General features: G+C 42.3%; 1 protein-coding gene across 1 annotated transcript; it reads left to right on the top strand.

Annotated features, from left to right (window-relative positions):
- Window positions 1-98,249: 98,249 nt before the first annotated feature.
- CNTN3 (contactin 3) lies at window positions 98,250-197,230 on the top strand. Its single transcript, XM_050312898.1, has 21 exons — window positions 98,250-98,368; window positions 123,352-123,487; window positions 148,852-148,947; window positions 161,415-161,618; window positions 162,375-162,477; window positions 163,462-163,646; window positions 171,318-171,454; window positions 173,135-173,264; window positions 174,341-174,491; window positions 180,223-180,350; window positions 181,467-181,642; window positions 184,128-184,245; window positions 185,401-185,559; window positions 185,654-185,803; window positions 186,692-186,762; window positions 187,586-187,820; window positions 187,975-188,090; window positions 188,754-188,940; window positions 191,949-192,061; window positions 192,946-193,114; window positions 193,669-197,230. Exons 2-21 carry the CDS (start codon window positions 123,430-123,432, stop codon window positions 193,767-193,769), a joined length of 2,787 nt encoding a protein of 928 aa, XP_050168855.1. The 5' UTR covers window positions 98,250-98,368; window positions 123,352-123,429; the 3' UTR covers window positions 193,770-197,230.
- Window positions 197,231-288,358: the final 91,128 nt, after the last annotated feature.

Raw genomic sequence — 288,358 nt, forward strand, 5'->3', positions numbered from 1 at the left:
GACAAAAATAGTTCTGTTTAGAAAGTCAGTTTGGTGAGGTAATTAGGTTCCTTACAAAGGAAGATCATTAAAATTATATCCACCGTGTTCTACTGTCAGAAAAGAAACACTAAATAGAAATATCTTGCATTGTTTCAGTGGCTTTGAATTTTCCTGCTTAATGCCTGGAGACTATTTATTGTTAAACATTTATGCAGCCAGGGTATTCTTACAAGTGATATAAATGATGAGGTGTGTGGAATAATAAGGAAAGCATATATTTTAGTAGTTACACTATATTGCCTAATATCTCAAACTTGTGGGCAAAATACATCCCAAATATTTACATCCAGCAGGAAGCAGGAACAGGAGGCAGTGTTCAAGCACAGACTCTGGTGGACTTAATTTCAGAGCTCATCTCTCCAAAAAGTCCACCCAAGGAGACGAAATTTCCCCATAGATTTAATGTGGAAATTTAAAAATCTATGTTTCCTAACAAGGAGGAATTGAGTTCCTGAGTTTTAGGCCATGGGAGATTTTGAGTGCTGCAGTGATGTCCTTTCCCAGCTCCAGAAAAGTTCATTGTCAAGCAACTCCCAGCCAAAGCCAGAAGCAGCCTGGGAAGATGATCTATTTTTTGCTTCATTGTTTGCTCCCAGCAAACTCATTTTATTCCAAAATCCGGGCATCACTCTGAGCTTCTGCCTTTAACTGCACGGAATGGGAACACTCTGCTCATACCAGACCAAAAAAAAAAACCAAAAAAAAAACCCAAGAAGAAAACACTGGAGAGACCTGGAACTTGCAGCAGGGCTGGGGAACAAAGAATTGCCCCCATCCTCACATTCCAAAGCATTCAGAGCAAACCCCAGCAGTGACAAACGAGCTGGGAGCTCCTTGCAGAGCTGATGAGCGAGCTGTACACGATCCCCCCGTGCAGGAGGCCCCTGGAACCTTGGCAGCCTTTTGGGATGGCAAACAGATGGTGGGAAGGATGCAGTGACAGCTGAGGAGGCTGTGCACTATCTATAGCTGGGGTTTGGTGTGAGCAGCAACCCAGGGGGTGTTGGGAACACAGGCAGCAGTGATCTCCCCTGCAAACTCCAAAAATCCACGTCAGGGAAGCGAGAAATGCACACGTGTGTATGATAAGAGACAACACTGCTCTTTCACATCTACCAAGGGCAGATCTAATTATATTCTGCAAAGGGTACAAGGGGAAAGAAGACACAAAAAAAAGCTCAGATTTTGCTTGGCAACTTCATTCTTTGCTCTATTATTTTGCTTAAGCTGTTGTATGTAGGACCAAAGGCAAGTGAGTAATTACTTTTGCCTTATCCAGTGTATTTCTCCATTACTAATATTTTTGACAGATGGTCCTGTTAAACTCAGAGATAGAAAGGAAAGCATAATATGTAGTAAATACCACAGTAAATACAATAACTCTCCATTTTCAGGATCTCTAACCGTTCTTCCAAGAGAAAAGAATTTAGATTCCTTTATTGATAAAGCCCTCTTAAAAAAATAAGTCTCTTTCTCTTCCTTGTTTCCTCTCCCTCCCACCTTGCAAACAGTCCCTGCCTATCTGTGAGTATTGAGGTGAATTGCCACAAATTTTGGGCTTAGAATCTTTCCCCTTCTTTCCCTTTGCCACAAATCCATCCAATGCTCCCTCAGATTCTATGTTGGCAAAGGCAACCTTGTTTTCCATGGGCAAATGAGCATATTTTATTTGTGAGAATACAGGTGAAAGAGTAAGGGTTCAGAACACATGAACTATCCCTTGTGCAAACATCAGGGAAGAAAAATGACAAAAGCTAGAAATTATTCATTAATTGATATCAAGTCTTGAATATGAGACAGAGCAGAGGGACATTGCCAACCCCACTACAAAAAAATAGCTAAACACAAAGCATAAAAACAACACCCTCTTCTAGGCAGGTATGTAGGAGCTGGTAGTAGGGCATAACTTAGAAAATATAGTTAAAGCCACAAAGATATGATTAGAAAAGAGATTTAGACTCTCTGCACTGTGGCTGAAAGTCACTTGCTCAATGTAGCTTTGAGTTCCCAGCTGAAGCTGCCTCAAAAGGTGATGAGAAATCTGTACCAAAGGTTCTGCAGAGTGGTGTTTATTATCCTGCAGAACTCTAACATGCATCTTGCAACAGGTCAATGCAGATAACTCAGTGCCAGCTCAACTCTGGGCTGTGATCCTTGCCAGCATAAACACAGTGGAAGCCTGCATGGAAATATCCACCCAAAATGATAGGAAACAACCCCAAAGAGAGGCCAACCTACCTGCAGCCTTGGTGCCAGTTCAGACACCATTTGCTGCTAATATTGGCAGACAAATTAAAAGGATGCAATATTGGCTTTGATTACCTCTGTTAGGGTGCTGGATAGGCTGCTCCATACACGGATGTTCAGCATTCCAGAGGCATTCCCTGCCTCTTTACCTAAAACAACTGGGAGGAAATTCTGTTGTCCAGCCAACATTTCCTTCTGTATCTACATTATTACTTTCCTTGCCCCTCAACTGACTGGAAAAAACACTCTCAGTGTGCTTTTATTTTAACCTTCAACTCAACTTTCCCTATTACCATGGGAGTTAGAACAATGAGCAAACAAATTTGAGTATAAATCAACGAGTCTGAGGGGTGTAAGTAGATGGTGAGGTTATGGGGTGTCAGATGCTCCTCTCTCTGCATGCCACACTCATGGATATACCCATCTTATGCTCCCTGATGTGAAATAATTTTATGAATATCTGGTCTCCCAATTTAGATTCACAGCTCCAGGTTCCCAGCAGGGAGCCTCGGATGTAGCAGCTTCCAAATATTGCACCGAGGAGCTGAGCAGGCACAAGAACCTTGGACTGACAGAGAAGATGAGCAAACAGACATTCAGGAATATACAGCAGGATAATTAATCACCTGGAAAGACTGAGAGTAACAGCATAACTTCCTGTGAGATCCATTTTGATAAAAAAGATGTGACCTTTGGCTGATACATCCACACCACGCAGTGTAGTGAAGTGAGGAATTATTCTATTATTATACCAAAACCCTTCAGATGTGCAGAACTACCTGCAAGCCACATGCAGAGATCCATCACTCCCAGAGCTTGTTCATGGTCCCCTTGTCCCATTTGCTCTACTTCAGTTCTTGTTTTAGCTGGGAGAGGGTGAGGGAAAACTTTCTCTGCTTCTTGGAACAGACTCTTCCCAACTGTATTAGCTCTTTAACTAACACATAATCAGAAAATAAGTTTTCACTGCCAGCTGTAGAAATGCAGCTCAGGGAAAACTGAAAAGTTTTAATTTCCCAGTGCCCCCATTACGCTGCAGCTGGAACTGCCCCGTGGTTCTGTCAAGATCCACAATTCTCTTGTACTTTCTTTTCCAGGTTTGGTTCCAGGATGTTGTCACAGCAGTGTATCCTGGAGGAGAATTTAGAGGCAACTATTGCAAGAAATGCTCACTTTTATGGGTCTCTACTCTAAAAATCTTTGCAGAGGAAAAGAAAAAAATATATGTACATATTTATATGACTTTGGGCTTCTCTTTATGCTAATATGTATTACTCTGAATTACAAAAAGGAAAAACTGTGTTGCATTTATACTCAAAATAGTCTCAATAAACATAAAAAATACAGCTATTTAAAATGACAGCAGTTTTTAAAATCTGTAATTTATAAGGGTATCTTTGTAATTTTCATATCTGCAGGAAAAGCTGTTTGGGCAGTTTTAAAAGCTCACTGTAACTGCAATTGTAAACATCCTGTAGAAAAGCATAAAGATAAGTTGCTCATTTGCAATTTTATCTGTGTTGTCTTACAGCCATTAATTGTGGAAATGAAACAGAGAAATATGTATTGAACCCCAGGCTACTAGAAATTAATATACACGGAGAATAGAAATATCTGGAAGTTAGGAGTGACCTCCATGTTTCAGGGAAAGATTAATCAAAGCCCAAGTTATAGTTTCCAATTTACTGCAAAACAACAGATCCTATTTCATAATAACTATAGAAACAACACCCCAGTTTTAGCAGCACTTAGATTATCTGGATAACAAATAACCAAAGCCAGTGCTCCTGGGTTTTGGGGCATGAATCACTGCACATGAAAGCCAGGAGAGTGTATGTTTGTTTAATTGCAGTGAGCTTTAATCAGAGTAGTGGGTGTCATATATACCTTTAACCACCCACCCTCAGCAGAGCTGCCATTTACATTCATTTTCAAGCCATTCAGGACTCAACAGGGCACATCCAAGCTGATGTAAATTGTCAGAGCTGCATGAAAGGCAATGAGGCCGATGCAAATTTACACCACCACGATGGGCAGTTGGCTGTTTGGAGCAGCAGCCACGGCGTCCTGACTCAGCTGATTTCCCTGGCTCACGGCCCACCAGGGCTGGGGATGTTCCCAAGGGTTGGGAAGAACTCTGAGACGTGTCAGAGCATCTCAGAGCAGAGTTTGACTCCTGGTTGTGCCTCGAAGTGATACCCCTGGCAGGAATGTATTAACTGTAAATGTAATCAGCTTAAACTCATTGAATAAGCAGGAGAATTCTCCCCAGCCATGCAAAGCCACAGTCCCCACGGAACATAATTTTAATTTAATGTTCTTATGTTAATACCTAGGAAATGTCATGGCATTTAAGCTGCAGGACTGCATTGTAACCAACTTCTTTATCAAATTTAAGGCTCCCTACCACCAGCCCAGGGAGGTGCCTCAGGTGGGGCCAGCAGAAGGTAAAAAGGGCCAGATGCTCTTGACAGTCAAAGCCAAAGGCTGCACTTCTGTGCCAATATGGGAATGCTGGGCTACAGTTTCACTGTGGCCAGAAGCCAAACTGGAAAAAATATTGACTGGGGAAAAAACCCCAAAACAACATGTGGAAAACGTCTCTAAATGAATGTGAGTCAATACTGAGTCTTCTCAAGTGAGGAGCTGAGATATCTTTTGACATACCTGACATTTCTCCTATCATTTGTGAGGCCTAAAAAATGCTTCCCAAAGTCCCATGGAACACTCCAATAACTGCTGAAATGCAGAAGTGGGAGCACAGGGATCTGTAAGCAAATAGAGCCTCTCGTTTGAGCATCTTCATCATTTGTTAACTCCACTGGGGACTCATCAACAATTCTTTTGTAGCAGTCATGCAATTATTGTTATTATTATTATTATTCTTGTGTAGCAGGTGTGTCCTGGTTTTACTTTTCAGGATGCATTAAAGTTTCCAATGCAGCAAATACACATTCATTACGAAGTAGAGAAGAAAGGGCAAAATAATCTCTTTTTGCTACTTGAGAAAAGAGGCAGACCAAGGAAATCATGAAACTTTCCCAGTCAGCCCATTTCCAGCAATTTCTCAAGCTCCCTCCAGGTTCCATCTCTTCTCTGTAGCCTCAAAGCTGACCCCAGACAAGACTGCAGATATGAATGCACAAAGTCAATGAAATATCCCAAACTCAAGTCAGCTCTGCAAATCAGTCTTCTCTCTGAATTTCATTAATGCACTTTGAAAATAGATGACTGCTTTTTTCGCTTCTGATAAGAATCAGAGACACACAGATAACCAAGATCCTAATTGCCATCAATTTGCAGTGAGCCTGGTCTCTTACCTTCCTAGTACAGCTGGTTCAAAATTTTCCCTTCAATCTCCATTTCCATCTCCACCTGCTCTAAAAATATTGATTTTCAGCTTCCTGCAGATAATTCAAAACTTCTTGCATGTTAAGTTCACTTGCAATGACTTCTTACATGCTGGGCTTCAGTTTCAAAATGGTCAAAAAATGTAGTTTTGCTTGGAAATATAAATTCTAATAAAAACAAAGCACTATTACAGCTGCAGTGAAACTTTGTAAGTGTTGAGAAGACATTTTTTTGGTTCACAATTCATTACCTGCCCAGCTGTAATTCCCCCTATCCCTCTTTACATCAGGACTTGGGTTTTCAAGTCACCTTGATGGATCTGAAAGCATCTCCCTTCTCTGAATATCTTATTATAAAAGGAAATACCAGGGAATTTTGCCACCTGGTGTGCAGGATAACTGCCCAGTCTCCAAAGAGGGTCTCAGCAGGGCTGGAAACAGAAAGCAGATGCTTTTCTGTTGCTTTTTTTATCTCAAAGACCTAGAGCTGGGTGCTAATTTAATTTACACTATTTTCACACCGATGTTGAACAACGTGAGGGAGACACAGCCTAGTGAGGACGTGCAGGATCACCCTTCCCACAGGAAGGGCAGCTCCCCTTGGAGAAATGCTGGGAAAGGAAGAGCAGAGCCCTTAGAAGGCACTGGATTTAGTGATCACTCTTCTCCTGCTAAACACTTCTCATTCCAGGCATGCCCAGAGCCCAGCACATCAGCTATTTACGACTGAACACCTGTGTGATACCGCAGAGGAAATGAGTAATAAGCATATTAATGACACCATTATTAACCAATTAATTAGTTCCTGCCTTCTGCATCAGAATACTTTGTGCTTTCCCTGTATAAAGAGCAAAATGCTTCTGTCCACACAGGTTAATATCCCAGCTGACCTTACTGCCAGAGAACGTTAGCAAACATTGCTCTCTGTTTGGAAACCCTTTTGATCAGGTGTTTGGTTTTATCTAGCAGCAATTTTAGATTTTTTTTCCCCTTTTTCCCCTCAAAGGAACACGTGTGCATCTCCGAGCCCGCCCTCCACACAAATCCAGTCCCTTTCCAGTCCCGTAGCTCCCAACATAAAGATGAGGAGCACAAAAAGGACTGTGTGATGACTGATGGCATGCACAGACAAATGGCATTTCTTTTTTTGTGTAATTGTAGCTCTCCAAGCAGCAACATTAGGACAGAGCCTTCAGAGACAAACTGTCAGCTGTAGGATCCCACATTAGCAACATCATTAGCCAATTCACTGTTGGATAAAAACCTGCTCATCTTAAACACTCCTACTTAGATTGAACTTCACCCACCCATGTTAGGCATTTAATTTTAATGTTTTATTTCACCCAATGTAGTTATTTATTTATTTTTACTTCAGAGAACACTGAGAATTTCAATCTCAGACACATTTTGCTTTTTAGTGCAGAGGCTGTCTTTAACCTTGCTCCTTGGCTCAATACAATGGTTAATGCCATTTTCTACTGAGGTTTAGAAACATGAAAAAAATACAATGTTGATGAGGGCTGTATTGAATGGCTGACTTCTCATTATAGCAGAGAAGTTCCATTATAATAGAGCACAGAGATTACCTTTGGGCTAATAAAATGAATTTTAAAAAAAAGGATCTAAAGCTGGACTCTTGCTCACATTACAAAGATTACATTTGCTGCATGTTTCACCTGAGGCCCTCAGCTCATGTTTACCAAGACTTAAATATCATAATCCCCATGAGAAGAATAAGGCACAAGGAAATTAAATAACATTTATTCTTCGGAATATTGTTTAGAAATACCAATTTCCTGATCAGTCAAATGCTACTGTAACCCAAGCCCAGATGGAGGGGCTGGAATTGCAATCAGTCTGTGGGACAAAGCTGGGAAGTTGTAGCTCTTTCCCTTTTTCTCTCTCCCATCTTAGCTCAGACCTGTGCTCACCATCACCTTCTCCTCTTGCTACAAAAAAACCCCAAAAATTCTCAGGAAAAGACACAGGTGAAGGTGATAACCTCAGCAAATATTTATTGTTAATATGTATTCTCTATATTGGGATAATGAGGCTATCCCCAACACCCTCCTGTGCCACCCCCTGTGAGCACTGAGGGATAAAAGTCCCTTCTCTGAAGATCTGGTGTTTCTTCCTGGTCCAGTGGAATTTTCTGCACAAAACACCACAGTGCATCTCGTGGTGCTTCAGCAATAACTTGCCATCACTGTGCTTTTGAAAATTCAGGATAAAAGGTTTGTAATTCCTGTAGCTCTTTTTCAAAAGAAATGGACCTAAAGGAACAATTATGGAAGCTGGAAAAAAAAAAAAAAAACCAACAAAAAAACCTTGCAAGGCCCTGTGCCTGACATTCTTCTCCTTCAGTAACCTCTGAGGTCTAAAAGGGAAGGTAAAGATTCAGGACTAGGAGCAAGGAGCCAATGTGACCTTTTCTTTAAGCCAGACAATCAACAGTAAAGGGTATTGTTAATGCAGGGCACAGGCATTTAGCCACATGTCTCATTAACTTTAATGGGAATCTCTCCTAAATATCTGAACATCGCTCCAAAACTATCCCCTGAAGTGTGATGTCTGGGGGAAAAAAAATGCCCAAAGAGAACATACAAAAAAAAGAGAAATGTAAAAGAGCAAGTCAGATACAAAAGTACACACGTGGGTGGGAACACATAAGGTTATTTGTGTGTTCCCTGTGAAAAGAGGGAGAACCTCCCAACCAGACACAAAGGTGCTTCAAGGCATTCAGCAGAGGGAGAATGTAACTAGAAGCAAAAAGGTATCAAAGGACCAGTTCCATCAGCAGCAGCAGGGATAGCTATGGAAAAGCATAAGGAGAATCCATAGGGAATATCAATCTACAAACCCCAGTGTGACAGTTTTATGTTTCACCATAATTTAATGTAATAGAGAGATGTAGGCACTAAAGCATTCAGGTTAAAGTATTCATGAATAATAAAATCATATTCATTTTATCTGGTCACATTCTATTCAAAATTATTTTATTACCTTCCAAAGGGTAAATCTGGCAAGGTTTTTGAACATGTTAAGATAATTTAAAAGTAACTGCTTAAGTTGTTTAAACCTTGAATGGCTTCTTCCATTCTGAAAGCGAAGAAGGAGGAGAGGAAAAATCTAATGTGCATCTAGAACAGAAGGGGACAGGTTGTACACAACAGGACTGGAAAAATAAATTTGCTTACAGAGAACTTCGCATGTAAACATCAAAATGTTTTGTTCAAAATTAGCTTTGAAACTAAAAATGGCACCATGCACGAGGCTGCTCTTTCACATACACAGAATTATCACAGCTGGTTGTGCTGATAACAGTGAGCATTAAGATCCCTGCTGATAAAGGCATTTGGCATCATAGTCCCAAACTTTTTCTTGTTCTTTCTGAGCCTTTGGAGTAAAGCAGCAGTGAGCTGGTGGCACTGTCCAGCCTGTCCTGCCCTGCCCTCCCCACTGGGATTGCTGCCCCAGGGAACCCAGAAGCTGCCACTTCTTCTCCCCGTTGTGCTGCTTTGGGCTGGGGTAGAGTGAATTTTCTTCCCAGTGGCTGTGTTTTGGATTTGTGCTGAAAGCAGTGGGATAATAGAGATGTTTTTATTACTGCTGAGCACAGAGCCAAGGCCTTTGCTGCTCTTTGTGCTGCCATGCTGGAAAGGGGGAGTGTGGGAAGCTGGGAGGGGACACAGCTGGGACAGCTGACCCCAAAGATATTCCAGACCATACCACATCTTATTTAGGGTATAAAGCAGGGGGAAGAAGGAAGAAGGGGAGGGTATTCATAGTTACAGGATTTGTCTTCCCAACTCACCCTTACACATGATGGAGCTCAGCTTTTCTGGGAATGGCTGCCCATGGGAAGGGGGGGATTCATTCCTTGTTTTGCTTTCCCTATTAAACTGTCTTTATCCCAAACTGATTGAGCTGGGCTTTGTGCTGTGCCTTTAGGCTGAGCTCACTGCCACACACCAGCAGCACAGGGAACACCAGCCTGGACGGAGCACCTTCCAAGCAGGGCTTTCCAGAAAAGGCACCGAAAACTGTACCACATCCACCCACCCTCGCAGTTATTTTGAAGCTTTTTATCCCTGCAAATCGAAAAGATATTTTTAGTTCTAGTATTTCATGAGCTTTATTCCCCTGCAAGCCTCAAGCCCGATCCAGAAGAGCTTTTGGGCACGTGCTGAAAGCACATGAATAACCCGATGGCTTCAAGCTGTTTGGTTCCTCCTTTGCACCCTGGGATTTGGCACGACTTCCTAGAGCCAGGCAAAGGAAACTGCAAATCATTAACTAAATGATCTTTGCCCATGACAAAGACATTAATCAAAATGTCTGTATTCATGTTCCAGAGGGGCATTTAAACCATCATCTATTCAGCTGCTCCAGTACAGCCCAATGTCACTTCTACTGAATGGCATTCAGATTTCCTTCCAAAAGTATGACAGCATCTAAACTAATTTTAGCCTTGTGGAACAACTTACATTAAAAAAAAATATATATATATATATATTAAAAATGCAGTATTTATAGGATTGGGCAAAAGGAAAAAAAATCAGTTGTGAAAGTCAGTATTGTGTCAAGGAAAGAGAAGGAAATATTCAGGATTTGAGCACAGGCAGCCTGTCACCTGGACAAAGCTTTTTTAATAAAAAATAGCCAATCTTTTCTCCTCAACGGTGCAAACCTGATTGTTAAATTCCCGTGTGCCCCAGTACCTCCTCACTCTCATTTCTCAACAATTCTAATACCTCAGTTTTAAATCTTTCCAGAGCAAATATTCAACGGTGCACAAAATGTAAATGCAGCCAGCAAAAAAAAAAATCCCCCAAAAAACCCACATCAAGCCTATATCGCCGAGCATTTATTTCTCCTCACAGCAAAATGTTTTTGTCATGAGCTAAACAAAACACTAGACAATAAATCCAGAAATCCTGTTGTATTACACAAATTATCCCACGATTGGAAACAAGGCTGTTTTACCTCTCCAGCGAGAGCAAGAATCAAATGCTAAAAAATAACTTTCCAGGATATGGTCAGTTTCTTGATTAATTTTGCTTTTTAATAGGAAACAAAGGAGGACCAAATGGAGCTGAGTTTTTTCCATATGAATCCCTGATATAAAGTACAATTCTTCCCTGTGAGGGTGGGCAGGCCCTGGCACAGGTTGCCCAGAGAAGCTGTCGCTGCCCCATCCCTGGAAGTGTCCAAGGACAGATTGGAGCAACCTGGGATAGTGGAAGGTGACCCTGCCCATGGCAGGGGGTTGGAACAAGATGGTCTTTAAAGACCCTTCCAACCCAAACCATCCTGGGATTCTGTGATAACGATGGTACTGAACATGCCCTTCATGTTGGAAAATATAATAATCAGTAATTCTGAAGATATTATATATAATATATAATACAAGACCTTGGAAAAATGTGGGAGTAGATGCAGTAAATTATCTAATCATGGTAGTTTTTAATGCAGGTCCTACTGGCTTTGATGAAGTATTTTATCATCTTGAATTATGCCTGCAGAGAAGGTAAAATGACTGACAGCCTGTCCTGGCAGGGGCTTGGGAGCAGCATATGTCAAGGCATCTTAAAATAGGGATTCAGCCAACAAGAAAAGGCTTCCTGAAAGAAAAAAGTCACAATTCCACATGTATCACTACCCTCCTCCTTTAATTAGAAGATGTCCAATGTATTCAACCAATTTTCTGTCTCCTGGGATAGGACCCTGGGTTTGGGGTGTGCAAGGACACACCAGTGTGTGTGGCTCCAGTGGCTCAGCTCCTCCCTCAGCAAGGCTTCTGCAATCTCATCTCTCACACAGCTGATAAGTTCTAATGGCTTTGTGTCTTCCCCACAAGAGTAAGGAGGGGGTAAAAAAGGGGATCAAGTAAATATAGAGAATTTTCAATATATTTTTAAATGACGAACTGGTGCACTGTTGTCTTCTGAGACACACCCAGGTAACTTTTATTTCTTCAGTCCTAATCAAGACCTTTGCTCATTGAGTAACATTCCCATACTAGAGGTGACCAAGGCATTTGTACTGATCTCATTTACATCCTCTGCTGATTATTTCCTACCTATAAAGTTGTTCATATTCCCACACCACTGTCCATGACCTAAAGCCCCTGACTCTGATCCCTGTTCCCTGGCCCAATCCAGTTCCTGCAGCAAACAGATGGGATAACCAGAGCCAGGCAGGTGCATGAAGGAAATAAATAATTAGCAGATGAAGTTTGGGATTGCTGCAAAATGGAGAAATGCAGAACCATCAGCACAGTAAATAACAGCTCCCTAACACTTGTGAGAGTAGATGGAAGCATCCAAGAAGGTCAGATACATTTTTCTCCCATACATTACTGTCAGCTCCACTAAAATCACCTGTCACAAGCTATTTTTTCCTCACAACAGGCACGGTGGCTCATGCACTCCGTCAGGTACATTGGACAGGACAACAGAACATGGGTTACCTTTATGGCCTGAAGACCTAAATTCTTAGTGATTTAAATCTTCCATATCATGTGCCAGAGCCACAACAGCAGATTGAAAGCACTTGCCTCAAACATGCCCTTTACAGCCTCAAACACCCCCTTTACAGCTTATTTCATCCATGAGTTCCAACATATAGATCTAAACAAAGCTGGAACATCTCCCCTGTGTCAGCCAGGCAGCTTCTGGGAGGGTCTCCATGTGAATCCAAAACTCAGCCAAAAAAAATCCTTGGAAGGACCAGGCTGATTATTTGACTGGAAAAGGTACATGAATTCCCACCCTGAGGACTAAAGATGCCTGGTTTTTTTCACACACCCAAGTTAAATGTTATTGTTTCAGAGTTAAAGAAGTCTGTGGGCATTTGGGGTGGGTGGGCTTTTTGCTGAAGAGCTCATGTGCTGTAAAGCAGTTTTGGGGAAGAAAAATCATAAAGTGTTTGACAGGTGGGTCATGTCTGAGTAATAACCACTTGACAAAAAGACCACAAGAGTTTGATCATGATTTTCTTAATTTAGGATATTTCCAGAAATCACAGTGCAGAGTTTGAAAAGGTGTTAGAAACTCAAAAATGAACAACACCCTTTGGTTTTCAGCAAAGACAATATTTTAAGTTAAAAAAAAACAAACAAACCTTCACTGTGGGCAGAAAACCAATAAATCATTTCTGCATTCAACTCCAATTTCTCTGTCAGCTTCTCTTGGATTATGCACCCAGGAGCTCGATGAGGACTAAACTCCAGGCTACCTCATCTGCAGCGTGCAGCAATTCCCTGCTCGAGATGTTCATTATGTCCACAGGCACTGGTCCAGTGGAACAAGTCTGCTAGACAGTTATTGCTGGGTTTTAACCATAAAAAAAGACATTAAAATATCACAGTAATCACAGCCACCTAGGCCCTGCCATAACAGCAGCAAGAATAACGAGGTCTGGCCGGGTGAGCCTGGCTGGGTCACTGCTGGCAAAGGCAATGGAGCAGGGCAGCACTCACAAAAGGAGTGCAGAGCCACGGGTTTGTAGATTGAGCTGAGAGTTCAGGGAATTTACTGGATGCTCTGTTGGCAGCAAAGCCAAAGAGAAGACTTGCACATGCATTTGCTGGGCTAGGCAGTTTTGGATGAGAGCTGTGGTATAATTCCTCCTCTGATGCCATCCCAGAGTGCTGGGCCCACTCAAGGCTGCCCTCAGGGGCTGTTTGAGCAGAGAAACAGTGGCCACCTGCCTGGTGGGCAGAACTTGTTGTTCAGAGCATGTCCCATTGCTGCCTGGCCAGATGAGCTCCTGCCTTTGGGCATCCAGGTGAGACTCAAGCTGGTTTTGACCTCTGAGGCTTTTCATGGTCAGCATTGTTCTCACCAGAGACCACCCTCTCTCCCACCCTGTAGCAGTGAATGCCAGCAGGGATACTCATCCAAGAATTCCCTGATTGCACATGGCTACTGAGGGCAAGATAAAGACCTTGGAGTGAGCACAGCCAGGTGCAGACATGGGGGGGAATTGAGAGGTGTAAAGAAACATCCTATATCAGGTGCTCCACTCCACTATTCCTTAGATCCACCTTTCAACTGCTTCTCCCCATCCCCAGCAAATTCTCTTCTGGAATGTTACCCCACTGGTTTGTCCCATATTTCCTTTACTAAGCTTAGCAACCGACCAGAGTGGGGAAAAATATAAACTGCAAAAGCCACAGTAAAGAGATAAAACAGACACTGCTCCTGCAGCAAAACACGAGCTCCTGCAGCAAAAAACAAGGGGCTGGCAGAGGGAACTAACATTTCAGTTGGTTTAGAAGGGAGGTTTAGGTTGATGGATGTTTCTGCTACGTATAGACATTCTCAAATGAAAATGAAGCTAAGCCAAAAATATTTATCAAAGGTCATCGACTTATTATGAGCCGTGTAATAGCATTGCCATCACTTCAGCTCGCAGCTCACTGAAATTCTGCTCATTGGTTTGAGCAAGGTTGTGCCAGGTAATGTTCCCATAAAACTAAAGGACAGTTCTTGCCCTAAACAGTTTACCTGTACAACAGCATATATTGCCTTTGCTACTGCCTCTCTATTTTTACTTGTCATAGCACAATGGGAGCATCGCTGATGGTACTGCAGAAAAAAACTGGGATCTCATCTATTGGATCTGAAATTCTTACCTCCTGATCTCTTTGACTTCCATGGGAAGGTTGCATCTGCTCCCCCTTCTGGCTTCCTTCCCTCCCCCACGCCCTCCCAGCTCCACTCTTCGTGCAGAGGATTGGGAAAAATGAAGTTGGGTTTATGTTAGGACAAGGGTGTTCTACTCCAGTTATTTATTGCAGTAATCACCCCATGGAACTGTGCTTTCCTCAAATTGCACATATAAATTATCAGCTATTACTCCCTCCTGCAAAGGTTAATGCAACCTCTTGTTTTACAGGTATAGTGAAATTTAGAGGTTAAAACATGCTTATGACTTGATTTTCTGTCCCTGCTTCACCAGCCACAAGGTAACAGCCAAGGAAGGCAGCCCATTACCACGGGAGCAGCTGATATGCTAACTGGAATTATACAGAAGTTTTGCAAAGCATTCTGAAATGCTGTACATGAGCTCTGAGATCTGGCTTCTCACTGCTATTCATTTTTCAATTTTCAGCTTCAAAGACCTTGGACATTCTCCTCTAGGCTCATCTACAAGCAGGAATCCAAGGTCTAATCACATTGGATGATTTGCTCAGACACAGGATTTGTTGCAGCAGCGTCGAGACAAACCAGAAGGAAGGAGAAAAAAAAAAGGAAGGAAGCTTATGCAATATTGGAGTTGCTTTTATTTTCCCCACATGCCATGAGAATCCTATTGTCCTTCAGAGATGCAAGCAAATTTACCTTGTGGAATTCAGCTAAGATTATTACGGGTTTTGTGCTTTTTAATCCTCTCCTCACAGAGCCTCCCGTGCAAAACTCTGCTCTCTGTGGTTTCACATTGGGTATTGTTGGAGGTACAAGAGCCCTGCTGATTGCTGACAAAACCACCACTGGAATGAGGATGTACTTGAACAAGGGATTTGGGAAGAGAGGCACAGAGGATGCCATGGCCACCTGGTGTAGACAGGCACAGGCAGAAAAAGAAGACGCCAAGGAAATCTGATGTCAGATGCTGACGAGGGAGAAAGCCTTTCGGTGATGGAAGTGGTGCAAACAGGAAGGTGGGTGGTGGATAATCACCAGCTGAGCAACCCACAAGTGTTAAGGTGCCTCTAAAATCTGTGGGGAACTACTGAAAGAAAGTGTGAGCAATAAGTAGTAACACTGATGTTATTTCTTATATATGACAACATACAGGCATAAAACATTGAAAACACAGTTCAGAGCCGGTTGATACAAGGTTACTCCACAACATGGAATTCTTTAGGTTGGAAAATACCCATGCACCTTAGCAGCACATCCCAGTGCACCTCTGAGCTCTTCTGGGGGTGGGAATTCCTGCCAGGAAGCCAAGCAGGGACTGGAGGTCACCACCCAGAACCCACAGTACCTGAGCACAGCAGGCAGCGGAGGTCCAGGGGCAACCAAGAGTTGAGACCAACAAACAAACTGGTGATGACAAAGCAGGTCCATGCAGAAAGACCAGCCCCAGGTCAAGGTGAATCTGAGCCATAGCCAAGACAGAAATCACTCCTAATGCAGCACAGCTCAAACCAGAACACAACCCCAAGGCTGAGCTTAAATAGAGGCCTGTAGTGGGGTGGGTGGAAGTCCCAGGTGAGGTTGTTCAGGGCCATCAAGGTCTCTGAGTGGCCTTGAGACCCCACCACACCCTTCCCATCTCTTTTTTCCCTATTCCCAGCATTCCAACTCAATAATCAACATTTAAAAATCCTCCAGGGGGGGATGCACTAATGAGATACAAAGGTATTTTTTCATTCACAGAGGCTGTGGGGCTGGACCCTGAGCTGCTGCACATCCCTGGGAGCTGTATCAGTAGCAGCAGAGGAGGATTTAGCACATGATTTTGTTCATGTAACCTCTCCCATTGACCAGTCCTTGTAATAATCCGAGCATTTAAATGAGTTCTTATTAGAAAAAAGTAACTAGAGCTGCAAAAAAGGAACAAGGTAAGGCAAGGACAAATACATAATTATCTTGAATATGAAAAAAAATGGTGCAGCAGAAGTTCATGTTCCTTTGTGTGGAACACAGCCCAGTTAATGTACAATTTAGATGCAATAGTTTTCTCTGGCTGGGAAATCAGTGTGGTTTTTTTTTTTTCCTTTTTTTTTTTCTTCCTTTAGCTTATGCTTTTAAAATTTTCCTGAAGAACAGGAATGATGATGGAACTGAACTGCAGCAGGCTGGACAAATTCATTAAAGACATTAGCAAAATAATGATTTCAAATATGTGTCAGCACGAGCAGCAGCACCACAGTTTTGGTGAGTCTTTCTTCCAGCATCCCACTTCTGCCTTAATGGGAACACTCAGCTTTGTCATCCCCACTGCAAGAAATACAGTGTCTTAAAAAAGCTCTATTTGCCACGTTCCTGCACATGCTCTCCTCGTAATTTCAGGTGTCCAGGCTTGAGCTGGCAATCAACCATCGCCCTCCAGGAGTGGTCTGAAATAGAAAAAAATCTTCTGGGGTTACTTATTAGTGTTTCTTTCATAAATCATCCATGGAGATGAGTAAAAAAAAAAAGATGTTTCTTCCAACTAATGAGAGACACCTTGGGTCAGAGCCACAGCCCCTCCAAAACTCGATGTAGGGTGAAAGAAGGCTCTGTGCCACTTGGGCTTCCCTGCTGCTCCTGGATGATCTCTGAGGTCCCTTCCAAGCCAAACCATCCTATAATTCTCTGTGTCTCCTGTCTGATGCACAGGGTGGTCCAGCACATGCTGCTGTTTTCCTCTTCACCTGGTCAAAGAATTTCCATGCCTGTTCTGGAGCCCTAAAGCAGCAAAATGGGTGTTTCTGTGCACACAGCTCCCCACGAGTGGAATTTGGATGGGAAATGCCCTCTGGGTCTAAAACTGAATGTTTATTGCTCAGCAACACACTACAATTTGGAATACATTTAAAAAGATGAGGAAGGGAACTGTTAAACTGAATCATGAGAAGGCAAAGTGAAATGGGGATGTGGATGGTGTAGCTGGGGGCAGCAGGAGCAGGAGGCAATTTAAGGCAACCCCACTGCCCTCAGGGCGTGAGTTATTCATCAAATCAGACCCACCCAAAAACCTGTGCAGCCTTTAGACTGAATATTTTTTCACCCAGAGTGTCTGACTGCTCTCAACAAGCCTCCCCTCCTTTTTCATTTTGCTTTGGGAGTGGTGAAATCCTGCTGGAGCCAAGTCCTGGCACCCCTGAAAAGATGGAAACACAAACCAAACAGAGGAATGTGACCTGTGCTTCAGGTCCCTTTTTCACAGTTTTACAGTGCCTAACTCAGCCAGGTCTGTGCTCAGCCAGCACCACGGTTCTATACATGATTTATTTATTATAATTAAGTTAATGATGGAGAATTACAATGGAGGAGATGTTGGGAGAGTCCAGTGAAGGAACCAAACCATATCAAGGTATCAAGGTAGCCACAAACCCTTCGGACAAGACCGTGAAATGAGACTTCCAGGGCAGTGTGTAACACTGGAACACTGAATATATAAATAATAATAATGACTAAAGCTTCAGTTTTAGAGCTTTCATCACAAGTTCTGCTGATGCACTGAGAAAGTTTATAAAGCTCAATGAGAAATTTTAATAAGGGGTAATAACAGCCCTCTCAGCCACTAAAAGTACCTGATTCTGACCTATTTTATGATAGGGTTATTCAAAATAACTCCACTGACATCACAACTCACTGGGACAAGCAAAAAGTAGAACCAGTCCCTTGGTATCATAAAATAACGTGTCTGTGGTGCACAAAAGAAGCATGAGGGGAAACCTGAATAAGTATCCTCATAATTAAAATAATTGTTAGAGCAAGGATTTTTGGTTTGGGTTTGTTTGGGGTTTTTTTTTCTAAATTGGAAGTGGTTTTGATAAAATACAAACAGTTCATAACTGGGAGATCTGGAGCAGTTAAAATGCAGCCATGAGTTGAAGATGCTGTGATAATCTACATATTTGATTGCAGCATTTATTGCCTAAATGCAGAAATAGTGATGACAACACAAATTTCTCCTGTGGAAATACGTGTTCCTGTACTGAGGAATTGTGGGGGGATTGTTACTAAATGGGACAAAACCATCCAGAAACTGGGCCAGGGTTTCCTGTCACACCTAAGTAAAGAATTTAGGGGTGGAGGGAACAAAACCATGAATAAAGGATGGGAGGTAGCATGAGATCCACACCTGTGCTATGGGACCAGCTTACAGGGGCATCTCTAGTTTGCCCTTAGCTTTTGGCTGTCCCCATTTCAGTGGTGTTGGAGCTCTCAGGCTGCTCCAGCTGAGCTCCAGAACAAGACTGAGGGACGATAGGATGGGATGGGATGGGATGGGATGGGATGGGATGGGATGGGATGGGATGGGATGGGATGGGATGGGATGGGATGGGATGGGGTGGCTTCAGAGCTGTGAAGAGGCTGGTTCTGGGGTTGGATGCCATCCCATGTATTCCTCACAGAGTTAAGGCTTCCTCTTCTTATCTTGAACACACATAGGCTGTGCTCACTCTCAGTGCATCAGAGTCCTGAGGGAAAAAAAAACACCTGCTTTCTCTGTCCTCTGGAAAATAACAAGGTATGGAAAAGGAAATAAAGCTGCTGTCTTATGGTAAGGTGTCTACATGCTTTGAGTGGGTAAAAAAAAGAGATGAATGAGGCCTGCAGGCTACCAGGGCATTCACAAAACAAAACCATTAAAGGCTGAGAATCTTCTCACTTAACTCACTTCATCTTCGCTGGATACACGTGTTCACAAGCTGATGGGGGCAGAGAGAGAGAGATCTAATCCTGCTGATGAGAAATCTTGCATTAAACCTGAGATTAAAGGCTCTGCTGTGGCACACAGACACACAGATACACCTGAGCTAAGCTTAACTCAGACACAAAAACGAGGGGCAAGGGCTTTGCAGGTCTTTGCTGCTGTTGGCACAAGCAGCCTTGCTGTGGGAAACTTATCTCTTCTCTCTGTAGCAGGGAAGAAACCTGTAGAGAGGGTGACTTCAAAGTGCTGAAATGAGGAGAGTCATTAGCTGGAAAACCCAGTTTTCCATGGAGAACTGAGTCTGGGGTGGTTGTTTTATTGTCTTTCAGGAGGCAAGTCCTGATAGAGCCTTTTTCTTTGTCTCTCACGAAGTGTTACTGTGGGTAAGTGAGTGACATCTCTTGTCCTTCAAACCTTTCCTCTTCCTTGGAGCTGTCAAAGTGCTTTTGTCAACAAACATGAATAGATCCAGCCACTACTTTCTGTTGAAAAGCAAACCAAAGTTCACTTCAGGCTCATAAGAAAGGAGAGGAGACAAAGGAAACCAGCTTTTTTTTTTTTTTTTAAATAAAATCTCATTTTTGTATTAGTATTTGAATTACCTTAACTGTTCTTTCATGTACTAATCTTCAAGTTTTCTAATTTGTGAGCTCTGCTTAATTTCTTCAGGTTTTTAAATCCTTAGTTGTTTGTTTCAAGTTGGGGTTTTTTTGGGTTGGTTTTCTAAAAAGACATTGTTCTATGTTCCCTGCTCTGGCTACAGTACTTTCTCGAGAAGAAGAGAAGTATGATCTCACTTCTCATGCTTACAACAATTCTATTAGCTGATCCAAAAATAAACTGTAAAAAAATAAACCCCCCACCTTTCGTGGCACGTTTCAGCAAGTGCTGATGTCCAGCCTGATCTAATAAAGGTTTAAATTGAGGTTTGAAGTTGTAGGAGGTGGTAAAAATGAATGACCTGTCGACAAGGATTTACCTCTGCTCTCTCCTCTGAAAGGAATTTGCTTAAAATTCCCCTCTTGCAGCTGTGCCTGTGAGGATCCCACTCTCTGACCTCTGTGTTATTAGTCATCCACCTTTTTTGCTGTCTCAGTGCCCTCCAGCTTTTCAACCTCCCTCCTCTCTGCTGCATCTCAGAGGTCATGAGGTCTCTATTCCCCTCTTCCCCCCATATTTCCTCTCCCTTTGCATGCAGATGTGGTGGGTGACCTCCCCAAACACCCCACAGGCAAATCTTCCCGTGGACTGACCTCCCATTTTATGTTACAAAGCTGCAGTGTGTCTCTGTCAGCTCCCACCTGAGCATGTGGTGGTATTTTAGTTGTGAATAATTTCCTCAGTCTCCATAAGGACCCAGGACAAAAACATGCACAGAGGAACTTTGGCTCATTCTTGGAGCCGAACCCAAAGCTCTCTCTGGTGTTCCATAAATGAGAGAAGAGCCTTGGAAGAACCTCAGCACTCTGCTCACTGCAGACATCCCTCACTGCCTGGGTGTGTTGGGGGGGTTTTCTCCTCTTGGGGAGGAGGCTGAGGGTCCAAATGGCTCCTTCAAATCGATGTGATCCCCAGTTTGTGTGGCTTTTCCCCATCCAACAGTGATCTGCTTTGCAAAACCAGCTGTGTTGGTCACTGCACATCCCATGGTTTCTCCAGACCACTTTGGCTCTGGGACTGTGCTCATCAACAGCTATGGATCCAAGGGAGGGAAAAGACAGGACTTCCTTTATGCTCTAGTACTCATGTTTAATGCATAGGGACATTTTTAGTATTATTGTATGGATTTATTTATGAATATTTTGAGTATTTACATTTATTTTTTTATAAATTAAAGCTGCACACATTGAAGGTTATTCCATTTTGTACCTCTTTTGCATCATGCTACTCTGTCCTTTATTAGCCAAAGTGAAACAGAGGCCAGCAAAGTGAAACTGGGAAAACCAACAGGAGAAAGCTCCCCTATAAAATGTGGTTTCTTTCAAATAAAGAGAAATATCAAAGTCTTTGCTGTTCTGTTTCACAGCTGTAAAGTAGAAGTTACATGAAGGACATTGAGTTTCTCTGGTGTGAAAGGAGTGCAAACCAAACCAGAAACATTTTGCTGCACTGTTTTTCTGTCATTTGGTGCTGAACTGAGGAAACAGCCCCCAGAAGAACCCCTACAGAAGGGAACAGATGTTTTCCTCTGATTGACCTGGGATGGAGTGGGTTTAATGAGTGCAAAGTCCTGAAGTCCTTACTCAGCCAAAAATGCCCAAACCTGCATTAATCACAGAGTCACTAATAAGATTATTAATCACAGAATAAATAATAATGCCAGAAGGGTGTTGTAAAAGTATCAAAATAAAATCCATTCAGTAATAAAGTGCAAAACAACTCAAGTGTAGCCCAAAAATGGTGTGTTGGCTTCAGAGTTTTGTCACAGTGATGTTCTGCTCTGAAGTGTTTTGCTGTCGGGGGAGAGGGCAGGGCAGGGGCTGTGAAGTGTTGGGTGAATGGCAGGAAAGGAACAAATATTCTCTGGCCATCTCTGCCTTCATTCAAAGCAAATTAAACAACAGGAAAATACATTGAATGAAAACTTTCTCTCAATAAACACTTCAAAAGCATCTTTGAGAAGGTGATTGAAGAGGACAATGACGCAGAAGTATATAATGAATCTGGACCTGTGCTGCTGCATTTGTATGGACTTTCCAGCAATAAAGTAGGTTAAAAGACAAATTAATTGTATGCTTCCTCTTCAAGAGAAAGAGCCCAGTGGTAGTTACTATGGCAACTACTTGCAATTCATCCTATTAACTTTCTTATTGCAGGAACAATCAATAATGATACAGATCGCTTTAGGATAAAATATACATGAAGGCTTTTAAAAAAATATATTGTTTGCTCTACTTTCAAATAAAATCTGATATGCTCTTGAAAAAGCAAAGACAATGTTAGACAGAAGCAAAACGTGGCTTTGCCAGGAGGGAAAAAAATTAGGTGAGTCAGTGTGTACCAAAATCCATCTTCTCCTCTTAGCAACTCCAGCAAGCTGCTCAGACTAGTTTTCTTCTGAAATGCTTTGGCATTTGTGTTCACTCTCATTGTGCAGGTTACACCTTGTTATGAGGTACAATGTTGTGTGCTGATGTCTCTGCTCAAGCCAGTCAAGTGCATTTACACTCTCTCAAAGGATTGGGTAACCACTCCAAAAGCCTTTTGGAAATGCAGTGTTATCAATGAGCAGCATGGCTGATGCTTTCCCTCCTTAAAGAGCTACCACAGATCTCTTATTTCACTTTATTTTTCAGGTGTGGAGCAGCAAGAGGGATCCAGGCAGGTTCCACCTGCTTCCTGTGGCCCAGGCAGCAATGACAGCCCAGCTCAGTCTCCCTGCTGGTGACTTTGGGCTGTAGGACACTGCAAATTCTCAATCTTCCCTTATTTGATTTTTGTAGTAGCCAGGGGACATCACTGCCTTGAGGTTTGCATCCCACCCATGGTATTTGCTTGCACCTTGTCCTGGAGACTCCACTGGCTTTAGGGAGCAGAAAGCTCCCCCATATGTGCAGGAATCTGATTTATGACGGTGCCAAAGACACTAAACACTTCAAGAAGAACTTTAGGCTCTGTGATTTGCCAGTGCAATTTGGCTATGCAGGCATGTTTGGATAAGCAGCAGATATAAAGTGAAGAACAGGGATCAAGACACTGGGTTGGGTCTTGAGAAATGTTTATTTCTTAATTAAGCTGAGATTTTCCTGTGAGGTTTTATATGATAGCTTACCTTGTGTCTTTTTCCATGTCTCACCTGGGGATGATCCCATTCTCTCTTGCAAATACTAAGAAAATGGAGTAGTCACAAATTCTGAGGTACCTGGACATGTCATATTGATGCAGGTGTACGACCTGAAAGTTGTGCCTTCTCAAGGACATCCCAGAGCACTGCAGATTAGGTTGCTTTAAGCATTCCTTTCCTAAGCCTTTTCCTTTCTTTCAGTGATATTTGACTCAGACTAACTACCTGCAAGTTGCATGAACAAAAAAGTTCTACTCCAACCCCCAATCCTTTTCCATCCAAGTCACTGATGAGAGTTCCAGCTCTCATGACTGAACTCCTGGTACCTCAGGACTTGGTGACTCAAGCTCTGTTTCTGTGCACATGATTGTAAATATGTAAGACACCAGACATTTTCCAGTGTCTGATGCTTGGAAAGCCAGCTATGGTTTGCTGCTGTTTCACTTGCAGGTGTGGATCATAACGTATTACAGAAAATTCAGGGTAGCAGCACTGTGTGGATTGCTGAGAGCATTGTCTCATGGATGTGCCAGTCTCCTAATACAGCAGAATTTCCTGAAGATGCATTTCACAAGATCAGGTAGAGAAATCTGAGCTGCCTGGGAAGGGGGAATGCTGGAACAGGAATATCTGTCTGAGCTACAGAGAAGTTTGCACATTCTGATTGCACACTTCTGCTGCCATTTCAGAAGCCACAACTCTGCTTGTTTCTTCTTATAGAAGTTGTTCCTTCCTACAGTAATTCTAAATTCAGTTCATCTTCAAAGGGTGAATGCAAAATACTTTCAAATAGAAAAGTGGAAGATATTGCACAAGTTAATTTACTCCAAACTGAAGCTTTTGATCTACTGTTCTTAGATCACTTCATTATTATAAACATGACCTGAACAGTAACATCTTAACTTTCCTTTCCAAATTTACCCTTCTACTGAGTCACTTCATTTTTTCCCTTTTCACTTGAATTCTTTATCTACAAGATCACCTTTGCCTCATCTCCCTCTTGCTTCAAATTATGTATGTATTACACATTTCTCTTACAAACAACCCCAAAATTCCTTTTCCTTGTAGTGCCCATCCAGCCATAAAAAAAAACCAACCCAACCCTCCATATCTTATCTCATAGTTATTTCTTTCTTACCTCCTTTAAGTCTTTCTTCAGGCAAAGCTATTTCTGGGTCTCATTACACTTGCTGTATATTCTTCTGTTTATTGTTTTTTCTCAGGCTCAGTGAAATTAAGCTCTACATAAACATTATTTACCTGATTGGTCTCTTTTGTTTTTCTCTCCTGCCCCACCCCTTATTAAATATATATATATATATAAAAATCAACAAATACAAATATCATTTATCAGCTTCCAACTTTGCCTTCATTTAAAGAAAGTGCTGGTGAGAAGAGAATGGAGATACTCTGCTTGCCCAAAATAAATAAATTCAAAGAACCCTGAGTACTTTTGGCTGTTCTTGTATAAAAGAACAATAACATCGCTAATAAAAGAATCAGTCTGTCAGTTTTGAGTTTTTTATAAGAAAAGAAAAAAAAAAAAAAAAGATGAACAGTAATTCCCAGAGGATGCATTTAAATGCTCTACACAACTGATCCCTATTTTGAGTCATAGTTTCTTCTGCCCTTTTGGGTTTTTTTCCCCTATTCTTGGCTTCTAAAAATCTTGAGGGGAAACTGTCAGAGTGTCTTTGTAAAGCACACAGTGAAATAGGAAGGCTCTTCCAACACCAGGAATGCTGTGCATACTCAGAGTCCCCATCCCAGCAGTTTAGTTCTGGGATACCCCCAGTCAAGGTGCTGGGAATCAAAATTGGATTTAGGGCCTGCTTGGAGTGTGAAAGCAACAACTGAGACTTCACAAGGAGGATTGTTCTGTTGTTAGAGAAGCCTGTGCAGTAAATGTGGGAACTGGTTCTGTGGGGATCCCTGCAGCAGGAAACACTCAGAGCTGAGAGAACGGTGCCAGCGGAGATCAGACAAGGAAACAAGAGCTGGCAAGAAAAGCCAGAGCAACACGATGCCATCAGCTCATGGCTCTTGCTGCCTCAGCTGCCATAGCCCCTGTTCCTGGGTGAGGGCTGGCACTGAGTGACAGGAAAGGAAAGAGAGGAGACCAACCAGTCACTCGGAAAATAACCAAACATGCTGCAATGTTTGTTGCAAATAGCTTTTTTTTTTCTCTTTTGAGGAGAACTGAGTGCTGAACTCCCAGCGACTGAGCAGCACTGAAAAATTCAGTAAACTTGCTCTGTTTGAGATCACACACACAAAAGGTCTCCCTTAAAATCCACATGTAGACATTGTACCAGGCTGTTTGCATTTGTTTGACTGAAATGGCCTGAGCAAGCAGAGTGTTTGTACACGTTGGGTGAGAAAAGCTCTCCCGGAGCAGGAGCCAGAGCTGCGAGCCCAGTTGTATGGGAGTGCTCGTGATAAGACATCCAGAAGGATGGTGGAGTGAAGCCAGGCTTGAAAAACAAAAACCACGGCAGCAAGGGCAAAATAAAATGCCCTCTGCCTTCTATTTGAGATTTGCATTTCAGAATTCATTCCCCTCTTGAGTTACGGCTGCTCTCGCTCCATAAATCTGATGACCTCTGACCAGAAGGAATTAAGTTCAATGATTTTCTGATTTGTTTGAGTATTAGCCTCCCAGGGAACTGGATGGCACGTAAAGCTGCAATTTTTAGCAAACTGAAGTTACACAAAACTTGTAGATCTTCAAATGATCATACTTTTAACCCTTTTTGAAAAATGCATTATATATCCAACAAATGAAATAAGGGGTCAAAACTCTTGTACTGAAGGTCATGCTTTGCCTGTTATTCATATTTTGCTTTTTGATGAATAGTTGCTGTACCAACCCCCCTGTTAGCTCTAATTCTGTGTCACCATTTTTTTCACTTAAAAACGTGAAGAATTGATTTAAAGAATGTCCAAATTGAATATCCATTTGCTGGTTCGAGCTGTGTGCTGTCAGTGAAAATACAGCACAGGGTTTCAGCAGATGTTGAGTTAGACCCTCACTTTCTGACATTATCTCAGACTTATGCATTTTCTATTTTCTGTTTCATCTGAGCTCAGGTTTGGTGCCCTTCCTGCTGCTCCTGCAGAGAAATTCTGCAGCCACTACGACACCTGAGATGCACCCAATTTCTCCTGTAATTCCTTGAAGTTGCTTCTGTGTTTAAATAATGTCAACTTCAATTGTGTTTGAGATGAAGGTAGAGGAAAACTGAGGGATTGACTCCCTGGTCTCATGGTTAATGCACTCCGATTTGGGATGAGGAGAGGTGTCAAGTTCAATTCTCTGCTTCAAATAAGGAGGATGGATTTGAACTTAAATCTCCTGTATTCCCATGATTAACCCTGGGCAGCAGAGTGATGGCTGCATTTCTCCCTTCTCCCTCCTGGTTCTGCTCTGGTCAAGAAAACATTCAGATCTGTTCTGCTTTGAGGAAACGCTGAGAGAGTTGAGGTTGTTCAGCCTGGCAAAGAGAAGATTCCAGGGAGAACTTGGAGCCCCTTCCAGGGCCTAAAGGGGCTCCAAGATAGCTGGAGAGGGACTTGGGACAAGGGCCTGGAGTGATGGAACTGGGGGTAGTGGCTTTAAACTGGCAGAGGGCAGGTTTGGATTATTTATTAGGAAGAAATTATTCTCTAGGAGGGTGGGCAGGTCCTGGCACAGGTTGCCCAGAGAAGCTGTGGCTGCCCCATCCCTGGAAGTGTCCAAGGCCAGCTTGGACAGGGCTTGGAGCAACCTGGGCTAGTGGAAGGTGTGGATAGGGGGTGGATTATCCTTAAGGGCCCTTCCAACCCAAACCATTCTGTGATTCTGTGATTCTGTGATTCTGTGATTCTGTGATTCTGTGATTTGTTATGAATGGCAGAAGGTCCCCTCCAGCCAGGGGACAAGCACATCATCTCCCAAAAAGCAAGACTGAAGCCACAGTATTTGCCATAACACTCCTCAATATTTCCTCCAGCAGATGCAGGTGGTGTCACTGTAGGGAGGTTGGATTCTGTTCAGGACTTGGGATCACTGCATCCCACTTAGGGCAGCAGAGAATCCCACCAAACAGCTGGGTCCAGAGGTGGGAATGCAGAGCCAAACTGGCATCCATTCTGTGGATCTAAAGCAACAGCCCTTAGCTGAGATACCTGAGATGGGGATTATTTCAGTCCCTATTACACCTCACACACGTGTCTCCATGGCAGTGCTGGATGGACAGCCTGTCAGAAACTTCAAAGGAACGTGACATTAATGATCTATTAATGTTTCCTCTTCCCTGAGGGTGGCAAGAGCAGGACTCCCACTGACATCAGTTAGCAGCCTCCAGCCTGCTGCCAATGCAGTAAGTTTATTTTTCAGAGGTTATCAGCTCTGTGGGAGGGTCAGAGTGTACCTGTCCATGGGAACAGTCAGCATCCATCAGAGCACACCACAGATCCTGCAGCTGGTGGAGCTCCAATCCCTACCCAATATCTGTTCCAACACCATCTGACCTTAACTTGCCGTGAATTATTTTCAAAGGGAGCTCGACCTCTTTCCAGATGAAATATTATGACTAGAGAAAGCAAACAAAGCACACAAGGGTTAAAAGTGAGGCAGGATAAATAAATAATGTTTGGTAAGATAATGATCTGAGACCAGCTGCTGCTGAACAAACATTTATTATTATAAATCATCAGAGGTCTAATAAAATATACACTTACCAGGACAATACCAAACAAAAATGCTTAGGTAATAATTAAGTATGCAAAATTCACAGCTCCCTAGAGAATTTTTTCAGTGACAGGTCCCAACCTATTCCACTTGCACGCAAATCACTCATAGACAGCAGTGCTGAAAATCCTATGTCCTTGAAAAGATTTACTTAATCATTTAAAGCATGATTTGTGTTGAGACAATGAAGACATATTTGTAAGATTTCCCTGGTTATAACCCAGCAGTGATAGAGAATTCAAAATAAAGGCTCACCTTCTGGCCTTCTTTCTATTGGGGGAAAAAGTGGGATTATTAAAAATGCTGGATGATAAACTTTACTAACAGATGCTTGGGTAAAACTTAAATTTCCTTGTGTGCTCTAGCAGCTGATACACCAATCTGGCTGGAATTCAGCACAAAGTCGCCAAATTTGGAAGAACACAGAAAGCTACACAGAAGGAACAAGGCTGGTGAAGAAGGTGGGAAAAGGACAGAGGTTGGGAAATACCTTCCTTTGGGAAGTTGTGAATGTGTGGCAGCAGAGAGGGGCTGAGTTCTGGTTTCACAGAGCTATAACCAGAGTGTATCAGCTCTCCTGGTGTGAGATCCTGCAAGAGTATGAGGCAGAAACAGGCCTTGCAAAGTCAAGGAATATCAGTGCATTCCCCCCAGGCACAACCAGATAAAAATAACTTGGGTTTTGTGAGAATGGAGAGAAGATAATAAATTGTTTTAAAAGACAAACCAAAGCAAACAGTCTCTTTAGGTGGTGTCAGCAGCTGGGGATGCTGAGGTTGATGGTGAGATCATGAGCACTTCAGTCTTCCAGAACAGACTCCCGAGCCTTCCCCCCAAAAGCCCATTTGTTGCCACACAAATTGCAGCAAAATTCAACAGCTTGACTTTTGCAACTCCCATTTCCTCGGAGTGAAACCGAAGCTGCTCTGACCCCACACTCTTCAACCTGAGCCTGAATGAAACAGCAAATATTTCAAGACACAGCCTGAGAGCTGAAGGACAACGAGTGGTGAGCAAACAGCGCAGGTGGAGCTCAGGGGGTGGGAGTGTTTGCTTGCACATGTTCCACACCATCACTTGCATTTGCATTATCTTCCTTCTCCTCCCTTGGAATCTCAGCTGAGCCCCTGCACAGATAAGACTGAGCACTCTCAGCCTGTCAACACTCTGTGGCACTGCAGTGGCACTCCCTAAAGGGATGCTTTTCCAAGGCATGGCTTTTGACAGTGGCATCCAAAGTGACATCCCTGTTCTGCTTGGAAGTTTTTTGGTGCCTCTTCCTGCTGCTCTAGGGTATTCAGTGTCTGTGTTGGATGGAAAGCACTGGATGCTGTTGAGCAGCAGAGCAAAATAATAATTTCCCTTTATTTGGTGTTTTTATTTATGTTTGACTGGCGTGGGGTCAGGCTGAGCAGGTAGTGAGTGGCTTTAAAAAGGACCTGAAGATACCACAGATTCACAAAATGACGTTTTAATCACGCCTTGAGCAATTTGCTAATTACATTCAACTGCACTTAGAGGGAAAACAGGAGTTGTCAGGATGTTATAGAGACAAGCAGAAAATTGTTTTGGGTCCACCACTGATTATTATGAATACCTCGGTGTCCTATTATCCAGAAAAGACACAATGGTGAATCCTAGCAAAAGTCATATTTGTAGTTCTATTTCCAACATTTATTTTTTTTTGGAGTAAATTTGGTCATCAGTCTAGTCTTTTTTTTTTTTTTTTGCCTTGCAGTACAGTTTTTCTATATTTAAGTATGTATAATGGTTCTGCTAAAAACCATCAGAGACCATTAAGCCAGAGAAGCATGAAATCAAGTAGAAATTATTATTTTAATTCTATGCACTTGTGCATAACAGTATGAACATGGTGCCAAATAAACATTCATCAGAACTCCAGCTAGTACTCAAGGCAGTAATCTGATTTTCAGTCTGCAAGCAGGGAATACATGCCTGCATACATTCCAAGAGATATTTAGGTGCAAAACCCAGCCTGGCTATATTCTGGCAGGGCAAAGGAAATGTCAGTTACTCAATAGTAATTTTGTTGTTAAAAATCTCTTCCAATGGCAGCACAGGGCCTTGGCAGACAAGGCCCAGTCTGTGAACTCTGTCAATCATGTGTGTGATACAGAAACATGAGCTCAGTGTTCATTAACTTTGCATGATGCTGTTTCATTGTGAGCAGCTTTAGAGTCTGGATTTCTAATTTCTAAAGGAATCTCCTGTTTGACCTGGCTGAGTTTGCAGCAGAGATCATTGGTGTGTTACAGGCACAGGAAAACCAATGTCCTGATCCATACCATGTTCTGGACAGATGTTCTGCCCTGCATTGATCCTGCAGGCATGGCAGAGGTGGGGTACACTACAAGGCAGTTTGCAAGCTTATTAAACTGCTGATGGACAACAAAAAGAGGAAGATCTTTCACCCTAGAACACATCAAAACTTGATAATTCCATTTTGGGATGATACAGATGTAGAGTTTGGTCGAAAATTTTGAATAATTATTTCAATCAACAGTTCTGACTTGCCATTCTCTGATTCTTCTGATAATTGAGACATCATGCTCAGGGTTTAGGCACACAGTGGTGTTACCTTGCATCCTCTGCTTTCCTGCAGGCTCCAAGCCCTGCACACTGCAAACTAATACAAGTCCAGGCAACCTTTCTGTCTAAAAGCCTGAGGTAGCTTGAAATGACCTTGTTTGCCAAGACCTAGAGAAGACATTTGGGTATTTCTGAGTGCTGATCTTAAGAAAGGTACTTGTTTGACAAGTCCACACTTCTGGGTTATAAAAAAAAAATGGTTGCTCACAACTTGGATTCACCTGAAGGGTTCATGAATATGGATGTTTACATCAGTGATCATATGATGGGGAAGAAGCAGAAAATACTTGACTCTATGATGATGTAAAGACTTGAGGTCTTGTCTTCAGTGTCACAAGGAGACAGGAACTGAAACATGTCAAACCCTCTCCTGCTTCCTTCACCATAGAATTGGTCTCTTATCTTGCCAATACCAGGCAACTCCTCAGCCCACAATCATAGAATCATAGAATCATAGAATTAACTGGGTTGGAAGAGACCTTTGAGATCATCAAGTCCAACCCTTGATCCAATGATGAACTTAATCCAAGGTAAGAAGTGAAGTGGTGTCTCCTTTCTCCCTCACTAAGGATCCAGGAAGAGCAGTTGACTTACAGTACAAACATCCAAGTGATTTTCAAGCTACAGCAGTTTTTTTACCAACAGCTGTCTCAATTATCCTAAAAATGTTCAAATGTGATCTGGAAAATGAGCCCTTGCCTCAAAACAGAAACTTGCTGTACACTGAGCTAAGAATAGGTGAACTTGTCTGTGTGCTTTCTTAGGCCTGTCACATTGTGTTTGCCAGACAGAGCCGTGAATAATAATCCTCACAGCAGAGATGGAATACATTAATCACAAGCAGTCTTTCTTTAAGTGCTGCTTCCCTGTCTCCGTGGCCCACCCTGCCACTCTCGCTTTCCTGTTTGGAGCAGCTCACAGAGGAACGTGAATTTTCTTGTGAAAATTCCTGGACTGTAAACGCAGCTGATTTAGCACTTAGATGGCTGAGGCTGAAGTGCTGATGGAGCAGGATGTGCCAGGCTGTGACTGCAAGGATCACACTGTGTAGGCTGACTGGGCCAGGCAGGAGTTCCCTCTGAAGGGTTGCAGGGAGATGACCCCCAGTATCAATGGATTCAAGGCAGCTACTGCCAGGCTTCTACTCAATTAATTCAATTTAAAGTAAAAACTCTTTTACAGGAAGAGAATATGGTACTTCTAGAGTGATAAGTAGACTAATGTGTTACAAGCTAATATAATAATTTCTTATCTGTTATAGTGTTTGAAAGCTATCACAGCCCAGGGAGAAGAAAAGGGACCCATCCTTTCTGGACAGGGATTGAAACCCAGGGGAAAAGGGCATTCCCAAGGGTTTTAAGGGAACCTGCTGAGGAGAGTCTAATCTGGCCTCCCTGAATCCCAAATTGGTATTTGAGGCACTCAGCAATCTTTCTTCCCTGGTCTCACTGAACCTTAGAAGGGCTCTGAGCACGAGGGTGATTCCTGGGTATGTCAGCAAACCCACTCACAGCTCTTAATAAATTCCAGAGATAAAATGTGGGGAAACGAAAAAACTCAGGTTTATAAAGTAGGGAAGTACCTAAGAGAGGCAATTGAAAAGGAGAAAGCCCTCTCAAGCATTCTATGGCACTGAAGTATGATCTGGATGAGCATCCACAAAGACGAGAAGCTCCTCCACAGCCCCTTCCTTGCCAGACAAATAATCTCACGTAGCAGATGGCACACTGCAATTGAAAGCTGAATGTTACAACACCTCTTCTCCTTGCTCTCCAGGTGCAGGTTGGTTTAATGGTCACATTTTAATACCATCAGATCAGAACTGCACTGGGCTGTTCCCCTTTGGTGATAAGTGGGGAATAGTTCCTGTAGTTCCAGTGTAAAATGCAAAGTAAAGCATCTCAGCCCACACGCTGCCTTTCAGCATGGAAATAAGTGGCTGGGAAAAAAAAGGATGAAACAATATTTCCCTGCTTCCCTTGCTTTTCTGGCTTCTTGATGTTGTCTGTGCTGCCCTTTGCTCTGTCATCTCTCTCCCTGGCTCTCAGAAGGAGGAGGATCCCGTCGCATACTAAAGAGCTGAAGGCAGTTAATGAATAACAAAATGGAAAGTGCACTTTCCCAGACTCTGTAATTTCAGAAAATGCCTTACAGGAGTGTAAGGCACCTGAAATCCCTGGAATTTCAATGGGGGGAGAGAGGCATCTCTCTTTCTTTCACTGTGTGAGAAAGGGAGGTGAACTCAGGAGGGTCTCCTGATGGTTTTGTACAGGTGACATCTCCCACAGCCCTCAGAGTAACTTCTTTTACCCCTGCCCTTTCACTTTTAGGGTTACTTGGGTCCTTTAGGACAGTCCCAGCCTTGGCCTTGCAATCCATAAGGTTTAGTTTCCTGACTCTGAGGAGGATCCATAGCCCAGACACGTGCATCCCAACACCTCACACTGCGTTTGGGAAGGCCAAAATACCTCCACAAAGAAGCCAGAACATCCACAGGGGTGTGAAAGGTCATCTGGAGCAACTTCCTAGAGCTTCAAAGCCCAAAGTCACTCAGGCCCTTGCTGCATCCCATTCCAGATTCCTACTTATGTCAACAGAGCATCCAACCTCCCATCCTGCCTCCTAGTAGATGAGCTGCCCTACAAGAACTCTGTCTTCTACATTAATAAAGAATAACACTATAAATGCACCCTACACTGCTGTCTTTGCTGTGGAAGTTTGCTGATCCTGTACAGGTTTAAGTCACTGCCATCAATCAAATTTATTTCAAAAGAGTGAATCTGCCAAACACAGCCCCCAAACTCATAGTCTGGGTGAAATGCCAGTCACACAAGAGAGAGTCATGCACATGATTGCCATCAGCTAGGAAATGGAACAGGCATTACTGGTAGTATCTTTAAAAATGCTGCATAATTTGAAGCATAATAAGGAAGAGCTGTGTCGAGAGCTTATTAGGAACAAGGTAAGAAAAGAAATGTACAGTAATGCCTTTTATTAATTTCTGGTAAGACTACATCTTTTTCAGCCCCATTCTCCTAAATAACAGATTATATCACTCCCAGTGCCGTGTTGAAATCTTCCCACTCAGGACCTACAAGGTTTGATGCTGCAGATGCTGTTTGAGATCCCTTTCCCCTGCTCATGGGCTGTGGTGGGCAGCAGATCCTACCCCTTTGCTCACCAGTACCCCGACATAACAGAGGCACTTTTTAGCTGAAGGAATGTTTTGCTGATCAGATGAGACCACACAACCATCAAAAGGACCTGTGCTCGAGCCAGAGAGGTGCATTTCTGTAGATAAACCTGAAAGACAGAAGAAAGCAGCTGTCAGGATTAGTTTAATGCCTTTCACATAGGGAAAGACATCTCCCTGTGGCTTTGGTTGAACACACCCCAGTTAAACCACCTGCAAGTCAGTCCTTCCAAACACAGACCTGCAGCAAGGCAAGAGCCCCCACAGCCTTGCTTGAAGTGGAAAAGAGGAGTATTCTGCAGTTATTTAAGCCTCTTCCCTAGCAGGGAGCTGGATCAGGAGCCAGCCACTCTCACCTTCACTGTCTTCTCCTGCAGCACATTCCAGGCCTCTGGAATGCCATGTGATTGGTACCTTGGCCTGCACACCTCACACATCTGCACACACACAACAAGGTTTTCATGGAATCAGAATCATGGAAGGGTTTGGGTTGGAAGGGACCTCAAAGCTCTCCCCATTCCAACCCCTTTCCATGGGCAGGGACATCTTCTACTAGACCAGGTAGCTCAGATTTGCATTTAATCCATCGGGTAAAGAGCTGTGGGCTGGTCACAGGCCAGCAAAGCAGCTGATCATTCTGTCCTTTAGCTTTTCCATGTAATATCAGCATAAATTTGGAATATAACTGAATGAATTAGTGTCTCTGAATTTGCATGCCTAGAATGTATTATCTCCCCAGCATGGTTTGCTGTCTCCTACAGAAGAGGATGGCAGAGACGAGAGGAAAAGCAAAGGGATGGAGAATTTCAAAGTGTCTAATTCATTTGGAGCTTTTCATACACAGTTTCAAACAGTAGGAGTAGCCTCTAGTTCCTCCTGGGTTGCCATGGATTAGGAGTGGTTTAGTGCTGCCTCCCTAATCCTGATGTTCATTAACACTTAGTTGGCCAGGGAAAAACAACAGAAGAGATGTTTTGGGGAGGATTGCAGGAGTTAAGATCTTTTGAGCTGCCTGTAAACTTCATTTTAGTCCTGATGTAACAGAGACATCAAGGTGAAATATTGATTAAACTGCAATGCAAGGCAGGCTGGAAAACTCACTTTGAAGGGAAAGCTCTGGCTATTTTTCACAGCAAACAAGCACTCCCTGACAGCATCGTGCCTCCAACATGGGGCTGGTGACCCCAGCCTTTGCTGCAGAAGTTTTGGGAACTGGCAGCAGCAGGAGAGCCCAGGCTGCATCCTCTGCTCAGTGGTACTGGCTTAATCACACTCAGTGTCTGTGGATTTTTAGATGCTGAGGCTTTTTTTTTGCCTTTCTCCTGCTTTTTTTTTTTCTCTCTTCCACACTGCACCAGCTCCACTTCACTTCCAAATGCCTTTCCTCACAATAATTCAGATTGCAGCCTCTTTTGCTGATTGTTTTTCCTGTGACCTCTGGATCTGCTGAATTTCTGACACACTATTTCTCGTTGACATGTTGGAAAGAATAAAGCAATAGAGAAGATAACAGAGAATGATGCTGAAACTACATTTGTCTGTCAGGTTTCCTCTTCAGCCCCTTGTTCTCTTTTCAGAGGGAAACAAAATGATTCCCACTTGGTGGCTTTCCCTCATCCCAGATTTTCTGTTTGTGTGTCCTTGCTGTGACCTTGGAGTTTTTCAGCAGGCATGGAACAGTAGCCAGAGTAACAAAACCCTCTTCTGCCTAACAACCTATTGAGAAGGGCTAAAAATTGCTTCAACACTGCATATTTCAAGTATTTATTTGGCTTGACAGTTGTTATAATCTTTGTATTATATTAAAATACAGAAGAGAGAAGAGAGGTTCTGAAGTTTTCCTTCAAAAACCTGGAATCTCCAATTTCTTAGAATCATGGAATGGTTTGGGTTGGAAGGGACCTTAAGGATCATCCAGTGCCACCCCTGCCATGGGCAGGGACACCTTCCACTAGCCCAGGTTGCTCCAAGCCCCATCCAACCTGGCCTTGGACACTTCCAGGGGCACTGAAGGGATGATTTCCATCACAGTCCTTTGAAAACCCCAACTGCAGCGCTCAGCTCAGCATGATTTGCCTTCACCAGGGCTTTTTAAATTATATAATCCAAAGACGTATGAGTAGATAAGAGGGGTGATTGATTGCAATGTTATTACTAATAATAGTTTCTGTTAAATTGCACTTTTTTTTTTTTTTTTTAATCTGCCCTATGTCGTTATATGCTCCTGTTCATAAATTTTAAATCCAGCTTTACATTTCATGGCGAATTTTAAATAGTCTGGTTGAGCAGTAAAATCTATTGGACAAAATTTAATCGCTGGTGATCTTTCAGGTATAAGACATTAAAAATTGTTTAACATTGTAACAAAGCTGTGCTGCAAGAAAACTTACTTAGAATATACAGAAGCAGCACAATCTCTGTGAACACTGGCTACATTAATACCTAATTTAATTAGTTCATTAGTAATATAAACATATTTCTGTCTTGACTTTTTTTCCCCTACTGGTATTGCAAATACTACATTCTTATCTTCCCCAGTTTTCCTAATTTAATATGGATTTATTCCTAAGCAGTCCTTACATGATAACTGATCAACTAATTTTAAATTCTGCTCGAGAGAGGCACATAAACAGGCATTAAAAGCCACAGCTAACATTGTGAGATGGCAGTGAAAATTGTCATGGTGGAGACATAAATTCAGCCTAATTTTATTCTAATTCTACAGGAATACTTTTTTTGAAAACATTGCATCATTTTCCAAATCCATTTGTTATCCATTATATCAGAGGGTAATGAAACCATTTAATACACTCTAGCCTGTCATATATACTTCTCTTGGTGTTTCATTTTAATTTAGCTTACTTAGTAGACACTTAACTGATTGTCATTCTCAAATTTAATAGGCAAAATCTATCTTTATCTTGTTCTTTTCTATAGATTAATATTAATCTTATTCTGTGATAAGTTTCTACCACTAAAACAAAAAGGATTTCTTTGGAAAAAAAAAATGTCTTGTCTAGCAGAATTATCCAGACCATGCACTTTCTTCTTGGACAAGGCCTGAAAATGTAATAAATCCTCCAGCCTTGTGGAATGGTGCAGCTTGGTAGATGACTAAATGAGATGGTCAAAATTAGCCCTAAGAAATTGGGCTATCAGACCACCCGAGGACTGAGTTAAGACAGTAAATGGTAGAAAAAAAGATCACGATAATAACTGGTGGAAGTTGTGGATGCCCCATCCCTGGAAGTGTTTTATGATTCTGTGAAAAGAGAAGAGGAAACAATGGAATTGAAATCCAGCTTCTTGTTTGGGAGCCTTTGTAAATACAGGTGTTGACCCCAAGTGCATCCCCAATATCTTGGAGAGCTTTGGCCAGGGGATAACTTGTTAAGAGGGAAAATGTCCTGTCACCTCTTTGCCTCTTTCATCTCACCTCTTTACTGTGAAAGAACCATCCACTCTGATGATGTCAACAACTTCAAGGTATTTCTTACAGCTTCAGGAGAGTCAAGAGAAGATTTGTATGGAAAAACTTGATTCAGACACTGATGGTCAAGATTAATGCAGCTCTGGGAGAGAGCTGGGGTGAAACTCCTGACCCCAATTCATGAAAGTTTGAGGGTCACAGAGAGAGCCAGGCATGAGTGGATGGTTCCCAGGCCTTGTCAGGGCCATGTGGTTCCTCCCCTGGTCTGGAGAGGGGACCTGGACAGGGAGCTCATGAGGATACCTGGGCATGGATTTTGGAGCCTGGGGTTTGCTGTCAACTCTGCTTCATGTGACCTTCTCTTCTTGTCTTATTTCTCTTTTCTTATCTCTTTCTCTTTACTTTCTGTTCAGTAAAAACCTGGTTTAATCATCCAGAACTGCATCTTTGCAGCACTGCTGTGAGCCTGTGACCAAGGAGACAGCTCAAAGCAATGCCCCCAACAGCCCAGTGCTCCACGAGTTTGCCAAATCTTCCAGGGGCTGATAAGAGTGTGCTGTGCTTGAGTTCCTCCAGCTGCTATTGTGAATTTTTAAATGAGTTTGGGAGCAGTGGGGGAGTTCCAGGAGGCTGGGAAAAGCAAATGTTGTTCCAGTATTTAAAAGAGCGAGATGTGACGACCCTGGTAATTACAGGTTTGTCAGATTGATACTGGTCCTGGAATGGCTGGTGTGGAACTCGATTAATAAAGGATTAACGGCAGAAATCTAATTAATGCCAATCAATGAGGGCTTAGGGAGAGAAGATCCTGTCAAAATTGCTTTTTTGTGAGTGAGATTACAAATTTTGTTGATAACCATAGCAATGTTCTGTAATAGCCTTCTATAAAGCATCTGACTTGGTGATGCATGACTGATTCAAAAATAGAGAGATACAAAATAAACAGCTCACAAAAAAATGGGGTAAAAACTGGCTGACAGGGCTCAAAATAACCCCAAGAACTGATCTTTACCAGCCATGTATTTCTTTTGCTGATGGACTCCGTGAATTTCTCATTGTTATTTTAGGCATTTTATTTATGATTCCAAAATAAAAATATCTCTGATTTGTTGTGGCTGTAAATCCCTTGGTCTGTTTTGCAATTTGATGAGAGGCCTTACAAGAAGAGCGTTCTGTGAGCATTTCAACTTCATATTTGGCCAGTGGAAGGTCCATAAAAAGAAATCTGGAGGCCTGAAAATGGAAAATTGGGGCCATCACACAAGAAATCATTAAAATTTTAATCACTCCCTGTGAACACGAAATGCAGGTATCAGAAATACAGTTTTCTAGGTTAGGAGTTTGAATCACTCCATAAATATCATCAGTGCTCCGAGTTTAGGTGATTAAATGTTGGAGAACAGGCTGATTCTCTGTCAGACTCGGGCTCCAGGTCTTCCTGGAGGATCTGCTCTGGTTCTCTCCAGGATGAATTCGGGAGATGCTCACGGTCTGTGTAAGGCAAAGCACTGGAAATGCCCTCCAGCCTTTCCATCTGGGGCTGAAATCAGGTGGCAGGAGAAAAATCCACTCCAATTACAGAACCTTTATTTGTAATGTCCCCTTTTTATTGGTGCCAGTGGGGCTTTAGGATGTTGGGGCTGTGTTTGCTGTATTTATGTTTACTGCTCTCATCTGCAGCCCTGAGTTCTTGTACCTTCAGGATTTAGGTTCAGTAGAAAATGGGTCCAGATCATCTTAACTATCTTCACATTTCCTCCAAAAGATTAATTACTAGCCTGTATCTAAAAAAAAAATTGAAAAAAGAAAAGAAAAAGGCACCAAATGCAGAATTGTCTTTATAAATATCTCCTGAGCCTGAGATAAAAGGAATAAGGCTGGTAGGACACCTGATATGTAGACCAATTAACTGATACTTTTATATTCAGCTGTTTTAATACAACATCTCTTCAGTATTTTAATAATCCTTAGCCATATGTTTGAGGTGGTTATTGCGAGGAGATTAAAACTGAGGCCCTTAAAACCCCTAACAATCATTCCCTTTTTATTAGACAGTATTGTGTTCTAATAATGTTAAAACCTTTTAATTCAGTGAAATAAATTTACTCAGAAACTTATACAAGAGAAAACTGTCATTTCTCCTTTACCTGCAAGAAAGGAAATTAAAGCTGACTTTCCAGAGGGTCTTACAGTAATGCTGGAGCAGTTTTCAAACTCTGGTCAAGAATATTATAGAAGCAGCTTAACTTTCTCACAAGGATTTAAATCTCAGTTTATATTGAATTATTATATAGTAAAATATAAATAAATGAAAGTATAGGATTAAAATCTGGCCTTTTTATAGCAAATAGCAGCTTCAGTACGTACCTAGAAAACCTTGGAGCTTGCAAAGTTGTTGTTTTTTTGCAGAAATCCTTTACCTGCTGACTTTCCTTCCAAAATTGCCTCTGTGATACCCAGATTTCAAGCAGGACTCTTCATCAACACACAGAGCTCAAGGTTCTTGATACAAAATTTGATTCCAAGGTACTTTATATTAACTTTGCAAACAAAATTTAGCAGACCAGAAGTATTACAATAAAAACCAACTTTTGGCATCATTTAAGAGTTTGAGGGATCAACTAGAAAAGCTCCAGCATAAGGTCAGGGAGAAATTATAAAGGAAATGAAAGTTTGGCCATTGCAAGATGACTTTTAAAACACAGTTCCTCTCCTGGGGGTGGCTGATATGGAAGGAAGTGAATTTAAAAGAATGTGGTTCAAGTGATAAAATCCAAATACCAAACTGCAAATTATTGCCTGTTTTTATTATTCACATTATGATTCCCAAAACACTTTGTTTTTTTTTTTCCTTGGTGCTTTAATTACTTTCTCCATCAAGTCTTCCAAAGGTTCATTTGAGGCTCGTGAACCCAAGAAACTTTTTTAATAAAAAAATAACCAGTGAACGAGATTGTTTTGCAGGACTGATTCTCCCAGGTGTTTCAAACACCAGTGATAAACCCTACAAGTCCATCTGCAGAAAATGTGAATTTAACCCGAGTCCAGGGTAAGCACTAAACCCATCTGGAACTGGTTATAAAATCTGACAGTCGACTGAAACTGAGGTTGAATTCTCCTTTTCAAACACGCTGTGTGTGAGAATCCACACATCTTCAAACAGGATGGGATATTGGGAAGGAATTCTTGGCTCTGAGGATGGGGAGGCCCTGGCACAGGACAGGTTGGAAGGTGTCCCTGCCCATGGCAGGGGGTGGAATGAGATGAATTTGAAGGATCCTTCCACCCCAAACCATTCTGGGGTTCTGGGATTGCCTGATGGGACACCAGCAATGCTTCTTATTCCAAGAGCTGTGCTTGGAACCTGCCAGCACTTCCATAGCTACAGATTAGAGCCTGCCCAGCATCCCTTCCTGCAAATACCTTCAGATTGGGATGGAACAGAGTCCTGCAAACCCCCCTTGAATTCAGTCCAAGTTGTGTGGCTGAAATTAATGTCGATGGGGGATATGCACAGGCATCAAGGGGAGTATAGACTTCATAGTGTGCTAATTAAAAAATATTCCCCTATTGTACCTTACCCCACTCTTATAACCAATTTACTCTGCAGAACTGATTAGCATACTAATAGCCTTCCCTCCAGTTCACAAATAGAACTCCAGTTGAGAATATCCATTAAATGTAAAGTTATATAACCTGTGAGGTGCACTATGGGAAGCAAAACTTGTTAAAGCCCTCCTTTAGTATGACTTTACTTTGTTACCACTTTTTTCAGCTTTATTTTTCAATGCTTACACAACTATAAATTCCAGGTGTAGAGTGCTCAATTCACTAACTGAGGAGGCCAATGGCATTTCCATCCTGCCCTTCCTTCCTCAATTAACTAAATTTGACTTCTCTGTCTCTTTACCTCATTCCCCTTTACTCTCTTTCTGTGGATTTGAAGTCTTCCCCTTCCCTTCTCTCTGTGTTATCTTCACTCTTCCTATTTTCCCAAGATGTGGAGGTGTCCAGTGTCACTCCATCCCTTACAAGCAGCCACACTCCTCTGGTTCAGTGGCTTTTAGCAAGGACTCAGTCCTGAAAGTGTTTCCAACAAATAAACTTTTTAAAAAAGAGTAGGGCTGCAGGAAATTTCACTACCAGTGCTGCTTTCCAGGGAAATCCTGTGTTTTGTAGTTGTTTTTCACACAGAACAACATCACTCACAAGTTATAAACTTCCATTTAAAAGAAAAGTTTAGGGGAAAAATAAAAAAAAAAAAAAGCCATTGACAGAACTTTGACACAACTTGGCTCCAAACAATAAATATTTTGAAGTAGATGTTCTCCACTAACTTTCAAGCTTTCCTGGATCCTGGTTTTATTCTCTATGGCTCAAGTGGGTTGTCAGCAGCATCACAATTTCACTCTGTGTTTCTCATGGAATTCTCCTTGTAGGAGCAGGACTCAGAGAAACATCTACTCTACAGGAACAGGCACCTCTCTTGGAGGTTGAAAATGAGACACTTGGTCATGTCCTCTTTTTAGGCTGATCACAAGGAGTTGAAAGACTCCACATGCCCATCTCTGTAGTAGGTTAAGCCCTGGTGCCTTTGAAAAACAACCTCCAAGTCTCCAGGCCTTGGCAAACACAGTGGAAAAGCTAAAATTATAACACAAAAAGGTATCTTGAGGGAGCATCACAATCAGACAACACTTCCTTCCTTCAGGCTCCAGGTAAAGAGAATCTCAATGTAAAAATAAGGATGTAAACAGATATTTTGGTTAAATGGGTTTAAATTGTTCTAAGTGATGGGAATGCTGCAGCTTCCTCTGACAAGGACAGTGAAGACGTGTCAGACTGAGGCAAAAATGTTGGCAGGGACCATCTAATAACCAGCTCCCTGATGTGATGGCAATCTCTTTTTCTCTTGTAGAGAATAAGTGTCAAAATACATGCTTGCTGAACAACATAATTAGCACAGAGCTATAAAATTCAAAACAGACTCAAGTTTGAAAATCCCTTTTCTTTCTGCCAAGGTCCCAAACTCTTATAGTCACTTCCTCTTGACACAGCACTGCTTGGAGAAACCTCTGTGGCTCTGCCTTTTGCTGTGGGGGCTAATACAGAAATAATCTACCTGTAATTAAAAAAGATAGATATCTTCCAGCTCAGAGATTACAGCTCATTACTTTCCTTGGTCTCATGTGAAAAGGAGTCTCATCCATCTTGTCAAAAAAATGTAATCCAGGAGCCTTGCCTCGTTGAAAAGCAGAAAGGTTTCACAGAAGGACACTGGATAGGAAAAAGAGCTTGTGCTTGATGGAGAGAGGGAGGGAAAGTTCTGGATAAGGGGTCACACCACGAGCACAGGGCCATAGATTTGTTCAATCCATGTTTTCCTGCACAGTATGTTAACAGTCGGTGTGATGTGTCATGACTTTATTGCAAGCAAAATTAGGAAATAAGGAGAATTCAGGATTATGTGTCCAAAGGGCTGCTGTGCCCTCTGATCACTGACTCCTCAGTGGAAAGAGCCACAGACAGGGAGGGTCTCTCTCCATGGAAAACCATGGCCCAACAGCAGGAGCTGATTGTGCTGCACGTGGAGAGTAGGAAGGACATCACTGGGCCAGGATGGCCTGGCAGAGGCTCACTGTGAGCATTTTGTGTTCAAGGGATGGAATGGTGGGTAACCCAAAGTGCTTCAGCATCCCAAGAAATTGCACCTTTTCTTTGCAATCACCTGCAAGACACACAGAGAGTTTGTTCTGAAAGTCACCCAGTGCTGCCAGTCACCTCCTACCTCCTGACAGGGTAAAACTGTCACTGATGGATTATTAAAAACTTCTGAGCAACCTGGTCTGGTTCAAGGTGTCTCTGCCCGTGGCAGGGGGTTGGAACAAGATGATCTTTAAAGTCCCTTTCAGCCCAAACCATTCTGTGATTCTGTGATAGGTTTAAAACACGAAATTCCAAACCAGAGGTGGTTAATGAACATCTCAGCACATGCTGTATTTTACAATCTGTGGGTTAACTGTGGTTTCTAAACCGAATATCCACAAATTACTTGACACATCTTCATCCATTGTGCATAGATCCATTTAAAAACAGACCTGAAATCCTTGATGGAAAAGTGATCCTAGGGGGAAAACACATCTCGGTCTGGTTCCCATGACAAAGCTCATGTGGTGGCAGTCTGTTATAAGTAATCACACACTGAGAGTCATTGTGAAGGGCAGGGCACTTTGACAGCTAAGGACTGGAATGAAGTCCTCAAAATGGAGATGGTAAAGAAAAGAAATATTTTAAAAAGAGAGTCAGACCTCAGTTGATCAGCTGATGGAAGAGGTGTGTCCCTGAGGAAATCTGAGGAGTGAAAATAAGAATACAGCAGGAGAGAGCAAAAAAGAATTAAGACAACTTGTCTATTCTTTTACATGTTGAGGCAACTGTTAAATTTTATTAGGTTAGCATGTAAAACTCTGATCTGCTCCTCCTGTGTGCCAGTCTCCTGCTCACCCTCGCTGTGCTGCACTGACATATCACGCTGTGCCTCGTGTAATTGGAGCTATTTGAGCCTATTTTGAGCATCTTTAGCAAAGCAGAATGTGTGGGAAAATAAAGTTGTGCTTAGGGAAGAACAATCTCACGTGAGATGCTGAGGAATTATATCCCTCTCAAGGCTGTGTGTAAGCTGGGGCTAAAGGTTGAAGTAGAATATGGGAAGCAAAAATACTGGAAGGGTCTCCTGGGCACCAGGTGGTCCAACATGAACAGCTTAACACACATAAAAAGCTGTGTGCTCCTTAAACTGTTACCAATCTTTAAATCCTGGGTGAAATAGTGCCTGGGTGATCAATTCTTAAGCATAAGGGTCTCTAGCCTCTAATGTGGAGAGCAGAAAGGGAGATAAAATGCAGATCCTGCTGCCTGGGGGGGGGAGACAAGCTATCTTTTAACTTCTGATCTCAGCAGTGTCTGTTCTCCACTCAGCAGAACACTCAGGGATGTGATTGAGAAGGAATTAGGAAAAAAAAAATGAAAGACTTATAAGGGAAGCAGATCTGTTATTAAAGTGTGTTTGTAAGTAATGAAAAGGGATAAAATGACCAGAGACTGAGTGAATGGCAGAGCTGAACTAAGGAGGGGAAATGAATTCCCACAAAAATCCCACTGAGTCTCCTTGAAATGCACTATATTTAAGTGGCCTTAAGCTGAAAGAGGGCAGGTTTAGATTAGATATTGGGCAGAAATCCTTCCACGGGAGGGAGGGGAGGCCCTGGCACAGGTTGAGAACATGTAGAAAACATTACTGATAGTGGGAAATATGGCCATAGACTCTAGGATGAAATGCAGTGTGTATAATGGAGGGAAAATCCTAAAAACTGAAGCTGGTGCAATATGAGAAATGGGAGTGGAAGCTCTTAATTCTGTTCCACCTGATGATCAAATCTTTGCTGTGGAGCTGTAAAGTCATACTGAGTTCAGTGTTTTGAACATCTCAATTCCTAACCAAGTACCTGATCCAAAACCTTTTAATGCAGTAAAAAGCTTTCCATCAGCGTCAACTTTCAATCTAAAATGAAAAGGCCCGAGATGTGAGTTTGAAATGCAGCCAGTTAGACTTCCTAATTTGCTGTCATGCCAAGCTGAAACATATTTTAGAAGAGAAAAAGGGCTCCAATGTTGTTTTCAAAACTATTTTATCATTTATACTTCAAAAACATTCAATTACATGTCCATTATGGCAGCAAACAATGTGCCATTTTATCTATTGAGAAGTTGAAATATTTCATATGTTACCTTTTGCCAACAATCAAAATAATTCCACGCATTTATTTGTTGCCTAATTATTTTTTCCCTAAAAATTAACATCAAATAATTAACACTGCTCCCTCCTCCCAAGTAAAACATTTTATGTGCCAAAGTATTTCGGATTTGTACCGTAACTAGAGAAATTTTGACTTGAAGAAGAAGATAAGCAGTCAGTGGTCTAAGTAGAGGAGCAGCTGTTACCAATGTCCTGTATTTTCAGCTGTTACCAATATCCTGTGTTTTCAGATGTTATCAATATCCTATGTTTTCAAATAGAGGGGAAGCACCACATACCAGTGAGGGAGCTACAGTAAATGGTTACACAAGTGTGTGATTGTCTGAGTTTTGCTGGTAGTGAGGGAAAAGTGAATGTCCTAGCAGGATATTGGGTGTGAGAGACAAAATTCCTCCAACTGAAAAATGTCAAAATTCTTTTGACAACATCTGCACCAGAGCAGGTGATATTATTTTTCAAGATGTAATTAAGGTTTCACTATTATTTTTTTTTTTTGTCTAGGCATAAAAGAGCAGATTGTTTTGCCCCTGTAAAATTTACTTAATTCCATTTTGCTCTTGTGTCTGTTTTTCTCAGATTTGGCCGCTTTCAATATTTCAGCGTGTAACTTTGAGGCAAACAAAGAATATAAACTGCATATGGAAGAAGTGCTAAAAATAAGCATGATGTTTGCAGAGAACAGCCCCTGCTGAATTATCACTGTACACCTTAGATTAGAAAGGCAGATTCTGCTGGAGTGAATGTGGGCAGCACTGCAACGTGGCACGGAGGGATGGGGATATTTGTGACAGCTTTCAGAGTTCTGTCCCAGTTAAATATGCTCAAGTGCAAGATTATATCACTGCACCTGAAAATAGAAAGTCTTTCTATGAAGAACACAAAGTCAGTGATTAATGATTTTTTGGGACCAGAGTGTGGCTGGAGGAAAGAGCAGCAGTGACTGAAGCACCTTCTGCTCCTCCCCTCGCTCCCCCCTGCACCCTCCTCCCACTCCAAACTCTTGCTTTGGTTCTATTCCTAATTGTTAACAGGAATAATTAACCCCTCTGTACTTATTAAAGTAGCCAAGCATTTGCAAGGCATTTTTTGGGGGATTGGCTTGATTCTTTTTGGTACAGCTGCCAAAAGGGAGGGGGAAAATAAAGGTCATTTTACCCACTGGGAGCTGGAGAGTTTAAACAAAACCAGGCAGCACATCAGCAAGGCAAGAAGGATTTTTATTTGGTTTTCTTGTTGATTTTTTGGTTTTTTTTTTTTTTTTTTTTTTTAATTCAGGAATCTTCTCTCCCACTGCATAAGCCCTGAATACAAATTTGTTTTATTGGCCATTTCACAGCTGTTGATTAAAATAGTTCATAACAAAACTGCAAATGTGCTTATTTGGAAGAGTTTCAGTGAAAAGAATAGACCATTTCTCTCCCAAGTCAAAGCCTGACAATAGATAGGGAATTAAATGACTCGGTGGTCAATTAAAATAATACATATGCAAAGTTCTTCCCAATGTAAAGGCAGGGGAAGGAAGCAAATGAAGAGAGCGGATAAAAGGTTAATTAAAGGTCAAGCCGTGTCTCATAAAACATCAGGCACAGGGGAAAAAAGGCAACAAAAAGCTAACAGAATAAAATAAAAGAATAGCATAGGATTGATGAAAAGAAAAACAGAAAAAGAAAGGAATCTTGCTGTAGATATTAAAATGAATAATAAAACACGTTTCAGATGCATGCGGAAGAACCTGACAAAGTAGGAAAGCCAGGCCTCCAGGAGACAGCCAAACAAATTTATTGACTGAGGAAGCAGCCCTTGATAAATAATTAAGGAAATTATTTGCTTCATTGTTCTCTGGGGAGCTCAAGGGACAGATGCTGGCAGCTGCTATACATCTTCTGGATGCCGAAGGCAGGGTGTCCTGGAGGGCTCCCAGTATCCACAGGGTGGAAGCAATGGAACTTTTGTGGGAATGGAAAGCCAGAGGGGGAAAAAAGGGAATGAGAGATTCATATGTTCATAAAGTGAGGGGTTTTTCCTCGATTTCTGGCTGTGGTGCTTGAATATGGACATTGTACTACAGTCCAAGGCACTAAGTTAGACAAGTCAATTGGAACTTATGTCTCAGGGAAAAAAAAAAAAAAAAAGCTCTCTCCATTTGTGTGAGCTAACAAGCAGAAACATGAAAAATAAAATCCTTGAGGGCTGCAGCAGCCAGTAGTTTTTATCTGAATTAATAGCTTGGGGTGAATGCGAGGATCCTTCATAGCCCCTCTTGACCTGCTAACTTTGAATTAAACTGCATTTTGCTGTCACTGTGATTTAACTTTCTGTTCGTTGCCTTATGATTTAAGAATACACCGTTTCCCTGCTGAAAATGGAGCTTGTAAGAGGAACTAGGGTTTCAGCTCCGTTGCTTAATATGTTGATAGCAAAGTCTGCACTATACTGGCTTTTCTTACTTTTGGGGGAGTCCTTGTTAAGAGGCATTCTATTATATCCTAGTCTAAAAAGCCTCTGAAAGGACAGGAAATAATGCACTGCTGGCAGAGCTGGGATTTTGAGATGAATTGCATTTACTGTGTAAATGCAGAGCCTTATTAGCTCCAAAAGAGAAATAGAAGGAGGGAGGTTTTCACTGACAAATGATATCTTAGGGTCATGAGTCAAAAATGCCTCTAAGAACACATCTAACTTGAAGTGCACGAGTTGTTCTTGGGAAGAAATATTAGACTTTCCTGAAAAGAAACCTCTTTGTGTGCATGTCAGCCTGCAGAAAGACATGGAACTGGCACAGCAGGAAGAGCTAAATGTGAGGAAAGGGGAAAGGCTCGATTCTGCCCTTGTGTGAAAGCGTCAGGGTCTTGCTTTGCCGTGCAGCTCTGTCCCCTCCTGGGTCTCCCTGCTCTCAAAATCCATTTGCATCACTGTGGTTATGCCTGATGGGAAACACTACGGTGTTGGATCAGACAGTCGAGATCAGCTGTGCTGAAACATTAACTGAGAGGACACAGAATGGCTTGTGTGTCTCCCAGGATCTCCTCTCTCCTGCCCACACTTGTACCCAGCCAGGATGTGCGAGTTCAACGTGGGCCCAACCAACAGCTTTCCCTGCAGAGGGTGAACACACGACTTGTGAGTGGTGGAGTCCAGCCCTGAGATGTGGGAGTGTCCTCAGCCCCGGAAAATAAATTGGTACTGAACCTTTCACTGTGTCTGCTGCATTTTCCACTTCACCTGTCTGACTGTTTATATTCCCTCTAACAATGGGGCTTGCAATGGTGTGGGACTGTGCAACAGGATCCAGGCTAAAAAGAGTCACCTGTATCCAAACCCATCTGCTGCCTCAGATATTCCTCCAGCCCCAGGAGATCCCCAGCAAGCTTTTGTTCTCCATTTCACCTGCAAAGTCTCCACTTTGTGTTAATTCTTCTGGCCTGTGTCCCTGTCACTGCTCCAGGTGGGAACTGATGGCCCAGGGCTGGGAAGCAGGAGTGGCAAAGGGAGCTGGTGCCACCCAAACCAAGTGTGGTGGGCTGATAGGGGAGAGGTTTCTGACTGGTAACATGCTTTGTAACCCTGGAAATCCACTGGGTTAGGGCACCAGCTGCACTGGAAATATGTAGCATAAAAGAGGTGGATGGTGCTGTAATATCAGTGATCCTGAAATCACACCATCAATCTCCCAGAAGACCAACTAGAACTCGAGCCATTTCGCTTTTCAAAGGTGCATTGTTTCACTGTTTGCTTTCATTTCTTTCTGAGACGAAAGAAAGATAAATCCAGCTTCTATGGAAATGCCCTTTGTCACAGGAACCTCAAGACAGCCAGGGCAGAGGAGAGAGTCAAGCCCTGGGTGTTTTGCCTGGGGCAGACAAGACTGCACAGGACAAAACTCCACCAGGGACACACCAACAAAATGAAAAATATCAGGGTTTTTCACATTTTGATACAAAACCCAAAGAAGTGTAATGGGAACAGCCTCAGGAGTACCCTGAGGTGGAGAATTTTGCACCCCCCATGCACAACTCAACATCAAGGGAACAGGAACTCTCCAGGAGCCCAAAGAACCCTGAACAGCCTTTGTCCTCCTCATTGATTTTTCACCAATGAAACCAGGTGAGTTAAAAATCCCTCCTCCCTATGCTGTTCTAGTTCATTTTCTTCTCTCTCATGTCTAATCTAACTCAATACCTACTATTTAATTTCAACAAGGCTGGATAATGTTTCCTTTAAAAAATGCTGCTTTGTTCCACAGCTCTTCATTACAAGATCTGAATTACTCAGTCCCTTCCTTTTGTCTCTTTTGTTTGTTTATCTTCTTCTTTCCTCTCCTGTATTGATACTGAACAATAAAAAACATACAAAGCATACAAATGCTTTTTAAAAAACCTGCTTTTTCCATTTTTACCTCGCCCAAGTCACTGCAGCTTTTCACTTCTGCTCCTACGAAGTGTCCAGATGTCACCTGAAAAAAAACCCAAAAGTATGAAGAAGTTCTACAACTACATTATAGATTTTTTTGTTTGTTTGTTTGTTTGTTTTTAACTGGTGGGCTGAGAAAAACTGTAAATATCTGTTCTGGAGCATTTTAATTCACCATCCTGCTATTGCTGGCTTTGCTTTAAAACTGCTGGAAGTCAGAGAGGAGGATTTTTAATTTTTTTTTTTTCCCCTGTAGATATTCAGGAGAATTTTCCACTTTGTCACTGAGCTGTTCAGCTACTCCAGCAATGAGCTCAGTAGGAGAAGAGCTCTGCACTGGATAGATGAGATGGAAATGTTGGCATCATTGCACTGTATTAAACAAGCTCTATGATTACATTTGCTACAGTTCCTCTTCGAATTTAATGGAAAACTTTATATTGATGGAATGCCTGATTAATAGGGATTTATAACAGAAGCTCTGTTAATGTGGAAAGCATATAAATCTCATACATCTGTATCTATTGCTCGATCTTTACTGGATTATTTTCACTTGGTTCAGGATTTAACTCCGGCAGAAAACACCTCTTGTGAACAAAAATCCAACGGCCGTACCAGGAATGCAGCACTGCAATTTGCAACTTTTATTTTAAAGCCCTTCAGTTTAATTACATGGAAAAAACAAAACCAAAACAAAAGAGATTAAAACAAATGTTTATCCTGAGCTTTGGGAGGATTCAGATTTAGCAGCTTCACTAATAGGTTATGGTGATAAAGGGTTTTCTCTGGCATTAATGCAGTACCTGGCTCATCCTGAGTGTCTCAAGCCAGATCAGGATGTGACACAGTGCAAGTTGCTCAAATCCTTAAGTCTTTTTCATGCTTTTTTTCCCCCACCACCAGCTTTTACTCTTGTAGAGCCCTCCATGGATTTGCACTGGAACAAAACCGCTGTGAGAGGGTAGAAAATCAGGCAGGTTGTTTGTCCTGACTCTTCCAGTTTTGCTTCTCCTGGGATAGACCCGGTGGGATGTGGGGAGACCTCAGGAGCCCTCAGTGCCCCAGCAAGCCAAGGGTGTGTGGTACCAGCACTTTTTAATTGGGGTAGCTGGGTGTTAGAGGCTTTTGAATGCATTAACTTGCTGAGCAGGTACTTGGTAAATATACAGTAAATTCAGCAGCCAATATACATGAGCCATTTCATTTTCCAGCCATTTCTGCCACCTAGATCTTGGATTCAACCTGATTTTATAACACCTAGTGGAGCTTCCCTGCTCTGTGCCAGATGAGGGCCAGATCCATACATGTCTGAAAATATGGCCGATGGAAAGGGGAAAAAAAAATCAAACTGAAATTAATAAAGTTTTCAATTTTCAATTAATTACATATTTTATTGATAGGAACAGAAGGAATCCACATTCCTGCTAATGCTTTTTGGTCTGGCATATTGGGGTATTGATCAGTGTTGCTGAGAGGAACGGTTGCCTGAATAAAGATTTCAGTCCTGGGCTCTCCAGCACTTAAAATGTTTCATTACTCAAGATCCTGGAGTATGAAGATTCTTGCAGAGGATGTGTTTTGCTCTGAGATGTAATTGAAACATATATCCTGGGCAAGAGATGCCTTAGACTATGCTGAAATAAATACATTCCATGGTAGACAGAGTTCCTATGGAGATAGGTAAATGGCTTGCCTATTAAAACGTGACATATTAAATCAGGTACATCACTGTGAAGCCAGAGTCCTGTGCACAGAACTCTGCCATAAATTTCGCTCTAGAAGACAATTTTGCACTGCAGAGTTTAAAGCCAAAGCCTTGCTCACAACAGGTACAACAGCTGGGGCATAGAAAGGCAGCATTGACCAAGTGGAATGCTTTTAAATGAATGTATTCCTTGATTAGGGTTTGGTTTTATGTCCCTTGTTTAGTCAGACTGGTTTGCATGGGAGGCACATCAGCACATTTGCAGCGTAAGAGGAAAAAGGTGTGACATGAAAAAGAGAGGAAGAAAGAAGGAAATGAATTCTTGGCCATGAAGTGAGTTTCATTCATGAAAATATCTATAAATTGTATTTTGGCATTTAGGTTCGTTCTTTGAAACCTCCATTTATTCTACTTTTCTTTTCTGCAGATTTGTGCATAGCAGGGCAAAAGAAAAAAAAATTAGGACAATTATTTCAAATATAAAATGATTTTGCAATTAGCACAGGCACAAAAAAAAAAAGGTGCTATTTTAAAAATTCAGCTCTCATCTCTATCTCAAATGCTGATGCCTTAAATTCTTCCAGTACAAATCTGCAGTCACTTTTCTTGCTGTATTTTAAAAAGTATGTATGAGTGTCTAAATTAATACCAATTATTTATTTTAAGTACTACTTAAGCAAGGTTGAGAGCAGCCTGAGGCAAACACTTGAGTAAAACGGGTGTCTCTCTGTCACTCAACGTTGGTGTGTTTGCAAAGAGAGGAAGCAGCATCCTGATTTATTCACTATATATCACCACAATCTGGGGTTTTTTTCTGCTCTTTTTCCATTACTAGACACTGGTGCAGTGCAATATTTTGTATGTCAAAAGAAGAAAATGTTCTCTCCACATTCCCTTCCCCAGGGTCTGAGTTTTCCTGTCAAGCAACCAGAAGACAGAGCTGATAATGGGAACGACGCAGCAGAATTCCTTGCCCTGAAAATAACTCCCTATGAATTCTTCATAGGAACAGTCCTCAAAATACCCACAGGTTGGGACCCCAGTCCAGCACAGTATTAGCAGCATGCCTTGGACTTCCAGTTCCACCCTCGTTTTAGTCTCACCCAAAACACATTGAAATGCAGCCCCTGAAATTTTGAGGCTGGATGATTTTTATCTGTGCTGCTGGAGAGGTGTTGTTTTTCTTTAGAGCTGGTTTGGTTTTTTTTCCCCCTCCTCTTCAGGTTTGGAACACAAATGATTTCCCAGCTGGATGAGCAAGCCAGTGAGGTCGGGGGGACCACTGATCCCTGCTCACCTGCTGCAGCCACCTCCGGTCCTCCCTCTGTGCCTTGCAGGGTAAGCCTTGAGAAGGTTTTATTTGCAAAAGAGTTATAGTTTCTTTGTCTTGAAGGCCACCATAAATCCCGAGACAGATGGTAGGCTGATGCAGGGAAGTGTTTGGAGACTCTCTCTGGGAAAGGCAGTGCAGCACTTGCTGTGTCTTCCCTTATGACCAGTGAATTACAGCCACCGGGGTGTGGATTTGTGAGCAAAACACTGCGTGTTTGACCCAGAGCTTCGCGTTTGGCTCCTCCCAGCTGTTTGCTGGAGACCTGCACAGTAAGACAGATGCCAGTTGTAATGGAAGGAAATTCATGGCACTTGAAGAGAGAATATGAATCAGGGAACCAGTGTTTGGGCTGTTATTTATGTCCCCTGCTGGGAGTGTTTCCCTCGGAGCTCTGCGGGTGGGACTCAGTACCACGGTGAATTGGGGATGGTGTGGTGAGAGGAGCGCCTTCCATCACCTCCCCTGCGTTGGGACAGCCCTTTACCCCTTAAAGAAGTTCACTGCTGGAGTTAAAGGCAAGAGGGATTGATTTTGGAGAGAGGCACTGCAGCCCTGCAACAGATACAGATACAGTGGGAAGAGCTGCAGACTCCACCCGAGCAATCCCAGAGCTCCCAAAGAGCTGTAATTGATAAAGGTGATGAGCCAACACAGAACCTTGCTATTCTTGCCTTTCTTTCCACATGCCTGCAAGAATGACATAATGAACCATTAAATAACATCCATACCCCAAGTGAGATTTGCTATTGGGGCATATTATCCCAGCTCCACCATAAATATTGGTTCTGAGGCAGCAGGAGCTTCTTGTGCTCTCTTGCAGGCTCCTATTTCTCATTCCTGTCTGAGGGCAGGCTCTATTTCAGTGATGAACGAGGAAATTGTGGTGGTAAACAAGTGTTTGATCTAGCAGGGGGGGAAAAAAAAAGATATTAAAAAGATTTTGCTGAAGTGAGGCTAATTCAGATTTGAAATGAACATTGTAGCTATTAAAATAACTTATCTTGGAACTGAATGGACTTCCTGGGCTGTGACACTCTTGAATCAAAAGCCTTTGGCTTTAGGATACAACCACAGAGGATGGGCTTGGTGGATCAATTACTGAGCAAAGCTGTTCAGCCCACATTATCCACCGTGGCAGACAGTGATTGTAGTGATCTAAAAATCAGGGGGTTTATTATTCTCATTCACGTGTTCAGCAGGCATTGTGTTCTGAGTAAGCAGCAACTGGTTATTCCTCTGCCGAAAATGTTAAGGAGGGACTAAGAACTGGTTTTATCCCACTTGATTTGACTCTTAAGAACAAAATGGTGATCTGAGGAAGAGAAATTATGGAAGCCTTCTCCTGGGAAGGAGAATAGAAGAAAAATATTAAAAGAAAATAGAGAAAAAAACATTAATAGCAAGCCCAGTAGCATGAGAGAATACTTTGCTGGTTTTAATGATTTTAAATTTTGCTGTCTTTTAATGCCAGAAAAGTCTTGAATGTTTTGTTGCTGAACTCAGTTTTTCATTTCATCATTAATGCTGAAGGATAATTCCACTGTCTTTACTTGGTAAAGAAGATGAAGGAAAACTCTCCAGCTCCTGCTGGCTGGAAATCAATGACAGCTTTACCATGCTTTCACTGGAAGCAGGATCAAAGTTTATAATAATTTTTGTTGCTTTTATGGTTAATAAATATTATTTAATGCTGCCGTAGCGCTGCAGTAAGATCCCTAAAAACCCCCAGTAAGATAGGAAATGTAATATTGTCCTGCTCCCCCTAAGTAGTTGTAATAATAAGAGACAGGAGAGGCAAGGAGGTAAAGTGGGATTTTGATGCAGGTAACCATAATGTTGTTTATTAGGGGCAAAAAAACCCCACACAACAAAGACAGCCCTTTCTTGCCTATTGCTGCCAGTGCCTGACTCCTCAGAGATGTAATTCAAAAAGAACAGTCCAGCAGTATAAAAGATATAGATGTTGGAATGCAGTGCTGGGATTGCACGAGTAAGGCTGAGTAATCTGCTGTCTATCTGGTTCTGCCCCTCAGTTAAAACTCACTGTCTGCTTTAACTTGCACAGCGAATTTTTCCTTCCCTAGGCTTGCTGGAAGCATTAGACATGCAACTCATGTCACTGGGCTGGCTCTGGTTTGCTTTTCCTCCTACTGCATCATCTCTCATATTCTAGGGAAGATTATTTTGAGGTCCGAAACACAGGACAGAAATCACCTCATGTTTCCTGCAGGCAGAGCCAGTGCCATCCTCCAGCACTGACACGTATTCACTGTTTCAGCTTGGTTTTTTGCCTCTACAGACTGGTGGAAATACCTGGGGGAGGTGAAGCAGGTCTGTAATAATCAAGGTTGCTCAGAGGCATCGTGGCCGAGCAGCCAGTGCTTCCTTCTGGGATCTCTGCTGCTCCCAATGCCCCCAGACACGAACTTCACTTCCCGTCACTTTATCATTTGGGGGGCATCTTTTCAGGTACAAAATGCAAAGAGAGCACGCTGTTGGGTTGTAACTCATTTTCAGACCCAAATTTCTGGGTTTAGTGGCGTGTGTGCAAGCTCTGTGTGTGTGTGCCTGCAGATGTTGGATTTTACCACCCCTTTTGTGGTGCATATTTAAAATCTCCTATGAAGCCCATAGCCAGGAGGACAGGCTGTCAACAGCTGAACTAATGGAACTCTCAGCTTTCACTGAAATTTCTCTGAAGCTTGGGTCACCTTCATTTTCAGTCAGGATTTAACAGTTCATTCCTAACCTGAGTATGGCTCTGTTTAATTACAAGTCGTGGCTGTCTGAAGTGGTTGGGAAATTATTTATGCCTGATAGCTGGGATTTCCTAAGAAGCCTGAGAAAGTTCAGCATTAAAATCTAATCAGACTTTAATGGAAACCAGGTACTTCAACACAAGGAATGGTTCAAACTTACAGAAAATCTTACAGACTACAAACTAGGCTAACAGCTCCAAATGTGTGCAGGGAGAGCTCTGCCTCCTGCTGCAGATGCCATTGGAAAGATTGAGGTTGTTTTCCAAAATACACAGTGGAGGGAAACAAGCGTATAAACATAATAATGGCAGTCCATGAAAAATATAGCAGGGGAAATTTCTTTTCACTTTATTCCCGGTAAATGGGGAGGGTGTCAGTAGCTTTTTCCTCAACCCTCTCAGATTGAATTTTGCAGGGCTTTTTTTGCCTTTTTTTTTCCCCTCCAAAATGTTCTGTTCTTTGGTCCGAAAGGAATTCTTAATCAAGCAAAAATGACACCTGGATTTACAGCTTCTTCTTCCTGCCACCACCACTCCACCCACCCACCCCCTTGCTCTTCTTCCTCTTTTTGGATATGCTGAGTTGATTCTGAGAAGCCATATTAAAAAACTATGTCTGATATTGGAGTTTTTGTGGTTTTTTCATCCAGCATCTATTTTCTGAGAGTGTTAAGGAGGCACTGGCAAGGTTTCTGGCACCCACAGGCAAGGCATGTACAGAAATTACCCAAAATGGATATTCTGCTGTTGATGGCAATCATTTTTAATGTAAAAACTAAGGTCAGTGAAATAACTCAGCAGAATGGCTGTAATGTTTTATTACTCTCACAGTAAGGTATAATCTTAATTTCAAATGTGAAAGAACATATAGCAGTTAATGGAAAGGGTCTAATTCTTGCTCCATTAGTTTTACCTCACTGAGTTAAAAGAAATCAGCTGATAATTTACCTTGGGATTCAGAGGGAGATATTCCTGATCTATATTAATGTAAATGAGAGGAGAATCAGGCTAAAAGTCTGGGGGTTTTAAGCAAATTGTTTCTATAACTATTACATACATTTTCATTAATTGTGCTTGGAAGAAGAGCTTGTGTGATAAAATCTTCCCAGGGAGCCTTACTTACCTGTTCATCTTCTCAGGGTTTGAAAAATAGTCCCCTTCTATTTCCCAACAATATGCAGTAGTTCAATGTCACAGACAAATGTGGGCTGCAATATTTAGACATAAATTATAACATCCTGGAGTCCTAAATGGGGGAGGAACTCACAGTGTGTTTCCAATTCATTGGAGGTATGATCTGAGTGCATCCATGCTGAATCCCTGATGAGTCTGTCCCCCTTCCAGCACACATGTTTTTACAGGAGGTTGGATTAAGCTCTCAAACAACGTGTTGCTAAATCTTTGCATGGGTATTTTGACACCCACTTAGGTGCTCCTGAAGAGAGAGTTGAGGCTTTGGAAGTTACATGCTCTGAAACCAAAGGGAACTGGCGGTTCCAAATCTCCATCTGGTGTAAATCTGCCAGGCTGCCCAGAGTTATTGTGATTTGTGCCAGCTCAAGACCCGGCTTTTGGGTTTCAAACGTGAAGAAGAGCGTGGTGTGGTCCCAGGGTGCAGACCTACATCAATACACTGACCCCCACAGTGACATCCCTGCTGAGCCACAGCCCAGCTTAGTCTTGTGAACCTGAGGGAAGTGGCCTCAAAACAGTGCCATTCCCACTGGGAGCTCTAAATTGGGCATGGGGAGCTGGGCTTTGGCTGCTCCTGTCCTGAATACACTCACATCTCAGTGCCCTCCTTGTACCTCTGCCACTGTCTTCTCCACTTCACCCTCAAATCTCTCATTCCTTGGTTGTCTTGTTCTGCTTTGAAGTTGACAGCTCATTTTTACTCACTTCCTGGGGGTGGGGAGAGTATCTTTTTCCCCATGTACAAAACACTGGGTTCTCCCTTACATCCCTTCCTGGAGCACATGCTCCAAAGCTGTGCTTATAAATGCATCAGGGGACTAGGAGAGATGGGAAAAGCATGGAGGAAAATACTGAAAACAAATGGATTTGGGCAGGTCTTGCAGGTACATGCCCTTGTTATTAGTTTTTCACCCCCCATTATAATAAGTCTAATGTTGCTGTTGCTGAATATAATTAACTTGGCATCCACAAACTTCTCTCCAAAAGAAGTAACGATTTTTTTTTTAAAGACAACACAACTTGTATGGAATTTGCTGAACCCAAATTCACCAACTCATCAGAAAAACTGGAATTATAAATGTTCATTGCAGAGTCCTGCACCCGGTTGAACTCCAAACGTGCATCTGCAAGTGCTGTACTCAGCTTACACCGTGCAAATATACAATATTGCAAAATGATCTTTATTTCCATGGTCCCTCATAGCCTGCAAACACTTACAAATCCGTTCAGGCTCAGATCTGTGACGACTCCCACTGGTTTGTAAAATTAAGCACGAGCATAAACGCTCCCAACATCAGAGCCTTAATTTGTGTTCCTTTGAACTGGCAAGGGGCCCATCTGCTGCAGAGCTCTAATTCCACCAGACAGTCTCTGTGCTCAGAGAAACGCATTTTAAAAATGGAGTGTCTGTATTAACAAGCACTTCCATGAGCAATGAAGCTAATGAAGCTTTGCTTTCTTCTGCTCGTGTCTCTCGGCACTGGATTCTCTGGTGCCTCCTAAAGTGAACTCCAGCAGAAGTTTTTCACTCAAAGGAGGCATTCGTAACATCCCCTTCCTGTATAAGAGGAAAGGGACTGGGAGTAATGAAGGTATTTTGCCTCTTTCCCCCACTTTGTTTTCAACACAAAAGCACTATGTGTTCCTAATGTAAACTTTATGTTTCTATTTTTGTGGAACGTGGAGAAATATCGTATTTTTGAGATGGTTTCACGGGCGCTGAAAAATTGATTAAAATTGGTCATGGAGCTCAAAAGCTGGATGAGGGAGGACAAGACAGAAAGAGGAAGTGGATTCAATAGGTCTGGGGTTTTTTTTAGGCAAGCAGGATTATCATTTTTAAATTCTTGTCCAATTTCAAGGTGTATTAGGATGATAAAGGCATATGTGAAGAAAGGAGAAATTTCCATTACAGTATCAGTAGTTTATACTTCTCTCCTAAGACAGGTGGAAGTAAAGTATATAATGAACAACCTCCAGTGTCTATAGTCCATAAGTATTGTTTGAGCCACACAAAGCTAAAATCTGATGCCTGTTTTGTGGACAACCTGCACTTCTCAGCCCCTTTCCCTGCTCAGTTTTAGGGGGAGAATTGTATATTATGACAACCCATAGTTGCAGAGGGCTGGGAAGGCATTTCTAACGCAGAATGCCCCTGTCAGCTGAGATTTCTGCTTCCAAAGGCTCAGCAATAAGGCAGGACTGTTTGAGTTTGAGAAAATGCTATTAGGCATGTTCAATATTAACATCTCTGGCTCCAGCAGGAAACCTCTGATTGATAAATAGACACTTCATTTGAACTTGGCACAACCTTTCAGTCAGCTTTGCATAACCTGCATGATATTACAGCTTGGAACAGGGGAGAATACATTAAAGATGGACCAGGTGACATCAATTCAGTGACTTGCTAACTTTAACATAAAATGTTTCCCCATGAATATGGGAGTATGAACAAGTTGTGTTTGAAGAGGTAGTCAAAACGTAACCAGAAGTCTCAGATAAAAATACTTAGGGCTTGTTTCTCCCCTTTCTGTAATATGTATTAATGACACATTGCAAAATCTTTCGCCATTTCTTAGCTGCTTCTTTACTTTCAGGGATCCAGGTGTCCCAGAAAAGTCCTCTTCCTGTATGGCTTAATATATATTAAGTATTTTACTGGTATAAATCAATTAGGGCTTAACCCAAAGGCCAAAGAAATCTTCCAGGATGGACTCTGAAATTTATGGTATTATTTAATATGCATATTTTAATACTAGTGCAAAGGCAGCTGAGAGAAACCAGTGGGAATTAATAGCTTAGATGTAATTTCAAACCCCTGGATTGAGGAACACTCTTAGATCAGATTCTTAAAACCAAGCTGTAATTTTATATCAAGCCTCAGGCTGGTGGCTGCAGTTCTGCCCCCACTATTTGCTCTGCATCATGGAAACATCAGTCTCAGCTCAGCAATCTTTCTTCTTTTTGTGAAAAATGCTCATACCTGGATCACACCTGCTTCTTTACTGTTAAGATATTACCCATCTGAAAAACTAGACTCCTATCAAGTTATAGGATACGGAAAAAGCGAAGGGGAAGGGGAGGAACACACGTGCCAGTTAGAGAAGCAGAGAGGAGAGGTTATGGGAGGTGATGTTATCTATTAGAAGAACAAAGGAGGAGTGATATCCCTGAAAAGGCTGATGGAAAATCAATTCCATAACATGCCATTTGTCTGTTAATATCAGACAACTTAAGCCTGGAATCCTTGCTGTGGACATGATGCAATATTCAACATCTGGAATATGCCCAGTGCAGAAACTAAATCAGACTTTTATTCATTTTCTTTTACTTTTTTTTTTTTTTTCCTTTTACCCTCCAAAGGGAGCAGCTATAGGAATTAGGTACTTTTGAGCCCACCTATTCCATGCTGTAAACAAGCATGGAAGCAGCAAGGGGAGGATTTCATAGCAGAAAGATCTGTTGATCTATCAACAAATATTCAAATAAAGCTGGGAGTAGGCTTTCTCCTGATATGGGGGATTGTAAATCTCTGAGTATTAGTGAAGAAATTTTCTGGGTGGAAGAAATAAATCCTTCCTGCCCTCCATAAACCATGCAAAGGAGGCTTCTACCACTACACTCATGCTGTTAAATTTACAGTTTTAGCAGGGTTTAATATAATCTATGGATGATGGTGGCTATAACCACAAAATAAGTCAGTGTTTAGAGCAGACAGGCTCTAAACACCACACAGAAATGGGACCTTGCACCCTCCTGAGATGGAGAGGACCCCAAACCACCACTGCAGAGTGACAAAGTGACCCCAGCACCGCCAAATCACAAACTGGAGTTAAGTCCAAGTTGGAATCACACTCCTATTCACCACAGGCCAGCAGAAAGACCTGGCTCCTTCCTGATGGACCTTCCAGCGGGCACATTTCTAGCACAGCCTGTGGCTTTCAAGCCCAGGATGTTTTGATTCCATCCCTCCGTGTGCACTGCGGCAACTTTCACTTTTCCATCCTTCCCCCACGTCTCTCTGGGAAGGTAATTCATCTCCTAAGGATGAGTAATGGCCCTCACAGCCCCAGCACACACCAGCTGCTCACAAAAATCCTCCAAACCTTGACGAGTGCCCACCAAAACGGATGAGGGGTGATGTGTCTTCTTTACGACAGAGGTTAATGCTCAGTGGATCCCACATTTGCACATTTTCCCAAAGTTTAATGTGTGCAGCAGCTCTGTGTGACCCTTTCCAAGGCTTTTGCGTGGAGCTGGATGGAATGCATGGTTTTTTTCCTTGTGGTAAGCAAATTCCACGGATTTCCCAGCAGAGCAGCAAATTCTTCTTAAGGTATCTTGCTGAGTCTCTGGAAAAAAAAAAAAAAAAAGTGGGGAGTTTAAGCTGCTCACACTTTAGCTGGAATTGTAAGTTCTTCATCCAGCAGTTACACCAGCAGATAAGGCCTTACCTGCAAGTTTCTCAGGTTTTTTCTGGGGGGAAGGGAAAAGTAATTATGTCTTAATGGATGAAAGGAATATCGTTTTCATATGTATTATAAGTTCATGGAGGCTCTCTGACAGGAGTGGGGGTAGAGTGCAGGGGAAAGGGCTGCCACAATTCCAAGGGGAGTCCATCAGGGTCTGTTTTATTAAGTTTAACACCAACTATATTTCTTATGGAGTTATTTTCCTCTCCAAGGATAATTTGTCAGAAGCAGACAGGCTATTCATTTCTCCCCGCTTGTAAATGCCCACTGTGTGCTCCATCACCAGCACACCCTTTTGAAGTACAGGGGGGCTCTCATAAAATCATAAAAACAACCAAAAGTCTCATTAATTACTAAAGAAGATTCAACTAGGGTTTCCCCCATACTAATCTTTAGCAATAACATTATTGGCTCCCTCTCTATTTGCCGTGGAATACATTTTTACTCTCAATCATCCCCTTTGTGAAGCTCAACACCCTAATTCTGGATTATGGAACCAGAATATTGGGCACTGTATGCTCTTTACAGGAACCTCCACCAGCTTCTGGATCATGGTTTGAGAAAGCCCAGCACTTGGCTTTCATTTTCTGTGTCTGGATGAGTTTTACTTCCCAAGAGGTTTAGGCAACAGATTCCGGGGATGCCAAATGTTCCCTGCCCTCCAAGCAGGAATTAATTTGCTCTTTAATTACACAGATAAATAACAGGCTCATCCACTTCTGAGGCATTTTGCCTCTCAAAGCCACGGCTGTCAGATTTCTGTCAGCATCTTGTGTTTAAAACCAAAGAGCTTCCTGTGCTGATGTGAGACCGCTGAGCTCCTCTTTGAATAAACTTCCCTGGGCTCAGGTGAGTCCAGACTGTGGCTGAACAAATGAGCTGGTCCTTACTTTGATGTGATGCACGAGGTGAAACGCTGGCTTTGGATGAATAGGGAACAACATTAGTGAGTGGTAGATTATTTTAAGTTTTTATCATCCAGCATGGTTTGGTTTTACGAGTCAGTTGTTGTTCACAGAAGGCAAAGCTTAACAGAAGTCCTTTCCCTCAGAATTCACTGAAAACATACAAATAAGCCTCTCAAATTCACCTGGCAATATGGTTTTTCCAAAGCTTCAATCCTGTAAAAAGTTGTCCTTTTGTGCCTTTATGCAGTGAATTGTTTTCAGCAGGAATGAAATCCTCGTCTCCATCAAAAGGAAAAACTCCCCTCACTTTCTTTGAGACTAATACTGACCCCAGGCCACAAAGGGGTGGTAAAATCTGTCTCTGTGTGTGTGAACATCTTCATGAAATCAGCCTAAACCAAGTGCACACAAGATCTGGATCTGCACATATTGCTCTTATGATCAAAACTCCTCCACATTTTTTAAGACCAAGGTGATTGTTAACTTGAACTGTATCTAATTAACATAAGTTTAAATGTACAGTCTAATAACTCAAGTTTTTATTCAAGATGTACTTTTAGTGTTCCACTGTTTAAATTCAAACAACTGCAGATATTGCAGTGTCAGCACTTACCCACAAGTTTTCCAGAGAATGTTTTGACAGTAAAAACATAATTTAAAGTCCTCTTTAAACAATATCCTTCAAAAATACTGCTGAGTACGGGAGTGTAAGACAGTTTGGAAGCCAGGAGGTTAATCTGGTTTGTAGACATAGTCATGTGCTGGGATGGCAGGAATAAAGCTGATTAGAGAACCTTAATTGGCTACTATCTTAATTAGGAGATAGATTTGCCATTGATTTGAGTGTCCTTTGAATGCCACCCCAGATTTATGATACAACACTGCCTATAAACGATACAAACCTAAAATGTCAGAATGCAAGTTTGATTTGAGGGCTCCCATCCTTTTGTTTGCCTGCTAAGCTCAAGGTAAACTGTAGCACTGAGGAAATAAATAATAAATTATGACAATTAATAATTCATCCTATTTCTTGATCTCGCTGTTTCACATGCAGTGACCTACCTGGCCTCCTCAAAGACTACAAAGATTAGCCACCAGCAAATGTCTTTTAATGGTTGCTTTTACCTCTTGTTTACCAGGATTGTTGACCCCGTTCACAGCCTATAATGCAATTTTAATGGTGACTTTGTAATCAAGGAGGGTGTGTCTGAGGGAACTGCAGCTCCAAAGCCTGCAGAGCTTGCCTGGGTGCTTCCCTTTCCCCTCACATAAAGGGGTCCAAGAGGATTTAATATCAGCTAAAGCTATTAACCTGTTAAGCATCCAGTCTGCTGATTACAGTGGAATTCACAGAGATCCAAACACTCACAAAAAATTTACCCAGAAGTGCCCCAAAAGTGGTTTTAAAGGAGCAGATGTCCTGCTGCTGTGGTGGGCACAAGGAAGGTAACGGAGCAGGTGTCTGGGATTGACGTCCCATAGGGTCTGACTGAGGCACACAGACCAAAAAATCATGGAATCTTTTAAGTTGGAAAAGCCCTCTAAGATCATTAAGTCCAACTGTTCCCCCACCACTGACCCATGTCCCCAAATGCCACATCCACACATCTGTTAAATCTCTCCAGGGATGGGGACTCCACCACTGCCCTGGGCAGCTGTGCCAGGGCTGGACAACCTTCCAGTGAAGACATTTTTCCTAATATCCCACCTAAACCTCCTCTGGCACAAGGGATTGAGTTTATGGCGCTTTTTTCCGAGGTTGGCTGGGGGCAGAGCGTGCCTGATGTCACCATCTCTTGAAAAATTAGGACTCTGGGTACCAACCTACCCCTCAGGGTTTGTGTCATTCACGAATTGGTAAGAATAGGAATAATTGTCTCAACTGGATATTTAATTATTTCTGCTGTATCAACAGTTATTGTTATATACACCTAGGACAGGCATTGTTATCTATATGGGAATTCCAGGAAGGAGTTGAGAAGTACTGAAGATTTGAAGAGGAAAACCTTATGTCTGTATTCTTTTAAAGAGTTTATAAAATTATCTCCAAAGTCAGTGCACAGCAGCAATAAACTATTCTGAAATTAAGTGATAGTCACTAAAAGAGAAATCTGAAATAAACACTACCCAGAAAGAAATTGATTCAGTGTTTGAAAGGAAATTACAGTTATGAATTTATTTGGCTGATAAAAACTATTAGGCTTGACAACTTGCTGAGGTTCTTATAAAAATACAGTTCAGGGAAAATTTATGAGAAAGCAGATAGTGTACACATTAGCAAAGTGAAGGAAACTTATATGTGTGTGTCCAGATACACTGCTCATGGGACCCACACATATCTAATTCTGATTATTTATACACAGATATTTTGAATCTGCAGAGTTGGCACCAATCCCCCTCAAATGTGAGAGCCCATCATAACCCTCAGCAGTGTCCACTTCAACAATTCCCTGGGAGATGGTGTTGGTATCTTGGCCCTTAGCAGGGTAAAATTGCCTTGTTCTCTTTCTTCTCTAAGTTTTTTGCAGTTCAGCTGTCAGTGAATTCTAGAACTTTCTAGCTCAGCCAGCTCATTAAAAAAAAAAAAAGCAGTTAGTTCTTGGGAGGAAAGCTCCAGGACATCCTGTAATTCCCAGGGACCACAGCCTGCTTTTGGAGACCTGCTCTGGTCCTTCAGCAGTGTGATCTAGCACACTGTGACAAGCAGTTGGGAACGCTGTGTGCACCATCTCAGCGATTTAATTACCACCAAATTAGTTATTTAATCAGGATAGCAGCTTGAAAGAGAGAAAAAAAAAAAATCTGTTTTTTTCCTCTTCCTCCCCACACCTCAGGAATGCACTGATGAATGTGTAAGGCAGTGAGGTGATAATGGCTGTTAGTTCCTGCTGTGCAAAAGCTTCATTAAGCTTTTGCTGATCTCTGTGGGTAAATCCCTTCCTGCCATCCATCAGCAGATAGCTTGAATCTGCTCTAGATATTGATCTGATATTATCTGTTATTCTGATAGCTGAGCTAGTCAAAATCCCATATGTTCTTTCCCACCATAGCCCAGCAAAGGGGAGAATTGCTTTTTTACCTCTTCCAGAGACTAGTTAGCTTCTGAATCCAGACTAGTTGCCTGGGTGACACTGGACGTGCAAGTGAAAGCTGTTTTCTAAAGTCATATGGGAAGTTTAGGACGGAGCAGTGGCAGAAACAAAATCTTTCTGGTCCCAGACCTGCATCCTAAGCAGTGACCTATTCTTCCCACCGGTTCACGGGGAGAGAGTTTTAGCAAGAACACAAAACAACCCTTTTCTTTGTTCAGTCTCAGGGTCGTAAATCACTGAAGCGTTTGGGAACGAACCACTAACCCAAACGCTAGATTTTTGATAACTTCGTGGCTAAAGCAGCGACTCAGCTGGGGAACGAACTCCCCTCGACTGGCTTGGCCCGTCCTCTGCTCCTCTCCCCATTACCCCCCCAAAGGAGAGGCTTCTTCCCTTCCCCACTAATCGTGCCTGACGTCCAGCCCTGCCCGGGGATGCTGGACCGGCCCCTCCGCTGCCAGGGCACGGCAGATGGAGCGGGGAACACCCCGGGCGTGCCTTTGCACCTGCAAAACGCTGCCCTTCCCAGGCAGGTGTGAGATCAAACTGCAGCTCTCAGGGGTTGTAAATGAACAAACGAGGTGCAAAGCAGGGCCGGCACGAGCAGCTCGCTCTGCCTCTGCTTGCTGCAGCTCGGGGAAAGTTAAGGGAATACTTGTTTTCTGCTTGGCTTTGTTACCTAAATTGCTTTATCAGGTGAGCTAAAGCACAAAGGAGAGGAAAAAAATTAGAGCAGGGGAATTTTTTTTTTTTTTCTTCACTCTTTCTCACCAAAGTGAAGAATTCAGCTGCATGGCATGTTTTGGAGGGATGATGTTCATAGTCCTGCTCCAGAAAGAATATCACTTTTCTTTCCTCTCCTGTGTCTCTACTTAAGCAATAATTCAGTAGCTGCTTATGTAGTAAAAGAGAGAAACAAATTTTCACTTTCTTTTCCTCTCTGGAAAAAAAAATTTAACCCAATCTCATCTCTGAGAATACTGTTCCAATCACCATCATCTGTGTGTCTCCAGAGCTCCCTGCTCTGGTCCTACTCTTGATGATCAGGTAAATGTGGACCAAAACAGCAATAAAAGCCAGGTGTACCTCTTGTCCTGGGGAAATCAGCTGTATTTAAGAGAGATAAAGAAGGCCTGGTGTGACCACCAGTCTGCCACTTCCACCTGGCCACTGCTTTCTCTCTGGGCAAAAGAACATTTTTGGGGGGTGTTTTGTTGGTTTTGATACTTTTATTTCATTTATTTAACAGTATCCTAGTGAGATGCTGCTCCAACCTCATCTTCCCTTCTTTATTGACAGTATCCCCAACTTTGCTGTCTTACTGACAATACTCCTGGCCCATTATCCTCATCCTGCTCACAACTGTCAATCCTCACCCTCCTGGAGCGATGTCTTGGTTCACTGTGGGACTGGAGACTGCAGGCAGCAGGATTGCCCAGATGTCCTAGGATTAAGGAGAACTGAGAAATGATGAGGTGAAAATGAGATTAAGAGCTGAACCAAAGGCTGAAGGTGTCTGATTTTAAGGTGAGTGATGCCACTGCTGAGTCCTGGGGCAGATAAATGGGGGTGTTGGTGTGTAAGCCACTGAGTCAGGACAAGGGACTGAGTTAAACACCCTGATTTACCTGTTCTGCCAGAGATACACCTGCATAAACCCTGGCAGAATGCAGAGGCACTTCAGAGACTGAGTTTGGCTGCAGCAGTTCTGGGCCTCGGATTTTTTGTAGTTTTGGCCTTGCTTCAATAACTGACTGCACTGTGTGCTCCATTGATCCCAGGGACAATTTGCAACCAGATTAAATCTCTGCTAATGTAATTGGTGTAAGTGCAGGCTTGGCCTGGCACATGCTGATGGGAGTGTGCTGGGGAGGGCACCAGGACAAAGAAACATCTGTACAGCTGTGAGCTGCCCTCAGCAGGGAGGGGGGGAGCTCACGCCGTGTCTGACTTCTTCACCCTCCCACTGGAAGCTGGAGGATGTTCTATAACCTTCATTTAATTTTTTTTTATACTATTTTGCCTTTCCTTTTCATTTGCTTACCCTTCATGCCCCCCTTGACCACAGTAAAAGGTACTGAGCAATGATAGTGCACAGAGGGCTTCCAGAAGCACAGGTGGAGGACTTCTGCTGAGCTGAGGAGAATTTTAATTAGGATTTCTTGATATTTCTGGTGCTGTCTATTTAAATCTCTCCATTGGATCACACTGAACTCGCTCCATGGTGACAATGAACTCTGGTCTTATGCAAGGAGAGAAAAAGCAAAGCAGAAATCAGTTGTTTAGTGTCAGATTTTTTTTTTTCCCCAGCTCTCTAGTAAGGGAAAGATGAGCCCTGCTTTGCTGTCATGGGGAGGTAGGAAAGAGTGGTCATGGAAAGCAGAAAGAGCTGTGCAGTTTCTGTCCCTTGTGTCACCTGGAAGGTGCCATGGGGAGGAGAGCTAATCATGCCCTAAAAAGTAGCTTCAGCTGCATTATCTGATCTTAAATTAAAATAAATAAATAAAAAATTAATGTCTACTTCTGTGGTACTCAGTAAATTCTGTTGTCTCACCAGGTTTTATGTATCATGTAGCCTTAATAAAAGGTTCTTCCACTGGCACAAGAGGTGGCACAGCAGCAGAAAGTGTGTCAGGTTTGTGTCTCAGAAATGAGTTGGAACACTTGGAGGGCAGGACTGAGGCACCTACCCTTATTTCAAAGGGATTTTTTAGGAATTCCCCTGTTTTAGTAATAAGAATTTTAGGAATTCTTCTCTTTAGCCAAACCAGGAGACACTCCCTAGGAGTTAAAGGCATTTATGGGTAACATTACCTGGCCATATTATGGAGACACAGGTTCTCCAAGAGGAAAAATCCTTCACAGGAGAAAGGAATGTGGATGTGTGGATGTTCTCTCATGATGGTCCTTGGAAGGCAGCTGCCATACCCAGCCTTATCCTTGTCCATTACCTTACATGGTACATTACATATTTGCTGCAGCATATTTGTTATTTTTTTTTTTCAGATTTCCCCATATATCTTAAAACTCAGCATTTCCATTGGCTGCATTTCCCCTGTAAACACATTAATCATCCTGCATCCTTCCCAGATCCAGTTGCAGGATATCCACCATCCTGTAGAATTAATGCTTCTTCAGATGCAGAAGTGAAAACATGTAAGAACATTTAACTTTGATTAATTAAACTGTATTAATTTAACAGATGGTGTGCTGTGACACCCACCAGGCTGAGGTTTAGATTTGTGATGCTTTAAAGAGGGATCACTGCCTCTGTTTTCATATAAATTTTGAATCTCCACAGCCAACAGATGTTCAACTCAGCTTTTTTTCCCCCCTGTTTTGTTTTGTGTTCAACTCTTGGTTGGCAAGTCCTGGGACTTGCAGTGGTGTGACACCAGGGCCTTATAAATCTGAATCCTTGCTAAGGATCTTTTATCATTGTGTGCAAACAAATCTTCATCTTTAAGTAACAATACAGAAGAATTTAGTGGTGAATCTTTTTCCTACTAGTCAAGTATTTATTAGTGTAGTAAGTATAACCCCTGTTACACTTGGGCTATTTTGAGAGGAACCTTCTGAGAGTTCAAATATCTCTTATTACAAAATTAATTTAGAAAGAAGCAAGACTTTACAGTTTCTCTAGAGGGACTGTCATAACAAATGTTTTCTCCTTGCTTTGGCCCACACCTTTGCTTATATGCTGACATACTGTGGGATTAATCATACCTCACACTTAAATACGAACTTTTGATTTTCTGATCCAGAAACAGCTGGTGTTGGACTTCTCCAGGGTGCACTGATGCACTAAAACCCCTTATTTCTCTGCAACACCATCAAAAATTAGCAGATTTTATTTATTTTAGACTCTCTCTCCTACTTTTCGCCTCTGCTGTAGCATCATCCAGTAACTGCCTGCAGTTACAGGACATTGGGACTATCCTTGTGCAGCCTGAAACTTCCCAAAGCACTTAGGAACTCCAGGAAGCAGAGTCTGCCTTTGTTATCCTTTGGAACACTCAAGGCCAGGTTGGATGGGGCTCACCTGGTTGAAGATGTCCCTGCCCATTCCAGGGGGGGTGGCCCAGATGACCTTTAAAGGTCCCTTCCAACACAAACCATTGTGTGATTTATAATTGTTATTATCCTGAGTGTCCTTGGGAATCCAGGGCTCACAGGATGGCAGCTTCCTTACCCCTTCTTACCTCTGATTTACAGATTCATCAACTAATCTTGTAAATGTCATAGGAAAACAAAGAAACAATGGCATTGCTATGGAGAAGGCAATGAGAACATGATACCATGAATTTGCAGCGAAGAATAATGTTATACAAAGCAAAAATGCACCAGGGACCCTCCTGAGCTGGTACTAATATGCCTGTAACACTTGTCTGGGCTCACTGAGCCTGGTGTGTGGCCCCTTCCTGCAGCCCCTGTGCCAGGGTTGGTGTGACCTGAACGTCCCTGCCTTGTCACCTGCCCTGGGCCTCTCCCCTTGCTCATCCCCTCTGCCTCTGAACACCCTCTGCTCGTGGAGCACCATCTGTCATCCCCTTTCATCAGCCCATTCCTGGTGTCAGGCTCCATTTTTTTTTTTTCCCCATTTCCCAGCCTCTCAAAGCTCAGTGGCACCACTCAATGCCTCTCCTGATCTATGAGTTATAAGCAGTCCTGGCTTCTTTCAAGATTTATGAGATTTAGCTCGCTTTGAGCCCTTCACAGAATTTACAGATGACACATAAACACAACAAACCCCTGATTTGTGAGAGGGGCTGTGCAGTGCTCGACACATCCACACGTCCCTTTTTTACATTTAGCAGAACCCTTCAGGGCTCCCTTCCCAAAGCTGGTCTTGCAGGGTTGCAGAGATGCTGCTGCAGGCAGGAAATCTGCTGGAATTTCAACCAACCCTGGCCCCCAGAGTTGCTTAGTAACTATGAGTGCTTTCCCAGGAACAGCTTCCACGTTCCAACCTCAAAGTCAAGCACAGCTTGTGCCTCACCTCAGCTCGTGCCATGTGATGAAGTAGGAAATGTCATTTCTGAATTTCAACCCATATTTCTTTTGCAAATTATGTCCTGAGTGTGTGTGTATATATATATATACGTATATATATATATTTTATATATATATTTATATATATATGTGTATGTATATATATATATATATTTATATATATACCACAGTGGGTGTTTACTTGTTTTAGCTTATGCTTCTTTGGAAGGTGGATTGTAGAATCAAAACATTTTGACTGGAAGTACAGGGGGGAAAATGGGCCTTGAGTACATTATTACAGGTTAAATTCCTACAAGAGGCTGGAAGAAAAGCCCTAAGTATTCACATTTGAATTGGGTGATTTCTTCAGTGACAGATTTTCACCTGCCCAGTCCTTCTACGCTTAAACCCCACTAAAGAATAAGGGAAAACCCCCACGTGGCATCACTAGTGGGAACTGAGGGAAAAACTGCAATGGAAGGAAGGCAGAAGAGAAACTGGACAGTGCTGAGCTTGGGTCAGAACTGGAATTGGCACCTGAGACAGGGAGAACTGCATATCTCTGTAGGATTACTTTAAATCGGGATTAATTTTATGAAACTTATTTTAAGACTAATTCTAAGAAATTGCTGTGTAATGAAAACTCAGTTATGTACTTAGTGGCTTAAAATTTCAGGCAGGTGAGGCAACAGCACTGCTGAAGGCAGAGCATAACATAACATAACTTCTTTCTTATGTGCATTTTTCTCTAATTAAAGACAGAAAAAAGGAGCTAATAATTCAGACAGCTCTATTGGATAAGCTTGGGAATTGTGTCACTTCTTAACTAAACTCCTTCCATGCAGACATCTAAATCACTGTGTCAGTGCCAAAATCTGACAGCACCACATTGCTGTGCCCACCTTCAAATGCATCAGCCACAGGATGCCAGGCTGGCAGAGATGCTGAGAAGGCACTGGAAGGGGGAGAAACGCAACTATAAAACCAGAATGCAACTATAAAACCAAAATGTAACTCTTTAACTGTGCTGTCTCGCATTGTAGATCTGTTTGAGGCTTAAAAAAAAAAGATATGTTTGAACACCAGTGCATTTGTATTTTTACAAGGAGACCTCTAAGCAATTTTTTTTCCTTTTTCTTTTTGGTAGGAGTGAGATCACTGATTCAGTCAGTGTTCTTTGTGCCAAAAGTGACCATTCACCACCAAGTGATGCAGGACAGGACTCAGCAGCCTTAGCCCTGAATGTTTACTGTCAGTGCATTCACTTGTTGTGTTGGGGTTGTTTGGTTTGGGTTTATTTCTGGGTTTTTAGTCAGCAAAATGCACGTTGAATGCTTCAGCCTCTGCTGTGGCAGCACAGTTTTAAAGTGGGGAGATTTTAGCCCTGTACGCTCCAGCACAGCCTGAGCAGCTCTCTTTGCACAGCTATTATTTTGTCCCTGATACTCACATGGCATGGCCATGTAAGCCCATAAAACTTCCAAAATACAGATATAAAACCCTCAATTGCTTGGAGCCCAAGCCAAGTCCCAATTTGGGTAATTGCATTCTGTCTGTTAAAAATTCACACGTCAATTTTCAGTTTGGTGTTGATTGGACTCTTCCTCCCTTTCTTCACTAAACCATCTGCAGGCTTTTAGGCAGTAGCTGCAGTTTTATCTCCCAGGTAGTTGTGTTTCAGTCCCTGATGCAGGGGCTGGATGAGAGTTTTCCAGGCTGCTCCAGTGCCATCAGCAGCTAAAGTGGCTCCTTGACTGCCTGCAGCCACTCTGGGCTCCAGCAGCTGCTCCTCTTCCTCAGCCAGGGGTCACCTCTGCTCTGCAGAACGACCTGAGCTCTGCCAGCTCCACCCCAGGAAGCGGCTGAGATTTATTTATTTTTATTCCTGTCATCAAATCCCTTCAGAAACCCAGCCTGGAAGGAACCTTGTGCATTAAACTAAACTCTGTTCCCTGCTACCTTGGCAGGCACAGCTTATAAAACCGTGCTGTTCCATCCCTGGCTGCGCTGCTGCCATCACTCCCGTGAAAAGCTGTTCCAGACTCTCACTGTTTTAGTGGTGCAAAATGACCTCAGAGGTCTGAGCTGGTGATCAGATTGCTGGCAGTTGGGCTGTCTCCACCTCTGGAGTTTAATATTCCAAGGGAATACTCTCAACAGGAGCGTGAACTTTGCTGCCAAAGCACTGCCGAGCCCTGCGGGAAGGTCCCTGAACGCAGCCAGGCGTTCAGGGGAAAAGAAAAGATATATTTTTTCCCCTTTTATCCTGAACTTTCCATGAAGCAGCCAAGGCAAAGTTGAAGCTTTCCACCAGCTCCAGATAATTCATGACATGAAGGAGAGCAGTAAGATATAACAGCTACTCCTTGCTGAATATATCGCTGATGAGCAGGGGCTGGAAAGCTCTGATGCACAATTAGAGGGAGAGAGTCCTGGAGCCAACTGGAATTAAAGTTCTTTTGACATTACAGTAAATCCTTAGTGGTACTGCCTTATTCCAGCTTTCTTTGCCTTGCATGCCTGTAGTGCCCTCTGGGAATAAGGAGAAACCCTCCCCTGTAAACTCTCTTGTATACTCTCCTTGTTTTTGTAATTAGCCTGAGTCAACAACACTCACAAGAATCTGTTCGAGCCACTCACTGGATACTCCATTCTGCTTGTGCTGCTGTCACTTGGGAGTCCTTTTTAAACAGGACATAATTATCTAGAAAATAAATAAAGCTTCACATCACCCTTGGTTCCATGTGGGCACCTCAAAGCTGTGTCCTTGTCTGTCTGACCATCGAGATAAACGTTCTGTCCCTGGGTTGGACAAGTTGTCCTCAGTAGAGGGTTTTCTCCTGTAGCTAAACCAGCCACGTATTCCTTGATTAAATCCAGCTGGGATGTGCAATACAATTAATAAGATGTAATTCATTATACCTAAGTCTCTCTTACACTTAAAATTTGCTGCAAACCTGTATTAGTAGGCTGTGTCCAGCAATACTTAAAGCTTTTGGTGTGTGTAATTTACCGGGTTTTAAGCTGCTTTTGGGTTTTTTAGGTGTAAACCAAGGAGAGAAAACCATGCATCCCATTCACTCAGCTAAGAAGTGTAGAAATGCAGTCCAAAAAGAGGAGCACGTATATTAATAATGACAGGTATGACATTTTCAGTGTTCTCTTCTCTATGATACCTGTTTACCTTGCAATGAATCTTGGTTCTTAAATATTAACAGTGTAAATAATGACGATTTGCAGGCCCTGAAATATCTGTGAAGATACCAAGTGACATTCAGATGCCACTCTCCCTTCCAAGCCAGATAATTTTCTCATTTTCACAGCATTTGTAAAAATAAGCAAGTAAATAGATACGAAAGAAACATGTAGTATAGTTAAAAAAAAAAATATAGAGAATTCAAAGGCAGAAAGGGAAGAAGGAATAGGAAACAGCTCAGATAAAACTGCTGGTAACAGATTTAGTGTCCCCTTCACTTCTGAAGGAAGTTCTTAACCTGTGCTCTCATAATCAGAGTTCAAAATAAGCATCACAGCTTGGGACAGGTGGCTAAGGAGTTGAAGGAGTGTGAGGAATTAGGGTTAATTATCTCTGTTGAAGCAATTGAGATGGGATTGCTTTGTATTGCTTTAATTCCTGTATTACCCTGATAATGTACGAATGCTTCGGTAGAATTATAGATTTATTCAGAGGTTGCCTGTAATGTCTGGAAGTGGTGGTGTAATTTCTTTCTCTAGTCTGATCAAACTAGAACTGGACAGAAAAATATGACAAGCTTCTTTTTTTTTGGTGGTGGTTTGTTTTTTAATGGAAGAACATAAAATCATGCAATATGTGAAATTGTCCCTTAACAACTTCGGGTTTTTTCAGTTGAGGTCCATTAAAAACAAACAAAAAAAAATCCCCCAATTAATGGCTCCAGAATAACTCATTTAAGCCCGGATAAGCCAAGAAATCTCCCGATGAAGAGAAAATAAAGGTCGGATCACTGTATGAACTTGGCTTTTCAGGGAGGTAGAAGCGTAGTTAACAATGCCACTGCTAAATATCCAGCAGCTCATTTTGTGCCTTTTGCTGGGAACAAAACCCTGGGAAGGCAATTCAAAAGCCTGATGGAGGAGACAATCATCTCCTAATTCCATCTCGGGCTCAGCTAATGGCGGGTGATGATGGTTCGCGTTTGCAGCGTGATGAGGATGTTTGTGCAGGAAACGCAGCCATCCCAAAGCCCAGGCTGGCTGCCAGGGGACCGGCTGCCAGCTCCAAACCCGTAACTTTTATTTGCTGAGCTGGCAAGAGGGACATCATTTATACAAAAAAAAAAAAAAAAACCCTGACCTGTCTTCAGAAATGGCCTCGAGGCTGATGGGCACTGTCGGAGTCTGAGCACAGCTTTGGGGAGGAAAAATAAATGGAGGTGTTTGGTGTCACTGACACACTGGATGAAATTCTGTAAGGTCGAAATGCTGTTCCCACTTTTTTTCCTCTCTAGAAACACAAATAAAGAGGACAATCTGTAATATTTAGCCTGCCAAGGAGCTAAGAAAAAGAGGGATGACTGCCTTAATCACTAATTTTGGTTTATTTCCGAGTGTTCTAAAAACATGCCCAAAATTATTAAAAATTTAATCGTCAACAAGATGTTGAAAACATATGTTTTCAATATGCTGTGTCTGAAAACTTTTCAGAGGCTGGATGCTTTTAAGCAACAGTCCTGTGGAAGACCAGTCATTCTGAGCTCCTCCATAAAACAAAGATCATTGAAATGGAAACAGGACACCGGTTAGTGAAAGGTTTCGGAGGTAGATTTGGATTGGAGCAAAAAAAGGTTCAAATATCTAAATGATGCTTGATGTTTCAGGGTAGCCCTGACCCAATGAGCACAAATCACTGCACTGATAGGTGAGCACAAACTTGCTTTCAAAAACTTCACTTGAATTTGCTTGTTTTGGCAGGTAAAAGACAAGTGTGTGCTTATCCCTCCCTTAAAACTCTGCATTTCTTTTATTAAAGTGCAGCATCCTCTCACACAGCTGTGAGATCTTCTCCTCCTTTCTCCTTTCTATGAAGTTGTTCTTTCAGCTTTGAGTTATTCCCTCTTTCACCATCAGAGTGAAGGCAATGAAATATGGCAAAAGGGTGACTGGGGCCCAATAGATCCTAAGAGAAGTCCTTCTGCTCCACAACACACCTCAATTCTAAAGAAACTTTATTTATTGTTCTGTATTTTATTCAGAGGAGGAGTAGAGGATCAGAAATCCCTTGATATTGTCAGTGCACAATCCCCCTGGAAAAGACCCTACAGACTCCTCTAATTATTCACAAAACATTTTGAGCAGATGTCCACAAAATAAATTATCTGCTGTCTGCCAAAAACTACTCCTGGCAGGCAGTGTAGCAGGTAAATAAAAGGAGAGGTTGGAAACATGAATAAAACATGACTAGAACAGCTTAGGGCATTTTGATCCTCATAAATTCAGAGGCACCAATTGAATCCATAGGGGTGCAGAAGGCAGGGGAGGGACAACATAGGAAAAGATGTTGGAAGGAGGCAGCTTTGGAAGGAACACTCCTAACAGGCAATTCCTTGTGTTCGTGGCAGCACCGCTGTGCCAAGGCACAAAAAGCACTTCAGGGCAGCAGTTTGCAGCATCTACCACGGGAGACAGGGAATCTGGACTTCCAGTAGCAGTCTGATCACTCTGTCTAGTGGGCCAGTACCTTGGAGCCTTAAATTCAGTACAAGTTGCTAAATCCTTCTATTCTGCCATTGGCAAGGACAGCCCTATTTAATTTAGCCTTAGTTTGGTAATCCAGTGAAAAATATTGAATGTCTTCCCCTTCCCACCAGGAACGTGCATGATGATTTCCTGATGAAGGCAGGCTGTTCTGCACCTTTAATATCATCAAAACATATCCCTGCAGCAAGGCTGAATGTTGAAATGAGTAAATTTGTAAATAGAAATGCTATTCAAGAAGTGAATTTTAGGTTTCAAAATGATCAGCACATATAGCTCTGAGATCCCATTTTCAAAACTATCTGGATGGTGTCACTTCAGTGAGGTTGATATAAATTCAAACTAAAGAAAATAGCAATTTTTTGAGTGGAAAGGGGTTCCCAAAGACTTTGTAATGAGTTAAAGTTCCCTATTCTGTACTCTTTCACTGCATAATAAAAACCATTATAGTACATCATGTACATTTAGGAGCATATCAGGATTTTACCATGATGGAAAAAAATGCTCTGGTTTGCTGTTTCTTAGAGAAAGAACCTGTAAAGTGAGGATGACAAATCTAAACATGAAGAAACACAAATAATTTTGGCTTATGGGAGAGGCTGCCATGTAAGAGGTAGAGGAAGAGATGGGAGGACAGAATAAATTGAAAATCGTGGTTAAAAGTAATTTATGGGCAGGCAGGTAACTCCATAAATAATGGCCCAGATTTACTGATGGTGGTTTCATTAAAAGCAGGGATAAATTAGTGCCAAGCACAAGTCTGCTTCTTTGCAGTGCTTTTGACCTATTCAGTGGAACCATTGTAGTTACTAATTCATACAGGATTATACATAATTGGGATGCCCAATTAGAACAGTTGAGTTTCAGAAATGACAATGTTCTCTTTCCTTCAGGGATCTGTAATTTATTCCATTACCTTGAACTTGCATTACACAATATGCCAAAATAAAACTTGCAAATGTCCTGTTAAATCCTGCTATCTTTGGTTCATACTGGATACGTGAAGGAAACATGTAGAGAGGATTAAAAATATGGGAAAGAATTACCATTTTAATACATTTGACTTGTCCACGAGGAGACAATGGAAGGTTTTCAGCCTCAGTAAATCCACTTTAATACATGTAAAGAGTTCATAAAAAATTCTTCTGCCCCATTGTCTTCGTGAAAGCAGCCTGTGCTAGAAAGGCCAAGATGATTTACCAAAGAAATCTGAAGGTTTATTTTGTTTGGCAGGGACAGCTTCCCTTACCATGTTTTCATCCCACTGAAATATTTCCTTACTGCATTAATTCAGGTGAAATCTGATGCATAAACTGCCAGCAGAAGCATCAGCACCTTCAGAAGTGTGGCTGATGCCATGTTTCCCTGCACTCTGAGATTTCCAGCAGAGAATTTGGGTAATGGTTTTTCTTTCTACGTGTTGACTCTCCGAGCTGCTGAGATATTAGGATAATAAGTGTTTGAAGAAAAGAAGGCTCTATTTATACAGAATCAATAAGGGGTTGCCATGGACAACCTGAAGCTGTCAAAAGGAGGTTTCCTGGTATGGAGGGTTTTCCAGGGGAGAGAGAAGTTTGTACACGTTGGGTTTGTTGTGGTTGTTGCTGTCACTGCTTTCACTCCCATGGTGCTCAACCCCAGCTGCTCCAAGGGGGGAATTCTCCTCACGAGGATCACTGAGCAGCAGAAAGTGGAAAAATTACTTGCTGGGATGTCCCATGAATCTTCCAGAGGCTGGATAAGAGAGAGGTGTGTGAGCAGCAACTCAGCAATGCAAATGATGGTATTGGGTTAGGTTTGCCTTTGGGGGACCTTTGAATGAGCTGGAGAATTTGGAGGGGGTATGAGAGCTCTGGGATTACAGCTGACTTGAAGGAAGATGATGATGATGATGATGACAGTGATAGTGTCACCTTGCTGAAACTCAGAGGAGAAAGTGTTTTTTTCTGACAGCTTTTGTGCCTGGACAGCTGCTTTTGGGCACATGGTGTGATCCTTGGGGCTGTGCTGTGCAGGAGGAGTGGGACTTTAATGACCTCATGGGTCCCTTCCAGCTCAAGATATTCTATGACTCTGTGCTTCTGTGATCAGTTTTCAGTGTAAACTTGCACAGCATTATTTTCACAGAGTCACAGAATATTCCAAGTTGGAAGGGACCCACAAGGATCATTGAGTCCAACTCTTGAGGGAACAGCCCATACAGGGATTAAACCTGTAATCTTGGAGTTATGGTTGTGTTTGGATGGTGTGAACTATGGAATGTGCATGAAAGAACATTTATACATTTTTCCAGGGTCTGGGGAGGATATTAATATCTGTAATATGTGACACTTCTGTCTTCTGTTGCTGCAGTGAGCAGTTCATCACCACCCTCTAAAAAACTATGATAAATTGGAGGCTTTTCTAGTGAATAATGCAGGATTTTTCTGTGGGTCAGCAAGCCTTTAGGAACATGTGTGATACAGTTAAGGAGGTTTGTTGTAACCCTTTCTGCCTCCCTACCAGAGCAGCATAACTGGATTGTAAGCCCAGAGCAAGGACCTGGTCTGTGCTACTGGGAGTTCTGTGTGATATGAACTGAGGTGCCAGTCCTGGTGTCGCTGCCTCAGAATTCAGTTTACAATGCAGTGAATTGGAACAAAGCCAGAGACATCCCTGAATGTGAGATACAGGATCTTTGATGTGATTCTGGATGCACAGCCAGCCAGAGGAGCTCAGTCCCTCTTCAAAGCCATGATGCAAGTATTGTAATGCAGATTACATCGATTTGCTACCCCTTACTGACAGCTAGCAGGGATCCTTTAAAGATTCTCCATAGCACCCATAGAACAAAGAGCTCTCTGCATGAAAAAGGAAACTGTATTTTCATGCAGATGAGAGATAATAAAAATACCATCAATGCTATCATATATGTAAGGCAAAATTCGATTTGGTATAGGATATTTTGTGACCATGACAGCGTTCAGCTTACAGCTTAAAGAGTACACCTGGCACTTGAGGACATGGTTTAGTGGTGAACATGGTGATGCTGGGTTGATGGTTGGACTTGATGACCTTAGAGGTCATTTCCAATGTTAATAATTCCATGATTTAAGCAGATCCATAACTCTGCTGGCTCCAACACCTGCTTAAGTACTTGCTGGTTATATTCTTGTAATTAATGCCTTGCAGAGAAGCAATAGAAATGCTGACTTGCATGACACCACAGTAAGGTTTGCTGTGGTTCCAGACTCCTTGTGCAGCACTGGTGTGCAGGTATGTGATGAATGAGAGTTGACAAGATTCCACAATAAATACTCGAAATCCCAAAGCAACGACTACTGAAGCATAAAAGAAGTACTGCACCAGGCCATAATTCAAAGCAGCATTCCATTTACAAATGGAGTAAGAGTAACAGAAAAGATTAACTTTCACAGGAAATTACAGCTTGTGTGTGTGTGTGTAAGTGCCTGTTTTTATGAAGTTCAGTTTCCTACTGGCTTTATGTCTCTGCATCAAAGTTACCAGGATGCTGTGGGACTGCAGCTCATTCCGTGGTGTTATGGCTCTGTGTGCACAGTGCTCCCAAGGACTGCTTCCCACTGGGGCAACGCTTTTGCAGAGATGTCTCTGTGTGTTTCAAGTTTAGCCATAAAACAAGCCCTGGAAATTGCAGTGTGTGCTCATCTCTTTTATTTGCATGTAAAGGCACCTGCAAGCCTTTGGGATCACACCTGAGCATGGCTATTGCTGTATATACAGATTTACAGACAGCAGGAATGTTGTCCAAAACCTGCTTCTGGATGGAGGAAATGGAAGTGTTTTAGATAACTATTTGTCCAATGGCATAAAATATGTTCTGGCCTCTCCAGCTCCTCGTTACGTGAGGATAAAGTGATTCAACGTGCAGCCTTCCTACAAAGAGTGTGAATCACTGCTGGAAAGAATTGCCTGGCTGCCAAAAGATGCTTCATTTCCTGAAGCTGCAGATACAAGTTCAGTGGGTGCTCACCACCAGGATCCGTTTCTTTCCTGGTATAGTGGATCCAAATGGATAGATGGGTTTAAAGGATTGGCCAGCAATTGCAGCAGAGACTAAAACTTGTGTCTTCCCAGTCACAGAATCACAGAATGGTTTGGGTTGGAAGGGATCCTGCCATGGGCAGGGACACCTTCCACTAGCCCAGGTTGCTCCAAGCCCCATCCAACCTGGCCTTGAACACTTCCAGGGATGGAGAGTCCACAACCTCTCTGGGAGGGAAGGGGGTTGTGCTCAAAGCCTTTTAAAGTTAGAGCAAAACACCGTGAGAAACCTCCTTTGCTCCCAGTTGCAGCCCCTGGAGCGGGAAGGCCGGCTCGCCGCAGGTGGAATTGCTGCCTCGGAATTCAACCGGCCCCTTCCCGGCGCTATTCACCCGACAGCTTTATTGCATCTGCAGATCTGATTATTACCTGTCACCAAAGCGCGGTGCCGAGCAGGGGGAGTGACATCCCCGAAGAGGAACAAGGAGCAGCTGTCACCTGGAAGGCGATGTCTCCTCCCGCTCAAAATGCCAGGGCTGTTTGTGGCGGCACCGCCGGGCGAGGGACGCGGGGATGTCACTCCCTGACTGGCGCTGAAGGGGACGAGGGGGTGCGAGCAACGGCAAGGAGAGAGCTGTGTCATCTTCCTGTAGGTTTAACCAGCAGGGAGGAATGTCACCGTTGTGATCTGAACGGGTGGAACAAGAGGAAGGCGCAGGAGGAAGAGCTCGGTGCACAGACCAGCCCGGGGGGCACCATCTACCATCAGCAACGGGGAGTTTTGCCTCGTACCACCCAGTCCAGTCAGGACCACAGAAATGGCCAGTGCTGGTAGGTGTTGAACGAGCTCGGTATGTCCTCAGATCCTCAAGTTGTTTTGTATAAATCTTTCATCTTACACTTTTTTACCTTGCAAGAATCCCAGAATGGCTTGGGTTGGAAGGGACCTTAAAGCTCATCCAGTTCCACCCCCTGCCATGGGCAGGGACATCTTCCACTAGACCATGTTGCTCCAACCTGGCCTTGGACACTTCCAGGGACAGAGCAGCCACAAACTCCTTGGGAAGAGATGCCTTTGATTATCCAAACTTCTCTATATTTTGATAAAAGTAATCAATATTTTTAAATGCATCTACCTTTTTTTTTTTTTCTTAATTGCATATAAAGCTGATAATTGGGCTTTGGCCTAACTCCACTGGAAAGAGTGAGCACAAGAAGGAAGCTCATATGGCCAAGTTAAGGCTCTGTTCTGCATGACAGGCTTTCTTCAATGTGTTCTCCTTGTTTGTAATAAGAATTCCCTTTTTTCCCCAAAATAACTAGTGACAAAATGAGTTGGAGAACAATTTTCAACTTTCTGAGTTACAAAGACATTATAACATGATTGGATTCTTTAACCTAATTGAGAGAAAGAATTCATTTGCCTCCATATTTTGCTTCCATTTTTGTTGTAAATTATTCCATGTAAGCTCCATACAGTAATTTAATTTTTTTTTTTCCCCCCAAAATACAAAGGTCTGAGCTGGTAAAGCTTCTGGCTCTGGAACACTGCAGACTCCACATGTGCCACTGTGTGCTGAGCACTTGCATGACTTGCAAAACCCAGACTGGAGGTCCTTAAAATGATGCACCACATCTACAATTCTAATTTAGCTGCTCACTGTAATAGGTTGGGGGAAATGAGGTAAAACGTTCTCACTAATCTTGGTGCTAAGTGCATTAACTCTCAGGATATATTTGTAAAGGCAAGGGAGGATATTAGCAAAAAGATTTATCCAACAGTGAAGGTTTTTCCCCCCATTAACTAACTTCTAAGTTTCAAAGTTCTTGTAGTTTAATTGGGGATAGTGGAATTTAAGGGAAATAATTATAAACATGACTACACAGGCAATATGCTACTGTTCAGCACAAAATACAACAACCGTTTGGGGCTGGTAATTGAACCAACACAGAGAGAAAATCCGAATAAAATTAACTTCCACTGGCAAACGTGAAAAAGATAATCAGGAAATTTTGAACAAGCTATCAAAGGTTTAATCTGGATACTATTGAGAAGAGCATAAATAAATGGAGCAAGAGCAGATGGCCAACTAAAAACAAGTGGCCTCATAGAAGGTTAGGGGTTGTTTTTCTCAAGGAAAAGAAAGAATTTAATGTCTGAAGTCAAAGTTAGACTCAATCAATACATTCAGGGCTCTTGAGAAATTTTGAAAATAGTTTCCTACTTGTAGTGATTTAGGGCAGTCAGGCATGTAAAAAGATTGAATCGGTTGTGAGAAATCAATGACCTCCCCTCAACACCCCCCCAAGATTCCCTCTGAAATGAAAACTTGCCAATTACAACCGGAGTTTTGATGAGGCCAGCAGGAGAAGGATGCTCCAGACTCAAAGAAACAGCATGTGAAATGTAATATCTAGTATTTTTGGTGCCATTAGGGTGTGAGACAGGGGCCTGCTGAACATCTCATCTTAAAACCCAGGCATGCGTGGTCTCCCATGGCAGATTAGGGGTGATGATACAAAAAGCAAATCAGCCTGGTGTCTGCTCTGTTCCTGGGGGTTTGAACTGCAAAACAGGGCTGGTCTTGCCCCATGGGCTGAATTCCCATTTCCTAAAGGTGTGTATTAGTTGTGCTCCTGCAGGGATAGCTCTTATCCAACCCTCTCCTGCTCTTCCACACCCACCTCCTTCCCAGTTCAGACATCTCAATTTGGGACAGCCTGCTGCTATGGGACACCTGCCAAAACATCCCTTGCAGGGGCCTGAAGAGCAACCAAGCTGTTGCAAGGCTAGGGATGAAACTATGGGACTACAGCATAACCAGAGGTAGAGTGGAGCCCAAAAATCCTGATTGCTGTGGCTTTGTGCAAGCACTCGGTGATTCCTCCTACAGGGAAAACACATTCCCTCTTCTCCTGCTTTCCAAGAGCAGTGTTTCAGGGAAAAGCCAAGCAGCTGTGCTTACAGGATCTCACAGAGATTCCTAAAAGCTGATAATAAGGTTTGACAGTCATGTCATAATTGTTAACAATGGTATTGGAGACATGCCAGCAACCTCACAGTCTCCCACTGCTTCTCTGGGTGAGAGGAATTGCTCTATGAGTGTAAGTCTGCAAACCAAATTTGACATAAAGGGATGTTTCATACAGAGGGAGTAGAAAGCAATGGGTTGTACTGTTGCCAGATTACACAACAGTAATGAAAGAGAAGAGACTACAGTGGCACCCCATTAATATTTGGTATTTCTGCTCCCTGTGCATTCAAATGTATTATGTTGTTAAAGCCTCCAGGAGCCCGATGGAACAGCCTGGTGTGCAGGTTTGGCAGTGGGTGTTGGGTATGGTCTGCTTATTTACTGCTGGGAAAGGCAGGAGTGATGGATTCAGGTTTGCTGGTGACATCTCAGCCCACGAAAAGCCACTGCTGTGCTCTGTCACCAGCCCCCCTGCTCAGGGAAAAGTTTCAAAAAGTGTAATTTGGAGCTCCTTGTGCTCCTGTCCTGGACAGCCATTTGTCCTGGTTAACATGCACCCAATAATGTACCTGCCAGAATAAATCACAGCAAATGATACTTTTCCGTCTGGGTGTCACGAATTCCAGAGCTCAAGGTTCTGGGATTGTTTCAGGCCGATGAGGGGGACTGGTTCCTTCTGAAATTTGTTGACCCTCAGACAGCCATAACTCTCAGCAACCTTCACTGCGAGAGGAATCAAAATACAAATCAACACCATAAAAAGTGACATGTGAGAACTATGTCCTTTTTGCCTGTGTTTGTAATCCCTTTCCAATGGCTCTATTAGAGCTCACATAAGCAAACCCATGCAGATCTCTGCACGAGCTGTTAATGATTATGGACTGCTGTTTACCTTATCAGGGAAGCTGTCAATAGACCTACTTAATGAATTTATTTTTTTTCCTGTCATGGGAATTTTAATTAACAGTTTATTAACTCCCAATCCAATTCCCTGGAGGTCTCAGCAGAATTCCAGGAGATATATTATGCATATGCTCATGCTTTCTCCTCTATTTAGACAATTTCTGGTCCAGAATTATTGCATCAATTTCCCAGCACTGCAGATATGACTCTGACCACTCCAATTATCTGCCTGCTCCAGAATATAGCAGCAGTAACTTCAAGCCATCATAAAGAAGTTTATTAATTTACCTCCACTCAGTGCCAACCATTTTACTGCAGTGCAACAGAATGTGATCTGCCACGTAGGAAACCTTCCCCTTTTTGCCTCTTGGCTTTTCTAAAAGGCCTTTGCAAAATTTGCAAGGATGAACAGTGTGTCCAACATGAGATCTGCATGGAAGCTTCCCTAAATCCCTGCAAGAGCTAACAAGTATTTAAGGTGAGAAGCTGCTATTTTTTGAGCCTCAGAAGCGAGGCTGGCTGGGGACTACAGCAGCACTGGAGCTCTTTTTTTTTTCCTCATAATTTCCAAGGGCTGGAGTTTGTTTGTTTACACTTATTGGTGTGTGCTGTTTCCCCTTGAGCGAGCTTTCACTGGCAACTCTGACAGCAATAGCTGGATATAAACCTAAACCTAAAGATGCACAGAATGGATAAATGCTGGAATCTAGTGATCAGTGTATCGTGGAGGAGCCATCTGCAGAAGAACTGGGGATCACTGAGCTGGTCCAGGTCTGAGTAGAGGGAAGGAAGGGGAGAAAAAGACCCTCGAGTAGACAAAAATGAGGTCCCCACCCAGGAAAGCAAGGAGCACAGGGAGGGTTAGGGGCTGTATCACCTACTTGTGTGTAACCAGACCAATGAACCTCCAGCACAGTCCTCACTCTGCATCCTTCATATGACAGAAAAAAACACAGGGCAGAAAAACTGGCAGAAATGCTTGGGTTTGCAAATACCCTCTTTCCATGAGATCGCTCTGCCTGCAGCAATATTGGTATTTTTCAATTAGGATAGATTCTGTACTTACCAAGGTGTTGAATTTAAACCTGATTTCCCTGAGATTGTGGCAGATCTGGCTGCTGCTGCAGCAAACCCAGCCCTCGAAGCTAAACAGGCTTTGCAGCTGGGATGGGCACTCCTTGGTTCAGATGTGAGGTTCTGATGTGCTCCCTGGGAATGTTTGTTGTCAGGAGTATTCTGGTACAAATACACCGAGTGCTTGTCATTTTATGTTGCTGGTGGTCAAATATCCATAACCCCAAACTCAAAGCCTGTCTCTGAATTACAGAAGAGCTGCCAAAACTGGCAGCTTAAATACCAGAACTTCATCAGCTGGGTATGAGCCTGGGGCAGATGCCAAGGAGATGCTCCCACAGAGCCAGGCAGGAACAGGACAGCCAGGAGAGTGCTCTGGGGATCTGTGGATCTCCTGGATACACCCCATGGAGGGTGCAGAGCCCAGTTTAGTGAGTGTGGGCTAACTGGGAGCAGGTTTGGTTTCTTTGCTGCTTTGAGAAGTCGCACACAAACCCCCAACAGTCGGCAGGACGGATGCCAAAAATCTCTGACCAGACTCTCTGCTGAATGGGGAGAGAAACAAAGGCAATTCCTGTGCATCACTTCCAACACAGCCAAAACTGACCTGAGGGAGACCTGACACTGCCCAGGATAAAGGCCACACTCCATTTCACAGGAATATCAGACTTACTTTGCAGTCAGAAGGTCTTTTTCTGAACTGAGAATGAACTGCTGAAGTTCATGGGTGGTTACTAGTGCAGATGCTCAGGGTTATGGATGTGTAAAGACAGATTCCTGACTTTAGGCAAAATACTGGTGACAAGGCAAAATGGTAAATGGGGAAAAATGGAGCTTTTCTCAAGTGTAATAAGGAACCAGTGTGAAGTAACTATTTGAGAACTGCTTCAAAGCCACTTAAGTCAATGAGAGTTTTCACTTCCCACTCATTCCAGAAAGCTTTTAATCAGGCCAATAAAGAGGAGACAAAAACAGACTGATGGAAATTAGAGAGGGGTAATCAAAATGTGTGTATCCATTTGGAAATGGGACAGAAAATGGTCTTTTTCCTTTACACCATGTTTAATGCTCATACTTCTGAAGTTACTTATTTAGAACAACAATCAGACTCTCGTTGGCAGAGAACACAGTAATCTAATAGGCTTTGCAGACTTGTATGGAATGCTAACTATAAAAGACATCACCTATAAATTAAGGTTCAAAAGGTGAGACAGAAACAGAATATTAAATAACAGCATCTTTCTCTAAGTTGAGTTAACTGTTCCAGCAAAATTTATTGCCAATCTGGCTACAACATCTGCAGAACTAAAGGACTTGTTAAAGAAAAATGAAACTTGTCTTTCTGCCAAAGTTTGGAGAGGCTTAAACAGAAATTAATATCCATAAGAAATCCTGGAACATTTTTGAAAAATTATCTGTCTGGCTATTCCTGCTGCTTTTCAGAGAAATAAAAGCATTTTAAAAGGCATCTTTCACAGTGCAGCTAAAATTTGCTCCACAGAAATGATGGTGCTTTGATACAACTGCTTTCAAATTTTGTTACTGTGTTAAGGTAAATTTATGCTAATCACACTTATTTCTATCAAAACAAATCTGATGCATTCTCTACAGAAACAGACACAGGCTCTTGTACTCTCACAAAACGCTGCACATGTTGATGTTAAATATAAGGGATATGGATGATAATGCAAAACCCCATTCATACGAGCAAGTTCAAGGTGACACTTCAAGATAGGGCTCTCCTTTGGATCATAAATCCTCTCTGCTGTGTGTTCTGGAGGAAAACTGCCAGAGTAGGAATCCTGAAGCTGAGATGGTCTGCAAATACCTAAAAAAGAATAAACACTTGCCCATTTTTTTGCTATAAAAATATCCGGCTGCTCATAGTTAAACATGCTAATGGCTCTTCTTTTCAAATTCTGCAGTCCTTCAGTTCCTTTTAATTACTAGATTATAGGAGATTAATAATACCAAGACATTTAGTCACTTGATGACATGCTTCTTCTCTTTATATCACTGAAATCTGATGCCCACAGTTTTTATTATTTGTGATAATAGGTCATGGAAAAGAAAATAATCTGTACTGTTACATTTTTAAATCTGACTTCACTATCTGTTTAAGGCACCTCACAGAGAACTGGGCTCTCCAGGCTGGTTTTCTTTGGTCAGCAGGAGGAATGCACTGGATTACCAAGCTGCATTAGACTTGCTAAGGGAGATGCCCAAATTCCTGGCCCAGAGTGCAATGACAGCACTGTTGGAAAACCTGAGCTTAAAATTATGAGGAGAAGAGAGAGGGAGACATGAGGGAGAGAAGAGGGAGAGGAGAACATCAGTTATGGACGAGCAGCCAGTGGTGTGAACTTAGACCCCAGCTGGCAGTGCTGGGCATGGGTTGGGGCTGAGATGTTGAATTCATGACCCAGAAAAATAAAATTTGATTAACCAGTAGTTGGTGGAGAACCAGAAACCAGGAAGCTGAGCATCCTTCTGTTAAATGAAACAATCTCATGGATTGTAAAAGATACAACATTTAGGTGGCATGAACTTCTCCAACGTGCAGAGCACTCCTCATTCCTGTTCAAACCGTGAGAAATTCGCTCACAGCATTTAGGGAGCGTTAGGACTGTGAACAATGATTTCTGCTCATAATGCTTTGGTTGTTATGACACCTTCTGGCTGTGCATTTCAGCTAATTAACAGTAATTATTTTATCCACAGCACCTTTAGCTCTGGTAAAGGTACCACCCCCCTATTCTCCACGAGCCCTTCTGCACAGGGCATGAGCCAGTTCCAGTGTGCCCGTGAGGACCAACATCTCCAGACCTTTCCTTGCTGCCATGGACAGATCCGAGGTCCTTCTTGGTTCTGGGATTTCAAACTTGCACAGTCCTCATGTGCAAGCAAGTCCCTCCTGCATGTTTGAGTGCTGCCTTGGGTGGCAATATCCCTGCCTTTAATGTATGTGCACATTGTGCAGTTGCTGTGGGAACTGTAACTTTGAGGTCTCACTGAAAAAAAAAAAAAAAGAAAGAATGTATTTATAGACTTTATTTATTTGGCTTATGAATCAACATGTTAATATTGATGCAATGGAAGAAGAAAAGAAAACAAACTTCTAAACAGAGAGCACAACATCAAACACTGATCTGTTTATTTTTCTCTTCTGCAAAGTTCCTGTAGCAGCAAAATCACAGCAACGGAAAAGGAAAGAATTATAAAACAAGAACCAGACAAAAAGAGGAAGAAAGCAAGCTGCAGACAGCTGAGGAGTTGAAATAAGTTCTTAGACATCAAGTTTTACCAGTCATTGATTGCAACATGGCAGCAGATGCTGTGACACATTGCAGGCTTCTGCCATCTCCAGGTGCTCCCCCAGGTGCTTTGAAGCTCGCCTGAGGCCAAGGGTGCTTCCCTCCCAGATGTCCTTTTTATCTGCCTTTCCAGCACATGAATTATGGCCACAGCAAATGTCTGATTTCAATGAAATGTAAGAAGGAGAAGAAATGGCCTCAATTGCAAGGAGGGGGGGGGGTTAGAATAGATATTAGGAAACATGTTTTCATGGAAAGGGTTGTCAAGCATTGCAACAGTGGTGGAGTCACCATCCCTGGAAGTGTTCAAAAATGTGTGGATGTGGCACTTAAGGACGTGGTTTAATGGTGAGCATGGTGCTGGTGTTGGGTTGATGATCCTAAAGGTTTTTTCCAACCCTAATTATTCTGTGAAACTCCTTTCCCCTCATGGTTCCCAGAGGGCTGGGTGTGCACTGGAGAGAAGGAACCAGGCAGAGCAACAGGGAAGCAGCTCTTGGAGTGTGCATGAAGTGGATGAATAGGTATGAGACTCTAATTGACTCACATGTAACCAAGGTGACTGAAGGCCTGGGCACTCTGGCTAATTGTTGTAAGCAATTAATAAGCTGGAGTCCGCTGGTGAAGTCCATACTGCCCCGTGCAGCTCATTACAAGAGCAAGGAGTGAATTTCTCTGCAAGAGCTGCCTGGAGATGGGGAGGGTTTGGTGTTCCCAGGCTCGGAGCTGTGATGCATAAAATAGTATTCTGCTTTCCACTGAATCAACAAAGACACACTGTAGATTTTTAACCCAGGATGTTAAAGGCTTTCTTTTGGTCCAAAAAAAGACTTCGCTATAAAGCTTTGAAACACGTCCCAGTTCAAAGCAATAGTCTTGTCTGAGACACTAATATTTACTTTTATTATAACAGTTCAGTCCAGAGAAGTTGGCAGAAAGAATTGTGTGGTAAGCACAAGTCTATCCTCTGCTTTCATGTGTGATTACAGCTCATTTTGGCAGTGTAGTTTTCTCTGGCAATGAAGCACTTTATAGCAGGCTGAGATTTCTGAAGATTGACCCCACGCTATTGATACCCACCTCACTCCCAGATGCAGTTACTTACTAATAAAGCCAGTTATAGGGGACATATTAACTTAATTCTGTGATTAATGATTTTGATTCTGCTGGTAAACAAACTCCTTTTCACTACACAGGGACAAGGTTGGAGCCAAAGGAAGGGACAAGGGTATTCTGGCCCCTCCATCTGCTGATTATTAAGTTTTCTGGAAGGTAATTCTTTTTCTTCTTCTTTGATTCATCCTTTTAATCTGCAGTCTGTAACTACCACACCCTATAAAAGGTGAAAATTGGGGAACCTGAAATATTCCTAATGGGCTGAAAGTGTGGAGTGGCTGCTCTCCACGTGGATGCTGCAGCTGGGTTAGGTACCAACATTATTGCCACTGTGCTGAATGGATTTTATATGATGGTATAAATATGCCAATTAGTGTTTCAATTAGCATCCGTGACTAATCCTGCCCACGCTGGGAAGTTGCAGTACGAGAGTTTCTTACCAAAGGGGGTGGTTTTGTTTCTTTGTTATTCAAGTTTAATGCCAGTTGAGAACTTCAGTAGGACAGAAAATTGTAAGTTTTCTTTTAAATGGAAGGGAGGGATGGGCTAGAAGTGTTTCAGCAGAGGGTGAGGTCTTAATTCTCCTGTGTTATCAGAAACTGATATTCTGCATTACACATCAGCTCCTACAGACTTGTTAATGAATGCTCCAGAGTTGCTCTGAACTTTGTAAAGGATTTTGTCACACAGCTTTGCTCTCTAGCTGATGGCACAGCTCCTGAGAAGTCTCACAGATCTGAAGGTATTTTTATTACCGTTATTTATTACCATCCCCACCATCATGTCCATCTGTGGCAAGGCCTTTTATATTGCCTTAGCAGTGTAAATGGGCTTATTATAAAAAAAAAATAAATCTGTAAGCAATTAATATATCCAGATTTAATAATGAGAACAGTCTAGCCTTCAAATGTGACTAAAGAATAATTTAAAAAAACCACTAAGAACAGTAAAAAGTTAACTTTGGCACTCTGTTTTGATATACAACATATGGAAACATGGTGTTGCTTTTTCTTTTTCTTCCTTTATGCCAGTAGAGGGCACACCTGTTTAAATCACATTTATTTCATACACAGTGTGCAATAATAAAGGCAATTTAAAAATTCAAAGGGAAAAAAAAATACATCTATTTCCAATAATGAACATTTCATGGCATTTGGCTGCATTATCCAGGAACTGCTAATAGCAAAAAGAATGTTATTTAAATGATTTTGCATTCCAGAACTGCAAGAGTGTTCGAGTGTTTCTGTCGAGTTCACTATCAGAAAGCAAATTTTGGGCAGTGGGATTAAGGGAACAAAAAATAATGAGATGAAAGAGCATGATTGGAATAAAAGCAGTGTTAATGTAAACCCAAACCCCTGTTAATTAGTGCTTTTTGATAATAGGAATTGGAAGGGTTGGGACTTTTTATTCAAATTTTATATAAAAACTTTATGTAAAAAAGCACCTCTGCAAGGGAAGGCCAAATCTTAGGGTAATTTTTCATTGTATTATTCCATCTGACATCCATGTAAAGGGAATTAGAGAGGTTTGGTATAAACCACGGGCTTGAAAATGACAAAACAACAGTAGTACTTTTCATGCATATCTTATGATTCTTTCATCCCAGGGTTTATTTCTGGAAAGGCTTTGAAAAATCCTCAAGTCAATAGATTAATAGCTTACCTGAAATTGTAAAGGAAAAATTAATTAACAGAAAGAGTATCCAGTGGGAAAAAGTTTAATAAAACACAGTAAAACCAGAAAGTTATTTTCTTCCACTTTCTGCCCAACATCTTTAAATTTTTGAAGGCAGCTACGTGCAAGGTTTCAGTGAGTAGGGAACTTGATACTGGATTGATTTTAATGCTGAAGTTAGAGATGTTATCTCCCAGCCAACCAGCACACTGCTGGCAAAAAAAAGTTTGACAAAATTATTGAAGAATGCAGAAAACTGCCAGCCATGGACAGAAATGGTGTTTGTGAGAAGGTCACAGGAAGGATCAACACAGCTGAACAGTATCAAGACCTCACCCAAACACCCTGAGGAAGGTTCTGGCTGAATCAGGAACTGAGCCAGAGCCTCTTGGCTCTGCAGGAGCTCAGAAGGGATAAGAATAACGTGGGTAATTCCTGTACTAGAGAAGAGCTGCTTCAGCACAGGCTGGGTAAACTTTTCAGCCCAGTTTTTAAGTTAGTGAACCATTTCCCTTCACAATGTAAAATTATTCCCTTTGTTTTGTCACTCATTTTTGCTGATGGGCTGCAGATGAAAAGGAGGTTTTTGCCCCATCCCTGGAAGTGTCCAAGGCCAAGTTGGATGGAGCTCTGAGCAACCTGGTCTAGTGGAAGGTGTCCCTGCCCATGGAAGGGGGTGGAATGAGAGAGGCTTTGAGGTGCCTTCTACCCCAAACTATTCTGTTTGGTTTATTTATTCCTCCTGTGGGCAGTTTCTCTGACAGCATTCTCTGCAGCTGATTGAGTGCAGGGTAAGTCAGAGTGAGCAAAAACGCCCTTAGGAAATGTGAACTCCAACATCTCCAAATTCCCTCAAACTTCAGTTGTGTTTACAAGATAAAGCTACAGTGACTTCCCAAATGTTGGCTTGAAAACAGTAACAAACAGTTGTCTGGGCATCTCTTCCCTCCTGGAAATGCTTTAATCCCTGTGATTGGCTTAAGCAACGGGACAGTCAGAGCCCTCCAGCCCCTTGGGATCAGCAGAGCATCCTCCTCTAGCAGCTCCTTACAGACCCTGGGAAACGTGGAGCAGCTGGGAAAACAAAGGAACAGTCAAGAACTGGCTTTATTTAGTCATGGGCTGTGGGAATGGACTCAGAGAGGATCTGGCCCAATTTCATAAGAATCATTCCTTTAGGTTCAAGCCATAAAATCTCACATGTCCTGCAGGAGTGGCAGGACTTTCTCCTTAAACAATGGTTTGCATCCAAGCCACAGCCCTTTTCACTATTCCTTTACCATTCACAAGAAAGAACTTTTAACTGGAAACTAAGGAAATTGTAAAGCATTGAAGGTAAAGAAATTGAGAATTTGAAGGAAAAAACAGATACATTATGTGCTGATTAGAGGGTGACTCCCATTTGTATTTGGAGGTGTGTGAGTTGAATGGCAATGTCATCCTTAAGGATTTCCAACACAATTCCCATAATTTGGAGGAGATGTTGGTAGTCAACCATATTATCAACTTGAATGCTCTTAGAATCTTCCTTTTTATTTTAAAATTCTCTAAATATCTTAACATTTGCTTTTGATTTGTTAAGGTTCACAACTGCCCTCATGCTGAGATGCAAGAACATGCTGGTTGGAGGTCACTGACATGATGTTTTCCTTATTTTTCCTGTTCAAAGGCATTTTCTCAGGCCCATTTGTATTTATTACTGAGGGGTTATTACTGTAGGGTTTTCTCATCAGGGTATTTATAGATCTCAAAATTATTAGTGCTTAATCTAGGAAAGTATTCTTAACCTAGACAGGAATTAAAGTGTATATTCTTATGGAGACAAACATAAATACTGGCTGAAATACTTCACCAAATCAAAGCTTTTTTGCCTTGTTTATTTTCAGGTGTGCTGTTTTCTATTTTGTTCCTTCACAGGTCACTGTTATTTATTCTCATTGTCTTATCTGGCTGCATCTGATCCTGCTGACAAAGTTTAGGCTTAAATGCACTTACCTTTTCCTCCCCTCAGACATGTTCTGAGCTGCCTGAGCTAACTCACGAATGCAACTGCATAATTCCAAAACCTGAGCCTACTTTATTATTTTAAAATTGGAAGTGTCAGATGGTTTTTAAAATTCTGCACACAGGACTGTGCTGCTGGAGCACAGAGGGGGCTGGGTAAGGAACAGCTGATGGCTGATATGATGAAGGCAGTTCCCAAGGTTTGTGCCTTGACTGCCATGAATTTCCCAAGATAGAACTAAAAGCTTTGGACAAAACTGAAAGCAGGCATCACATTTGCAAACAGATATTGTCCCGCTACAGAAATCACCTCAAAAATACGGTTCAGGTTCTTTGGAGTAGAAGGAAAATGAAAAATCCCTGTCACACTAAGAAGGGAAGGAGGAGTAGCCTCCTCCCTCCTTAACATGGTATTGACAATGATCACATTCCAAAGAGCTTTTAAGGAGTATTTCTTCCCTGGTGAAAGATTTACTAACCACATCTTTATTCACAATGGCTGCTTTGGTTTCTTAACCCTTCACAGCAAACTCACAGACATGCTCTGGATTAATTTCTCCTCAGTGGGTTTGGCTCCTCAAAAGTCAGTTTGAGCCCAGGAGAGGAGTCATTTCTCATCCAGAGAGAGTCCTGCTGCCCTGTGAGAGCTTCTCAACACTTTAAACAAAATATCTCATGTCTTTGATAAACTAAACTGAGTTTTTCATAGAATTAAAACCTCCCATCTTGTAAATGTTCTATATTTAGTGATCTTGAAGAGTACATCAGGCAATTTGTTGGAACAAAGGATATCATGGGTGGTGGGTATATAATTTCGTATTTAATTGTATTTGATTAGGAAAGTTACCCAGCCCATCATTCAGCTTTCAGGACAGCCATAAAATGCCTTTGCCTTCCACTGAATTGCCAGCCAGGCCTCCAGGCAATCAGGCTGGTTTCTGCTTAACACTTCAGCTCAAGGTTGCCAATTAATAGGTAATGATAAGAACTGATCTGTTGCATTTTAATAGATACGAGAAAATCAGGAAGAAGTGCTGCGAAAGTAACTTGAAATATAGGGGACTAATTGTGTCTTAATGCCTAGGAGCTGCAGATGTTCAAATTACTGTAGTGTTATTAAAATGGGTATCTATTAATACACAAATATTTCAATGACACACAAAAGCAGAGTCAAACAGAAACCCAAAATAATGACAAAACTGAAATTGCCTGTTTATCGGAATTAGCCTCCCACCACTTATTTCTAATAGGCAAAAGGCTGTACCTCTGACAGTACCACTCTCACTCCACTCTCTCTCCCAGAGTTCACAGATTGCTTTTATGCCTCCATCTACCTATATGCGAAATCATTTCACCATTTTAATTTTCTTTCTCTGTGATTTCAAGATATTGTATATCAGTTTGCACTCGCTGGGCACTTAACCTTCCTATTATCATTTTCTTTCTGTACCACGCTCTCCAGCACAATTGCACGTAATTCACTTTCTTTTATGGGTTTTGGATTAGTCACTGTGGTCTGATGCAGGTCCTGCCTGCATTAAGGACATTTGCATCCATATAACACCACTGCTGTGGTTATTACAGCAGCATAAACCTTTAATGCACATAGTCTGTGTCAGGGCAAAGTGAGGCTTCCAGTGCTGCAGTTTAATCCAGTCACATAATTAATTTCCTTAATACAGACAGGGCCTCTCATTAGCCTCCCCCTCCCGGCCCTTCCCTCCTGCTGCTCCACACACCAGTTACACTCTCCATTTATTAGCACGAGCTGCAGCTCATGGAGACAATGAAATGGGAATTTTAAATTGATTGGATTTGATGCCAAAAGAAGTGTTGCCATTGACTTCAGTGAAACTGGACCAGGGCATTGCTGGATGCTCCTGAGAGCACTATCCTTTTTAACACAGTGCCTCCCAAGCCTATGGAGAGCAGGATTCTCCAAAATAGGGACAAAATGCAGCAGGAGGAGCACGAATGATATTGGTGTCAGTGGGGGGAGCACCAAGGATGTGAGATGTGAGGTGACTGTGGACCAGGCACAGGAGTGAATGCAGCTTATCCTGTGACACCACCACAGTAAGGAATCTCCCTGTGCTCTGGAGAACTGGAATGCTGTCTTGGGATACAGATATTCAAAAAAACATCTAGCCACTACAGCTGACCTCGATCTTGAAAGAAATGCATAATCTATTAACTGTGCCTGCAGATCAAGCCTCAGATTAGTTGATATTGATGTTGGCTTAAGGAGAGAAGCATTTCTTAAAAATTACAAAGATTAAATTTACATTAAGCACTTATCTTTAAATAAGGTTCCCATAAGTATAACTGGGAAAAGTCGATTTTCTACTCATTTAACTGCATCCAAAGCATCACATAATTTTGTCCATAGATTTTTGTCATTAACGTTATTATGCCTGAAAGTGTGAGTGGAAAAGTTGGGATGCTACAACCTTTACACACAGAAAGACATTATTTTTAACATTCTTCTTTCTTGTGGCTGTTTCAGATTAAGTTAATTGATTTATCTACCTGTAAAGAAACTGATAGCAGTGACTGTCCGTGGTAAGACCAGGCTAATGGTCCATCAAGTCCCATTGACTAGACCCCGCTTTGACAATGTCCTAGAGGTGTTTTACAAAACAAGTTCAACCTAAGCTTGAGGTGAGATGGTATTTCTGCCAGTGGTAAGAAAAAGTCTTCAAAAGCTAAGGCAGGTGGGAGATAAGCGATGATTGATTTTTTTCTGGAGGAATTTATGGTGTATCTGAATCAACTTGTTACTGGTGGCTAAATTCCCATCTAAAATCAGGGTTTGTCAAAGCAGGACACAAAGGGTTGTAGAGGAAATCCATGTGCTGAAAATATGAACATGGCAAGAGAAATATTACTTGAAAGTATATGAAACAGACATAGCAATTATGGCAGAGAGCAGTGAGGGGGGTGCAGCTAATAGGGGCAAGAGCTCACTTGGTAGTTTAGGTCTTCACCAGCTCACAGCAGGATGGACAGGGTTAAGCTGGGTCTTCAAAACAAATTATTCATTTAAATAAGTGTAAATGTGACATTAATGTACCTGATTACACCTGTGCTCACAAATTAGAGTGCTTTTTTTCCCCCACTTTAATTCTTAGGAAGCATTAATTACACACCACTAGAGTAGAAGCATCCCCGTTCTTCACATATCGTTTGGGAGACACGTCGACAGTGATGTTTGAATGACAAGTGGAATTGAAAAAAAATCATTAGCTGGAAGTAGCGTGAGGCTTGCAATTAGGTTGTTATTATTGGACATGGATATTGCAGTAGGTCCAGAAGCCCCAGATGGCAGAAGGGCATCACAGGAGCAGGTACTGTGATGCAGCCTCAGCATCAGGTACGTGCCAGGCAGCCTCAGAGAATTTACCATCTATGACTTGCTTACTTACAGTAACTATATGGGGATACTGCAGGTTCGCTGTGTTGTCTGAAATAAATACAGGAAAACCACTTACAAACCCGCTATTTCTACATGCCTGGGTTGCTAGAAAATAGGTGAGGGAAAGAATGGGGTTTGTCCTTTTTAACTTGTCATCTCACAGATTAGAGTCATCTTTTCGACCTCGCAGTCTCATAAAGTGCCTCTCTGACAAACTTAAAATAAAAGCATCTCTTGTGTGGTGTAACCTGACACCTATGATAGGAATTTGAAGTCCTTGACTTAACTGAAATTGAAAAAATATATTATTTGGCTGCAGTAGTCCAAATGTGGGTCCGAGCTGGAGGTGACAAAGGACACCAGGGAAGGCAAACTGCAGAATGCATTTTCAAAGTTTTAACAGCCTCTGTGGTCGGTCAAGCATAAAAATACAGGCTATGGTTCTCACACTGGCCTTGCACAGCTAAAGCTGATATTTCCACGTGGAGAGCTGTGCCACAGGGCCATGACCTTGTCAGCTCTCATAAGCCCCAGTGAATCGGGTGTCGTGAATTCTGAACAGCAGAACTCTGAGGAAGCCAAATCTGCATTTGGGTTTTGCTCCTGGGTCTGTGCTGCCACTGCCCCACAGAGGCGCCCACAGCCACCACACTCCTACCTGAGCTGGAGTTTGCTGTGAGACTAAGGCTCAACCCTAGTCCTGTCATAATTCTTTGTGCAATAATAGCCAAGAGTTAATATTATCTTCCAGGCAAGAGCCCAAAGTGGAGGTTTAGAGATGTGGTGGAGCCACCAGACTGTAATACATCAGCTGAGCTACACAAACAGGCTGAGTGCACGTTCCTGCTCCGTGCCAGGGCTGAGCTGAACCCTATTGGTACAAATTTCAGTGCTCAGCTCCTGTACAGTAACTCGTTAAATCACTGTAATTCCATCAGCTCTATGAGTCCAACGGGACCAAGCTCTGCCAATTAAAAATGCATCCTGTTTTTCTGAGATAATTTATTTTTTGACATCCCTTCCTCAGATCAGTGCCACATTTCATTACAGAAGTGGCTACATTTCAGTGCTGGACATTCCTTAATTATGGACTTGCACATACAGAGAAAAGTAAGGACATCTTTTCAGGTCAGGGCTCCTGCACTAAGTCTGGGTCAACAGATGCTGTGCAAGTTTCTCCTAATCCCCAGAGGAGACTGTCACCATTTCCCAGCCAGCACATTTCAATAATTCACAACAGAAACGGACAGAAAGGGAAACAGAGGTGGCAGTGACTTAAATCTTACTCGTTGAAGAAGAAAACTCTATTCCCCATGTCCTTCCCCTCAGTGCCCAGAGAGCAAAGCATTGTCACCTTGTCCCAGATCCCTTTGTGTACCAGAGGACAGTCATCGAGTCCTTTCTCACTTCTGGGAGGGTCCCCAGCACAGGAAGGACATCAACTTATTGAAGTAAGTTCAGAGGAGGCCATCAGGATGATCAGAGGGCTGAAGCAGCTCTGCTGTGAGGAAAGGCTGAGAGAACTGGGATTGTTCAGTCTGGAGAAGAGAAGCTTCAGGGTCATCTAACTGTGGCCTTCCAGTGCCTGGAGGGGCTGACAGGAATGATGGAGAGAAACTATTTACAAGGGCCTGGAGTGACAGGACAAGGGGGAATGGCTTCACAGTGCCAGAGAATAGGGTTAGATGGGATATTAGAAAAGAATTCTTCCCTGTGAGAGTGGGGAGGCCCTGGCATAGGTTGCCCAGAGAAGCTGTGGCTGCCCCATCCCTGGAAGATGCCTGAGGCCAGGTTGGACAGGGCTTGGAGCAACCTGGGCTGGTGGAAGGTGTCCCTGCCCATGGCAGGGGGATTGGAATGAGATGATATTTAAGGTCCCTCCACACCCTAAACATTCTCTGGTGCTATGATTGGTTCTCTTGCATTGACACTTCACTCTGGCTACGAAGCCAAAGCCATCCTTGGTGTAACTTGGCTTCCACTGAGGCACAGCAGGCTAATGCACATTTTATTATAATGTACTCTTCCCTGTGCTTTGGGATGCTGAAAGATAATAGAGGTTTCAGGAAACTTGGTACTGTTTCTTATATAACCCTCTAAAAAAAAAAAAAAAAAAAAGGGACTGAAAGAAATTCTGCTCAGCCTTAATTACAGCAGCACAGCTCTAATACCGCGATGAGCTGGAGCCAGACTCAATAAAACCTCCATCCGGCTCCTGCACAGCGACCTACGTGAACCTGATTCTTTCCCTGGGCTTCCAGCCCAGAAATAAAAACCCATAGAGTTTTTTTTTATTATTTTTAATTTAAGCCCGTAACGCGTCAACTTTCCCCGTCATTCCTAAGCCCGCCGCCGGAGCGCATTTACCCTCCCCAGGTGGATTCCAGAGGGGGCTCTGGGGAGTACCCACCATCACCGCACAGCGCATCGGCGGCGCCGGCGGCACCCGGGGGAGCTGAGCCGGGCTGGGCTGGGCTGTGCCGGGCTGGGCTGGGCTGTGCCAGGCTGGGCTGTGCCGGCCCGGGGGCGGTGGGTGCGGAGCGGGTGGGCGGGAGATCGGGTGGGTCCCGCCCCGCCGCCCGGAGCGCGGCGAGCGCCGCTCCAGAAGAGGCTCCGGGAGCCGCGGGAGCCGCAGGATTACCCGGAGCGGCTCCGCCGGGAAGGGCTGCAGGCACGGCCGGGGGCGGCCCGGCGGCAGGTGGGCAACTTCGGGGAACTAAGTTGGGGTGCGGGTAAGGGGGAGCGCCGAGCCCCCCGCATCCCTCGGGAGGGACGGAGCGGGGCCGGGGCAGCTCCGAGCGCCGGGGTCGCGGAGACGGCTCCGTGTCTGGGATGGCAGCGGTGCCCCGAGGGGGGCTCCTGTGCCGGGTCCTGCTCGGTCCGTGCTCCTGCCGCGCCTCATTGATCCCCGCTGATCGCATTAACGCGGCGCCTCGTCCTGCTGCGGGGCTCCCGTCCCGTCCCCCACCGCCCCCGACGCCGGCCCTGCCCGTGGGGAGCGCTCCGGGAGCCGCCCGTGGGTGCCGGGTCGCCCCCCGTGGGTGCCGGGTCGCCCCCCGTGGGTGCCGGGTCGCCCCCCGTGGGTGCCGGGTCGCCCCCCGGGCGTGGGAGATCCCCGGGAATGCGGGCGCTCCGCTGGAGGGTGCGACGGACGGCGGTCTGGATGGTCTCTTGGTTGGCGCGGTCTTCGGGGTTTTTTTTTTCCTCCAGAATTGTGTTAAGCGAGCCTGGAGTTGCTCGAGTTCTGAAGCTGCGCTGCTCTGGCGTTGCTTTTAATTAAGGGCTAATTGTCTCGAATGCGAGAAGGCGCGTACATGAGCTTCCCACCCCCCCCAGCTCTGGTATCGGTGAGAATCTGGCGTGTTGGTTTAAAACAACTCCCACACCACTCCGGAGAAGGCGTTTTGAAAAGCTTTTTCCTCGTGAATAATGATTTTGCCCTTTCTGCACGTCACTCGGGGCCGCTGAGTTTTGACCAAATTCTGACAAAAACAGAACTTTCCCCTCGGACACGGGGGGAAAGATGGGGCTGGACGTGAAGTTTCTGTGGTGTCTCGGCATAGCTGCAGGCTCCGCTTCCCTCTGCTCTCTGCAATATCCTCTCTGCAGGGTTTGCCGGCTCTGTTCCTTCTCTTAACTAGGGATTTGCCTTCTCTTTTGGAACTTTCTTGATTTTTATGACTCACACCTTACGGTGTATGAGCATAGTGATGTTGCCAGCATCACTGTGTGACCTTCTTGCCAATTAAGCGTGGTGCCTGGCTGAGATTAACCTAAATCCAAGCTCCATTTTGTTGGATGTGTCGGAGAGAGATCATTTCTGATGTGAAATGATCCAGCAATAGCCTTGGGTGCAAACTGGTTAGTCGTGATTACCTTCCTGGTGCCATTGACACATCCCCAAAATCACTACCATATTGATTTTTAGCTGTCCCGCAAGGGCTTGCTTTATATGAGGGTAAATACTGTCATTATTATGAGTGCAAAAATATAAAAATAACATTCAGGTCCTTCTGAAGGGCGTGCAAACTCTGGGAAGTATTGACTGTGGTATTCTGCAGTAGAAACTTTATAGCTTAAACTGCACGCCAGATTTCTTCAGTGATGTGTTTTTTTTAATGTATATGGAAAGTTATGAACAAATTATTAAAATCACTAATAGAAATGGTAAACTAACTTTTAAGCATTAGAAGTGTATTGCTACTCCACGTGGAATTGTTCCAGAAAGTCATTTATTATGCAAGAGAATTTCCATACTAACCTGGGAAATAAATTTTTGAAAGCATTTGAGGAGAATAGTTGGGTGAAGGTGAATAATTCTTGCTAAAATGCTGCTGGTTTGGTGTTGGGGGCTGAAGTTTCACGTCGATGCCCAGTTGAGGTCTCTATCCTGCCACGCTGGCACTTCCCACGTTCATCAGGGCTCCTACAGCCTGGATAGTGGTTTTTGCTTCTCTCTATTACTCTTAGCATTGCCTTGCACTGCAGGGAACGAGCTGCAGGCTCCGAGCTGGAAGCGTTGGTGTTTTCTGGGAATGCAGAGCAGCGGGAGGCGCCGCTCGGGTCCGTGTTGAGGGAGCAGGGGATCCGTGAGTTGGCACTGGCATTTGCAGTGAGGGCTTTCCAGAGTTGGTTGGTTGCTCAATGAGTAGAACATCAGGTAGGGGTTGCCTGATAAAGCTGAAACTTGGTACCTTTTATGTTAAACCACGAGATGTTTTGAGAGCCTGTGGGGTTTGGATGCGCTATGGAATGGTGGCAAGCTCTGGCACTCTTTCAGCTCTGTTTCTGGCGTGACCTGAGTCAGGGTCTTGTCCAGAAGCCCGTGTGTGTATCCAGCTGGCTGCACGCTCTGCAAATCCCTGGGCTTGTGGCTGTGCGAGTTACAGACCTAACACAGCAACTTGTGCTTTAAATTCCTGAAGATCACGTCACCGGAGCCAAGGAGCGATGCCATATTTTCATGTCACTTTTCTATAATGCTCCTCTTGGAGTTTCCACCCACAAATGCTTCCAACCACTCTGCAGGGGCGGTGGTTTTGGTTGGTTGTTTGTTTTTTTTCTGAGCAAGACTCGCTGTCTTTGATGTTGTTTATGTTTATGCTCTTGTGGTATTTCTTGTTTCTTGTGGGAATTTTCCCATTGCAATACCACGAGAACATCTTAATGTTATTGTGATACTGCAGCGGGAGATTTCTGCAAATAGAGTCAATCTTTTTTGCTATTCTTCCTGGAAGAGGCTGATTCTTACAAGTGACATAAGCCAGTGGTTTTATATGTATGTAAGAGATTATCAGGGTTTACTTTGATACCAGAAGACACAGCTTAACTGCAGTTTGCAAACAAGATTTTTCATGCACTTCTGATGGTGTGGGGCTGTTGTCTGAGCAAGCCTGCAGGGAGAGGGAAGTTGTTAGTGATGAGGAATGACTCTGGCTGGAGGTGAGTATCCCTCCTGAGTATAAAGAAGACTTTGTATGAATTGAGAAATAATTACAAAACAGGCCTTGATTTACTAGAAAATCAAGGGAAAGGCAAAGCTTGTTCATCTGTAAAGTTACTTTGTGTGCTAGTTTTTATCCTTCTTGGCGCTCAACTTGGCAGTGAGGTCTGTCTTGTTCTCATAGCAAATACATAACCTTCTAGTTCATATCTGGAAACCAGTGAACACTGGATTATAGTCCCCTGGGATGCATGCACTCGTTAAAGTTGAACATTACTGAGGGTACAAGTGGTGAGAAATGATTTATTCAAGGGACTTCTGTAATGGAAGCATTCCTTAAGCTCGTGTTGTGCATGGGTGATGTCAAGAAGGATTAAAAGGCAAGATACTTTGAAATCAGCTTTTGTTTGAAGAAGTTGAGGAACTTTCAGGTTTGGTCCTTCAGACCTGAATCTGTCACAGAAGGAGTCTCTGGAAGTGGCCTTGCTTTGGTGCTCATGCTCTGAAGTGGTTGCTCTGTTGCTGCTCTCCTTAACAAAACATCTGCAGTGACAGCAGTTCTTTTCCAGGGTCCTTCTGTTTGTTTGGTGTTTTGCAGCTCCACAGCTGAAGTTTCCCTCAGAGGCAGCTTCTCTCAACCGAACCAGGGAGAGATCAATCAGTGATTATCCCATTAAACCCCAACTACAATGCAGAAAGATGAAGCTGGTAGAGCTGTAGCCCTCTCTTGTGCTGACATCTCCACCTTTGGTTTAGTGAAGCTGTTTATAGAGTCATAGCCTGAACTTCTCAGAGTAGATTTGAATATCTACATATTATAGAGTGTGGTGTAGGAGAATGAATTCGAGATAAAAAATTAAAGAATCATCAGTGGTGCCTTGTAGTGCCTTAACTAGGGAAGGATTAAGTAAAGGCTGCAGGTTTGCATAAACTGAGAAGTGCTTTGCTGTTCACAGCTGCTGAATCCGTGGCTCCAAAGGCCACACTGTTCTCTTGCCCATTGAGACAGATGAAAACCAGATCAAAGTTGATGGCCTTTCAAACAAAAGTGTATCCAGGAGAGCACTCTTTGGGTAACAGAAGTGGGAAGGCTGGAAAAAGCTTTGACTATGATCAACTAAAATTTACTATACCTGGATTATTTTGAGTGTGCTCTCAAATAGAAAGGGAAGAGCTAATACAGAGGGAAGGGGGTGTGTCAGGAGTTCAAAACTCTTAAGGGTTCTTAGTCTTGTATGTGGTTGAATTCAGAGTGAAGCAGGTGGGCAGCTGATGAAATAATGCAGGGTTTTTTTTGTTTGTAAATCTTAAAGTCTGCGTGTTGAAGTTTGGTCTGAGAAAACATCAAGCTCATAGTGTCTATGACATTGCCTTGATTTTGAAAGAGCAGGTTTATACTCCTAAAGTTTTTCTTTTTAAATGTAACATCATGTAATGATGTTTCTTAAAATTAGTTATACTTTCATTTGGCATAACTGATGTGGGATTCTTTTCCCAAACTGTAACTTCCAAGTATTTTTCTCTTGAAAAATATGTCTGTTGATCAACATAAAAAATAATTAACTGGCAAAGTTGCTGCATTTCCAGCTGAGGGAATCAGGGGAAACAGCAGTGGGAGCTCCTGAAGTTGTGCTCAGCCGTGAACAGTCACACCTCCAGCTTGCTTGTGCTCTCCTGGAGAAACTTATTTGGTGGGAACAGAGAATATTTGAAACTTGGACGTGTATTTTAGTGTTTTGTTAATCCTGATTGCACACAGGAGAAACTTCTATCTGTTTTTGACTGTGATCATGAAGCGTTTACAACTCCAGAGCTGCCAGGATGGTGGGCTCCAAGAAAATGAGACAGAGCGACGTGGGCTGTAAAAGGCTTTGAAATAAGTGGTCAGACAGTAGGGAGAGAACAGCAGGGATGGCCAGACTTGTGTGGGAAGTTCTTGTCAGTCAGTTACTGGATGCTGGGAAATACAAATAATACATTTCTGACCTGCAGTTTGAGGGGGGAAACACAGGCTGTGAGTGCAGGGAGTGAACAGGTGTGAGCAGGAAGGAGCTTAAGAAAACCTTTGTCCAAGTGAAATCTGACTTCCAGGGCAGTGCCACCAACCTCCCTGCCAGCCTGGGGACCTGTGTGCTCTCTGATGTGTTGCAATTCCAACAGCTGAGGATGGAGCAAGGCTCCTGTGCTGCCCTTCCACCAGGTGTGTGTCTGGGAAGGGCAGGTGTTTTCTGCTTTCTGATTGCCCCTTGTTTACAGAAAAAGTCCAGAGTGGTTAAACTGGTTCAGCTGTTACAAGTTAGTCCCTCCACACTGGGTTTAAATGAAGAAAACCAAATAAGGCATTTTTTGTAACCATAGTAAGTCACTTGTGTAGTGCAGTGCCAGGGAAGCTGTGGAGTCCAGCTGGGACCAGAGACACCAGGTATGGGCAAGTTTCCCATCTATTACTATAGATCTAATTCCTATATGCTGTTCCTTTGGCTTTGGTGTGTATGGTTGGGGATAGTCCCACTTGTACACTCAATTATAATGGAGAATTGAGAAATCTTGAATTTTACTGTGGTTTCTAAACAGTGGTTTGAGCTTCACTGAAAGTGCATGGTTAAATTCAGTTTACTTTTCCATCAACACTTTAATCCAAGTGTAATGGGCTATCCTGAAATTAACTATTCTAACCACACTCTTCTCCTTATTCCTGTTTTTTTTGTGTACTGACTCATTAAAAATAAAACCATCCCATCTTTCTAGCACTGCTGAAATCCCAGTGCCATGGTCCTGATGTGGGGAGTGTGTTTCAGTTCAATAGGCCTTGACAATTCTGCAGAGTATTACTGCTCAGCATGTTTAGGTCTCTTATGGAATTTAAAATATAATAAATTACAGCTGTTTGGAGCTGTAAACCTCTCTTTGGAGTAAACTGGTGGGGAAAATCAACTGGTTTTCCACAGTCTGACTTAATGTAAAGCATGGCCAGCTTCTGTTGTGCTTGTGCTGAGGTCAGGACAGTAATTTCCAACGTGCTGCAGTGCTTGACTACATAAGAAGCAATCCTGTCTAATCCAATCCAGAGCAGGTCAGTAAATGATAAATTCTGTTTAGCTTTGCAAGCATGCTGATTTTGATAGTCCGTTTGCAGAAATCATGCACCTCTGCTTTGCAGACACTCCATGTGTTGAAGCTGGGGTCTCTTGGCATTGCCAGTAAGACCTGTGAGGTGAAAAATACTGTTTTAATGATGTGTTACTGTGGAGATATTTTATATGGAGAAACTGGGAAATTCAGCTGGTATGGTTGATGCAGAAACTATGATTTGTTTTCTTGAATAGAGTGAAATGTTCTGGTTTCATCCTGGCTTCTTAAGGTGATTGCAGTCACCTGGATGTGCCTATCCTACCTATCCATCTGTCCTGCTGGTGGAGGACAGTTTGTTTCTAAACCCATGAAAACAGGGTCTTTCTTTGCTCCTGCCCAACTTACTGTTACAGAACAAGCAGGAGGCTGAGCTTGATGCTTACGAGACGCTGGAGCATCTCAGAGTAGCCCCTGGTGGTCCTGGGTGGTGGGACTGCGTGTTGGTAGAACATACATGTGCAATTTTTACATCAAAAGCTCATGACTAAAATATCAGCATTTTCTCTGATGACTTCTCTCTTCATTTAAATGAAAACTTTTAAGTGCTTGCTGCTGCAAGTGTAGTGCAGGTTGTTGTGTGGGCAGAGCTGAGTGGGAGGAAAGCTCTCTGCAGCATCCTGGGTTATTTAACATCTCAGCCAAGTGTGTTGATGTAGGTTGTAAATGACAATAAAAAGAAAGGGCTGTCTGTGCATGTATGTGTTATTAGGGTAATTTATAAAGCAGAGGATAGGCTGATAGCATCTCTGCTGGGTCACTGCTTGACCACCAGTACCCCTTAACCTCTGGAAGTGTCTTGTGCTCCGGCAACAGGCTGCTGGAAAATGAAATAACAACAGTGAAGTGCTTGTTGCACTTCTTAAAAACAAATGCTGTAAAAAAGCCTTGGTGATGAAGAGCTATCAGCACACACCCTACCACATGTGTGCATTTCCCTTCTGTCACTAACATCAGCAGAGGAGTTCCTGTGGTTTGTAGTCTTTCAGCTGTGCAGTCCCTCGCATCAGTTTGAGTGTTTAAATGTGTGTTTTTAGCAATGTGCTTCTCCTCTGGATAGAGATTTATTGATGCTACAGAGCTGTTCTGTGCACTCCCTGGGTTGGTGTGTGCGTGTCAGTGGCGTATGAAAAGCATCTGCTTGCACACTGAAGTTTTTACACCAGAGAAAATGCAGTTTTGCTGTTTTGGACTAAAGATCTCCTCGTTCATCCTAAAAGAAGGACGAGGTCTGTATGTTTACTTGATCAAACAACTCCCTGCTGAAACTGGTAGGAGGTGGCTGGTTAAATTCATGCTGAAAACTCTTTTTTTTTTTTTCTTCCATTAACACTGGTCTGGGTGCCAGTTTACCTGGACCTGTGCTTAGCCCAGAGCTCTGGACACAACCCCGTGAGCTCTGTTGCCATCCCTGCCCAGCTGCACTGAAAGTGCACTTAAATGTTGTGGTATTTTTTTCTTCTTCTTGACAAGATAAAGGGCAGCAGCTGCTCATGTGTGACCCTTCTCCCATTCTTGGGCATTTACTTGTCTGTTTTCTCCTCTTGACTAAGCAAGAGTTAGCTGTTGTCCCAGAAGTAGCTGTAAATGAATGTAAACCAGAGGTTTTTTCCTCTTCTGCCCCATTTTTGAGGGTCTGCCTCCTCACACAGCGCCGTTCCTCTCGTTGCTTGTCTCACATCTTTCCTCTTCTAAAAAATCCTGTTGAAATTATAGTGGAAAAAGTCATGAAACCTCAGAGAGACCTGGCAGACAATTCCTAGAATCAAATACAATTGCTGAAGTGGTTTCATGTATATCGTAGTTTTCCTTTTAGATGTTTACCTTAATCTGTTTATAGATCTCGCAGTTTTTCAATTTCTCGCTATAATTTTTGTAACTATGGGATTTTGAATCTCACATTGACTACGTTTGCTGCTGTATTGCTAAAGAAAATAAAAATTGCTGTGGCTCTGGAAAAGAGCTGTGTTTTGTAATGCTTTAAAAGCCGTAGTTTACTCTCCTCAAGCACCTTTTTTCACTTGATAAGCTCAAAATGTAAACAGAAGAGGTGTTCTATCTAAAAGTGCTGTTCTTCCCTGACTGTTAAATGAAGAATAAGTAGAGTTTCCTCCCCTCTTCTCCAAGAATAACAGGAGATTGTGGGTTTTACTTATAGCAAGTTCTCTCCTGCCATGTAACTGTGGTTCACACACTAAAATCCAGGTACTAGAAAGTTCCAGTATTTCATTGGGTGCATTTGGAAACGAGAAAGTTGTTCTGTGGATCTGCCCTCCTACAAAACAGCTGAAATAAGTTGAGCCTTCGTGAAGAAACAGACCATCCTCTTCAACACCACAGCCCTCGGGAGCCTGTGGTTGGAGAGGTGAGCTGTCCCAGCCCTTGAGCATCTGCTGTGGTGCCCTGGCCTGGTGTGTGTCACACCTCTGGTGTGTTCCCTGGAAGTGATGGTGGCATCTTCTGCCTCTCCATAAGTCACTGAGGTCCAGAAAAGGATCATGGACTCTTCTCAGCTTTTTCCATGTTTTTCTTCAACAGCTTCTAAGGAGTGTAGTGTGACTCTGCTGTTTGTTGTTCATTCAGTTCCCAGCTTTGATGGAACTTCTTCAGGTCTGTTGTAGGACTTTAAGGATTTGACCTTGTCCCTGTCCTGTCCCGTGAATACTCTTGACTAGATCCGTGGTGGGTTGATTGGTTTATTTTCAAATGAAAAATCCAGACAACTTACCATAAGTCTGTTTGGTGACTAGAACTACTGTAGTATTTATACTCACTTCTACAAGTACTTCTAGATGACCACAAAGTAGCTTCTTCATAGTCAGGCTTCACTTAGAAATATGAAGTAATCTCTTGCTCAGAAGCTGGGCTTACTACACTGTGAGCCATGCCATGTGAGGGAAACATCAAGGAAAACAATTGTGGGACTCACCACCTTTATTAAACTGTACCTGACTTGAGTGGGCTGGTGGTTTTTTGGGAGGGGAACTGGATTTTTTTTTTCTTACTCTTTCAGTGGTAAGAGGGCAGAATGACAGTACTCATGAAGTATCTGTCCCAAGTGTAACTTGAACAGTTTTGATATCACTTGCTGAATGTTCTCCAGAGTTAAGAAAGTTGCATAAGCCCCTTATCTAAAGCTAAGCAGCTTAAGGAAGTTGCAAAGCTCCTCCACCTCGTGCTTCTTGCTGTTGAGCTGTTTTAACATACAATCTTCTCTTTCCCCTTCAGCATCTGAACATCCTGATGTTACAGATTTTGATAACCTGCCTGCTTACCTGCTCGTGCCTGTGTGTTACCCTGAAAGAACAAAAAGCTGCCTTTGCAGAGCTGTGAAAAGAAAATGAAAACACAAAAGTAAAATGTATGAAACGGATAGAAAACAGGGATAAGGCTTGGGATTAAACCTGAAGTTTTCTCCAGTTCTCTCTTGTTCTTAGATGGAGTTTTGATTACCTAATGCAGAGTAGGCATGAGTTCTGATCTGGGTTGTTAAATCCCCTTAATTCCTCACCAGGTATCCACTGCCTTTTTGAGAACCTTGGATACTGTCATGGGAGGTGTTTCCAGCTTGAAAAGAATTACAAGTCAGTCTCAAAACATATAAATCCCTAATGACATAGACATACTTCCCCTTAGTGTCCAAGGATGCTCTCTTTCCAGCAGATAATAGTCTGGAGTGACATTTTTAAGAGAACCAGGCTTGGAAATGTTAGTTGGTGCATACATCATCATCTGGAAGGGGAAAAATGTTGTTATTCTTATTCTCTGCAGGTAACTTAGGAAAATAAGCAGAAGAAATATAGTCTTGTCTATCCTTATGCCCCTTTACAGTATTGTAACAAAGCTGATCTTCTCCCAGCCCTTGGCTCCCTGCAGCAGGGAGAGAAAAATCAGCATCTCCTCCATATTTTCAGAAAACTTTTGAGTGCATCAGTCTGGGGAACAAACACTGCAGACAGTGAACTGCCTGCAATTCTAATGGAAACTTCTTTTAATTCTACATTTGTAAGGATCCACATTTTTCCTTTCTGAAAGGCTCAGCAGCTTGTCCAATAAAGCCCAATTAAAGGTGGTAATGGACACACCGTTCTCGGATTGATTTATTCCTGTGCTTCCTGGGAAATGGTATTGCAGAGGGATTTGAAGTAGTGAAAATGGCACATGTGATAAGGAGTTGAGATACAAGCAAGGATTGCAGCAGGGAGCTGCTGTGGTTTTTTTATTTACACAAAAGGGACGTTAATGTTGCAGTGATGAAAAACTCATTGACAGTTTTACATTTGTTAAGTTTAACTCATAATGAGCTTATGGAATTGGAGAGTCATGGATTGGAAGGGGCATTAAAGCTCATCTCATTCCAACCTCTGCCATGGTAAGGGAGACACCTTCTACTGGACCAGGTTGTTCCAAGCACCATCCAACCTGGCCTTGAGAAACCTCCAGGGGTTTGGAGTCCACAGCCTTTCTGGAAAACCTGTGCCAGGGTCTGCCCACCCTCAGAGTGAAGAATTTCCTCCTAATATCCAATCTCAACCTGTCCTCCTTCAGCCTTTCCCTGTTCTCCCCTCTCTCCTTTATAGATGCAGGCAACTATAATTCTGGGCACGCTTGTTATTTGTTATTTATGTGGTTTCTTTGCAAATCCTCCTGAGTGATGATAAATTCCACGAATTTTCTCTGCATTGTGTGGGGGACTTAAAAAAAAAATGCAGCCCTCTGTTTCACTGGGATGTATTTTACATACCTTAGACTTTTCTACCTAAAAGATGCTGGTACTTCTGGAAACAAAATCCCAGCAAGGCTTTATCATTAATTGACAAAACTCTGTTATAATATTTTTCCTGTCCATGATATCAAATGTATGTGTATCCAGTTAATATTATAGGAAAGCGAAAGAAGTTTTGAAAGTCCCTTTTAATATTAGGCTCTGAAAAACCCTGCTTCCTTAATTCATTGTGGTCAGGTGAATTTAATGGTCTGGTTAATCAAAAAAAAAGTCTTCAAAAGCCTTTGTAGAATTAAAATTACTTTTTATGGCTTAATTGTAGGCACAGCTTCGAGTACTCTCGTCCGGGGTTTTTTTGCAGATGAGTTCATACTTTGTTCTTGCTTTAATGGTACCACTTCAAGCCAGGCATAATATGTTCTTTAGAGCTCTGTTTCAGCATAAGTCCTGATTTTCACCTTCCCTCTGCTGTACAGTGAAGGATGCAGAGGTGTCCCAAAGATTTTTAGCAACTGCAGCACCTTTCATGCCATGTTTGACAGATGTGACTGTTCAAATTTCATATTCAACTTAGAGCTTCTCCCTGCGAGGGAGGATGAGAACTCATCTAACCTGTGTGTTGATACACACACATTATCTGTTCTTCAGAGAGCGTATTTTCTTTTGGTAAGGGCAACTCCAGAAAAATATAACGCAGAAAATCTTGATTTGTGGAGGAACACCTGGAAAATGCTATGGGATGCTGCCCCAGGTCTGAGAGGTTTAGGAAGAAGTATTTGAACTGTCCAGCAGCCTTGGCTCCTGTGATTTTAGCACAGGAAAATACAAGTTTAGTGATGGATTAAATTTATGTAGCATGTTTCTAGAGTGAAGTAAAGTCCTTCATCAAGGACTTCTGGTGTCTTCTGACCCCTTCCTTCCCTTCCTGGCTCACGACACAGGTGTGTTGTTGAACTGCATTAACAGTTTCCACTCTGTGCTTTAAATCAAAGGTGGAAGTGACTGTGGCTAAAGGGACTAAAGCAGCTTGTGTGCTTGTAGCCCACTGCACAAGGGCTGAGCTTTCTGCCTCAGTGGGTTTATTGGTTTTTAAAGAATTATGAATTCTGTTTGAGGTCGTTTCTGGAAAAGCACTTTCTCTTGGTCTGCAGGACACGATTAATGGCGAGAGCAACGCCAAGTGCATTAAGACATGAAGTGAACCTTGGAGATCCTGAAGAAAAACAGCATCTTCTTGGGCCTGGGGCTTGTTGCTGCTTTCCTGTTAGACATGGTGGAAAAGAATTGTTGCCCTCTGAAGAATGGGTAAAGTGATATTTGGGAAGTGGAGTTTTTTTGGTTAGGAATGCTCCAAGTGTAGGTTTTCTGGAGCTTCAAACTCACACCTCAGAACAATATGATTATTATTATTAGAATGAAATAAAACTCCTGAACCTCAAAAATTAAATTTGTTTGTTTCTCCATCCCCTTCCATGGGCTCTGTGTCACCCTTCTGCAGATTTGTTTTCCTGCCAAGGACATTTTGTATCTTGGTACTCTTAATGCTGTACAAACCAATTAACCTCTCTCCCCGTCTCCTTTTCCTCCCATGTTTTCCAGACCTCTGCCAGACAGAGATTTCCTAATTTGAATTTAATTCCTAATCAAGAAATTGATTTATTTTTTTTTAGTACTTTAGATATTGTTAGGTTCATCACCACTGAATGTTGTCTCAGTGGAACTCTCTGCTCCTTCCAGTTTTGTTTGGGTTTTTTCTTTTAGACCAAAGCTGTCAAACTTACCCAGGAAAGCCAATATAGTCTTTATCACATCTAACCTTGTGCTGATTATTTAAAGAGATCTTGTTAAGTAATTTAAACACTGGCTTTGTTTTTTTTCCTCCCTTAAAAGTGAGGCCTCATTGCAGCTGAAGGATAAAAGAGGTGTTCCAGAGTTGTTTGGCAAACAAGTCTGGTTCTTTCTTTACTGCTTTTGGTGGATCAGCTGTATTTGCACACATTAATCTTGGGATAGACCCTCTTTTAGTGTCAGTGAAAGAGAACTCACTGGAAGTTTAACCTCTAGTATTCTGCTTTTTCCTAATTATGGAGACATGAGGAGCAAAGATGCCCAAATAATATGCAAAAAATGAGATTATCTGCTGTCATTACATTGTTCATCTTGCTTCCTCCTTCTTCCCCTTCCCATTAAGAGTCTGGGAACTGTCCTCTTCCAGCAGTAAGTTAACAAAGCAAGTGTGTATCTAAATTAATACTGGAATTATTTTGTAGTAGTGAAAGGGAGCAGAAATGTGGGGGACAAAACAGAGAGAAAGTAAGGAGGTGGTGAAGTGTTCTGTCAAAATAATAAAAAATAAAATACCATATTTTGTGGTCTTAATAGTAACCATAAAATGGTTTGATTATGTTACTGTACTGACACGTGCAAGCCAATCAGCCACACTAATCAGCTGAACATCTGTAATGGCTTTAGCACTGTCTCCAATGGGTATTATTTTGCCTTCTGGTGTGGTTTTTTTTTTTTTTCTTCCTCTTATAATCTCACTTTTGGGTTAATATCTGTGCTACTCGTTTGAAATTTTGGCTGAAAAGCAGTATTGAAGTTTTCAGGCAATGTCTAGTAGTTTCTTTTTGTAAAAAAAAAAAAAAAAGGAAAAAAAACCTGCATAAAAATATTTGAGCATTTTATTTCTAGTCATAAGAGAGGAAACTCTCTTGGGCTGAATAACTTTTTGAGTGCAACTTCATAGACATCAATGCAGATTAAGCTGCCCAGGTCTCAAGAAGTAAAAGGGGGGGAAAAAAAAGTGCAGAAATGGGTTCAGCTCTAACCATTCAGCTGTGACTCTGAGCTTTTCTTTCCTTTCACATCAGTGCTCTGTGCTGCAGGGGATTATTTTCTTGCATGTGACTTGGAGTGAGATAATCACAGACAGGATAGATTAAGGGTACCTGTGTCTGTATCTCCTGAAGGCCCAGTTAGTCCCTTGCCGAAATTGGTGAATTCTTCTATCTAGCTCCTCCATTCCCAGGATAGAGATATATATCAAAAGAAGCAGAAAATGCTGGGAAAACTGTATATAAAATGTAAATTTCACAGTTTTACCTTTATTCCCTGTGTTTACTTATATAATGGAACCATTTATGCCATTTCGCCCTCGTGCTATCTTAGTTCTTGGGAATTAATTGTTCTTTTATAATTAAACAGAGACAATACTTCTCCTTACCTGTTGCATGTCAGGCTGTAAACAAATGTGCTGGAGCACGTGGGGCAAAGGGCTTTGGACATCAGGAGGAATTTCTCCATGGAAAGGGTGGTCAGGCCTTGGCAGGGGCTGCCCAGGGAGGTTTGGAGTGCCCAGCCCTGGAGGTGTCCAGGGAAGGACTGGACATGGCACTCAGTGCTCTGGGCTGGGGGACAAGGTGGGGATGGGGCACAGGGGGGACTCGATGACCTCGAAGGTGTTCTCCAGCCTCAGTGATTCTGGGATTCCTGTGGGGGAGGTCTTGGTGAGGGATCCCAGTGGTGCTGTGTTTGCCCTTCAGCCGTGTGGGATGGTTTGGCTGGAGTTCCATGAGGATTTACCTTGACCCAGAGCTCTGTGCGTGGCCCAGTGTTTCATTTACCTCCTCCATCCCTGGAGGCAGTTTGAAGGATGCACTGACCTTTGGAGAAGACTCCAGAGGAGCTTTGTCTTCCCCACCCAAACTGACCCGTGTCTCACTGACCTGTTTTCCATCAAATCTCTCCACTGTGTGTGTGCATGTTGGTGTAAACACTGTTGTGCTCAAGTGTGTGTGTGCTGACCTTAAAAACAGGATTTACTGCCAGTTTGGTGATACATGTGACACCTCACCTTTGCCTGCTGTGGTGGAAACTCTGGATGTCTCATAGCTAAAGAAGAGACAACAAAGGAGCCCTTGTGTTCACCTGGCCATGAGGCAGAAAATAAACCTGTGGGGTCTCAGGTCAGCTTGCCTGTAGGTCACCTCTTCCTCTTGGCTTGCTTCTGTTTGGAGGGAGAAAAGAACCCTGTGTGTGAGGCTTGGGGAGAGAAGAGAAATGTTAATGTGGAGCAGTGTGTCTCACCAGCAAGGCTGCACCAGTTTTGGTCTAGGGAATGTCATTTCTATCAGTCAAGAAGAAAGAAATGTGTAGTGTAATAATAAAATACTAAATTCCCGTCCGTGTGTAAATGTGCAGATGTGCCAGAGGACCCATGCAGAGGACAACCATCTCCCTCAGAGTCACAGAATACATTTGTTTGTTTGGGTTTTTGATGTATTAGCCCTTGTAATGGCTCCCTGCTACGTTCTCTACAAAGCTCAATGAGTGGTTTAAAAACCCCAACCCAACCCCAACCCAGCAGGCCTCGCCATCAGAGCCCTGCAGGGCGGCCTGGGAAAGGCTGCCCTGTCTTGCTCTGAGTGAATTGACCAGAAAAGTCAGCATGAAAATGAATTATTAAAGAGTTTAAAATGTGAAATCTCGGAGGCTTTTTTCCGTTTAAGAGCCAAGTTGAGTCCAGAGCTTTGTGGGAAGCCACAAAAGGCCCGTGATGGCATTAGGATGGGAGAGGTGGAGCCCAGGCTCTTAGAGGCTCTCGTCCTCACATCTGTTAGGAATTTGGTTTTCCGTTTCCATTGAAAACAGAGAAGTAACTGTACTGCTTTTCCTGGAAAATGCCTGGTTAATGCAATTCACAGGCCACCTTCTAAGTTTTGATTGGGTGTTTCAAAGACATGCTTGTGCACTGAGGATTTCTTCCTACATTAAGTTGGGCATATGACAAAAATGCCATTATAATTGGATAAATTTTCGTGTAGGCACTTGAGCGTTAATGAGACTTGGAAGAATGAAAGAGAGGGTGAAAAGGAAGGGATTTTTCTGCAATTGTCTGTGTAGTTTACATTATTAGATTGCTGTATATATTTTATCTCTATAGATTAGCTGTAAATACACGTGTATGTACGTGTGTATACATATACACAGCTGGAAACTCTTTTTACTGTTTTACCTTAAAAATCTCAAAGGTTTTTCAAGCCCAAAGTGTACTGACTGGTTAATTTGTCAGCTATAAAGGTATTCAACACAGAATGATTTTTCTCATATGTTGCAGTTTGAATTGTCAGTATAAGAGAAGTTTAGTGGATTGGAAATGTTGTTTCTGTCTGGTCTGATTGAGTTTCTGAGTTTCTCTTGCAGCGAGAGAGACCAGAAAGGCTGGAGTGTACATTTTGATGAGTGGTTTTGGGCTTAAGAGCAGAAATACTTGTTATGGGGAGTTCTGTAAATCAAAGTAACTCCTTCTTCACGAAAAGTTAGTTAAACACAGGGCCCTGTTGTTGTCAATTTTAGTGCATTTGGATGTTGACAGTTTTTTTATGTTGAGTTTTAGATGCCTTTGAGTTGGAGAGTACTATATTTTGTCAACACTTTTCAAGTGGATTGACTGTGTTGCTGTTTTACCTGGTGTCATTTAGTCAGCTGTCTACAGGTTTTTTTGTTTTGTTGTCTCAGTTCTAATTTTTTAATTCTCTGTGTTGGGAGGGAGCTTAGGAAAGGCTTTGGGTGTGTGTTGGATTTTTTGTTCTGTTTTCCTAAGTGCTTGAAGGTGGTCTCTTATTGCTCTGTGGCACTTTGCTCCCTAGATGCCTCAGTTCCAGGTAAATGGAACTGCCTGAGTTTCCCCTGATGGGATTTGAAGCCCATCTAAAGGGCAGGATGTGTCTTGCTTGTCCTATACCACGATTTTAAGGAGTCTCTGCTGTTGTTTATGGGAGAGAGATGAGGGAGAACGGCACGAAAAAAGATATTTGAAGTATTACTGGGGGCAGTGGGATCATCAGAAATTCAGCAGTCTTTAAATTTTTGATGGAGAGGGAACTACTGACAAATTGCTGTAGGTGACCCTTGGAGCCGGGGCAGCTCCGATCGGCGCTCCCGGGGCTCCCTGGGCACACGCAGGAGGTGGATGTTAATGCCCACTGGGACACTGTGGGATGCACAGATCAACTCTGTGCTGGCCAAGGAATATCAAAGGGAAATTATGTATGCAATGGAAAGTGATGAGTTTTATTGGGGCAACCATGAGGGATAAAAGAAGCTTTTGAAGTTGCGATTTGTAGGAGAAGGAACCAAAGGTGCTTTGAAAATAATGGTGTGTTATTTGTGCATCACCAGAGACCTCTCTCCGTGTGTTAATACAAAGACTGCTTATGTGGGAATGAGGAAAGGCTAAGAGAGCTATCCTGGGTTCATCCCACAGCGTGGACAGCAGGGGAAGGGGTGATTCTGCCCTCTCGGGTGAGACCCCATCAGCAGAGCTGCCTGCAGGCCAGGAGGGACATGGAGCTGCTGGAGAGAGTCCAGAGGGATGGAGCAGCTCTGCTGGGAGAAAAGGCTGAGAGGGATGGGATTGTTCAGCCTGGAGAAGAGAAGCTTTGGGGTGACCTCATTGTGGCCTTCCAGGACCAGAAGGGAGCCTGCAAGAAAGATGGGGAGAGACTATTCACAAAGACCTGGAGTGACAGGACAAGGGGAATGGCTTCACACTGACAGAGTGGAAATCTAGTTTTAGGTATTAGGAAGAAGTTCTTTCCTGTAAGGGTGTGGAGGCCCTGGCAGAGGTTGCCCAGAGAAGCTGTGGCTACCCCTGGATCCCTGGAAGTGTCCAAGGCCAGGTTGGACGGGGCTTGGAGCAACCTGGGCTGGTGGAAGGTGTCCCTGCCCATGGGAGGGGTAGAATGAGATGGTCTTCAAGGTGCCTTCTGACCCAAACCAGTCTGATTCTAATGGTCATCCTTCTTTTCAGGGACTAAATGTTGACTCCTCAGCAGCATCTCCTGCCATCCACAGGCTTCCTGTGCTAATGGGCTATGAATGAGTCCTCTGGCAACCCTGGAGAGTTTGCAACACAAATGCAGAAATTATAGTCGTTCCCCTTATGGAAATAAAAATCAGGTCTCACCCTTTTCCCCCAGTGCAGCTACACAAGGCGTAGTTCATCAACTTCATATTTGATTTTTTTTTTTGCCCCCCTCAGTAGCTCTGATTTATTTATCATAATTCTAGAGCCTTAGATTATTTTGAAGTGATTTGTGACATGCTGTCATCTGGGTTCAAAGAAGTTCTGACCTCTGGAAGTACCTGTCTTGGAGTGCCTGGTTGAAGGTGATGACCCATATGTGTTATCAAAAGGGTGTCTGAAATTGGTAGGTTACAGAGGGAAAGCCTCAGGCATACAAATTATCAGAACAGGGGCCTGAAAATAATAGAGGAAATACTTTATTTGTGACAGGTCACTCTTCTGGAAAAAAACAAACAAACAAGGATTTTTGAAGTTGGTTATTGGCTAGAAATACAGTTATTCCAAGAAAGGAAGAATTAATGGATAGAACAGAGGTTGTGTCATCGAGGGTGCATTGCAATTTTAACGTTATGGAACATTAATATTAGAGCTTTTAAATGCAGGATGTTGTTGTGCTGACGTGTAACTTGGGTTGGGAAGGCATTTAATAATCTACTGAAATATAGAGAAATCTATTTGAACAGTGTAATAAATGGAGGTATTTAAATACCAGCAGCAGTTGGCTTTTGGAGGTGACTGAATATGAGTACATATTTTTAGATTTTATTAACACTTATAGGCAATCTCAAACTTCTGTTTGTGCTAAACAGGCAAGATTCTGGGTTACCACAGGCCAAGAATTCTTCCCAAGACATTGCAGCTTGAAAGTACTTGGTCTTTAACATCCTTTCTTCTTGTATGTTTGGGAAGTACAATTCTGGCACTGAATGAAGATTTTACTTGGAGCCTGGAAGTGGTTTGGTGGTAACTAGGGCACACAAAGTCTCATGCAGATGAACAGTGCAGTGAAACTGTTCCTCAGGGCACAGGAGCCATCCCAGGGCAGCAGGGATGGAATCTGTGCCTGCATCCGTGTCGGGACCATCTTGCCAGTTGAAACCAACTGTCTTGGCTTATGCTTGGGCAGTTAATGTTGTCCTAGTACGTGCTAATAATTTGATTTATTCTGTGAGTAGAGCTCTGGTTTTGTAACTAGAGCTGTTAAAAATATCGTTATCAGTTTGTTTCTGATAAACTGGTTGATCACAAGTCACAAGTGGCTGGACAGAAAGAACAAACAGTATCAAGGTATGTTTTAAGTCCTCCAGAATGAACTTCTGTGGAAATCTGCTTAGTCTCATCCATTTTTATATTTATCAATATGTGGCTGTTTCATTAAATAATGTAGAAAAGGGTAATATAATTCAGATTTAATTCGAGATCTGTATTTTGAATTTGAAAAATTAACCTCCCCTATCAGTGTTACACCTCCACTGTACCAACACCAAAAATAGATATAATTTAGTTTCTAATGACAGTAACTAAACACATCATGAGAGTCAAGTCACTGTGTTGGGAGTCAGTCTGTAGTGTATGTTGGGTCTGGGGTTGCTGTTCCTTCAAGGACTCAGTAAATTCAAATTGTATCATGTAACTGATTAAATTGCAGGAGTTTAAAGAGAGTCTGATAAACATTTCCCTGTAAACTCTGGGAAGAATGCAAAGCTGGTTCTTTTGTTAAGTGTTCCCGTGGGCACCCCAAAAGTGATGGAGGTGGGCTGTCCCTGCGGGTGATGCAAAGTAAAGACCTCTGGCAAGATGTAAAGAGGCTCTCGAGCAGTTGGTGCACGGAGCTGTGGAAGGGGATGGTCTTAAAATAGAGCAGGATTGCTGAGGACTTCAAGATAAATGTCATCCCTTAATTATTTTCTTTTTGAGACTTCACTGCTGTTGTTGACGTGGAGTTACTCCCCGTGGTGAGGGCTCAGCCGAGCTAAAGCTTTTTCAGTGGTTGCAGTTGTGAGATGGAATGACTGCAGATACTGAGCTCAGGAAGCCCAGTTGGTGTGTTCAGAGGGTTGTAACGTCGTGATGAATGAGAGGAATAAAGCAGAGATGGGCTGTGACACTCGGTGGAGAAAGATGAGGATGTGGGGAGAGTGGGCATTCAATCACTACAAATGCTCTTTGCTGCAGTGGGAAAAGGAGGGACTAAAACAAGAACAGGGCTGGGGAAGATGCTCTGCAGACCAGAACCACCTGCGTGATCCGTGTCCCAGGGAGATTTGGATCAAGTGCAGAGGATGGATGAGCCAGTGGAGCAGGGGAATGTGGCTGAGAGCGTTGATAAATGCGGCGAGACAAGAGAAGCTGTAATAAAACTCTGCACGGAACAGTTGTTGACTCTTCTGTGTAAAGCTGTTGTAAATGAATGTTGTATAAAATGATGCCTTTAACTAGGTCTCTGCTAATGACACGCTGGAGAGAACTTTAATTCCTGCTTCCTGCTCGGTAATGGAGAAGTTTCTGGGAAACTTCGTTGCTCCTTTCTGTGCTTGAAGCCCGAGTGGATGGGGATGATTTGTGTCACTGTGGATGCCCCTGCAGGGACAGGGAGGCTGAGGAAGAGCCACAGGCACCTCACAGTGGCTACCTGGGAAGCAGCTTCCTAATGAGTGGTGCTGCTGTGCAGAAGTGGAACAAAGATCTAATGAGACCCCAAAGGAGTTGGAGCAGCCGCAGTTTTCCTTGGAGCACCATTTTAAACTTTTCTGAGGAACAAGCCGAAGTTATTGCTTAGTGGGTTTTTAACCCTGTTCTTTGTCATGCTGCTGTAGCTTTTAACTGGTCAATTCTTCTTTATTTACAGCCTTTCAGGTGTATTAGGTGCACTTGTGTTTCTTTCAGAAGAATGCTGCCACTGCTGGCTCTGTGATATTCAATATTTCCTCTGTGTTTTGTTTCTTCAAAGCCTTCCCAATCTCTAACATTAAATTACTCAGATATCTTACTCTCTGGATTTGGCTGTTGAATCAGAGTTAACTACTTCCTACAAGTGACAAAAATCCCTTCTAAATTCATATCTGAAGCTGGCACCATATCTATGTCAGTGGAACTAATAACAGATAAAAGCTTGATTTTAGGAAATAATTTGTGTTTGGCTCTGGCATGGGACAAGTCTGTCCTTGCCTTGATACTTGATTATACCTATAGCACTTCTGAGTTGGATTCATCTCAATAGAGACAGATCCAAGTGAACTGGGCTGTCTTGGTAATGTCTGGAGATTATCTGGTATCAGGGAAAGACTGGTTCAATAAATTCTGTGCAAGTGGCTTTGTTCTCATTCTTTTGGATTTTCAAAAGCCTGTGATTGTAGCATTTTTCTGATTATTGGAGTTTTTTTATTGTTGAACATGGAGAGGTAAGTGTGTAGTGACCAATGCCAAGCTGGAATATTTTCACCATGGCACTGGTTCCTGTCAGAGTAGGGACTGTAAGAGGCAGAGGGTTGATTCACTGATGTGGGAGATTAACATTCTACCCTGTAGGTATTCCTCATGGAAACCATTATGTTGGGTAATTTTTCACAGCTATTAATTTGGTTTTGAGAGAAATTAGAAATGGATATCCCTCTTCCAAGAAAAAAAAAAAGAAAAAAAAAAATCTACTGGAAGTTGGGTTGGGATGTTCCACAGTTTATCAGGTGAAGCCCTGGCACAGGTTGCCCAGAGAAGCTGTGGCTACCCCATCCCTGGAAGTGTCCAAGGCCAGGTTGGAGTATCCTGGGCTGGTGGAAGGTGTCCATGCCCATGGCAGGGGGTGGAATCAGATGATATTTTAAGTCCCTTCCAACCCAAACCATTCTGTGATTTTTAGATTCTGTGAGATTCTAATAATTCCCACCCTCAGCAAAGATACACTGACCTCTAGTGTCAGCACATCAGTTGATTTTTTTTCTTTTTCCTGTGCTGTGGTTTGGGATCAATACTGAAAAATAGGTTCTAGATCTCTTTAGCTCAACTAAGTTCCAGGAGTTCCTGATTAATTTAGTCTCAGTGACTCTACAAATTCCTCTAGCTCAAGCTCCAAGTTTAATATGAACCTGTCAGCCAGATCTGACAAGTTCCATTTCTATATATAGAAATAAAAATTCCACCTTTGGGGAATTGCTGCTTTTTACACTTGACTCTGGGTAGTAAAAATTAAGGTCACTGAATAAAATTACTCACTCTTGAACCTTTCCCAAACTTTTTATTACTTTCAGACATTCTTGCACATCACTTGCTGTATTATATGGTCTGTGTGTGAGTGCATAGGTTTTAGAAGGCTAATGCTGAAGGAAGAAAAATCAAGTTGAATTTTTTTATATGTATGTGCTCCCATCCTACTTAATTTGTTTGGCTGGTGGATTGATTTGGGTTTTTTTTAATGCATCTGCAGTTGTTTTCTTCAATGGACTTTTTGGAGGAACTCATGAGAATTTACTTATCTCTGCAAGCTAAAGAAATATATAATAAAGAAATAAAATCTGGTATTTTTTCCTGGTGTGTTTGCACCACTTCACAGGTTGGCTTTCTGACTGCTTTGAAATAGCTGTGGCTTCTGAAACCACAGCATTATCTAACAGTGGGAAACTTTCTAATTTAAAAATATATTTATATTTCCTTTTAAATATTCTGTGGGTGTTATTCCCTTTGTTTCTCTCCTATCTTTTCCAGGCACAGCAGGTGCTGCTTCTCTTTATCCTTTCTGACTTTTGCATACAAAGTGCTGAATCCAAGTCCAGTTATTTCCAAAAGCACCAAAGGGATGCTGTGGATCTGCCCCTTTCTTTCTGCAAAGGGGGGGGGAGCAAGACAATCCTTTTATTATTTTTTATTAACATAACATTGCTCTTCATTTGTAAGATGTGACGTTTTGGAAGCAAAATCGAGAGGAAAAGGGTTGGGATTTTTTTTTTTTCCTCTACTTTTCCTCTGCTCTTTCTGAATGTGGATGACCTAAAACATGACCAGGGTTATGCAGGAGCTTTGAAGGTGATGAAGATGCTGATTGTTGTCACCAGATTTCGAATCCCTGCATTGGCAGTGAATCTCTCTTATGCAAGTTATTTCCTCGTGCTGCATTATCAGAACATGTATATTTTGACAAGTAATTTTGTAATGTAATGGGGTTTTGGTTGTTACCTCTGATGAGGATCTAATTTTTGGATTAATACAATAAGAGAAGGTTGCAGTGAAGCTGAGCAGCAGTGGTGTTTAATACTTGGTTTTTATTTGGGGAGGGAGCAATTTCCAAGCAAGAACCTTTCTCCAGTGCCAAAAATTGACCAAGGGTCTACAAACAACCTGATACCCCCAACTTGGCCTTGGTGCTGAAGTCAGGGAGAAAACCTACTCTTGGCTTCTTTATTTTTCTCTTGCTCATCAGTGAACTGAGGAGAGACTTCAGTGAGTTTATACTTTGGTGTTCAGTGGGTGTGCCTATGGATTTGCATCTCTTTAAAGAACCAGTGTGTTGTGGAGCATAAAGATACCTTTATCTGGCTTAAAGCTGTGAATTTGAACACTGCTAAGTGTCATGCTTTAAAAATGAAATGTTGGTATTCAGGAATAGATCCTAGATTAGCAAAATCTTACAGAACAGAGTGAAAATGAAGTGTTTAAAGTCATTTAAATCTTACAAGGTTAGCTGCTAACTACCATTCTCTCTTTTAGATATTAAAATTTATTAAAATACAATGCAGCCAGAGGTTGGGATGTATTTTTATGATTTTATACCCACAAAGCTTTTCAATTTTTTAGGGTTTTTTTAGCTTCTACCAAAGCAGGTTTTTTCTGGCCTGAAATGGATCTATCACGTTCTGCTTTGCCCAGAGCACTTAAAGAACAAAACGAAATTAATTTAGCTTCTCCATTTTTTTTTTTCCCCTTTCCTTGCAAGAAATCTGACACATAAGAATGACCTACTTTAATATTCCTGCATCACCTCCTCCCTTTTTCCCTTCCTGCCCTTCTGGCTTGTCCTCACCGCTCAGGGCAAACAGCTGCAGCTGGAAAATCTCAGTTCCATGGGCTTGGGATGGTGATGCTCCTGCAGGATTTGGCACTGCAGCCCAAACTGAGGGTGTCCTGGGATGCTGCAGTGCCTGGGTTGTGTGTGGATGGATGTTTGGATGATCCTTCTTCTGGATGCCCATGGATGACATTCCCTTGGGGAAGGCTTTGCAGATGGCCCTTGGAAACTCGGGACAGGGAATGGCCAACTCCCAAGTGTTTGGTTTCAACAAGAAGTTTTTGGGTTTTGTGTTATTTGTGTGTGGTTTTTTTTTTTGGTTGTTTTGGTTTCCTTTTGGGTTTGTGTTTTGTGGGTTTGATTTGCTAAGGGAAAAAAACAAACTCAAACAAAAGCCAAAGAAAAGTTTGGACAACCCTGTCAGGCTCGTGGTGTGACTCTTGGGGATGGTCCTGGGCCATGTGATGTGTTTGGAGGAGATTAAGTTCTGGCAAATCATGATTTGGGAATGTATCATAGCAGACACTCTGTATGAACTCTTCTTTTTTTTGAGGTGCTTAGCTTGAAATTCAAACACCTGATTTACAGAAATATCAAAAACTTAGCTCTAATGTAAAAGGCAGTTCACATGGAAACATCAAGTTCAGACATCTCAGACTTGGCTCCTCAGAGCTAATAGTTGCTTTCTTGACCTTAATATTTCTGTGCACTGATCTGTAGACTAATTCCAGAAGGAATCATTTAATCTACTCTGTGTACTGCCCATCTCCCCTTCCTCTGCAGAGAGAGGATGCTGTGGAAGTGACACAGAAAGAATGTAGAGGCCACAGTTGTCATACAGCTAAAGAAAAGCTACTGTGAAGCTTTTTTAGGAAAAAAAACCCACAAGTGAAATAACAATGTCATACCCAGGCCAGTAGACCTTGGCACAGGGTTAATCATTTGGCCATTGACAGAGGGAGAAGTGGCAGCAGATTAGTTCATTGCCCGTCATTGCACCTGATCCTGATGTCTGAAGAAGAATTAAAACCAAATCAGTGAGCTCATCACACTCAAGTGCATCAAAAAAAAGGATGGGTTAGACATGGCCTTAATTAAATCAGTTCCTGCACATGTTGTGTGGTTGCCAGCACAGTGTGTACGAGGCCAGTGCAGCACAAGCTGCTCTCTAACAAGTGTGTTGAGCTGCTGGTTGTGTCTGATTGCACCTCGTACTCTCTGTCCCTTTAAACCCACTGTATCTTACAAATAAATGAGTGCTGGAGCTTGGTGGGAAGTAGGAGCTGCAAAATCAACTTACCTGTCAGCTCTGCTCCTGCTGGAATATGTAACTTCTAACACCTTGTATACCTAAGTGTGATGTATCTGTGTACCCTTCTGCTGGGGATTAAGTCATAGGGAAAAAAAGAGGAACATTAAAGGATCTGTCAACTTTGTGTTTATTTAGAACCATTAACGAGGAAGCCAAGTTCCTAAAGATCATCCAGGGATTCAGTTTTGTGCTTTTCTTTCAACAGGTTAAACCTTGCCACCTGAAAGACTAAACCCACAGCTTCCCTGAGAGAACCAGAGTCACTGAATTTAGGAGGCTGAAGATGATGCTGCTGCTGTGGAAACAGCTGCTCCTGGTATCGTTTGTTGGCTGCCTTGGAGGTAACAATCATCTCTAACTTCTGTTTCAGAAGTAGGCGTAAGTTCCCAGATTCCAGATCTGCACTTGAGGAGTAGAACCACGGAGGCTTTGAAATGCAAATGTTATGTAGAGTTTAGAAACCAAGCATGCAATAGGTACCTTAAATAATACAAAATATTAAGTGAGTGAACTGAAGTTACTGCATCAGGATGTGCTTTCAGGGCAAGCAGAAGATATTCAAATGCATTAAAGATGTTCTTGGTAGTACTGACTTAAGAGCTGCAATATGTGTTTGTCTGTAGCTGGAAACTTCAGATTCTTGCTGTAGCTGGAAGGATTCCTGCAGCTTCTGTCAAAACTTTGTTTGCTTTGGAACAGGATTTATTCCTGAGAAGCAGCACTGTGTTACTGCTGCACCAGTTCAGCAGTTCAGAGCTTTGCTGTTCTTGCCATGCCAGGCAATTCTCAGTGGTAGGAGCTTGTGGTGCTGTTCAGGTCTCCTCTCTGGTGCCACATGAGCTCTTTAGAGTCACTTTTCTGTTCCTTATCGAGGTCAGTGCTCGCTCACAGCAGCAGAAGTCCCAGGCTTTTCTTGGCCATCTCTTTTTTCAGCACTTGTTCTGCTTCAGCATCCCCAGTAATGCCAAGGTGTGTGTGAGGGGCAGAGGAGAGGCCCCTGTTCTGTCCTCAGGGATGGACTCTTGGTGATTTCTGTGCCTGTTGGCAGTGGCAGGCCTGCCAAGAGCAGGACAGTGCCCAAATTCCCTCCTTGAATGCCCTGTTTGGGAAGGAGGGTGGTACTTCAATTGTAGCATGTGAATCAAATGGTTTATTCCCAAGGTCTCTTGTGAATGGACCGTTTTTCCTTGCAAGACTCTTAAGGCAGGGATGGATAGGAAGGATTTCTGTGTTGTGGGCCGTGCAGTCAGCTGGCTGTGATCAGCTTGTGATGCTGCAGCGTGTGCTGTGCCAGTCTCTTCTTTCCTCCTGTGCCCAGGAGGGTCGGATTCCTGCATGAGTTGCACTAAAACACAGCTGTGAGCAAATTATATTATTAGTTGAAATAGAAGGGATTTGCTTTTCTGTCCTTTAAACTGATGGGAGCAGAGCTCTCTTCTTAGTGCTTCTGTGTGAGGGTGATGTTTGAGCACCCTGTGTTAGCTGGGAACACCTGAAGTTAAAAATGTGTTTATAGCCTTAAAGTACTTGAGGTATGGAAATCCACTCTCTGATGTCCCCTGCTGCATCTCTGTTAACTTTGGGGCATTACTTACCAGGCCACTTAACCTCTGCCATGTCAGAAGTGGCAAAATTTGGCGTTATAAATGTAGCAAAACAATTTGTTGTTGCAGAAGGTGTGTACCCACTTCTGAATCTCTAATGTAAAACTTCAGGTAAAATCCAAACATTAAAAATCATTGTCTACCCAGTGGTTTTTTTTTTAAGATCTTGTTTCTTTTGATTTGCTGTATATTTTTGTTAGTTTACATTGCAGTGCTTAACTAAGATGTATGAATAGTTTTCATGCAGTAAATCACGTCTATTGGTGATGGCATTCTGCACATTATTTGCAGGAGAATGAATGATTTCATTATATTTGTGGTTATGTGAGTGTTAGATGAGTATTGATGCTAAAAAAGGGCTTGGTTTTTTGAATCTGTTAAAAATAATGTCTTTCTGCAGGTTTTTCAGTTGATACAAGGTAAGGAAGATAAGGACTAATAATTTTATCTTGCTGTAGGTTTTAGTTTGATTTGTACAATTTAAGTTATACTTTGAATCACGACAAAAATCTAAGCTACAGGTGTAGAGGGGAAGGCTAAAGCTAAAACACCAATATTTTGTTCATAGGTATCATACAGTCAATTTTTTTTTTTTTTTTGCAAAACAACAGTCACTTTACCCCTGTTGAAGTTGTCCCTTCCTTAAATTGCAAAGCATAGAAATCTTCTGGCTTCATGTGTTGAATTTAAATCTGCTCTTTATTTAAATGGGAAATTTTTTGTAGTACTACACGAGGTAACAACCAGACCCTGGAGCTCTCTTTGTCTCCCAGGCACTGCTGGTGTGTTGTGAGCAATAATATGGACAAATCTGTGAACATCACCCCTTGGAGAGTCCCAAACCAGTGTTTGGAGTGTGAACAACAACATCTGCAGAACTATTGGTGGGACTCCCCCAAAGCTTTGCTGTCCTCACTGAGACCTTGGTGGTGGTTTGTGGGGACAGAACCTCCTTCTTCACGATGAAATATTTTTTACTCATTCTCTTGAAGGACTTTTTTTTTGAAATCCTTTCATCTTTCCTGCATTTTTATTTCATGTCACTTCAGTCCTTTTGGGTTATATTTAAAAGCAACACAGATGAAAGCAAGTTTTGTTTTGGCTGCCTGTGGAGAAGCCTTAAAGATCCAGGATGATGGGAAGGTTTCTTATGTTAAGCTGTATGAACTCCAAGTGTACCAACTGTCTTCCTGAAAGAATATCTAGTCAGAAACTTGTAGTTCCATGCAAATATAACTGTGAAAAAAGAGACACTATGAAAGGGATGATTTAGCTGCAGATTCCCCAGTTCACATCTCTGATGTGAATATTTTCAACAGCAAAGTTGGCATTGACTGTCACTGAGTTTACTCATGGAGGAATGCTTGGTTTTCAGCTAATCACTAGTGGAACACTGAATTTCCAATGACCATTGCACTAACAAGGAAAACACTGCTAATATGTTCAAGTGGAAATCATTCTGGGTTTCTGTGAGACTCATCTTCCCGTGTTCATCCTCCCAGCCCTTCTTTGCACGTGTTTCAGGTCATCTCTGCACTTGGGTACCTGCCAGATGTCAGCTCGGTAGCCACGGGGAGTTGGTAGGTTGGAGGACCAGCGAGAAGTCAAGCAAAAAAAGCTCTTTTTCATATTTCCCAAAGCCAGATGGCTTGGTGGAGCAGGACTGCCTGGAAGCCTCGAGCACCCACAATGGATAAGTAGCTGTGCAGTTGCCATCCCTGTGAATGTTGTTGGGAGTTACAGGCAGCACTTGGCAGAGATGACTTTGAGCCAGATGCAGTTTGCTGAACAGTGTGAACTGAGCATTTCCAGCTGCCTAACCCATCTCACTCAAAACCCTGCAGAAGGTCTCAATCCTGACATATGAATCTCCTGATATTTTGGGGACTGGGCACGTGCTCAGTGTTAACATTACCTGTTTGCTTCAATTACATGAATATTTCTAGTGGACCTTTGGAAGAGCAGGCTTCTAAAATCCACTTGGGAATCCTGTACTTGAATTGATTTCAAGCCAGATTTTAGTAAGAGCATGCTCTAGATGTGAAAACAAGTTGTTAAACAGTTTGGAGAATATTATTTTAACCTGTTATTAAGATAGATCAGCAGGTATTGTGATTCCCTATAGAAAACAATTTTTCTTACTCTCTGCTTATAAGCAAAAAGACAGTTCTTTTAAGACCTGTCTGCAGTTCAGTGTTATGAAATAACTTCATAGCTGCAGAAATGGAGATGATACTGATCTTGGCTTATAAACCTTGACACTCTCTGTCTTTGCAGATAATGTATTTCAAACTGGTTCCCTTATTGCAGTGTCCTATATTGAATTGCTTTTCATTTATCTGATGTGAATCTTCATAGTTCATCAAAGGGGGGAATGTGAGAGCATCTAATGAAAGAAAAACAATGGCCCTGGGGCCTTTGTTTATTGATGTGTGATTATATCTGCAGGACTAATGATGCTGTGGTCTTCTTGGCCATTTACCTTGGGGACCAAAAAGGTGATTACTTAGCATTAAATATATATATAGATGTGGAGTTTCAAAATGTCTGCCTTGTTAGGAAAGGAATTAAAAAACACATGCTTTAGCTTATTGTGTTTAAATTACTCTGAAGAGCAACTTCAAAGATAGAAGCCAATAAAATATGCAAAACAACATGAACAGTTGAAGTGCAGAACTAAGCTGCGAGCTGGGGTGAAGTCGTGAATTAATTCCAGGTGTAACTTCTTGCAACTTCTCCTGATTCCTTTTCTTACTCTTGCTAATTTTGGCTTTATTTTCCTGCTCAACTGGAGAGGAGGAGGAAAGCTCTGGGGGAGTTGTGTCTGCAGCAGCCTCAGGGCTCACCCAGTCCTGCACAGCAGCCCCACTGTGGGCACAGGCAGAGGTTCATTCTGCTTTCTCATCATTTCCCAGTGCTAAAACTGATGCTCTGTTCTCCCCTGGAAAAAGGTATGTTTTTAAAGCTTCTCCTGAGAATTTAGAGGAAAAAACAACTTTTGAAGGATGGTTGAAGGGGAAGGAAAGCTCTGAATAAAGAAGAAGTTCAAAGAAATGAAACAAGGAGAAGTCCGTGTAAATGCATAAAATTTTTCTCCTTCAGGAGATGAAAGGGCACATTTCAAACAGGGTGTCCAGGGTGAGACCTGGAGACACCACTTGGACTAACTTTCTCTTCTAAGCTTGTAATTCATTGCCACCACAAACAGTGTCTCCTAACTCTGTCTTATTTAAATAGAGAAAACCAAACCAAATCATCATTAAATTCAACCTTTTCCTCCAACCCTTGCAAGCTTGGGCAAAAAAACCCTCAACAAAACAACAAACCACAAATAAACAAAAAACCCACCAAACAAACAAAGGAAATAAAACAAAAAAACTCCAGCCAGAACACTTATAATATGGAGAAACTGTTTGGACATTGAAGTTTGGTTCCTATTCTGTCAGTTTACACTCAAATTTGTAAACAGGGAGGTTTTCTATTTAATTCCTTATTCAAAAGCCCATTTGAGTTTAAAACTAGATCATGTTAAATGTATTTCTTTGTATCAATTCAGGTGTTTTTATTGCTTTCATTTTCATTTTTTCATTTTGTTTTCTCAGTCTGATACAGAAATAAACTGTTAAACCCTCAGGCTCAGCAATGTCATGTGTAAGATTCACACTTCTCTTTATTAGTATTAAGTTTAGGAGACTTATGAAATTGGAAAGCATGATTCTTTCTTTATTTTCCAAAATGAGCATGAAAACAAACCTTCTGTGTTCTTCCTGGTGCGTTGTTGTGATCAGATCATGCCAGAGGAAAGTAGAAATATCCTCTTCAGAGGGAACTCTTGGATCCCTGCACTTGCAATACAATTTTATGGGGGGTGAGGGACTTGCTTGTGCATGTGCAGAGGGTCATGGGCACGTTCTTGCCTTGCCCTTATATCTTGTGTCCCATATTGGTTTTGAAGTGAGAAGGGAATCCTGCTGGAAACAGTGTGATATGGGTTCAGTTCTTACTGTCATTGCACTTTCTCTGTATGTCAAATATCAGGATGTGGTAAGAACAATATTCCTGCTTGTTCTGGTGTCCAGTGTAACTGGAGACAGGTTTGACTTTTCCATGGACTCTCTGAATGGTTTGGGAGGGACCTTAAGTTTTATCCAGTCCGTGGGCAGGGACACCTTCCACTATCCCAGGTTGCTCCAAGCCCTGTCCAACCTGGCCTTGGACACTTCCAGGGATCCAGGGGCAGCCACAGCTTTCTGGGCAACCTGTGCCAGGGCCTCCCCACCCTCACAGGGAAGGATTTTTTCCCAGTGTCTCATCTAACCCTGCTCTCAGTCCATTTGTAGCTATTCCCCTTGTCCTGTCAGTGCAGTTCTGATGAACTGTAGCAGTTTATTTGCTGGCATCAATGTGTAATTCCTAGTATAGGTTTTTGGACGTTGGCAGAATGCCAGCAATACCTTCCCCTGAGTAAAGCAGATAAAGCTCTTACAAACCTGCTATAATTTTGATTTAGTCTATGGTGAGGGGTTTCTGTAGGGGTGAGAATCCATTTGTAGAGAAAAAAAAATAAATATCATCCCTTGCTGCTCTTGTTAGAATTCAGTTTTCATTAAGAGTTACAGCCTTCAGACAGAGCCAGTGTGTATCTTAATGCATAATGGGTTTGCATATTAATATTAATATCCTTTTTGTGCATTAGACATGTATAGTCATAATGCATCTATGCCAGTAGTGACTGTCAGAACTGCTTAGCTGTGATTGCTTGTGTGTTGCTACCAAGATTCATTACACTGATAGAAAATCTGCTTTGCTCATTGAATTAGTTCCTAAATGAGGAACCAATCTTCGAGTTCTGCTTTTCTTGGGATTGTTTGGTGCTTCAGGCCCCTGTTAACAGAAAACAGAATTTTTGGAGTAAATCTGCAAGGGCACCTGTTAGAGGTTTCCTTTTTTTGCACTTAAGCCTGACGTCCTGTCAAGCTTAACTAGTCTCTGATGGTGAACACAGGACACACAGCCTGGGAGGCAGGGAATTTGTCCTGCTGGAGATACCTGCAGGCTGGGAGCTGGCAGATGGTGGGAGCTTATTGCACACCCAGTTTCACCCCTGGTTCCACACCAGTGTAAATCTGTGCTCCGCCTTCCTCTGCAGCTCTTGGGTTCAGTACAGCTGGATTTGTGCACTTGTGCCTTAGCACTGGAAGCTTTTCTGTTCTCAGCCTGCCAGTGGAGCACACCCATTTAGGATAAGGGCTTTTTAGGGCTTCTTCTCACTTTTTAGCACTAGGGCAAAATGAGCAGCAACGGAGAACGATGTTTTTTTAATCTGCTCACCTGGAATTAGGTGAGGGGAGGAAAATAGTCTCCTTCAGGAGATCTTCCATGTGTTCTTGTTAGCTGCCTGTAAAGCTGGAGCTGTGCAAGGCTGTGGAAAGGCTGTTAATGATGCAGTGCCTTTCCCCAGGCTCAGTGCATTTCCAGTCTGTATTGCTGTGGTGGGTGTGCTCTTATCAGTTACAATATTTAACTCCCTAAGTACAGAAAATGCTGTGATATTAACATTGTTTTTGAAGAGAGACCTTAAATGCCTGTGAAAAGTCTCCTCGATTTCTGCTTTATCTTGCAAGCTGAAGAAAGCCTTCTCTTGAAAAGCAGCTACTTCTTGCTGCAGATACTGTCTAACCTTAAAGCTTAATCCTCACCTTCAGACAATTAATGCTTCACTTCAGCAAGACAAATGCCATCTTTTTCTTCATTAATTAAGCTTAGTGCAGATTTTATGACATTTCAGTGGAGAAGTTCTGGCTAGTGGCAATTCTGATTTTTACATAAATTACCAAGAAGGGTTTTTCATGCGCTTTATCCTGCAGTAAAATTTTGTTATTGCAAATATTACTGAGCATGAAGGCCATACATTTGTACTTTCATGGTTCTTCTGCCTACTGGAGTTTAAACTGCAGCATAATGGAGCAAGTAACTCCAATATATTTCTTGCAAAAGGTTATGGAGCTTGGGCACGCTGAATAGTAACCCCCAGCAGAAGACTTGCTCAAATCCACAAGCTAAATATTTATTCAGTAAGAATTGTGATAACTCCTCCTGCCTTAGAACTTCTGTTTGCTGAAGGTCTTAGTGGATCAGTGCCTGGTGTTTTGTTTATGGCTACTTATTTGCTGAGTTACCTCAGCCTCTTGTCCCACACAACTTGGAGAAAGTAGCTGTTGAGGATTCCCAGTTTTCCCTCATTTCCCTTAGAATGTTGCACACCTGCCTTGTGACAAGGGTGAGACAGGAGCCTCTCCACAGGTGCTTTTGGGTTGCCCAATACTGGCAGAGTTTCAGAAGAAATGAGGTCTTGGAAGTGGATTTTTCCACCTCCCATCCCATCCCCAAGGTGGTACAAGGGGACAACAGCAGCAGCCTCTGAGAGGCTCTGCAAGCTGGGGGATCTCTCTTCAAAGCATCAGCTTGTCTCTTCTTCCCTGTCCTCCAACAGCAGCTGTTGAAGTTATTTCTTCTGCATTTGCCAGGCTCTCCCTGCTGAAGAGCTAAAAGCTTAGTTTGGCTGTTTTGCCTGTTCTGCTGCTTTGTGTAGTGAAATAAAGATGAGTTTATCACTTATTACCTGAAGAGAAATCCCGTTGTTTCTTTGGCTTTTTGATGTTAGACAGAAGCACCCTGGGCTTGCTTTGTCCAGCCATCATTGATTAGGGTGCCTTGGGAAGTGTCTCACTGCTGTTGCTGATGTCCAAGATGGATGAGTAATCTCACCCAGTCAGGGAGTTCCTGGGATTTTGGGTGCTACCTTTAATTTTCTGTTTCTTTCCTACAAAACAGATCCAGTCATGGATGTCACTGCTTTGGGATATCACTGTCTTGCAGGTGAATCATCCTGTAGATACCAAGGATGGCAAGAGGAAACCCTCTTCTATCCAAGTGGGAAGGTGAAAGGCACTGGGGAGGGAAGACAAGGGAGAAGAACTTCAGGAGATTTGCTGTGCAGAGCACAGTCTGCATCAGCCCCTTCCTTGGGAAGCTCAGAACCCTGCAGAGGAAAAAAAAACCAGATTAAAGCAGTTGTGAATGACAGCTGAAAACCAGGGAAGGTACACTGGGTTGAAATCTAAGGCTGAATAATTTGGCAGATGTTCAGGAAAACAGCTGAACTGAAAATAAATGCTTTGTTTTGTATTTTAAAAAGCTTTTCAGTAGAAACTCTTCTGAATTTTGTTGTTGCTCTTTACGATCATGCTCAAAATGAATGCTCTAGGTTTTTAATTTTTGGTGATTTTTCAATATGTGGCTGCTGTCCCTTTGGAGAAAAGCTTTATTTGTGCCATAATTAACCTTTCAGTTTCTTGTGCAATAACAAGTGGGATAATAGCAGCCTTCAGCTTTTCCAATACAGGATGTACATATCAGTGATGAGATTTCAGGGATCAGTATTTATCAGGGATTAGAACACAATTTACACACTGGGTTTTTTTCAGTACAAAATAACACAACATTGTAAAGCAAAAGCTTAACCTCACCATATTTACTGTACGTGTTTGAAAACCTAAGTGAATAAAAGCTCATTTATATTCTTGTCTGATTAGCACAATCAGAACTTATTGATGCTAAAACGAACCAGATTTCCATAACTATAAACAGAATATTAAAATATAGCTGTCTAATGTAGCATGATGTTTTTCTCCTTCTTGGCTGGAACAAGTAGTTACGACTTTCTTGTTGACTTTTTAGGAGTCTTTTAACGAGAGTCAGAGGCATTTCAAACCCGTGCCTTGGGGCAGGAAAGCAGACCTTTTGCTAGGCAAGTGGTGTTTACTGTCTTGGAATAGAAAGAAGATGACATGTAGGTAAATGTGTTTGTGCTTGGCTATCCTTCACTCTTCCATAGTTGGGGCTCAGATGTTGAGGAGCTGAGAACTGACTGGAGAAACGTTTGAAGGTAGAAAAGACTTTATTTGGACCAGACACTGTGTGTATTTGTAGTATTTTACTCCCAACAGAAGGGAACAGAAAGTCAATGAAGAAGGGGAGGTGAGATGGGGCTTTATGTATTGTAAATTAAGAACTCCACGCTGAAGCCAACTGGATGTTTTCCTGTGGTGTAAAATAAGAATCACACAATGGTTTGGGTTGGAAGGGACCTTAAGGATCATCTTGTTCCACCCCCTGCCAGGGGTAGGGACACAGAAATGTGGATTAACCTGGTGCAAAGGGTGCAGGGCTTTGAGGAGACCTGAGTTGGAGCAGTGATGGCTGCGACCTTGTGCAGGTGACTCAAATTTCCATTCAAATTGCCAGGAAAAAGTATAATGAGAAGGTTTTGTGTGGTCCCAGGGGGGTCTGTGTGAAAAGAGTCATAAAACTGAGACTTACCACACTGTCCCAAATACACATCAGGCTTTGTTCCCATATCATAAATGTCATTTTGTTAAAAAGTACCCTGTGTGAGGAATCAATGGACTAGCATCACTTTTATTTGGCAGAGACAATGGAGTATGTCAGGATCCCGTTTTAAAGAAGCGGAAAATGTTGCTCCTGTGCTCCCCCTCCAGAGTTGTGGATTGGAGAGGCTTGAAATGCCACTTTGTCCCCAGGCAGCTGCGAGTCACACCTTGCTCACAGGGCATGTGCTTGGCAAAATAATCCAGTGCAACTTGGGGTGCTCTGTGTGCTGCAAGGAGCAAAGGACTGCAAAGAAAAACACAGCGCTCGTTTGCCTTCGGTGGTTGTTGTGCAGTGAGAACTTCAAAATGGTTTAAACCTGAATTAAAAATAGCTTAATTTGCATAGTCAAGGGTAATTAGTGTACATTTTATCCTGATTCCTCATACAACTATTTATAACTCTGAAAGCAATATGGAAAATCCCCAAATAGTTCAATACTGGATTCAGTGAAGGATTCTCCTGTACCTTGGAGGTGGCAGATAAAGGTGTTGCTGTTGATAAACACCTCAGTGGCAAATTTTGATATTGAAGATAACAGGCAAATTGTGACATGAGCAGCCTCTAAGTACCAGGCACAGGATTTGATGCACTCTGATGTGAATATATGTGAATGTACCCCAGTGTAGATCTCGCAGTGGCAACTTAAATGAGCGTTAAATCTGCTGCTTGGTCATTTTTAGGAGGCCTTTGTGTAGCTTGGACAAGCTCAGGTGCAAATAAGAGCTGGTTTTCTAAAGCTGTGCTGCCTGTTCAGGAAATGGTTTTAGCCAGTTCATTGCAGATTACTTTCTGGTTTTTATGACCAGACATCATCCATGGGTAGGGACTTTATGGATTGGGTGTTTTAAGGTTTCATCACATTTCTCGTTTTTAAGGCTCACTGTGTGGGGAGATCATATGGGCCGTTATTTAATGAGTCAAGGCAGCTCTGGGGGGTGTAATGGAAGGAAAGACATTTTCCCTACACTTTTCAGAGCGAGAAGAAACATTTATCCTGTATCAACAGCTCTAAAATGGGACAGATTCATTCCTTTCCGTGATGTTTTGTGCTGGCTGGGAAGCGATTCCAGCAAGTGCTGATAAGAAACAGTGTTTTTGGAGATAAACTGCTGACATTAATGGAGCCTTGACTTTTTGGGGATAGGGGGTTTGTGACAGTTCTTTCTGCTTTCAGAATTTATAAGAATTACCTTTGATTGCAGCTGTAGGAAGAAAAAAACCGAAATCTGAATTTGCTTACTAGCCTGTGTAAAACTTTATTGTAGGCCATAGACTGTAGTTTAAAGAAAGGAAATTACATGGCTGAATCTTTTTTTTTTTAATATATATATTTGATATATAAAATCTAAAGAGTCATCTAAAATTTCAGATCTGCATCCATAGCATTGCTGCACGGGGGGCATATTTCAGTTTTTCCGAGAGCTTACAAGTGAGTGACAGCAGTGAGCAACATATTGGAAAATATTACTTCTAATTCATCTCTTTTTAAAGTTTTTTGAATCTTAACGTGAAATATTGTATTCTCTGAAAAGATTCTGATGAGAAAATGAAATTACATAAAAGCATAGGAGGAAATGAGGGAGAAAAAACAGTTGTTTCAGATCATAACCTCGTTGGGTGGGGTGACAGTTCCAATTCCATTTGAGTTCTCTCCAGTTCTCATCCTTTTTATGTTGGATTAAGTAACAGTTTTTGTCTTCTTATTCCCATAGCAACCTTATCTCTCTTCATTTTTTTGATGTAAATCTGCTTGTCTCTTACTATCTTTCAAAGCTAGTGCATGAATAGCTTGTGAAGAAGGGGAGTGTGGCAAGGAGAGAGCAGAGAAGAGGCTTTTTGGCATAGGAAAGAAGGGAAAAATATTTTGGAGCAAGAGAGAGAAATTTTTTTTTCCCCAAAGCTATTTATTTCATCATTTTTTCTGTTTAGTTTTTTCATGAAGACTAAAACTTTGCTGCTGTTTTAGTAAGTTGTGTGAGCATAACTATTTAAGGAAAAGTTGTGGGCCAACCTACGTACCCAGCCAAAAATACAGACCTAATGTCCTGTAACTTTATGGTTTATATAACTTGGGAAAAGTGCCTCTTTCAGCAAAGGTGAGTCTTCACCTGCCATGATTTTGCTCCTCATGGAACTTGGAATCTCTGACGAGAAAGCTGAGTGCGAGCAGAGGTTTAGGTGGGTGCTGTGCTGACCCCCAGCTTTGTGTCCATCTCCTCTGCCTGGGGTCCATGACCAGTGGTCCCACAGCTGGGAGAATCCTGAGGCTCTTGGAATCCTCTGTATCACAGGGATGAGGCTCCAGATCCCAGTTTGTCCAAAATGCTCAGGTGCATCTGTCTGCTGCTTTGAGGCATTAAATGAGGTTGAAAAAAGCAGCTGTTGCTCCATCTCTCTACATCTTTTTCTCAGATTAAATATTTCACTTGGTTGGACTTGCTTAATATAATAAATGTGTGAAATGACATGGAGACAATGGACACCGGTATGATCCATTGTATTTTTAGCTATTTAGGCTTGATGCCTAAATTCTGAAATGTTTAACAGGAGCCTTTGAATTGCTGCCTTCAATTGTGGAGGTGTAAGAATTTCTATAAATAACTAACAAGTTTAGCATTTCCTGTGCAGCCTCCTCACCTCCCCACCTGATAAAGCTCTAAACAAAAAACGTATTTTCGTTTTAATTCTTGTAGATTTTATTTGTGTGCGTGTGTGTGTTTGGTTTCATTTTTTTTCTGTGTAAGAAGAGTGGTGACGTTCCTGAGGATTTTTGCACTTTGGGGCTGTTCTTAAACCTCTGGAATATGGGTTCTTTGGAAAAACAGAGCTTATATTCACTGAAGGATCAAAGCAGGTCATTGCTAAGGAAGGAAAGGATTTCAGCCCTTGTTTTGTTTGTCAGAATCACCCTAATGGGGTCTTGTTAGCCCATTTAACATGCTACTGATAATATATAGATAATACTTAAAAACACTTACATTACATTAATACCCCATTAAGGGCCTGATCTAAAGCCCACTGATGTTGATTGGAATGTTCAGCAGGAATTTAATGCTTTGATCTTCCAACTATGGCTTTACAACTTACAAAATCAAACATAAAAAAACCCTTTTCAGTGACATAAACACATCTGTGCTGTCTGTGTCCTACTCCACCCTTCATGGCTAATAAAATATTGGATTTGGAGCCTCCTCAAACTGAAATATGTACTTAAAATATCGACTTGGATTGTGTTTTACAGCACCAAGTTCTGCTGTAGAAAAACCAGCGTTGCTACAAGGCGTATAATGAGGAACTTTAAATAAGGAAGGCTTGGATGGGTGGCTTGGCATGTTTAGAGCATTTGACTTGATAATTTAGTAGACTGAATGCTTTTCTAACAATCTGTGTTGAGGTCTGGGGTGCCCTGGCTTGGTCTTAGACGACACTTTGTTATTGAAGGTGCTGTTCTTCAGATAATGCATTTGAGGTCACTTGAAAGACGAGTTGATGTTTAGGGACGTGGTTTAGTGGGACTTGGCACTGCTGGGGGATGCTTGGACTTGCTGTCTTTTCCACCCTAAATGATCCTGTCATTCTGTAACAAGCACAGTTGTCTTGTGATGTGCAGAGTTATTCTCACATTCAGTGAATATATAAATACATAGTAAATTTTGACTGAAGTAACCCATGGCTGCAACACAGGAAATACCAGATTTAGGGGGGGATTTAGAATAGCAGTTTAAATGTCTTCACTGGGTATCATCTTACTTTAAATGTGCTTTTCCCAGGCTCTGATTTGCTACCAACCTGCGTGTTTTGCTTCCTGATGTTTATTGGGAAGCAAAGTAGGCGTCTTAATACCAAAAGCAAGGGAATTTGCACAACTTCTCCTATTATCCTGCATTGCTTCTGTTGCTATTTTTGTATTGATTATGTGTTTGTGTCGTGTTTCTTGTACTATATGGCAGTGAGTAGTTACAGAGAGCACAGGCTGGGGGTTGTTTGGAGTCTCATTTAATAACCAAAGAAATTCTCCCTACTTAGGAGAAGAGATGCAGTACCTGATTTTATTTTCCTGTTATTACCTCTCTCGGCCCTGCGCAGCGAGACATCTCTCTGTCTTTTTATGAAACTGTATTTTTTTGAGTCCCTGACTTTTTATTAAATTGTAGTTAACAATATACTTTTGAGGATTACATCACCCTGCAAGGAGCAATTTGGCTTAGGCTGGGGATCAGTCTGCACATGGAGCATCTGTCACGTAACGATTCTGCTTAGATACCAACAACAAGATTTGAGGTCCCACTGTGTTTTGGGGGTTTTCTCCTTATGTACATGTCTCAATCTATTAAACTCTCTCCAGCAACAACACTGGGATTGTATTTGTTTTTAGAAATGGAGCAGCAGAAGAACAGATAGGTATTTCTCAGGAGTAGTTTTTTTTCCACTCCCGCAGCCTCTGTTGTTGAATGGCCCGATGCTGAATTTATTAATCTATGCAGTTGCTTGCTCAGGTGTAATCCCTTGTTCAGCCACATTTATTCACCCACTGAAGGATGTGCACATTGGTACATCATGGCATATTAAAGGTTTACCACCGCCTGCCACAGCTGTCATCTCTTTGACCCTTCAGTAAACCAACAGTCTTCCACATAATTTTGCTTTCATTCAAGTGTAATGCCATTACTGCAGAGGCAGACAGAATGCAATTCTCTAAAGATCTTGTCTCGTTCCCTTCTCTTCCAGGGAGGTTAATGTGCTCAAATGATCCCTGAGCTTTCTTTTACTTGCTCTCTTGCTGCAAGAAAAGCAAAACCAGAAAGTGCTCCTGGATAGCGTGTTTGGATTGGCTTTTTGGGGATTGGAGCAGACTGGAGAGATGAACTCACCAGCTGGGTGGAAGCCCTCTTCACCACCTGAGTTTCAAATGCCTTCATTTGTTTCCTCAGTATGTTTATTTTTATAGCCTTTTACAAAAAGCTTATCCAGTTTTTCTTCTAAAATGACTTAGCATGGAAATAAGCAAGTCAGAACCTCTTCACCCAAAGTGAGCTAAGCCAGGTTTAAACATTAATGATGCATGGGAATAACTGAGGTCTGAAGTTCAACCAGTGCTTCGTCCACAGACATTTGTCATTTCAAAAAACACACACACACAACTTCATATTAATGTTTGCAGTGTCAGTGCTTGGCAGACAGTGCAGTTACAGCCTTGTGATCTCACAGAACTGATGTTGAGAATGAGCTCTTGGAGATGATGGTCTGAAAGTGGTGTCTGGGGCCATCGATTCCAACCCCAGCTCTGTCATGTCACTGAGTGCAGCTTCTCTTTATGAACTTACTGTCATTGTAACATCCAATGATTTGGAATTATATTGACTGTTTCTACTGTATGTGCCGCTGTTTGACCTGGTAATTAAGTTAAACAATCAAATGAGTCAGTGATTGATTGGGTTTCTTGGTGTAGAGGCAGGTTCTGCACTGCCACAGTTTCTCATCTGCTCACTGAACTCCTGTGTGTGATGAGCCAGGAGGCTTCACTGAGTATCAAATAAGTGTATGATATGATGCTTTTGATTTTTAAAAGTCTGATTTCAGTGGTAGTGTTTTGCATTCTCTTATCGATTGTTTACACTCCTTTGCATTCAGCTGTTTTTGAATCTCTGATTTCTTAATACATCTCTCCTTCTGGTTTTATTTCAGATTCTTTTCGCAGGAATTTTTCTGCTTCTTTGGTTAACAAAATGTAGCATTTTTCTCCCTAGTATTTCACAACTCCAGCTCCTAATAACACGTGCTACTCTTATTTACCCTTTCATCTTCTTGCATAACTCTTGTTTGCTTAAGGTAACTGTAGCCTCTCCTTAAGCCAGTTCCATCTTATTCATCCTGTATTTTTTTCTCTGAGCTTTCCTGATGGGGATTCAGTGGAATTACTATCTTGTTTCTTCAAGAAACCTTTTTGCCTCATAATAAATCCTTCTCTACTGAAAAAAAAAAAAAAAAAAAAAATTGCCTGGAGATTCCAGGTCTGAGTTTTGTCTGAAATTGTAGGACCTAACCATCCTTTCAGACTCCAGTATTTACTGACTCCAGGGCAAGGGTGGAATTGATTTCTGCCATCCCAGTGTCCGTGGGGTCTGTCTGGAGGCTGGCAAAGGGCTGCTCTGCATTGCAGCTGAGCCCAGTGAACCCCAGACACTTGGGCAGAGCGTGGCCCTTGTCTCCACACCCCCGCCTGCCATCGATTTGTCACTGGGTAAGGTGACCGAGTAGATCGAGTTACTGAGTTCTTATCCCAAATCACTGCTTTGTGTAATGAATTTAATTTATTCCAAGTCATGCGTGCAAGGGTCTCCTGCTCTTCCTCCAGACAATATCAGATCCCAGTTCAGCCTGAGCCAGACCAAAAGCAATTCTGTCAGCTCTTTACCCCCTTGTTTAATTGTGTAATGATTATTGTTCCTGCTTTTGTAAACCAAAGCATGGGGCTTGTTATCTGCTTGGGGATTATACTGATGGGTTTTTAAATGCCTCTCTCTTACATCTGGGTCAGAGCAATGATTAAATATTGAAACAGAGGTTTTGTGCCCTGGCTGAAGCTCTACCACATGTCCTGATTTTACAGGGGATAAGAGGGGCAGAAGTAGATGTGTGACAGAGCAAGTGGAATTTTGGCTTGATTGCATTGGGTAAACTTTGTCATTCTGGTCAGGCTGATTAGAATCTTAGAATCACAAAATATGCTGAGGTGGAAGGGACCCACAAAGATCATCCAGCCCAACTCCTGGCCCTGCACAGGACACCCCAACAAACTCATCATGTGTCTGAGGGCAGAACCTTCTCCTGAGATCCAGGCTGACCCTGCCCTGACTCGGCTTTGTAGCCTGTGTTTGTGCTGCTGGGAGGAACAGAGTGGTTCTTCAGTAGGGTGAAAGTGCTTCCAGAACTTCAGACTTGAGACAGTGAGCTATGCCACAGGTCATTCATGTCTTAAGGTGGAAGATCAGCAGGAACTGTTGGATGATCTGTTGTGGTCTCCTGGGTGTCGCAGCACAGTTTCACTGGGTAACCTCCGTGTTGATCCTTATCCCATTTGCAGGAACTTACGTGGAGTTTTATTTCTAAATCAATTAATCTGGTTCTGTCACAGAAAAACAGAAAATAAACTCTGCAACCAGTTTGTTGGGCTAGAAAGCTGACAAGACTTTGCAGCGTTGGGTGGGTGGGGGATCAGGTCTTAGGCATGAAACTACTACTTATTCACTACACACTCATTGCATTTCCTGGATACATGCATATGTGCTAAATATTTCTGTGGAATTATTTGGATATAAGTCAGGATCTTTTGAGGGTTTCTGGTGGTTGTTTGGGGAACTTCCCATTGCCCAAATTTTCCTGTTATTGGACCAGATCTTCTGATGAATCTTTTCTCCTTGACAGTGTCTCAGGTATGGGGTCAGGGCACGAGGTATCTCTCTTACCATCTTTAGTCCAGCACACAATCTTTGTTCTCAGAAGACATTTATTTGTCCATATTAATCACTAGGGTGGGTAAAAAGGGAAGCACTGACTGGCACAAGACTATTAGTCACAGGTGTAGGGAGTTAACACAAAACTACATCAATCTCTGGCATTTGCACTAAACTCTGTGTGGTACAAAACTAACCATTAATGATCAAACACCATTGTGCTAAAGTGAAAGAATTTTCCAACATCTTCCCCTACTACTGCATAAACTCCTTTAAAAAAAAAAAAAAAAAAGAAATAGGACTTACTTGGTAACAGTTCCAGCATTTGAGTTTGTCCTACCCGAGAAATGACACCAGCACCACTTTAGAGGTTTCCAGACAAGAAACCAGCTGCTTTAATAGCAGGAAACTCTGGTGTGAATTGTCATCATGGGTGAAATCTTACTGATTGGGCTTTTGTCTTATCCTCAGCCAATATCTGTGATCTTAGGCAACCTTAATTCTGGCATTTTCTACCTCCCAATAATTGAGTTTGCAACCTCAGTATGTTCTTTTAATTTTATTAGGGACTACAGAGTAATATATTTGCACAAGAACACTGAATTAGGTTATGCAGTGGGTTTTAGCTTTTCATTAAATAATTAACAACTCGTGCTTGTGCTCAGGTCGGGGATGTGGCTTCTTGGGGACACTTCATCATTTGGCTTTGGTTTCAGCATTCGAGAAATGATTCTGCCACGTGGACTGTCCCATGTCCTGTCTCCTAGAGATAAAGTTATATTCTTCATTTTCTTGTTTTTATGTGGACCTGGCAAATCATTATTGTTTTAAGCATCTCCACTGTCGGCTTCCAATGCTGTGGGTTTGCTTTCATTTCTTCTGCCTTATCTGCAGCAGAAAATACCCGTTTTGCTTGTCAGCTGCAAATGACATCACGGTAAGAAATGCCTCTCACTGCATTCCTGTTCCCTAAAGTCTGTAAGGAGAGTAACTACAGACCATCTGCTTTAGCCACTTCTTGATACTGTAAAGGGAATGAACAGAATCTGCTCTGGTTTGCTTTGATGTGCTCCTGAACATCCATTAAGCTACAACTTTAGTGTTGCTCTACGGTGCCTGGATGGAAATAGATCATTTTTCTTATCTCTCCTGTCCTTCTGAGCCTGTTAATGTAGTCTAATCCCAGCTAGTAACCTTAGAGATTTATAGTCATAAATGTTTGCAGCAATTTTCCAGAATCTGTTTTATGCTGAGGGGACATCTTTGTACTCGGATATTGCTGTGGTTGGAGTGAAGCACCCGAAGAGGAGAGTGTGTTATATCCTTGATTCAGAAATGGTGGATTTGAACATCACAGAAGCAATTAATGTCAGCACCAAATGCTGTATTCAGGATACTAAGCCTGAGATATTTTATTTGTCAAATGTGAAAATTCGCTTGCCTCTTCCTTAAAATTGTCATGTGAGTAGTTAATACAGTGAAATAACTGTTCTACTTGTGAATCAGACAAATGTGCCCACATGAAAATGGATTGCTTTTATTTCTGCCTCTGCATTTTTCATCTTCAGTAATAGAATTAAAAGTTTTAATTTCTTCTCAATTCCTCTGCAAATATTATTTTTGTTACAGTATTAATCTGTCCTTGCACTCCATCCCCTCTACAGCTTATTTCAAGTGGGTTGTTGAATTCATGTATGTAGAAAGAGTCATCTTCTCTAAATTTCCTTGCATATTTTATGAAAAAGTTGAGGCATAATGTGCCTGACAGCCCCATGTTATTTAGGTTTAGAAACAGCAAGCAGGAGAATTACTAAAATAAACACAAAAAAATAAAAAGCCATTAATGTTTAATGGGTCCAGTTAAAAATAATGAACAGCAGCTGGAGCTGGAGATGAAACCCAGCTGGTTTTGGAGAAGATGGCAGAGGTGATTTTGGCAAGGTAAGTCATGCTTTAGGGTTTGATCTCTTATTCTTGGCAGATTAGTCCACTGTTGGAGTTCCTGGGTGGGCAGATGATTTGTTTCACTGCACAAGCAACAGAATTACTTTGCCCAACCCATGTAGGACACATATTTTGATGAGGACACAAATATTTTGAAGGCGTGTGAATGTGGGATTTTTATGCTGACTAACAAGTCAGTGTGTTTTTGGGTGTGAAGCAGCAGCTGTGGCAGAACATCTGTTGACAGGACACTCACTCATCTGCTGTGTCTGTTATTTGTCATCATTACATCTGTTACAGTCCACATGGCCCTAATCAGAGCAGGGAGGCTTTTTGCCAGGTGCTCCATACCTGGGGAGATGAAGAGAGACTGACAGATTTTTGGTTACCTTTATCCTGACAATGCTTTCTGCTGAAAAAACAGCTATATTTTGTACCATTTGTGGGAAATCTCTCCATTTCTTTTAAGGAAAGTGCCCTGTCTTGAGAAAGATGATGTAGCAGGAAAAAAACACCATTGTCACCAGCATGTTCCCAGTGCTTAAAAAAATGAGCTGTTGTGGGATGGCTTTCAGTGATTTATTTATTGAGGAGAGGCTTTTTTGGAAACACTGCTGCATATTTAATAAATAAACAAACCTTCAGATAATTAGACCTAGATCTGGCAGAGCTTTAGCCATCTGTTTAACTATTAAAATGTGAATAGCCTGGTGTTCTTCAACACTAAACCTACTTTGTGGTCATGAGGGTTTGTGCTTAGTAGGTTTGTCAGGATGTTCTTAGGGTTTGTTTTGGGAAAGTGTTAAGGGGGGAAAGAAAAAAAAAATCAGTGTTGTATCTGAGAAGTCGACTGTAGGGTAATTTCCTTGAGCAAACATCCTTCCCTCTGAGATATTTCTCCAATTGCTTGAATTGCTTTGTTCAGTGCTGTGTTTGCCTTGAGTTGAGTGGTAATTCTCAGATAATACGAATTTATGAAAGGCATATTTTTGGAAATACCTATTGGAGAACATTTTTCTTTCAAAACATGCATTTCCCTGGTAACGCTGGGGCTCTTTTTTTCCCCAGTTCTTTCAGTGCAGTTTTGCCAGTGCAAAGCCTGCTTTAAAAAGAAATACTTCCTGCTCATCAGATGTTGACTCAACATTTATGCTATTAATATTCCTTTACTGCTTTTTTAAATTTTATTTTTTTCTATCTCTGCTGTGTCTGGTCTCTTCCTTTAGTTCCACACAACCCACAAAGTGCTTCATCTCTTATCTCCCCATCCATCTTTCCCCTCATTACTGCAGATTTTTGTACCTCTTTCCATGTTGGCATCTCCTGTTCACCACAGCCTGATACACCTGTGCCAATTTATTTTTAGCTTTTTTTTTTTTCCTGTTTATATAACACACTTTTGCACAAGTTTTAAGTGATTTTCTTTTAATTGGTGTAAGAGCATTTAATTCTCTCCTGCTTCATTTTTTTTTGCCGAACCTCAGGTGAAGGTGGCAGAGTGTGAAGAGTTAAAAAGATTTGTGAGGGGTTTTTTTGGTGTTTTGTGCTGTTCCTTGCACCTGGCTCCAGCAGCCTGTTGATCCCAGCATGACTCACCTATTGGATGTTCAACTTTTCGTGTGATGGAAACAACCTGAAGGGTTGCTTCGTTTCTAAACAGAGCTTTGCTGCACTTTATTAGGCGTATTTTTAGGGATGCAGGAAACACTCAGATGGGCTCTGCTGATGGGACTAAATGTAACGTGAGCAGAAACAGGAGCAGTATTTCAAAATACGAACCCTGGACCCTGGGAAGGCAGCAGAAGGTCTCACTTGTGCTGTTTTCTGGTGCTGCCATCACTGCAGGCCCACGTGTTGGGGTTAGCAGGCTGTGGATCCCAAATATCCTTCTACAGGTGTTTTTAAGAAATTTAATTATGCCAAGTGTACATCCTGTCTAAAGAAGTACAGAACTCCTGATCACAGAGATACACCTTGGTATAGCAAATTTTGGGGTATAGAGTGGTGGGGAACAAGGCTTGCTTGTGCAGATATAGATGAGTTAAGTGGTGGTGGTGAAGTTTGTTGGGGTTTTATGTTGTTGATAATGGGTTCTTTTAGTTCTTTTTAAAAAAGCAAATTTGTGTGACATTGTTTTCTCCAGTAGTTGTTATTATTAACACAGGTATTACAACACACAGAGGCTGTTGTTTGTCCTTAAGAGCTGAGAGAATGGAATACCCCTTCTTTTTAATAATGTGACTTTTACCAGGGCAAGTGGGTTGTGAATTAGTACTTCATTATGGACTGACATCAAACAGAGTCCCCTCTTCAGAATTACCTACTCAAGAAAACAGTTTAGAATTGGTTGTCTGGCTCATTTAGGTACTTGAACATCCTACCAATACAGAATTTTTAAATAAAGTATGTTTAACAAGTTCTGCAGCTTTGAATAACAACAAGTCTAATGAAGCAATAGAATAAATATTTTTGTGGCTTTTAAGGGACAATTATGTTTGTAGAGCTGGAATCCTTGTTCTGCAGCTATCAAAACATGGTAGAGTTGCTAATAAACTTACGTTGACAATAAACATCAGTTGGTACAAGTGTAATACAATGCTTGGGTGTTGCTGGGCTTGGAAACCTGAAAAAAAAAATTAAAAAAGTAAGTGGAAAAGTGAAACCTGATTCTCTCACAGTGAATGTGTCCTGTGATTACTTGGTATAGTTTCCAGCAGTGTCTGCTAATCTTAGGAAGTTCCTGTGTGTCTAGAGGTGAAACACCACACAGGTTTCATGGCAAAATATGACATAAACTCAGCATTGCCATGAGCATGAGTTTGTGTGTCTGCAGCAGCTCCATATTTTGGAGCAACTTTTAAGTCTCAGTGCTTGAGACTTTAAAACTTGGCTTATTAAACAGAAGGAGAGATCCCAGTGGAATACAGAGTTTTCACATCCTTGCTGTTTGCATGGGCAGGAACGTGTTTCCTTGTTCTCATTTTGGGGCAGAATCAAAGGCTTTTCAATAAAGCTGAATTACATTTTCTCGCTCCATTTTATTGCAATGGCATCTGTATTTCAGTTGATATAACTTTATGTACTTGGTGCTAAAGCAATGAGGCAAATATATGTATTAGCAGGGGAAGGGAGAAGAAAATGCTGGTTCAGGAGTCAGAAAGTCTCTGTTGCTAATTTTAGACTTTCTTCTGTATGGCAAACTATAAACAGGCAATGAAAGCATTTAATTTGCAAATTACACAGTTCTAGATTGGTTTTGAAGTTGAAATTTTTTTCCTTCAAGTCAGTTCTTTTGTAATGTCTTTACCAAAATACTTTTCAGTGGTATGATTAGAGCCTTTGCCTGGTAGAGTTAAGTAATAAAGTTGATAATTTTGTCCATGAGTGGCTGCATTTTAGATGAAAGGAGATTGCAAGTGAGGCATAATAAATGCAAGTAAGAAGAAAAAAGATTTGGGCAAGAGAAACTAATGGAAACACTTTCTTTTGGTGACCAGTTTGAGGAAGTAGGTAAGTTTTAAAAATCTGGTGATGAACAAAGTCTGTAGTTCAGTAGATGAAATACAGAAATACTTCATATGTGTTTCTGACCTTTTTTATCAAACTAAACAATGGGGTATTGTCATCCCATGGGGCACTGAAAAGCCAGACCTGTTCTGACTCATCACTTCTCAAAACCATCTCCTGTCCTGTCCCAATCTTGGTTCTTTGTCTCCAGCTATATTTTTATCTGTTGAGACAGTGGGATCAGAGCCTCTGATCTCAGAGATAAAAGTCAAATCTGTAAAAATAAACAAGCCTTGCCATTAATTAGCCCACCTTCTAAGGTATTCTACCTACCCTGCCAGTTTTCTGAGGACTGAATGTCCCTTTCCAATGAGTTCATGCAATGGCCAGTTTTGTCAGAAGGTACAGCTCTGCTCCCTGGTGTTATTGTGCTTAGGGTACTTTATTAAAAACCAACCAAACAAAAGCCTAACAAAAGAAAGCCCAAGGATAAACAATCACTCTTGATAATCTTCCAGAAAACTCTGGCTTTGAGCTTCAGTACTCTGAATATGCCACAGAAACACCTGAAAATCAGACCTGCATCTTGTTTAAAAGCACCCAGTACTTTCCAAGGGCAGAGATTTAGATTTCATTGTATGGTGCTAATAAAGAACTCGACTCTTGTTTTGCCAGTTGATTTTCCATTATGTTTAAAGCAGTGCCAGACAGTGTATAAAGGGAATATAGAAGTATATAAATAAATGGAGGATATTTTTGCAGCCCTGTGATTAGTCTGGTCCTACTGGAAGGTGGGATGAAGAGCTCTCTGCTGATTTGTGAAAAGTTACTCTTTTATTGTAGCACAGCTCATGTTCTTCATTTTCAGATGGATTTTTTTGTTGCTTCTTGTTTCCCAAAACCTTTTTCACCCCGTGACAACAATTTTCACTTGCAATCAGTGATTAATAACTTCTACTGTACAACACTGGAACAGTTCAAACCACAGAGCTGGCTGCTTGTGGGATAATGAGGATGTGCCTTCCAAATCCCATGGCATGTCCCAGCCCAGTCCCATTCCCACAGGGTCTGTTGAGCTTCTGAAGGTCTGTATTTCCCATAAAACACAAGTGCCTGGAAAGCTCTGCAAACCCATTTTATTTTAGTTACGGAAATTCTGTGTACTGCATAAGATTTATGGCTTCCAGTGGTTGTGATGTAAAAGGGAAAAATGTGGTCTGAATTAATTTTATGCATAAATTTTACCAAAACAAGTATTATTTTAAAGTCCAAATTGCTGTTTTCATCCTGTACTGGAATAGTGTGTGTCCACAGGGGTGCTGTCACCTCTTGGTTCTTCCTTCCATGACTCAGGGCAATTCTGCTGGGACAGCTGATGAACCTGTAATGCTCTGGGCAGGGGGGGAAGAGAAAGGTGCTTTAAAAGACCTGAAATTAATTTCATTTGGCTGTGGTTGTATGTGGCTTCCACTTCATGTCCAGCAGTTTATCCTGAGATGCACCTCCATGGAAATTCACTTGGAAAGCTGAAAACAGCCCCTTTAGGAAAGGTTCCTGTGAACTTTGTGTGCAGTAACAAAGGATAACACAGCAATATCTTGCTGCAGCATTAAGGTTGTGGGTTTTTTTTTTTGAAACGAAGCATTGAAATTCTAATCCCTCTTGTTCAGCGTTCTGACTGTAACAGCTGTTGCTTTTCAGTATTAAAAAATACTGTATTTTGGGAAAATAGCTACTGTTTGTCAACTCACTGCTGCTATTACACTTGGTTATAAAGACAGCCTTGTTTAAAGACTGTGTGTTAGTGTCCTGTACAAGGTTATAAACAAACATGGACCTTTTTAAATTGTTTTCTTTTTGGTCTTATTATGGAAAAATATATGGTTTATTCATGGAAAAGCCATTGTTAGTGTAGAACCTCAATCTCAGTTTGTTCTGCATGTTAAATCTAGCTTATTTTAAGAGTATAATGAGGCCGTACTTTGTTGGATCTTGAGTTGGTGGTTAGAGGGAAAGCTAATATAAATTTATGATAAAGTAATTTGCGTTTATGTAAACTCTGTAGCATTTTTTTCCTCCCCAGAAGCATTTGCACAATGCTGTCAGGCACGTGGTGGGATTCTTGGGGATGGTCCTGTGCAGGACCAGGAGCTGGACTCGATCCTTGTGGGTCCCTTCCAGCTCAGGACATCCTGTGGCACTTACACAGCTTAAAATGATGGCAAAGGCCTGAGGCCAAGCAGAGTGGATTACAGGGTCAACATGCTGAGGTGCAAAGCTCTTACTTTCTCCAGAGCTTAGCAGTGTTCCAAGGGATTCTGCTTGTCCTTTTCTCTTTGGAAAGATGCACCTCTGTTTTCAGCTGTGTCATTGTTATTTTACAGTTGGTTAGAGGAGCTCGGTGGGATCTTGGTGCTGTTTTCATCAGAGCCTTGGTTGCAGAAGCAGTGGCTTAAGGACCTGTTTTTAATTTGCCCTAAGGGCTGCTTTTTGGTTATGAAAATCAGGGTAGCATAAGCCTAACAAAATTAGCCATAGGATCTGTTAAATTATATTGCTGCAAATCAGTTCAGTCCCAGTTCTGTCACCCTCCCTGGTGTCCAACAGACACCTCTGCAGCTGATCCACCCAACGTGCTGGGTTTAGTTCCACAAGGGATGCGAGATCAGGACTTGAGAACTTGAATCTCCTGCCTGTTGAGTCTTTCCTAATATCCACATCACCTTTTTCTTCCCAACACAGACCTTGAGAGCTCCAGGACGAAGATGAGGAGCGCGGTGTCGGTGCGGGAGGGCCAGGGGGTCGTGCTGCTCTGTGGACCAGCCCCCAGGGCAGGAGGTAAGGGACCCTCTGGGCTTCAGCTGGAGCTGATGGGCAAGTGGAATATCCCTGGAAATTCAAAAGAGAGATCCTCCAGAGAGAACAAGAAATGAAATCTGGTTTCTAAACGGAATACAGAGAGAAAGAAACCAAAAGGAAAAGAGGGGGAGGGAAGTACTTAAGGGGATTTACTTTTATCTTGGAATCCTTTCTAGTTCCTAGTAATTTCTGCACACTTAATGTGTCTGATTTTTATGGTATTTCCAGTAATTAATGGGGTATTTTCTGGGGTTAAATTCTGCCCAATTTCACAATTGCCAAGCCTCGATGAATCTGCTTTTCCCTGTGACTAGACAATTGCAGAGAGTAGGTTGTTGTCTTTAATTATGCTGGTGTCTGCCTGTTTTCTTGCAATGGAGACATTCTGGGGTGTAATGTAATGATGTTGCTGTAATTTAAACCACTGCTGCATTGAGGGGGTGAGGAAACTGGATATAAACTGGATATATGGATTCTTGGTGGACCAAAAGTTACAAGTACATTTTATCCCTCATTCTGCATCTTCAGTCTTTGACTAATTGCTATTGAGCCTCAAGTAATATTTGAAAGGAACTGGTTTTATTGTTTTTAATTGATATGGAGTATCATTATTGAAGGACTGGGATGTTAAACATTAGATTTGATTGCAAAGACAAGGTAATATAAGCTAGACATTGTATTCAATAATATAGGTATTGTGGCCCCATAAATTTGGCAGAGTCCAAGCAGACACAGCCATAAAGTGGCAATTTTACAACTGTCTGAGCTTGCAGAATTTTTTTTCTCCCTAAACTGATACATACTCTTAAATCATCTTTATAGCCTTGCAACAGCTTTGTCTTTTCAGCAGCTGGGAAAATGGGTCATTGTCCCAGCTATCTGTAAGAATTAGAATGATTAAATTTCTGCTTCTGGATGCAGCACAAAGTCTGAGTGATCCCAGCTGTTCTCACACTCGTGTCCTGTGTGTGGGTTTATACCCAGAGGTGGTGACCAAACTGACAGCAACTCTGCCTGATTCTGGCAGTGTTTGAGTCTGAGGTGTTGAGCAGGAGGGGATACAAAACATGCTCATGTTGCTGAGAACAGAGGTTTGAACAAACACGTGGAAGAGGTGAGAATTCCTTCTGCAGTCAGCAGATGGGATATGATTGACACCCCCCACACTAATTGTGTCGTTCCTGCAGAAAAGAGACAGCTGAGTGCTCCCAGAATTACCAAATGGAGCTGAGAACTGGTAACAGAATTACTTAAAATCCTTGGATTTGTCTGAGAGATGGAGGATTAACTATTAAAGTTTTCAGCAAGCGTAGAGAAAGGTAGAAAGAAATCCTCCTTCTTTCTTCACTAAAACAAACCTGTAGCACAGTGACATCAAACCTGCAGTGCCCCCAGGTCTGACATGGTAGGATGCAGGTCTATAAGTCTTAGCTAAAATACTCATCCATGAAGCAGGAGTAGTTTGTTAGGAATAGCAGGGATGGTTTAGGAGCAGCTGACCTGGCCTGAGGGCTGCTCAGCCCTTTCCAGATCAGTGATCTGACTTTTTTTTTAAATCTTTGATGCTGTATTTGTTGCATTGAGCTATCAAATAATTTCAGACAATACTAATTCTAAAAACCTTCTCAAACAGCTTGTTTTCCCCTTCAGCACCCCAAATACTGTTCCTTTTTCTTCTGTCATGTTGTGCAGTTTCTAAGACCTCACCAGCTTAATTGCACGTATTTTCTGCATTCTCTGTAAGGAGTCTTCAAGAAGAGACTTGATTAAATGGTGATTATTCCTTCACATACAGCATTCCAGTTACAATAGAAACCAGTGTTCATCCCCAAAGAGACACCAGTTCATAGTACGGTAAAAGAGAATTGCCTCTTCTACAATTTGGTGTATTTTTTTCTTTGCTTACCTTTAGCACAGATATTTACATAAGTCATAGGAATGTCTCTTTTCAATGGGCAGCAAATAATTCTTACAGTTCACAGTAGTTTTGTCCTTTTGAATTCTTCAGTTCCAGTTCCCTCAGGGTGTGGACATCCACCATTTAAACCAGCAATGGGACTCCATTTAACTCCCTGCACATCAGCTCATGTGCTGAGCTTGGATTTTCACTTCGTTTCCCTGGTGGCTGTTGTTGTGCAGGGGAGGGAGATGATGCTCAATATTTCCAGTTGAGGATGTACAGATAATTTTTATGTTTCTGTCATAAAGCATGAGCTCTATCACAAACCACTGCAATATTTTCCTTAGAGTTGGAGCACTTTCCCTTCCTGGCATTCCCTTTCTTAGCAGTCTGGTTTGGGATTTACTGAATGTGAGACTCAGTAAATGACTGGCTTTGTGTAAGAATTGTCCTCCAAATATTTTACTAATTCAGCCTGGTTTTATGTTACTGTTGTAAGTTGTGTCATCATTGAACAGTGTTTTTTGATAATTAAGATGTTCATCTCTCATAGTTCTGCCTGGCCATACTTCTGGATATTTTAGTTCTGTTAAAATACCCAGGGTTTCGCCACAAATCAGTAAATCATCTCACCCACACACTCAAAAGAGGGAATGGCATCTAAAATTGATTTATGTAGATCTCCTGCTACTTTTTCTGTTGTTATAACCTTTAAATTGTACTTAACTCTCTACAGCTATTTCGATTTTTACTGTGCTGCTGTTATATTTTTAATGCTTTTAAAGGACTGTCGATACCACAAACATCTCAATGTACAAAACTTAACGTTGGACACAGTTAATGTGCAGCTGGTTAAAAAACATTCATGCGATGCTAATTTTTCCCCACTCTGCCAAGAATGGGAAAAGACCAGACATATGGAGAGCTAAAAATGATTTTTCTCTGCTATTGATTTGGTTCCAAAATCAGTATCTAACGAGTGACAAAGCCCTCAGTAAAGCAAATCTGCAAGTTCCTTTAGGGTTTCACCTACTGTTACCACTGTACTTGTGTTGTGATTATTGTGTAGCTTGTCTTCAGCTGTTATTTCTGTTTTCCAGATACTGTGATTTCTATTTGTTTAGCACAGTCAGTTTTACTCATCTGACACTGATTTTGGATTTATGAGGTATTTCTGCTCTTGGAGAGGAGAGGAAGGAATGAGGCCTAGTCCTTTTATGTTGTCTGGGGTGGCGTCAGGGATGCTTTATACACAGAGAAAAAGATGATTTTTTTAATGGTGGGAGTGAAGATTTGACATTTTAACAAATTTAGTTTGCCTGGAAAAACTAGACATTAGCTTTACATTGGTGGATATACTCCTGTTACCTTGTTCCTAAATGGAATGTGACCATATCCCAGGAGAACTTCAGGAAATGACATCAGTGTTGTGGAGCTGATGAGGTGTTCTTTGGAAATTGTAAGGCAAATCTCTTTGTCTTAAATTCATGATTAGCCTCGTGTGATACGTGTTCCTATTTCATGCAATATGGCAAGGATAATTCTAAATATATGAAGCAACAAGAATGTCCTCCCTCTTTATATCATTCCCTGCAAAATGTAGACTTCATCAATAAATGGGACTGTATTTGAAGGACAGGGATCAATTCAGCTCACAGCATATTATTCTAGAGTTGTGACATGCTGATATGAAATAACATCAGATCATGGAAAAATAGGTCCCAATTTATTGCTCAGTGTTTGCTGTGACAAATCGTTCAATGAATAATGTCATGTCTGTTGCAAATGACTATTTAGACTTGCAGATTTTTGCTCGTGTCTCTTGTATTGCCATTTGGAGACCTGCAAGCTCCAGCAAGGCTGTGCTTCATGAATAACGTGGCATGGGAAGCACCTCAGATGCCAGAAATATTTTGATGCTTGGATTACTTCCTTTCTGCAGCTCCTGAATAGCAGCGTGCTGTTTTTCAGGGAACTGTAAATTGAATTTGTTTTACTCCCTTGGCTTTGGAAACATTTCATACCCTCCCAGCAAAGCGAAATGCATCGAACGCTTTTCTGGTGGCCAGCAGTGTGTTTTCATAGCATCACATCAGGGAATGGTTTGGGTTGGAAGGGACATTGAAACCCATCCAGTTCCACCCCCTGCCATGGGCAGGGACACCTTCCACCAGCCCAGGTTGCTCCAAGTCCCTTCCAACCTGGCCTTGGACACTTCCAGGGATGGGGCAGCCACAGCTTCTCTGGGCACCCTGTGCCAGGGCCTCCCCACCTTCCCAGGGGAGGATTCCTTCCCAATATCTAATCTAAACCTCCTTCCAGGAGGTGAAAAGCATCCTGGGTTTGCAGCTTCTATTCTTGCTTTTGCTGCAGGTTGTGGATAGCACTCATCTGGGCATGAGCAATCAATCACACTGGCAGAGGTTTTGCACCAAAATGCGTTCTGAGGAGACAAGTACATTGAATATTGTAAAAGCAGTGGCCTTAAAAATGGTTCCATGGTGTTCTTGTGCTGTTTTCAATCTGCCAAGGAGAAATGGCGTTTTTATTTAAAAATATATTTTGCAATAGTCCTGCTGGTGTCATCATCATCATCTGCACAAATTTCAGCTGACAGTTTGAAGTCAAATGGCACCTGAGAGACACTTATATTTTGTCCATATGAGAGAAAATAATACATGTTCACAGCTGGATTTTACAATGATTTCTATCTGTCAGGGCATTATTTTCTCCACCAGTAGCAGACCAATGCTACAGAGACACTCCTTTATGCACTTTATCAAAGGCAGTCTTCCTGAAGCACTTTTTCCTTTTGATAAACCTGTGTTCCAGGCTGAAGTAATCCAGGCTAACATTAATATATCTTATTTATATACTTGTGCATCATCTTCAGTTACTTTATAGTACAGGTTTTTTAAGCTGATGTGGAGGTGTATAACTGGCCTGAGAAGCTTTTAGCAAAAGATCCCAGTTTCTTACTCAGAATTCTTACAGAACTCTTCAACTCCATGTCCCATTATGCAGATAAATAACACTGAACACATGATTATATTTGTGTTTGGTTTACTTGTCAGATATTTGGTATTCTATCTGTTTTGTCTTAGTTTAAGAGATGGATCTAGGTCATGGCCAGGTGGTGAGTAGGACATAAAACCTGGAAGAGTTGAGTGTCATGGATTATTGAGTGAGGGCAAAAAGTAGAGCAGATTTTTGTGGGAACAAATCTGCATAAGTTTCACCAGCAAAATGTGTGTGGGCACTCCAGAACACCTTGGAAGACTGTGGGGTGAGACCTTGAAAGACTCTGGGCTGTGCATTTGAAGCTGATACTCCTCTCATTAGCCCTCCTGCCTGAACCTGAATAAAAGAGGCAGAAAGATGAAATATGAGGTTTGTTTATTTTTTTAATGGGAAACTGCCTCTTTTTGGTGGGGTATTTGTTGGAAGAATTGGGAGGATAGAAAGAAAAAGGAAAAGGTAGGTTGGGAAGAACCAAATTGCAGGGAAAAAGTTGAGGTTGAACCTTTTCACTTACCTTCTGCCAGGTATCTCAGCTATGCCTTGGGGAAAAGAGGAGAAAACTGGAGAAAATAAATGGGTTTGGCTCTCTACCAAGTTTATTTTTATCCCTAAATTGTGACTGTTGGGTATTTTTCCTCCAGCTCTTTATTATCTTCTCTACTAAAATATTTGAGTTGCTCTTTGGAAACAGGATAATTGATTAGGAAGAGGCAGGAGGGAGATGGCTGCAGTCCCAGCACAGTCACAGCTGATCACTGCACTCTGAACAGGAGAGCTGAAAGGAATTTTTGTTTCTCACAAGGGTTTACCACGTACCTTCTCCTAAATGAGTGCAAGAGTTCCAAATGAAATTTGTCACTAATTACTGCTTCCACCCATAAACAGTAGTTCATTCCTTTGAAAATTTACTCTTGGGTATTTCCATTAGTTTCCCTTAGTTTATGTCCCTAATATTTAACATTCAGAAGAAATCAAATTTATTTGAGTTGAGCAATAAGCTAAACTGTGGTCTTTTTATCCTCAAAATTATTATAGGCAGGAAGCAATTTAAAATACTTTCAACTATTGAAAAAGCACAACAGAGTTGTTGGAAATGCTCTCAGCAATTAAATGGAAAGTTCTAGGGAGGTGATTAAAACAACAATTTGTCACTTGAAATGGATATGGCTGATGGGAATGTATTTAAATATTGCTTCCTAAAGCAGTTTCTTGCTTTTCCATGCACTTCCAGAGTGGGAACAGCCTGATCAGAGCCAGGACACTCTGAATGACACAGAGAGTCTGAAACAATTAGTGCAGAAAAAGAGGAGCTAATCCGTCCCCTTCCAGCACAGCTACAGGGGAAGGGAAACCGGGGATTTTATTCAGCCCTGGAACCCAAAGGCAGAAAAGCATTTTGTCAGACCTTCTCATTAGCATCTGGACTTCCTTGGGAGCGCCAAGGAACATTTAACCTGCCAGTTAAGGAGCAGTTTTATATTAAAAGGTCATGTTCAGTTTGAAACCCAGCCCTGGCTAATGGTGGAATCCCTGGTGTGGCAGGAGAACAGGCAGCAGGCAGGGCCCTGCTGCCCAGAGCTTTTCCAGGGAATGTGCCCTTTGGAATTGTACTCACCAGGAGGAGGGGGGGGTTTGTGGTATTAATAAAGCAATACCACTGTCAGTCTCAAGCATCTGTTTCCCAAGGATGAGCTTAGAAATGTTTAGGTTTTAATTACAGTGGTGAGCTTTGCTTTCAACGCTGCTTTGAAAGACTTAGAAAAGCTCTTACTAAATTATTAAATACAGAGAATGACTTGTCTTCAATGGGCTGGTTCACATCCCCGTGGCAGCTTTGCAAAGGTGACAGGTCAGTGTGTGCAGTTGGTGCTTGGCCAGCCCTGTGGTTGTGCTGTGGGTTGGGGGGCAGCAGAGAAAGCCCCAATTTCCTGTGTTTAAAGAACTGCATCTGTTTTTACATCGCACCAGCTCGTTTCCAAATCACAAAGCGAGTGGACTCTCGCCGTATTCCATTTAAAAATGAAAATTAGGTTTTAGCCTGAAGTAGGAACCTTGCAACTTCAGCTGAAACATTTCAATATTCTCATTAAATGTGTAGATTGAAATTGCAAGATATTGCGTGTGTGTCGCGCTGCTCTCATTGTTTTGGGCTGTTCCCTACACAGGAGTTGCATGCCTGATTACCTGCACAGCAGGCTGAAAATTGATCTTTTCTATTTTAGCTATAAAATAATTCACCTTTTGTGCCAAAACAATTAATGTTATACATTAGTTTCAAATCAGAGTGCTTCCATTATACTCCGGGATGAAATTAATTTCTCAGGATATGTTCTTCAGTTCTTGTGGCCAGCCTGAGATTCCCATCGGGCAATTTGCATCTTGTATAAACAAAAATATCTTCAGCCAAAAGAAGAGCTTGGGGGGAATTTCAGAAGTCGGGAAAACTTTGCAGTGTTTGAACCAGGTATTCATTGTCCCACCTTACTCTTGGTGGCCACAAGTCAAGCCATGTTGTAGAGGTTTTGTAACCGTCATTATTTTTACATAAAAAGCATGAATAAAAATTAAACTAACCTAGAGTTTATAGATAGTTTGTACTCTGAAGTTTGACTGCAGTTAAAGACTTTTTTATTATTAGTGATAGAACTACTTGAATGCAAACAGTCCAGGATCCCCCACCTTGGAAATCCACAGTCTGAGGGTAGTTTTGGTTTGCTTTTCCCAGCTGAACGTACTTAGGACAGTTGGGCATTTAATGTGCTCAAAAATATACCCCAAACCCCTGAAATGATAATTTATTTGAAATAAAACTATGAGGTGGTTTTTTCATTGCCAAAGCATTATCATTTCTGACAGTGGCAACCAAAGACATTTTCAGACCCAGTTTACACATATCTTTGGGCATTCCATATTGGAGCACATAAACACCTTGTCTTACGCCTCCAGCGCTCAAGATTTTTATTTGGAAAGCAACCTTTAAGGTTTGTAAAAAAAAAAAAAAAAAGAGAGATGTTATTTATTTTATGACAGAGATAAAGTATTAGCAAGAGAGCAGCCTTGCAGCTGGTGTTGGTGGCTTGCCCAGGGAAGGATGGACTACTCAGGGTGAACTCAGTGGACTCAAGTAGCTGCAGGTGGCCAGACTAAGAAAGGAAAAATAGTTGTTTAATGCACTTTTGCCTCGTGCAGATTATTTTCCTACTTCTAAATAACTTGTTTGAACTTTCCTGGAGGTTCCTGTGCAGACACACAGAGCTGTAGCAGTGATAAAATGACATTTCTGTGTGTGAGTGCCCCCAAAGCCCCACATGAATTCTCAGAGTCTTTACCCTGAGAGCTCCCTCCCTCCTGAGTGAAGCTCATCCCCAAAACAAGAGACTTTGCTCCATCTTCTGCCATTTCATCACAGTTTGAGCTGAAACTGGGCCAAATGATGAACTTAATTGGTTTCTTCCTCAATTATGGAATCTGTCATTATCCTCTCAAAATCAGTGTTACTATTCCATTACTTTTAACTCTGAGGTAGATAATTCAAAATAGCTGCTTCAGTATCTTTAATTGCAGTTTCTGTCATTGCTCAATTCTGTCTGAATAGTTTCTCTAAAACAGTTTTTTTTAGAAGCCACATCCCATCCCGTGGGTTGGGCAGAGCTCCAGTTGGAGCCAGAAAATACCAGGATATTTCAGCTTCCCCCTTGTATCTCTGTTACAGAATATCCTAATATCAGAACTTGAGAACTGCATGAAATAATTGAGATTTGGATATCAGTGATTGACATGAAACATTTGGTTTTTTGATATTTTTGGTGGTTTTTTTAAAAACCTCTAAGTATTCTCCAGTCAGCTTGATGCACTCAAAATTCAAGAATTTTAATTCCTTCTGAGGTTTATTTATGGAAACATCCACTTGACTAATTCAAATCAAGTCAGTTTTTTGACCCTTTGAAATCTGTTTCAGAAGAATATTGTTCACATCATTTTCTTTTGGCTATTTTAGACATCTCATTTAGGTGTGAATTATGGGGCTGGTGGATATACATTAAACAGGTGTAGGGAAGTGTAGTCTAGAACAAAATGAACAAGAGACAGGATTTGTGCATTTAGTGAATAAAATAAGTCATAGGTCTATTTGCCTGTTGTTTTTTTTTCTTTCTTCCCCAAAAAACTACTTCTTTGCAAACTTCCAGAATTCAGTTACAGTTTTGGATTTCCACAACTGCTCTTGTCCATTTCTGTTTATAAGATACAGAATCTTCCTGGTTCCATAAACGGTTGCAGTCTCTCTTAGAGGAAATACATAATATAATTAAAAGCAATATTTTCAAAGGGATGTGCATGAATTTAAGGCCTGACCTTGACTGATTGTGGTTAAAAACTACTAAATGTGTAGGGCTTACCCCCTTATTTCCTTTAGCAACACTAATTTGGTTTTTTTAAGGCTCACAGAAATGACCATGGCAGATCTCAAGGGCCATACTGATTTAATTGTTGAATTTTGTTAAAAAAAAAAAAATCAAGTTTAAAGCTGGCAGGTAATTTTATAAACATTTTTTTAATTGAGCACTTCAGTGCACAAAAGGCCCAGAATAGTTTGAACATGCTGGGTGTGTTGTGGTTTGTAGATTGCACAGTAAATAATAATCAAATAATGCAAAATAAAGAGAAGCCGCCAAGCAAGACGTAGTAAACAAATAAAAATTTGAGTAATAACCGTAATTTCCAATACCTTATCCAAGTATGGGCCCCAAATAAGGAAAAAAATGCATTGGAAAGCGAAGGCTCAGATCTCAGAGGAAGCCCAGGAGAGACATATTGCTTCCATTTATAACTGAAAATCAACTGGAAACTTCTAATTGACAGAAAGGGAGTGAGTTTGAGTCCCTGGAGGTGCCCTCGGATCAGCAACAGGCAAATGGTGTAAACATAATAAATCACACAACAAGTTGGTTTAATATGATTTTTTTTTCTTTTTTTTTTTTTGGAAAATAAGGATACAATTTTGTAAAGTACAATAAATATAAAATGAAGTATGGGCTGGAAAGAAACACCCTGCTCCTTTTTTTTAAGAGAGTCGATGAAAATATATGTTGAATGGGAAATGAGGTTTCCAGGAGTGTTTATTCATAGGCTGTTGAAGGATCCAATTAAACTGGAATACACTTTGTGTGGCTTTCATAATCATAATGACTGATTTCAATGGGTTTACTCTTGACTTAACCCAATATAATAGGAATGAAATGAAGCTGCTTATTTTCCTGCTGCCTATCCAGAGCTGTCCATCCCCTTTGACTGTTTTGAACGACATCTTTTTTCTTTTTCTCTCTTTTTTTTTTATTTTCCCCAGCATAAAATAATACTTTGAGCAGGGAAACACAAGTAGCTCAATAAATACCAGAGCCAATAAAGCCTGGCATCACCCACTGCTGTGCCTTATGGATGTCTGAGTTTGATGCAGAGCTGAAAATATATTTTTTTTCCTTACAGTTCCTGAATTGGTACCTAATTTGCTGTGCAGCCTCTCCCTCAGCCTTGTGATCACTCTCTCCATCCAGTTCTTCTGTAGAAACAGAACTGTACTTTATTTTCTAGTCTTTTCCATTTAGAAAGACCATACCAGTGTACTCTTTTTTTGTTTTTTTTCCTTTTTAAAAGTCAGTTTTAATTCTATTTTTTTCTCTTGGAAAGTGCCTGATAGAGGGAGCAGAACCAAACCACAGCCAGACCCATCCAGCTCCCACCTCCCTGCTACCCAGAGATCACTCAGCAAGCCCTCTCAGTTCATCAGCAAACCCCTGACATGGTGGGATTTGTGCTGGACTGTGGGAGGGAGAAGAGTTACACAGAATATTTTTTTTTCTGGACTGTAGGAATATTCTTTGACTTATGTACAAGACCCTGGTGGCAAATCTCAAAAGTCTTACTGAAGTCCAGCTCGATCATAAGGTTCTGCTTCCCAGTGCACAAACTCTCCTGTTGGTTCTTGTTGGCCTCCCCTTCCCTAAATTATTTACACCTCTGGAGTTCTGTAGGAAGGAATTTTAGTGAAAGCCATTGTTTCACCTGAGGAGATGCTGCAAGTCCACGAGGGTGATGATCTTAAAGGTCTTTGCCAGCTTCAACAGTTCTGTGGTTCTGTTCCCAACAATAAGTATTTCTAACTGTGACAGAAGTTTGACTTCTGAGAAGAGCTCTGAGACTGTTAATTGTTGGTACACACCACTCCTACAAAATTATCTTAATGGAAGAAGTTTAAATATTGATAGAGGAAAATTAAATGCAATTATGATGAGCCATTTCATTTGATGCCTTTTTTCCGCATTAGCCAGTCCATAAATATTTTAATCATTTCATTTATTCAGTGTTTTTTCATCTGCACAACCTTACCTTGGGTTAAATTGTCCTGTTGCACAGTTGATACTCAGCTGGCAGGGTTCAGAAAACGTCACCTCTCCATTTCATGACTTCCTCCCAAATTTATGCACCTTCAAATTAAACCTGTGCAAAAAGGGACGATCTTCATTTTGTAGGGGCAGCACAAATGCTACAAATACTTCAACATGAAGACAGGTCACTCAAGCTCTAATTGTCCCTAATTAGCACTTCCAGGAGCTGCAATCTTTGTATAAACTTTCAGCTGGGTGGCACGTGGGTGAAAAATTATTTCTTGCCTAGAACACCATTAAAAATTAATTTCCTTTGATAGTGCAGGATATGAATGAGACAAACACGTGGCCTTGCACAGGAAGGGGCTTTGCCAATTAAAATTGGACACACAGAGCTCGGAGTGTTCAGGAAAAAAACAAATTTAGTGGAGTTTTTGCCAGATCTCTTAGTTTGTTTTTGGAAACGAGCAGGTTTTTTATTTTCCATTCAAATTATCATAATAAATGGTAGCAAGGGCTACTTTGCCATATCATATACAGATTTTTTTAATTGAGTGGTTATGGATTTTTGTATGAAAATATGGGTTTGCTGTGTGATGAGCCCTGCTGGGAATTTAGGCTTCTTTTGGCATTCCTTTCACGTGGATACTCCTGTCCTGTTTCTACCTGCTAAGTATTGAGCTGAGTTGTTGGGTAGCTACTGAATGAATAATCTTTCACTTTAGCAAAGTTTGCTCTCGTTTTTTTGCTGTCTGCTCCTATTTCCTTGCATGTATGAAGTCTTTAAAAAAACAGATTTAAAAAAAAAAAAAGAATATTTAAAAGAAAACCCTACCCTTGTGTAAAACGCTTGGAATTTCTTTCACCTTCCTCTGGGGAAGATGAAGGTTTGGTGAAAAAAATGGGAGGTTTTTTCTAGTTTTTGGTACTTTGGAAAATTTATTTTTCTTGACCATTGACTTTCTGGTCCTGTTTGTTACATAATAAAGTATATATTAAATATATTAATTTATATATATGTATGTATAATGTATGTGTGTGTATATATATAGTACGATATAAGAAAATACTGATTTTTGAAGGGGGGAAAAAAAAGTGAAAGGCGTCCTCAAACACCTTTTCTTCCATTTCCTACCAACCAGAATTGTCCTTTGCGTGGATCTTCAACGAGTACCCGTCGTTTGTCCAGGAGGACAGCCGGCGGTTCGTGTCGCAGGAGACGGGGCACCTCTACATCGCCAAGGTGGAGCCGTCGGACGTGGGCAACTACACGTGTGTGGTGACCAGCTCAGTGACCAACAGCCAGGCCCTGGGCTCGCCCACGCCCCTGGTGCTGCGCACGGACGGTAGGGCTGCCCCTCCGGCCACCGCTCGGGGTGTCCCCAGGGTTTGCCTGGAAAAGGCCTCTGGGATCAGGGAGTCCAGCCTGTGACCCAACCCCACCCTATCACCCAGCCCATGGCGCTGATGACACATCCAGTCTGTTCCTAAACACCTCCAGGGATGGTGACTCCACCACCTCCCTGGGCAGCCCCTTGCAGTGTCTGAGCACTCTCTTATTTCTTCCCAATGTCCAACCTAAACCTCCCCTGGTGCAGCTTGAGCCTGTGCCCTCTTGTCCTGCCGCTGGTTCCTGGGAGCAGAGCCCGACCCACCCCCATTTCCCCCCTCCTGTCAGGAGTTTGTAGAGTGATGAGGTCTCCCCTGAGCCTCCTCCTCTCCAGGCTGAGCCTCCCCAGCTCCCTCAGCTGCTCCTCCCAGCACTTGTGCTCCAGGCCCTTCACCAGCCTCGCTGCCCTTCTCTGGATCTGCTCCAGCCTCTCCATGCCCTTCCTAAATTGAGGGGCCCAGAACTGGGCACAGCACTCGGGGTACAACGTCACCAGTGCCAAGTGCAAGGGCAGAATCACTGCCCTGCTTGGCCAGACAATTCCTGCTCCTCTTCCTAAGTCTTGACACAGATTTTCCTGATTTCCCACATCCCTTTACATGTGGAATGTGAGAGAAGCAAACTTGATTTTGAGTTTAATGTGATGTAGCACCAAAGAGAGGGAAAAAGGCTTAAAAAACTTAAAACTACCTTTCTCATTTGTCTCTTTCAGGTGTGATGGGAGAGTATGAACCCAAAATAGAAGTTCAGTTTCCTGAGACCCTTCCTGCAGCTAAAGGCTCAACTGTGAGGCTGGAGTGCTTTGCACTAGGAAAGTAAGTTTTCAGCTCCACTCCTACTGAAAGTTGGAGCACGTTAGGGTTCACCTGCCCAGGAGATGTGGGGGTCTGGCAGTTGTTTTGGTGGTGTTTTCCAAATATCTTATTTGGATCATCGCAGTTACTGCCTTGAAATAAGAGGGTAAAGAGTCTTGGAGTAATTTTTAATTTTGTTTAGAATTCAAATGTGTATGTTGGCAGCACAGGAATTTATATTTCATTTCAAATTAGCTTGAGTAAGATCAGCGTGGGTTTGCATATGACCTCTTACCTAGGTCTGCCTTCTCTGTGCAGAACCAAATGGTGTTGAAGTCTGTGAGAATGTTGTCTGAATTTTCCTGTTAAATGTCCTTGATGCTTTCATAATATTGTTCTTCCTTTATAGCCAAGATAAAGTTTAAAATTCATTCCTCCTCTGAATGATACTTCACACACAGCTGATATCTTTTCTCTTTCACAGATGATCTGAGAATGCATTTATGGTTCTGTAAATGTATTTACTTACCACTTTGTGGTTTATTTGCAGACAGCTTTGTCAGGTGCTCATATCAGATTGATAACTCGATCACACACTATTGCTTTGGTTCCCTAGCGAGGGAAAGTCCAAAATCAGAGAATAAATGGCTGTTAGAGGATGAGAATTTCAGAAGACTTGGGTAGATTCTGCCTCTGTGGAAGTCACTGGTAGATGTCACCCATCGTCAGGGGAGGCCAGTGCTGATTTTAAAGATGTTTTTACAGTCACTGGACATTCACTGAGATATTCATGAACAAATTTGGTCCCACAAATGCGAGCGTGTGGAACAGCACAGTGTATGAAACCAGGTGCCACAGTGTGTGACCATCTGTCCTGTACAGTGTGATTGCTGCTTTAACACAAGCCTTTAGTCACTTCTGAGTTTAGTTTAGTTTAAAGTATCTCATTATGACAATCAAGGAGTTTAAGCAAAGCTGTTTAAAATCCCCTTACTCTCTCTCTAGCCCTGTGCCTCAGATTAACTGGAGAAGAACTGATGGTCTGCCATTTCCAAGCAAAATCAAGCTGAGGAAATCCAATGGCATGATTGAAATCCCGAATTTCCAGCAGGAGGATGCAGGACTGTATGAATGTATAACTGAAAACTCAAGGGGGAAAAACATTGCAAGAGGACGCCTCACTTACTATGGTAGGAAACTTTTGTGCTCCCTCTCTCCCATTCTTCTTTAACCATGAAATAGAAACTTCTCTGGGCTTTAGAGCTCCTGCAGTGCCATCAGGCATTTGTGCTTAAAAATCCGTGGCATTATTAAGTACTCACAGAAAATGAGAACTCCTGCACCAGTTCCTTGCATAAGATTTTTAAGGAATGTCTTAAGGCTCAAAAGGGTTACCCAGAGTGGTGTGGAGAATGCTTGTACTTATTTTAATGTGATGGAAGGACTTTTTTTTTTAGACATTTCATACTGGTCCAGTGGTGAAACCTTCAATTTTCAGTCAGTTGGATTTATTTGGGGGATCACGGAGGCCTCACATTTATAGGAAATACAAATTTTATCTTGCTTTATGAAAAGATTATTACTGATGGATATTCTCAATCCTGTGCTTTCTAAGCAGCCAGTTTTATTTTAAAATGTGTAAATAAGTGAGAGAATATAATCCAGTATAGGAAATGAAATACTGTGAGATTTAATAGCTGGAAAAAAGACTGAGTCTCTTGTGCATTTGAGGCTGTTGAGTGAAATGAGTATCAGCAAAGCACACTGGTGGTGGTGTAAAGAGAGAGTGATTTGCAACAAAGTGGTAATTGACAATTTTTGTTGAAGCCAGATCTCAGCAAATAGAATTTTCTTTAGGTAAATGACAATTTAAACAGCGCTTCTGACTGTGCTTTGGAATGTTTTCCTTGTGTAGGAATATTTGAGCAAAGAGATGGTTTTTTCAGTTGTGTAAAAGGCCCAGAGCTAATCTGCAACTTGGAGCACAGGGAGCTGCAATGGAGATTTTAGTCAGTGAAGATTTTAGTTCAAAGCACAACAGATTTTCATAAAGAAGAAGGAAAAGAGATTTCTCCCCTTACCAACTTCCAAATTAATGCCCCATTACTGGAAATGTCCGAGGTTAGGTTGGACAGGAGACTTGGAGCAACATGAATTTTCCATGTACTAGTTGTAATTAAACACCTTCTCTAGAAATCCTAGGGATAACATGGAGCAAAAGATCCAAGCTGCTTCATCTGCCAGTGTCATCTGTCATTCCAAACTTGGCTCTGTGCATTTGATTTTACAAAGTGACCTTATTACTACTTGAGACTTCCAGTCAAGTTGTGTTTTCTACATCAGTTTGTGTCACCATTCCTATGCCAGTTTTAAATCAGGGCAGTTCTACAATACATCAGTGTAAACTAGATATAAAATAGAGGAGATTTCTTCATTAGTCCTCATAATTACAGCAGTGGGCATTCCTGAGATACCTGACCTGCTTCCCCAGTTCTGTTTTGCTCATTAAAAGGCCACAGGGCTGAGATAAAGGACGTTGCTAATCAATACAAGCAACAGTTTGCTAATCAAAACAAGTGGTTTTGTGACAGTCTGAACGTTTTCATTGCAAATCTAGAACAGGATTTGAACCCTGGAATGGAGTTCATACTCCAGGACAAATGTCTGCCCGTGTTAGAGTCATCCCTAATATGGATGTTTATCTTCAAAAGAATAATGAGACCTGTAATGGCAGTAATGGCACTCCAACTGTTTCATTTCATTTGTTCTGCTTCATGAAGCCCATTGTGCAGAATTAAATAGATTTAAGTAATCTTTCTTATTTTGTTACTTGCTTTGTTGTTGCAGATAGAATGCCAACAAGTTTGGATTCAGGATCATTTTGACTCTGTTTGACAATTTGAAGGACTTTAATGCTGTTTGTAGATTAATGATGTTCTATAAATAAAGACAGTTTCTTCTGGTGGATTGCCACTGTGCCTGATACCAAAACTCAAAAATCTGTCTGGTAAAGAAATCCAACCACATCCCACTCAGTCTTCCAATAAAAGATCAATATTTAAGGGAGTTGTTCTAAAAGCAGCTGAGGATTTGGGGGAAACGAATGCAATATACTGAAGACATAGAGGAAAAGATAGAAAGTACCAAAATGTGTTGTCAAAAATGACACAAATCTGGTGTTGGTAGTGAATGGTGACTGCTCTTAAAACACGTGATTTGCAGAAGTTTAAGGTGTGTCTGCTAATCATATATAGAAAAATATCAGCATTACAAATGGACAAATGTCTTTTTATTTCAACAGTGACACTATTTGTTCTCCTCTCAGCTCACCCCAAAAAAAAGAGTTTAAGAAGAATTTGGGTTAATGTTTTCCAAGCTGTCGTAGTGAAATAATGTGAAAAATAAATCTTGGGGAGGGAGGAGGAATACAGACAAAAATTTCGTGCCTGAAAAACAGAAGGTTTTCCTTTCTTTGCAGATTTTAAAGATTCTTTATAAAATTATAAAGTTAGTCCTGAACAAAAGCTTGAAACATTCATTGCTCTGTTATGAAGAGAAACACTCCCGTTCTCCTTATTTGTTTTATGAGCTGAAACTGTGAAAATTTGAAGTCTGAAAATCAGATTTTCTGGTGCATAAATTGTTTGGTTAAACCCCCACTACACTGATGTTTTCTGTGCTGTCCTGCCTCTTTGTCCAATAATGAATTATAGTCTTGAAGCCACAAAGCACTTGAATATAGACTCAACTTTAATCATGTCCATAGTCATTTTCTCAAGAATGCTTATTTATAAGTCTGGGTTAGAAATTCTGTGCCCATCTGTAACTGTCTTCCTGAATAAATTAAATGGGTCTGGGTTTTTTGAATATATTGTGGGTTTTAAATATAACTCTCAACCCATAGTTGATATTGATAATTAAAATAGATACTCTAAAGCAGGTATTCTGGGTTCTTTCATAACAATACTCACAGACTATTAATCTTCCTTTTTTTCTCATGAAGGATTTTATCAAGAAAAACCCAACACCGAGTGTTCTTTTTTTTTTTTTTTTTGTCCTTTTTACAGTTCCAACATTTAATGCCAGTTTTCTCCTCAGGGGATTTCAGACTGTGCTAAAAATAGGACAAGATTATCTAACTTTGATTGAATATAAAACCTGAATATATAAATAATTTGCTTTCTCTTTATTATTGTGTTCGTTTGTCATCGTTATTAGTCCTTTCCATAAAGAGATAATGGAAGAAGAAAGAATCCATGGAGACATTTCATGGCATAGAAAAAGGAGAGGAGATGAAAGAATCACATTTCTGTGTTTTAAGATGCAATTAAACATGAAGCATGGTAAAGATACGTAAAGCAGTTCATTTAAAGGATAATTGAAGAAAATATATTCTTAATTAGCACTTGCTGATGTAACAGAAGTCGTGGTTGACAGTACCAAGGTAAAATGTTTAACAGGAAGGAAAAAAACCCTGCTGCTGTTCCCCTTGTGCTCTGGAGTGCTGGACTGTCATAACAGAGATGAACCCCCTCAGCAGTTGTAGACTCTACATCTTTTTTTTTTTTTACTATATCAAAAAGTACTGGTATATTTTGTTAATAATTTTATAATAATCTCCCAGCAAAATTTTACTGAAACCACGTTATTCATGTATGTGGAAGAGTATCTCTGTTTAAGGCTTTTTTCTGATAGTCTGACTCTTATCTTGACTAACTAATATCGAGTTGCTGAGTTTTATCATCCCAGAGTTTACTTGTTAATGCTGTCTAATAATACAGTTGCCTTCCTACACAGACAAATAGTTCATCTTTTTTACATCCTACAGCTTTTCCCAATGGTGTAAGAATTACCTGTTGCTTGAGAGCATTTCTATTTTTGAATGGGAGTCAAAAAATGAACGTTTTCAGGGATGTGTTGGGTGCTTTTCTGGTTTTTATCAGGAAAAAAAAAATGTCACTCATGCTTCAAGTCACTTGGAGTTTTGAGATAAAATAAGGTTCATTACTGCTGGAGGCATCAGTCTGAGTGTCACAGCCTGACTTTAGATAGACTGTCTGGAAAAGTGAAGGTTCCACTTTCTGGGTGTGGGTTTTTTTCCCCAGTGTGCTCCACAGCTGCTTTCTCTTGAGCTGTGGAAAGTTCCTTTCGACTCTGATTTATTGCTGAGCTACTCCAGAGTGTTTTCAAAGATTTCCAGCTTCCAGAGTGTAAATTGCAGAGGAGGGATATGTGGATAAGCATCTCGTGTGAGCCCCAGGTGGGGAGTGTTCTGGAAGAGCTTCCCATCGTCCTCTGGGAGAGGCCAGGCACAAACCATGGGCCTGAAGCTCTGCCTTTCCTTTGTGCTATTCCTGTGGCTGCCAGAATGAAAAGAAGGTTTTTATTGAACACTCCTACTCTGAATGAAATCATATCTAAAATTACATGGTTTCATGCGTCTTAATCCACAAACAATTTACAAATCCCAGCAGAGCTTCTGCAAAGTGTCTACTTCTCCAGCCACTGCTTCCAGGTTCTTCCTCACAGTAACTCAGGGCAGTTGGCCTTCATTCACATCAAGCCCCAGAACATCACAAAGGGGTTCTGAAACATCTGAAAAGATGGTTCTTCCTTTCCTTATGGCCTACAGGGATGCAACAGTGGTTTTCTTCAGGAAGACGTGCCTGGCCTAACTAGCTGGAAGAAGAGGGTCATTGTAACCTCCAAAAAAAAAAAAGATGGCAGAGCCTCCTCTCTGGGATAAATTTTATGAACTTACACACTTGTTCACCTCTCGCCTCTGGGGCCATGAGTATTGCAAGGAATATTTTAGGCTGAAACAGCTGAAGCAAAGTACAAGGCCGGTGCTTTTCCAAGTGACTGGCCATGGAGCTGACGGCTTTAGAGAATCACTTTCCTACAAGCATTTCATCCTGAGGGAACTTCACGTGAATCTTTCATGAAGATTGCACAGCAGGTTCTGAAGAATTGTTAATATTACCACAGAATACGGATTCCTGTCACAGTCTCAAACCCTGAACTACAAACTCCATTAAAATTAACTTCCAACCTCTCAGTTTACAGGTCATCATCTTTTTTTTTTTTTTCATCTCAGTGAAGATGTGTTGCCTTCTTGTTGCTTAAGGAGGGAGAAGTGATACCTTCCTGTCTCCTCAGGAAGATCCAAGTAAGACACCAAGCCATGCAGAGAGAATGAGGCTGTTCCCAAGTCATCAGTGTTCCTTCAGGAGCATGGATGTGGCAGTTGTGGAACCAGATGTTCTGAGCAGCAGCGTTTGCCTAACAGTGACAAGATCTTGAGAGGAACAAAGCAGTTTATTCACAGTCATTTAGGTACCATCAGGCAGAGCTCAACAAAAAGGGCAGTGCTGGCCTTGGCAAGTCCTGCCTCTGTTTTGGGAGGGTATTTAGAGCTACTGATACATGACCTGTCTGCACATGCCTCAGCTGCTGCAGCGTGAACCACCTTTTCCTTGGCCACAAATCAGAGTATTCCCAGCTGGAATTGCTTCTATTTAGCTGCCTTCTCAATTTTGAGCTGTTTGGTTGAATTGTTCTTTTTCAAAGGTTTTGAGATGTGGCAGGTTGAAAAGGGTATTTTTCTTTCTGCTGAATTCCTCCGTCAGTGATTTGAAGAGAAAAAGAGCCTTTCTGAAGGAAATTACCAAAGTCCCCATCAACACTCTTGTGACCGAACAAGCACCGTGAATTTTCTCACATTGTTGTGCCTTAGGAATCTGTTCTGTGCATTTCTGCTTTAACCTATTGTATGGAAACTTGGGAAACCCTCCTGTGGAGACTGTCTGACACAGAGTCCCAAAATAGGATTTATGGTGTAGACAGTGTTTTTCTTATTAATGGGATTGAATCCAAGATCTTGAACTTGAAAATAGACTATATTTAACCTACTTCCAAGTGGGAGATAGGCAGTGGATGTGAAATATGCCACGTGTATGGATCCATCAGTAGTTCAGGCGCTGCTGAATGTTGCATAAATATTTAGATGTGCAAAGTGGCAGGAAGCACAAGGCATGGAGTCCTGAGCTTTGATTCCCATGGCACATGTGGGGCAAACGGTCCAAATGACAATGTGATATAAAGCTGTTTCTTGTACTCCAGTGTTGCAACGTGAACTTTCAAGATTTAACCACAGTTAATACCAGTAAAAAGTACATTTGTGGGACACAAAGATCAGCTTATCCTGTCTTTTAGAGCTGACCTTGATAAAGAATGTGCAAAAAGTGTATCAGCCCCAAATCAGTGAAGGGTGTTAATCCTCACAGGGATGCACCAAAAAAAAGTAGTAGTTGAGGGTTTCACAGCAAATATTGGTTGAATTCCAATATTTATTAGTAGTTAATATCTCAGTGAATATATTTCAGTAAATTCTTCTGTAAGAAGTTAATCCTAAGTATGGATACAGAAATCATAAATAGTATTAAACCTTGCTGCCATAGAAGTATGGGACTGTACGTGGGCATGTTGAGGTGGTGCTGCTGCATTGCAGAACCCTTGGTGGAGGGGAAATCTGCATGAATTACAATGAATCTTTTTATTTACTGTGAATCTTTTTAAATGAAATTAATACCGGCCCTCATCCAAACCTGGGCTGGCTGGTGCTGTGCCTGTGGCAGTGGCACAGGATCAGCTCTCAGCTGTGCTGAGGCTTCCCTCGTGGCCACAGGCAAGTCATTAATTTCCCTGGCCTGAGTTAATTGCTGGTATAACTCCATTGTAGTGGGAAGTTCAGTGGGAATTAATCTGACCTTCTGTGCTTCCAGAACTCGTGTATTAAATAATATTTTCCTGCATCACCAGGGACTTTTTTCCCTCCTAGTTGTTTTGATACGAGTGTGTTATGAGATTTTCCTAAATGACTAACTTAAGATAATCAAATTGTCTCTGGAAAATTCTTTGCCTGTAGCTATATATTTGCAGCCAAGTTCCATCCTACTCTTTTATCTCTTTTCTCCATATGCAATGTCCAGAATTTATCTTTTCCTGGAGAAATAGCATATATGGAGATTATAAACTTTCGAGTAAATTGAATAAATTCAAAGAAAATTCACAAATTACCTGTAAAACAGTGTTGTGTGAAATAGCACTAAAGGAATAAGAGAATAAACTAATGTTGTTTTCCACGCACTGATGTTTATTTACCAAGTGAGCTTTCTCCCACCACCCCCCTATGAAAGCTGTAACAGATGTTTTAAATATCTTTACAGTTTCAACTGTATTTTGGGTAATTCTGAAGGGTGTATGTTAATACATCAAAGTTTTGTTCAAAAAATAGTGATTTTTATGGACTTCCTTTTACTGGTTTGCATCACCCAAATGCTGTGCCAAGACTAATGCTTTCAAAACCAATCTCATATATCCATGCATTCATCCTGTTAAGTGCTGCCTCACATTAGAAAACAATTTAAATGGTATTTAGCACTAAGGCTGACATACCATTATTTTTTTTTTTAGGACTTAAAGGATTCTCTTCTGCATTAATTTGATGATTTAGCCACATCACTTATTTAATTTCAGTCTCACCATTAATGTCCTTTTCTAATGAGTACCTCAAAGTTGTGTTGTTTAATCATTGGTGATTTTAATACTGGTTTCACTGGTCCACCTTTAGTGATTTTTACTCTCAATTTTCTTTGGTTTACTGCTGTAGTAAAAAAAAATGCATAAAAGGAAGAGCAAGTTACTTGTTTCATTAGGGGACTTGAAGCAGGACTAGTAAGAACCTCTGTTGGTACAGACCAGTCTGTGCAGAAATCTGATGAGTTCCCTGTAAATTAACCCTTAGATTCGGGTATGGAACAATAACTTGTTTGGGTCTCTGTTGTGTTTTTCATCTGCAGCAAAGCCTCACTGGATCCAGACCATAAAGGATGTTGAAGTTGCTGTAGAGGACACCCTACACTGGGATTGCAGAGCAAGTGGGAAGCCCAAACCATCATATAGGTGGCTGAAGAATGGAGACCAACTGTCAGTAGAGGTAACATTCTCTTCTGAAAACGTGATGCTGGGTAAAATTAACATTATTCATACAAATATGAGAATTTTCAGAAGGCTGGGCAATTAGTCAAGAGGAATATTTGACAGTGGCTTTCATATGTTTGTGGAGAGCATCCAAGTGGAAACTTCAAAAGCTGCAATACCAGAAACACAAAGACAAATTACGTTGTACAAAAACATCCCAGCTAAAAGCAGGTTCAAAAGCAACAATAGAAGCATAGAAAGAAGTCTGTAAGGAATGACTGGAGAAGGGAGCTTAATAAAGTTGTACATAAAGAACCATAAATGAGGGATAGAGAATTTAAATTATTTTACTGCAATTGCAGTTGTCATTTCGTTGAAGGTAAGAAAACATATTCAAACTTCTTGACAAAAAAAAAAAAGACAAAAATCCTAAAGATTCGTTGGGTTCCCATTACTTGCTGCAAAGAATGAAATATAAATAGCAAAATAACATAGGTATTTGTTTTAATACAGTTGTTAAAGTAATGGATAGTAATGCATTTGGTGACAGGGAAAAGAAGTTGAACTTAGAAGGGGAGATACTTGGTCTCCAGGTCAGAAATGCAGATTGATTGTAAAATATTGATTTTAAATCTCACTGCTTTGTTGGAAAACTGCCCAGTTCAGGTTATCAGGAATATAAACTACAGGCACCAGCCCATTGCAGGGAGGCATTTTGCCCTTGGCCAGTGCCTTGTGCTCAACACTGGCACTAAAGAGTTGAAGAAAAGGAAAGAGTGACTGCTCAGGTGAATCCAGTGGATGGCTGTGAAAAACATCTCTGACCATTCAGGGAGTTACATGGTCACTGAAAGGAGTGGTGGTGTTTTGGGGACAGGTTAAATGAGGGACCACAGAATCTCACACAGAGTCACTGAGGTGGTTTTTTACCTCAGTAAGTACAAAAACATCTTAGAATCTCTCAGGCTCCCTGTTTCTCCCCTCCCCTCCCCCTCAAAAAAAAAAAAAAGAAAACCATTAGAAAATACTTTTGGGCTGGGCATGTATTTTGGGTTCTGGTCTGTTTTTTTTTTTCCCAAAGGTTGTGCTGCTTTAGTTTTTTCGTTGTCACTGGTTCCTTTTCTCACCAGTTCCACCACTCCCTCCTCAAATTAGTCACTTCTTACTGTAATTGATGCAGTTATCCAAGAATAAGCAAGGTGGGAAGATCCAGATAATTCAGTGGCTTTGCTGGTTTAAGGCACTTAAGTCCAGGTCTTCTGTTTGATGACTGTTGGAATTTGTTCTGCACAGTATTATGGGAAGCTCATTAGCAAATGGCATGTGTGAAATCTCTAAATAGTACAAAATGCCAGTGCCATCTGCATAGTTTGGATACTCTGGTCTGTCCTGAGGAGGCTGGTAGGATTTTGTCCATATTTCCAGGGAAATACAAGGTTATTTGAGATTGCAAAGCCTCTGTGAAACTGAGCAAGTAAGGATCATTTTCATACACTGTCTTGCCAAGCCTCCTTACTTGAAGACTGTTGCCAGACCATGATGCAGTTGTGTCACTTCTTTTATATCTGTTCTCATGATTATGGTGTTGCATTTACCCCATGCATTGTATTTATGCTGTCCTATTTATATTCCTTACTTATTTTAAATTTTTCACAGGAAATATATCATCAATAAAGGTATTTTTCTTAATATTCAGGGAAGGATCCAAATTGAAAATGGTGCACTTACAATATCAAATCTAAATCTGACAGATTCTGGCAGATACCAGTGCATAGCTGAAAATAAACACGGTGTCATCTACTCAAGTGCAGAGCTCAGGGTTGTAGGTAAGATTTTCCCTTCTCACTAGAACACAAACCTCATTTTCCCTCTCCACACCCCCTCCACCTGCCTTGTGGTCCACCTCCTCATGGTCTCAAATTTAACTCGCTCAGATGCTATCACCGAAATAAACATTTTTGTCAACCTGATGTCTTTATCTGCAGTGCTGAGGAGTTGACTCATCTGCTTCCAGAGGATCTGCAGGCCAATCATTCACTGCTTTTAAAACAGAACATTCTAAATTACTCATTTGGGGGAGAGCAGAGCTGGGGGTTTGGACACGGGCCTGGAGATTAAAACCCCTCATCACGAGGTGTGGAGTCCCTGCAGTCAGTCAGCAGCACTCCCCTCCTGCTCCGAGCCTCCCAGGCATTTAAAAGCCATTGTGTGCAGCCCTCCTTGATCCAGGGGGCAAGAAACCGTCATTCAGTCAATCAGCACGTGCTTGGGTCTAAAACAGTGACAAGTGTTTGTTTGAGGGGAACACAGAACCTGTGATCTTGTGTGATCTGCACCCTGGGCTGGTTTCAAAACCAGGCTTACCAGAACGGTGTGTTTTGGGGACACAGGTTATTGCCTTTCTGTTGTTAAGGTTACAGCCCATCAGCAGGTGCTCCTTCAGCCTTGGTCTCCTAAAATACTGAATTTCCTTTTGTCAGCGTAGGTGCCTTTTTAGGAAAGGAAAACTGTGTGCCCTCAGAACGAGCTGTGCTGCCATTTCGTGTCATCTGACGTTGCGTTCTCCACTGGAAACCCTCCAGTTCTGTGGGGTTTAATGAGACCCCTGAGCTCAGGTCTCCCCCTGAGCAGGGTGTGCAGTCAGGCATGTGCCGAGGCTCCAGCTGGGCTGGGCTCGGTGTGATCTGCTCTGAACGCCTCGCTGGGCCAGGGACCTGCACAGCTTGTGTGCCTGGGTGAGGAGGGGAGATGCCTCATGGTCCAACAGGACTGACCCCCTTGAACTAATTGATGGTTTTAATTGTGTTTGGAATCTGAGAAGTGTTGTGTGAGTGCTAAATAGTAGTATCGTTAATGTAATTACAAGTGCTTTATTTCACTGTTGCTATCTCTTCTGTTTTAGCTTCTGCTCCAGATTTTTCCAAGAATCCGATGAAGAAACTGATCCAGGTTCAAATAGGCAGCACAGTTGACTTTGAATGCAAACCCAAAGCTTCCCCTAAGGCCAAATGTTCCTGGAAGAAGGGAGGTGAGCAGCTACACGAAAGTGAAAGGTATCAAGTTACATTGGTTTATTTGTTTTAATCTTACAAGAAGCTTTTTCATGTCTTTTTATGCTGTTGTGTCGTCTGTAGATCCAAACATTGTAAAGTTGTTCAGTTGGTTTTTAATTGTCATTGTATCAGAGCACTGAGAGTGCAAGTGTAGTGCTTTCTCTAAGGTCAAGGGGCAGACACTATTTTCAGTTTAATGCAGAGTTTGGCTGGATTTAGAGAGAATCAGATGCTGATAGAAAACTAGAAAGGCAAAGCCTATAGAACAGTACTAAAAGCCTTCAATAAAAAGCTCTGAAAATGTTGGGAAGGAGGCAAATGAGGTGTGTCACAGCCCTGGTGATAATATGGCTGAGAAAAGAAAGAGAAGTTAATGACTGGGAGGTCGAGAATAGCAGATGAAAACAGGAAAAGAAAATGAAAATGCACTTTGAGGTTCTTTTTAAGCAACCGTGGTCTTACCAGTGATAACATCTGTCACCATTATTTACATGATAGTGAATGTGTTTGGGGGTTAGTGATTCCCAGTGGAGAGGTTGTGATTCACCCATATCCCCAGCTATCGATTTCCAGAAACACGTAAACGTGTTTTTTTCCCCAGCAATAACCATTAAAACATTATTGAATTAGTCATGAACTGAAATTGCACAAAGTCTGCTGATTAAATTGTATAATAAGACAACACAGAACTGTTCCTCTCTGCTCTGGAGCAGCCGTTTGCTTTGCATCTCTCTCACGTTGGGGATTACTTGGCTTTTCAGGCTTTGTGTTTTACATTTCAGTATTTGCACAGACTCAGAGTTTCAGTAGTGAACTGGGACAGCAAAGAAAGCTCCTTGGATGGAAGGTGTGATTAAGATGGTTCCACATCTGATTTAGCATAAACCAGGCAGGTTGTTACTTTGGACGTTCCAGCTGCACTTCAGCGCATGGAACAGGCTGTGAACACCCAGAGGAGCAGAGTAACTGTTTGAGAGCTCAGCCTGCCCCAGGTCGGCCTTTTTGCAGGTGGTTGCTGGAGTATCTGAGTTAAGTACACACTGTAGTCACAGCAACAGCCGTGGTCAGTCTGTTTGCCTGGGAGCAGTGGGGACAGGATGACTGTGAGTGCTCCTCTTGGAACACTCTGGTGTCACCCTGTCCTTGGCAGGATAATTCACGGGCAGGGAGTGTCCAGAAGGCCAGGCATGAGACTGAGGAAACAGAACACTTTGTTTTTGAAGGTGGATTAACATGGCAGTGTGTTGTGGCTTAAGGAATGTGTCCCTGCTCCTCTAGGATTTCGTTTTGGGTTGTACAAAGCTTAGCCTGTCATCAGGAAGCTACTTCCAAATTAGGCAAAATTCTCCCAGTCTTTTTCCTGGAAAACACCACGTTGTGGTTTGGTTTTGCAATTTCTAAACACAGAAGTTGCTACCAGATAAATCAGAACTTACAGAGGCTGCGTTGGGGACCTTTATTTGCTCCATCATAAACCTGGAGCTCTCTCCTTGTACCCAGAAGTTTTGGGCACTGTCATCTTGACCTGTGCAGCCCTGGCTCTCTGTTCACAGGGCCCACTGTAGCTTTCATGTGTTCTGGTGTTAAGTGTTGTCAGATGGGGCAGTTTGGCAGAGGATGGGGCATCTGTTGCTGCAGAGTATGACACGGTACCACAGCCTCACTCAGTGGCTGCAGGCCTGCCAGAGAGCAAGCAAAACCTCACTCCAAATAGCACTGGTTGGTTTTCCTTTCTATGTGAAACCTCCCATCACCCTTTAATTAAATAATATCATATGAATAAAGGAATCAATAACACAGAGCTACAGTGATCTCTAAAATTTATGTGAAACCTGTCACTTTTTGATGATTCTCAATGGGGCTTATTTTTATGATTTTCTCAGGAGAATTCTTAGGTTTTTTCCCCATACCACTTCTATAGTAAGGCAGGCAGGTGGAATGGTATCCCTCCCAATCCTGCCTGTCCCTTTTGGAGCTGCCCATCATCAGCCTGGGCAGGTTCAAGTCAAGTCAAAGCTTCCAGGCACTGCTGGGCCTTGCAGGACTCCACACATCTCCAGGAGACGAGAGTTTCAGCCACATTGTGGCTCTCTTTGAGCTTTCTGGCTGGCTGGGCATCAGATCTGATCTTAGTGCTTGCTTTGGGTTGCCCACCAGTTTCATTTGGGGTGATGGTACCAGGCTAGAGACAGTAATGCTCAGTTTCTGAAAATGAGCTGAACATACACAACGCTGCCCGCTTAGATTTGTGAACATAAATTACAGCTTTTAGTTCTGAAAAGTGCAGGTAATTCCAAAACGTGACCCAGAGTGTCTCCCACTATGTTTTTGACAACACACCGTAAATGGCTTCCAGAGAAGCACAATAACAAGCCAGTAATCCTAAATCAATCTAAATGAAGTCTGCTTTCCTTCAGAGAAAAGCAGAAGTGTGATTCTTTGCAGAAAGCACTGGAGTTCATTGCTGTCTGCTGTGAATAATTGCAATTCATGGATTTCTTGCAGTTCTACAATTCTTGCAATTCAGGAAAGGGTTTCCAATTAGCAGTACATTTTTCAGCCATTAACTACGTTTCCAGTGGAGAAGTCTGCTGGGGAGGGTTTCTTTTCATTTACTTGCAGAAAACAGGAGGAATGAGTTTCTAGAAGGGGAATGCTGGTCATGGAGGTCCGGCAGGCACTGCCCCTGGGAGAGGTGGAGAGGCAGAAGGAGTTTAATTGCATTTGGAGCTCAGCCCTGCAGAAGGGTTCAAGCTCACAGAGCCCTCCTTAGGAGACACAGAAATCAATTGTGAGACAGAGACTGACTCCCATCCCTTATCAAATGTGGTCAACTGTGATGTCAACTATTACCATTTGCTTGTGAAGAGCAAGTGGACTCTTCAGAGAGTCTCCATAAATCAGTTCCTGCAAGGGCACAGCTCTGGGACTGTATCCCACATGGATAAATATATAAATAGTTTCCCAAAGTCATTTGCCCTCAAGCAGTTAAAACCATGCCCTTGTTGGTTTTGGTAAATCTGCTGGTGGTGTATGAAGTTACTCAGTGCTGCCAGAGAATGGGGGCAGTGAAATGATTTCACTGATGCAGCAGGGATAGAATATGTTTTAATAAAACTCCTGTTTAAATGATAAAAATAAAGCACAAATACTCCATTTCTTCAGTGTATGCTGTCATCAGAGAACTTAGGTTTTGCTGGAGGTTTTGACCACATTACTTTAGTAAAGCCTGAGAGAGTTTCATTTTGATGGCACTGTTGCTTGTATTGTTAATTTATTTTTAAATGGTGCTGCTTTTTCAGTGTGTAAAAGATTCAGATAATGACTCAGTAAATTTTAATTAAATGAGCTGAATATGATATGTCTTGTGGAGGGAAGAAAATATAATTCAAAATGGATTCATGAGCTCTGGGCTGAGAAGTCGCTCAGCGTTGAAAAATGCAATCTTGTTTCTTGTTAATTTTGCAAAGTATGTGATTTTTTTTTTTTTAGAATATTTTGAATAAAGAGAGCTAAACAGTAAAGAGCAGTGGAATGCAAAGAGAAGTGAAAGCATAGGGTAACAGGCAGAAGGAGAGGCGAAAATCAGGTGCTGAAGGAAGAAATGGCTCCCACCAGAATTGGCCCCTTGAAATAAATAATTTTGGGTGACATAATGAGTATAAGAATTTAGAATTAGCAAGACTTCTCTTCATGGCTGCCAGATCAGACACTGAGGGTGCCCCATTGTCCCATTTGAATTGAGTATTTTTATTTCATTTTATGTTACAGTTTGAAATGTTGTGATCTGGAAAGTAATGCATTTACTTACTAGTACTTAAATAGAATTTTTTTCTGCTGACTTTCCTGTTAATTAATCTGGTTTAATTTAGTTGGAATTTGATTGATACATAAAAGACAGTTTTGACCCACTTTTCCACTGTTCCCTTGTACTGAAGTGTTATGAACTGGAAAGGAGTATGTTCATGTTTATTATCATATCAGTGAGGATCTAAAATAGTTGGCTTTTTTCCTGAATAATCTGACAAATGAGAAAGGCAGCGAGGCCTTAGCTTGATTATGTCTGTTATTTTAGTAACAAAGCATTGTCTTGGGAAGATGAACTAATTTGCATTCATTAACAGTTTCACTAATGACAAGGAGTTTCAGGGGCAATAATTTCACCAACATGAGGCTCTCAGGTCAGGAACCCCAAGTGCTGAAGTGGTTGATCCTTGTCCCCATTCTGTTGACCTCAGTCACAGACCGTGGGTAGGAGTTCAGGTTTGTTTAGCTGATGGGTTTTTATGCCATCCTTTGACTATTGGGAAAAAAAGAACCTTTGCCAAGATCAGTTTCCCCCAATTCTGCTCAGGAGGTGATGATTTTGTCAGTGATGTTTTGATCCGATGGCCAAACAGATCCCGAATCCAGAGCATTCACTCCACCCCTTCTCTCTGCTCTACAGGGATAAAGGTTCGTGCTTTTTGCCAGGGCATCAAAAGTGTGCAGGTTGTTGAGGTGGAATTCACTTTGAGAACTGCTGGCCTTGAGCAAAATGTATTGGAAAAACACTTGCAGATACCGGGAATGCCCAAGGATGTGTTCTGGTTTCGTGTCAGAGGTCCAGGTCTCTTCCTGACCATGGGCCAGCCATTGTCCAGTGGTTTTAGTGTGTGAATATCTTAACAATTTTCAGTAAACTAAAAGCTTCAGTTTGTCTAATGTTTCAGCAGGAGGGGTAGAGCTATTTTTGGGTGTAGGATTTCTGCAGGCTCTAGACTGCATTTACTGGTTTGTAATTGGAAAAGTAAAAAGTTTCTCTTTTCTAAATTGCCAGTTAAAGATTTTATTTTGACTGTAATATTTTTCTTGAATTGATTTTTTTGGTGTATTGTTTGCCTTTTTGTTTTGTTTTTTTTTTTTAAACTCTGGGAAAAAACTTGATTCTTAATTATATCTGGGTTTTAATAAGCCTACTGCCTAATTATTTTAGGCAAGCTAGACTTGCAAATAGCTCAGAGCCCTCTAAAAGTGATTTGTTTTAATTAAACAATAGACATTCTCAGATTTATTCCCTGATCCTGCTTTTTCCATTGTTTGATCTTAGGCTTTGTCAACACTTGGGTTTTATTTAGTTGTATTTTTTCTGCTGGAAGCTGCTTCAAAGTAGATGAAGCACCACAAGACTTAGCTGGAAAATGCAACTCAGTGGCTTGTTTGCAACCATAATTGATATATTTTAACACCTTTTTTTGATGTAATTCTAATTACCTATAACATGCATTACTCATGTCTTTGACACATTTAAAACACCTGTAAACCATATGGTCCAATTTAATTAATTTTAAATGTTCCATCTAACATAAAGTGCAGCCAAGTACAACTTGGGAATTTTGCAGAACGATTAATAAGCCTCAGGGAGGTCAGTGGATGGAGCCCATGCTCCTTAGGGAGTGTGCTTCAAATGCCACCACACTGGCTGAGGTACCTCAGGATGCTTTGGAGGATTCAAAGTTGGTTATTTCCTAATGTAAGAAGATTAAACTATTTATAGGTCCCTTTCTCACCTCAGTAAGATGCTTTTGTCTGTCATTCTAACAGGGTGACTTGTTATCTCCTGTAATTTGCAGCTGTTCATTCCATTATTGTACCAGCTGGAGTAGAGTTCATTTTCTCCTGATGCAATTTAATACATCTGAGGTAACAGTAGAGTATTTAAAATGTTAAAATTTCTTCACAACTTTTTTAGAATCATGCTGTTAAAGGATGGAGGACTAAGAATAGCCAATGTGACCAAAGTGGACACTGGAACCTACACGTGCCTGGCAGCAAACCAGTTTGGAACAGCCAGTGGCTCAACAAACTTAATAGTTACTGGTAGGTGAACTGGGATGGAAGGGATGGAATTGCAAAGTCTGTGACAGGAGTTTGCTTACTGAAAAATTACTGACTGTTGTAGAATGTGAAGAGTATGAGAAGTTTTACATTTCACAATCTATAAAGATAAGAGGATACTTGTTACAGCTCTTTTATTGAGAGGAAAGAGACTGAGGGATTTTCTGTCTTTTGACAAAGATATTCTCAGGTGTGAGGGAGTTCTGAACACTTTCCTCCCTTCTCTCACTTGTCTAAATACTAAACAGTGCAATTATGCTTTTAAGTTCGTGGGCTTTTTTAAATCTGTTATGGGAAAAAAAAAGTTAATCAAAAAATGTTTGAGGTAATTTTATATTCCAGTTGAAAATCTGTTTAACTCAGAGGAAGTCCGTGTGCTGTTTGCTTATGGAAAAAGATGTGGTAGAAACTCCAGCTTCTACCACCAGCATTCAGGGATTCCACAAGCAAGTAAAATATAAAGTCAAAAGCAAATTGTACACAGAGTTGTTAAAAGAGGTCTTGCCCCTTCCTCCAAGTCATCCATTACTGGCTGAGATAATGGATTAAAAGAACCAGTGGTTTGTGAAGTTTATCTCAAGATTGTGTTTTCTCATAACATTCTTTTTCAAAGATTTGAATATCTGAAAGATTTTCCAAACTCAGGAGCACGGACTGGAAACGTGAAGCTATTAATTCACTGAACAAAATAATTCTGTTTGGACCTAAGAGACACACAGGATATGTAATGCACTGGGGTATCAGATAATTCTAAGTGATTCATGTCCCTTTATATAGAAGTAATAGGATTATATACAAAATTCCTAGAATTAAATTTTATTTTTACGGTATTTACAGCAGTTGAAATTTTTCTCCAGTAATGTGATTCTGGAATAGCAAGCAGCTGTTCTTAATTACACTATTTATGTTTTATATTATACATGGACCTAAATACCCCATGCATTCTCCCTTGTCTGGATTTCCTCTGGTTTCTGGACTTTATCAGCTCTTTTATTGCTCCCACCTCTCCATCTTCCCCGTGGCTGCTGGGAATCGGGGGGAATATCAGGAGCAAGCAAAGCTCAGCAATCCAGTAACCAATATTCCTGCTCTCCACAGAGCCAACCAGGATCACCCTGGCACCTTCCAACATGGATGTCACTGTTGGGGAGAGCGTGGTGCTGCCGTGCCAGGTTCAGCACGACCCCATCCTGGACATCACCTTCACCTGGTACTTCAATGGAACCCTCACTGACTTCAAGAGAGATGCTTCCCACTTCGAGAAGGTTGGAGGGGTAAGCTGAGAACTCCTTCTCTTCGTTTGCCTTGCAGGTGTATCCAGCACAGACTGACTTAGTTATAGTCTTTTTTCAAAATAGAAAAATAGGAAGTTCCTTCTCTTACACGGGCGTAATTCCAAATCAAAGCCTTGCTCAGATGTCTTTTTTTAATATCTCTGAAGAAATAAAGCGTTAAAAAATAGGGTTTTTTCACAAAACATGCTCTGTCAGTGCTGAAGAAAAATCCAGGGTGAGTGTTGCCCAACTCAGAATTCTGAATCTAGAACATTATACTTGTAAATTTGTCACAAAGGACATAGTGCTTTCTATGGAATAGAGACATTTAGGGTGGGATTTTTTAAAGTTTTTGTTTGTGTAAAGAGGGATTTAAGCTCTTCAGTAGAAAACTTCATAGACTACCAGGAGATCCACAGGAGTATTTTATGGGCTTTGTGTCACGTTAAGGTCAGTGGAATAATTTCATCTGGAGTTCCATGCAGGCCATGGTAAAAAAATAAGCCTAAATATGTCCAAACCTTCCAATGGTTGCATTGTGTATCTGCTAAATGAAAATACCATTGCAAAAAATAACTTCAGCTTTCTTGGTTGGAAAAAAAATTTTTAATGGATAAATTTCTGTGTAATGATGTCTGGGAGGTCCCTGTCACACCTGCCTGAGGTCTCCAACGTTGTGGTTAGTGGGATGTTACGGGATCACCACCTGGTCTTCCAGATGGTTAGAAAACTATGGGATGTAAGGCTGGCTGACTGCTGGTTTGTTGTTTGTTTTGTTTTGTGGTTGTTTGTTGTTTCTTTTTGTTAGGTGATTTATACAAAGAGCATGGCAGCAGACCAAGCAGATGCCCAAATTTTGAGCAGACTTGCCTCTGAACTGGGTATCACCCAGCAATGGCTGGGGCTGTTCTGCAGCTGGGAGAAGCAAAGGGAATTCCAGCAGCTGTTCCTACTGCATGGAATACTCTTTATTTCTAATATTCCATGTATTGTGGAGACAGGAAGGTGCCCTGGGCTTGTCCACACTGACAAATGTTTAATCTGAGTAGGGAGGAATTCAGATACCCTGATGGAAGCGGGGGGAGTTTTTTCCTGCTGCAAGTTTCTGTGTTCCCTCTGGTACCTTAAGATTCTTCCCCAAAAATATCCACAAATATTTTAAATGCAGTGTTAATATTTTGGTGGGTTTCATTTCAAGCAAAACTGTTCTATTTGACAGCCCACTTTGTTGAGATGCCTTAAACTGAGTTTGCTAAAATAAGTTTGTGCAGAACGTGATTTGCTGATGTTGGGCATTCCCTGAATATCCACTTCCAATCAAGTAGATGGATTTTAGATTGCTTTTAACCCAACTTTTAATTTATTGTAAGCAATCAGCACTGAATTGTCCTGCAAACAACTTCCATCTGTGCTTTCACAGAAGACCAGGCACACACATGGAAGGGAATCAGGCAAGTGGTTTCAGCTTGTGTTGAGTAAAGAATTGAGGCATTGTAATGCTGAAACAAAGAAAAATAACCAAACATTTGGAAAGGGTAATTTTTTTTTTTTCTAAGGCTAAAATAAACTTAAAAATCATCTCTTTCCCTTTCTCCCAAAGTGCTTTGTGCCCAGGAATCAGTCATGTGGCCAGAGTAGCTGCAAATACACACAAAGTAGGGTTCTGTCCTCAGACAAAGTGCTGCTTCTCCGGAAAATTTAAATCTAAAACTTTCAGAAATAAAAATCTGACTAAGAGGTTTTTCATGTGGAAAATACAATGTGAATGAGGTTAAAGCAGTAATTCAGCTGACACAAAGAGATTTTTTTAAGGGACACTGCCAGTGGTTTAGTATCAAGGTCTCTGCTCAGTGGTGTAGAAAACAAATATTATACCAGGAACCCTGAGATGATTTGAAGTTACAGTTACCACTCAAGTTTTATGTCTGTTTCCTGTGACTCAGGAGATCAACCACATGCTATGATAAGAGAGAGAACAATGGAGGGAAAAAACTCTAAAGATTAAATATTCAGTGAAGAACAAAGAACAGACCTTAGGCTTTTAAAATGGGAAATTTAGCCCAGGCTTTAAATGAAAGTGTGCTCACAATAACCTGTAGGATGGCCCAAATTCAGCTTTGTCATTTACACATTCCTTAAAGATCTGTCATAACTTGGCTTATAAATTCTAGATATAAATTCCATAAAGCCTGTCCTGAAGTCAGATTGATCAATGGCCATGGAAACCATGTTTTTCTCTTTCTTAGGGCTTTGAGACAAAGGGTTGGTCACAGGGCTCTGGTGTTGTTGATGGTTCCTGAGAGCAGGACGTGTGTTCCCAGTCCAGCCTCACCATGGTGTAGCTTAATTCTCTCAAAAAGAGGGACCTCAGAGTGGAGCAATAACTTGCTGTCCTGGACGTTACAGCAATTTTACATTTTTTGGTTGCTTTCCCTTTACAAATACAACCTTAATATTAAACTGCAGGAACTTTGTGCTTCCACAGAGTGCATCTGGGGATTTAATGATTAGGAACATCCAGCTGAAGCACAGTGGGAAGTATGTTTGTATGGTGAAGACAGAGGTGGACAGTGTGGCATCTGCAGCCGACCTGATTGTCCGAGGTATGTTCCAGCTTCAGCTGCTATTTATCATATTTTCTTCCTTTTTTTTTTTTTTAATATGGTAGATTACAGAAACAAGTGGTCTTGCAGATTACAAACCCAGTCCATGACTTGAATTAGGTGATGAATGGCTGTGACTTCAATTATGTCATTCTGCCTTGCAGTTAGGGAGAATTACAGCTCAATTTTGGGATGAAGCCTAATTTTTCCCTGAGAAATTAAGAGCTGGAGGTTATAATATTGACTTCACATCTTCTCTCACTGACAGTCCTTCAAGCCAGGGACAAGGGGGAACTCACTGGCAGCTGTGAGCCAGTTGTGAGTTGCTGCCTCTGCAAACTGAAGCACTGGGGACTCCAGAATCCTTCCTGTGAAATGGGCAACTGCTGCCAGAGCCCAGAAGAGGCTTTGTCCCAGGGACATGCTGGAGTTTAAAGCCTATAATGGAGGCTTATTCCTTTTCATTCAGAGCTGGAATGTTCACAGTTGAGCCAGAACTGTAGCTTTCTTTGCTGGTGTTACAATCATTACAGGGAAAAGCTTTGATCTAGGAAAGCACATTATGTGATCAGCACTTACTCAATATATTTTAAAATATGTCAGATATTTTCTCCTTGTCAGTGCACTGTTAGTCATTTCAACCCCCTTTGCTGGTGCAGATGAGACAAAACCCAGCATTTCTGCCAGGATGCCCAGAATGAGGATTTTCCAGAAGGCAGCAGAAAACTTGTCTGACTGAATTGCTGCTTGGATTGCTGGTCAGATGGTGGGCTGAAAAATTGCTCCAGTGTGTTGTATGGTAGAAGAGCTGTAGGTTACAAATTGGCAGACTACAGAGATGTATTAGTAGATTAAAGGAGGACATTTAGGACTAAAGGAAAAGACATTGGAAAGATAGAGGGATGGTGCTGAACAAAGGTTCTTGGTGAAAAACAAAACCCCTGTCATCTGTTCTGCAGTTGAGAGTATTTCAGGTTGAAATGATCAGAGTTAAGTTTAGTGAATGTAAAACAATAGTTACAAGTGTTCCTATTCCAAGCTCAATTGTTTCCTTCCTCCCACGGCACTGACAGAGTGGGAATCCATAGTGCTGGTAGTGATTTCCAGGGCTCTTGACTTCACAAAACACTGCCTGTTGTTTTATTCTGATTTTAGGCTCACCTGGGCCCCCTGAACACGTGAGAGTGGATGAAATAACTGATACCACAGCTCAGATCTCCTGGCAGGAAGGGACAGACAATCACAGCCCAGTGACCACCTACACCATCCAGGCCAGGACACCCTTCTCAGTGGGATGGCAGAGAGCCACAACAGGTAAACACAGTTCTTGTGGCAGGCTCTGCTGGAATGTTTTTGACCAGGGACACCAAAGTCCTCAGTTTCCTTTGTTTCTTTTTTTTTTTAATAGTTCCAGATGTGATCGATGGGAAAACGTTCACAACCACAGTAGTGGATTTAAACCCTTGGGTTGAATATGAATTCCGTGTAGTTGCCACTAACAAAATAGGAGGTGGAGAACCTAGTTTACCCTCAGAAAAAGTAAGAACTGAAGAGGCAGGTTAGTGGGTTCTTCTATTTGTTTTTAATTCAGCAATCTTGAATGTTAACAAGAAAAAAAAAAGGAGTGTTTATATCTTTGGCTCTTTTCGAACAAGCTTGGAATTGCCATCAGGTATAAGAGCCTGTAACCACTTTGTCCATATTTTTTCATTTAACTGTGGGATGGTTTGTATTGCATTACTGAACATTGCAGAAGCCTAACATCTAAATCTATTTAAACTGTATTTAGCATGCCAAAATCTGCCAGTTCAGGCAGCGCTGCAGAGTCTGAGGGTATTAATGGATGGAAAGAGTTTAATTTTGACAGGGATTTTTCATTCCTAGTGTTTGATCAGTGTACACCTTCCACGTAACAAGCACAAGGCTCAGAAGAACCCATCAATTAAAACCCCAGTTAACTTGGAATGAGGCCATTGCCCAGTTTATCTGCATAACATCCCTAAAACTGTTCAAGGCCAGGCTGGATGGAGCTCTGTACAACCTGGTCTAGTGGAAGGTGTCCATGTCCACAGAAGTGTGGTTGGAACAGGATGATCTTTAAGCTCCCTTCCAACTCAGGCCTTTCTGTGATTATATAAGTGAACCCTATTAAAAAAATTAAGCATGTCTGCAGTTTTCAGAATTCATAAACACAGCAGACATGATGTACTCTGTGAGCTCTTCAGGTGCTCAGAGAAACCCCAGCCTGCCCCAGGGATGGGAAGCAGGAGGGTGAATGTGGGGCAGGGCTGGGGCTTTCCAGGACTGCCCATCCTATCCCAAAAGCATTTACCCTGGTTGCCCAAGGAATATGAATACAACTGGGTTAAATTCAGAGCATGAGGTTAATGTGACGTGGTCTCTTGTCTCTACACTGTGCAGACAGCTCTACATTTCCTTTTCACAGTTCCCGAAATTCCCCCCTCTGAGGTCAGTGGGGGAGGAGGCAGCAGGTCTGAGCTGGTCATAACGTGGGATGTAAGTTTTCTTCAGAGGGTGATTGTTCTCATTCACACTCTTAAGAGCTGAATTTCCCTGGCTGCAGCAGCTTCTCCTCTGGGATGTGTCTGTGCTTGGTGCCGTGTGTGATGTGAGCTCTGCACGTTTGCCTTCCCTCCCTCGCTGCCAAACGTGTCACTGTGCTGGGTGGCAATCCCTAGGAAATTCAGTTAGTTTGGCTGGGATTGCTTGTGTTCTCAAACAAATGTTAATGCTAAAAAGGGCCAGGAGGACAGGGAAAGAGGAAAGGTTAAACCAAAGATTTAGGCTTTACAGTGTAAATTTGCAGGTTTTGCTTTCCTGCCGTTAACTCTGGATGCATGTGCTAACCAACACACTCACCTGCTGCTTTGTATTAGATATCCCCATCTTAATGATTGAAAAAAATGTTAATATTCTGTTAGTAACATTGCTTACTCTGTTATCTAATCACAATTACATCAGAGGAAGGTTTAAGCCACTGTACAGAAGTAGTATTGGATTCTGTAATAGCTGACTGAGCAATTATTCATTTTTTATGAACTGTGGATTGATGAAAGAAAAATTATTTACTGAAGAGTCTCTTAAAGCAGAATGCTTAGTGGAAAACAAAGAAAATACCTGAAAGTTGTTCTCCTCTTGAAGTGCAAACCTTAAAATAGGTTCAGGGGAACACATTTTGCTCTGCTGTACCAGAGTTAATTGGCTGATGGAATGATGCCAAAGGCAGTGCCAGAACCTGGTTGCAATCATGTGCATAAGTCTGTTGGCACTTTATTCCTGCAAAACATACTCAGATTTCTGTCTGTTGCTTTTCTCCCAGCCCATCCCTGAGGAATTGCAGAACGGAGAAGGCTTTGGCTACGTCGTTGCTTTCCGTCCATCTGGCACCACAACGTGGATCCAGACTGTGGTCACCTCTCCTGACACCCCAAAATACGTGTTCAGGAATGAAAGCATCTTGCCCTTCTCACCCTATGAAGTCAAAGTTGGTGTCTATAACAACAAAGGAGAGGGGCCCTTCAGTTCAGTCACCACGGTTTTTTCAGCTGAAGAAGGTACAGGATTGAGCTGCCTCCAGATGTTTGCTGCGAGCTGTTCCATCAGAGAACACAGCAACAGTTCACAGAAATGAGATGTTCTAGTCACATGTTTATTTGCACAGTCCACAGTTCTTTTTGTCACCTCTCCTTCCTTGGTTTCCCCATGCAGAGCCCAGCATAGCCCCCTCTGGAGTGGCTGCCACCAGCCTGTCATCCTCGGCCATCGAGGTCTCCTGGGCACCCATTCCCTGGAAGATGAGCAATGGGAGGTTACTGGGCTACGAGGTGAGTTTATTTACCTAAAAATATTTAAATACCTCCCCCCATTGATTTAAATAAAATATACTCCCCTTTGTAAATGGCCACGGGCCAGAAGGGTCTTGCAGGCTGCAGGACAACCACCCAAGTTTACAAAAGATTGCCTCAAATCTTACTCTTCCTGCCCCACCTACATCCAGAAGAAGGGTAATTTGTTCTAACTATTATTGCAAAAAAAAAAAAAATCACAGACTGAAATTGTGTTTTTCTTCCTGTGCTGATAAATAGTCATGTGTCTAACATATCTTCAAACTGACACATTTTTTTTCAGAATTACATTTACTTTCAGGGAAACTTTTTCATAAGGTACATTTTTCTGAGTTTAACTTGTTTTCTCTTTAATGAAGTAATGGTTTTCCTCTTGTCATTCCTTAATTCAAGAGAGATCTAATATTTCAATTTCCTTTTTTCCTACGGTCACACTAAAAAGAGCAGCAAGCGTGAGAAGCAGATGGATAAGAATATTTTATTTTTGCACAGTAAACACATTTCTGAAACTTTAATGTACTTCTACCTTTTTCAGCTGAGGGGGAAAAAAAAAAATGCACTTAAAAGAGTCAAGTGCAATCCTGTGGGTGAACAGTCCATTCCATGCAAGATTTAAATGGTTTTGCTCTTCATATCTCCTAGGTTAGGTACTGGAATAATGGTCAAAAAGAAGAATCTTCAAACAGGGTCAAAGCTGCAGGGAATGAGACATCAATAATAATCACGGGTTTGAGGAGCAACTTGGCCTATTACACAGCTGTCCGTGCCTACAACAGTGCTGGAGCAGGGCCCTTCAGTGCCACCGTGAATGCCACCACGAAAAAGCCACGTGAGTATCTGCAGTGTAAAGTGGGGTGTGTAGGGAAAACAGTGGCATTGCTGGGGCTCACAGCACGAGTGAGTGACCTGGATTTTCGTGCAGTCCAGAGCAGGGGTGAGTTGCACAATTAAATCAGGCTCGGAGCTTCCTCCCTCCGTGGGGTCCAGCAGGACGAGCGAAGCTCAGCTACGCCAGTGGAACCCAAGATGGATGTGTAATTGCTGCACAGAACCTTTATTATGCTGCTAATGACTGGAAGAAATTGAAAAGAAGAAAAATAAAAAAATCTCTGTTCTTCAGAAGGGGGAAAAAGAGACTTGTTGAATTTTTCAGTGTTCTATAACATATTTATAAGTTCTCCAGGGCATGGCTTTTGAAATCGAATGATCCTCATACAGTTCATGCAAAACAATCCTTCATGTCCACTGTTTCCCCTTGAACAAATTGCACAAGAGGCCACTTTGCTGTTACAAGGGAGAAATTAGGCTGGAGAACAGATTGTGAAAGGCTGCACTAATTTTTTCTACAGTGGAAATATTTTTAGTGGGGTCCTTGGTTGTAATACAACCCCGAATCAGGGTCATCACTCCTGAAGTATTTCTGTCAGAGGCACAAGAACATACAATTAAATATGCCTGAAAGGTCAAATTCCCTGGAATAGTCATTAACATCCTTCTACCAGAAATAGTTGTGTCATTAATATTATGAAATAAGCCAATTTATCAGAAATTATTACAGGCAAAAACGAGTGTCAGGCTGTCACTGAGGACTAAACCAACTCAGATTTGCCAGAGTTTATGTATGCAGAGTTACCTTGAATTGGCTGAAGTAACTCACAGCCTGTAGCCTGGACAGGACATGGGATAAGTAATTTTTTCCCTAATTAATCATCTTTGTGGCTGGTGCCAGCCTGGTCAGCTCAGGGATTTTCAGTCCTTTTTTAGTGGCCTTCAGGATGTGGGAGAACTGGACAGTGGTTTGAACAGATCTGGATCAGGCCCTTGGTCAAGATTGCTGCTATTTGGAATAATTAAAAAGGAAAAACTAATTGCATTTATGACCATCTTACTGGTGACTAAAGAGAGCAAAACCATTGCACTGCAGTTTAATGTCACTCTGAAGGATCTTGCTAACTACCAGTTGAATTGACTAAGACAAATAATTCTCTCTGCTGCTGCAGCAGAAACTGATTTTTCATTCAAAGGTGTGATTTTTAATCAATCCCTATTTCTACTTTAACTTGAATATTTGTGATTGATGTGTTTTTCGCCGTGAAGGATTTACATTCCCCCACAGGGCCTACAAGGTACCTCTCAGTAACAGCAGCCATATCAAGAAATACAAATACTTCAGTTCAATTGGCAGTATATTTCAAGATTGAAAATTGAGTCTTTGACAAATAAAGTATCTTTGCTTTTATATTTGAAATATATTCCTGTTTGCAAGCCTAAAAATAAGAGATGGAGGGTTTTTATAAAATATGCTATATAAAATGGCAAGCGACTGGGGAAGACTTGCCTAAGTTTATAAGACAAGGTGTCACAATTATTTCATATTTAGAAAGTCTTAAAATACAACCACAAATGTTCTGTCAGTCAGTTCTAATTCAGAGAAATATTCATGCCCATGCCCAGCTTTAAGCATCTGAGGAGTCTCAGAAATCCAGGCAGCTATTTGCATCCTTAGCCCTGGACATGTACTTCCATGGCATGATGGATCAGGATCTGACCTGGTACAGCTGAGGCTCTGCAGTTCTGAACACTGAAGATTACTGGAGATTTTGGTGTCTGAGGCAAATTGGAGCCTTCTGAATCCCTTCCATAAGCCAAGTGATAGATAGAGGCTTACAGTTTTTATATGTAATTATTCTTCCTTTTTTTTCACATGTCATCTTAATATTTTGTTGTGGATTTCAAGAGTGACTCATTTCTTTTGAAATTCAGCTTTAATATCCCAGTGTGAAAACTACTCATACATGCTGTAACACTTCATTCTCAGGAGTGAAACAATCTCCTTTTACATTTCCAAAATGTGGTTATTATTAGTACATCAGGTTAAATCTTACTCAGTGAATAGAACAAGGCAAATGCTGCAAAAAATACCTGTGAGTGGTTGTTTGACTTCAGAATAATTTCTTTAAGGCTCACTCTTCTTACATTTTCGTGTCTATTTTTGAAGTATAATCAGGTGAGTTTTGATCTGACTGCTCATGGAAAGAAGGTAGGGTGTTACCTGTGGGAAGGAACTGAAATGAGGAGAAGAAAAGAGGAAAAAAACTCCATAAGCACATGGATATACAAGTGTTGAAAACCGCTATTAGTGCTTGATACTTGAACCTCCAGCATCAAAGTCCAGTCCACCTAAGCAGCAGTTGCCTCCACTAGGTGACAGCAACAGTAAATTGTTTTCCTTAGCACATTTAGCAAAGATTTTAATCACTGATTGTGTCACTGCATGGCCCATTTTCTGGGACACCAACCTGAGGTATCGTAAGAGGTTTGTTCTTCCTCTGCCTGCCCTGAGAGCTTGGCAGTTCCAAATACATGAAAACACAGCCCCAGAGGATGCAGCTCCTTTGGAAAAATAACAGGCTCAGGTTGCTGATGAACAAAAAGCCAGCAGAGTGCCTTGGCCAAAGCTCAGGGTTGTCCAGCTCAGACATGGAAATTGCAGGGGCTGCAGGTCAGAATCTGGAGTTAAAAGAACAAAGAAAAAAAAAAACACCTGTGAAATAAATGTCCTAAGACACATGCTTCTATCTGGCTGCATTTAATGAAGGACCATCAACAGATAATTCAGCTTCAGAAATAACATTTATGTGGCATTCTGTTTTTTCCTTCCTTCTATTTTTTCCAATTTAGCCTCTGAACCGTAACGTGTGCAAACGAGGAACCTGCATTTGAGTTGCTTTTGCATCCAAAATGTAATGACAGTCAATTACCTGAACTATTTCCTACTGTTGAATAAATCACTAATGCCAATTAAATTAAAGTCATACTTCTATTATGTATTTCAAGCACCCAGTCAACCTCCAGGAAACGTCGTGTGGAATGTCACGGACTCCAGAGTTATCCTGAGCTGGGAGGAGGTGACAGCTCTGGGGAACGAGTCCGAGGTGACTGGGTATAAGGTCAGTGAAAACAGAGCTGAAAGCAATCCACAGTTGGCTTTTCCTTGTCCATTTTCACATTCAGAGGATGCACAATGTCATGTCCTTCTTCAGGATTTTAATCACATTCTAACAATGTCTCATAACCATGGTCCTTTTACCACTAATTAATTACCTTTAATGTACACTAATGTCTTCTCTTGGGCTCCCACTTGGATCTTAGAACATCCATAACACTAAAAATATATAACACATAAATATATAACACTTCAGAAGAAACCAATAATCCAAGATTTAGCCTGGTGGACATAGTTTCCCTTCCTGGCCAGGTGTATCTGTTAGTACCACATGTATCAAACTGATATTTTTAAACCCTTTTTCTTCTTACCTGCTGTGGGACTTGCTCATTTTCCTGATAGAAATTGCATCTGCTCTGAATCCAATCAGCACACAAATGTACAAGTACTTAAATATGTCATATAACTGTGTGTAAAAGAATAGCTGAGGATGTTTTTGATAAGCTCTGTGTAGCTGGATCCCACAATATATTCCTGCTTAAAAGATTTAGGCTGAAGATCTGAGTTGTATTGGCAAGAAATTCATGTTTACAGCTTGTTCACGTGTCCCACCACCAATTATATTATTACCTATAATAATAATTGTAATAAAAATACTATGTAATATGTGCCATTTCTAGTTAAATCTGTAATAACGGGCCTTGATTGATGTTACCTTCTTTCTTTAAATATAATTCTGCCCGAGAATATTAACCAAAAAAAAAAAACCAAAAAGAAAAATCAGATCTTTACCTGCCATCACTTTTCAAAGACTGAAACCTTGACTCTGAGAAGCCCAGATAAAAGTGGCAGGGCAGGTCCCAGGGGAGGATGTTGCCTGTGTTGCAGGTTTTGTACAGGACCAGCAGCCAGAGCAGCGTGAACGTGCTGAGCACGGAGCAGACGACGGCCGAGCTGTGGCTCCAGTTCAACGACGATTACATCATCGAAGTGAGGGCGACCACCGAGGGTGGGGATGGCACCAGCAGCGAGCAGATCCTCATTCCCAGACTAGCCAGTAGGTTCAAGCTGATTGCCTTTGCTTTGTCTTTTCAGGAACAAAATAAATAAATATAAAGAATTAGTACTTACACGTCGGGTGGTAATAATAAGGTCATAAAAGAAAAGCAATTAACAGTCGTCACACCCTTATGCTTGAAAAACTCCATTCTGCTGAACTGGTAAATTACCATGTACATTAGGATTAAAAATGTTAACTTTTTTGCTTTCTCTCCTTTTTTTTAAAAAAAGTTATTACCTTGAAAGTAGAGTCGTAGAAACACAAGATCGTTAAGGTTGGAAAAGACTTCCAAGATCATCGAGTCCAGCCTTTGACCAAATACCACCTTGTCAGCTAAACCAGAGTACTGAAACCATTCATACCATTTCAGCATTTTGCAAGGCATTTCTGTAGTTTAAAAATATTTACTGTGTTTTTGTAAATCTCTACTACCTGTAAGAAATAAAAAAAAACCCACCAATATTTTTTGCTTAGCATCTGGGAAGGGTAATAGTTTGGCACAGCACAGAGTCACGCTTTCATTTAATCCTGACCTTTTCCATTTGTCACAGGTATGGATGCAAGAGGTTCTGGTCCATCAGTCTTGAATATCTTCAGTGTATCCAGCTTCTTAGCAACTGTATTTTCCTTGACCCTTAATTCAGTGTTGTGATGATACATTTGCATTTGCTGCAAGAAAAAAAAAAAAAGAAAGAATTGGTTACTAAAGTGCTTTTTTTAAAAAAACAAACCTGCAGTGGTTAATGCATGTTTTTCTTCTATCCTGACGTGTTTTTAAATTCTTTATATTTCACTGTAAGTTGAAGTAAAAATACCATGTAAAGTTTAGCAAATCCTTTAAAAAGGAATCTAAAATGCCTTAATACTTGAACCAAAGGAGTTTACATATTACATATTTCAGATACAGTGTAAGAGAGAGGGAGAGCAGTGGCACTGTGGTCAGAGGAGGAGGTTAGCTCAGTGAGAAACTCCATTTTTGCAGTGACACTGAACTGTTCTGGGGATGTTCTGCATTGTTACAATCCTGTTCTACAGAGAAAAGATGAAATCAGAGACATGGGTGTTGTCAATCAGACGGTAACACAGGGACCAAGTGGCTGTTCTTAAGACTGTCACAACCCAGGAGGTTTGGATCAGGTTTCCTAGTGCCCTTTGTGTCAGCTGTTCTAAATCTGGCAAGAAATCCCAGCTGGAAGAGAGGGAAAAGTCTCAATATGGGTCTTAGTTTTGCACAGTCCACGCTGGGGTGTCCAAGAGGGGCCTCCACTGCTGCTCCTGAGAAATGATCTCACAGCTGTGTTTCAAAGAGGCCTCTGTTTTATCACAGATGTTTATGCACCTTTTCAAACAAACACCCACCGTTCCTCTCCATCCATAAGTTTTGAAGTTCACTTCCTCAAATCCACACCTTCTATTTCTTAACCAGGTTCTTCATCCATAACCAAATTCCCCCACCTTCAGGCTCATTTTTATTGCCCTCCCTGGACTCCTGTCAGTGTTCCACTGACAGAAGTTCCCAGTTGGAAGCACTGTTGAAATGCATTTGCACCATGGCCTTAAGAAGAGGGAGGACCACCAACTCCCTACCTGGAGATGTGGTGCTTCCAGATATGCAGCCCCAAATTATCTTGCTCTTTCATCTGCCACACTGCACTGTAAACATCCTTCATCCAGTGTTACAGTCAGAACTTCCCTTCCTGCTGCTTTTTAACCAGTTCAAAACTATCTCACCTGGTCTGGCACCCAGTGCTGTCACATGATTCTGGCAAGTTTATGGCAATACTGTAGGATATAATAAAAAACTACACAACAGCACTTCAGGCTTGCTAGTATAGAGAAATCTGTGCTTGCTTTCATAGCAGTATATTATTAAAGATACATTAAACCTGGTCCATTTGACTTCTATAGTTGTGAATTTACTTAAATCAGCCTTTTAGGCATCTCTTAGGGAGCTGACAACATCCCTGTAACAGGACATGTTCACATGACGTCATAAAGCATATCCTTTTAAAGACTGTTCTTTTTTAATTTCACAGTATAATTGCAACACACAGAACTACAAAGGGAGAACCAGGATTAATGAAATTATGGTAGCACTGTAGAAAAAAAAATACCTTGATATGCATTCAGATAAGCAGATTACCTGATCAGCTCCAGATGACTCTGTGTGCTAACTGTTGAGGTAAGCAAGAGCTGTATATACTGTACATATATAGAGCTATAAATGACTAGTTGCTTTTCCATGTGGCAAACCAGTGTTGTTTTCAGACACATGCAAAGGGGGGGGTGGGTGGGAGATGGAAATACAGGTGTTCCTAGTAAGTATATAGTTGTGTTTCATGCAACAAAAGGTGAATCTTTCTATTGTTTCACACAATTCTAGTCCATGTTCCTGTACTGCCATTCTCATGCAATTACATTGTATTATTTAATTTCTAGCTATATATCTCCATGAGATATGTACCAGCTATCTTGTTTCATATTGAAAAGTTCGAAATTTATCCTTAAGACTTCCAGTTGTGTGTGTATCCTATGGTTATCTGTATGCATTTTTTTCTATTGCTCTAATAAAATATTTATTACATTGAGGGATAATAGAATATTTCAAAGTATTATTGCTTGTTCCTATTATATATTTGCACATTTGGGGGGTTTAATGCATCTAAAAGTGGTTGAGCTGCTGAGCTCCACCTCTGCCCACAGGTTTACAGCACAATGGGCAAAAAGCCATTCCCTTTCCCTGGCTTCATTTCCCATCTATCCAATTAGGCTGTTTCCTCTCTTCTGAAATGGAAAAGAAACCCCAATGTAATTATATTGAAGAAGAGTTAGTTCTTTCTAGTAATTTATTCAGTGTATCACTATTCAGCATTAAGTTGCACATCCTGTTTTCCACTGCATTTTCCCGTTTCCTACACAGCTGCATCTTCCTGTAAAGCCCAGACTTTTCAGCACTAAAAACCTTCTCCCTGGCACCACAGAATAAGCTTTTAAAGCATGGATTCTACCTTCATAACAGGGAGCAGGTGCAGGTGCTGCCATAAGGATTAATAGTGATGCCAACACAAGTGTATTGAATAAAAGGGGTTTTCCCTTTCAGGTGGTTGGAGGTGGACACACTGTGCTTCCCCCAGTGTCCATATAAGTCTCCTTTGAACTGATCTCTGTTTCTTATATCATGTTAATTTAGTTAATGGTTATTTGCATTAATAAAACTGACTTGATTCTCCAGTGAGTTGGAACAAAATAAGTTGTCACTGGGAAAGTACAGGAGGAAAAGGTGAAGAGGCAGTAAAGGGATAAGGAAAGGGAAAAACTTACCTCTAGCAGACATTTCCAGAGCAGCTCCTGTGACTGCCCAAAATTAGCAATTCAGTCCTGGAGTGAAAAAAAAAGAAAACTAATGAATAATAATGAAAAATATGAATGCCATTGCTTATACAACAGGAACTGTGGATGGTGGGGAAGGCAGTTCTGCAATTCCACTCTGACTGGTACTTCCAGAAAAACCAACCAGCACTTTGTGACAACTAGTATTTGAAATCTAGTAAGAAAGAAGGATAGGTTTCAGTCACAGTTTTTAGTAAAGCAGCACTGTAAATTGCATTTTTTTCAATTCCCTATTCAAAAGCAGAACTGTATTCGAAAGCCTGAATTTCTCTGAGGTAGCTGGAATAAGAATTTAAAAAACAAAACAAACAACTTTTTTCTTTTGGACAGCTTACTGTTGGATATGTTACAAATATGCAGGATCCTCTATGAATACAAAATGAGTTAAAAACTAATATCACTTCAGCCCAAAGAAATATTGGAGATCTCCATTTTCAACTTAATTTGCCTTTCAGTGGTGGAAAGGCAGACGTGGGCAGTGCCTGTCAGGTTATATATGTTATGTCTTAATAACAGGCAATAAAGCAAGCTGTCCTGCATGAGGGAGTGCATTAATCTGACAGCTCTCTGTCTGAAATAAATAACAATGGAATATTGTGAAAATAAAACGAGTTTGTAAACAGGCCCTCGCTCTCTTAGGGAAAACAGCCACCCGGATTGTTTTATGCTAATGCTTTGAAACCCCTGAAAAGCAATAAAAAGGGGATGTGTTTAGCAGGGATAGAACTGAGTGAACGTTGCTCTGGTTTTACCCAGGCTGCTTGATGAGAAGAGGCACTTTAGGTGTGGTGCCTGCACAGTGGGAGCTGCCCTGGGGTGGGGGGCGTGGGGCACCACTCACTGCAGCTCTGGAGATCAGTCTGCCCCCTTGGAAAAGGGATTTTCTGGGAAGGCTTTCCCCAGCTCACAGCTGCCTCCCTGGCATGGTGACAGCTTGGGTCTCACCGGGAAGCAGGAGGGACAGCCTGGAAAGAGGACAGAATTCCTCTTTTTCCAAGCTACTCCAGCAGCCTCAGCGAAGCTCTGTTTCTCAGAGGTGCTGTTAATGTCCCACCTTTGGCTTGGAAGTGTTTCCCAAGGCCAGCTGAGGGTGTGGGCACCTCGTTGGCATCCCCTGACTGTGCTGCTTCTCGTGAGGTGCATCACCAAGTTCCCCTCCCCAAAATATCTGATATTTTGACAGACACTCACCTTTCCTTTCACAGATCCTCTTCATCACCTGAACTGCCATCTTGCAGTGTCTGCACTGGTCCTTGTTGTAATTCAACCTGTGCTCTTCGCTTGCTTTGGGTTTAAACTCTCTGGTTTGAGATTTCACAGTTTGTGCATGAGAGTGTTTTAGTATTAGAATTTCGCAGGACCTTCATGTGCATCCTTCCTTTGCTTTTTCCATCCTTAAGGGTCAAGCAAACTTGATAAACTCACTTGGAATTAAATTTCCTTTCTTGAGCTCCCTGCTGATCTTTTTGAGGTCAGGAAGTATCTTTGAAAGTGGTTTTTTTTTCCCCTTTCAGATGCACAAATACAGCAGACGTGCCAGTAACCCCATGCAGCTTTGCTAAGACACTTTCTTCCCAATGTACCCAAAAGATTATTTTCTTACCCTTTAAGGGCATAATTAGTGCTGTGAGGTCTGGGCCATGCCTGCTCTCTGTGCTGTGCTCTTCATTCCAGCTCAGCCATTAATTCCCTTTGGGTGGGGGGAACATCAGGGCATTGGCAAATGCTGAGAAAGGAAGGAAGGATCAAAAGCATCCCGTCGGGAGCCATGGGAAAGGGTGCAGCTTCAAGATGCTCATTAATTCAGCCCCTGATCATTATTTAAACTCCAGGCAACTCCTAGGACAGGGGGACATCCAAAATTACCCATCAGGACAGAGAAACTTGGGAGTGCCCTCAGCCTCCCAAATCCCACACTCCTTGGGATGCAGAATGAGAGGAGGGACGTGGAGTTCCTTCCCCTCTCCATTACCAGCTGAGGGTGCAGGATTGGAATCCCCCAGCAGCACCCAGGGAGGGTTCCACGCCCTTGTAGAAAAGTAGATTGAATTTGTTGTCACCTCTAGGAAAGGTGCTGCAGATGTTCCCCTGAGACTGGAGCACCAGAATGCCCCCCTGTGCCCATTCCTTCTGAAGAGGGGATTTTGACAGGCAGGAAAGGTGTCCATTGGGATTGCTCTCCCTGGTGATTCCGCTTTAGGGGATCATTCCATTTTATGCTGGAACACAAGCAGTGACCTGTTACACCAGCTAAAGACATGAAAAGAAACAAGCCAGAGAAAACAAGGGAAAGTCCAGCCTTTCGTGCCCCTGATGATCCAAATAATAAATCATTTTCCCAGCTGAGGGCCTGGAAAGCAGTTGATCAGAAAAGGACATGTGTTTAACAAGAATTTCCCTCATTAGCAATCCAAGGAGGGCCACGCTGAAGGCAGACAAATAATTTAATTTTGTCACACTTCCTAACATTGCCACCAAACTGAGGCATTTACAGTCACACTTGTCACAACACTAATTATCTATTTGAACAGCAGAGCTCCACTGATTGAGTGAGTTCTGCAGTGAGAACAGATCATTTCATCAGCAGCATCTGATTGTCATTACTTTTTGGATATAGATTATAATGACAGGAAATAAGGCTTTGGTACCTTTAGAGCAGCTTCAGATGAGACAGAGGGGAACTTCTGCAGCAGCCAAAAGCTTCTGCTCATGGACTGGAAAGCAATGTCCTGGGGGGTTGTGTTGCCTTGGAAACGTGAAAAATAAAGCACCATTAATTACCTATTTTCAAGCAACCAGTGTATCCAGTGCTGAGGGCCTGATCCAAGGCTAATGAAACCCTCACCCCAATTTCAGCACACTTGGACTGATCAATCAGCTCTTCTGAGCAAGGGGAGGACCGAGGCACAACAAAGCTCTGCCAAGTTTTACTTCTGGCCGCGATTCCAGAAGGCTCCAGGCAGACACTCCGAGTGCAGTGGTCCCTCTTCCCTTCACAGCCCTGACTTTGGAACCATCTTCAGCTGGTTTTGTTTCTTCAATGCATGACCTCTTTTTTCAAAGAGGTACTAACAGCTGAACTGATAAACATCCAGGCAAACACACATACAAGACATATATATATATATATAGCTATATATATCCCACATACATATATTTTCTCCAGACAGGAAACCAAGCTGATAGTCCTGGTCACTGGCACAGAACCATGAGTCCAACCAGACCTTCTGCTGTCATTCTTCCTACCCAACAGGCTGCCAAAGTCTCTACTATTATATCTTCTATACAATCACTTTTCAGTGTAAATAAACATTTTTAACTACAGAGTGTTTTCTGCTTTCCCTCCCATTAGCACTGGTGCTTTGGTCCTGATTTTATGAGTGGGGAATGTAACTCTGTACAATAACTCCATAGCTCCAATAATAGATAACTCCCTGGAATTGGTGAAACTAGAAGCAACTTCTTCTTGTGGGAGTTTGAAATTGTCCTAAAATTCTCTTTTTGGAAGACTGTTCACCCCTGCTGCCAGCACAGTCCAGAGCAATCAGCTAAAACTCCAAAAGTATGGAAGGATAAAAATAATTCCAGTAATTTGGAGATCCTGCCCACAGCACAAGTTTGGGGCACAGCACCCTCCCAGACTGCTGGAAAAGAACCACTTTCATCTTGTAACACAATGCAGATGCTATTTTTACATTGGTCCCAGATATTTTAAGCAAAAAAAGTTGCTTAAAAAAAGACTGAAAGACAATCTCTTCCTTTCATTTGCTTCCATTTCTAAATGAGCTGTAATTTTGAGTTTTCTTTTCTCTCTCCAGTTTTCCTCAGGAATAATGCCAGTGGCAATCTCCCCAAATCTCTTGACTCTTTCTGGAGGTTAAACTGACTACAAGAAAGCTGGATCAAAGGGAGAGAAAAACTTTGTTCTAGAAGCACAAAAATATTTACATAATAACAAGATAAGCCAGAACTCCTCATTTCTACCATGCAGACACGCTTGTAAAAAGGATGTAAAAAAATTAGGCCATTTTTAGTTTAACTGAGGAGGTGAGGAGAGGAGGGGTTTTATAGCTCATGTAAGAGAAGAGAGACAAGGCTGGAAATCAGTTTGTAATGCAGTTAATTGAACAGATCCAGAGTTTTCAGGGTTTCCTGCCTGGAGGAGAAGAATCTCTCAGAGCTATTTTGATGCACAAGAGGAAAAGAGAATAAAGTTTCCCACCACAGACAATCGAGTGGGAAACAACAGCCAGAAACAACTGGATTGGAGCTCTTGGAAAACAGGGTAAGAGCTTTGTTTCAACCTCTTCTGAGCTGATCTCTGAGCTCCTCAGCCGTGACCACAGATTTTGGCAGCAGACTAAAAACAGGACTGATAAGAGATAGCACAAGTGGGGTTGGTCACTGCAGAGCAATAAAAAAATTAGAGACATTTTTTCACAAGATATTTCTCAAGAACTGGCCTCTTTTGGGGCAGCTCTAGTAAACTCAGAAAAATGGGAATTCAAGACACTTGTCAATATTTATTCTCATGAGTTCACCATCTCTCCTCACTGATGTGCTGGAACCAAACCATAAATGTTTCCATATCAAGCACCCACTTGTTCCTGCCCTGGGAGGAGCAGAGACATCCATTCTGCACTTAATTAGCTGTCCTTCAGGAAGAAATGAGAAAGGCCATGCTTTAAATTAGACCCATCTGGTAAAGGCTTTCTTGAAAAGATGAGGCTTATGTGATGTTTTGGAGCTGTCAGAGGCAGAGGCCATCTGTCCTGACTAACTGCTGCCAGTCCTCAGGATTCTGGTCTGTAATGATTGTTTATATAAGAAAGGTGACTGAGGGGTCAGAGTGCTGAAATCTGAACAGGAACATCGTGGTAGAGTCTGATAAAAGCCCAGTAAGGAGATGAGGAGCGAGGCTTTGCTTCCCAGCACCTCCCTTTCCTCCAAGGACATCACAGGGCTCTGGAGTTCAAGAAAGAACCAAAATGCTGCTGTTTGTGGCCACTTTTCTACTTAACTAGAATTTGTGCTACGAAAGTGCGGGTCAGATCAGGTCCCTCCCCAAGGGGTTTTAACCCAATATCTCTTGATTTTCATGAAGCCTCATGGATTAGAATCCTCCCTTACACCTACCTGAACACCCAGGTTTAAATTTGGGATGAAAGCCCAGCTTTTAGAGATGAAGAAACCCTCATTTCTAGTGCCAGATAACGCACTGAGTGGGCTCCATTACATCCTGCCCATGGCATGGTCACATCCACAGCTCCAAGACTGAATTGCTGCAAATTGGGCTTGGATCTCATTTTTTACCCCATTTCTCTGTGGTTTCAATTCATTTCCAACACACCACGTGCTCTGTTCCTTGGTCCCAGCCCAGCTGAGGTGCAGGCACACAAGTCCTGCTGTTCCCAGAGCAGCTCCTGCCTCGCTGCTCTTACTGGGGCAGGACAGGGCTGGGACCTGCTCCTAAAGAGGGAAATTGCCTACATAATTCGTGATGCCTCTTGTTGCCAAAATAGCCAGACTTGATTGCCAAAAGGCTTAGTCCAGCCATTAACCCAGCAGTGCCAAAGCCACCATTAAACCACGTTTCCCAAGTGCCACATGGATGCAACTTTTAAATCCCACTCCCACCAGGGATGGTGACCCCACCACTGCCCTGGGCAGCCTGTTTCAAGGTTTGACAACCCTTTCAGAGAAGAAATTCTTCCAAACACCCAATCTAAACCTCCCCTGGCACAACTTGAGGCCATTTCCCCTTGTTACCTGGAACAAGAGACATCCATTTCTCTATCTGTGCAGAACATCTGAAGTTTTGTGAGCACAGTAACTTGAACACAGAGAAAAATGGATGCACGGATAGACACACCAAAAGCACTGGAGCATCACTGCTCACAGGGGGGGAAATATTCCTCTGAACACCTCTGCTAGGACAGGACTCCTGCCTCCCAACTTCAGAACCTACTCACTTAAACAGATGAGGACAAATATATAAAGTACATCCCCAGAAACCTGAGGCAGCAGGGGGGCTGGTCTCTCCACACCAGCAGCAGAGGAGATGCTGATTGCCAGGTTGCAGATGGACAGCACACATTTTCAGAAATTAAACTATAAGTGGTTGGTTGTGGGGTTTTTTTTTGGTTTGTTTTTTTTTTTTTTTAACCACATCAGTCGGATTTCTGTCTGTGGGAAACTTTTCCTCAGAGAGGCTCTTTTCACAGACACAGCAGGGATGGAGGTAACAGCATGAAATGAGAGAGCTTGAAAAGCAGCGGCGTGCTGCAGGAAGCCCAGCATTTGCATGTTAAGCTCCATCTATTCCCCGAACGCTCAGACACATGAAAGCAACCCCAGATTTTTGGTTAGCAGCAGATCTATTCGCTGCAGCCCGAATTTAAAGGTCAGGGATGTTTAGAGGGGTTTTTGGAGGGGTTTTTTTTGCACTTAGTTGGAGCAGAGTTACACGGCTCCCCTCGGGAAGAGCAGTGGGAGCAGCAGCAGCTCCGCCGTGCTGGGACATCGGGTCACAGTCCCGTTTGTACCAAACAGTGTCTTGACACCAGCCCCCATTCCCAGTGCCAGTGGCCCTGGATCACTGGGATGTTGTAGGAGAGACACTTCTCTGATTCCCGTGACCTTAACAAAGAGCTCTTTAGTGCTTGTCAGGGCTATGACAGCTGAATCTTTTTAGGCATGTAAGTGAAGAGCAGCTGAACAAGACCCCTGTCTTTTCAGGAAAACACAGCCCTGAGGGAAGTTCGAGATGTTCAAACTCAATTTTAACCTTTCTCATCTTCAGAAATCAAGCTTATTTGTGACCAGGCTGAAGGTTTCCTACCTGACAAGGCGGTTCTGTGCCCTTTGGCTTCATGCCACGTGGCTGGGGGGGGGGGACTGGCAGGGCTAACACCCATCATCTCCCTCCCACCAGCACCACAGCACCGCCTCCCTGGCACCACCAGGGCTCTGGGCACGGATGCTCAAAGGTGCCTTTGCTCCTCCTCATCCTCCCATGATGAACATCCACCCTGATGAACAGTCGAGCATTGCAAGGTTGTCATCCACACCACTGAGCTCCCCAGGATGCTGTTCCCTCCTTTCCTTCAGCATTCAGGAGCAGGTGAAGCGGGAGATAAAGAATAAAATGATGACCCTTGTCATTGCCTTCAAACGAGCAGCACTGATGTGGCTGCATATCTGAATATTCAGGAGAGGGGCAGACCTACACACTGGATTTACTGAGATAAATGTTGCTCTCAGCTGTTAATTCCTGGTGCTGATGAAGGCTGCAGAAAAATGGTATGTGTGCAGAGCGGATAAGAGGTGAGGGCTGGCTGTTACCTGCTAAGAGATAAAGGACTCGAACGACTGCTGGTTTGTTTGGGTTTATGATGAGATTGATATGGCTCATGTCTCACTATACTGGTGATATGGGTGAGCAGTTAAACAGAAACAGAAGCCAAGATCCTTGGACTGACCTGAAATACACTGGGGAGCTGGTAGGAAGGACCCCTGGAGAGACTGATCCAACCCCAGAAAGCAGTGGATACCCTCCAGGGGGTTATTTCAGTCCTTCTGGACTGGTCATTTTTCTCATGCTGGCGAGATGGCACATGGTCCCATCCCCTCTGAAGGGGCAGCACAATTTCTGAAGCCACAAGGGAGAAGGAGATGGGCACAGATTTGTCTCACATCCCCCCAAACAAAGGCACACACCCCAACACTGGGAGCAGAGGCAAAACCCCCCCGACTTCCCAGAACAACTGCACGTAGTGGGAGTTAAAAAGCCCTGTTTCCAGATGCCTGCCTTCCCCTCCCTCACCTTCCTCTCGTGGTACTGGCATGGTTTCTCACATGACTGAAGCAAAGCCCCTAACTTCAGAAGCATATCATCTGAAAGACAAGTGTGCCTCACTCAGAAATCCTCCAGGTACTTGTTCAGCACTTCACTGACGGACGAGCTCAGGTCTGACAGCAGCAGCTCTCAGGGGTGCCACCAGCATCACACAGGGCACTGGGGACACTCAGTGGCGTCACCAAGCCACCAGACTCGCTTAGCAAGGCAGAACATCCACCTGGGGCTTTGGCAGGCTCAGGTTTTGGCCTCCCAGCTCCCTTGCACGAATGCATTTGTGCTTTGCTCCGCTGCCTCCACAAGCACTGACGGTGCTGAGAACACCACTCATCCTGCTGATGAACGTGACAAAACTGCCTGGGGCTTTGGTTTGGGTTTTTAAACACTTGTTGTATCTAGATAAAGCCCTTGGCTTATGCTGGAGTAAATTTTCTGTTATCTCTGCCTGTAAACCTCCTACTCAAAGGCAGCATCTTCCACTTCTGCAGTGCCTGGGGCATCTGTTCAGGACAACACTGGACACTGTGAAGTCTCAGGGTTTTGCTCTGTCACCCCAAAGCACTTTGATAGGCTCCATATGTCTCCCTCCAAGTTACACATCTACCACACAGCACAGCACCACAGGCTGGATCAGACCATGCTGAGGAGATTCTCCCTTTCCCTCTCTGCCTTCAGCAAACCCACACCTGTTTATGGCACCTGATGCTACTTTGCACCCCTCTACATTCACCTCTTCCCTCTCACCTAGTCCTTGGGCAGGTGATAAATCTGTTCCTATTCTGGAACCCAAATGCTAACAAGTACAACTCAACCTCCCCAGACTTCTCCTTTTCAACTCTGTCCTCTCTATGTGGTTTGCAATATATGATCTTACAAATGGGATGAAAGCAGCTGTAGCTGTCAGGGACCACCTGAAACGGGGTTTTATGAAACTGCAAGTAGTACCAGACATTTGAAAACAGAGAAAAAATTCTCATATACCCATAAACGAAAACACTGCCTATTACTTTTAAATGCATCATTCCATGAGAAATGTTGTCATACCACATTTAAACATGTGACTGTCTCAGGATTTATGGCACCCACTGAAATTTTTCATCATCAAAATCAGAAAAATTAGACCAGGTTTGAATCAGAGTTGCTCACCTTTAGAATTCTCATTTGGGCTCTGCTCAGGCTCTCAGGCACAAACAGCTCCTCATCCTCCGACACACGAACGGTGCAGTCAGGAAAAGTTTCCTTTGGAAAAAGTAGTGAGAAAAAAGAAGCTGAATCATCACAGAAACTCAGTATGGGGGAATACTGAGGAGTCCCTGTCAGTCTCATTACTGTGGGCAACACAATCATGTTTAGAGGCCATAAAATATGTAGCCAATGTTTGCATCTTATAAAATACAGGTGAATTTTTGTACATCCTACGACCAGCTTGGCTGCAGTGTAAGTTGGGAGACGTGGCTGAGTTAGGAACTCTCCTGTCTGCCTGATATGTGATTTTAGACACATTTGCAATTCCTGTTTAGAATTCAATTATTTACATAGCTGACAGAAATGTAAAAGCAAATAAGATATAGAGTGGAAATATTTGTGGTTTCTTATGACAGTAAAAGAAGACAACTTCAAAACAGCTTTAAAAATGAAGGCCAACATTATTTCTACATTTACAGCTTTTAATGGTCTCGAAAACACACACTCCAAACTAAATCAATGATAAGCAAATGTTGGAGATGCAGTACATAATACACATGCAAGACCACAGCCTGAACTGGGAATTCCTGTTCTGAAACCATATTGCCTTTGGGTGGTCCTAAGGAAGTTAGAAAACAACTTATATGAGCCCTTTCCCTGTACCTACCACGGGTAGGAGAAATCCCAACCCACAAAAAGGGCACTGCAGTGACCATCCACATTATCCTTTTCTTAATATTTAAAGCTGGGTGAACAAAGGACAAAATTGGAGGGTGATGAGTTCATATGTTTCATATTTCAGTCTTAACTCTCTCTTCCCATCACGCCTGCCCTGGTAAAGGGAGGAAAATGGGGATAAAAATTATCAAGCAGGTGTTTCAAAGACATCCGTAAGCAGTTCTGCTATAGTCTAATTAGTGCTCTAATACATATCACAGTGCAGACTCATCATTATTTCCTCTTCATTAGCTGCTGAAATACAATGCATCTTAAAAAAAAAAAAAAAAAAAAAAAAAAAAAAGTCAAGCCTGTTTTCCTTTTTTTTTTAATTAAAAAAACCCCACAAGAGCTTGTTTCTCCCATCACCATAACAAAGACAACAGGAATATGATTAATGCATGCCATCTAAACTATATGCATTGTGCATTAAATACCAATGCACCATCTCAGCCTAAAGTGAGCTCGCAAATTATAAAACAAAGTTGTCAATATTAACGCTTGCACCAAAGGAAATGTTTAGAAAGAAATCAATGGGAGAATAAATCTTTTCTTCTGGCTGTCTTCGTGTAAATGCTGAACCCTACTCCTGTTTTTTGGAAAGAGAGAGACCACAAGTCCACCAGAATGCACCCAGATTATTCAAGGCATGGTCTGACCTGGTGGGGAGAGAGCTCCAGGAGATATCTACCTTGTAGTCACTCCTGTGAGAACAACTGGTGTCAGCTCTACACAGCTTGAAATTAGTTTTGGCTGGCAATGGCCCTCCCTCTGCCCGAGCACACAGCTGCAGGATGGACAGAGTGCTAAAACATTGCCTCTCCCCTCAGCTCCTCAGATGGGCTCTGCAAGTGCTGCTCCCAGGATGCCAGCCAGCTCCTGCTCAGCTGCTCCATGTCCAAACCAACACAGAAACACCTCCAGGGCTTGGTCTGCCCGATGCTGACACGTGTCCTTAGGAACAGCCCTGTCCATTGGACACACCTGATACAGCCCCTGTTGGGATGAGCTGTGCCAAGGACAAGGCTGTCTCCAAGCCTGAGCCCGTCGTCCAAGATTTCCTTGGTGGTGGTGCAGTGTGTTTGGTTGTTCAAGCCACACAAGTGGGGCACAGCCTGCCCTCTCCTGCTGGCAGCACGTTCCCCAGAGAGGCCTTACAATAATTTGGGAGATCAAGGACCCAGCTCCTTCCCCCCACGCCTGCACAGACTGGACAACCACAAAAGAGCATGAAGAGCCCCCACAGCATCCCTGAGATAACACATTCCCTTTTCCACCTCAACATTCTATTCGCCGTCAAATGCTGAAAATTAAGATGAACTCACCAGAGGGAAGAGCAGCCGAGGAAGGAACATTTTTACGCCTGCTTGGCCTCTGACAGCAGCCCTTTAATTACAGCACATGGCAAGTCTTCAGCAACTCCCTCATCATGATCTCCCAAACTCAGCTTAAAGCCTCTCTGCAGCTCCACCTTCTCCGACAGAGCAGTGACAGCAGCTTCACCAACCCATCCCGCGTGAAACGTCTGTAATGAAGCTTCACTGCAACAACAAATTTGACTCTTCCTCTGGAGAGCTACAGAAATTTGGCCAGGTTTTAGAAGGATTCAAGCTCCAGGGAGAAAGGAAACCCCAAAGTGGGTGCCAGAGCCACACCTCAGTGCCACGTTACAGGGCGCTGTGTTCCCAAAGCGCCCCTCAAATACAAACCAACAATCACAGCAAGTCACGCCATGGGCAGGTAAAACTTAATGTGCCCTCCCCTGAAAGACAGGGAAGCAGCAGCAAAGAGGTTAAACAAAGTAGCACAAGTTGTTCAATAATTGAGTCCCAGAGCCTGGGTTAGAATCCAGAGATCTTGTCTCCTGCTCTCATCTTGATTTAACATCGCCAGAACCACCTTAATTATTCTGTTTTGTTGTTACAAAGAGCTGAGCATAGGAAATAGTCTAAATCCTTGTGCAGTGCTGAAAAGAGCTTGATGGGATTTTGTTTCTTTTGCTGAGAATACCCAGGACAAAGAGCAAAAGGTTGAAGGTAGATGGGCCACTGAGTTCTCCTGGTTTCCTTTTAGAGGTTGTTTTTCCTTATTTTTATTATTAATCAAGAACACTCTGAAGTTTCCTAAGGAAAAGGGTAATGGTGTCAAGAAAATTTAACATGTGTTTGAGATGAATTCAATGCAGCTCCATTACCTTCAGGTCAGCTTGTTTTTTACTTTCAAAGACAAGTTTACATCTCAGATTAAAGAAACTATTGAACCACATACAAGGGGAGCTCTGTGCTGTACCTCGAGCCATATTAAAGCAGCTGAGAAGCACAGGAGTTTGATAATGTCTTAATGCACCACGGACATGGAATTTGATTCCATGTATTGATCACTCTAGACACAATTAGTGGAGTAAGTGCAAGTTTACAACCGGTGCAGCTCCTTACTCTTGTTTTTGTAGTGAATAAAACTGACTGAAGCTTAAGTGTGGGGAAGCAATCATGTTCCCTGACCTCAGAGGTGACATCCAGCTGCAGTAATGAAGCACAAAGGCTTTTAAAAAATCATGCACAAGAGCAGTCCACTGTAGTTATGCTGACTGGTCTCTCACCTATGAGTTAAAGTGATTTTAAACAGATGCTTAAAGAAACATGATTTTAATTTTTTTTTTAATTGAGGTTAACCTCCAGCTTGAAAAAGTCAGAGGAAGAGGAGCTATACTTACCTAATTTCAGCTCCACGTGATTCTTGTCGAATTTTACTTTGACAAGTAAAAATTGCAAAAAAGTTTAAAATATTTAAAGGCAATAATAAAGTTTTTCTTCCTGTTTTTTCAGCTGAAGGGTTGCAGATATTTATACTGTATTCTAATTGCTGATTACTCAACAGACAGAGGTGAATGTCTTTTACCCCTGAGACTTTTGGAGATGTTATTTTGACACGTCCACGCAGACCAACACCCACTCAGCACCTCGGGATGTAACTGTAAAATCAATTAATTCTACAGCTATTTCTGCAGCCTGAAGTGTAATTACCCATGAAATGTTGGCAGTTTTCAGGATAGCAGAAATCCATCATTTATGCTTAACCTGGGCTGTTCTTCCCTGCCTCCATCCGAGGAGCAGCTGTGGATGTGGAGACTGAAGTGGTGGATGCAGGTGAGCTGGTTCTCACTTACTCTGGACCAGTTTTACCCCTTAGGAAGGTGTGGTGGAACATGGACATGTCTTCCAAACCCAGACTGAACTCACAACCAGATCCATACCAGTAAAGATGCTTCTTCCCTAAGTAGTGCCTTCTCTTTTCCCACCTTCCACCTTTCCTCTGCTTCTCATCCCGCCACTCCTGGAGGCTGTGTCTGTCGATGAGGAGCTGTTTTGAGCAGTTTCTGTGAAGATCTGCAGGAAGCCATCTCCTGCCTCGATGAACACATGCTTGCACAGCATCAGCTCCACGACAGCAACTCACCCCCTGCCAGACTTCAAGGACAAGAGATGGGGTGGAGGTTTCAAAGCCCCCTGCCCCCTGCACAGAAGAGCTACAGCAAGAAGTTTGCTCCAGTTATGGATACTGGATATTAACAACAACTCTAAACACAATAATTAGTTCATTTATCTCCAACTTACATAGCCTTTGTGTAAAGGAGTATTTTACAGTTGAATAATTTTAATTTTTTTAGCTCTATGTAAAACAGGCATCATCAGTATAATCCTTAGAATCTAATAATGATTCCATCAGTGTAAAATCATTATCCTTAGGCAAGAAGGAAACCAATTCAATTATGATGTTGGTTGAAAAATCGAGGGTGAAAAGTTGTAGTACATATTAAACTTGAGGCTGGAAAAGTTGTAGTACATATTAAAATGGTTACTACAAAATTTGTGCATCCAGGCTAACAAATGCTAATATGTTCTTTTGTTACCTTCTAATTTATATGATTCATGTAAGCCTGCAGCAAGAGAAACTTGTTTTAAAATTCATCTACATTAAAAAATAGCAATGCAATGAATTGTAAAGTTATTAGCATTCATGTCTGGTTGTGTTATTAAGCTGTACACATCAAATCGGGTAGTACAAGTACAGAAATGTCATAATGAAGTAGAACAGCATTTAATCAGAGGAATTTCTAAAGGTCATCAGAGCATCATATAAATTCATCCATGCATGACAGCAATGTGAAATAAATAACTGAAAGAACACTACGAGAATAAACTTCAATCTTGGAGCTTTGTTTCCAATAGTAGAAGAATTAGCCGAGTTTCATGCTGAGGGAACAGCGAACAAAAAATACTGAATTCTGTAGCTTTAATTAATGAAAGACTAATAAGAGGCAGATAAGGAGTTTTACACAAGGGAGCTAACGAGGTGTGTTCACTGATAGCTTCCTACAACAGCTGATCTCATACGTCTCCCTACAACTGAGAAGTGCTCAGCTCCGTTTTTATTTCCTCATTAGCCAGATGAGCCCTAAATGATTCCCTTTAAATAACCAACGATTTGTTAATATTTCTGCACTCATAAAACCCCTTTGACTGCTTCAGGACATATATTATAGGCCTGATAGTTGGCAGCTCCAAACACTGGAGCTGTTTTAACATCCCACGTCAGCGCAGTGACAGCCTGTTTTCCTCGCCCAGCGCCGTGGTCACCCAGAGCCAGGCTCTGGTACCTGCAAATCCTGTTCAGCAGCACCTTGATCTGCACAAAACCTAATTGATTTCACTGGGAACCTTCCCAGAATAAAGTTCAGTCCTCGCTGATGAAAGGCACCGGGATGTGGCTCGGAAGGTGCATTCCCACAGTCCGGGGAGGTGATACATTGCAGCGGTACACAAGGGCGATGAGACAGGAGAAATAACTAATTCATCAAAGACTCTTTCTGCAGCCCTGCATGTATCAGTGGCTCTCACCTAATTAGTTGGCTCGGGGAGAAAAAGAAACCCTGTGTTTTCAGCTGGTCTCCAGCCCTGGGCACCAGCGGTGCCGGAGGGACACGGCAGGCAAAGAGCCCTCCTTCCCTTCTCCGAGTGGCCACTTCTGGGCAGGACCAGGAGCCCTGCACAGGGCACCTGCTCCTTTATTCTGTTTGAACAGGATCCCTGGTACGTTTTAATGACAGGGATTGGGGTTTTTGTAACGTTAGTTCTTTGTTAGAGTTCAAGCAAACCCTGTTCCTCCCGCCGCAATAACCACCTCTGTGCTGGCCAGGAGAGGAGGAAGATAAAGCACAACTCTGCTTCCATGGATTTCAGCTGGCCAAACCTCCAAGCACTGAGCAGCCTGTAAAATGGATCTCTCACTTTGCCAGCCTAATTGCAAGTGGGAATTTCCTACAAAGCAGCCACTCCTCTCCTGCTGAACCTGCAGCTCCTCCGAGTTCGTGTGTGTGCTGGTCCTTATGTTGGCCCTTTCCCTTTGAAAGGAGCACTACAGTCATGGAGGACTCTTGGGATTGGGCACCAGAGCAGAGAAAAAATACAGATACTATAGATTTCTATAGTGACAAACCAGCTGGATTATCTGTGTGATTTTGTACATCACCAAGAGGAAAAAAAGAACACGCTATTCTACATTTCAAACTAATTTGTAGAATCTACCACTGTCCCCGCAGGGAAGCGCTTGTTTGTTCCTCAAATCACAAAAATTAGGTTTTCAAGCCCAGTTCCCAGCACTCTCTCCTTTCCATCCTCCTCCCCAGTGTCCGTGCTGGTATCCTCAGCACAGGGCAGGGGGGGGGGCTGAACCTACAGCCTCAGACTTCAATTCCCTTCACCAGAGCAATTCCCACACTGGGGACCAACACCAAAATATCACACACTGGGGTCATAATGTAAGAACCTAATCTGTACATCATCCGCCTGCTAAGGCAAGACAAGACACACACAGAGAGGATGTAACATTATCACTTTTCATCTCCTTATTTCACCTACCCCATCAAGAGAATCATTGCTTTTCCTTTTTTTCTTTTTTTTTTTTTTCATTTTAATTCAAATAAATTACTGCAAAAAGCAACAGACAACTCCAGAGGCTGAGTACAGTCTTGTGCATCATTTTCATATTTTTTTTAATTCATTAGTGTCTACACTAAATGAAAGAATTTATAACCACACTCAGGTTTCCTGAGAAATCATCCTAGCAGCATGTTTACTGAATCAGCAGGAAAAATGAATAAACAAAATGAAATCAGAAGAGAAAAGCAGTATCCTAATGAAAGCCAGAGGAGCCAAAAAGAACCATGAGATTATAATCTTAAATTAAAACCGCAGTGAGGGCAATATAAAAGATATTCTAATCACTACATCCAATTAAATGAGGTAAATCACTAAAGCATGTTAAGTGCCTTAACTATTATAATAATTAAGAATCAAACAGAAATCAAGCATCTTTGAAAGACTGATGATGCACATTAGTGCAGAGGGAATGCTGGTTCCCACTGAAATGCAGAGGCAGAGAAGAAAACACGGGAGATTTCCCGGCACCTAAAGCCATCCCGGGCATGAAGGTGAGGGTCCTGTGTGGAAATTCCCAATGGGAAAGGGAGTGTTCCACAGTGCCAGGGGTGCCCTGAGGTGACCAGCATCCTGTGCCTGCCCCCTGCTCCTGCACAAGGAGAGCAGCATCGTGCTGCCTGCAAAGCCACATCTCCTGCAGAGGACACTGTCTGCAACCTCTGCTGCTGCTCAGCTCCTGACAGCCCCTCTCCCCCACTCCCCCCTCCTCGAGGGGACAAGCAAACAGGAGTGTGATGAGAAGTACCGTGAAAAACATTGTGCTTAAACCTCAGTGCTGTAGGCAAAGAGTGCTTTGTAAGTTTTATGGTCTCACTCTCTGAAGCTCCAAAGTATGAACTGGAATCACAGGATCTTAGAATGGTGTGGCTCGGAAGGGAACTTTAAAGGTCACTTAGTCCAACCCCCTGCCATGGGCAGGGATATCTTCAACCAGATCAGGTTGCTCAGTGCCCTGATTTTCAATGCTTCCAGGGATGGTGCTTCTATGACCTCTCTGGGAAACTTCTTCCAGTGCCTCACAACCCCTGTCGTAAACAAATTCTTCCTGATGCCAAATGTGAATCAACCCTCTTTTAGTTTAAAACCTTTACCCCTTGCCCTGTCAACACAGGTTCCTCCTGTGTGTAGAACATCACCCTTAGTGACATCATTACTGAACCCTTCCATAACAAAGTGCATTCTTGTCCCAGTCCCCTCAGCACACGTTGAACATCCTGGCCCCAACACAGGGATGAATTTCAGCACAGCCATCCAGGAAAGGATCTGCTGCTCATGTAGAACTCCTCATTAAATTACAGACAGTCATCTTCCTGTTCTAAATCAGTCTGGGGCCGTGCATGGGTGATAGATATTTTAATTAGTAAAATTAGCAACCAAGAAATACAATTTAGACACAAGATTTATCTGCAAATGGTAATTCCCCAGCTTTTCTGCAGTAGTTGGGGCTGAGCTTTCTGAATACAAAATGGACACGCTGAATACACAACCACCTCACTGATGACTTCTCTACTTCCAAAGAGGTTTCAATAAATCTATTATTTTAGGGTCAGAGCATCCCTGCTTATAGAGGACCCATTTTTACCAAATCCCACGTAACTGTGGTTTCCTTGCCTTCAGAAAGCAATGCTAAATATTGCAGGATAGTTGAAATTAGGGGAACAATAAAACTGGAGTCAAAAGTGAGATTTGTCTAGACAAAATGTACTCACATTTGGGAAGAATGGCTACAGACAGAATCTAGGGAGGGAAACTGGTCCTGCTGGAGTCCTCTCTGCTGCACGAAGAGACCCTGAAGGGCAGTAGGATGTGTTCAGGAGATGCAGTGAGCCAAGGAGGGACTGTTTGCACTGTGTTTTCTCCTTCTTTCACTACTGCTTTAGCTCTGATAATTATAAATAATCCAGACAGTTAATTTAGCCACGTTGCCCTGCTCTTCAGGGAGGAGGAATAGTATTGGAAGGACTACGACATACTGAATTTTATGGGCATGTAAATAGGTTTTTTCTAACAGTTCTCCCTCTGCTTTCTCTTTGTACATCCCTTTTGCTTGACAAAAGTTGGTACCTGAAAAACACAAGAAGAAAAACCAAAACTAAACCAGAGCAACGTGAGTTTTGTTCCTGTTTTGCTTTGTATTTGTTTTCCCTGTAAGAAAAACTCATTGAAAGGCTCAGCTTGGGATTTCATGTGTTGCAATTTTATCTCAGGAAAGCAATCCCTCCCACACCACACTGGATGAGAGGGAAGAGAATGCAGCAGCAACGGAGGTTTTTCATTCCTACACCTCCTTTCTTTATTGCTGGCAAGTAAACACACATTGAGCACAACAATTCATGCTAAAACTATAAAATATCAGCAGTATATCTAAGTCTGTTTGAGAGCTATCAAGCCTTCCTTTCAGGTGAAGAAGAAAAGAGGCAACTGTTAGGGAAGGAGGGGGTCCTGGGCTGTTTTGGCAGCAAGGAAGAGCTCAGAGAAGAATATGAACAATCTGCAGCCTGCAAAGGCCAGGCCATCACTTAGCCAGGACTAAAAGTTTTCTTAGAGGGCTGTAACACTCCCAACTCTGCAATCCCATTTGCAGTGTCACTTTCAAGAAGCTCATTTTCACCAAGTCCAGCTCATAATTACTTTTGTGTCTTGAACCACAGAACTATTAAAATTTCACAGTACTAGACTAAGTATTGGTTATTTCATTGGTAAGACTGATCCTTGAATTCTTCCCATGAAGCATTACCTGCTCCCATCCCAGTGCTGGGAGATCCTGGCAGCCAGAGAGCTCAGGCTCTCTCACAAATCAGAAGATTCCCCCCACCAAACTTCTGACTCCAAACTCCTGGCACTCTGCCCCAGCACCTCCAATTCACCATCTCCCAAAAGCAATTGCTCCCATCCCAGCCAGCGATGCCGAGCCCTTGTGCCTCTGCAAAAATAACATATTAGAAAGGCTGTTCAAGACATCCAAGAGCACAGCCCAGGTGAGCACTAATATGAACCCCCTCAGATGGTATGAAAATCCAGCAGTGGAGCTTCCTTCACACACACACCCACACCTTGGGGAAGGGGTTTAAAAACTCAGGCCTGCCAGCTAAAACCAGTGAGCACCAGGCTCATTTCCCAGTGGGGATGGATGCACTGACAGCTTATGAAGCATGTGCTGCTCTCAGCTGCAGCTTTCAGACCAGGCTCACACCAAGCTAAGTCCCACTGAGGGGATTTGCAGTTTGATGCTGCATTAAAAAAAAACCCACAAGTTGAAGACAAAAAGCAGCAGCAGAGTACCAACATTAATCCAACAAGGCTCACTAGAGGAATCCCTTCAAAACTGATACTTTTACCCACAATCCAGTTCAAACTTTCTCAATTTTAACACAAAAAATTGCAAACTGCATCGGAAATAACTCCCAGACCCCCGAGCCAGCCTTGGCCTTCAGTGTTTGTGCCACACCACGGCCGAGACTCCACTTCAGCAGGAGGCTCCTTGGGTTTTAGGGTTATTCTGGGGGGCTCCCCAGGTACCTGCTGCTCCTCCACTTGGCCAAAGTGATGCTTCAGTCCCTCCTGCCCTGTCAGACCCCCATCCACTGCAGCAGGTGAGTTCAGCCTCTGCTGGGCCCCCTCTCCCAACCCTCCCCTTCCATTATCCGCGTCATTTAAGTCTTCAAACGCTCATCCCCAAGGATTTCACCAGCTTCCCAGGCCTTTCAAACGCTCCCTCACTCAAGAGCCTCCACTTATCTGTGAGAATATTTTACCTTTCACCACGTAAAGCTCAGATTTTTTCCATGTTTGAACTTCACTCTGCTTTATTTTATCTTTTAATATATCTCAGTGTCTTTTACAGTTCCTGGTTATATTATTATGCATTTGAGCAGCTCTCCCCCAAGGAATGACCTTATCTATGGGTATTAAAGCCTGACAGCTTTCGGCTGTTTTTTTACTGCTGGATTTGTTCTTTGGGCTGGGGAAGGGCAGGTTCAGTGGAAAACCAGTAAATATCTACTGAGATCTCCCTGCCCAGATTTAACCCTTTTCACAGGCTCTGAGTGTAAAGTCTTGGATAATTGTGCTGTTCTTTCCCCAGAGTAGCCCAAGAAAGAAAAACTGGCATCTCTAGCAGTATTTTGGAGGTCTGGCATTTCAGAAATGGGCATTGCTTCCCCAAAAGCAGAACAGGAGGATTTGATCAGAGCAGTGCTCTGCATGTGTGATTAACTCTCCCAGGTCAGACACACTGACCGACCCCTTCAAATACAGGTGCCAACAGCAATAAGGCAGCACCTGGCCCCTAAATGGGCTTCCATTAAGAGTTAAATTACAAAATGTTATTTTACATTTAGTTTTTCAGCTGGTCAAAAATATATCCTTTTTAATGGAATTCTAGAAGCCCTCAGATATTCTGCTTTTTAAGCATCATAAATTGTGATCCTGAGAGCTGCCTGGTGACAGTAAGTTCTTTAGGGTTTAGGGTTCTTCACTGCTCTTCCCATTAAATTTCCAATAAAGCATTTCCATATTTATATCCAAAATCCCAGAAACAGCACTGGAGGAACTCAGCATTTAACTGTTAAATATAATACAAACTATTTCCCTCAGCGTGGAAGCATTTCAAAATTACTCCAGTGCACATCGTGGTTCACTGTTGTGCTTGGTGAGCTTAGCATGTCCATGGCAACTGATGAACATTCCTGCTATAAATAACAAACCTGTTTGGCAAAGTCTGAGATGTAGATACTGAATCCGGCACAAAGGCAATTTTCTGCCCCTTCTTTTGCTCCCTTCTGAAGCAGGAACACACACTTGCCTGCTGGAAGGTCATTTCCAAATAGATGACAGTGTTGCAGAAATCAGCAATTTTGACTGACATCGCTTTCAGAACAAGCAAGGCTGGGCTGGCTGTAGCAGCAGCACTCCCAGCACTGAGGTGGCACAACCACTTTTCGGAGAGCCATCAAAATTTGTGGCCAATTGTGGCTTTGTTGTCAGAAACTTCGAGGCAGAGTCTCACCTGCAGCCGCCCATGTGCGACTGGGTCGCTATTTGTCATGTGCAAATTTGGCTTGAGGGCCTGCAAAAGGAGCTAATACCCTTTCCAACAGATGGTACCACCGTGAGCCTCTCTGGAAACACAGCCCTTTGGAGGCAGTGCCAGGAGCTGAACACACAGTCAGGAGAGCTGAGTGCAGTTGCAATGCCCAGCGCAGCTGGGGAGTCACGTCCTGTCAAATATCCACACATTTCCCCGCTCCTCTTGGCCACTTTCCCACTCCTGGTGAGGGAGAGGGACATCCCTGCTGTCTGCCCATGGAATGATGCTGGTGCAGCAGGAGCAGCCCTCCCTGCCTGGGCTGTGCTGAGCTGGGGGTGGTGGCAGCGTGCCACGGTCCCTCCTCACAGGCCTGGTGATGGCTCAGAGGGGCACAGAAAGTGAGCAGACCTGTCACCTCCCCGGTGTGGAACCCTGCCAAGCCCTGGCAGGGGTGCTAATTGCTCTTGAACTGCCGTGTCAGATGAACTGTAGCAGCATTCCACCTCGGCTGCCTTCCCAGGCTGTGCCAGGAAAGCCACCGGCTCTGCTGCTCACATCCCTTGTCTCGGCCACAAAATGGCAACTGCACTAAGGGGTGGTCAGAAGCAGCTTCCTAAATAACCTCACACTCATTCTGCACCCCCTGCCCATCAGGCTGGCTGGTCCTGACCTCTGGAGAGATGCCCCACAGAGCCTGCTGTGTTTAATGTGCATGGAACCTGAGCCTAAACCTGCACCGGGTCAGACCTGAGCTGTAACCAGAGCAAAAGCAAGCCCTCATTCCTGGCCCTGCTTTCCCCATGCATCCACTCTCCACAGCACTTATTTAAAAGGGGATCAAGGTGTTTTGTCCCACCCAGATCTCACCTTCCTGCCGCTCCACCAAAACACCAATTCACTGGGACGTTGCAGCCCCATGGCTCTGCCCCACTGAGCCACTCCAGGGTCCCTGCTCAGACACCAGCCAGCTACTGCTGCTGTTATGATGCTAAGGATTAGTTATATTACCATTATGATGGTAAGAATTAGTTAAATTGTTTGAGAATAATGTACTTATTCAAATGCACGTTGAAATATCCTTTGACGCAGCATCAGAAAAACCAGGGTTGAAACCACCAGATTTAGAAGGGAAATAGTAGCACCAGCACAGCCCTCCCCTCTGCCCAGGAGTTTGCTTTCAGTCACATTATTTAAATCTCATGTTTTAGGCACAGTGGCCTGAGTTGAGGGGAACAGCTCTTGATGTTCCAGGGTGTGGGCAAACAAGGTAAGCATGAGTGTGGGAGAAATAAATGGGATTGTTAGAGAACTGCTGCTCAGACAGTGCTCAACCCTCCGGCACTAAGTGCTACAATTCTTTGTCATAAACACATCAATTACAGTGTTTATATCAAAGCTCTCAATAGATTATACTATTAATGTAAAACTGACAGCTGTCATGCAGCACACACAGCAATGGCACAGCTTCAAAACCTACCACAAAAATATGGGGTTTGATTCTGCAGCACTCAGGTTTGTGCTCAGGCAAACCCTCGATTACATTCAAGGAAACTACTCAGCTACATAAATAAAGACCTCAGAATCGGTGCCAAACCCATGCTTGTAACACAATTTAAATACATTATTCTCAAGCAACTTAACTAATTCTTAACATCATAATAACAAGTAATTAAATTGTAAAGCAAAATGGATTTCTCAGTGTAGGTAATATAACGTTTACAACAGCAGAATTGCTGGGAAGTTCACTGGACCCATCCAGAGTGGCAAAGCTGCTTTCAAGTAGTGTATAAAACAAACAAACAAACAAAGGTTTTCTTTTTTCACAAAAGTAATTGGATGGACGGGAAAAATATAGACTTTTCTTGCAACAATTCCTCTGTAAACTGCCCAGTGGAACTGATGGGACAGTTCAGGAATTCAGACCCTGTTCTGCATGACTGAGGGTTGCAAGTCTGGGAAATGGCTTGGGCAGCTGGCCCTGGGAAATCAGATACAAACACAGATATTGGGGTGGGGAAGAGGTGAAAGCTTTTAGCCTAGAAAAGGGAACAGCATCTAAAGCCCATCATGAAAAAGATATACATGATAACCATTTTAATCTGCACATTTGGGTTGTAGCCTCTTCCCTACATAGCCTAAACAGAGATTAAAAAAGCTAGTAATTCATCCACACTTAACACCAACTTAATTTCTTATAGAACTTTTTACTAAAATAATTTTTTCTTACTGCAAAATCTGCGTGTGGGAACGTTCTGATTGTCAAAAGCTGAAAAAAAGCTTTTCTTCAGCTTCTTCTCCCAGGTAAATCCTCACAGTAATGGAGCATTCTGAGGAAAGAAAACCCTGAGATGAAATTTCCCTCAGGAAAAGCTCCTGCAGGGCCACTCTCACCACCAGGTGCTGTGTTGAAGGTGAGGTAAAGCTGGACAATAAATGGAGCATTTCCATGATTCCAGACTCTCTTCCCCTGAGTGGAAGACTGGAGGTGTTCTACAGCAGGGCCAAGGAAAGCATGAGATCTGTTCATTCACTTAATTACAATGAAATGTGGTAAATCTAAAGAGAGCTCGTTCTCTGCAGCCAGCAGGCAGCTGCAGGCCCAAGGTGAGGAGGTGCTTTCTACAAAGCCTTAAATTCTGCTGCACTCAACTAAGCTGCAACACTTAAATCCTCCTCTGAATCTTGCCCTGGGCCATTTTAAATGCACAAACAGATGCAGAATGAGCCTTTCCTGCAGAAACACCTCTCAGGAGTCTACCCACCTTCCAAACAGCTCTGCATTTTGTTTACTGAGTTTTATTGTCCCTGCTTCCCAAGTGCCTCCTTTTGAAATCTCCGCTGCTTCCTCTACTGTTGCTAATTTTACCTGTTTGGGCTATTTTAAGTTTCTTTCTGCCAGCAACTGTCTTTGAATTCTCTATTAACGCCAAAATGTTCCCATCATCACCCCACAGACATTCCCAAGTCAGACATTTCCATCCTGCCATAGCCATGCTGCTGGTTTCACCCTTCCTTCTCTCCCCACCAGGACCCATTCCCATCTGCTGGGGTGTGGGTGCACCAAAGACTCTGCTGAGTTATTTCACGAGCCTTCATTTATCTCCAAGTTTCAGAGAGAGTTAGAAAGTCTTCCAGACAAAGGAGGTTTTGCTGCCACAGACACTATGGGAAAATCAATTTATTTTTTTGTTCTTATCTACAGCTTTATCTGCAAGAAAATACCAGTCCAATATTTCAATATACTGCTGCCAGTTCTCATTGCCTGGACTAAACACTCCCATTTTGCCCTAAATTGCCAGGCTTCAAACGTTTTATTGCCAATTTTGGAAATGGAAAGCTCACACTGTTTAAAAAAAAGGTCACCCAATGCAGTACTAGGGGGAATCATGGCTTTATCAACTGAACCAAAACAAAAAGAGAAATTCTCACCGTCTGGAGAACCTGCAGCAGAGACCTCACACCCCCCCAAGGGCAAACTTAAATCATATCCATCAGTTCATAATTGATTTTCTCCCATGAATTACAAGGCCAGGAAGGAATCTGAAAAGGCAAGAGGTGACTGGAAGAACCAGACCTGGTGGCCCCATCACACGTTGGTGTCCCAGCCTCAGTCCCACCAGAACTCCTGGATCCAGGAGCCCTCGATTCACCTGTAAGGGCACCCTCCTCCCTGTCCTCAAATATCAGCAAGGAGGAGACAAACAGGAACTCCCAGGGCTGTAAACTTCACTTTCCCAGTATTTTTGTCCAGAATAAGTCCATGTGTGTCCAATGGAGGAACAATAAACCCAGCACTGGCTTTGTAAGAGAAGGAACTTCCTGGGGAAGGAAGACCTGGGAGTGAACAGAGCTGGCATCAACCACCATGGCTACAAACAACCAATTCCCTACCCCATACCAATACTCTCACCCACATCAATACCCTATCCCACATCAATATTCTAACCCACATCAATCCTCTAACCCATCAGATGTGCAAACCCCCCAAGCTGGGTGTGAACTCACCATTGCCTGGGCACTGGGCTGTTTTGATGTAAATGTGATCTAACCACAGTTGCTGCTGCTATATCCCATTATTGGAGTTTGTTTCTGTTTACAGGATATTTACATATAGGCTATTAAGCATTTGAACCCAATTAAAAGCTGCATCATTCACTGGGTAATTCACAGGCACTGACCAAGCTGCTCCACTTGGGCGCTGACAGAGCACTGAAAGGGTTTTAGGTTGGATATTAGGAGGGAATTCTTCCCTTTGAGGGTGGGGAGGCCCTGGGCAAAGAGGAGCTGTGGCTGCCCCAGCCCTGGAAGGGTCCAAGGCCAGGCTAGATGGGGCCTGGAACAACCTGGTCTGGTGGAAAGTGTCCGTGCCCATGGCAGGGGGTTAGAACAGGGTGATCTTTAAAGTCCCTGCAAACCCAACCCATTTTATGATGATTTCAAGACTGTCTATATTTGCCACAACAATTACACCTTCCATCCAGCTGGGGAAGGGTCTGACAGCACCACACCTCTCCCAGCACAGCCCTCTTCCATTGCTTCGCACTTCCAAATGCACAACAGCGTTTTCTGATCTCTGAGCTGCTGATTCCGGAACTGTTTTTACACCCCATAAATTCCATAATGTGCCAAAGTAAAGATCTCCAAACCATCATCATTTAGGACGATATACATTTAATTCCGTGCAGTAAAGCTGCTAGCACTTATTGCAGTGCCTTTCCTGGAAAACAGCTCAGTGTCATTGGAACAGCGGGGCTCCTGCCTGCAGCTTTCCCGGAGCACGGAGCCGGGAGATGGGTCAGATCTGAGCGCACAAAACACAAACTCTGTCAAGGCAGCGGAGCTGCAGCTGCTCCTGCTGAGCCTGAACCTGCTCTGGACAGGCTGCCCTGCGGAATAAAGCAAAGGCAGAAAGGTCTGAGGCAAATGGCCAAGACAGGCTGCTTTTTTTTTTTTTTTTTCACCCGAGTGAATTAACGCTGACAACTCACGGCGTGTTCCGAGCTCAGCTGTCAGCCGCTCCCTGCCTTGTCTGGAGCAGGCAAGAAAACTTGGGTAGGAGAGATATTCGGACCTCTCACCTGTAAAACCTGAAAGGTGCTCCTGTTTGCCATTCCCCTGCATGCCTTGTTATCATTTCTGGCTGCTCTCCTCACCCTCAGTGGTCTCTGTGTGGTGAGGATGTCGGGTTTCTCCTTTGGAGGCTGCAAATTCCATGCCCTGTGCCAGGACAGAGCAGCCCAGAAAAGCCAGACACACACACACTCCAGCCCTGGGAACTCAAAAGACTCTAAAGGCCCCCACATCCAGGGTGTACACAGGCGACAGATCTCTGTCCAGATTTGTCCAAGTCCCATATAAACAACACAGCAGGAAGGATGGAGGAGCACAGGACGTGCAAGCATGTGTCAGCTTTCTGGTACAGGCATCAGGAGCACCACAGAGCTGGTGCATGGGCTGCCAGGCCAATAGCAAACACTGCTGTTGATGTCAGAAAGGGAAAAATAAAAATTCCAGACCATGGTCTATGAGTACATCATAAAACAAAGCCCAAAATCCATGTCCTGTGACCTCACGCCCTGCTGACATACCCTCTTCCTTCTCCAGCAGAGCCATTTCACACACTTCCTCTGACAAACCTCTCCTCCCAGCACACTTTTATACCTTTCAGGCCTAACCTGCAGTCAAATTTATTTCAATGAATCCACTGAACTGCAGATTACTGTGCAGTTAAACATTTCCTTTGCTGGCTGACGTCTCCCGGGTGTCTGAGTATTTAAAGCCACTTCCAAGCGTGCTTTGCTATCTCTGCTGAGCACACACAGCCAAGTCCCAACATGGGGCTGGGGGTGTGGAAGAGTCTAGCATGGAATGAAGCTGAACAGAGAAATACTGTCACCAAAGAAAGAAGGGAAGGGGAAAAAAAGAAAGAAAGAAAGAGAGAAAAGCTGACAAGAAGAAAAACTGACACTGGAAAAATGCCAACCCTGTACAGTCAATTTTCAGGCTGGCAGCAGAAATGCCATTAAGTGCAAAAGGAAGAGGGTCTCTGATGACAGATGTATGCACAGGCTTACATAGGGTTGATTAAAAAATAAATAACAATAAAAAAGTCACATTTTTCTCTAGTTAGTGTTACTAACAATCTATTGCAATTCACAGGCACGGCTGTGCAGCATTTTATAGCCTGCAGTCAAAGAGAGCCCTTCACCAGCTCCACAGCTCAGAAAACACGTGTAAAACCATCCAGCCCAAAAAACATGTACTTTTTATTCAGCCTGAGCTTTTCTCAGGGGCAAATCCCCCAATTAGCACCAAACTCAAAGGAAAACTTTTGCAGGAGCAGGTCTGGCCTTGGCAATTTCGATCCCTCTGGGTAGTGCCAGGACACCACCATGAACAGTGGGTGCATCACCCTCTTCCCAGTTCTGGCCATGGCAACTCTCCAGTGATGGATCCATCGGCACTGGAGAGGCCTCAGAGAGCACCTAAGCTTGTGCATCCCTGCCCAACCTCGTTATCTCTTGGAAAAGAGGTGGAGGTCCCCATCCTCTTTCTTGGATGGGGCCCTGAGTGAGATGGTCTAGTGGGAAGTGTCCCAGCCCATGGCAGGGGGTTGGAACTAGATTTAAGGTCTTTAAGGTCCCTTCCAACCCAAAACCATGCTATAATTCTATGAAGAAAGCAGACCTTGTTCATTTTGTCGCACAGCTGGTAAAAACATCCTTTATTTATCTATTATTCTATGGAGCTGTACCTTTAAAAATTTCTTGCTAGGGAAAGACAAACTGTTTTCAAGAACTCAATTCAAATAAATTCAAATTTAGGATCTTTTCCTCATGATTATGATACTTAACCTTTTTACAAAAATACCTGTGTGAACTGAGATCTTCAGCTGTTAAAAGCAATGTGGACTCATTGAATTATTTCAAACAAATGGGATTTGAAAATTAAGCTTTTAAATGCTATATATATAAAAGAATTTAGAAGTTTAAGGATGTAGACAGTCACCTCGTAAGACTTTTATTCCGAGTGCCTCTGTCAGTATTTAAATATCTATGAAAACTGGCTCAGTGCCACATTTCAGAAATAAGAATATGCAGCAAGATCTTTAAATGAGTTTAGATACCCAATTCCCATACATTTTGTCCACGGCTCCTAAATCATTGTGTGCTTGTGAAAGGTTTATCTTCCAGCTAAACAGTATCAGTTGTCTGAAAACCATAAATGCAACAACTACCTGCCATGGCAAATTACCCAGCCAGCCCAGCCAGTGCCCAGCCCCATGATTAAGTTCCATGGATTAACAAGCAACTCCATTTCACTGAGCTGACTGTACCAATGCTTCAGCCCAATGCAAATTAAGAAAAATGTGTTGGCATGAGAGTATTTCAGAGGGGTAGGAGCCTGTATTTGTCACGGGCAGAGGACACAGGCAATCACTCACTGCAGCTCAGCAGAGCTGCACAGGCTCTCCAGGACTTTGCTTGGGAGCTCTAACAACTCTATCAGTGGGATCCAGCAACCTGAGAGTGGGAGAATTCTTTCAAGAGACCAAGCAAAAGTCATCACTGGTGCCTAATGTGAGGCCTGGCAAAAGGCAGAGGAGAGATGGGTGATGCTCTTCCCTGGAGCAAGAAGCTCCTCCCAGCAAAGCCCAGCCTGCCCAGGGGGAGACAGGAGGGGCTCCACAGCCTGGGGGGAAGGAGTTGATAGCACACATGAAATAATCCAAAGCAGCCTGGTAATGATGGGCTAAAAATAACTGAGCAAGCACATGGCTTATGAAACTCCAAACTCCCTGCCAAGTCTTGCCAGAGGAGGACAGGCACTCCTTCCCCTTCCCAGGCATCTAAATAGACATTGCAGAGGATTTAAAACACCACAAATGGATAGGTGACACATAATTTTCCATGTGGAAGGAGAAAGAAATAAATCCCTCTAGATTTTCCTAGTTTTCTCCAAAGCAGCTGTTGCTGACCACTGAGAGGGAAAGGTGTTCTTACATGGCACTGCAATGGTTTTGTTCCTATTCCACTATGTCAATATTATGCCTTTGAGTCATTTATTGCACCTGGTATAAAAGCCCAGCTCCTGACCTCAGCAGCAAGGGTTGGCCACTTTATTCTCACCCTGTTTTCTGCACAGACATTTATAAATGAGGGACAGGGGCCTTTCTGCAGGCAACTCCTTCTCTGGCTTTGTTTTCCCCTTCATCTAAGATAAAAGACATTCTTGCTAAAATGTATTTGTACAGATTTTGTCAGCAGAGAGCTACAGTTAGAGCTGGCTGGGTGACAAAAAACTGGGCTCTTCAAAACATACATTTTAATGACTGCTGGGATGCTCCACGAGGATGGGAAAAGGCCAAAGGAGCCTTGGCAAGGCAGGCAGGGAGGGGAAGGCAGAGGTTTGTGTCCCCAGCCTGAAGAGGAGCACACAGAGCTCCACAAAAACACTCCCCCTGCCAGGGAATGGATTCAGAACTGGATCCTGCACTTGGGTCACAACTAACCCATGTGCTACAGCCTGGGGGAAGAGGGGCTGGGAAACTGCTCAGGGAAAAGGCCCTGGTCGACAGCCGGCTCGACAGACTCTCCTCTCCACCCACAACCTTCTTAAAAAATCATTGTGATCCTTACAATTTGACTCCTGACCCTCCCTTTATCTTCCTCGTTCCCCTACAAATGTTATCCAAGCATTTTGGAGCAGCTGTGGCTGCAATAGTGATCCCAAAACACAAATAGTCAACTCAGTGAACTGGTAGAAGACAAATACCTGTCCCATGGGGGAAGAGAGTCTCATCCCATTATCCCATCCCATTATCCAGGTAGGGCAGGGGCAAAGCCAAAGCTTTTGTGTCAATCTTCAGCTTGGAAGCAAACTCCAAGTGCCATTCAGGCAACACAGAATTAAAGCAAAAGCATTAAAAGAAAAAAAAAAAAGAAATTAAAAAAAATAGAAGAAAGCTTTGTTTGGGGGAAAAAGAAGGATCTTAAACCAAGAGGCAGTTAGTTACTGTCCATTCCAGGAACATCTCAAACCTGCCCAGAGGCAAAACAAACAAACCCAATTCTTTACTGGCATTTGGGACACTTTAATGCTACTTGCCCTGGGTACTTAATTTAATATAAAACAAATCACCCTCGAGCAACAAACAGAAAATTTGCTAGTAAACAAGACAGCTCTAATTATTTAACAGTGGAATCCAGAATAATTAAGCCACGGTATTCAGAGTAGCTAAAAGCTAATTATATAATCAAGTATCCAGAATATTTCAGCTATCTTTTGAAAACCAGAACAAAACAGGTTGTTTAATTTCAAGGCCAGAGAGGAGCCGCCATCTCCAAGGACAAGCCTTCAAGGTGATGCATCTTTGCCTTTCCCAGTGGCTGTGTGGGACTTGGACTCCTTCCCTGGAGGCACTGGCTGCCCATTTGAGCAGCTGGTCTCCCTCCAGGCGAGTTGCTGGCAGCTGGGGGGGACTCTGCTCTCAATTCCCTGCCCTCACTACTTCTTTGGGATGCTGCCAGGTCTGTCTCACCACACCAGCAATCCACTGCCCTGCCCACTGCTGGTGTGGGGGCCAGGCTCAGGCACAGAGGGCTCAGCACGCCCAAAGCTTTCCCTGCCCAGGGCCTTAGGAGCCTCCAGGGGGTTTGGAATGGTGGGGTTGGGATGGAGGAGTTGGCACCACCGGGAGAGGCAGCACAGCCTTGGGGCAGACACCTGGGAGGAGGCTGGAGACCCATCTGCAGGGCAGAGAGCCTGGAGACAGCACCCTGCCACCAGGCAATCTTGGCAGCTCCAGGGAGAGAGCTGGAAACTGCCAGGAACGGGTCAGATGCCAGGAAAGATCGAGGCTGCCACGTGCAGCCCAGGAGAAAGGAGCCACGTCCCCCCATGTCACACAGGGCAGCGTGACACTCGGAATGGTGAAGCTGGAACGAAGGGCTGGTTTAGGAGACTGTGCTCCCCGAGTGCCTCATTGCCCTGCCACAGGAGCAGTGATGGATGTCATGTGCTCTTGAGAAAAGGGCAGGCAGAGCACCCAGGGTGATGCTTTGCTCCCACCTTGGAGCTGAGGTCTACCTGCACATCAGCTGGGTCGGGTGCCTGGCTCTCCACGAGGGTGTGGGACTCAGTTTCTCAAATAACACAGCTCCCCCTGCACCATCTCTGATTTCAATTTCTGCAGCCATCTCGGCTCTGATCTGTTAATGACACTGGTTTAGTGTTAATGTCACTCCTGGGACATCCTGAGAGCAGCAGGGGGGGATGGCAGGGCTCCCAAACACAGTCACTGGGGACAAAGCAGCTGCTAATGAGCACATCTGCCTCCAGATCTCCACCTCCTCCTGCATCCTGCTCAGCAGCAGCCACCACAGCAGCTTTGCAGATGTTTTTAGGTATCTGGGCCTGGCGCCAAATCCACATCCTGACCTTTGAACAAGAGCTGTATTTCCATGACCACGCACAGAGCATCAGCCACTGCCAAAACCATCAGTCTCAGAAGTGATGATTCAGTCTCTGTTTCCCCTCAGACTTCATCATTACAAGGTCATCAAGCACAGCGTGGTTTAAAACACACATAAAGCAGCCACCAGAGTTCTTAGGAATATCAAGCAGTTTCACTATCTTTCTGCAATGCTTCAATCTGGCTGCTGATTAACTCCTGCTTTGTATTTAAAATTCCACTTGCCAGGAGAATGTCTGAGGGGGTGTCTGAAAGCTGAACGACACGACTGTAATTACAGCCAAATGGATGCTGCATGGGTATAACAGGATGGCTGCAGAAAGACCAGGGGGCAAAATTAAATACTTGAGAGAAGTATTTTATAAAAATGAATGAAACCCCCAAATTATGAGGATTTCAGCTAAAAGCTTTGCAATGCCTTTAAATTTGCCTCCTGGCTTTAGACTACCTTGTTCAGGTTTTTGCCTATTAGGAGAGTTAGAAACGTGCTCAAAAATAATACTGAGTTGCTCACCTGATCACAGGAGGCAGAGAACATGGGCAGTAGGAAAATTAAAGGTATCACATGGCTCAAATTTGCAACCCTGAGGCATAGTCCACAGGCTTCCCTGTCCAAAGGGAAGCCACCAAAGGTGATCCCCACCTCTCCTCTGTTTGCTTCCACTGGTACCCACGCTTTGACCAAATCCACTCACTTTCTGCCCAATGCCCTCCCTTCTTCCCTCTCCTCTTTTTTTAAACTCTTGCTTCAGATCGCTGCATCCACTCCACTTTCTGCCAAACCTGCAGGCTTTTCATCTCCCCTCGCAGGAACACGTGCAAAGAAGAGCAGCCAAACCACTTTTTGTTCCTCTCTTGAATTTGAGACCTTTGTGAGCTGGTTTTACACTGTATCCACAACCCACAGCACAGCAAAGCCTGCTGAAGGGGCAGATCCTACGTGCCTATTGCTTCTCCCATTCCTGCCCAGCATCCCACTTCCACGCAGGACTGGGACCACACCTGCACCAGTGCACTGCAATGACAGGGCTCTGCACCTCTTGGGGTGCTCAGGGACCTCCAGCCCTTCCCTTGGACCCTTCCTTAGAGCTCATTCCCTTTCCGCTGCTGCTTCACCCTCCAAGCCCACAAATGACCGTCCCTGCTCTGCCAGGCTCTGTGCAGACAGGTGAGACCAGGACAGCTGACAGCTCCCAGCAGCTCAAGGGTGAGAGGCATTGCTGCCCTGGGGCTGGTTGTTCCCAGCTGGGATACCTGCAGAGCTTATTCCAGCTTCCCACGTTCCTGCTGAAAACTCCCTTCTTCGAGCTGACTTACTTATTATTTGAGCTGTTAATTTTACGGTTGTGTTAAGTGACTCAATGGATGCCACTAAAGCACATGGTAGTGTGGCTGACTGAGTGATTGATTTTACACAGTTGTCTTCTTCCTGCACTCCTAAGTACTTTTATTTGTGATTAACAAGCCTCACCATTTCGCTATTCCACTTCACAGCTCCCTGGCTCTTTTTCAACTTCTCCTTCCTGCGTGTTCTTTATGGAGCAAAGATCCTGCTTGGCCATCTCCAAATAAAAATTCTAAATAAAAATAAATAAATAAATAAATAAAAGTAGCAGTCTGGAAGAGATCAGATTGTACACACACTTTTAAAAGCTGGTAAAGAAAAAAACCACAGCCCACACAAACCTTGAGACATGGCATCCCAAATTCTTTGTTGCATTTCTAGTAAGAAGGCAACTTGCTTTGGTAAATATTATAAAGCTGTAATTATAGAGCACCAAATCCCAAGATACATTTTTATATATGTATATATATATGATTTAAAGTATCTTGCTAAAACTAAATGAAGACAAGGTTCAAGAACAACCACAAAATGTCACAGATTTTTGCTAACCTATTGCTGATATAAGCAAAGGATCAAGGAAAAGTAAAACACACAAGTAATTAGTAACCTTTTCTTCAGAAACATATAATCCAAAAGCTGTTCTCATTCCATAAGAATTCGACATTTTGGATTCTTTCTCCCTAAAATGGGACAAATATTCAATATTTTGACATAGCTCAGCTGCAATGTTCCATTTAGATTATTCCTGGGATTATTATTATTTTAATTCTCTTAATAAAACTAAAAGCAACTCAATACCTATTCCAGCTTTAAAGACAGTTACTTTGAGCCCAAAAAGGTATCTCAGAAAGACAAAGTCTGCCAAGTCCTGAGCCTGCAGCAAACAAGATGCAGCGAGCTTTTGGCAAGAGGAAAGTACAGCAGAGAAGCAGCACTTGCTTTAAAAAAGTCCTTCAAATTGAGGAGGCACAAGATGATATCCCATAAAGAAGTGAAAGATTGGAGGGCTGTGTGATCATCTGTTTGGAGACTGCAGAAAGCAATCAGAACTTTTATAGACATTAGAAAACTTTATACTGCTCACCCAAAAATAAAGCACTACTTTGAAAAAATTTGCCCCCAAGTCCTCTGAGGATTTAAGGGTAGAGCAAGCTGGTGCTCTTGAACTGAGACAAGTAAGATCATATTGCTTTTTAATTATTTTAGGCTGGGGAACACAAAGGGAAAACATAAGTAGAGATAAAAGCAGAGGCCAGTGGATAGGGAAATGTGGGTTTCCAAATGCTCTGTGTGCCCCCAGCCATGAACATCTGCCTGAACACCCAACCCAGCACTGCAACCTGCCTCAGCCCCTCACAGATTGAAGGGTTTGGTCCTGAGAGGGGAAAGGGACACTGGCAAAGAGCACAGAGCTCCTGACACCAGGCTGGGTTGGCATTCCTGAGCAGATGCCCAGCCCGGCGATGCCTCCTCAGGGTTGTGAGCCAGGAGCTACGACCCACAGCCAGTTAACTTGACTGACATCCCTGCAACGCCAGGAACAACAAAATCCACAGCCACGAGGCTCCGGAGAGCACCAAGCCTCTCCCAAATCCAGAGCAACACCCCTCCCAGGGCTTGGATTCAGGGCTTTGCAGCCCTGAGCTCCTGCCCAAGGGAACACACAGGCTGTGTAGGGAACACAGCTGGGAACCCAAAAGGTGACCTGCAGGAGCTGCCTGCTTGGCCAGGAGGGAACACTGAGCAGGGAAGGAGGGGTTAAAGGTTGGCTGTGGAGGGCACAGAGCTCACTGTTCCGTTTAGGACACACAGGGTTGAGCCAACTCCTCATCCCAGAGCCAAGACCTTTTTTTAAAGCAGGAGAAGAGGGAGGGAGATCAGCAGTGTGTTACAGCAGAGCTGCCTTCCTCTAATAGCTCAGCAATTTAAGCTCCATTCTCTCTGCTGCTGGACCCAAAATACCTCCTGTTTCCCAAAAGGCAGCCCTAGCTGCCAGCCTGCAGGCTGTGCTGAAGCTATTCTGCTTTGTACAGGATATCTGAAGATTTGTTGTGCTGTTCAGAGTGAATTTTTTTTTTTTTTATCATCATCATCTGGGCCTTCTTCAGAGCGTTCATCCAGGAAAGGGGACACATGGGGTCCCAACCCAAGCTCCAGTGATTATTTCACTACATCAAACTCTCATTAGATAAGGCAAAATCAACAAATATTCCCCAGGGCATGCACTTGAGAGGAGGAAGGAAATCAAACTATTAATTCAAAGGGCAAGGGGAACATTTCTGAGCAAAGTATGAAGCTTCTATGGGAGAAAGGCAGCAGCAGTGATGAAGAGGAAGAAAGGGGAGGCAGGAGATGTGATAAAGTCTGAGATTAAAATAGGAATGAGAAGAGTTTTGAAGAGAAATGAAAGGGAGAATAAGGAGTCTGAACATGATGGAGTGGAAAATATGAGCAAGAGATGAGGTGGGAAGGTCAAGTGGAGTGAAAAGCACCTCGGCAGCTCCACTGAGCAGGACAGGGAGGTTGATACTGGGAGTGTTCCTGAGAAGGGGTCACTCACCCAAACACAAGGGGAAGGGCAGGTTGCAGAGATATGAGAAGAAAAAGATCAGAATTTTTGAGAAACAGTCCCTTTTTCATGGACAAGAAAGGCATGGAAACGGAAAGGAGCCAAGTTACAAAGTGCAGATAAAGGAGGGCAAGGTCCATGGACATAGTGGTGCTGGACACTGCAGCAGGATGGTGGGATGCTATTGCCTCCTCCCTCATCCAACAGCAAGCCCAAAATGCACAGTGTGTATCTTCTGACCCACGGAGAGACCTTTCTCAGCTCCAAAAAGAGGGTTTAGTGCTTGTTATGCTAAGTCATGACAGTGTTAAGACAGCAAGAGACAGGCTGTACATGGGATTAGGTTGATCCAGTGTATCCAGGTTCTCACATCTCACAGACTGATGGTTTGAAGGCAAACTTGCTTTCCTTTAAACCTTTTAAACCTTTTTTCATCTAATCCTGTTCATACAGAATCCACTTTTATCTTCTGATTATACTCCTTACCTCATAAAGACTCTGCACAAGTACAGTCCCACTACGTAAGGCATAATATTAACAGCATGCACCACCTTGCCCAGTACTGAACTGTTCCATCACAGTAATTACTGACACAATAGTGCTTGATCTAGTTGAACAAAATCTATGTACATTCACCAGGAACAGAAGTCACAGCTGCTAAAAGTCAGATGCATAAAAGCAGCATTAGAAAGAAAAAAAATGCAGATTTGCAGAGGGGGGAAAAAAAAATCTATTGTTGCTGATTTACCCGTGTACCAATCTATTTCTGCCTCTAAACTGAAACAGGCTTTTGTTTGGTGACTGACAGATATTTGAGTCACATCAGAGGGGAGAGAATAATCCCCACCTGCTGTCATATTGTTCTCCAGCTGATTGTCCTCTTGATCTGTAGTGCTCACATCACAGCAGGGAGCACGCAGAGATAGAGAGGAAAAGGGGGTTGGACAGGCAGGAGAGATGTGCTGGAGAGAACAGTCAAAAATGCACAGAATGGCCTAATCAGTGAAAAGAAAATCAGGCTGTTTGCAGGAGGGGAAAAAAATAAGGGGAAAAAAAATAAAAAGAAGGAAATGTTATTGGGTGAGACACAATAACCAGAATCCCTCGCTCAGGGATGCAGAGCAGGCAGCTCTGTGAGGCCGGGGTTGTGTCCCCCCTACGACCTACACACCTGATTTCCTTTAGAGAAACATTCTCTACCAAGCCTACAATATCTCTGTGATATAAGACAACCCCAAAAGATCCTGTGCAATCCAGTGTTTCAGCCTGTGCCCACCAGCACAGCACGAGGCAATGCCTTCCCAGCACATTTCTGCAGTACCACAATAATCAATCCCCCGTCACTGCAAGTGCTGTGGCCTCAGCAGTTAGCAAAATGGAAACAAAAATCATCGCAATTGTATCACAACTGGCTTAATATATATCTAAAAAAAAATGGCTTATGTACATTTTAACTCAATATTTTAATAGCAATTCCAACACAAACAGCTTTAGTAACCAGGCAAGCATGTTATTTCACAGCATTTTCAAAAGCTTATGAGCTGTGATTCCTTAGCAGGTTCCCTGCAAGAGCTGGTTTTTCCTTTCACTGGCCTGCAGCCTCTTTTTGTAGAACCCAAATGACTTTGCTGCTATCTATTCTGGATGCCAAACCAGAATATATGGTTCACTGACACCATCTGAAACAAAGCATTAAGCAAAAATTACACAGCATCAGCCTGTGACTACACAGAAAGACCAAATCCAAGCAGTTCTCACTCAAAATGAGCACTGGCTTTTATCTTTTTTTTCCCCCAGTTCAGTGTTCTTATGTAATTACTTAGGCCAATCCAGAAATATTCATACAACTGATAGCTGAAAGACATGTCCATGGGCTGGGGGAGGTCCTGGCTCAGCTCAGGTGATGCTCAGGGCTCCCTGTGCATCCTGTCACTGCAGGATGGTGAAGGGACTCTCTGATGTCCATTTACATCTTCCCATAGTTGCTGTCCATCCTCAGCCCCCACCCCACAACAATCCTTCTGCCCCTCGCATGACACAGCCCTGAAGTGGGAAAGCACCTGAATTCTCGTGAACTTCTTGGGAACCAAGCACCAAAACAAGAGTTTGTCTGCTGCAGGGAGACACAGCTCCTACACTAAAGAGCTTTCCATTCACATTTTCAGGATAAGTCAAAGTGTGAAAAATGTAAAAAAAAAAAAAAAAAAAAAAAAAAAAAAAAAAAAAAAAAAAAAATTTAAGCCAGATTTTCCAAGCTCTTAATCCTGCAGTTTGGACAGTCCTGCTGCTCCCAGCACTGGGAGTTCCCAGCTGCCCTGGCACTCCCAGCCAAGCACTGTAGGCAAATGATGCTTCTGAGGTACCTTTTTACAAATTAGGTGTTTGTACAAGTGAATTGCTTTTTTTGGAGTGGCCATGCTCCCTCTGGGGTCCAGGCTGCTGATCCACTCCCATCATGGAGTGAGTGCCAAGGCTGCACTGCAGTCCTGCTGCAGCCCAGGGCCCCACACCCCCACTGCTGTCACACCTAAAGAGTCAAAAAATGCTGAGTTGGAAAAAAAAATGAAATGCAAAATTCATGTTCTCCAGGACAGATTTGAGCCCCTTTGACAAAAGTCCGGGATAATCATAATGTTTCATTCACCCTGAGCTCTTTAACGAGGAAGGCTCATTAACATGTAGTCAAACTCAGGTTTCCCCACCTCACAGCACATCACAGTCTTACACTGCTCCCTTACCTGCTGCACAACTTCTCATTAAGTATGACACAGATTTGTTACATTGCTGAGCTGGCTGTAAATTGAACTTGTCATAGTGAAGTGCATGTTTTCCAGTTCTTCATCTCTTTGGTTCCTGTTGCTATAGTGACCATCAGAAATCAGAGCAAAAAAAGGCAAAGAGAAAGAAGATCCTTTCCCTGTTTAAACAGCACCTTCCATCCGTAACACTGGTGGATTCTTTCATTTCAGCTTTACTTGTTAAGATAACTATTACAAGAGAGTTGAGCTCCTCCAGATTGCAGGAACTCATCCAAATCTGCTGAAGCCAAAGACAGTATTTTCAGTGGCTTCAAGGAGCCCTAGATCATGCCTGTACTGCCTAAAAGATGAATTCAATACAGATTTGCAGCATTTTGCAGTTACTTCAGCTTAGAATCCTCAGTATAGGTGTATGCTGATGTCCTGCCTAGAACAGTGACCGATGCTAGGAGCAGAATTGGACATCCATCCAACCATCCATCAGCCTCATGGACAGAGCAAATGCTGAATCTACCTTGTTATCACATGCCTTTTTCATCTCCTGGATTTATGTACCACTTCTATGTTCAAAAGACAGAATAAGTGTTCCCTGATAGTGGGTATTAGAGCTAAAAGACAAAAGTAAGCCACGCTCTAAGTGACAGGTCTCAGGCAGTGTCTGCCTAGAGACACCTGAGAACCAATATACACATCACAGCCTCAACACAGCACGTGCACAGGGCTGAGGAACTCAGTTTAGAACCACAAGAGCGAGAGGCCAGATGTTTGGCCAGATGCAGGGACCTGCTGTCCCTGATGAAAATGGGGAAGGCACTAGGAACCACATCCTGCTTTCTCCAAGCTGTAAACTTGAAGTAGTCTGAACAAACTCAGCGTGCCAGGGAACTACAGGTGTGCAGCTCCTGAACAGGAGCAGGTGAGCATTTAACAGTGGTAATTGCTTATGAGCAGTAATGCTGGATTAAACTTAAATATGGTTTGTATTGGACTTCTCCTGCCTGTCCAGTAGGATCTGCACAGGTTGTGCACCCACTGCAGCCACCAAGCCCAGCTAAGCCTTATTTTATTTTAGAGAGGTCATTTCTCCCTTTGGATACCTTGCAACATGGAAATGCATGGCTAAATATATTGATGCACTGTAATTAGTTCTGTCTCCTGGAGCAGAGGTACCCAACCAGCAGCATATATCAGGTAATGAGCTATTTTTTTAGGCAGTACATGAAGTCAGGCTGTTCCTGTTGCACTCCAACCTCCAGTCAATGGGATACCATGGCAAAGGGCAGGAAAGCCTAAATCTGAAGGCAATGAAGGACTGTGGCAAGAGATTTCTGTACTGAATAAAAGGTAAGCACTGCACACATGAAATTAATAGCCTTAACTGCTGCTACTCCTTGGATACTGCAGCTTTACTCCTGTGAGTGAGAACCACTCAGTCCTACGGGCAGGTCAGAGTGAACACTGAAGAGAGGAGTTCAAGGACAAAGTTTCTATGCAATCACAGCTATATTTGCACCTCACCATAAACACCCCCTTTCCCATAATTAAGGGAAAGCCCCTCGGTGCCATGATGAGCAAACACAGTGCCATGAGCAGAGCACAGCACCCACAGCAGGACAGCTGCAATGTCAGCCCCAAAACTGTGATAAACAACAACATTAGGCAGCAGAAATTTGACCAAACACTGCTAATGCATCATAACACAACAAACAAAGAGAGGGAAAAAATCCCCTCCCAGCAGGCAGCTGCTGATGAGAAGCTCATCAGGAAGAGCCATCCTGAGGGCACCACCGCTGGACAGTGACCCACCAGAACAGCCCTTGGCTGGGCAGCAGCCAGGGCTGCTCCATAAACCAGCAGGAGTCATGGAAATATTTCAAAATGGACCTCGACAAGACAACTTTCAAATGTGACCCAAGTCTGTCAGACTTCCACCAGCTCTGGCATTTCTCTGAAAATGCTTCAGGGCCATCAAGCTTTGAGCCCCTGTCTTCTGCTGGACAACTGAGTGTGGGTCTTATCAGCAATGCTGAGGAGCTCCTCGTGGTGTTTGAACCACTGCCAAAAACTGCCTAAAGTTTATCTAAACATCTTCCCCCTCCTAAGAGGCAGCAGAGCTTTCTCGTGCTATTTATCATTCCTTTGTCAGGAAAGTGGGATTTGGTCAGCGTTACCTTTCCATAGGAAGGGCTGGCAGGGAAAGGAATTCTGACCAATTCCAACTGACTTTATGTCCCACTAGTGCTGGACAGTAAAGAGACCCCAGGGCTGTCTTTTCCTGCAGATTTACGGTCTTCAGGTGACGACTTCAAAATGACTTACACACCTGAGGGTCATGATTTCTGTTTTCAAAAAGAAGTGAAGCAGAGCCCAGGAGTCCTAATTTTGATATAGCTACACCTAGGTGTAAAACCACCTCTGTTTATCAGTTCTGATTAGAAAGGTGTGGTTTGTAAACACATAAAAGTGAAGCTCTAGCAGAGCTCTGGCATGAACTCCTTATAGATTATACTGGTGCAGGGAACCTGCACCCCCTGGACAAACTGGCCAAAGTGTTGGAGATCTGAAGGTTTATCTGCAATGCTATCATTCACTCAGCAAAACTTACCTGAGTAACTGGGCAACTCAGGTGCTCTCAGCAACCATTTATACTGACTGGATGCCTGAAATAAGAGGTACCAGAAATACCCTTTGGCTCACACATCAACTCCGTGCTCCTGACAACAAAACCACTTGTTACAACAGCAGCTTTTCCTTCCACCCCAAAGGCTCCTCCACTCTCTGCCGATGTTCCAGCCCAGAACATTTCTGAGTCAGGCTGGAAATGCTCCATCTACATCAACATCTGGCTGTTTTAAAGTCCGTGTTTAAATGCTTTGGGGCACAAAATCATACACTCCAATTCCCTTGCTGATGAGCCCTGCACTCCCCCACATCCCGCCTACAATAAACACGAGCCATCAACGCACCACCCTGCAATTCACCCCACCCCTGCTTTTTATGGAAATGTTAAAAATGAAATGCCAAACAGATGTTCCACAGACCTGGTATGATAAGAAAACAAATTGGAAATAGAAGTTATGAAACTAATGTCTTCTTGAGGGAGGAAAGGCAAAGAGCTCGAAATCTGATGATTAGTAAAAATTCGGAAATTAAAAGTCAGAACTTTTTAAAAATACATCAGAATCAGAAGATTCTGCAGAGGAGTACTCGATTTCTCATCTGGCAGCAGGTGGCAGCAGGATTCCCACCACAAATTCCAGATTTGGAATAACATCCCCTACATCATATTTGAATACGCATTTATGCCCTAAGGTTATATGATAACTGAGCTGACAGGAACAAAGGGGGCTGAATAATCTCCATTTCCACATCTGCAATCCACTTAGCTGCCCATGGAAGTTCATAACACAAGAGCTGAAAATACTTGGTGTTTAACACTTTAACATCACTTTTTTTTTTTCATTAGAAGCCCGGAGTTTGCATCATACAGTCAAAAATCTGTTGCTGTTACATCACAGACCTCAGTCCTGAGAAACACAGACTGGAAATCTAGAGGGGAAAGATTGCCATGAAGTATCACAAAACACTGATAGAATTTTTAGAAAGCTTCATTCTGTAAATCTCAACCCAAAACTATTCGAGTTAATCCAGGAAATTATTTGGAAAAGGGATGCACAGAACAACTGAAATGCCTCTGATATGGCATCATGTGCTGGCCAGGCTGGCTCCCATAAAAGCCTTATTGGATTTAGGACTCCTCAGGAAAAGCAGAAAAAAATTATTATTGATGATACAAAGTTATGAAACATTTTAAGAAAATTGTATTTCCATTCTTATTTAATGCAGCATGATACTCACTGAGCAAGACAGACAGAACTGGGGGAGCTGCTTATTAGTTTGTTACAATAACCTGAAATGCAGTTAAAGAAAAACAAGACCAAAATGCTTTAAAATCTTGTGGAGGTGGCTGTGGTTTTTTGTTATTTTGGGTTTTATTTTTGTAGTTAGCTTGTTTCTGAAGCTTATCCTTCAAAGCTGCTTGAAGCAAGGAGGAATTTTAGTGCTAATGGGGCCAGCTGGATGAAGCAAGAGGAATTAAAGGACAACAAAGACAGAAAAAGAGTGTTGGCCAGGACTGTGGCAGAACTGACCAAAGCTCCTGGCTGAATGCAAATGTTTTGAGAGACCCCAAATGATGACCCAAAGCCCACTGTGGCCAGGGGTAATTACAGGGTTTGAATAAAACCCACAAAAAATAGCAAATCTGAGGAGCAGAAGGCCAGAGGGGACTGAAAATACATGAAATTACTGAATCCTATGAAGGATTTTTTTTTTTTAATTATTTGTTCATAGATTTAAATAAAGAAAAATTTCACCAAGGTGAGAGGTGATTCTCTGTCCCCCCAGTTTGAAAAGGATGAGATGCAAGTCATGAATATTCCAGTGACTTAGCGATTCATTTACACAATTTTACAGCTTTGGACAAAACAGAACCACGTTCCAAGGCTGATGAAATATTGTTATCCACATAATTCACTTTGTGCAGCTTCAGCAAGGTATTTGGATTTGTGGCTGTTCCCATTTGAGGCTGAAATGGAATTGAAAATTCCTGTGAGAGCCACGTGGGTGAGGCAAGACTGAATATCAGGGAAAGTGTCAATTCAATTCCCCTTCCAGCCTGAAATAAAAGCCCCATGCAAAGACCTTGGAGAGAGTCCCCATTGCTGTATCAATTGAAGAAAACAGAAATAACTCAAGCCAGAGGTGAATACAAGCTTAGAGCAAGACATGACAATAAAATCTAAATCTATTTTATTAATAGTGTGAATGTTGATTGCTGTGCACAGTAATGGGAGGCAGCAGAGCAATTTATGGTTTTTCCTTTGATAACATGTATTTATTAAGGATGTTATTGATTAAAGGTAAATTAGCAACTTGCTGATTAACTCATCCCTCATCTTTCCATTTCTGTCATAGCAAAAACCACGTTGGTTGCTTGGTCTCATTCTGACTCTGACTTTCAATATATCTGGATTTTTGTACTTTTTCAGAAGCTTTTGCTTTGTTTGTGCAAGCATCCAAGTCCACACATTCTTTCTGGAACATGCTATTCCATCTACTCCTTACACAGCTGCACCTTTGAGCACACTGGAAGCTTGCTGGGAATAATTAGAAAACCCAAATGAACCCCTAGAACTGTTCTGCATAAAAATGAGAATAAACCAGGCACATCAAATTTGAAGTTGCTCATCTATCTGAGAAGAGCTATTTCATCCCCATTTCAGCCCTTACCTGTAGCAATATTGAGTAAGAAAGTCCCCAGAGGAATGATTCAGGATAAAACTAAGATGCAAATCTTGGAAATACCAGATTAAAGGAGGAAGACAATGTGTGAGTCAGGTTTCTAGCAAAGTTTCAATACATGGGTTATAATAAAGGCTTGTTTTGCTCTCAGGGTTCACTCAGCCATAAAGGATATCCCACAGTGGGATAGAGCTGCTGATGCCCCATCCCTGGAAGTGCCCAAGGTCAGGTTGGATGGGATTTGAAGCAACCTGGGCTGGTGGAAGGTGTCCCTGCCCATAGCAGGGGGTGGAACAAGATGATCTTTGAGGTCATTTCCAACCCAAACCATTCAGGGATTCTATGGAACATCCATGACCATCTATCCCCTCACAAATATTTTGGAAGAAACAGAGGAAGGATGAAGCATGTCAGGGGCTGGAGCCATCGCGTTCAGGGTTGTTTTAACTTTCCCTCAGATCTGGAAGCCTAAAAATAGCTTAAAATCACATTCCCTCCCTCTGCAGTCCCTGGGCTATTCTTCTGAGAGCCACACCTCTAGGTCAGAAATGGCATTTCTCACCAATTGACCTGGGAACTGCAGGACAGCTGGGCCGACATCCCACCTGGAAATAAAAATACTTCACAGTCAGCCACTCTTGCGTTAGATGCACAAATCCGAGGATAAGGCCAGCAGGAGCCAGATGGATGAAAAATTGCACTTAAAAAGCTGCAGAACAGGGCAACCAAAAACTCCCTGGCAGATTATTTTTATTGTTGGCTAATTCTGACTAATCAAAACACACGTACCAGAAACATGTCAGAATCCACATCTTGTTTAAAAACTGCAAAGAGCTGTTTACTAGTGCTGTAACACAACATTTCAACACATCTGAAATGGAACACTGCAATTTTCAAATCTGAAAATATATTCTCAAGATTTTTTACACTCAGGGGATAATATCAACTAAAAAGGCAACACTGGGAAAAACATTACAGGTTTGTGCAACTTCACTGGCCTGAAATAAAGATGGAGCTTGAAGATAAATTATTTTTCAGGAGGCAAATGGAGTCATTGCATGGAGAAATCATGCAATATTGTAGCTTTTCCCATATTCTTGGAAGTCCAATTTCCATCCAGCACTGTTCATTAACCCACGTTCACAGGGATGCTCCTGAGAAAGGTGCACCCCACTGCAGGGTTCACCCTGTGCATCCCAGCTGGGTTCTTAAGCAAAGGGAACTCAACACCAGCTCCTTAACCCTGGCACTCATCTCATTTGCTTCCCCTTTTTATTCAACAGGGCTCTGATCTGCCCTCCCTCCTCCTGCAGAGGTGGAAGCAGCAGAGGCACGAGGGTTCAGCTCCCTCTTGTAGGACAAGTGAGGGACGTTCAGGTTCCCTGACATTTGGCTCCTGGAATGAGGAAGATAAAGGCTGAGTATTGACTGGTGCTAATAAATGCAATACACCAGCTGGAAAAGGATAAACATTCTGGAGTTACAGACTGGATCTCACGAAGGAACAGAGTAACCTAAATAACATCAACCCAATATCAAAACTTGATATAAGCATTGAGTTTTTCCGCCTCAAAAAGGCCTAAAATCCTTGCATTAAAGGAACTCACGTAATTCGGAGTTACAGCCACATCCCTGCCTACTTTTATCTCAGACTTACTGGCTTGTTCACAGTAAGGAACTCTGTGCAAGAATTTCATTTTGTTGCTTTAACTTGACAATAAACGATGGTTCCTCTCAACACACACATAGTTAGATAATGTCTGTCACATACCCTGTTTTGCAGCTTCTTTTCCCTTATTTTATTACAAGCATCATGAATTCCAAACACTGAAGTGTTTTCCTCTTCAGATTAACTGTGTACCTGAGAGATGCCTGCTCAGTTGTAAAATTCCAGCTTCTCAACCCCACAACCCTCAGTAATATAAATCCTATAACATCATTTGGAGGTAAGTTAATTACAGACTTGAATTTTAAATGCCTACTTCATGTTCTTATCTTTGGAGTCAATAATTCCTTGGGACTGCAAATCATCTTGTCATTTAGCCAGGCTGGTGGATAGAAACACCACAGAGCCCCTATTTTCTGTAAACCTTTTGCCATTCACGGGGAGTGATTTAATACTTGAATATTTGTGTTAATTTGCACATTCTGACCTGCAGCAATGGAGATATTTGATCACTCCAGCAGTAGCTGCTTATGTAAAGAGTATTTTTTGCTCTGGTTTAACATATGCTAATAATGATATCTATGCCAGCAATTCCCCAAGAGTTCTTAAGGAAAAGTCAGATTCATCATCATCTTTTCCACAACTGGGACGTGCAGACATAGACACAGGACTTTTTCAACAGTATTTACACTCAAACCAGGCCTCCAGGATCAGGAATGTATTTTTTAATTTTAATTCTCTCCACAAAGCATGCTGAATTTTGCAATAGGAGAATAAAGATGCAAACACAGTGCATTATCCATTTTTAAAGCCCTTGGAAATGCAAATCTGTACTGTACTGTAGGGTGAAAGCTTCCTAGTTTTCTCCATGATCATTCATAATTATTAACTGCCACGTCAAAGCAAAAAAATCCTTAAAATATTGCAAAAGTTATGCATGACAGAGCCCAAAGGAGGAGCAATTGAAATCAGTATGCACTACACACAAAAAACCCCAACTATTCCCTCAAAGGATCTGGGGACAAGAAGTCCCAAAGTTCCATAACTGTACATGTTGGCTCTCCTTTTTCTCAGGGCTTCTGCCCCTGCATGCAGTTGGTATTTATTGTGTGAAATATTGGTTTTAGAAAATGAGAAGCTCTTTTTAAAAGAAAACAAACAAACAAACAAGCAACCTTTTATGCAGCACTTCCAGTTTCACTCCAACCTTTAACACACTTCTACATAACAGGTATTAAATATAACCAAAAAAACCCACCCCTTTTTAGTGGGGGTGTTTAGAAAGGGATTAGATAACAGGAATATTTTCTCTTTCTGTAACTCACCACATGGTCACTCCACTAAGTGAGGGAGGTAAAGCTGAACAGTCCCCAGAGAAATGTGGACTCGTGGGAACAAGGAAGGCACTGAGAGTCAAGAAGTAGCAAAGTTTTTTTGAAGGTTGCCAAGAAAATAGGTGGGCAATTTACAGATTTATTTTAATATATATATATATATATATAAAAGAGAAAAAAAAAAAAAAGACAACAAAGCTGAGGGAACATAGCCAGAACACTGTGGACAATAATATATCAAAAGCTGTCAGAAGGAAGATAAAAGTATCTGGCACAGAACCATGTGTGTGGGAAGGACTTTACTTACCCTGCCATAGTGTCACATCAGACATCCCTCTAAAAAAACCTCACTTTGTCTACAAACTCCAGATTTCCCTAATGATGCCATCTGTAAATGTCTGTGCAGGTACAGAGAGGGAAAGAGAAATGGAGTGGCTTTACCAGCAGCTCACTGAGAGCTGTCTCAAAACCAGCACATTTCACAAGAAAATTCCCTGGACAATTTAACACAGGAATGGTCTGTGGTTTTTCATGTTATCACCTGCCTTAAATGATTCATATCTTTGATCTATTTTGATCTCCAAGGTCCCTTCCAACCCTAACCATTCTATGATTTTATATACCATAATAACATAGTGTATTGAAATCTCTGAGTAATGCCCTATATGCCATATATGAATTAGTTTTCTGCCCCACAAACAGTTTAACCACAGAGTTCCACAGAAATGTGTTTGCCAGCAAGTAAACACAAGTTTATCTCTGAAACCAACCCATTATTTTAGGGATGCAAAGAGAAAAGATTAATTTTGGCACATTAGCTGATGGGTGCTGAGTTTTTGTCACTAAAATGACTTGTTTCTGTACTATTCCTCCATCCTAATTATAAAGTGCCAAGAGACTGAAGTGAATTGCAGTGCTGTGATCAGCAGCATTGACCTTTTTGCTTTTTCAGTACTTCAGTTAAGTCAGTTAACCTGGAGAGCAAAATTAGAACGAGGACTGACACTGGAGTAAACACCAGGAAAGCAGTGAAAATGGTGGGAAATTGCCCTTCTCCCTCCTCTTTGCAGCATTAAGAGCAGAGTCTCAGCTGAAACCTTAGTCTGCTAAATTAGGCAGAGGTTTGGAAAAGAATGTTCTGATTGTTAATCATGAAATGTGCTGTAATCTTCTGCGAGGCAGCTCTAACCTCCTCAATCAGCAGCATTTTCTTACTTAATTACATGATTTTAAGTACTTCTAAGGAGGTGCTGTCAGATTTATACTGGAGTTCTCTTAGACATTGCCACTGTAGTCATGGTGATGATATATAGAAATGGACAAAATGCCAGGGACCGGGGAAAATGTCAGAGTTATGGTACACCCACACTTGCTCCTTGCCTCGAATTTACTCGGTGTTTTTTAGTGAGACGGAAAGATTATCTTACTCAGTCTGTGAATGTTCCATAATGGGATTAATATTAGATGTGGAATCTTATTTCTGAACATACACACTGGGGTGATTCTCACCTCTCAGAGTAGTTCACAATGGTTTGTGAGACCCACGGCAGGAGACACGGGTCAGAAAGCGTGTGCAGGACATGGGTGACTCTTGGAACCACCAGGATATCATTCCACCAGGATATCATTCCCTCTGCAAGCACAGAAAGCCTGGGGAAACAGCCCTGCTTTGCAGAAACAAACCCCTTCCACGCTGGCAGTTGGCTATTCTGGCCTGGGAGCCAAGTCCCATAACTCTGAGTCCCGAAAGCTGCCCTCAGGCTACTCATTCTTCCATCCTCAGATGCAGAAGATAATTATTACCTGCATATTTATAACCAGGGGATGGAACATCAGTGGCAGTGGGGAAAACAAATTCTAAATGTTTGTTAATTTAGCAGGCTGTCACCAAAGCTTCATTTTCTCTAAATATCCCAACTACCAGCATTCATTTTACAAGACCTTTACTATTGATGAGTAGTACACTTTGGTGCCATTAAACTAATCATCTACTTCAATTCCTAACAGAAAGGCTCAGCATCGTGGCCCATATTCGTTCCCCCAGGAGATTGTTCAGCTCAGCTCCTTGTGGAACACCCTGACTGTCATTTAGCCAGATTTCCACCCAAAAAAGCCTCCTTAAATTTAGACCCAAGTAAACATGTTTTTTTAAGATGAGGCTACGTGATAGCAACCAGAAAGAGAACCAAGCTCCTGATTTACAGTCACCAGCTCAGGTTAGAGTTAAATTTCCTTGGTAACACCACAGTGAGTGTAAATGTTCTCTAAAGACAACACGGCTCTTCATGCCAGCTGTAGATCTCATTTTCAGCTACTGGATTACCCAACCTGAATAAATGGATAAAAAGCTACTATTTCCCTTTTATTACCAGTTCCCACAAAGTTTGACTCCCATTTCTGGAGTTCACACCTGTAAAAGGGCGGCTTGTGCCCTGATAGCATCTGAGAGCTCCCAGCCAGGGAGAGGGCTCCGTATGAACCGTGTGCTCCCTATTACAGGGATATGGTTATGAGCACATCATTCCTCACCCCACACGAGCAGAGCTGAAATTCTTATCTTTGTAGAGAAAGGAGGTCAGCATTTACTGCTGCATGCAGAGGCAGCACACAGTTCTACAGGCACAGCTCACCTGTTGGTAATTTTTATCGTCCACAATCCATTTCGGATTGAAACGCTGCCATCTTTGCAGGGGTCATGTGGACAGTTTTTCTTAGGCTGTTGCAAATAGATTTTTGTGGTGTTTTCTGCCCACATTTTGCAATGAACAAAGGCACAGGGCACCCCCAGGAAACATGAAAGGGGAGGCAATCAGTTCTCAGGTTTGAGAGGTAACTCTTTTGCGTTCTCAGGAAAAAATTCGAGGATATAAATCAAGAACGGAGCCAGGAATTAGAAAAGGCCACATCAGCTGGAAAAAGAAGTACAGGAGCAGTCACCAAGTTAAAATTGTTGTAGGTAACAATGTCCTACCCACCTCCATTTATCACTGTACAGAGGTACTGCAGAATAGAAAGTAACTACCTGTGCTCAAGACAGAGTTCACAGGACATGATATGTGACACATTCCCATAATGGACCTTGTGGGACGAGGGGCTGAAATCCCATTTCCAGCCGTGGCTGTTGGGCCTGATGTCTCTTTTCTTCATCCTGCTGATCACTGATAAGTATTTGCTTATTACAACTACCTTGCCAGTCACAGAGGCCATCAGGGTGAGTTACTGATGTGCCATTCTGCTGGATTGATATCTCCACAGATTCTCCTGCCCCTGATACAGAAAAGCTATTAGAAAGATTAGACTGCTTGGGCTCAATTCATTCATTTTGATAATGCAGGTGGAGCCACAGGCTCACTCCAGGGACAGTCTGGTCTGTCATGAACAGGCATGGTGAGAAACTGCCTGAGAGTGGGCTCATGGCACAAGGGAAAGGTGAGAGAGACTTTTCTTTTGATGTGGGCACAGGATTAACAATTAAATCAAAGCAATAATTACAAAGGTAAGTGTAATTAACTTCCAGCTTTATGCATAAACTTAGTTTTCATCACACAGTACTTGTGGGAGCCATGGCTAAATTCTTGCTTTTGTCTGCCTGTGAATTAGAGATGCTGTGACCAGCCAAGATGCTTCAGCTAAAGTATCTGATTTATTGGGGAATAGTAAAGTCTGGGGTTTTGTCCTTATTCCTACATCAACTCAAAATAACGACATGCTAATTATCATTCATACATATAACTCATATTTTTATGTCTCCTGATATGTCTTAGGTGGTGCTGGTGGATGGAGGAAACCCCTGCCAGCACCTCTGGCTGAACAGTCAATTCCCTTTTATATTGCATGAGTTTTTTTAAATTAGGAGCTACTCCCCTGAAGGAACATTGGCAAGTAAAAAGGTTGAGGAGTCACCATGATATACAATTTAGTCAGAGCACCTCAAAAATGACTCATCTCATCTACAGTTCCACCTCTCAGCCAGCAGATTCCTGTATTTAATTTTCCATAACTAAACAACTTGTCTTTACAACTGACAAAACCCTAATTAGATGTTCCAGGTAAGATTAGAAATAAAAGGTCACTGTGAAACAAAAAATGAAGTTTCCTTCTTTGTTCCTCCGTAATGGATTAAAATATCATTAAAGAATATATTTATAATTTGATGGTTTTAATCTTAGAACAGCCTTATGACTTTAAAATTTTATCTCTGCTACTTTTCCTGGAGGTCCTTTTGGAATTCTAGAGACCTTTCTACAAGGGAATTTTTTTCATCAGAGAGAACAAATTTTTATTTATCCAAATCAGCTACTTAGAAAAGCATGAATTAGCTTTTCCGCTCTCATCTGGGTAAGATTAAGATCTATTTGTGATCACAATACTATAACATCTGTCCTCTGGGGAAAGAAAAGACAAGACATGATTTCTCTGGACAGATGGTAATAGTTTTAAGAAATCAAGTTATTTCATATTTCAAGAAGAAAACCAGGAATAAATTCTTTTTGCATACTAATAGTGAAAATAATCCTCAGTTTTCTGATATTTCCACCTCTTGAAATTGTGCTTGACTAAAATAGAAATTGGATTTCTGTGGGTGAGGAGTGGGAATTGGGGAAATGTTTTAATGTTTTAAATAAAAATGAAATTAAATCCTGGAAGATAAAATGCAGCCACACTCCAGAAATCTGCCACAGATTCTCTTATTCTATAAAACATCAATGCATTAAAAAGCAAGACTAATAAAACAAATTCTTTAAAATTTCATTTTAAATAAATTAACTATGCTGTGGTTCAGCTCTCACAACATCACAGGAAAGAGTCTACTGGAGGAAAATATTTGAAACATCCTCAAATTGAAATATCAGAAGAACTTAGTAATAAAGAAGAAAACTGCAACTGCTGCTGTAAAGTTGAAAACAATTAGAAGTTTTATGTTTAATCATCTGTAAATCTAAAATAAATCCAGGACCTTTCAGCCACCAGTCTAAATACTTCAGGATGGAAATACTTCCATTGAGTTTTTTTTGCCAGCAGGAACAGAAAAGAACTGATATTCTGATTGGAAAATTCTCCAACTAAATTACAGTTTTCCAGTGCTTCCTATTCAATAGCCCAAAATAAGTTAATAATGTGGGATCAATATTCTGTTAAATTATTTTATTTAAGAGATTATGACGCAAGATACGACTCTAAGTGCTCTGTTACCTTCTTGTGCTTCTGGAAACCGAGCTCTACATGACAGGAACCAAACCAGCCTGAACATGACTGACACTCAACAATGCACAGTAACCACTCTTTCCAAGAAAAATAAGGAGGAATTTCATTCCTGCCCATAGGAGGGAACTCAAATCATAAATTCACACCATTCCCTGTTCTCTGCAGTTACAGCATAATAAAATTCAGTGCAAAAGGGGGTAGAAACCACCTCCCCCTGCCCTCCTGGCAGCCCTGAGCACAGCACTCCCCCCAGTGCTGTCTCTGCCATGAAGATTGTAACGTGCCACCACCAGGAAGGAAGGGGATGATTTCACCCTGACCTTTGAAACAGCCAGAGAATTAGGGAAGTGGGAAATACTTGGAGCTCCTGCAGAAATATGCTTATGGGTTTAGAGATGGGAGGCAAGCAAAGAGAACACTTTCATTTGGTGCAGAAGTTTATAGAGGTCTTCACCACTGAGAGAATTCTTTCACACCTCATCCAAGGGATGCTTTCTGATACCATGGGAGAGCAGAGCTTTGCTGCTCCCCTTTCTCTCCACCTCTGAAAGTTTCCACGGCCTGAGCCAGGTAAGCATTCTGCATTTCAGCTGTGCTGGCTCTGGTCACTACAGCAGGCAGCACACAGGCTCCCAAACCTGCCCACACGCACAGATCAGGACTTAACCTGGGCAGTTTTTCTCTTTTTGGCTGTATGCTTATTGTTTTAAAACTGCAAATAACATGAAAGTTAATGTAGGAATCTCTTAATAGGAAACTGTCTGCTTACCCATAAAAAATGGGAGCAATCTGCCAGCACCATCATTCATTCCCATGGTGGAAAGAGCATATTCCTCAGGAGGCAATAAAAATCCCACAGAAAAACCCACCATCTCAGCAGCTTTGCTCCAAGATTGTCAATTTATGAGCAGTAAAGTGTCATCCATACTTAAGCAAAAGGTTTTAGGTCCACTCACACCAGACTGCAAGATTTTGGGGCCAAGGGTGGTCATTTTTCTGTCTGTACAGTGATGGGAACAGAGAAACTCCCCCTCGTGTCAGCCAGTTGATCAGCTCAGATTGATCACACCGGGAAAGAGCAGCCAAAAACTGCTGCCAAATATTAATCCCATTCCACAGTCTGCTTGTTTCAATAAAACACTTGTGTTCACTTCTGAGGGTACTTTTATCCACTTCCAAGGACGTTCATGTGAGTGTGAGCAACTGTAGAGATGGAAGCTCAAGGCATGTCAAGTCTTTCTGCTCTAACAGGTGGGACCCCACAGAGGTGACAACTCCCACAGCAGGGCAGAGACTTATAAATGGGAATATCTTCTGTATAAAACAAGCACATGTGCATGAAAAAAAATGTCAATGCATTCATCATAGAATCCCAGATCAGTCTGGGTAGGAAGGGACCTTAAAGCCCACCCAGTTCCAGGGGCAGAGACACCTTCCACTATCCCAGGTTGCTCCTTGGACACTTCCAGGGATGGGGCAGCCACAGCTTCTCTGGGCAACCTGTGCCAGGGCCTCCCCACCCTCCCAGGGAAGCATTTCTTCCTAATATCTAATCTAAACCTGCTCTGTTTCAGTTTAAAGCCATAAGTGAAACTTCTAAAAGAGATTATCTTCTTCACAAATCAAGCACGTGTGGACACAAAAATCTCGATACATTAAGGAAAAAAAAAAACCAAAACTAAAAAGGTTCCCTCTCTGCACATGAAGTATGAAATTACAACCTATCAAATCTAAGTTTCCCTGGTTCATGAGTTCCAGCTTTCCTCCCTTGTTCACATGGAAGCTGTGCCACGGGACCTGTGATGTGTGAATGTGAGTTTACACAATGCTCCAGCTGGAGGGAAGAAACAAATCAGTTTAGCATTTTTATATTTTTAAATCTCTTGCCTGCTGATGTTCTCTTCCCTCTCTGCTCGTTTCATATTAAAGCTTCATTGTTGTTCAGCTCCTGCTTTTATTTGTTAATATTACAGTAATCCGATTACAAGGCAGGAAAAAAATAGCATGCAATTTGGGTGGCTAATCACACAGCCTGGATGTCAGCTTGGAACACTGGAATACTTGGAAAAAGGCAGTTTGGGGCTGGTATGGAGAGAGCTGACGTCAATGGGTAAGTCAAACCCATGGTGAGCAACCAGAACCCTGGTACCTAAATGTTTATTACGTCACTGTGGACATCAGATGTGTTAATGGGTATTTTAATCACTTGCCAGCAACAAGGAGTTAAGTTCAGCTACAAAATTGTCTTCTGTTCCCTTCTCTAAGCTACCAGGTCCCACTGTGCCTGGTTAAGGAGCCAATTTCTTAGCTGGTGTAAATCCATTCCCCGTTGCAATTTCCAAAGCCCCAGCTCGATTCACACCAGCAGGGAGTTGGAGTTTGTCTCGGGTTTAAGTGGGTCAGGCTGATGTGCTTCCCCACCTCTGCTCACAGCTGGGCATCTGCTGTGCACAGATGAGACAAAAAGGCACCACCTCACAGAGCCAGCACACCCAGCACGGGACAGAGGCCCAGCTGGGACACCCCTCAGCACCAAACCCAGGGGCTGGATGGTTGCTGTGCCTTGCACAAGCCTTGGCAGGTGAACATCTGGAAGGCTGAGAAGCAACGTCCCAGCTGGGAAAGGTTCATGCTGTTTCATGGATCTGAATTTATTCGCCCAGGTGTGCACGTGGAGCTGCTGGGCAGCCCTAAATCAGGGCTCATTTTGGTACAGCACCGAGAAATCAGCTGAGAAACCCACACAGTGCCCCACCACGGGGCTTGGCACATCCTTTCCTCTTTGTGCCTCAGCTCCCCCGGCCCTGAGATGGGGACAGTCACATCCCAGCTTTTTATTCACTGTCCCTTTTGGCTATTTAGATGGCATTTCCCTTGGGAAAGAACAACACCTTGGCTTTGTAGAGGGGTGTGATAACACAAATATAACCTAGCAAAATAGGAAGCAAAATATACCAGGAAGTCCCACACACTGATCCTGCCTTTTCCCCGTGTGTTAAAAATGAAGAGTCAGGGGATATTATTAAAACTGCAGGAAGTGCAAGTACAGGTGAAAATCCAAGAAATCCTAATTGCCTTGCCATTTAGTTTTTCATAAACAGATGCAATGATCTCTCTTTCATCATCTTTTGATTGATAGTAGCCAAAGCAGATGTGATTTGGTTTGTAAATATTTCTGGCAGAAATGACAGAGCTACAGAAATAATGAGCTTTGCAGTGGAGCAAAGCAGGTCACTCCTGCCTTTAAGAATGATCAAGAATTTTGAGCCATTTAAATGCTGACACATGAAAAGCTGATGCACTGGAGACCTGCACAGAAGCCAAGTCCCTCAGAGACTTGCTGTAGAAGTTTTATATTACTGGAGCTAATCACCAAAGAACCAAAAGCACTGGGGAGGCCACTGGATTTAGAAACATCTACGAGCAAAATTGCAGGTGATCCAGTGGGATGTGCTGCAAGCTTTGAAGTGGTTCAGTCCATGTGGAATTTCATTACCAGAAGTATGAAAAGATACCATTTTAAAAGCTGTTTTAAAACAAGATCTATACTTGCTGGATGTCCCCAAATAATGTTTCTATTAATAAAAGCCTCTGATATTGTATGCTCAAAACTATATCACAAGAAAATATATCAAAAATATATCTCAAGAAAACTATTGAGATCTTTTAGAACCTGTGGAGGGAAGTAACACAGAAGCAAAGAGTCTCTTTTCAACCCAGAAACAATCCTTAGGACAAAAAAGTCACAGAAAACAAGACCTGCATTTAGAGTATGACTATGCAGCCCCCCTTCTTCTTTATAAGTTAATCTCACTCATTCTCACTCAGCACTTTTTCTCTTTAATCATTTTTTAAATTAACTGCTTACACATCACTCTCCAGCCTCCTGTGGTTCCTGGGCAGTAACACGGTGTGGGTAACACCAGACTTAGTTCTCCTGTTTGCCTCAGGGTCACTTCATTTTGCATTTCTTACACCTTCAGGAATCTTTGGAAGACAAGTAAGAAGTTGCCTATAGACAGGTAGTGCCCAGCAAGAGACTCAACCTTCCCAGCAAAAGAAGAGGAAAACACAACTCCAAGCCCCTGATTGAAGACATTTCCTCAATCAAAAGTCTTCTCATTACGTGCAAACTGCAATACACTTCTCAAATGCAAACTTCTCTGTTTGGTGGCAGCCACTTCCACAGGACTTGCACACAGACATCAGGAATGTGTTTGGATTCTCACTGGTTTCAGGGGCATAGTACAACACGTGGGGCTGAATAGATGGATGCCTGAATTTCACCCAGATTCTGTGTTTACATGACCCTTGTGCAAAGGCAGTCCCTTCATTCACCCCCTAAAACCCACAGTACACTGCCATGGAGAAAGAGATCACCTTTCAGTTGGCACAGATGCATCTCTCAGGGAAAAGAATTCCTGCCAGCTCTATAGACCAAAACAACATCAATAATTTCATATATCTGCTCCATCTAACAGGGGACCATTTCACAGCACTGCTTCAGCCACCCACGCAGCCACTTTACAACTTCCCCTCTCATTCATGCAAAAAGCAGCCCTTCACAGCCTTTCACTGAATCAGGGCTCTGTGCTCTTCTCTTGGTTTATTTTCTTTGTGTTTCCAAGCAATTCCTAGTTGTCAATCAGTATGTTTGTTCTGCAGCTAAACTTCACTTTCTCATGCCTGGTTCAGGCTCTGTTTGATCTCTCAGCGTGATTTCCACAGTCCACTCCAGGCATCTATCTCCCTTCCATTGCTTCCCATCCATTTGCATTTTGGCTGCCTTCCCTGTCACCCTCCTGACACGCCGAGCTCCTCTCCCTCCTTCCATCCATTGCACCCAATTTCTACAAAGAGCATGACGCAGGGGCAGCATTTGTGTTAGCCTAAAAAGCAATTCCTTCTGCACCCACAGCCCTCACAGCCTGACAGCAAGCAATCTACAGCTTTCTAAAGCCCTGAGACAGATAGCAAAATCTTAGTTTAACCAAAAAAAAAACCACCAAAAACCTCCAAGAGGCATGTTTTAAAAACGCCCAAAATGCAGCAGTAATCTTGATGGTCGCACGGGGACGATTTAACTTCCATTTCCTCACCCACCTCAGCGAATGTATTTTGAATACAGGACAGGTGCACAAAAGGCAGCTCCGCTGCGGACTTATTAATCTATTTTGTAAAAGAAAAAGCATCTAGAAAATAGTCCTGCAGGAAGAGATTAGAGAGCAAATCCCAGGCTCTTCGGGGAAGCGCCGCAGCCGGTGGGTGATACATTGTCTGCTGCAGCTTTATCTGGAGAAGGATCTTGCAGAAAATGCTGTGCTCTGCACTGCTCACCACTGTACATCCTGGTAATTTAAGACACTTTTCCAAGCAGGGGCCATCATTTTTGTCCTAGAGAACCGTTTATAAATAAAGCTGATGTTTGTCAAGCCTCCGGCTCCCCGTACAGAGCTCGCAACTGTGGTTTTCTGCCATTAAACACCCCGAGACTTCACTGCTGAATAAAACTTCACTGAATATTTGAAAGGGAGTTCCTGTAAATGTCAACATAATGGAATGTAGGGTAGGACTCGATTCACTCGGAGATGCTCAGGTTCAGGTGGGGTTTTGGCTGTGCAATCCCCCTTCCCTCCTGCCAAGCACAATGTCAGCGAGTTTGCTCTCTGTGAGAAATAGCCCATATATTTATTTGTACTGTTATTTATTATTAAATATTTCTGAACAGTGTTTTTTCAGAGAGGTCCTAAATTGTTACCTGTGACTTTATTTTCTTTTCTCCATTAAAATTTCATCTCGTTATCAGAAAATGACTTTTTTTCCCCCTAATAACTCTTCTATGACAGACAGCCAATTTTAATGACACCAGATCCTTGCAGCACATACTGGGGACAAGGAGGGGAAGAAAATGACTACGAGGCAAACTGTGCATTATGGAATCAATATGACATGCTTTGGAACCATTTTTTTTCCTGAAGACAAGAAAGCCCTCCCATCCATTTTATTCTGCAAAAGAAGAAATCTACAGTGGGACTGACTGAATAATCACAACCTTAATTACCACGAGCAAACATAATGAGGGGAGCTGTGATACATTAAGAAAATCCTCTAAAATGCTAATTCATCTTCATGTTTAAAACTTAGATAGTCGTTTACAGGAAAAGTCAGGAGGTTACAAAGAACTACAAAGGACTTTCAGAGTCACAGGAGCTCTGTCACACCTGTAACCTGCCTTTCCTTGCCTCGGTATCGTGTTGAGATTTGCACGTGTCAATTGAGCACAATGGATGAGAGCTGAGAGCTGCTCCACGTGCCTGAATTTGGGAAGGAGGGACCCAAATGCTCCCCCAGCTTCATTTGGATGATCACCACCACCCTGTGTCCTACTGAGGGAAACAAGGTTCAGGCAGATGTTTCCTCTTTCAGAGGAGACAAATCACTGCATTAACTTCTTTTCTATTTCATCTTCAACGAGGACAAATAAATGATTGGCATCTGTCAGATAACAGCCGAGATGATTCATACTGAACATAGCATTCATTTTCCAATAACGGGAAACATCCAGGTTCATTCTGTGGGAAGTAAATCTTCTTGCTAGAAAGAAAAATGATCCCTTAAGGATAGGTACCATGAACTTTTCATATTGCTTCAGCTCACTGAGGAGCTGCAGAGAGGTGTGAGGTGTTGTTGCTGTGCCACTGCTCTGTCAACAGGACTTGAAGCCAACCCTGTGGCTTGCTGTGAGGTGTTGCCATCGTGCATTATGATAGAGGAGTCACCAAAATAAGGATTTGAGCCTGATTTGGAGACATCATCTTCCATCCCTGGCACAGAGGTCGCACTCTTGTTTCATGTTCAGTGAATCATAGAATTGTTTGGGTTTGACAACACCTCAAGATCGAGTCCAACCATGACCCAGCTGCCAAGGCCACCACTGAACCACATCAAATTCATTCCTACATCCAAAGCTACTGATACTGCTTTGAGGGACACTCACTGCTCTGCCATGTCCCCCCAAACCCAAGGGCTCTTTGGAGAGTCTCAGGGACTTGGCAAGGTGGATACAGCACAACAGGACTCAACCTACAGAGCAACACCAGTGGTACAGCCTGTCCAAGCACCCACTCAGCACCTGTTTCTAGATTAACTCCACAGCCCAAATGCCTGTTAACAGTTAAAGTTCTTCTGGTTTTTGTTCAAGGAATACAGAGCCTTTGCACTTAGAAACAGCTGTGCAATGTAAGTCAAAGCATGGAGATTATCCTAAGATCTTCACAGGGGCATTCCTGGTCCCTCTTGGACCAGGTCAAAACTTAAACAGCCAAAAAGTACCCCTTGGACACAGCTGGTACAGCACTGCTTGTGTTACAGGGAGTGATTTCCAGTGCTGTCAGACAGCCAGGCTCCTCATCCACTGCAAAGGTCTGAATTAGGAGCTGCAGAACAAAATCCAGTAAATCAATAGGCAGCCACAGAGAGAGAGCAGAGTGCTAAATCACAGCAATGCTAATTTAGAGCTAATTAGGAATGTCAGGGAGCTGTGTCCTCAACATTGGCCAATTCAGCCCTGTCTGGATGGAAGCACTTCCAACACATGCAGAGAAGCTGATGTTCAAGAAGAAATTCGGGAGACTAAGGATCAAAACTAGGGCACCTGTGAAATTTGGCTGCTCCTGTGCACAGAGGGCTGGTGCACCAAAGCTTCCCAGATAAATGTCACTGCTGAGACAAAAGTCTGTGTTCCACCCCCTGCTCCAGACCTAGCCCCTTCTGCTGTTCCCAGAGGGAAACCTCCCGAGTTCAAACCCAGACTGGGGATACTGCTCACCTCTCTGCAAAGCTAATTTGCTTTTTCAGTGTATGTTATCATGAAGTAGCTTATGCATAGGGGTTCCCAAAGGCAAAAAACAACCAACATTTCCCTCCCTTCCCGCGCAGTTTTTTTGCTGCGAGTGCAACTCGGTGCCTACGAACGACACATGGAGTCAGTCTCAAGGGTGAAGTTACCCGAGAAGCAGAGAAATGTTAGGCTCAAATGAACACCTTCACAGCTGCCTGAAACTCAGAAAAGACTGGATGAAATGTTTCTGCATCCCAGCGCCGTGCAAAGCAGAGGATACAGCCTCACTCTGTGCCTGGGATTCTGTGGAGGATGAAGATGCACCCTCAGCATCAGGGGAACAGGGTGGGAGTGGTGCTGCTCACAGCAGATGTAGAACAAAACACCGACTCACCCCTGGTTTTCCCCATCTCTCCAGTTCCTGCCTTTTTTTTTTTTTTTTAAAGCTGGAGTATATATTTTATCCAGAAGGAAGGGTTTTTTGAAACGACTTCTGAGCTGTGGGGTTTTAGTTCTTCCTAATCCAGGAGGATTTAATTGAATTCAAAGGATCTCTAATGGCCTGTGGAGGCTTGGCTGGCAAAAAGTGCTGCCACGACTCACTTTAAAAGAAACCCAGGTTTGCTAGTTTGGTGAACACAATTAAAATGCACAGCAGTCCCTCTCTAATAGCACGTAAGAGACTTCAGTGGGATTGTTTGACTGTGAACTCTGCATTGCCTTAAAATCCTCTCTCTATTCACATCATTAAAATGTTTTTAGAAACTCTGAATAAACAACACAAAGGGCTTTTTTACTGCATGTTACTGAAACACAGGACAAAACCCCAGCAAAATATCTAAACTTCAACAGGAAAAGCACCTCCAGATTTCCATAACAGATGATACAGATAATAGAGGCATTTATAAGCCTTTTTTCATCTAAGGCTGAAGAAATGGTGGCAGCACCTTGTTTATGGGGTTGATGAATCAGATGGAGCACTTCCCTGCTTTTGTGTCTCTGCTAATTGCCCTTTAATGGAAACTACTTACTTTATTGGTGTAAAAAAAAAAAAAAATGCCTTGAAGTACATTTTCTAGGCAAAAAGCCCAGTACTTTAATTAATACCTTGAAATGATCACTGATTAATGATACCAGTTTGGGGCTGCTGCACAAAGGTTTTTTGCTCAACTTCTCCCAAAAATCAAGAAGATTAATGATGTTATCACTGGTACAGAAAGCTCCACCCCTGAAAACACTTTGTGATGGAGGACACACACAACATTTAAAAACTGCAGTGTATATTGAGAAGAAGAAGAGGAGATAGCACCAGAGTGCCTTTAGAGGAACAGCCTCATTAATGCTGTGAATCTTTCCCATGGACTTGGAGAAGATCACATTTTTTTCCCTCCATCCTCTACTAGCTATATTTTGCAAGAAAATGTCTTTTTTTATTTCCCCTCAACAGAGAAGGCTGGAAAGAAAAGATATATTTTAAGTCTCAAACCCCTGATTTATTTTAGTCAATACACTTGTTTCTTGAAGTGGGGAAGGAAGCTAATAAAACTAAAATCTACATTAACCACCAAATTGTTTCTGTGGTTTGATGCTGTAGGAAATCACAAACTGCCAAACCCTTTAGGTATATCAGAATCTGCTTTGTGGAGCATAATTCATTATCTGGTTACAAAATTTTTTGCAAAACCCAGGGTATAAGGGTTGTAAAGATCTTATGGGCAGATCAGGTGACAATTACCGCTCCACGGAGCTGCTGTCATCACACTTACTATGTAATTCTTGCTATATCTGTTTGGCACAGATCAATCCAAAAGCAGTCACAGAATCACACAGCTGTGCTGTCCCCACACCACCAGTTTCAATCCCAGCCCAGGGAACTTTGCCATTTCACGTGATGGTGAGAGCTGAAGCGCTCCGGCGTCCTGGAGCGACCGTAAAAGCTTATTAAATTATTAACGAACTAAATTAAAACATGTGGCAGCAACTATCGTGCCTTTGGGTGCTGGGGCCAGAGGCATCTGCAGCTTTTGCAGACTGGATGCTGCAATCCCTGTCCAGGCAAAGCTCCCACTGGACAAAAAGCGTTTTGCTTAGTAAGGACAAGGACGCAGCACACGCTTCCCCAGCATCGGCGCCTCTCGCAGCCAAACAGTCCCCTCCCAACCTTCCATCCCTTTTCTAACAGGTGAGGCTTCATTTGGGAGTTGAATACATTCAGCAGTGCTATTTGCCAATACTTTTGCTCAGTCCTATGCTTAGTTGTATTGTTGCACAAAAATAGTGTTCAAGGCAAGCACGCAAGGAGAAAAGCAGATCCTATGGAAAAGGCTGTTGCTATGTAGTAGGAAGATGCAGGCCAGAGAGAACATCTAACCCATAATTTAATTGATATTCTATATTAATTATTACACCTGTGCTCCCTCTCTAGCCCTATTTAACTCTTTGAAAAACTTGGCTTAGATCCTGTACAGTAAACACAGGACCTTCTCCCTCCAGCCTCTCAGCCCTGGCAGGATTGTCCTCATCAGAGCCACAACCGTATGGTGCACCGGGAAGGATCTCCACATTAAATCTCTGGATATCAGTCATCAGTTGTAGAAAAACATTCTCTGATAGCACCTGCAGTTTTCCTGGTAGCTGGAGCAGCTTTGCCTGCCAAAAGTGCACATGGCAGCTGCTCTACCAGAAGGAGAACAATATCAGATAAGGCACTTCTCTAATGTCATTCAGACAAACAAGTGTAAAGAATAAATGTAAAATATTATCAGTTCTTGTTCTTTGTTTGCCTTGAAAAATTAAGAAGGGCCAGGGTGAGTACAGCTGAAATCAAAGCAGCCCTGAAGGACTTCCCTGCAATTAGCAGCTCTACCTGCAAACGAGGCCAGTGCAGAGACGTTTATGCCACAGAGGATTGTTTGTTGTTATGACTCATGACACTTGTCCAAGGGAGATAAGCAACACCAAATGACTTCGGTGCCAGAATAAATAGGAGCATTACAGGGACTCTGAGGACCCACTGTGCCAGAAAGCAATTGGAAACAGAGCAGACGTGACAGTATCAGCAATACATAAGGCACAGGCTAAATTTTCCTGTATGTAAAATGCCACCTGCTCCGTGGCTCTCTCCACAATATACTACTGCACCTGAGAAATTTTCAAGAACTAGCAGTTCTCAGTAGCTACCTATTAGTTCTTATCTACATTTTCATCCTGTTACAAACCCTGTGAGGGGTTTCATCCTGCACCTCAACCAGAAGAGAGATCTCCCTGCTTTATTTGCACAGTGGTCTCACACTGCAACATCCGAGGGGTGTACCCAGACACTTGGATTATCCTGCTCATGGCAGGTGTAGCACAGCTCTTAGATGGAAAAACAACTGTGAATGCTCCCCTTTCATGCTGTAAAGAGACAGCAACAGATGGCAGTGCGAGGAGGGCAATAACAAATCAGTCCTTTGGCCTTCCTGCAGTTCCTTCCTCCTCGGAGACAGACTCACCAGCTACACATAATGAATGAATAGCAGGGTGCTCTCATCATCCTTCTGTTTTCCCCTTTTCCCAGCCACTTGTTACACTGCAGAGAGCTTCTGCACCTGGAACCACAGACATCCCAGCATCTTTTTACTCTCAACACATCTTGGAGCATTGATGCCTGTCTTGTAGTTTTTCAGGAGTGTATTTTCCTCGCTGAAGAAGAGCTGCAAACCAATATAGGTAGGTAAGGACTTCTTTAGCTCAAAACTCCTCAGAATACAGACATTTTTCTACCTCACTGAGAAGAGAGAACCTCTGTGTGGGCTGGGCAAGGCACCCATCCTGGTTTGGATGCTGAGACTGGCAGGTTCAGTTACCCAGGACACAAGCCAGGTAGGCACATGCTTCCAGCTGCCTCACAATAAAGATCTTTGGAGCTGTTTCCTATTCTCACTAAAGTGTAGCAACACATCTGTACTCTGGGGCTCCAGTTTGTGGTTATTCTCAGGGTTTTAAATTTTTTCCTCATAAGAGCATTAGTTCCCCATTGGGATAGCTCATCAAAAAACATGAATACTTGAAGATAAATGCTGTGAATAAATAACATCACCATTTACTTAGGCACCAAAATGATAATACTAACATGGAAAGCTGTAAACAGCTACCAATTTTGTTCAGTTAAGTAGTTTCTTCTTAGAAATAATAATAATAATAATTAAAAAAAGAGATTTTGGACCCTCTCTCTTCAGTTTAACAGCAATAACAAGGAAAATATGCACAGCCCTTTTTCCCCCACCACCATTCCATCCTTCAGTGAGCACAACAACAAAATGTGTTGCGTGAGAAATCGATGTCAACATTTTCGCTTTGGACCCGAACTTATTTGATCTAAACTTCGAACAACTTGGCTCAGATCCCAAGAATCTGCTGAGCAACTCCAAATCCCTCAGAAAACAACACATGTAGGCCGGGTACCACCTCGACAGCAGATGCTCTCCATGAAAGGAAATGTCATAATGTTGGCTGGTGTCTCCAAACAGTTCTGTCCTCCCCGCAGTGCCATCCTGCCAAGGAGCACAACTTTGCTCAAGTCTCCTTTTGTCTGTGAAGAAGCAGCAGCTGCAAAGGCAGAGCCCCCAGCACGGCCAGGAGGGATGTATATTTAGTTTTTCTGCTCCTGGCACGGGGTTAGTTTTGGTGGAAGCGTTCATCAGGAGTGGGAGCATTCACGGTGCTTTACAACTGGTCTCTTTATAGCTGTGCAGCTACTGCTGACAAAACATTTGGACATTCAATTACTTCTGGTGTAGTAGGGAGAACACCATTCCAAGTTCAGGGAGTTTGCTTTGGGCAAGGTGGAGAATATCATTATTTGCACAAATCACTGCAATGATCTGATTACAGCTGGGGCTGGTGTGGTGTTATCCTTGGGTTAAGTTAAAGCTTTTGCTTTTTCATTTCTGCTATTGGTGGCTAAGCAGATTGATTATGTATGAGATGAAAGAGCATGTAGGAGTATGCTAATGCTGATGTTAAGAGCAGACTTTTATCTTGCAGCATTAAGTGAATGGAGGGAAGGATGACAGAATTGGCTGCTGTGAGCTCCCTTTAGCTTTTTTTTTTGGTCAGAGCTATGAAAGTTTGTAAAGTTCCCGTGTCCAGGGGACAGCACTGAGAACTCACAGCAGCTCTACCACAGACAGGCAAGGGCTCTGTCTTTATTTCTGCTTTTCTCTTTGCAGATGGGACAGTATAAATAAGCCACAGTAAAACTGAAAGTCAAGTCCCATTGCTGAGACTATGAACGCTCATAAACTCATTTGATTCCAGCTGAGGCACCAATTCTCCATATGCTTCCCCACTTACCTCATCAGAGCTAATGGGACTAATCCTAACACAGAAAGCCAAATAAACACAGGGAGCATTAATGTGTTTTCTCTGCATTGACCTTTCCATGAGACCTGGGCAATATATTCACAATGAATTCTTGAAGATTTTCTCAAAACATTACACAATCCCTCCAATTAAAAAGGAGGTCTTGGCTTTACAAAGAAAATCACTTTCCATACTCTGAAATAACAGCAACATTTCTACCCATATTTTTTAATTAGAAGGTCTGTGCGTGAATAATAATAATAAAAAAATAAAATAAAATTAAAAAATCAAATGTATTATTTCTTCCCTGACCAGTCAGAGGCTCTCCAGTTCCACCCACAACAAAAACCTCTACAGCACAGGAAAACTGAAGGGCAGTAATTTGGACAAGGTCTGCTGGAATCCTCCCACCACTTTGTTCTCCTCCAATAATTCAGCCATCATAAAACCAGGTACGAGGCCATTTATCACTGGAATGTACTTGCTTACATCTTTTTTTAAAGTTCAAAGCACTAAGAACTAACAGAGAATACAGAGCTTTGCTTTTCAACGAGGTGTTAGAAACATTATATGGGATCCAGCAATTTATTTCTAATGGCAGAGGGAGGAGAACTTCCCCAGGTAGGCAGCAAACTCTCCAGAGTTGCTCCAAGTGCTGCAGGTCTGAGCCTCCCCCACCTTTGGGTTGCGGCTCAGCAGCAGGTTTGGGCTGTTAAAAGTAACTTGCTGATATTCAGAACTGTGAGTAGCATTTGTAATCTCATAAAATAGATATCTGATAAAGCAGAATACAATAGAAACACTCTCTCTCTTGACCGTAATTTTAAGCACAATCATAATAAAAAAGCTTTTCTTTCAACCCGATAGACATAAAAATTAATGACTTTTTTTTTTTTAATCTGCTTCCTTTCCAAGGAAGGGGTCTGGTTTAAGTTGCAAAGAAACCAAAGCCACTATCTGAGTAAAATCTATCTGTGCCCACACAGAGCTTTCATTAAAACACTTCACAGCTGTGAGGCTGCAGAGGTCATGCTGACCAGTGTTACTTCATGGTGTCTCTTGTGCATTATAATCTGTGCACTCTCCTGGATCCTGATAAAACTTTTAACTCTCTGAAGCAAGAGCTCCTCTTTTTCATCTATCTCTGAACCTCCTTAGCATTTAAGGTGTGTGACTGGAACTCAAAATACAACACTAATATGAATAAACCCACAACTATCAAACTATTGAAGGAAAGTTCTTGTCTTCCAGCATCTCCCAGACACTGTAAATGAGCTGAGTCAGCTGATTTTCAATAAGTTCAAGTTCTGCTGGGGTTTGAGTTTAAAACCAAAAGCAGTTATATCCATTCTGCTTATATATCAGAACCACCCACAAAGCCCAAGTTCTGGCTTTCTGTTAGTTTTTTCCAACAAATGCAATATTTATGATAGAAAATGGAATCCCATCCTTGGATTTCAACCTGCAGAGAGGGCACAGGAGATGCCAGGCACACTCACACTGATGGAAATGCATGAGTGATACCAGGGGACATGAAAGTTCAAGGCTGTGAGAAACCTGCTGAAAGCCATTTGATAAAGGATGTAAACTAAGCAAACAATAGGAATATGAAATCGGAATTAAATTTTAGGAAGCGATGCGATTTATTTGGAAAAGCATTCTCTGGTGATGAGATGAATCACTGGAGAATATTTTACCTACTAATAAATAGAGAGGCGATAAATTTGCAAATACTGGTCTCTGCAGACTTATCCCTGACAGTGGAGCTTTCAGCAGGGAATCTAATCAGCTGGTGTAAACAGAGATACTGGAGTTCAGCCATTAAAATTCAGGAAGTCACTATGTAGTGGTAGGCACAGAAACAAGAAAAACCCAGAAAGAAAAAAAAAAAAAAGCCCAGGGACTCATTTTACTGGTTTCATTTGGGTTTGGATTCATGAACGTGTATATTCCACTGCAATAAGTACTTCTAGTTTTGTTATTTAGATTGTGCACCTTTATAAAGCTTTTCTTAGCTATTGCTATAGGGTTTTGTTTTCCTTTGACTACAGAATACATCGATTCCAGAATCCCTCACCCCCATTTGAAAGCCAAGCAAGTCCTACAAGACGCTAAAACAGCCATGGAGACCTGAAGGTTCTGTTGCTTCTCTCTTGTGTTTCTCCTGTTAAAGTTCTCTACTCTGTTCCACTTCCCCAGTCCAGATACCACTAATGACACAAGGTTTAAATTAAAAGAAACCAAGAAATTGGCCCCTCATGCTATTCCATGCTTCTGCAGTGACTCAAACTCCCCTTTTATCAACGCAGAACTCTGCCCAAACCCATCTCACCAGGCTGAGTTCTGCTCCTGGGGCACAAAGAATTGCTCTGCATTGAATTGTATTTTTACACACGGACAATGATGCTCCAGCAGTTCAGGAGCCGAAGCTTTAAAATAAAAAATAAATATATAAATACTGTAACAAACAGAACTCCCGGGGATTTGTGTTGTTGCCTTGCAGGAGGGGCAGGGAAATTAGCATCAGCTCCTGGTAGAGCCTTTCAGCACACCACAGGTACAAGCTTTAGGCTGTGGTTACTCCCTTGTCCTTCAGAAGAATTTAGCCTTCAAGACACGGGCAGACTGCAAGTCCTTTTCTGTAGGTTTTTCCCCTCGATAAGCACGGGGTTTCATGCACAGTCACTCCCTGAGCGTCCATTTCTCTCCAACACCTCTCAGCAAGGGCAGCAGCTCCTCACCTATTGACCAGCCCCTGTCAGCAAACCCCTACCCCCTGCTGCACACACAGCCCCGAGGATCCACGGACCGTGAGACAGGGATCCCAGGAACGGCCTGACAGCCTGGGAGAGGGGCTGCCCACTCATCCACCCATCCCCTCCCCTGGCAGGGTGCCCACAGGAACAGCCAAGCTCGGGCGGACGTGTCAAGGAAAGCAATGCTAATGAGCGTTTTAATGCCTCAGAAGTGAACAGAGCCGTGAAAAGAGCTAAAAGCTGAGCAAACTCTTATGTAAATAGTTAGAGAGGGGCAGAACACCCTGCCTTGTACTGGGGAAAACACACTGATGTCTCACACACGAGGTGGTTACGCCACGTTAGCGCTGAGGGTCTGGAAGAAGCAGCGGGAATAACACAAGTTCCAGGAACAAAACTCCAAGGCAAACAATTCAGGGAAATGCAAAACTGGGATATAAAAAAGGAGGGGAGATTCAGATGAGATATAAGGAAGACATTTTTTAGAATGAGGATAGGGAGGTCCTGGCACAGGGTGCCCAGAGAAGCTGTGGCTGCCCCATCCCTGGAAGTGTCCAAGGCCAGGTTGGATGGAGTTTTGAGCAACCTGGGCTAATGGAAAGTGTTCCTGCCCATGGCAGGGGGTCTGAATGGGATGATCCTTAACGGTGCCTTCTAACCCAAAACATTCTGTGATTTGAACCAGTCAAATCCTCATCCTTTCTACTCTCCCACTCTCATCCTACTCAGGATCCCACCCTGCATCTCCCCAGTGCTGAAACTTAACCTGCAACCACTCTTAATGCACAGATTTATGGTTTTTAATTATAAGGTAATAGCATAATAGAAGCCATTTTTGCTACCCAAAAACTTATTTCTCTTCTAGAGTCTCTCAGGGTTGGTCCTGATTTATATCAGGATGGTTGGAGAATGGTGCCCCACTGACCACCAGAAAAATGAACTTCTTCAGAGTTCACACATGACAGCACAGAAAGCTTAGAGAAAACAACATAAGAAATATTACCACATTTGAAAACTGATTAAAATTAGATCGCATTCAAATATTGCTCATGAAAACATGGAGCACTAAGACTGAGTAGAGATCAAGAAAATATACAGAATAAATGAAAAAATAATTCTCTTGTATCCAAACACTGCTACAGCATCCAGGTTGTGTCTGCAGAGAATACAATCTAATTCACCTGCTTTCATTCGAGTGATCTTTCACATTTCAAAAGAAAACAACAGATGAAAAATTCAATACTGCATTTACTTTATAAAAGTGAAGAAAAGGTCATTTATTGGCCTTTTTCATTATTAATATCTGTCTAGTCTTTTAGCTTAAATACAAAGAATCTTTGCAACGGCCATTTACGTTCCAGGCCTCGAAGCTGTTTTACAAGTGGTCTCAAATATTTCTGGTTAGTTGAAACACATCTCATCCTTTCAAATTAATCATGCTTGTTTCAGTTTTTTGCAAGAAAAGAAAAGGAAAAAAAATGGAAAAAGAACCCTATCATAACACAAGGCAGCTTTTCCAGAACTCGAGTTGAACTGAAGCAAACGAGATGGCAAAGTCAATACTGAATCCAACAGAAAGAGCAATTCAGGCACTGAGCTCCTGTTCTAGAGCTTTTGAAAAACTTCATTATCAACGATTTCAATTTGCTTTTATTGACGTGATCCAAATGTTATTGAATTTAACAGAAATGGTCCTCACTACCACAAAAGAGTTTCAATCAAATGATGGTTTAGAATGAGAAATTAATTAAAAAAAAAAAAAAAAGGCGCCAAACCACACTGATTTTCAAGCCTAAACTTTTGTTCCCAGCCCCAGCCACTGAGTTTAAACCTTTACTCTTCCTCTATTGCCCAGGTAGCACAATCCTGTCATTTCTCAGTGTTTCCTTCCTGCTGGTAGAACTGGAGTCAGCATCGTAGCTGAGGGAAAGCAGCACACTCAACAGGGAGCCTTCTTGCCTGTCAGCACATTCTGTGGCCTCACTAGTCAGAACATTTTAGAAAGCTGCTTAAAAATCCATGTGTGCCATGGGAAATCCCTCTCCCTCCAGGGGTGTTTGCTCAGCACCATGGAATGTGTCACACAGCTCAGATGGTTGTGATAAACTCCAATTACTGAGGTAACGACACGAGGTGGGCAATGGGAAGGCAATCACCCAGCCTACAAACAGTCATGGTATTTGGGCAAATTTAGGGAGAAAAACAGGGAAATGAAAGAGGGAGAAAAGGATGGAAAGGTCAGTGGTAGTGGAAATAAAAGTTCCCCTCCTATCTGAATAATTCAACAGGAAGATTTGATTTCTAAAACACCTATTTTAAATGAATGCACTGAAAGACACACACTCAGCCTCAGATCTGGCTTTTGTTTCGAAGAGACTGTACAAAAGTTGGCACAAATATGATTCATCACAACATGCACACTGCAGAAATAATTCCCTGTATAATTCTGCCAAGCCCCATCCTAAATCTACAAACTGCAGGACTCGTGTATCCATAACTTCCAAAATAAAGTAATATAAAAAGAAGCTGTGGATTTTTAGGAGCTGGTTCAATAAAACACCCCTTATTTTTGGATCATAGTGCAGCCATGCAGCAACCAGTTGAATATTTGTGGGGGTTTATAGGCATGTATTTTTTTGCATGGAATTCACATTTACATCCACGATTTCCAAAGGCAGCATCACTAAGCAGAGTGCACAAAGAATGAGGACACTTCGATGTATAAAACATCTGAATATTAGAACTCTTGTATACAAACATTGTATATACTGTCATCTTAACATGGAACCAGCATTTGTTAATGGAAATTCTTTCTTTCACATTATATTTTAGATCAGGCCATAAGGTGATCCAACATAAACATAACTTTCAGTTGTACTCACTATCACACACAAGCCAAATTTCTCACAAGAAATTTGGAACTGGATCAAAGTTGGTTTTAAGTCAGGATTTCTGAAGACACAAATATCAAGGCCCAGCCTTCCTAACATACCAATAGTGCCTATTAAAGAAACACAGAGTGGGATCTGAAAGACATGAAATGTTGCTATACTTATTTTTGCATCAAAATAATTGGCTGTTTTCTTCTACCTTTACAAATTCCAAGTGCAGAAACTCGTTAATTCTCATTCAGCTCTTCTTTAAACGAGTGTTTGGGTTTTTTTATAAGTAAGGGAAAACATGAAAGAAAAAAGTTAATAAAACTTTACCAAAGTCAAAGGAAACAATGCCTTTTTTATGACTCTGGAACAACAACAAAAAAGAAAAGAGAGAAATTAATACTTACTCTCTTATAAACCTGAAGAAAGTGAAGGCCAATCACTAATGACTTCGTGGCTCATCTACATCTAAATACACCTTTACCTCCAAAACATCTGCATTATGATAACACTAACTGCTCACCTAAATGGAAGATTTCCTAAGGTTGAAAATTAAGTCTCTCATCATGAAATAAAAACATCAGTCAAAATTTTGCCTCTGACTTTCACCAGCATAAGATCACATTCTAAAAACATTCACTGAAGTCACCACAAGTCCATTGTTGGATTCATGACTACTGTGTAAGAAGTCCCATGTGCAAACTAGCAGAGTGATCCATAACACAGAACACACAGTATTTTGGATAAGGAGTCAAAATCTTGCCCTCTCAGAAATTAAAAGTCTGGTCTGGACCTGCATATCTTGTCAGGTAATTTGCTCAGCCAGATAAAATCTGCTGTAGATATGGTTTTTTGCTCATTGTCTTTCCAGCAAATCAATCCTTGTAATAGTACATAAAACCTAATCATTACTCAGATGAGTCCCTACTTATCAGGTCATTTGATGACATGCTGCCTAAACGAATCTCATTTATAAAGTCTTGTCTTATCCTTTCAATGCCAAGATTCATGGCTGACATAGCTCAGTGTGCAGCATCCATAATTAGCACGAGTCCACACACCAAAACCATTCCTAGATAAACTGAAGGACAGGGAAATGCACCTGGTGCAATTGGGGCACACATCCTGAATTGCATAGTTATTATTTGTGCTGTTATTATCTACTCTGTGGCAACAAAATCAGGTGCAAGGCTCCTCTCCCACATTTTTATGGCATTTTTATGGCAAAAGGACAGGAATGGCAGAAAGTCATCTTTTGGGCTCTCAAGGACAATTATATCAAATACCAGTCAGGGAGGAACTCACAACCAGTAATCTCCCCTTTCCTGCCCATGGTCTCAGTGGGATTCATCATTCAAAAGATTTCACCTCTTTCAGCAACAGCAAGTCTTGATCCATTGATAATCGTCAAATTATAGATAAGTCAAGGTCTGTTCTATGTTTGTAGGAGCTTTAAGTCACATGAGGACTCTCCTCATCTACCTTCAGCCATGTAAAGAACGTGGTATCCAGTGGAAAGCAGTGGCTCAGCTCCTCTCAAGCTCATATTTGCCCTCAGTGTTTTCCTCCAGTGCTGATTCATCACACCTTGAAGACAGACAGTGAAGGCACGAAGGGAATCTCCCCCCCTGGAGGCTCCTCTTTCCTCACAGAGCAGTCCTGGATGGCCAGCTCTGCCCAGGTGCCCATTATTTGGACAGCTGAGATAAAACAAGATAAATTCCAACACTACAGTTTTCCTCCTTGTGTACAAGAACTTGTGTACTGTAGTCAAATGTAAAATTTATTCCTTACTCAAAGTCCAGAGACATATCCATTGTGTCTGCCCTGCAGGAGAAGAGGGGATCACTCTGCACCTCAAACTGCTTCCAGACATTACAGTCAGATCTATGACTGTATTCTGCTGATCTCCATTTAAATCTCCCTTTTATGGACTATGACTACTGTAAACACAGATTTCTGTTTCTGACAACACCAAAAATGATAACACACATGTAGCTCTTTGAGCACAGCCAGGGCACAATCTTCCAACCTTCCTACAACCTGAATGAGCTGTGAGCACGACTGATTAGAGCATAATTCCTCACACATCCCCACTTACACAAACCCTACTGGTACACTTTTCCCGAAACACTTTGCCTACAATTTCCTTTTTCGCCAAGGAAAAGGCATCCACAGAATTCAAAGCTAAAAGTGGTTTATTTAGCAGATGGTGCCACTCCTCTCCTGGTCCAATTGTGCGGAACTAATCTACAACACGTCCTTCCGGTTTACAAAAACAGATATTCTCTGCCCTGGGGACAAAATATCGCTTTTAGGAAACCAAACCTGTTATTAAAAAACTCTTCACATCAACAGATATTGCCATGCACGTCTTGTCTTAGATTTGCCACCAAGATGAAGCACCTCTGATAAATATTACCGAGGGGAGTCTTTCCATCCTTATTTTAATGCCTTTTTAGCGTTGCCTTTAGAGATGCAGAGATGATGATATTTACTCAGCCATTTCACCTTTCCCCTCCACTTCTGTGAGTGACTCTGATAAATACTGGTAATTTCAAGATTTAATTTTGTGCCACTCCTTCCCTAACAAAAATGTTAATGTCATCATCTACCCCAGGGAGAACATTTGGGCAACAGTATTATCTCTTTCTTTGCCGAGACAGAAAGGCTGCTCCCACACATTGAGAGCAAATTTTGTTTAGCATTTTATTATGCACAGTGGAAAAATATTAAATAGATCAATAGGAAAATGAAGCTGTTGCAAGTTGATCTCCACGGAGTGAGGGGGAAAAAAAAATGCCAGGGAAATAAGAATTACGAGGAAAAAAAGAAAATTAAATTTACACATTGGAGATAATAAGGCATGTCGCTTACCCTCAGTGGTTCCTCTAATCTGGCTTTACTTAATTGCATTCTTTGTAAAGACATATTGTTTCATTTCTTCCCCCCATGGATCTTTTTTGTTGGGGGAGGATATAGTGTAATTACTAGCTCCCAGCATTATCTCAACTTTTATTATAAAATGTCAGGATTCTGAAAAGGAAAATTTCATGCACTATATAATGTCAATCATCTGTCTTTATGAGATGGAACAGCATTCACTTTGTTCAAAATGATTTTTAAGGAGGGGGGGGGACTGTCTTTCACGTAGGGTCATTTTTTAAAAGCTATATTCCAATCTGCTTTGCATAAGAGCACAGCCACAGTGATGATCAGCCACTTGAAAGGAGATTTGTGCGTGTCAATAACAGCTTTTAAGTCTGGACGTGCAGACAAAGTCACGCTGGTGAAGAAACAGGAGAGCAAATTTGAATGTTTTCCTAAAACTTCAAAGCTCTCTTTTTTTTTTTTTTTTTTCATTTCAGAATCTTTGTGATTCAAATGAAAGCCACTGTTACTGTGCTGAATTTTAGTTAAGGAAAATTTGACACTTCCTTCCACCATTGTTCCACTTGCCAGAGAAATTTTAAATAGGGAGCGAGCACCTGTTAACAGCTCTTCAACCTCAAACCAGCCAAGGCTTAATATCTGGGGGTTGGACTCTTTTCCCAGGTAACAAGTGACAGGATGAGAAGAAATGGCCTCAAGCTGTGCCAGGGGAGGTTTAGATTGGCTATCAGGGGGGATTTCTTCACTGAGAGGATGGCCAGGCTTTGGGACAGGCTGCTCAGGGCAGCGGTGGAGTCACCATCCCTAGAAGTGTTCAAAAAAAAAGTATGGATGTGGCACCTGGGGACATGTTTTAGTGGTGAACCTGGTTAATGGTTGGACTCAGTGACCTCAGAGACCTTTTCCAGCCTTAACTCTGTGTTTACAGGCCATTATCCATCTCGTGGCACAGGGGAACGGGGGTGGCACGGAAAGGAAGGAGCAGCTCCTCTTTAGCCAAGGGGCAGTGCTGACATCCACACACGGGGCTTGGCCACCCTCCAAAGGTCCCTTTTGTTTAGTAAATGTTTCTGGGAATGCTGCTTGGCTTTAGATAGCTCGATCCTGTAATCTATACTCGACTAAAACTCCCACTGAAGCCATGACATTTTGTAACAAAAATGCATCAATCACTGGGATTGTGCTCTACGTTTGTGCATCGACTGAAATGGGCCCTGAAATGTCACTGGAAAGACAGAAATCTCCCAAGCCAAAACAGGAGAGCAAAAAGATCAGGGATCATAACAGCTCCTATAGCAGTGGATGTGTTTTGGTCTCGACTCTGTGATTTTTTTTTGACCTGGATAAACTCGCCACAATCTAATGAAGCAAATGGAACAGCCACAATTTCATTAGAATATCAGGTATTTTCTTGAATATTCAAAAAAAATAAGAGAAATATATCCTCATAACAGTTTTAATTATTTATCTCATAAATCTATGCTTGCCACACACTTAGGAATGCATATTTATGCATAATTTATATTATTTCCTGTAAATTTATTATATTTGCTAGAACTCATTTACCTGCATTATTTAAATATATTTCTCAACGTGTTTGCTGGGGACTGTTTGCAGAGCCCACACCACCACCCACGGAACACTGAAGCCAACTAACTAATTTTCACTAACATTCTGCTGCAGTTGCCAACACATTCCTGTAACAGAGAGGACACTTTAATAAGTTTTTCTACCTGCAAGTTCCTCCAGGCCTGCACTATCATATCACTGAACCTGAGAAGTTCAATTTTTGAGCATGTGTGACTTAAGGAAACAATTTCATTTTAAGAGATCACTGGCATTTTTTATATGTTGCTGAAATTTTAATAATGTTCCAGGACCTGGAATGGTATTTACATATTCTTTTCTTTACTACTCCATAAACCTGGCTGTTAAACATGGGGCAGACCTGAATCTTTAAGTCAGAAGGAGGTTATTCAGTGAGTGTTGTCTATTTTATGCCAGATCATACCTGTGCTAAAATTGGCACTGAACCCTCCCTGTGAGATGTTCTGAAAACAAAGACAACATCCAAGGCACAAGCAGCTCTGAAAAAGCCAATCAACAGTTAATTATTTCATTATTTCAAAGGGTGGGGTTATTATTTTTCTCCCTGAGCACCCACATCATACAGTTAAAAAAAAAGAAGAAGACAACATGTGCCTTTGGAAAGAAGACACTTATTGAAACTCTCCAGTGATCAAGTTCTAACCTGAGGGGAAGCTCACCATGTGTAAATTAGCATTTGGGGTTTTATCCTAAATATTGCAACACCATTTGCTCATGACAAATGACGAACTGAAGAAAAACTACGTGAAGGAAAGACTGCAGCCATTTCCCAGATATCTGAGTGGAAAAGGTTGGTGTAAGATGAATATTGAGAAAAACTAGAGAGCAGCTAGAATGGGAATATAAAGGTATTCTTTGGATGAGGGAATTTTAGGGATATCATTCTGCTGGAGGATGTCATCTAACAGAGCCTGCCTGGAGTGATCACACCTCAGACAGGTCACATTCCTGGCAATGAGGCATCCAACTGCTCTAATCTCTGAGGTCATGCCATCTCCCAAAAAGGTATGGAAGAGTCAGGTCTGCCTGGCAGGATCCCTACACCTTCTGTTCTCCCCTCAGATCCGCCAGGACATCACAAGTGTCTCCCTTTTAGGTGACAGCACAAGTTTGAGGGTCACCAAACAGAGGCATTTTTCAGTAAATCACAGCTCAAGATCTTTGCTGCACCACCCACAGCCCAGGGATTTGCCAAGAAACAGCCTGGTCTTTTTTACTTCATTTTTTTTTTATCAACAGAGTTGTGTAAAGCTTATTAAACTACTCCTTATAAACAGATTGTTTGTTTACCTGAATGTTTCTGCTTATCTACAGCAATGCTCAAGAAGTTTCAGAATAACAGCCAGTATCATTTTATATCTGGATATGCAAATGGGAGATACAGGGAGGCACTCAAAACTGGAGTTTAGGAGCTGACTTCTGTCTCAGCATGTCAGGAGAATCAGAGGTTATTCAGCTGCCAGGGATGAGGAGGAGGAGCACTCAAGCTGAAGGCAGTATATTTTGTGTTCAGACATTTAAGAAAAGCCTCATTGCAGACACAAGATACACAGACCATGCCCCTCACCTCAGTAATAAATCAGTCCTAGATCAGTATTAAAGGAGTCTCTGGCCTCGTCTGTAGTTTGGCAACTTGCAGCCACTAAATATCAGACACTTGATTTCCATGAAAATCCTTCCCTCTGCCTGGGGAGGAACAAGGCATTTTGCTTGCCAGGGATAATTCAGATGGCACTTCTGTTATCAGTGCCTCCTTCCAGGAGAGGAAGCGAAATACCTGCCCACCTGAATTCACTGTGCAAGGAAAGGCAGGACAGGCACTGGCACATGGTGATTTTCCTTGGGGATTGCACTTTTCAGCATGAGGAACACAGGTGATTATGGCCAAAAGAGCCTGTTTAGCTACACCCAAGAAAGCACGACCTGGTGCCTTCTCCAATGGCATTAGTGCCAAAGGAATCGGTTTGATTTTTCTGAAACATTAGAAATGTGACATCTGAGGCACATAATGTGTTAGCCCCATTACCTCTCTTCCTTTGGGTGTTCATGAATATTATCCACTGGACTTCTGACCTCTGAATTTCTGTGCAATCTCTGTAGCTCTGTAAACATCACTGCACAGGAGTTTATACAGTTCTGTAAAATAACTTCAAACTAGGTTTTAATCGCTTGTGGTTAGAACATGATGATTTTTTTTTTTAAAAGATATTTTTTTCATTACATAAAAAGGAATTCTTTCACTTGAAGCACATTCCCTTGCAGATTTATGGCATATTTAATTAGTCATTTGGAGTGCAGATCACTGCATCCACCAAGGATCAGTATATAGCAACTGACAGCAAGCTGGTAAGGAAATATGGTTGAGCATGGAAGGAGAGCTGGAGCTCAAATCTGAGCTGAGAGGGTGCAGATGGGAGACAAGGGAACAGGATCTGCCCCCAGGCATCTGCTGTTGTTGGCTCTAAGTGAGGAAACCAGTTCAGCCCAGCAGCAGGAAGGCTGGGTGATGCTGGCCAGCCTGGCCAGGCAGGAACTACACATCCTCAGGGAGTGATTTGGCTCTGCTGTCCCTCTCTGTTCCCTCCAGAAGCTCTTCAAAAACCTGTACCAAGAGGATCACAAGCCTCCATTTCTCCTTCTCTTTATCAACCTTTATATTTGGATTGTGGGCTGCTGCACTTACTGTGTGGTCACAGCAGAGCTGTGATCACTTAGAACTTGTAGCCACCATCATCAACAACATAAAACCAACCCAAATACTCTACATCTTTTAATTCTCAGTATTAGCAAGGCTTATCCAGAACATGGAAAACAACTAGAAAAAAATATCTCAGCAGAATATTCTCCTTCCAACTGCCTATAACTCCTTATACTCCACAAGAAACAAAAGCAAAGTTTAACACAGAATAAACTTCTATTTATTAAAGAATCTATGGAAAGAGTTTTATTAAGGGGGCAGAAGTTAAACTGCATTCTAATGGGTAATAATAAAGGCTGTACACTGCTGTTTCTGGTAATATTCCCTTAGATTCAGACACACAGCTAAGGTAACCTTCTATTTCTCTTCTTTCATTTGAGAGGCTACTGAGAAGACTAGAGAATAAAAGAGACTGTTGTTAGTTGTCATACTGTGTCTATAATTACTTACTTTGTTCCTGAAGCCATCACCATGATAAATTTGCAGTTTTTCCCCATCTGCCAGGAGTAGTAATGTGCAATACATTTAACAACTGAATTTGCATATAGAAAGTATCATTGACCTTTGAATTTAAAAGGACAAAGATTTACAAGGACATCCTTTTGAAGCAAAGTGCTTAGTTTAGGAAAAATGAAACGGCACAAAGAGGAGTAAAGCGCCCTGTCTGCTGCACGGAGGAGAAGTCGCAGATTTTACAAGTAAGACATTTGAAATCCCTATGAAACAGCTCCCTCGTGAGCAGCCACATAATAAAGGAAACAACTGTCAGCTGGAAGGAAGACACCAAGGCAGGATCTGGAGCGTGTTCAGCATCGGGGGACTCGGATGCCACGGCGCAGGTGACTTCGCTGGGAGCAACCCCTGTTCCTGTGACGTGGGAAATGCAGGGTGACAGCCCCTGCTCTGCCTTTGGGGCTTAATTTACCAGGCTGTCGGGTGACAGAGCCTTGCTCTGCTCCCACACTGAGCTGTGCAGGACCTGCAGGGATCCAGGGACACCAGGGCTTCCCAGCAGCGCTTCCCTCCCCGGCTTGTGCTGCCACTGCCGAGCTGCACACACTTGGTTTGCAGCAGATTTGCATCCAGACAGAGCAGGGCATGGGCAAAGCAGGCTCAGCCAGCAGGCTTGCTAAAAACAATGGGAAATTGCATTTATAGGAAAAAAGGAAGAAAACAGACTCATTTTTTTCCCCCCAGTCCTGAGATGCAGTAGGGCCTAGGAAAGCCATTTCCACAGTGCAAGCAGCTGCATCATTCCAAACCTTTCCACCTATTCCTGACTCAACTCTACAGCCACAGGCAGCTCTCCTGACACCAGGTTAGCTCAGGCCAGTCTGCACATTCCAGCCCTCTATCCACCCATCCCAATAATCCCAGAGAGTTTTCAGAAAGATTTCAAGTGTCTGTTTTCCTTATTATCAATAGCTCTTACAAATAACTCTTGGGAAGAAATTGCTACAGTTCAGCTTACCATATCATGAATGAATTATTCATAAATGCCACTTTGTCTCATAAAATTTTAAGATATTGGTTCACAACATAATCATAAATATGACTAACACAGGCCACACATCCCTTGACTCCTACACTACACTCTTTTCACAATAAACTCTGATGATCCCAGATAAAATGACACCAGCAAGTTAAAAGTCTAAGAGTTCAAGAACTGTTGAATTCTGAAAGTCTTAGAGCACATTTTTTTGGTCATTCTAAAAAGAGTTTGCCCCAGCTTGTTACTGCATCCCCTCTCCATTCTCCCTGGAGCACTGTCTGACTTCAAAGTACCCAGATATATTTGTTCACCCTCTCTGTTTACACCACCAAAGAAAAGAATCAAAGCACTGCTTTCTTACAGTATATCCCCTTGTGGCTCAAACTGCACGTGTGTGGTTTAGGATGTACTATAACAGAGAGTCAGTAGGCTGGGGAGAGGCATTGGCTGCCTTGTAAATCAGTCATGGATGGAAGATAAGAAAAGCAAGGAGTGACTACCATCCACTCTGAAGCAGTTTCTGTTACCCTACAGATGCAGGGTGCTTCCATTATTTCATTTCCAGTTGAGACAAACTGACCAACAAAGATGCCCTTCCTTTAAAAAGGCAAAGACCAGAAGGAAAAAAAAAAACCAAACATGCAGTGGACAATATCCTGGAGGTTTTATATTTGGAAAAGCCCAGCATTATTGTGTTACCTACAATTCTTTCAAACCAAACCTACCTGCAAGCATCAGTAGATATGGGAGAGGACACCTGACCTACCACTCATTTCATGGTATGTTTTCCATTTGGTTTTCCCGTGCTCTTCACAAACTGACCTCGAAAGGCACATGAGTTTTTACTAACATCCCCCCACTAAAGTTCCATGAACAGTTTCAGCAAAGATTTACTAGTTTATATATTCTTAATCCAATGGAGCATCTACTTGTTGCCTCAATTTCTTGTCCCCTACACCCTCCATCAGGACATTTCCTGTGTTAGGTTTGCTGGCAGACACTGTATTGATTCATTCTTACTGAAAGTTTACAGTTAATTCTAAATAGACCTGAAAACTTTCCCAATTCTATCAACTTCTCTACTTAATCCTCATATTGAATAACTGCACCTGGTACATACATAAAAAAAAGTATTGAAATCTACTTTTCACAAGTATTTCTCCAGCGCTTCCTGCATTAGCCAACATCTGCTGTGCAGTGCATTTTCTGGAAGGGATACAAGCAGCAACAAAAGGGAAAGGAGTTTGTGACAAGACAAACAATCAGGGAGACTTGTCAGAGGTGTTGGCTTAACTCAACAAAGCAGAACAGGACTGGGAAGTGATGCAGGGGCTCGGGAACACGGGTAGGGGCAGCTCCACTCTTATCTCTCACCAGATGCGAGGCTGGCCCATTGATTGGAAGATGTGTCATGGCTGGGGCTCATGTGCTGAACATATGGTGGAGCCAGATTACAAGCAGCAAGAGAAACTCTGTCTCTGCACAGTAACTGTGGTCCATTTTCCCTAAATCTGCCTGCTACTGGCTCGTTAACAAAAACAAAATCAAACACCTGTGCACCAGATATGGAATTGTTGAGGTGCCAGCACTGATCCATCTGCAAAGCACATCATTAGCCAACTTCTTTTCTCTGGGTGAGACACAAGACAGATTCATCAGAGCAAACCCACAGCACCACTAAAGGAACATTTATGTGTCCCAGCCTACTGCTCTCCACCTCTTTCTTTGTCTTTTCATGCTGCCATAATGGTGATGAATAGTCATAAAATATGCATTTCTCTCCTCCTCATCAGGTAATTCTCCAGGCCCTGGACCAGCACTCTGAGCCTCAGCCCCTCTTCTTTATTGGCCCACCTGCCACGTTATTGGCAGATCCTTCCAACCTCATCTGACTTCTCCTCCTGCACTGCAGACCAGGGAGATTTTTCAGAACTATTTAAATGCTGCTGTGTTGGGCCTGTTTGGGTTGCAAACTTACTCTGGCAGCCCAGTGTAATCCAAGTCATTATATTTTACTCAAAGTTCATTATATGATAGATTTAGGTTGGGATTCATTTCGAATTCTTGATTGTCTTTCCTCATAAGTGACATAGGAACATCCTGTATGTGCTCACTATTCTTTCAGAAGTAAAAAAAGGAAGGCTAAGCAATTTCTATTGCACCTTTCAGAGTTTTAAATGCTTGTTACCTCTCTGAATGCTAAATCAAGCCAGGCAGCACAGCTAAGTGACTCAGCTGCATGCTGAGGCATTTGCCAGGAATTCACTCCACCTCCCTCAGAGAGTTCAGTAACATCCTCACACCCCTAAACACACAATATCTGCATCCAAACAACGCTATTCAAACTAATGCAAGCACGTGGAGTTCAGCCTGCATGTGTATAAGAGAAAGATGAGCATCAGTCTGGTTTGCTGAAAAGAAATAATAAATAGAGAGTCTCCTGGGGTGTTGTTTGTTCATCTCTTTGTTAAATTTTAAGATTACATAGTTCAGTTCATCTTCTGTCCCTCACTCCCAACCTTCTGGCACAAAGATATGGAGTATCAGGGCTATCAGGCTGGGATTACTTTTGTACTTATCCTAGGATAAAAGATGCAGTTCATTTGACCAGAGTGTGAATAAATGGCTGATAGTTTTCTTATCTGCTTAGTCCTGCTTACAATTATTCTTCTGTTGGTATTTACATGTAGCTGTAACAACTCATACATGGGAAGAGATGTTCTTGTGGAAATGGGACACTTTCTCATCTCTCTGAATAGGGATGAATGCTGAAGCTGAAGGTCACAGTCAAATGTGAAAGGCAGAATTAATGAAAGTACCTACAGTCTTATATTTGTTCAATACAGCACACAATGAGGTCAGCAGAATTCCTTTCACAGGGACATAACACACCTTCCAGCACAGAAACACAAGGCAGGATTTGCAGATAAATCATGGAGCAGAGTCATTGACAAAAATGCAAATCCATCACAGCAATCCTCTTGGATTAAGCTGAACTAAAATGACATTACTGCTAAAAAGGGTAGTTCTGTCACATTCCCCCACCATGGTAATCCCCATCCCCTCTCCTTTGTCAGAGCATATTTACCATACAACTTCACATGTTGATGTTTTATTACTGTATTTTAATCATCCTCCCTCTCTGAGTGGGCACACAGCAACTAAATACCATTTATTGTGCTGCCACAGTGGTGATGGCATGATGATGATCCTGGTTCTGCTTCAGCTGGCTATTACATATCCCCCTTATCTGCAGAAATCTCTTGCTGCAGCATTTCAGACATGTAGGGGATGGAACAGCTCATTGGGAAAGAGGCAGAAAGAGTAAAGGAATCTACTGCCAGAAATATCCATTCTCCCTGCTTCTCCCAATCCCTGTGTGCAAATGAGCCATTAAACACCACCTGCTTTAGCTCCAGAGTAGCCATCAGGATTCCATTCCACACAACCTACTTGGATGATGCTCTCAGGAAAGCTTTCATTGACTCACTCCACCTAATTGGTAGCAGAGCAAACACAGAAGAGCCTGGGGTTTTGAGATAGCAAAAGACATTTTGTTCAAAACTAGGATTACTCGATGACAAATCCATTTGCAAGCAGATAAATGCCAGCAAAGAGACTAGAAATAGGAAGTGTCTGTTAAATAAAGCAGGTTACTGGGAAAGAAAAAAAAACAGATTTGGATTTATTTTGAACGAATAAACCAGGGTTTAAAGGTATTGCACTAAAGCACAGTAAAAGACAAACCAGACTGTTATCCAATTCAGTGTAATATGCAGTAAATTAAAGAGCTGGTATTCCTACAGCACATATTGATTATTGCATCCTTGTGTACCTTGTTTGGTGCTGGCAAATATATAAGCACATTATTACTCTTCACAGCATACACAGAGCAGAGCACTCAGATTAATTTCAGACTTCACATTTAAATTCTTCTGCCAGACTGAGAGCTCTGGGTATAAAAGAGGAAACTTCCACCTAAGCTGATTTACTCAGAGAAGCAGAGGAACTACACTGATCTAAACAAACAGTTTCACCAGTACTTTGCCGGGTCACTCAAAGCCAACTGTACTGAACTCAGAAGGAGCAGGTCCATGAACCAACCCCACCATTTATAAGGTTGATAAGGCATTATTATACCCATATTACAACTTGGGAAATCAAATAAAACACCAAGAATCATTGTTACTAAAAGAAACGTAGCTGTCTACTGATTGCAATCAGATCTGTACTGTTAGATGTTCGATGTTTGCTCTTCACTGGACATACTTCTCTCATCTACAGCTACTCCCACCACTTCTCCACCTTTTTCCTGGACCACATCTCAGCCAGAGAAGCTACACAGCACCTCTCCCCAGAAGAGAACACTGCTTTGTTGTAGCCCTGACATTTTCTGCCTTTATTTTGCCCTGTAGAGATGGCAAGAAATACATAATCAAATATGTATGTGCACTTCTGCTGGGTGTTCCAGGCAGTAGACAACTTGTGAATTATCTTTCCCTTCAAAGGGATACATATGATGCATATCAAAGAAATAGCAAGAGGAACTGATGAACAGAATCATTCAGCTTCCATCTAAAATAAAAACAGGTAGGAAAAAGAAAGGTGTCCATGCACCAAGTTCTGCAAACGGTACAGAGGGGTAAAAAAAAAAAGCCATTTTTTACCTTTCCATTCCTAAGTGCTCTTCAACAACCAGTATTAACTTCTTCTGAAATAAGGATGGGATGATTGCATGCAGTCTTTAATACTAATTGCCCTGAAGCTGTTACAAAAAAAAGGTTTGTTATCTCAGAACTCTTACACAGGTAAGACCAATCAAAGCCACCTCGGTGGCCAAGGCAATACTCCACAGTAAAAGATGTATTAAATCAATAGGCCAGCAGTGAGCCTTCTATTTAAAAAGCCTGCTCATTGCATGGGATGGGAACACAATGAACTAACACTGCTACCTGCAATTGTGGCAGCTTTTAAAAACCCTGGGAGAGCACTCAAGTCAATGCATCAGCCACTTGAGTTTCTTTAGAAAATCATATCTGGATAATTCTTCCTAAATTCTAGAAGACAAAAAAAAAAGGATACTATAGGAAAAAAAATCCAATTTCCAAGTTCTGTTTTATAGCCAGTAAGAACTCAAACAATAATTCTGGAAGAACAGAATTTGTCACATTAAGGCCTATATGTCAAAAATATCACTTTCCATAAGATATTTGACCAGTCTCAGAGCATAAAGAAGTTCTTAGGACTTCACTCAGAAGGAATTAGGACATGTATTTCTACTTAGTCTTTATTTTTTCATCTGAATTGGTAGTAACTTGCATGTTATCTTGGCAATTCTGTCTCCCCAAAGCGTGTCATTGGACAGCACAGTTGGAACTGGAGCCAGTATTCAGCAATGGAATGGACAAGCTGCACACAAGAAGGGAATAAAAGGTTGGCTTTTGCCACAACTAAATGCAATTAAACAGCTATTTGCTTTAACAACAGATATACTTCTCAGGATGAGAACTACAGCATGTTTTATCCAGCAGAGATTCAGAACTGATTCTTCAGGTGGGAGCTGAAGAAACAGCACTACTGAGACAAGAGGTAAAAAGAACCCAAAAGATAACTTAAACACAGGCAGGAGGAAGAATGAGAGAATTAGAAGTCACCAACACCCACAGGTCACGCCGGGATGCACAAACAGTTATTAATGTGACTTTGTGCAGCCAACACTCGGCATGTGCAGAGCTGGATTCTCCAGGCTCTGTGGCTGCAGCTCCAGGTGTTTGCCCTCCACGTGGCCCGTCCTGCCCCAGCTCTCCTCCACCTCCAGCCCCTCTTTGCAGACACTGCTCTGATGGAGTGTAATTACGAGGGACAAACGAGTTTTGATTCAGCAGACAAATGACTGCTGCAAAGCACTTGATCAGGTGGGGAGATGCTGCTGATTTTGAGTTGTCCATCTGACCCTAATTAGCAATAAATGGCCCTGTGGATTTTTTAATTGCAGGCTGCCTGTGCTAAAGCTGTCAGATGGGTTACAAACCCACAGGAGAACAGCTCTCCAGGTGTTCAGCACACTGGGAGGCTTCCAGCACTCAGAATGGAAAGAAAGGCTGCTCCAGAGTGCATTGGATCACACAGGATGTTAAACAGGAGGGGAAACAACAAATAAAAATGCAAAACAAAAATATATATTAAAACCACACACCTAAAACAAAAACAAACAAACACCCACCGTTTTTCCCCATTCAAAAAAGGCCAAATGGCCCTGCAGCCAAGTGACAAAATATTAAATATTTCCTGTGCAGTTACAGAAGGGATAAACCTGAAATACAGCTCAGAAAGCTTGACCTGCACAGCCAAGAATGACTGATACTGGTTTGGAAAGGACAGAAGAGTGGAGATGCAAGAACCTGCCCTCCTGTTCACCCACCATCACCTCCCCAGCCTCTCCCTCCTGCCCAGGCTCCCCTTTCACACCCTGTGACAGCCACATCCGAGGCCATTTCTGGCTCGTTTTTCCCAAAGTAACACTCAGTGCCAAATTTTCCAGTATGACCTGGAAACTAGTTTAAATACAGCAACACACAGACTGCTCTGTGGGTTTAATCAAACCCTCTGGACTCACCTTTTCCCCTCTTCCCACTTTCCATGGATAATTTGCCTATTTCTCCATCTACAGGTGGCAATACAGTGACACCTTGGGGCTGAAGGATCTTCCCTGACACATTTTGTTTATTCTGCAGAGCACTTTGTTTACTCACTGTTGCAGCAAACATGGAAATCTTTGCCATACATTTTACTACTTAGTCTCTAAAAGAAACTATTCTTAGCAGTGCCCCTATCCCCAAATATAATGTGTTTAAGCTGCCACCTCACTGCTCAGAATTTATTTGAATTAGACCCCCTTGTACAATCTCACTGTTTAAATGGAAATCACTTCTTGGATTGCAAAACAATCCAGAGCAGTTCTCCAAAATATCCTTCCACTTGATCCCATTGCATGTTTTCATTTTGTTGGAGCTCTCTCCTCCTCATCAATGCCTCCTCTCATTATGCCATCAAATCTTTCCCTTTTGTCAGAAAAATCCCATTAGTCATCTGTGGTGAGGAAATTGGAAAGTCTAGAGATGTTATCTCTTCATCTAACTACTGACCACCAGCTTTCACTCGTGACGAATAATGGCTAAAAATTATCCTAAAAATCCCCCACTCCCCTGGATTTTTGGCTCGATTATATCTTCTTGTCAGATTTATCTGGCAGTTTTCTATAAATCAATTGCTGTCAAAGAATTTTATCTATCAACAAAAAGGATTGCAATAACCATTAAGTTTCTGTTAGTGCTACTTAAATAAAGAATTTGGAGGCTTTTATCCTAATACAAGCAGGACTGAAGGGGTATTTTTAAATGAATTTTTGGAAAAAGTGCTAACAGCTTGGTAAGAAACAATCTTTGTCCAAAAAAAAAAAAAGCTTTTAAAATCCAATTTAAACTGCATTTTAATGATTTCTTGGTTAAAATTCTGAAACAAAATAAAATTGCACGAAGAAATCCAACATGGTTAAAAACTGCATTAAAATGTCATGTGAGGATATTACTCATGAGGATATTGGGGAGAAAAATAACATTTTACACTCCCTCTCAAGCCAATTTCACAATGGAACATTAACTATGATAGGACAAGTATCTCTGTAATAATTGAATAAAACAGTCATTAAGAACCTAATTTCTTGTGTAGCCTGTAAGATTTGAAATTTTTAACTAAATGAGGAATCAATGTTGAGCTAAATTGTGAGAAAAATTATTTGATGTTGCTGTGCTAAACTCATTAAAAGATAAAACCTCACAAATTAATTTCAGTTCCTAAGCTAATAAGTTCACAAACGCATCCCTCACCCACAAGGTAAGTGAAAACATCCACTGAGTCAGTATTTGTGGATTAAAATGCATCAGGCTGTGAGCCAACACTCAGAATTTCATCACCTTTTTTTTTTTAGGTGGTCAAGGACCATTTCCAGCCACAGTTGCCCAGTGCAGTCCAACACAGCTGTGAGCAGAATCACAGGATAGTTTGGGTTGGGAGGGACCTTAAAGATCATCTCATTCCAACCCCCTGCCATGGGCAGGGACACCGAATTTTCCAGAATTTGGGAGCCTGACCAGGAGGGTCAGTGAGATGTCCCATGTTTGGGTGGCTTTGAGAAGCTGGTAGCAAACTGTGTTTAACACACTGGGACTGGTGGTCAGCAATGACTTCTAATAACCAGGAGAGGCTCCAGGAGAGGCAGTAATAGCCTAATTTTAGGTGGGGAAACGCTGATATTCTAGGATTATAAATAATTGACAGGCACTCGCTGTGGCAGACACTGTGTGCAGTCACTGGCAGCACCCTCAGAACACAAGGAATTGTGGTACTGCTAATCTGAGTACAGCTGAATTCTCCTAAAGCCCCTTCTGCTGCAAAGCCCTGGTGTCAGCAGTCCCTGGGTTGTTGTGGTCAACAGCACAACACACCGAGCCTGAATTTGCCTCTTTGACCCTTGACTTGACTGACAATTTGGGCACCTTGTGGGCACGTCCAGCTCCTGCTGCTGTGTTCTACCAGCTGGGATCAGGGCTGCCCAACCCAAGGCACACTTGAACTCTGCTTCTTTTTCCAGTTGCTGCTCAGTGATCTGCTACTCCAATTTGGGATAATGAGAAAACAGCAAGACAGCCTGCAATAGGTCACAGACAACAACTAAATAGCCAGTGACACGTCCTCCCCAGTGCCCAGCTATGCTATGAGAGACATGCAGTCACTAACAGGAGATGTCTTGTGCTCCTTGAGCCAAAAATGTTCAGCACTGACCAATTCCTTTGCTATATTTCCTTCCAAACAATGAAAGATGATAAAAAGCATACTTGAGGGAGAGTTCATCCCTGATCTCTGCTCATGCTGCAAGTGTGATTTGACCCCAAAGCTCTCAGTGAGCCTCCTGTCCCTGCTATAAGCCCACCTGAAAAGGAGAGCAGGCTGGACCCCCCAAAAACACACATACCAGGTGGCTGCATAAACCAATTGATACACAAGCATGGAAAAGGAAGGTGGCAACTGTATTCCTGCTTCCACAGGGTTAATTTAATTTCAGAACTGTTCTTCCAGGGCAGGGACCATGAGGTTTGACGCCTTCCCTCCACCTCTGCCACATCCCTGGAGTCATGTCCCAGATCAGGGGTGTGGACTCAAACACAGAAACCATCTCTGTAACAAGTCACTAAAATATCGTTGATGTGTGCAGGGAGTTAATTGCATCTAAAATCATTTTATCAGCAAGAGACTGCCCAAGATGACGCAGGAAGCATCTGGTGGTGCAGGAACCACAGTCTGTGCTTTCCAAGTCCAGCAAGCAGCATTTCATTTGTGCCTCCACCAGCAGCACGTTGTGACTACAGCCACTCGCAGCTAGAAGATGATGCAGATTATTATCCAAGGAGTTCTGGGGTACAAATGAATAATAGAGCTATTCCAAGCTAAAGTCCCAGATGGAGAATTGCTTACAAGCATCTGATAGTATAAAAGTTTTACTCTCACATCATAGTCCCTGAGGGAAGCCACATAAACGCTTCTAACTGGAGGTTCTGCTACCAATAGCTCGTTTTCCCTGCTGCCTCCAGAAAGCCCATGAATCACAGAGCTTTTAACTAGCAGTTTGTATCTCATCTGCCTCTAATGGTTCTGGGAGAAAACACCAAATTACAACAGCAAAACATCAACGGCTGCCAGTGATTAGAGTTACAATTAACTCGCTGTATGTATCAAAAATACTCATCAGGCAATGAACGGGGGCACTCCCAGGGCAGGACGTGAAGAGCATCAAGGGCTGGAAAAAAGAAAAGTCAGAGCGAGCACAGAAAAGGAGAAATGCCCTTTTTTCTGAGCCTCCTGTAACTTAAATGCTGAATAGGGCAAAAATATGAACCTGCTGCCAGAACTTGCAAAAGGCCATTCTCAGCAGAGCTTCAAACACTTCCCATGCACGGCCTTCACCAGCAAGGAAAGAAGTGCTAGAGATGCCACTCCTGGCTATGACACGCACCAGTGATCTCTGAAACAGCAGGCAAAGCAGATGTTGTACTAACTCCCATGCACTGGCATGTGACAGCCACCTTGATTGTCCTTTTCCAGCCACTTAATTCAGTTACTGGGGGAAACAGCGACACTGGCACATCTGCAAATGCCATGTGTTCCCATAAATCAAGCATTTATATAACTTCTTCTTCCCTCTCCCCCCTCCAAGGAAAACCATAAACCCAGTTTGGAAGATGCTTAACAGAACATCACAGTACCAGAAGCACCAGCAGATGTCATGTGGCTCCAACACCTCCAGAGGGGAAAAAACCAGATAAAACAGAGCATTTGAGCATCACTGGACTTACATTGCTGTGGGGGAAGTGGGAAATTTAGCCCTGTCCAGTTTCTGACATGGGAAGACTCATGAGGGTCACTCAACAGGAAATTTGTCAGCTGCAATAAGCTGTCAGTGGTTCTGTCCAGCTACTCATCTCCTCAGAGAGCTCCTTCTCACTTCCTAAAGCCCAAAATCAGCCACAGGTAACAAAAATATTTCACTTTTTTTCAGCAGTGGTTTTTGTGCCAACTCTGCAAGGCAAGAGTTAATACAACACAATTTAGTTCTAAGCAAAAATAATCTGCGTGAATGTAAGACTGCACCAGTTCCAAAGACACAGAATAATCCAAGACAAAGGTTTCAAGGTATTCCCTCCATAAAAAGGCAGAGGTAACAGGCCAAAACAGAGCAATGTAAAGAACAAAAGGAGGAAGTCAACTTCACAAAGGCTCAGTCTTCTCTTTCCAAGTGCCTGAATAAGGAGCAAAACTTTCAGTCAAGACACTGTCTCTTCCTTTTCTCAAAAGCCCTTCAGTTTTCCCCTCTCTTTAATTTTTCTTGGGGTGAAAAAATGCATAAAGATTAAAAAAACCCTGTGCTTTTAACCAGGCAGAAATGAATGTATTGTGCAATATTGCTGTTGAAGTTCAAGAGTAGGGGAATCCACTTTGTCACAGTCACTTTCAATGAACACTCCATTTTAAGATAAGTTTCATAAAAACTGCTTAATTCAACATTTATGAAAGTACTGAAGATAGATGAAAGGTGTAGAAATAGGAATCTTGCCAATCAATCATCCTGTTGAAGATGAGCACCCAGAATGATAAGAATGAAGATAGGCTTTTCATGTACATATGGTCTGTTAGATAGAATGATTGAATATTCTTGCATTTTTAATCAAAATGTTCCTACCATTGTACTACCCCACTCAAATTATTTTCTCCCACCACTGAATATTTGCACTCTCTTCCCCTAGGGATTAAGTTGCCTGAAGTGTTCCCAATGAGAAAACCAAACAACCTGGGTGAAAAGGTGCTTGATAAAAGATTTGGCTGAGGAAAAACTTTCATTTTAACAGATTTTTTTTTTTTATCCCCAAAAAGAAGGGAAAATCAGAAGTGAACACAGAAGCCCAGCTTTTAAATGACGTTAAAAAGGAGAACAAAATGGTATTATGCCAGATAACACAACTTCCACCTCAAACTACAAAAGTTTGGGGGCAGACATTACCTTTAATGAGGAATTTTTATAGCCTTTTGTTCAAGAAATCTTTGCCAGGAATTATGCTCCTGGGTATAATCATGCTACAAAGACTATTGATAACAATGGGAGCATTTGGGTGAAAATGTGCTAAAAATACCCAGCCAGGGAAGACTCTGCCTTCTTCCTTCCAACTGTGAGGTTTTCCATGGGCCAAGAGCCCAACCTCTGATGGAGCTGGGAACTAAATTTAGCTGGCTCTTCTCTCAGGGCTCCAAACTACCAGGCAATGGAGAGAAAGCCCCTATTTATTTGCTCCAAACAAGGAAAAAAAATTAAGAAAATCACTTTTTCTCTCCTTTCTCTACAAAAGGAGCCGTGTGAGATCAATCCAACTTGGTGCAAAAATCAGCTAATGTGATTAGGGTTTTTTTCCTAATCCTTTTCCATTTTTGGAGACTCCAAGAAACAGGTTCGAGATTCCAAACCAAAAGAAGGCAAAGCCAAGCTCTTCTGATTTCAATATTCACCTCGTTCCCCTTCAACGAGATTGCAGAAGTTACAGTTCAAGTCTTAAGTGATAACATATGGTGCACTAAACACTATTATCAGCTTGATGAGTTATTGCAAGTACCCACCCAAATTACCCAAGTATTTCCACGGGGTGGAAGAAGCAGGAACTGAATACAAATCCATCGTAATTTCACAAGTGGGAACATTTATCACAGGGAAGTTGTGAATTATTTTTGCCAGTTAATACCCTGTAAGTGCCAATGTTCTCTTTCTACGCTTGGAATATCGAGTAGAAAGATAATGATTCCTGTGAAATTCTGATTGTTCCCCTTTGACTAATAAGACAAGTTCATAGTTTGTAAATAGCGTGAGACAAAGGCACAGGTACAGTGCTACCACTTAAATAATCTGCACATGGTCCTTAAGTACTCCTGACCCCTCTGCTTCTTCACTTCTGCACACAGAGCAGGAAGATTAAAACAGTAAGGGTGAAATGATAAAAATTAATTATTGCTGGAGATCTCGTAAGTCTTTTTATAAACAACTCTACAGAATGGCAATGCCTGCTCAAACAAACCCCCATTGCCTGATTCCACATTTGGTGCAACAGAACAAATTAACAACATTATTTCAAAGTCTTCAAACCTCTAAGTAAGCAGTACTCACACTAGGACACTCTAAAAGATACATTTACTGCAATTAATTGAAGAACAACATATTTTTATTCTCACCAACTTCAGTAGCAGATTTTATTGCATGGGAAAATGGGGAGTTGGAAAGAAAGATGCACTTTCACGGGAAT

The sequence above is a fragment of the Myiozetetes cayanensis genome, unplaced genomic scaffold (genome assembly GCF_022539395.1).
Source record: "Myiozetetes cayanensis isolate MyiCay16 unplaced genomic scaffold, myiCay2020 scf18, whole genome shotgun sequence".
Classification (NCBI taxonomy): Eukaryota; Metazoa; Chordata; class Aves; order Passeriformes; family Tyrannidae; genus Myiozetetes; species Myiozetetes cayanensis.

Coding starts and splice junctions, on each gene's coding strand:
- CNTN3 (XM_050312898.1), top strand. CDS start 123,430: ATGATGCTGCTGCTGTGGAAACAGCTGCTCCTGGTATCGTTTGTTGGC. Junction 162,478..163,461: donor GAGTGCTTTGCACTAGGAAA/GTAAGTTTTCAG, acceptor CTCTCTCTCTAG/CCCTGTGCCTCAGATTAACT. Junction 188,091..188,753: donor GGAGGTTACTGGGCTACGAG/GTGAGTTTATTT, acceptor CATATCTCCTAG/GTTAGGTACTGGAATAATGG.